We start from the raw sequence: 288,358 nt of genomic DNA, 5'->3' as shown, positions 1-288,358 counted from the left end.
CTAGTTTTATCTTATTATTATTATTATCTTTATCAATAAAAGGATTTATCATTAAAAATTGTTATTTTTTTTATTATTACTATCGTTATTATAGTTAAAGTTATAATTAGTATTATTATTATTATCCAATTATTATTATTATTATTATTATTATTATTATTATTATTATTATTATTATTATTATTATTATTATTGGTATTATTATTATTATTATTATCATTATTAATATATATATCATTATTTAAAAATGGTTATTGTTATTGTTATTATTATTATTACTATATTATCATTAAGATAATTATTAGTATTATCGTTAATAATGTCATAGTAACTATCATTATTAATATTAGTGTAATTAAAACAAATATTTGTAACACCTAATTATTTTGATTACTATTATTATCATTATTACGAACACGATATAAAAGACGATTAAAAGCTATTAAATGAAACGATTAGGAAATAATGGGTAAGAGTATCATGATGAAATTAAAATATTATAAGATATTGATTTAGATAAAATTATCGTTCTTATTATTTTTATCATTACTATTATTATTAAAATTATCGTTAGTATTAAAACTATCATTTTAACAAAAATTATCATTTTAATAGAAATGTCATTGTTACTATAAAATATCATTATTATTATTATTTTAAACAGAATTATTATTTTAAAGATAATATTAAAAATTATCGTAAATATTAAAGTTATCATGATTAGAATTATCGTTTTATCATAATGTCATCTTAGTAATTATAAATATTGATATTTTTATAATAATAATTATTATTACAAAATAATACAACTTTTACTTACTATCATTATAGATATTATTTTATCAAATAAATATTTGATACAAACATATTTTACTACGTGTAATAACTTACTTTAATAATACGTATCATATTATCTTTATAATATTAAATGAACCCTATAAATTTTATTACTTAATATATATAAAAGTATATTTTATTATATAAATATAATATAAAATTTTATTTATTAATAAATAAATTATATTATTTACTCTAATAAATCTTTTAAAAATATTTAAAAATATAAAACGACGATATTTAAACTATATATTAATCATGTATAAATTTTTGGAAATTATTTTGAGTCAAATTTACTTTTGTTGACTTTTGCATATTAGTCTCGAGCATTAGGATTGTGGTACACTATGACTTGACCTAATTTGTTAGACAAATATTGACCAACACATAAATATATATAATTAATTTAGGTTCGTGAATCCGAGGCCAACCTTGCACTTGTTCAATGACGTTATATGTATTTTTACTACGAAATACAGTATGGTGAGTTTCATTTGCTCCTTTTTAAATGCTTTTGCAATATATATTTTGGGACTGAGAATACATGCGCTGCTTTTATAAATGCTTTACGAAATAGACACAAGTGATCGAAACTACATTCTATGGTTGAATTATCGAAATCGAATATGCCCCTTTTTCTTAAGTCTGGTAATCTAAGAATTAGGGAACAGACACCCTAATTGACGCGAATCCTAAAGATAGATCTATTGGGCCTAACAAACCCCATCCAAAGTACCGGATGCTTTAGTACTTCAAAATTATATCATGTCCGAAGGAGGATCCCGAAATGATAGGGGATATTCTTATATGTATCTAGTTAATGTCGGTTACCAGGTGTTCACCATATGAATGATTTTTTTTTGTCTCTATGCATGGGACGTATATTTATGAGAACTGGAAATGAAATTCTTGTGGTCTATTAAAATGATGGAAATAAATGATTATGATAAACTAATGAACTCACCAACCTTTTGGTTGACACTTTAAAGCATGTTTATTCTCAGGTGTTAAAGAAATCTTCCGCTGTGCATTTGCTCATTTTAAAGATATTACTTGGAGTCTTTCATAGCATATTTCGAAGAACGTTGCATTCGAGTCATTGAGTTCATCAAAGATTATTATTAAATCAAATTATAGTTGGATAGTGGATATTATGAAATGGTATGCATGCCTGTCAATTTTTGATGTAAAGAAAGATTGTCTTTTAAAAACGAATGCAATGTTTGTAAAATGTATCATATAGAGGTCAAATATCTCGCAATGTAATCAACTATTGTGAATCGTTTATAATGTATATGAACGGGTCCTTTCACCATACACACAACGTTTCCCAATATTTATTTTGAGTCCCGATGTAAGTTCAAAACACTTCAATAAATTCATGAGACTTTTAAGATTTTCATAACTCCATTCTCCGAAAAAAAATTGTGTCATCCGCATATTGGAGATGCGAGACAACAATTTTATTTCTACCAACTTCAACCCCTTTATATAAGCCTCTATCTACCGCCGACTTTGCTAAAATGTTTAAACCCTCTACCACTATTATAAAAAGAAAAGGAGATAAAGGATCTCCTTGTCTTACTTCACGTCCCATGTAAAACTCATTTGTAGGTGAACCGTTTACTAGAATGGAAATCGAAGCCGGACGTAGACATGCCATTATCCATTTACACCACCTTTCACTGAACCCCATACTTGTCATTACTTCTAGAAGGAAATCTCAATCTATACTATCGAAAGCCTTCTCAAAATCTACTTTAAATATCAAACCTTCTTTATGAGATCTTTATAAAAAATCTATAGTCTCATTTGCGATTAGAACACCGTCTAGAATATATCTCCCCTTCGAGAACGCGCTTTGTTCACATCCAATCACACTTGGGATTACTTTACAAAGTCTATTAGAAAGAACTTTCGACACTATTTTATAGAAGCTTCCAATGAGGCTTATAGGGTGATAATCATTTAGACTTAACGGATCTTTTAATTTTGGGATTAATGATATGAAGGAGGCATTACATCCTTTTGAAATCTCGCCTTTCTCCCAAAACCAAATAATCGCATCCATTAGATCCTTCTTTATTAAATCCCAATATTTTTTAAAGAAGCCCATATTAAACCCATCGGGCCCGGGCGCTTTATTACTTTCACAATCCTTTAAAGCATCGAGCACTTCTACTTCTGTGAATGGGATTTCGAGGTCTGTAACCTGTTCTGTCGACAAAACTGGATATCTCAAGTCCACCATCGATGGTCTGTTAGAATTACGCTTCTGGAATTGAGATTCATAATGAGTATGTACGGCTTGTAGAATATCCGTAGCGTTTTTGTTCCATATCCCGTTGATTACCAGGCCTCTTATGTTGCTGCTATTATACTTTCTTTTGATGACGGCATGGAAATAACTTGAGTTCTCGTCTCCTTCAATTATCCATTTAATACGTGCTTTTTGCCGAAGCATGTTTGCTTTTGATCTTTCTTTACTTAACCATTCTTTTCTACAATCCATCCATTCTAATCTTTCTCGCTCACTTAGCACTCTACTTTCTGCCAATGCCTCCCACTTATCTACTTTAACTTTAGACTCTTTGATTTCTTGGTCTATGTTGCTCGCATTCGCATTCTTCCAAATTTTAAGAGCGGTTTTCACATTTTTCAATTTGTTCCAAAAAACACAATATTTTCTACTACCTTTAACTTCAATCCCCCATGCCTCTTTGATTAATTTATCTACTCCTTCAACACTTAGCCATTCATTAAAGAACTTAAATGGTTTCGGTCCAAAATCTATGCATTTATCTCTAAGTAATATTGGACAATGGTCCGAAAACTTCCTATCAAGAACAAGTGCCGAGAGATCATCCCATAAATTTAGGAATTTTTCGGACGCAAGGAACCTATCCAACTTACTCATTTTAATACCATTATCACAAATCCGTGTGAATTTTCGACCTCCTAGTGGGATATCCACAAGCTCATTTCTTGAAATAAAGTTATTAAACCTTGTTGCTCGGCTTGGGATGTATATACTATTGAACCGTTCCTCATCATCTCTTACTTCGTTAAAATCTCCACACAATAACCAACTTGTGTCTATTTTTCTCATCAATACTTCTAATGACTCCCACAATCTTTTTTCCCAGCCTCATCGTGCGGCCCATAAACATTCACCACTATCGTTTCCTTCTTTGACATCACCCACTTTCCTTTGATTGCAATAAAAAATTCCCCCTCTTCAATCCCGTCTACCTCGAAAATACTAGGATTCCATATAGTGATCAACCCACCCGAATTGCCTACAGAACCTACAGAATTCTTTTGGACAAAACCAACACTATTGTTTCCCCAAAGATTAAAGATCCAAAAATTATTTACACTACCGCATTTAGTTTCTTGAATATTGAGAATGTCGGGCTTTTCCTCTCTACACAAACTTTTCACCCAAACAAATGCACCCTCTTTCGCAAACCCTCTGATGTTAATTGAAATAATCTTCATTAAAATAATAAACTTCGAGACAGAAGGATGATACAACTTACTGATTCTGTGAATTGGCATTCGGCCATTTGAGACCGAGTTAAGTGCCATATTCGATTACCTCACCAATACTTCCTGAGTTAGACTTCCCACAATTGATTATACAATTAACACTCGTGCTTGATGTGCTCATGTTAGTAACTGAGGCACCAGTTACCTTATTCTCTTTTCCATTTGTTATTTTTTTCGAGGCTGCATTTTTACTCACTTCCTTTTTAGGTTTTGGTGTTGGATTACATTTGCTACATGTTTCTTTCTTCTTATTGTTACAACCCTGGTCGAGTTTGAGCCTTTTGTTGTCGACGTGCTAGTTGAACAATTGATCTTTGGTTGTTTTGGTTTGGTTTTTGGTTTGTGATTTGGGGCTTTTGGTATTTCAGGAAGTTCAACATCGAGTTTAAATTTGGATATGGGACTGGAATCAAGAGAAACGGAATCAGCAATTTTGGTTTTGTTATTGGGTGATGAAAATGGTTCAACGGGCTGACAAGATCGGTTGGATGGAGGTTTGGTTTTGTTAGAGGTTGAAGGGTGTTGTTGTTGAGGTGTATTTTTGCTTTGTGGGCAGATAGGAGAGTTATCACGTGAGATGGAATGGCTTGGGCTTAGGGTAGAGTTGGGCTTATTAGATGGTTGTGATGGGCTATTTCTTTGCGCACTATTATAAAGGTTGTTTTGTGTGTTTGGGTTAAGGTTGGGTTTGGGTTTGGGCTTGGGCTTAGGGGACAGGTCTGGAATGATTTCGGTTTCAACGAACTAGAATCTAATTCTAGTTTTTTTTTCTCTCTTCTTTTGAGCAGATTTTTAAATTTCTTAATTCTAAATCTAATGTTTTATTGTGGCTATGTTTGCTCGACGAACTTATGTGAGTTTATGAAAAAAATTTAAGAGTTTGAGATTATAATTTAAATAGGCTCTAAAATATAAGTTTTATTTGATATAAACCAAAATGTAGAGCTTATAAATACGATAAGCTCTATAAAAAAACTCTTAAAAGTAATTTTTTTTTATAAGAGTAGAGTTTATGATATCAACAAGACGATGGGTCACGCGCTTCGCGGCTAAGAAACGTTTGCAATTGTTTAAATGCGTATTCATTATGCATCAACTCTATAGTAGATTAAGTAAAACTGAAAAAGAGAGAAACCGTGAAAAGAGAGAGATTCATTCTTGCCTCGTTTGAATATTAAACCCGATAAGCTTTTGTCTAAGAAATCTTCATGATGTCCAGTAAAAACATGAGTAAAATTTGAACAACTCGCATATAAATGTTCAAAATAGTATGCAGTGATATTATTTTAGGGACAACTTTGAACGACCCATATAAATTATATGGATTTAAATTGCAACACCAATACTGACAAAGCCGTAAACAACAGATAAACACTCATGTTAATGATACCGCGACCCACAAGCGCACGATATACGCACGCGGGCAAACATGGCTATGCGTATGCGCATGCTATATTTGCGGTATGCGATAGCGCATTGAATACTTTGTTCTCGGTATGGCGGTTACTTGGTGACCAAGTCTGAATATCTTTTCCATAATTACATCCGATATTCGGGGGAGTTTGTTATGGAAAGGATTATCAGAATCTAGGATGGTTCTAGAATTAGGGTTTACCTATATATATACTAACCCTAATCGTCATTCTAATCATTAGATCTCACATAGCACATCTCACGTAACAATTATCATCATCTCCCTCATCTTCTAAGGTTAACAGGTTAGTTCTTTCACGATTATTGCCTACAACCTTATTTAGGGCCTTCCGATCGACGGCTGTCATCGAAGGTGGAATTAATCACTTAGCCACCCCACCGACATCATCATGCTGGTCAGGGTTATTCATGGTAGCCGGACCAGAGAGCTAAGTTCTAAGATCCTTAAACCTCTTTAAATATATTGAGTGTGTGTATTGACCTTCGGGAAATATACGCATGATCAAGTGATGCTTTCATTGAGAGCCGAATTAATTCAAGACGTGTTTAATTGTTTTTTCTTTTAAAGTTTTGAATTATAAGGCTCGTTACCCACAAAATTTTCAAATTTTTTGTTTCTTTAACAGAATCATGACTTCCGGGGAATCATCTGAACGTACTCAAACTGATAACCAGAACACGCTGTCTGGTAATCAGCACACACAAGCTATGATCACTGGGGTGGGAATCACGCCTTACCCTCCACCTGTACGCGGCGAGCCTTTTCAGAGGTACAAGCCGATATACCAGGATGGAATAACACCACCAAGGGCAAACTCGCCGGTTACAACTACGCGGCTAGATTTTTCCGCAGTAGATCCAAGGGTTATCTCTGTAGGTACTAGAGGGGAAACTGTGGGGCCGCATGTAGTATAATGCGGCCAGATGCCTATTTATTGTACTACGGTTTCAATCCCTCTGCAGTCGCAGAGTGGTCAGCAAAATTCATCGTTTACACCGTTGCAGCCTTGGCAGCCGCCGCGTCCAGTTTCACAGTTTCTAACCCCTGCAGATGCGCAGAAATTACTTAATAGTTGGGGATTCGGTGTCATTCCAGACGCAAACTCGCATTGGACACCACTAACTACAGAACAGCAAAGCACTGCGCATACAGTCAGACTTTTAGCAGCATACTCGCATGTCTCGCAGACATCTGCTCCGCAGGTGTCGGCTCCTTTTCATCAACCTGTGTACTCTGCGCCGCCAGGGCTCCCATCTTTCCCGATACAACAGCCTTTGCTATATGCGCAGACGCCAGGGCAATCTTGGCAAAATATTCAGGGACGGGCGAACCTTGCGGGGCAATCTATGCATGTTGCACCTCCTGACATGGTTTACTTATTCTCACAACTTGACTTTGTTCAGGATATGATGAAGCGTTTCTTCGCAGGGCTTAAAGGTGACCATGTTAAACCACCTTTTGAGCTACCAACCACCTTTGATAAGTTTCCTCCGCACATAACTGCATATCCGTTTCCATCAGCACCAAATATACCTCACACGCTAGGTACTTATAATGGCTTGACTGATCCAGATGATTTTCTGCAGCGTTTCGAGGGCGCAATGTGCACCCAAGGTTGGGTGGATCCAGTTGCATGTCAGATATTTCCCATGACACTGCAATGTGTTGCACGTGAATGGTTCAATAAGCTTCCGGCCGGTAGCATATCCGGGTTCATAGATTTGCGAATTTTTTTTTGCTGCAGTATCAAAATCATAGGCCGCGCAAGTGCACTCATATTGAATGTCATGATATTGTACAGAAACCCAAGGAATCTTTGGGTGAATTTCTCACGAGATATACTAATGAGTTGTAACGACCCGACTTTTTCGACTTGCTTTTGTGCTTTCACGAAACTACGTATTTGTGCGTACTAAGCTATATTATACTCTGGGAACTTTCTACATATGGATTACTTTTGTTTATATATTAAAACGTTCCTTTAAGTACGTAGGTTACTTAACTTGAACCCCGGAAGCCTTTATGACCGTTAGTGTCACTTGACGTTTAGAACGAACTGCATACTGTGTACACGTTTAACTTTTGTCGTAACTTGAATATTACGACTACGAAATACTAATTGTAATTTTTTAATAACAATTACTTGAGTTTTTGGAAGCTTAATTACGCTTAGTAATTTACTAGAGCACACTAGTTAGTCTTGTTGGACTTTCTATCTTGTTGGACTTTAGCCCACCCTACACTAGCTAGTGGACTATTTAATTAGCCGAGTTTAAATAAGTTAGTGACCCATATTAATGAAAGACAAATGTCCATTTATTAGAGGGAACATATGTGACACCGCTAATTTTTTTTTTATACGTATACGTGGCGGAAGCATTTAAAATTTGATTACCATTTATATGAACCAGTGTCATGTGACAACATACAAAATACATATTTTAAACAGAAGAGACGTAAATGTATGATGTTTACAAAAGTACACATTTTAACTAATTAAAATCACATCAGAGTTGACTCCTGTCAAACATAACATTCACATGCCCGTCTTCTCCCCAAAATGCATCATTTACAAAAGCTAACAACCTGCAGGGAGGAGATGGAGGGGAATTAGCACGAAGCTAAGTGAGTACGACTAACTACAGGCAATAGTATACAGGAACCGTCATAATAATCATGTCACAAAAGCTAACACACAAACATCACCCAAGTACCGCCTACAGAGACTCTGGCGGCTCGGCCAAACCATTAACCACCAGCTGATTGGACTGGGGCTTACCAGAAGTTCCTCCACTACCGTGTTGTATATATATAATCCACACGCGACGGACACGTCATTCACATATATATACACCACGATTGTCTAGGCCACCACATGAGGAACCCAACCCGCAGGTTGATCTCTCCTACCGAGGCCACCACACAATAGGGACGCAATGGGCTCCAGCAGACAAGCATCAACCAACATGCAGTCATCACAACGTACTAACTAACTGTATCAGTAAGTATAGCTAACAAGCATGACAATCATAATATAACATGCTACTCTATACTATGTTCTCCAGTTAGTCCCACTCACCGATTACCAGCTAAACTCAGTGCTCTAATGTCACTGACTCTTCTCCTCGTCTGTATCACCTTAGAATAATACTTACAAATTAGTAAATCGTATCCCAATTACTAACAATACGACAATATTATTAATTTATACTATAAACTAGGTCATATTATCAAATACCAACACTTAAGCACTTAACGACTGGTCCACCAACTGTACGAGTAACACTCTCACTCGTACATTTGAGAACACTCAACCGCACGGGTGACAACTTACTCGTACGTTTGGTCTGACTGAACACCCATCAATGGATTAAATGATCCGTACGGTTCACCACACAAGTGACCAGTGACTCGTACGAGTCACATCCTAACCGTACGTATCATCTTACCTAAAACAATAGTTCTCCATAACCACTCACACGCACGGTTCATAACAAGGTTGACCACCCCAACCGTACGAGTGAAGGCTCACTCGTGCGAGTGATGAAGAACAGTAGCAGCAGCTTTTTAAACAAGTTTCAACTTAAAATGTACGACATAAACATCAATTCATATAGTAAGTTAACACATATCATCATATATTCACTATATGATAAGCCTACATCATAAACTCAATCAATAACGACACTAAACGAGTACAAAACAAGACATACACAATAAAATTCCTTCTTCTGACCAAAATAAAGTTTGATCTAGCTTTTTAAAACCTTATCATTGGATAGTAAACTTCAAGATGATTCCAACGATAGTTTATTCATCGAAAACAGAGTTACGGTTTGAAAGTTACAGCCTTTTCAATTTTACCAAAAACTGACCAGTGCTCACTCGCGCGGACGAGACCTCACTCGTGCGAGTGAGTCCTCAACCGTGTGGTTGAGCCTCAAATGCGTGGTCACTCGTATGAGTGACCTGTCAGAAGTGTGGGAGCTGTTAGAACATTCCAGCTCGCTGTTTTCGCGTTTTTTGACCCAAAATCATGATTTTTGCAAGACCTAACACCAAAACCACTTCCAAAGCATCATATAAACTATATAGAACATATTTCTAACATCAACTAAGCACAACAAACACTTAAGATCAAGAATCAAGCATGAAAATCACACTTTTACTTAAGAACACAAAAACTCAATTTAAACAAGAATCAAGACATGAATCAAATAGATGCTTACCTTAAAATGATCATAAAATCACAGAGAACAAGAAGATATGATTAATTTGAGCTCAATAACAAGATCTAGCAATTAGGGTTTTGTTAGGTGAAGAAGATGAAGAACGAGGTGTTTGGAAAAAATCTGGAAAGTGAGAGAAATGGTATGCACTAGTCATCTTAATTGGGTTAAATTCCCACACTGTACAACACACGGGTATTTATCAGTTATCTGATACCTTTCGTATATCATTTGGCAACCCAAACGAAGTCCAAATTAAATAAACAAACATGTTCTGTGACCCTTGTCACAAACTGGTCTTAACCACATCATCAACAAAATAATAAATATTAAATAAAAATTAAAGCATATATTAACTCAACGAAACTTAAGGGCAATTTATTAATCTTACAGCTAGGTCCGATTGACCCATCAATTAACCCATCAATTATCACTAACATCTTGGTTTCCTTCAATTCTCCACAAAAAGTTCTACATTAGAACGGCCATTGCACATCGCACATCATAAAGACGAATGAAAATCCATTTTTAATCCATCATATGTAAACCATATCATCAGGTTACGAGATTACCCATTAGATAACTCCATCGAATTTTACAATTCAATTCATCTAAACCATCCATTCGTCGTCATCACATTACTTGAAAACACTTGTTCAATCGATTCTCGCAATTACTGAACCACAATGTCAACACTGGTTCACTAAAATTACCCAAATTTGTAGTTACATACCCATTACTAACCCGGTATTTAAGAATTTAATCACAATTCTCGCAAGAATATTATTATATATACTCAATAATCCGTCGACTAGAATATATCTCTGATCATCTCTTCAACAATAAGAATTATTACAAACACGATTCTCAAACCACTTTCAATCATACCATCAATGATTTATACTAACGGATATCCACTTATACTGTTATGACACGGTTATTAACAAGTTATATCCATCAAATAACATCAGCATACAAATCGGACACTACACACTACCTCGGTAAGGTTATCACTTGGTTAAAACTCCATCAAGATTTGCAATTTAACAATGTTTAACCAATAATAAATCAATATCTAATTCCAGTCTAACGATCAATACCAAATCTGAAAGTCAACTTCTGATCAAAATCCTCTGAAAAATCGCAATAAACCGACATTAAAGGAAATTCCACTAATAAATATCAATCATTATCCATCAAGTTTCTTTCTTTAAGAAGATTTCATATATACATAATCAAACTATAGTTTACAATCCATTGAAATCATATATATACCAAACATCAATTATCATCTTATTCGTCACTTGCTACGTCTCCTCCGACTCCTGAAACTACTGCATGATTTACCATGATGTATTTTTGTTGGCCAGACGTAATACATCATCCTAAATCATATTTTCATTTCGAGTATTTCGGAGCAAGACCCTAATCAAGTCTGTCAATCTATCACAGTATGTTCCTCTGGTCACTGAAAGTTACAATCCACTAATACAAATTTATTCTAACGTAAAGTTTCTAACTGGATCACCTGATTACAACTATCTCGGTATACTAACGCACCTGTCACAATCACACTGTTCAAATTTACCCAATTGATCCACTTTTGCAAACACACTGGTAAATCCTGACATTTCTACTCAAATCCTCTACAGTTACAACTGTTAAATGAAGAAGTTATAGTTCCCTCGGAACATGATATCATCAACCAATAACTAACCCCATCATTACCATTCATATCCCTGGAGATTACAATCGTCAAGTACAAATGTCACACAACTCTCAAAGTATAGGAATATATTAAATCATACCATGCAATTCCAACGATGTTCCAATCACAATTCTAAGTCAAAAGTCATATATTCTTTAAAGAGTTCACACGGTTCACCGCCCACATTCTCGCCGTATATAGTCACAACTGTCAACTAACGAGATCTCACTACTGTTGGAAATAATCATGGTCAAACCATACCAATTTACTCTAACAAAATACTGGCCACAATATTCCCAAAACATCATCCGACACTTACACTGATCTTGAAGTCAACAGTACAGTTATTATCCAATCTAAATTCAAGTCAAAGTCTGTCTCTATCTCCTCAAGAGACCAAATAAGGAAAGCCTCCCCCAATAAACTTCTAAGGACCATACACCAGGTCATGTTAAACCAAAGTAGGAAGATAGTTCTACTTGACAACTGATGTTAAAGCAGAGGGGTACGAAATAGTTATAATTTTATTACAAAATACTATTAAATACGATACAATTTTACACAAGTTATTTATTTATTTATAGAGTGGATATACCTAAACCTTGCTACAACACTTATAGGCAGTGTACCTAATCGTACAGTAGTGTAGTTTTTAGTAAGTCCGGTTCATTCCACAGGGAGCTAGCCAAGTTTAACGCTATATTTTTAAAACTATATTTGTATATATATATATATATATATATATATATATATATATATATATATATATATATATATATATAAGTTGTATTATTATTATTATTATAAAAAGGGGGTTTTACCGGTTAATGACCAGTTTGTCGATTTTAAAACTTAAGTCACAATTAAAACCTAATGTAAAATATTAAAAATAAATATAACTTAATTTAAAGCGTAAAGTAAATGACGATAATTAAAATGCGATAAATTAAAGTGCGATAAAGTAAATGACAGTAAATAAAATTGCGATAATTAAAAAATAAGATAATTAAAATGACAGTAAATAAAAGTGCGATGAGATATAAAATAAAGGAATTATGCTTATTTAAACTTCCGTAATCATGATGTTCGACGTGTTGATTTTAGTTTATTACCATGGGTTAATTGTCCTTTGTCCTGGATTATTCGATATGTCCATACGGTTTTGTCCATAATAGTCCATCAGTCATAAATATAAAGTGCGAGAGTCTTCGTCAATTATCCTTATACCCGAAGTCAAATATTCTAACTAATTGGGGATTTGAACTGTAACAAGGTCTTAATACTTTGTTTAATGAATACACCAGGTTATCGACTGCGTGTAATCCAAGGTTTTACTACTTTGTTAACAATTACACCAATTACCCTTGAATGTAATCTACCCCTGTTTCAACGAGTCCATTGACTATTAATCCATCCCCGTGTCTGGTAAAATGAACAATTATTTGTATTTATAGATATCCCGCCCACCGTACCCGATTAAGCGTATGTGGTTATATATAGATACCTCAAATTTTAATCTTTATATTAAATTAACGAGGTATCATTTAGTTAATATAAAGCCCATTAATAGCCCATAGTCTAATTTCCGCAAGTGTCGTTCTTTTGTCCAAACCCCAATTATGGTACAAAGCCCAATTACCCCGTCGTTAATATTTAGCCCAACATCACGATTACTTTGGCTTAAATAAGCATAATAATAACTTAGCTATGAGACATTAATTTAAAAAGGCTGAACATAACTTACAATGATTAATAATAGCGTAGCGTTACACGGACAGAATTTCGACTTACACACTCATAACATTCGCTAACATAACCTTATTATTATTAATCTTAAATTAAAATTAAAATTAAAATTAAAATTAAAATTATCAATCCCTCTCTCACGATATATATATATATATATATATATATATATATATATATATATATATATATATATATATATATATATATATATATATATATATATATATATATATATCGTGAGAGAGAGAGATTGATAAAAGGTGTAAAAAATTCGGCCAAAACACGCGAACTTTATAGGACCTCAGCTGCTACAGTGATCCATACGACCGCATGGATTTTGTGCTTCCTGGCCATGCGGTCGCATGGCCGCCTTTTCCTGGTGACATATGCTTCCAAAAACGTGGGCTGCTCGAGTTTTATAATATATATAATATAATATATATAATTTTATATAATTAAATATATATTATATTATATTCTTATACTCCGTTGACTTGTAATTTTAGCTCCGTTGCGTCACGCGTTGAGAGTTGACTCTGGTCCCAGTTCTGGATTTTCGAACGTCCTTGCGTACAATTTAATATTTTGTACTTTGTGTTTCACGGCTCGTACTCTTGTAACTTTTAGACGTTTCTCATCAATAATTTGAACCACTTTGATTGTACTTTGTACTTTTTAGCTTTTTGGTCGTTTACGTCTTTAATTCGCCGAATCTGTCTTTTGTCTTCACCTTTTGTTATTTAAATGAATATCACTTGTAAATAGAACAATTACAACCAAAATCTTGTCTTTCTTGAAGGATAATGCTATGAAATATATGTTCGTTTTTAGCATTATCAACAACCCTACAGGTTCCACACAACAAGTCCAAGCATATAATATCACTACTAGGCCAGTCACCTACTGTTTCAGTCACAGTCTATAAACCTACAGACCACATATCATACGGCCACAAACTAAGGTACAGGTCTCGAGTCAAGAAATAAGGGAACTACTACCTAAACAGTCCCTACTGGTCACTACGTGTGTCCAACTAGTCAACGGTCTATGGTAAAGAGAAAGACTTCTTACAAGTCTTAATTAATACAACCAAAGTACGTATAACAGTATCAGATCAACTCTGAACTAACAGGCCAATCAAAATCAGTCATATTAACCAATACCTAAAGCATGGTACTTAACAAATCTTAACATGTTGCATACAATAAAAGTAGCAAATCCAAACTAGCATGTAAACACGCTACAGTAACTAAGCCACTATGTACCAGCTAAACAGGAAATTTTTCTAAGGCCATTTAACAGTTTCCACTACAACATAAAACAACAATTATGAAGCATACATATCCACGAATGATGACTTACAACATGCACTAACAAATTACAAAATGTAATAAAACACGTACCGGCATTTAAGTCGTCTTATGTATCACAAGCCTATGTCAACATCTAACATGCTTCAACTATATCATCTGTGGGGTTTCTCCTCTCCTGTCCGACAACAAGAGCAGAAGATCACCCGGCTGATAAAGTATGTGCCCCGGACCCCGCCCCAAAACTCAATCTCTGATTTGCCGAACACTGTAACGCTTTGTGTCCTATAAGTTGATAAATCCTCTATATATATACTATCTCTGCAAGAATCCAACTTCGCCTCCTGATTTATCATACCACATCCCACATTTAACATCGCAAGAAGGAATCATATCCCGAAGTAGAACAACCTGTACCTGTCACTCCTGATCTTTTACAAAGTACCCATATCGTTTCATCTTAATCCTTCTACTTGATTAAATCCAATAAACTTCCTAATTTACTGATCGATTTAACCTGAAATACCGAATAGGTCAAGTACACCAACTCCGTCCAACAGAATTCTTTTCTTTATTATTATCATTATTTTATTACTTTTACTACTGGCGACGAATGCTTCTGTATCAGATAATAGTACGGTTGTCGAACTGTTGTCGAGGTTGCATCATCAGTAATTAAAATATTATCCACCATGATTACATCTAAGCAGAAAATGGTACACCCACTTGACACTGACTAGGTCGCCTAATCTAAAGGTACAATATTTGAGTATACTTAAACTTACTTCACTTACATGTATTATCTGCCCTTAACTTTTGGTAACCGTCATTACATCTTTGACATCTATCCCCGAGGTTCTTCACCCGATATACATCCGTACTCTGCAGCTCTGACTATTCTGGGGGCGTTGGGGGCCACAGCACTACCATCATTATCGACCATACATGTACTGCAAAACATCTCACACCAAGGCTTAGTATAACACAGGTTAGTACTAACAACTAACGCATAACCTGTCTTAATACTCACTTAACTCATCCCCAGCATGTTATGCTTGACATGACTCGACTAAGTTTGGGAACATGGCATTTAAATCACAATGCACATGCTGCCAAACTAAGCTCTGATACCAACTTGTGACACCGCTAATTTTTTTTATACGTATACGTGGCGGAAGCATTTAAAATTTGATTACCATTTACACGAACCAGTGTCATGTGACAACATACAAAATACATATTTTAAACGAAAGAGACGTAAATGTATGATGTTTACAAAAGTACACATTTTAACTAATTAAAATCACATCAGAGTTGACTCCTGTCAAACATAACATTAACATGCCCGTCTTCTCCCCAAAATGCATCATTTACAAAAGCTAACAACCTGCAGGGAGGATATGGAGGGGAATTAGCACGAAGCTAAGTGAATACGACTAACTACAGGCAATAGTATACAGAAACCATCATAATAATCATGTCACAAAAGCTAACACACAAACATCACCCAAGTGCCGTCTACAGAGACTCTGGCGGCTCGGCCAAACCATTAACCACCAGCTGATCGGACTGGGGCTTACCAAAAGTTTCTCCACCACCGTGTTGTATATATATAATCCACACGCAACGGACGCGTCATTCACATATATATACACCACGATTGTCTAGGCCACCACATGAGGAACCCAACCCGCAGGTTGATCTCTCCTACCGAGGCCACCACACAATAGGGACACAATGGGCTCCAGCAGATAAGCATCAACCAACATGCAGTCATCACAACGTACTAACTAACTATATCAGTAAGTATATCTAACAAGCATGGCAATTATAATATAACATGCTACTCTATACTATGTTCTCCAGTTAGTCCCACTCACCGATTACCAGCTAAACTCAGTAGTCTAATGTCACTGAGTCTTCTCCTCGTCTGTATCACCTGAGAATAATACTTACAAATTAGTAAATTGTATCCCAATTACTAATAATACGACAATATTATCAATTTATACTATAAAGTAGGTCATATTATCAAATACCAACACTTAAGCACTTAACGACTGGTCCAACAACCGTACGAGTAACACTCTCACTCGTACGTTTGAGAACACTCAACCGCACGGGTGACAACTTACTCGTACATTTGGTCTGACTGAACACCCATCAATGGATTAAATGATCCGTACGGTTCACCACATGAGTGACCAGTGAATCGTACGAGTCACATCCTAACCGTACGTATCATCTTACTCATAACAATAGTTCTCCATAACCACTCACACGCACGGTTCATAACACGGTTGACCACCCCAACCGTACGAGTGAAGGCTCACTCGTGCGAGTGATGAAGAACAGTAGCAGCAGCTGTTTAAACAAGTTTCAACTTAAAATGTACAACATAAACATCAATTCATATAGTAAGTTAACACATATCATCATATATTCACTATATGATAAGCCTACATCATAAACTCAATCAATAACGACACTAAACGAGTACAAAACAAGACATACACAATAAAATTCCTTCTTCTTACCAAAATAAATTGGATATAGCTTTTTAAAACCTTATCATTGGATAGTAAACTTCAAGATGATTCCAACGATAGTTTATTCATCAAAAACTGAGTTACGGTTTGAAAGTTACAGCCTTTTCAATTTTACCAAAAACTGACCAGTGCTCACTCGCACTGACGAGACCTCACTCGTGCGAGTGAGTCCTCAACCGTGTGGTTGAGCCTCAAACGTGTGGTCACTCGTACGAGTGACCTTTCAGAAGTGTGGGAGCTGTTAGAACATTCCAGCTCGCTATTTTCGCATTTTTTGACCCAAAATCATGATTTTTGCAAGATATAACACCAAAACCACTTCCAAAGCATCATATAAACTATATAGAACATATTTCTAACATCAATTAAGCACAAAAAACACTTAAGATCAAGAATCAAGCATGAAAATTACACTTTTACTCAAGAACACAAAAACTCAATTTAAGCAAGAATCAAGACATGAATCAAATAGATGCTTACCTTAAAATGATCATAAAATCACAGAGAACAAGAAGCTATGATTAATTTGAGCTCAAGAATAAGATCTAGCAATTAGGGTTTTGTTAGGTGAAGAAGATGAAGAACGAGGTGTTTGGAAAAAATATGGAAAGTGAGAGAAATGGTATGCACTAGTCATCTTAATTGGGTTAAATTCCCACACTGTACAACACACGGGTATTTATCAGTTATCTGATACCTTTCGTACATCATTTGGCAACCCAAACGAAGTCTAAATTAAATAAACAAACCTGTTCTGTGACCCTTGTCACAAACTGGTCCTAACCACATCATCAACAAAATAATAAGTATTAAATAAAAATTAAAGCATATATTAACTCAACGCAACTTAAGGGCAATTTAGTAATCTTACAGCTAGGTACGATTGAGGATGTTACAACATACTAGCATTTTTGTTAAGCATTATCCTTAATGTTGCATGGGATCCTAACATAAGCACCAACTTTAGACAACCATTAACCAAAAAGCAAAAAGGTGTCCCCCTTGTCCCCTCCCCATACTCACGGCCTAAACCACCCCACCACCTCCTCACCACCTATAAATACAAGCCTTATTTCACTCATTTCACACTTGATCTTATTTGCAATTTACACACACGTACTCTCTAATTCTCTCTCTAGTCTTTCTCACTCTAAAAAGTGTAAGTTTTTGATTTATTTCTTCTTCTTCTTCCCTTCATCCACATGACATCATCATCATCATCATTTTATGGATCTAGCTTTCAGCTTTTGATCTTGTTATATCTTAAAGATTCAAACTTGGGTTTGAATAATTCAAGAACATGGAAGATTCAAGCTTTCTAGCTTTGAATCTTCACTTATTTTGTAGATCTAAATCTTTTTAGTTTTAATCTTGTTATTTTGTTATAAAGCTTCAAACTTGTGTTTGTAATCTTCAAGTATCTTAAAGATCCAAACTTTATGCTTCAAGATCTTCAAGAACACTAAAGATCCAAGCTTTTTAGCTTAGGGTTTCATTATTATGTTAAAGATCTTAGATTTTTAGCTTATGATCTCATTACTTTCATTATTTTGTTAAATATCTTAGCTTTCTAGCTTATGGTCTCATTAATCTTGTAAAGATCCAAGCTTTCTAGCTTAGGGTTTTCTTAATACTTGAGATCTAAGTTATTATTGTAGATCTCACTTACTTGGAACCTTTTTGTGTTTGTTGTGATGATAAAGATCAAGTCTTCATCATCACATATGATATAGATGCATGAACTTGTGTAAAATGGACAAAGGTTGAAGCTTTATTGGATTCATGCAATAAAGAGGCAATCTTGATGTTCAAAACTTGTAGAATGATAGATTTTACTTTTAGTTATGTGTTGATGGTTGAACCTTAGTCAAAGTGATGCTAAAACATCAAAGAGTTGTACACTTGAAGCTTACAAGCATCAAGGATGAGAACCGTGATGAGCATCAAGCACCAAGAACCTCACCGGAGCACTTGTTTTCTATTTTTCGGGGTCTGATCAGACACCTGGGCTTCTGGAAAATTAATTTTCAGATATTTCGTTTCGATTAGATGACTTTTCATTTAGGCCTCGACTTAATCCGATATAAAGTTTAGGATTTATGGCCTTCCGAAAGTCACTGCGCCCTTGTAACGTTGTGCTGAAATTTCTAACCTACTCGCACTTAAACCATCGCCACAGTCAAACGAAGACGAGTTAGGTTCTAAAAATTGGTCAGCGGTTAGAGGACTCACATATGGAGCCATAGCAGCTGACTACGCATCTTTTTGATTTGTATAAAGGTCATAACAGCTTTCCGAAGTCAGCCTTTTGTTTCGATCTCTATTCTTGTTAAACTTACCTGTGATGATCGCTCCAAATCCATATGGACGAACACGTCATTCATCGATTTCATTACGTGGTATTTGACCTCTATATGATACGTTTTGTAAACTTTGCATTCTTTTAAAAAGGCACACCATAAATGAATATTTAAATCAAAGGTTTTCGACATCTGATGATTTCTACATATAGACAATCACCGTAAAAAATAGTTTACAATAATACTTCCGTTGACAATGCAGTCAAAATAAGATACATGGTGATGATTTGGTGAATGCAATGTTTCCTTGAAAAATATGTCGTGTAAGACTCCATGCACATAGCTTGTCTAACACATAAGCAAACAGCGGAAGACTTCTAGGAAACCTGAGAATAAACATGCTAACAAGTGTCAACACAAAGGTTGGTGAGTTCATAGTTTTATTGTCTCATATAATCTGTATATAAAGGTGGATCATAAGATTTCAGTTGTTTCGTCCAGAAACGTTTATCAAAATATTCTACAAGATTGAGCACTCTGGTAACTAAACTTAACGTATATATAATAATACCCCTGTTTTAACATACATGCAACCAATATGTACAATACACGCAAACCAACGTGTACTAAACTCAAATAGTATACGTCCGCTTTATAGTTCATGCTAGGGTCTCTATACCTGGAACGGACGGGGATGTCAAGCCCTATGGATCCATATACTACTACTCGCGCCCACCAGTTCTTATAACTGGCAGTTACTAGTTACCAAAGCTAAGGGATTTTCGGTTCAAACTCGGTGTAGAATTTAGTATGTACTTGTATCCATTGCGTTTAAAATAAAGTGCATGTATTCTCAGCCCAAAAATATAGATTGCAAAAGCAATTAAAACGGGAGCAAATGAAACTCACCTTAGCAGCATATAAAGTCGTTCACCAAAATGTGACTGAAACTCGGATTACCAAATAACCGTAGATCTCAACCTAGAGAACATATGTTGGTCAATAAATGTCTATCAAGCTAGGTCAGGTCATAGTGTATCATAATCCTAATACTCGATATCGACATACAAAAGTTATCCAAAGGCGCTTCAAAAAGTCAATTTTGACAGTTGTTTAACAAAACGAGACGTACCTTATATAAGGATTCATTTACTCGGTTGGTAATATTCAAAAATCCAATTTATCAATCTCGTAAACAAGTTATTTAAATCTTAATTGTATATTCAAAAGTAATTTCAATTAACGTTAATCATAATTCAGTTGATCATATCTTTTAATCCGTTCATCGAAATTATTCGATATCTAAATGAAAAGTTATTGATTTTTCGCCAGCTTTCCAAAAACATGTATATCATATACCTTTTACCAGTAATATATTTATTTAATTCGTGATTCATTATAAACTGTTTAACGACGAAATTTAGCATACATGCATGCATAAATATATATATACTCGAGCACTAGACATGGATACACAATTAGTATATAAAAGATAAGATATGAATGCTCACGTATCAATATTGTGATTCAATATTGCAGGAAAATACGTAGACGCAACGGAGATGATAAACACTAGGTTTGACTTACGAACAATACCCACGAACATTACCCATAACCTCCATAGCTATAACCCATAATTTCCTTAGCTCTATCCCGTTCGAAAACATATTTTGAAAGTGACACGCTTATGACCTCGTCGTAGTATTTTATGTATAAATAATAATACTCATACTACTAATAATAAGATTAATAATAATATTAATCTTTAATAATAATAATAATAATAATAATAATAATAATAATAATAATAATATAAATAAAATAAATAAATACTTACGGAGTAATATTAAGAAGAGTGTGAGAAAAACAGAACCGAAATCGAGCAATTTATAGTATCTCTCCTGTCACCAGCCCCCATGCGATCGCATGAGGTTTGTGCCGGTTATCCATGCGATCGCATGGATGTATTTTCCAGCTCACAATGTTTTGGTTTCTTCCTCGTCGACATAATTTTATATTAATTTTATAATATATAATATATAATTAATTATATATTATATTAAATTCACGTGCATAGTTGAATTGTAATTTTCGTTCCGATAAGTCGTACGTCGTCACTCGACTCATGTCCCGGTTCCGGTTTTTCGAACGTTGTTTCATACGCAAAGAAAAATAGCATTTTACGTTTCATGACTCGTACTTTTGTCAAAATATAGTCTTAAATTATCAATAAACTATATCACTCAAAGTGTATCTTAAACTTTCGAGTGTTTTGGTCATTTACTTCTATATATCATCGTCTCGCTATTTATTAATATATATTTAATAATATTATTTTAAATCAAATCGTTTTAAGATTAAGTTAATATTTTATTTTATCACCTTGTAAAATATATATATACATTTTCATTTTGAAATAGTATTTTACTGTAGCGAATAGTGATTTTTGAAAACACTGTAGCATTTTGGGTACTGTAGCAATTCGAAAATACTGTAGCAAATTAGTGTTTTACTTGTTCATCTTAAACGTTTTAGTTCACTTATCTAAATATCAATCGAATTAACAAACGAATGTTACTATCGTCTACTAAATAACTTGAAATATATATATATATATATATATATATATATATATATATATATATATATATATATATATATATATATATATATATATATATGTATATATGTATATAACTTAATGTGCATATATATATATATATAATATATATATATATATATATATATATGCACATTAAGTTATATACATACATATATATATATATATATATATATATATATATATATATATATATATATATATATATATATATATATATATATATATATTGTTCGTGAATCGTCGAGAACAGTCAAAGAATAATTGATTATATGAATATAGTTCCAAAACTTTCGTGACTCAACATTACAGACTTTGCTTATCGTGTCGAAAACGTTAATCATACAAAGATTAAGTTTAAATTTGGTCAGAAATTTCCGGGTCATCACATTACCTTAGTATTGATGAATGGTGATGATAATGATGATGTCGATGATGACACTTAAACTTAATTTATTCACTTTTAAAATTATTGGGATAACATACTGACCTAGTGACCATTGACTTAGGTTAACGACCTTTCGGACCGACTTACTATTTGCATTTCTTGCATATCAACTTTACCGCATTTATCAATGTGAGTAATAGCTTCCCTTTTTACTTATACTATTTTTGGGACTGAGAATACATGCACTTTTTATGTTTTACATACTAGACACGAGTACTTAAACTTTACATATGTGTGGGTTATATAACGGAATAAACTTTCCCCTTAGCACGGTAACGTTTGATCATTGGTTTTTGAACCAGTGAACGCGAATATTAGATATGGATCCATAAGGTTTGACATCCCCACTCGGGCTAGTCGCGCTAGCATTTAACGGGTGTTTGATACTTCGAGGACATACGCACTCGCCAAGTGTACTTTTAGGGGGTATTACTATTATGTTAAGTTAGTTACCGGGTGCCCACAGATAAGCATATACTTTTCATACTATTTTAAATACGATAACTCGTGGTCTACATTACTTTACTGATTTCAAACTATAGCTCACCAACATTCGTGTTGACTTTTAAGCGTGTAATTCTCAGGTGCTTAGACGATGTTGCTTCCGCTGTTAGACTTGCTGTCTTTGTGTTATAGACTTGCTATTATGGACCTGCTGTGTTAGATTTCCGCTGCATTACTTAGAGATGTCTCAATCATGGAACTTTTATCTTGCATTAGTAAATTATGTTATTTTCAAAAAAAGAGTTTGTAACGACCTTTGTGTCACGTTATCTTTTGTAAATGCTATCTTTTTATGAATGCAAAAATGGCTTTCAAACAGCATGTAGTAATTGATCGTGTAAAGATCCTGTTGTTGACGAATCGTACGCAATGGTTTTGTACGGGGCGTCACATGAGTGCTTGCGCATACCGGACCTAAAGCCAGAACAGCAGATTTCTGGGCTCATACATGGTATAAGTACAGAGCGTCATCCAACGCTGGTTAGGTGTCTGCACCATACGGTGCCAACAACTTATGCTAAAGCACTTAATGAATGCCACGATTATATGCGGAGTGGTGAAGATAATGATATTCTCACCGCTAGCTCACGCAATGAGAGGAAAGACGATGATGATCGTTCGTGCGATCAAAGCCTCGGTAACAGTTCTCGCGGAAGATATCCTAGTGGTGGTCCCATAAGAAGTGATAAAGGGTGAGCAAGTGGTGGTTTTCGAAACAATAATCAGAACGGTATTAATAATCAGAACTATGCGCTGCTCAAAAGCCTGTCTAAAACACCAAAAGAGATTTTGGCCACCGAGCCAGTGTGTGCAACCTTTGCGGTTCCAACTCCGCTGACAGAATTTGGTAAGCGGGATAAAACGAAGTACTGCGAGTTCCATGACGATCACGGCCATGACACCAATCGGTGTAAAAACTTAATGGTACGGGTGTTGGAAGCGCTGCGCGTAGGAAAGTTAGATCACCTAAAACTACCAAAGAAAGATAAGGAAAAAGCCGCAGAAGAGGGTTCAAAAGCCAAAACTTTTGCATGGCAAAAAACCAATAAAATTAAAGGTGCCAATTTAACCATCAATATGGTCGATGCAGAGAAAGTTGGTCAGCGAAGAAAATACAATGACTACCAGGATTGGGAACTTATCCCAATTTCATTCCCTCCTGTCATGTCAATCGACATAATTAATGAGCCCGTTATCATCAAGTGTCGCATTCATGATCAACGAATACAGATTAAACGCATGCATGTTGATACCAGAAGTGGTGTCGACATTATGTATGAGCACTGCTATCGTTTTCTTCCCGCAGAAGTCAAGGCACAGTTGTGCCAACCCGATATTACGCTATCAGGATTATCTGGGGAAAGCTCATGGCAGCTAGGCCGGATAGAACTTGTAGTAGAGCTCGTGGATGACAAGAATCCGCAGTTGGCTAGAAGCGAGTTAATCGAATTCTATGTGGTTCGTTCGACTTCACGCTACAATGCGCTTCTAGGGAGAAATTTCATACGGCGTTTTAACATTATACCCTCGGTGGTCCATGGCTTGATTAAGTTTCCTACCATGGGCGGAATAGCTACAATTTTGTCGCATAAAACAACCGAGTTATGTGGTTCAGTTATTCCCGTACACATTCCCAGCGTAGGAGAGCAACTTAGAAGTAGTGCGGTCATAGCTAATCGCTTGCATCCGGACAAGCGAATCAAAATTGGCACAGGCTTGTCAATCGAAACTAAAGCTAAGTTGCACGGTATCTTGTTAGCAAACGCAGATGTTTTCGCATGGCAAGAGTCAGACATGACTGGGGGAATATACATGGCCCTTGAGCGCAGTGATTGGTTATGCGCAGAAGTTGATAACCTGGTCAGAGCGAATATCCTGCGGGAAGTACAGTATCAGACATGGGTTGCTAGTCCTGTGTTGGTAAAGAAGGCTGACGGTAACTGGCGGATGTGTGTCGATTTTAAGGACATTAATAAAGCGTGTCCTAAAGATAACTACCCTCTCCCGGAGATTGACTGGAAGGTGGAATCCTTATTGGGTTTTCGGTACAAATGTTTTCTGGATGCGTACAAGGGTTATCACCAAATCCTCATGGCCGCGGAAGATGAGGACAAAACTGCTTTTCATACGCCACAAGGTATTTACTGTTATACAAAGATGCCCTTCGGATTAAAAAATGCAGGCACTACCTATCAGTGCGTAATTGACGCGGCTTTCAAGCACCAAATTGGCAGAAATCTTGAAGCATATGTCGATGACTTGGTAATTAAAAGTAACACCGAAGAAGAAATGATCGCGGACATCCTAGAGATGTTTGCATCTTTGCGCAAGATCAACATGAAGCTTAACCCGCTCAAGTGTAGTTTCGGGGAAGAGGAAGGCAAGTTTCTAGCCATTGATATTTTACCATCTCCAAAGATAAAGAAAGATGTACAGAGTCTAACTGGGAAGCTCATGGTGATCACGCGGTTCTTGTCAAAAGCTGCGGAACGGCAGTTACCGTTCTTCAATACTTTGAAGAATTGTTTAAAGAAAAAAGACTTCGTGGACTCAGGAAGCAGAATCATCTTTTCAAGAGATGAAGAAGGTGCTCGCTGAATTACCAACACTCACCGCACCAGTATCAGGGGAAACACTTACGATGTACCTTGCGGCATCAAAAGAAGCTGTCAGCTCAGTTCTTGTCGCGGATCGCAGAAAGGTAATCCATTCTTTTTTTTATATATATGAATTATTTATTTCGTGGACAAATAACGCTAAGGTTTTCTCAGACGCAAATGCCGGTCTACTTCGTAAGCAAGACGCTGACAGTAAGCGAAGTAAACTATACACCAATTGAGAAGCTGGTATATGTGCTAGTTCACACAGCGTGACGTTTGTGTCGGTACATTCAAGCACACCCAGTTGTGGTTCTAACTGATCAGCCGATCAAAAAGGTTGGTAACCACCTAATTTGCGGTAATGTCAGGGAATACCGCATTGACTAACGCAATCATATTTCTTTCAGGTGCTATATAAGCCTGACATTTCTGGCCAAATGGCTAAATGGGCAGTTGAGTTAGGGGAACATGAAATAAATTTTTCTTCGCGAAGCGCGGTTAAGGGTCAGATACTTGCGGATTACCTAGCAGAATTACCCGCAGATGTTGAAGCAGCGGCTGAACGTCAGGATATGCCTGCACCAATTTTGGCACCATGGGAGTTATACACCGATGGTGCCTGTAGTGCAGCTGGCGAGGGTGCAGGGGTAATTTTAACTGGCCCGGATGGCGAAGAGCATACATATGCGCTGCAGTTTAATTTTGCTATTACAAATAACGAAGCAGAATACGAGGCTTTGTTAGCAGGTATGTGAATTGCGCATAAATTAAATGTTAAAGTTCTGCACGCTTATGTGGATTCAAAGCTTGTATGCAACCAAGTTAGCGGAGACTTTGAAGCGCATGACATAGCCATGCAGCAATATCTATCGCTTGATCATAACCTCGCTGACTAGTTTGAGGCTTTTCAAATTTTCCATGTAATGCGAGGGCAAAATAAAAAGGCGGGTGCGCTTAGCAAATTGGCTGCATTGGCCTTTGATCATCTGGGGAAAAGAGTTCTCATAGAAGAACTGCATGCAAAATCCAATGTTATGATGCCTTTAGTGGCACCTGTTGAGGAATCCAGCTCAACGTGGATGACACCCATCATTGCTTTTCTGCGAGATGGCACATTGCCCGCGGACTCAGTTGACGCAAAGAAAGTTCGTACCAAGGCACCAATGTATGCCCTCGAGGGTGACGTCCTATATCGAAGAAATTATTTAGGACCGCATTTAAGGTGCATTGGCCCAAATGAAGCAGAGGAGGTTATGCATGAGGGTGCATGCGCTCTTCATTCGGGGCATAGGTCTATTGTGTCAAAGATTATGCGGCTAGGTTATTATTGGCCTACCATGTATGCAGATACTGCAAGCATAGTTAAGCGCTACGAATCCTGCCAAATACATGCACCAATCAGTAGAGCACCTGCGCATCCAATGATTCCAGTCTCCTCACCATGGCCATTCTGCAAATGGGCAATTGACATAGTCGGACCATTTCCAAAAGGCCGAGGTAATATAACCATTTATTTCATATCATACGCTACATACATCAGTATCTTACGCATACTCTACATACGCAGGAAACATCAAATTCTTGATTGTTGCAATTGACTATTTCACAAAGTGGGTGGAAGCAAGACCGCTGGCAACAATTTCAGGAAAAAGAGTGCGGAATTTTGTATGGTAAGACATTGTCAGTCAATTTGGTATACCAAACGAAATCGTTAGTGATAATGGCACGCAGTTTGCAGGAGATCCTTTTCGCAGTTAGTGCGCAGAGCTCAATATTAAGCAAACTTTTACATCCGTTGTGCATCCGCAAGCAAACGGCCAATGCGAAGTCACCAACCGGGATATAGTAGCTTAAATTAAAGCCAGATTAGGCCATGATCGCATCGGTTGGGTGGATGAACTACCAAAGGTGTTGTGGGCACATCGAACAACACCTAAAGAGGGCACTGGTGAGACTCCGTTCAGTTTGGTATATGGGTCAGAGGCTATTGTACCTGCAGAGATTGGGGTACCAACGTTCCGCGTACAGAATTTTGATAAGCAAATCAATTCGGAGGCTTTGCGAGAAAATCTTAATTTGCTAGAAGAGCACAGACTCTCTGCCGCAGTTAACGAAGCTAACAATAAGCAGAGAATCGCAAAGTACTATAATCGGCATGTGCGTTCACGCTCTTATCAGTGTGGGGATCTAGTTTGGCGTCAGAGTGACGCAAGTCATGCGGAAGATACTGGGAAATTGGGGCCCCTCTGGGAAGGCCCATACAAGGTAGTGGGAACAAGCAACACTGGGGCATACCATCTTGCGACATTAGATGGAAAACTTGTGAAGCGCACTTGGCACGCGACGTTATTGAAAAAAATGTTACATGTAGCTGGTTGGACCTGATCACTCCAATATATTTTAGCGCATTATTTTTTTTCTCTATGTAATTTCCGTCCGTTTGGATGTATCACGGTTTTAATCATAATTAATGACAATTAAAATATTTACTAGCGCATACTTCCTCTATATGTTTCTTTTTGTATGCGGTTCCTGCCTACTTAAGGGGTATCCTCTAGCCCCGCACGGCAAAAGCCTGTTTGATTACAAGGCTAGACATAAAAGGTAGGTGAAGGGAATTGGTTTTCCCCTAACCAAGCACCACGCAGACTAGATGGCTGCCAAGTCGACTTAAAACATACGAGCTTTGGTTTGCTTGTGACATGTAATATCCTCCGTATTGGTTTACGGAGGGAAACTCTTGAGTATAAAAACATTGGGTTGTTTTTAGTTGCGTTTCCTAACCACACAACTATAGTGCACCTCTGGTACGTGACAGGGCTCAAGACGCAGTAGCTTTAGAGTATAAATCATATGGATGTTGTTAAAATATTGATTTATTTTACGTAGAACCCGCTGATACGGCTGAAACGGACAGTTTTATTTGTGCGGTGTCGTCGGGCCGCAGCACGCCAGAATCAACCACCAAGGGGGTGGTACTGTTTTAAATTTATATTTAGCGGGGCCTAAATCATACTACTCCTTAGCATGAGTAAGGGAAGTATGACCTAGAGTCGTATTTTTGAGATATTAGTAGAATCGAACCTATATTTAAGCCTAAGATAGTTATGAAGGAGTAGTGGTTACTTAATTTTGGGATTTTCTAATTTATAAGACATATAAAGTAAATACGATAAAATTCATAATTCATATAAGGTTAAAATGAGTGCATACTATGATTTCATCAGTTATTCTGCCGAGATTATGGAATGCTGGCTCATGAATAGGCAGAGGCCTTGTATTCATTACACTGCTCCTAAACGCCCCTGTCATAAGACATGTCACTGGGTACTGCGTTAGGCTTGAAGATTCTGAATGGACAGCACCATCCCTTATCCCCAATGCTTGTGTAGTCTGACTACAGGCATACACGTTCAGACGGCTTATTCAATTGAGCGACTCGGTTGGGTGACGTATTAACATTCCACAATGGTCTAAACTTTGTAAGACCCAAATATTTCATTGTACATATGTGTGAATAAGTGATTCAAGTTGTGGGGTATACGTTGTATATAATTAAAAGGCAAAAGAAGCTGAACTGGGCATATGACGTGCCGCGCGGCCTTATGGCGCGCCGCGCCATTACGGGCTGACAGATTCCTTTTTCTTTTTAAATTAGATATTTTAAGGGCATTTTGGTAAAATCACTTAAGGTCCGACTTTAAGGCTTGGATTAGTTGTTTGGAGTGTCATTTACTCCATATTCACCCACCTTATCATCTTCCAATCAATTCTAGAGAGAGAGTTAGATTCTAGAGTGAGAGAGCTCAAATTAAGGAAGAAGAAACTCAAATCGGGTCAAAGTGCAAGCACTAAAGTTGTTCATATCCTCATTTACTACGTTTTGATAGTTGTGGTAAGCCCTAAACCTAATTTCCTTGTTTTAATTGTTTAAGAATTAGGGTTTGTGTAGGTAATGAACACTAAGACCCATTTGTTAGTGAATTTGGGTGTTTTGGGTGAATTTGGGTCATGTAGACCCAAAGATGATTAACTAGGGTTTTTAAAGTAGTAGACTATGTTTATAAGCCTAAATTGGTTAGTTAAAGTACTAGCACACTTATATATATGTAAATGGGTGTTAAGTGGGTTAGTGGATGACCCGAAATGGGTGTATTGACTTTTAAGTGGTCAAATGGGTCATAATGGACCTAAGATAGTTAGTGTATGTTTAAAATGCATAGACCTTGTGTTGAAAAGTGTTTTAAGACCTAATTTGGAAAATGATAGGGTTTTGGTTATGATTGAACCAAATATTAGGGTTAAGGGTGCAAATGGGTCGAGATTGCACCATGGGTCAAAATGACTATAGAATGGAGTTTGAGTTGGTTGACCAACTTGAGTTTGTGATTGACATTATGTGTAATGTAATAGGTACGTTACATTGAAGGTTTCCGAGCTTGTCTATCTCTCATCAAGACTTTGAGGTGAGTGGAAAATCTATATCTGTATGTATATGATTTACGTGCCGTATTAATGGTGTCACATAGCCGTTTTGTGACCGTAGTTGTGAGACATAGCCATTTTGTCCACGTTTTATATTTATGCACATAGCCGTGTTTGTGCATATAGTGGCGAGTAATAGCCGTGTTTTACTCCCACATTATTATCCGAGTTATTGTGCACATAGCCGTGTTTGTGTACATGATTGTGAGTAATAGCCGTGTTTTACTCACACGTTGATCAAGTGATGCCATAGCCATTTTTGGGAACACTTGGGGGTGATGCCATAGCCGTTTTTGGAACACCTCGGGGGTTAGCATACCATAACCGTTTTTGGGAGCTAACGGTTGTTATGAACATCGATGACTTGTTTCACGAAGTCATTCCCATGCGAAGATATTGGTTAACCATGGTTTATAGTTGTTGACGTTAGCATTAAATTATTATTATGAATATTATGCTATTGATGTTGCTAGTTGTACGATTTGATGGTACTAGCTTGCTTATTGAGGCGTTATGCGTTTGTATGCGTTATATGATATCGTGGATGCGAGTAGGTAAGTCTTATATGCATGTATATATTTATTCTACTCACTAAGCGTTAGCTTACCCTCTCGTTGTTTACCATTTTATAGGTTCCGGCGTGGATAAGGGTAAGGGCATACGGTTGGATTAGAGATCCCGCTTGTTAAGGGACGCCTCTTGGATGTGTTAGCTTTTGGAGTTTGACCATGACTTGGGTAGTTTAATCCCAAACACCATGCTCATCGTGTCGTTTGGTACTTAAACTTTTTGGTGGTTGAAACTCACGTTATGTATTAAACTCGTAAAACGGCCAAAGTGGGCCCCGCTTTGTAAAACTTATTTAATGTTTGAATTGTGTTAGTTTTACATGTTTGAATATGTTGTTAAAAGCGTATTGTCTAATTATGTCGGGAAGTGGCTGATCTTTTTCGCATTTCATGACTTTTGGGACAGACCAGTTTGGCGCGCCGCGCGGCCATATGGCGCGCCGCGCCATATGCTGTCCCAGCAAAAAAAAAATATTTTGAGATTTTAACGCGGGTCGTTCGTGGTTTGGTTTGGGTTGTTACAAGTGGTATCAGAGCATGGTCTAAGGGATTTATGCGACTTGAGATAGGTGCCTAGACTTAGACTTTATTGTGTGTACGCTTTATGCGGGACTTGTAGGACTTTGGGCCTAATCGGGAATTGTTAGTACTTTGATTTATGTGAACTAACCTTGTGCTAATGGTTTTGAGTTGTGTTTAGCAATCATCAAGCGAGATGGACGTGGTACTAGCAAGTTAATGCGACGTGCTAACGTAACAATGATTAGCTACCGTTGTTACGGGTGCAAATCGTGTCAAACAAGTAATGTACGACGATTGTCGAGCAAGATGGAGTAGTGTGGTGTATATGTATATACATATGTGTTAAGTCCTTTTGTTTCGTTGTTTAAATCTTTTCCGTTTTATAGAATGAAGATGAGAAATGGACACGACACCAATGACGGAAGTACGAGTGAGGACGTTGAGTTCACGGCCAAAGTTGAGGCCATCTTTAAACGTCAAAAGGCGGAGTTCCTCGAGGATGTTAAGAAAATGTTTCTAGATACGATTGACGAGCAATTAGTCAATGTAGTCAAGGAGCAAGTGAAGGTCGTTCTTCAAGAGGATAATGTGGGGAGACGGGACTTCTTCTATAAGAATTTCAAGGACTCTCAACCTCCCACCTTCGATGTTGAACGAGACCCACTTAAGAGTGCCCGTTGGATCTCCGACATGGAGGGGGCTTTTCGTACGTGTGAATGCCCTCTTGATAAAAAGACGAGATATGGTTGTAGCATGTTAAGAGGTGATGCTAAATTGTGGTGGGACGCGAAGATCCAACTTTATGGCAAAGAACAATGCATGGAGTTCACATGGGATGAATTCAAGGCGGAGTTTTTCGATTAATACCGAACTTCGGCCGATCTTACAAGGCTTAAGGATGAACTACATTCCTTGAGGCAAAGGTCGATGGATTTGAACACTCTCAAATCCGTGTTTTTGTCCAAGACCCAATTTTTCCCGGAGTATATCGGGAATGATAAAATGTTGAAAGAAGATTTCTATCGAATCTTGAATGATAACTATCAAGAGAAAATTAGTGTGAACGTGGTGAAGAGCTTTGATGAATTGTTCAATATGGCAAAGGGTTTTGAAGCGCTTGTGTTGAGAAAGAGTAGTTTTACTTTTGGAAAGAGGAAGTTCGAGAATTCGAGTCAATCGAGCTTTTCCCACAAAAAGAACAAGAGGGGTCCGAAAGCGTCTGAAGTGTGAAGAAGGGTGGTTCAAATACTTTTGCGCCTACTTGTTATAGTTGTGGGAAGTCGGGTCATTATGCCCGTGATTATTTGACCAAGTCGGTCACGTGTTTTAATTGTGGGAAGGAGGGGCACAAGAGGCCGGAATGTCCCGATTTGAATAATGATCATGTCAAGAAGTTAGAAAAGGCGGTGGGTACGGCTAGGGGTCGCAACTATTTGATGACCAATGATGAAGCCAAACAATCGAACGAAGTTGTCTCAGGTACTTTCATGGTTAATTCTAATCCGGCAAGGATTCTCTTCGATAGTGGTGCAAATTTGTCGTTTGTGTCTCCTAAATTTGTGCCTAAACTTAATAGACTGTTAGCTAAGTTAAGTCGTTCGGTAGAAGTCGAAATAGCGGACGGCAAGACAGTGCTAGTGGTCGATGTGTGCAAAAATTGTGATGTTGTGTTTGGTGCCGAAAACTTTAAGATAGATCTCATTCCAATGACTTTGGGCAATTTTGATATTGTTGTGGGTATGGATTGGCTCGATCATAATAGAGCCGATATTGCATGCCATGAAAAATTTATTCGTGTGAAGACCCCAAGTGGGGGAGAGTTAATTATCCACGGTGATAAGCGTAGAAGACTTGTGCCGATATGCACTTTTGCACGGGCACGTCGTCTCCTCGATAGTGGTGGCATGGCTTTTCTTACCCATGTTGTTGATACTCGTGATGAGTCACCACCCATTCATGAAATTTTGGTGGTTAGTGAATTCGAAGACGTTTTTCCGGACGAGTTACCGGGTGTTCAGGCGAAAAGACAAGTTGAATTTCGCGTTGAGTTGGTTCCGGGAGCTACTCCCATTGCTAAAACTCCTTATCGTTTAGCACCAATGGAAATGCAAGAGTTGTTGAATCAAACCCAAGAGTTACTTGAAAAGGGTTTTATCCGACCGAGTGCTTCGCCATGGGGCGCTCCGGTTTTATTCGTAAAGAAGAAGGATGGTAGTATGCGGATGTGCATCGATTATTAGGAGTTGAATAAAGTGACGATCAAGAATCGTTATCCGTTGCCTCGGATCGACGATTTGTTTGACCAACTCCAAGGTGCGACGTATTTCTCGAAGATTGACCTACGGTCCTGCTATCACCAAATGCGGGTCCGTGAGGAAGATATCGAGAAAACGGCGTTTCGAACGCGTTATGGGCATTTTGAATTTGTAGTTATGCCTTTCGGTCTTATGAATGCACCGGCGGCATTCATGGATCTTATGAACCGAGTGTGCCAACCTATGTTGGATAAGTCGGTAATTGTGTTCATTGACGACATACTTGTTTATTCAAAGAGTATGAACGAACATGAACGTCATTTGCGTGAAGTATTGAAGACGTTACGAAGGGAGAAGTTATATGCTAAGTTCTCCAAATGTGAATTTTGGCTAAGGGAGGTTCAATTCCTTGGCCACATTGTGAACAAGGACGGTATTCAAGTAGATCCGATGAAGATAGAGACGGTGAAGAGTTGGAGACAACCGAATGCGCCTACGAAAATCCGAAGTTTTCTCGGATTGGCCGGTTATTATCGTCGATTTATCCAAGACTTTTCTAAGATCGCTTCTTCGTTGACGAAATTAACAAGGAAGAACGCGAGGTTTGTTTGGGAGAACGAGCAAGAAATTGCTTTTCAATTGTTAAAGGAGAAGTTGTGTCAAGCTCCGGTGTTAGTATTGCCGGAAGGGGTGGAAGACATGACGGTTTATTGTGATGCGTCTTTAAATGGGCTCGGGTGTGTTCTAATGCAAAGAGGTAAAGTCATTGCTTACGCCTCTCGTCAATTAAAGGAACACGAAACGAGATATCCGACTCATGATCTTGAGTTGGCGGCGGTTGTACATGCGTTGAAAATTTGGCGCCATTATTTGTATGGTGTCAAGTGTACGATTTATTCGGATCACAAAAGTTTGAAACATCTCTTTAATCAACGAGATTTGAATTATCGTCAACGTAGGTGGATGGATGTGGTAAAAGACTATGATTGTGAAATACATTACCATCCGGGCAAGGCGAATGTGGTTGCGGATGCGTTAAGTCGAAAGAATCATCACCCGGCGTTACGATTAGGATTGTTACGTATGATTATTACTAACGATTTTCTTGAAAAACTTGGTGTGATTCAAATAGAGGCTTACGTTCACAACAAGCATGCGGAACGAATTGTGGGGCAATCGGAATTCATTACTATGGGCTCGCGTGGTTTGTTGTCTTTTCAAGGAAGAGTGTGGGTGCCTAAGATGGGTGATTATCGACAAGTGCTACTTGATGAAGCACATAAATCAAAGTATTCCATTCATCCGGGTGTGACGAAAATGTATCTTGATTTAAGGAAAGATTATTGGTGGCCGAGCATTAAACGTGATGTTGTAAAGTATGTTGAGCAATGCGTCACGTGTTTGCAAGTTAAGGCCGAGCACCAAAAGCTGTATGGTAAGTTACAACCATTAGAAATCCCGAAATGGAAATGGGAGCACATTACCATGGATTTCATCACAAAGTTACCTAAAACGGCGAGAACCCAATTTGATTCAATTTGGGTGATAGTTGATCGATTGACGAAAAGTGCTTTGTTTCTTCCAATTAAGGAAGCGATATCGTCAGAGACTTTGGCTAAGTTGTTTATCAAGGAAGTCGTCTCTCGACACGGAGTTCCTATATCTATTATTTTGGATCGAGATACCCGTTTTACATCTCGGTTTTGGGAAAAGTTTCATGAAGATATGGGAACACAATTGAAATTGAGCATGACGTATCATCCTCAAACGGACGGTCAAACTGAACGTACGAACCAAACATTGGAGGATATGTTACGAGCGTGTATTATTGATTTCGGTGGTAGTTGGGATGAGCACTTGCCTTTGGTGGAATTCTCGTACAATAATAGTTATCACACTAGTATTGGGATGCCACCTTACGAGATGCTTTATGGGCGGAGGTGTCGAACTCCGATTTGTTGAGGTGAAGTGGGACAAAAGGAAATCGGGAGCACCGATTTGGTTTTGGAAACAAATAGCAAGATTGTTACGATTCGAGAGCATTTGAAAAAGGCTCAAGATAGACAAAAGTCGTATGCCGACAAGCGTAGACGAACGATCGAATTTCAAGAAGGCGACATGGTAATGCTTAAGGTTTCGCCATGGAAGGGTATTATTCGATTTCAAAAACGGGGAAAGTTAGCTCCTCGGTTTATTGGGCCATTCAAGGTTTTAGCTCATGTTGGTGAAGTTACATATCGATTGGAATTACCCGAAGAGCTTGCGGGGATCCATAACACGTTTCATGTTTCCCATCTCCGTAAGTGTCTTGCGGATGATTCTTCATGGATGCCAATAGACGAAATTGAGCTGAACAATAAGTTGGAGTATGTTGAAGAGCCGATTGCTATACTTGATGAGAAAGTGAAAATGTTGCGTAACAAGGAGGTGACAACTTTTAAGGTTCAATGGCGTCGGAGTAAAGGTTTCGAGTTTACTTGGGAACCCGAAGAATTCGTGTTGGTTTATCTTCCCTCTTGTCATGCGGCGTGGATCGCGAGGACGCGCTCCGAATTAAGTAGGGGAGAGTTGTAAGACCCAAATATTTCATTGTACATATGTGTGAATAAGTGATTCAAGTTGTGGGGTATACGTTGTATATAATTAAAAGGCAAAAGAAGCTGAACTGGGCATTTGGCGCGCCGCGCGGCCTTATGGCGCGCCGCGCCATTACGGGCTGACAGATTCCTTTTTCTTTTTAAATTAGATATTTTAAGGGCATTTTGGTAAAACCACTTAAGGTCCAACTTTAAGGCTTGGATCAGTTGTTTGGAGTGTCATTTACTCCATATTCACCCACCTTATCATCTTCCAATCAATTCTAGAGAGAGAGTTAGATTCTAGAGTGAGAGAGCTCAAATTAAGGAAGAAGAAACTCAAATCGGGTCAAAGTGCAAGCACTAAAGTTGTTCATCTCCTCATTTACTACGTTTTGATAGTTGTGGTAAGCCCTAAACCTAATTTCCTTGTTTTAATTGTTTAAGAATTAGGGTTTGTGTAGGTAATGAGCACTAAGACCCATTTGTTAGTGAATTTGGGTGTTTTGGGTGAATTTGGGTCATGTAGACCCAAAGATGATTAACTAGGGTTTTCAAAGTAGTAAACTATGTTTATGAGCCTAAATTGGTTAGTTAAAGTACTAGCACACTTATATATATGTAAATGGGTGTTAAGTGGGTTAGTGGATGACCCGAAATGGGTGTATTGACTTTTAAGTGGTCAAATGGGTCATAATGGACCTAAGATAGTTAGTGTATGTTTAAAATGCATAGACCTTGTGTTGAAAAGTGTTTTAAGACCTAATTTGGCAAATGATAGGGTTTTGATTATGATTGACCCAAATATTAGGGTTAAGGGTGAAAATGGGTCGAGATTGCACCATGGGTCAAAATGACTATAGAATGGAGTTTGAGTTGGTTGACCAACTTGAGTTTGTGATTGACATTATGTGTAATGTAATAGGTACGTTACATTGAAGGTTTCCGAGCTTGTCTATCTCTCATCAAGACTTTGAGGTGAGTGGAAAATCTGTATATGTATGTATATGATTTACGTGCCGTATTAATGGTGTCACATAGCCGTTTTGTGACCGTAGTTGTGAGACATAGCCGTTTTGTCCACGTTTTATATTTATGCACATAGTCGTGTTTGTGCATATAGTGGCGAGTAATAGCCGTGTTTTACTCCCACATTATTATCCGAGTTATTGTGCACATAGCCGTGTTTGTGTACATGATTGTGAGTAATAGCCGTGTTTTACTCACACGTTGATCAAGTGATGCCATAGCCATTTTTGAGAACAGTTGGAGGTGATGCCATAGCCATTTTTGGAACACCTCGGGGGTTGGCATACCATAGCCGTTTTTGGGAGCTAACGGTTGTTATGAACATCGATGACTTGTTTCGCGAAGTCATTCCCTTGCGAAGATATTGGTTAACCATGGTTTATAGTTGTTGACGTTAGCATTAAATTATTATTATGAATATTATGCTATTGATGTTGCTAGTTGTACGATTTGATGGTACTAGCATGTTTATTGAGGCGTTATGCGTTTGTATGCGTTATATGATATCGTGGATGCGAGTAGGTAAGTCTTATATGCATGTATATATTTATTCTACTCACTAAGCGTTAGCTAACCCTCTCGTTTTTTACCATTTTATAGGTTCCGGCGTGGATAAGGGTAAGGGCATATGGTTGGATTAGAGATCCCGCTTGTTAAGGGACGCCTCTTGGATGTGCTAGCTTTTGGAGTTTGACCATGACTTGGGTAGTTTAATCCCAAAAACCATGCTCATCGTGTCGTTTGGTACTTAAACTTTTTGGTGGTCGAAACTCACGTTATGTATTAAACTCGTAAAACGGCCAAAGTGGGCCCCGCTTTGTAAAACTTATTTTATGTTTGAATTGTGTTAGTTTTACATGTTTGAATATGTTGTTAAAATCATATTGTCTAATTATGTTGGGAAGTGGCCGATCTTTTTCGCATTTCATGACTTTTGGGACAGACCAGTTTGGCGCGCCGCGCCATATGCTGTCCCAGCAAAAAAAAAAAATTATTTTGAGATTTTAACGCGGGTCGTTCGTGGTTTGGTTTAGGTTGTTACAAACTTTCTTAAGCATAATAGAATACATGGTTTACCATATCCGAGAGACGTGATGTGTTTCAATGCTTTCGTTAATGATTGGTTTTAAAAGATAGTTAGTCCCTTAAAAAGAGTTCAACTATAAAGAACACCATGACCAAGTCAAGCTGACTTCCATGAACACGTTCGGTTATCCTAACGGTCCGATCCTTTATGTGTCTAAACAAACAGTTCCTTAATGAACTAAGAATCCCTCAAGCGGGGTGCAATGCTTGAGACTGCGTTATGGTGCAGTGTACTAATCAACACTGACCGGGTTCCATGGCCTTACTTAGCAGAGGTACAGCTTACAACAACCGCTGTGCTTCAGCATGCACGTACGAAGTTTATATGCTTGGTGACTACACTAGCATGGTCTGGGACGGACAATGTACTAAGGGTCTAGTCAGATGTTTCACTACGAAAGAGTCCTCAGTCGAAAACCAAAGCTTGATAGACTTACTACAACCGGTGTGCCTCAGTCGATCTTACGTTGTATTCGATAGACTTCTCTTACCAAGGGGTGACACAGACAGTGTACTCTGAATTGGGGTTCGCGACTTCCCAATAACAGAGCCAATAACTACGTTCTATTAGTTGGAAAAGCAATTGAGTTTAAAGCATAATCGAAAAGCAACAGCATACACAAACCATAACATTATTTCAGCATTATAACTGCTTACATCATAGCGTACAATAAAGATAACTACTCGCTAATCATGGCAACAATATCATAGAACATAATGATAGAAGACATTATATAAAGATAAGGGATAGAAGTACCAGTAGATTAAACGAGTTCCGAATACAAAAGTGACAACTTCAAGACTCCAGACCGCTCCTAATACAATCTTTGGCATTCTTCTACGGGTACTAGGTTTCCAGCACGGAGTTGAAGGCCTTGAGAGTATGACTAATATTGTACAAGAGAGAGAAAGAAGTGAATTGAAGTGTGTGTTGGAATGAATGACAAAGACCCTTTAAATAAGCACAAAATTTGCCTGCAAACGGCTATGATGTAAGTAAAAAATTGAAGTGTGTGTTGGAATGAATGACAAAGACCCTTTGGCAGGCCGTTTGGCAAGCCGTTTGCAGGGCCCGTTTGCTAAGGCAAGCCGTTTAACGAGGCAGTTTGATCTGGGCGTTTGGCAGGCCGTTTGGCAAGCCGTTTGGCTTGCTGATTCCCTGGATCATAACTTGATTTCTTGTCTTTCACCGTTTTCGCTCTAGAATCTTCGTTTTAGCTCCGATTCTCTTGATTCTTTTTGCACCGTCTTCGTAATTATTTGTTCTTCAATTCTAACCGACGAAGTGGGTATTTTGCCGACAAAGTTCAAATATTTCTTGTTTTTGGGCCTTAATATCGGGATGAAAACGTGACTTTTTAGCCGATATCAAATATTCCACACTTAGACTTTGCTTGTCCTCAAGCTAACTCTCATTTCCTTAAGAATCTTTTCGGAGTTTCTTTTCTAATAGCCTAAGCGGTTTGATTTTATTATAAGAGCAAAAAAGATAAGGTGAGTCATCTATGTTATGATTGAAACTATCTCTGCAAGCATGCGAGGAGGTTACATGACATAGGCTAGCTTTCATGGGTCACTCAAATCATACAAGTGTTTAGGGTTCCCTATGGATCTAAGAAATGAATTCACTCATAGTCAGTCATGCTACACCCATCGCCATAGGCTTGATAAAGACTCAAATCCTTGCTGCTAATGCGAGAATGGTAGTAATCTTAGCTTCTAGGTCATTTGTCAATGATGGAAAAGGAATTTTGGAGTGGTAGTGAAGTTGTTTTTGAAGGGTGAGAAAAAAGGGTAATGCAATTTTTATACAGACTTTTATTTGGATAGATAGGAGTGCTGAAGTGTTTGAGAAGCACTTTTGAACTTTTCTTCATTTGATAATCATTTTCGGTCAAGTTTTCTTCGGCATTTCTCTTATTAAGTTCCGCTCCTTTTTTCAGAACTTTGAAATATTTTTTTTTTTAATTTTTTTTTTTTGAGATTTCATCTCGAGAGACTTTTTGCCGGTAAACTTTTTCAAGACCTTTGCCATGATACTTGAGAGGATCATAACATCGGGTTTTCAGAAGGAATCTCATTTTCTGGATTTTTCGAGTAATAGTAAAGATGATGTGGGTGTGGTGGTAGAGTAGAAGTAGTGGAGGTGCGAAAGGCTTATTTTTGACAAATGGCTAGCTTTTCTGATTATAACCGAATCACGTTTCGCTGCTCGAAAATGTAGATCTAAAGCAAGTTCTGATTCTGAGTACAGACATCGGCATTCTCAACGGAAAATAGTAAAGCATTAAAAATGAATGCTGGTCTTATTTGGGGTGCCTCACCATAATCAATTTAGGTCGATAATGCCTTAGTCATGCAATTCTCTATTAGAGATTTGGTTCAACCTAACAAGATTTCCACCCAACTTAAGCCTTACTTTTATTGACAAACGTTTTAGGTTTTCAAAAATACTTTTTCGAAAAGGCTTTCTTTTGCAAAATTTTTTGAAATTTGGCTTAAGGACTTGGAATCTTCGTAATGAGTTATTTTAATACAGCATAAAAAGATTATACCAACATCCCACACTTAGACGAAAATTGTCCTCAATGTTCCTAGTGTATCCCACACTTAGGGGTTTTAGTTGAAGATTTAGGAGTATTTGTCTAGTGTTTTTAATTGGGTTGGAATCCCACACTTAGTGATAAGATAGGATGTGGCATAGTTTGAATCTTGAGCTAGTAGCAAAAAGAAAGAAATACCCCTAGCAGATGCGGCTGGTTTTCAATCCTTGCGTCTTTTATTGATTGGCTCATTTGTCATCCTTTATTCTTCTACTCTACTTTATTGCACGGGTTGCTTCCCGAGAAGCGCTTTTGTTTAAGGTCATTGGCTCGACCGTAGTGACTCTTTAAAAAGCAAACATTCCTCGCTGATGGTTGTAATCTTGGTCTTCTCGAGGGAATGTGATTCTTGGCGGGTAAATCCTGAGAAAGTGTCGGACCAATAGTGGTAGAAGGTCTGGTACTTCTCTTGAAGATCTTCTGAAAGATAAGTAGTGCGCAATTTCGGCTCTTGATAAGTCTTGATGTCCGATGAGAATGTGATCCACGGCTCCCCTGGTTTACCCATGATTGTCAATCATAGAAGCAGTGCTGGTGGTGATTGTTTCTCTGATGGGATGCTCATTTCGGAGGTCTTCAAACAATGTTAGAAACTGTATCTTTAGAATTTTGAAGTCTTCGGAATGGTGATCTCCACAGTAAGAGTCTGTAGCTTTGCACAGATTTGTTAAAAGACGAAGCTAAAAATAAGTGAACAGCAATCCTGACTCGAGCATTAATGTCACCGTCTTTGAGTATATCTCCCGACATCCTGCTTTAAATGTGAAACTAGGATCTGTGAATTCGTGGAAGATACGTAATATCTGCTTCGTAACATAGGTGGCAATGTTGACTCGATCTGGTTCAAGATGAGAGAACAGATTGTTTCACCTTACTTCCTGATGATGTAGCGTGAGGGTACGAAATAGTATTATTTTTAATACAAAATACTACAAAATATGACACAAGTTTTATTAATTTACGGATGGGATATACCTAAACCTTGCTACAACACTATAGGCAGTGTACCTAATCGTAGAGTAGTGTAGTTTTTAGTAAGTCCGGTTCGTTCCACAGGGAGCTGGTGAAGTTAACGCTATATTATTAAGTTTATTTGTAAAAATATATATATAAATAAGTAGTAGTATTATTATAAAATGGGGGTTTTACCGTTTAATGACCGGTTTGTCGATTTTAAGCGTAAAAATAAATGACAAAAATTAAAGTGCGTAAAATAAATTGCGATAAATAAAATGACAGAAAATAAAATTGCGAGTAATAAAATGACAGTAAATAAAGATACGATGAGAAATATAATAAAAGAATTATGCTTATTTAAACTTCCGTAATCATGATGTTTGACGTGTTGATTTTAATTTATTACCATGGGTTAATTGTCCTTTGTCCTGGTTTATTTGATACATCTATCTGGTTTTTGTCCATAATAGTCCATCGGTCATAAATATAAAGTGCGAGTATCCTCGTCAAATTACCCTTATACCCGAAGTCAAATATTCCAACTGATTAAGGATTTAAACTGTGACGCAGTTATCACTTCTGTCAACAATTACACCAGTTATCACTGTATGTAATCCACCCCTGTTTTAATTAGTTTATGAATATTAATTCATCCACTTGATCAGAATGAATAATCAATTACCCAACCCAATTGATTAATTAAATGATTATAACAGATTCCATATGAACATCACTAAATAGGACAACCATAATCATTATTAATTATTAGGTTAATTAATTTGAAGATAGGTTCGACAGACTCCAATGAGTTGTCACTCAATTAGACAATACCCCCCATCTATTAATAGTCAATAGTTCAATTTCCACAAGTGTCGGTCTTTTGCCCAAACCTTAATTATGGTACAAAGTTCAATAACCCCGTCTTAATATTTTAGCCCAACATCACGATTACTTCGGCTCAAATAAGCATAATAATAACTTAGCTACGAGACATTAATGTAAAAAGGTTGAACATAACTTACAATGATTAAAAATAGCGTAGCGTTACACGGACAGAATTTCGACTTACACACTCAAATGATCTCTATCATAAATCTTATTATTATCATAATTTAAACTTAAAATTAAGATTATTGTTATATCTTATTACATTAACATTATGATAGAGATATAGAATATAGATATTGATAATTGATATTGATAATTGATCGAAGAAAAAAAAGATCGGAGAAAAATTCTCCTCTTAATTCATCGAACGTATCGTTCCTTTTATAGGTAAATTAGAATTCAAATTTTCATTTACGACCCCTGAACTATGCTCAATTAACAACTTTTTATTATTTAATATTATTCTTATTATGAATTATTTAAATATTATATTTTATTCTTGTGCATAGTTGACTTGTAATTTTTACACCGTTGCGTCGAGCGTTGAGAGTTGGTTCATGTCCTGGTTTCGGATTTTCGAACGTCCTTTCGTATAATTTAATATCTTGTACTTTGCGTTTTGTAACTTGTACTCTTGTCATTTTTAGACGTTTCTCATCAATAAATTGAACCTTTTGAATTGTATCTTGTATATTTGAGCTTTTTGGATGTTTTGGTCTTTCAAATCTTCGTTTTTGTCTTTAAATCTTCATTTTCGAGCGATTTGCGTCTTTCGTCTTCGCACTTATTTATTTAACTATTACAACTAAAAATAAGGAAATTACATTTAAAATCTTTACATATTGGAACGATATTGCTACTAAATATATGTTCATTTGGAGCACTATCAAATATCCCCACACTTGAGCGTTGCTTGTCCTCAAGCAATACAGAACTTGAAATAAAAACATACATGAATCACTTTTTTATTCATCACATTTTGTACATCAGTGATTTTGATATAGCGGTATAAACAATGACAGTAATGATGGTTAAAGGTGGGTGTGTCATCCACAGTTGCCTCGGGTTTAGGTCAACGACACTTGCAATCAAATAGCCGATTTACTTTCGGTTTCCAAAGCAAAGTGCACATTTGAAAGGTGGTTTACAGTCCCACATGACTATGAAAATGTAGATCCTTAAGGAAATTGGATCTTTATGAAAACATTTGATCTTTTTAAAAATTTAATCTAGCTTTTACCCTAGACAAGTTTTCTGATTTGATCCATCATTGGTGTTGCAAAATATATTTGTGGATCATTATTTTGGCTAAAACTTTTAGGCTCGTGTATTCCACTGCTATCCCGGTATCGGAAAGCACACATCCAGTTTACTTGTTCCGTATATTACCTTTCGGTAAACTACCGTCCGGTTGTAAAGGAAAGCGATGAACAATAAACTGTTAAGGCAATGTCCCGTGACATGCAGATGATTATGGTCTTATTAACGTGTCGGATGCTAGAACTATCCTTGGTAGGAGCGATAGTAAAGATCATCCTATGATTTTTCGGTCTGGCACAAGGTCCTGTCTCTGACCATGCTATGCAACCACCGTTCTTACGGTTGACACCCGATTTGGTTCAGGTGACCTAATGAATTCCAGGTGAATTCCTAGGATTTTACGTTCAATGGTAATGAACGCATTGAAAATGGATTTTCAGAAAACAAATCGGTTTGCAATTTTGATCAAAATATTTTCTCGTTCAAGCTCGAGTTTAGATATCATTGAATTCCATGAGTTTGAATTCTCAATCTTTAAGGTCAATCTCTAGGATTGAGTAATATCAGTCTTAAAAGCTGATTTTTAATCTTTAAGGAGATTATCCTTTCTGGGGATCTGATTCATTAGTCTTATCACGCTAATTTGCACGGTGCCCCCCCATTATACGAGATAAATCCTTCTCATGGTTAGGATAAATCTGACCACTTGGCAACCCTGTTTGATGCTGAGGTCCGTGGATTTCCTGCTGATTTTAGAGATGACTTTTCTAGATTTTTCGTCAACCTACAGCTGGTCTGGACGACAACTTCATGACTTAAATCAAGAAGCGCGTGTCTTTTTCGGAAGACTTTACTTCCTTCAAATGATGGAATTGATTCATCGTGTAGATCCATCTTTCTTTCAAAAGTATTATAGTAAATCGGGTAAAACTGATTAGTATCATCCAAAACAAAAGTACCTGCAATAATCTTGTACAAAGATATGTGATAGATAGTTTTTAATTGAATAACTTGGTATATTCTCCCCACACTTAGTTTCTTTCTTTGCCTTTTTATTCTCCTTTATTCCATTTTAAATGAATTCAAGCGTTTTGGGTTGTTTCTCAATTTATGTCCTTTTTGAGGTAACAATAATTTCGGTATTAACACCTAGTTTTCATCGTTCATAAATATATATAAACATGATTTTGATTTCATTTAGTTGAAAATTTTTCAAATTTTCGCAAAATTTGGCAAAAATACCAAGTGTAAACCCGAGAGAATTTATAACCCTTCCCCACACTTAAGATCATGCAATGCCCTCATTTGCATGAAATCAGACTCTAATTATAAATTCACGAGGGTGATTAGTGTAGAAAAGTGATTAAAAATACCCAGTTTGCAAACATCTTGTTGTTATCTCACATTTGATATTTTGCTTCTTGTCGTCAAAATTAGTACCTTTTGCTGAACTTAATGACAGTCTTTGAAAGTGCGTTGTTTTACCCTGTTTTGTATATAACATAAAATACAAACATATATATACATATTTTTGAAGTTTGGTATATAACCCCACGTTCAAAAATTTATAAAATATAATATTTTTTTGGCATACTTTAAATCAATAAAATTAAATGATAACAAAATTTGTCCCCCCGCCCTCGGGTAAAGCAATTTCGGTTCAATGACCTAGTGTTCAACTTACGACGAATTTTAAAAATCATATTTTTAACTTAAAGAAATAAAGTAAATTTTGTTTTTTTTTAAAAATCACAATAAAACATAAATTAAAATGCATATTAATTTTAAATAAAACCTAAAAAAAATAAAAATTCAGAATGGAGGGAGAAAACTAGTTCTTTAGTGTCTGCTAGCGGAAAAGACCAATCGGATTCCATTCTCGGAACTACACGAGAACAGAACAACTAACTCTAGATAACATTTTCTTAGAACATTTGAATCTCCCCACACTTAGGTAGCTGTGGTGTCGAAATTGTGATTAACTTCATCGTCAATTTCTTTTGGTCCATAATCAACTTGCATATCTGTGACTTTCTCTTTAAGCCATTGGTCGGATTCCTGTGTAATATCCACAATTTCAACTAGCTTCACCTTTTCTTTAGGCGATAGATTGGATACTAACCGGTTACATAACTTAAAGTTCCCCTTACTTCTAGCATCGCGAATCCGTTTAATAAGTTTCTTCATTGAACTATTAATAACGGGATCATTTAATTTCGTATTAACAACGGGGTTCTTTGTTATCAGGTCATCATTAGGTGTTACTTCATTTTCCCCACACTTAGGCTTTTCATTATTGCTAAGCACTACCGTTGGAGTTGGTAAAACCACATGGTTATTACCAATCGTTTTTACCGGTTCAACGGTTTTGGTTGGTGGAGATTTAGACTTTCGAATCATAAAGGTGATCGATTTGTCACCACTTTTAAGTGTCATTCTTCCATTTCCTACATCAAATAACGCCCCGGTGGACGCTAAGAATGGTCGACCTAAAATTAGAGGAATGTTTGGGTCCTCTTCTATGTCAATGACAATGAATTCGACTAGAAAGGTTAAATTGCCTACTTGAATGGGTAGGTTGTCAGCGATTCCAACTGGGTGCTTAATGGTTTGATCAAAGAGTCGAACACTCATATCCGTTGGACTTAACTCACCTACACCTAATCTCTTATATAATGAAAGAGGCATAACACTTACACTCGCACCTAAATCTGCTAGTGCATCATACATGACACAATCACTAAGTAGACAAGGAACAATAAATTCACCCGGATCACCTACCCTAGGTGGAGGTTTTGGTGGAACTGTATTCACCGGGTTTATATTTACGGCTTTTGTTTCTTGCACTTTCTTATTCTTTTTCTTCTTCTTCTTTCCAGAGGTATCACAATCTTTATTACCTATCACTTGCTCATACTCAACTCCTTTTCTTGGAAACGGGATGGGTGGTTTGTATGGTGCCACCACTGGCTTTACATACTCGGGTGGTGGTGGTGTAACTTCTTCATTGTTACTCTCATCTAAAACCTTCCCATCTTCTGATGCTGGTTTTTCAGAATTCGTTGAAACCATATTAACATTCTCATTTCGAGGATTTACTTCAGTATTACTCGGTAGCTTTCCTTGTTCCCTCTCACTCATCATGCTAGCAAGAGTTCCTACGTGTTTTTCTAGATTCAAAATGGAAGCTTGTTGAGTTCTTAATGACTGATCAAACCTCTCGTTCGTTTGGGTTTGAGTTTCAATAAATTGTGTTTGAGATTCAACTAGCTTAAATACCACGTCTTCCATATTTGACTTTTTCTCTTCGGTTTGTTGTGGTGGTTTATACAAGCCATGTCTTTGTGGATTGAAAGTGTTGTTTTGAGTTGGTTGGTTATTCGGACCTTGTTGGTTATACCAGTTATTTTCGGGTCCTTTTGGATTGTAAAGAATGTTTTGATTTCGATTTAAGTTTAGCCTTGGCGGTTGATAATTATTTTGATAATTATTTCCAGGCCTTTGGTTCATATAGGAAACATTCTCTCGTTGTTCCATCGTTGGTTCAATGTGACAATCTTTCAATAAGTGTGGTCCACCGCATTGCTCACAACTGATTCGTATTGCGTGAATATCTTTATTCATCTTTTCCATTCGTCTTTCGAAAGCATCTATTTTTGCGGAAACGGAATCAAAGTCATGGCTAGAATCGGCTCTAGCCGCTTTAGATGATCGAAAGATATCTTTTTCTTGGTGCCACTCATGCGAGTGGGAGGCTGTGTTATCAATAATTTTGTAAGCTTCAGTTGCGGTTTTCTTCATAATGGATCCACCAGCGGTTATGTCGATGTCTTTTCGTGTGGCGATGTCTACGCCTTTATAGAAGATTTGTACTATTTGAAAAGTATCTAATCCGTGTTGAGGACATCCTCTCAACATCCTTCCGAATCTTGTCCACGCCTCATATAATGTTTCATTTGGCTTTTGCGCGAACGTAACAATTTCTCCTTGAAGTCTCACGGCTTTAGATGCCGGAAAGAATCTTTTAAGAAATTTCTCAACTAAAACATCCCATGTGTCAATCGCCCCTTCAGGTAACGATTCTAACCAATCTTTGGCTTCTCCCTTTAAAGTCCAGGGAAACAACATGAGATAGATCTGCTCATCTTCCACTTCTCGGATTTTGAATAGTGTACAAATTCTTTTAAACGTACGAAGGTGTTCGTTAGGATCTTCATTCGGTGCACCACTGAATTGGCATTGGTTAGTTACCATGTTTAGAATTTGTCCTTTGATTTCATAATCTGGAGCATTAACTGCTGGCTTAATAATGGCGTGACCTTGGCCCGTGCGTGTGGCTCTCATTCGGTCTTCCATACTTAGAGGTTCTAGATTTTCCATGATTGGAAGTGTTGTATCTGAATCACTAGAGGTTTCTGATTTAATGGTTTCTTCCTCAACAATCTCTGTTTGAATGATTGGTGGTTCCGGAGGAAAGTTTAATGGTTCGGGATCTACAAACCGTTCCTGAATATTCTCCGGATTCTCAATTGTGAGGTTTGTTTCAAAAACTGGATTATCGGAAATTTGAGTTTGAGGATTTGGTCGACTTGATGACGATTCTAAAGAAAAATCAACGGCGGCGATATTCGTTAAACGATGTCTTGATCGAGTTACAGGTGGTGAACGTATGACCGGCGGCGAACGTCTTGCTCGGTGCATTCACTGAATATCCTATTAGTTTTTAAAAAGGAAAGAAAAATTATAATAAGTTATCCAACCAATAGACTTTTCTGATTTTGCCCACGTTTCGAATAGCCAAAAGATGCAGCAGAGGGGCAGGATTCGTTTGGTCTCAATATAATTGAGGACTGTTTGGCTCCAATAACCCGGTCCACGTACAAATCCAACTATTACTACGAACCAGAAAATTTTGATGTCTATCAATTTAACCACTTAAAATAAATTTTCGTAATTTTAAGAAATTTAGAGAAGAAGTAGAAAAAAATTCTAAGTCCTAAAAACTAGAATGGCGAGAAATAAGAAAGAAATAGATTGCGCGTCGAAAAATGTCGAAAAATAAAAGGTCGAAAAATAGGCGTCGAAAAATAAAAATAAGAAAGTAGTGCGAAATACGGCGTCGTAAAATTCTAAGCACCTAAAACTTAGTCTAAGGAATAAGCACTTAAGGGATTTTATAGCAAAGCTTAAAAATTCTAGAAGTAAAAATAACTATGGCAAAACTAAACTTAATACTAAAAGTTACGAATATAGTCTAAAAAAAACTAATGGTAATAAAACTTAAAATAATTTTTTTATAGAAAAAATCTTAAAAATATAAATTTTTTTTTTTTTTTTTTTTTTTTTTTAAAAAAAAAACGAATTTTTTTTTTTTTTTTTAAAAAAACGTTTTTTTTTTTTTTTTAACAGATTTTTTTTTTTACGTTTTTTTTTTTTTTTTTTTTTTTTTTTTTTTTTTAAAAACGATTTTTTTTTTACAAATTAATAATTTTTTATAATTATAATTTTTTTTTAAAACTTTTTTTTTTAATTCATTTACTATTCATGAATAGTAAATGAAAATAAATTAATTAATTTACTATTCACATGAAAGCGACATGATAGCAATTATTAATTATAAGTTACATAATATACCCCTGAAGTATTTAATAAATACGACTTTTTTTTTTTTAAATTTACGTAAATTTTCGGTTGTCAACAGCCGTGCCCCACTTGGGGTTGTTTATTTCTGATATCGAACAGCAAAGAAAAAAATCAATGTGATTGCATTCGTGGGACCCACTTTTTGACTTATTTTTTTTTTACTTTCTTAACCACCTCCACTATAATTTGTCCACTATAAAAACAATAATTTTTAATTTGTCCTAGAACTTACTACAACTACGAAAGTGAATATGTCCATTTGATGTTAAACATTACGGCAGCGGACAAATTCTAAATGTTATTATATTTGATGTTATTAATATGTCCACTTGAATTTATTTATTAAAAACTTAGAATTAGCTATGACACTACTTTATATTTAGAACGATAGATGATATTTACCACTATACTACTATACTACAACGAAGTGTATTAGCTATGACACTACTTAATGTTATTACCTTGATATTATTTACCACTTACTAGAATCTTAACAAAATCTATATCTGACACACGGTCCCCGAAATTACTTTTTTTATAATTATATTTTTACAAATATAAATTAAAAATATAGCGTTTTAGCGCTCCCCGGCAGCGGCGCCAAAAACTTGATGATGTAGCGTGAGGGTACGAAATAGTATTATTTTTAATACAAAATACTACAAAATATGACACAAGTTTTATTAATTTACGGATGGGATATACCTAAACCTTGCTACAACACTATAGGCAGTGTACCTAATCGTAGAGTAGTGTAGTTTTTAGTAAGTCCGGTTCGTTCCACAGGGAGCTGGTGAAGTTAACGCTATATTATTAAGTTTATTTGTAAAAATATATATATAAATAAGTAGTAGTATTATTATAAAATGGGGGTTTTACCGTTTAATGACCGGTTTGTCGATTTTAAGCGTAAAAATAAATGACAAAAATTAAAGTGCGTAAAATAAATTGCGATAAATAAAATGACAGAAAATAAAATTGCGAGTAATAAAATGACAGTAAATAAAGATACGATGAGAAATATAATAAAAGAATTATGCTTATTTAAACTTCCGTAATCATGATGTTTGACGTGTTGATTTTAATTTATTACCATGGGTTAATTGTCCTTTGTCCTGGTTTATTTGATACATCTATCTGGTTTTTGTCCATAATAGTCCATCGGTCATAAATATAAAGTGCGAGTATCCTCGTCAAATTACCCTTATACCCGAAGTCAAATATTCCAACTGATTAAGGATTTAAACTGTGACGCAGTTATCACTTCTGTCAACAATTACACCAGTTATCACTGTATGTAATCCACCCCTGTTTTAATTAGTTTATGAATATTAATTCATCCACTTGATCAGAATGAATAATCAATTACCCAACCCAATTGATTAATTAAATGATTATAACAGATTCCATATGAACATCACTAAATAGGACAACCATAATCATTATTAATTATTAGGTTAATTAATTTGAAGATAGGTTCGACAGACTCCAATGAGTTGTCACTCAATTAGACAATACCCCCCATCTATTAATAGTCAATAGTTCAATTTCCACAAGTGTCGGTCTTTTGCCCAAACCTTAATTATGGTACAAAGTTCAATAACCCCGTCTTAATATTTTAGCCCAACATCACGATTACTTCGGCTCAAATAAGCATAATAATAACTTAGCTACGAGACATTAATGTAAAAAGGTTGAACATAACTTACAATGATTAAAAATAGCGTAGCGTTACACGGACAGAATTTCGACTTACACACTCAAATGATCTCTATCATAAATCTTATTATTATCATAATTTAAACTTAAAATTAAGATTATTGTTATATCTTATTACATTAACATTATGATAGAGATATAGAATATAGATATTGATAATTGATATTGATAATTGATCGAAGAAAAAAAAGATCGGAGAAAAATTCTCCTCTTAATTCATCGAACGTATCGTTCCTTTTATAGGTAAATTAGAATTCAAATTTTCATTTACGACCCCTGAACTATGCTCAATTAACAACTTTTTATTATTTAATATTATTCTTATTATGAATTATTTAAATATTATATTTTATTCTTGTGCATAGTTGACTTGTAATTTTTACACCGTTGCGTCGAGCGTTGAGAGTTGGTTCATGTCCTGGTTTCGGATTTTCGAACGTCCTTTCGTATAATTTAATATCTTGTACTTTGCGTTTTGTAACTTGTACTCTTGTCATTTTTAGACGTTTCTCATCAATAAATTGAACCTTTTGAATTGTATCTTGTACATTTGAGCTTTTTGGATGTTTTGGTCTTTCAAATCTTCGTTTTTGTCTTTAAATCTTCATTTTCGAGCGATTTGCGTCTTTCGTCTTCGCACTTATTTATTTAACTATTACAACTAAAAATAAGGAAATTACATTTAAAATCTTTACATATTGGAACGATATTGCTACTAAATATATGTTCATTTGGAGCACTATCACTTCCTCCGTAACAGCGTCTCGTAACTCTTTGATAATCAGATCAGCATGGTGATCAATTATTACGTAAATCACTAGCCTGTCTGGTGTGCTTTCGAAATTATGTCTTTCCAAGAGAGCAAAAAGGCTCGATCATTTGCAAATCAGATAGATAAGTCGGGAGTCCGGTGGAAAGATCCATGTGCTTTTGGATGAGAGTCAGTAGTGCTCGTTGGTTTGCTGAGAACAGAAGTGCAGATCCGGCTAAGGCATTATAAACCTTAGAGTAAATGATCTTCTGATCTCGACAGAATCTTGTCTCAAGAATAGTGCGAACCACTGAATTGTGCTCTCGTTGCCTTTCTTCTTGGTAGTTATGATCGTGAAGAGGATTAATAAAGTCTTGAATGCGTTCTTCTAGGATTTCAATATCATTGTCTTCTCTTTGGAGATAGAGGTTGTGTTCTTCTCGGATAGCCATAATTCGTTCCGTTAAGCGTAGCGTAAAATCAATTGTTGATTTACGGATGGCTTCGAGAATATCTTAAAATTCATCAGTATCATTGATGAAGGTTATCATGTCTGCGTGTGTGGATATAATCGGAATCTGATTTGAAGAGGAGTCTGGCTCCCCTTAATCTGGTTCGGTTAGAGAGTGTGAGTTATTCAGAATGTCTTCATGTTGCTCTTCCTCATCATCATCGGTATATTATTCTTCTGAGGATGCATCTGATGGACGGGTTTCTTCAGTATTCTGATTCTCCACTTTGATACTTGCAGGATCACTTTCTATATCCTTAACCTCGGCCTTGTCAGTCTTCTTCTTGAAGCGAATTATTAAACTGTGATCTTCCATCTCAAGCCTCATTAATTCTTCATGACGCTTAATGCTCAGAGCAGGTATTGTCATAGTTTCTTTTACGTCTTCCATTTCCTTTTCCTCTTCAGATTCCTCCTCTTCCTCTATTTCTTCATTGGGATCCTCTTCTTCCATTTCTGGGTCGTCTACAGGCTGTGATTCGACATCCATCTCGATATCATCGGCTGTGGTGAAGACTCGTCATCGGAAGTCATCCGTTTGTGAAAATAGCAAACATCTCTGCCTGTCCAGAAAGATCGGTTGGTCTGTCAATTTTGAAGGTAATGCTCTATCCATGTGATCGTAAGATCAAGGTTTGATTGTACACATCAATGACAGTCCTAGCCGTATTCATGAAAGGTCTTCCTAACACTACTGGTGTGTGTAGGTCTTTCTTGATATCCATTACTACGAAATCCGTACGATACAAGAATTTGTTGACTTTCACCAAGACGTTCTCAACTATGCCTTTAGGATATCGAATTGTGTGATCGGCAAGTTGGATTGTCATTTTAGTTGGTGACAAGTCTCCTAACTCTAATCTCTTGTAGAGAGAGTAGGGGATTAGGTCGATACTTGCTCCTAAATCTACTAGTACGTGAATGGTTCCAAATTGGTAGATTGAACACGGAAAAACGAATCAGCCCGTATCTCCTAGCTTTGGTGGTAGAGAGTTTCTGAGTAATGCAGAGCATTCTTCACTCAGTGGAATTTTGTTAGAATCTGGTATCCTTTCCTTTGTAGAGAGAAGCCTTCGGATGTATCTCTTCTGGTTGGGGACTTTGGACATAGTGTCCAGGAATTTTCCATCAAGTTTGAAGGAATCAAGCTTGGATGGTTCTTCTTGTAGCCTTCCAGGATAGGGTACACGAACTGGAGTTTCAGGGGTGGCTTCTGAGTATATGTGGATTTGTTCTTGAGCCTAGCTGACCTTCTCCGTGGTTCTTCCTCTGGGATTACGGAATCCATTTGCTTTGCTTCTTCTATGTGGGGATTTTGGATAGTATTACTTGGTAACATTCCCTGCGGTCGGGTTTCAAGGCGTTGTGATAACTGTCCGAGCTGCGTCTCTAGACTTTTGAGCAGAGCCAATTGATTTCTCATTAGTATCTCCGTCTGATCTTGTCTGGCTGCAGTTCTCTGATTTAACTGTTGTTGACCTTGAATGAACTGAGTCAACTGATCAACAGCTCCAAGAGTGGGGTTAGTTGCTTTTGTAATCTGGGTGGTAGGGGAATTTTCCTCGACTGGTGAACCAGTGAGTGGAATTGGTTGATCGTAGGTCAATTGAGATTGTTGGGCTGGATAAGGTAGATAGCGATAACGAAAAGGTTGATTGCTTAACCCTAGGTTGTTGATTGAATCCGGGATTTGGTGGACGAGCAGGGTATTGAACGTAACAGACTGAACCGTCAGGGTTTTCGTACTCAACTTGATATTCTTCAGTAGGTTGCGGGTTGGTACAATTAACACAAGCCTGAGCTTTTTTGACCTGCTGCGGCTGCGTCTTCAATTCTCCGAGTTGTTTAGCAAGAGATTCCATCTTATCTGTGACAGATTTGATGGCCTCTGTTTGATTGTTAAGTGCAGAGAGTGGGGCAGATGATGAAGTTGTTTCACCACTGTTCTAGTCGTGATGATGCATTGTCATGTTCTCGAGCAATTCCCATGCTTCATCTGCGGTTTGGTTCATCAGATTCCCTTGAGCTGATGCATCGATTTTCGTCCTATGATTTGCCGTAAAACCATTGTAGAAGGTACAGATTTGGGCTGACCGTTCTAGCTGGTGATTAGGGCATTTCTTCAGCAGGGTTTTGAATCGCTCCCATGCAGTGTAAAGAGATTCATCATAACTTTGTTTGAAGTTAATGATGTCATTCTTTAGTTTGGTTTATTTAGAAGGAGGGAAATATTTGGTTAGGAATTTAGTAGCCATCTCCGTCCATGACGTGATGGAATCTTTTTCCAGTCCTTCGAACCAAGTTTGAGCATGATGAGTGAGAGAATAGGGAAACAAGTATAGCCGGACTATATCTTGTCCTATCCCTGGCTGTTTGTAGGAGTTCGAAAGAGATATGAATTTATCAAGGTGAGAATTAGGATCGTCATTCGGTAATCCATGAAACTGACAGCTATTCTGGATGAGCTGGATGATGTGATATTTTAACTCGAACGAGTGTCCTTGAATCTCTGGAAATCTGATCGGTCCTCCTCGACCTTCAATTGAGGGTTTGGTATTTTCTGCTAAAGTAACGCGTAACGCCATTCGATTTCTGATTCGTGCTTCCTTGTGTGCTTTAGAGATTATTGCGTCTGGATCAGGTACGAATAACAACGGCCCTAGTCTAGATCGGGTTTGGGTCATACACTGGGTATGCCTTTTTGTTTTTAATTTTTAGCAAATAAACTAAATTTCTAAAATAATCTAAGGTAGGCTAATTAGTCTAAGGTAGTCTAATCTAAAGTAGTCTTAGTCTAAGGTAATCTAATTTAACTAACTAACTATCCTATGGTTGAATATGTTTTTGGTTCTGGCTACTGATTCCCTGGTATTTCGATAACAGAGATCCACACGAATTATTCAACAAACCAAGTGGCCAGGCTGACTACGGAGAGGCAGGATCCTTTTGGTCCCAATATAATTGGAGACTGTTCGGAAAATCCAACAACCAAGTCCGTGTATAATTGTCTTTCTTAGGCACCACTAAATGCTTGTGAATAAGTTTGATAGAGATCAGTATTGCCTGATACCAGTTCCCCGGCAGCGGCGCCAAAAACTAGACTCCCCCTTGATACGGCTGAAATGGACGGTTTTATTTGTGCGGTGTCGTCGGGCCGCAGCACGCCAGAATCAACCACCAAGGGGGTGGTACTGTTTTAAATTTATATTTAGCGGGGTCTAAATTATACTACTCCTTAGCATGAGTAAGGGAAGTATGACCTAGAGTCGTATTTTTGCGATATCAGTAGAATCGAAGCTATATTTAAGCCTAAGATAGTTAAGAAGGAGTAGTGGTTACTTAATTTTCGAATTTTCTAATTTATAAGACAGATAAACTAAATGCGATAAAATTCGTAATTCAGATAAGGTTAAAATGAGTGCATACTATGATTTCATCAGTTATTCAGCCGAGATTATGGAATGCTGGCTCATGAATAGGCAGAGGCCTTGTATTCATTACACTGGTCCTAAACGCCCCTGTCATAAGACATGTCACTGGGTACTGCGTTAGGCTTGAAGATTCTGAATAGACAGCAACGTCCCTTACCCCCGACGCCCGTGCAGTCTGACTACAGGCATACACGTTCAGACGGCTCATCTAATTGAGCGACTCGGTTGGGTGACGTATTAACATTCCACAATGGTCTAAACTTTCTTAAGCATAATAGAATACATGGTTTACCATATCCGAGAGACGTGATGTGTTTCAATGCTTTCGTTAATGATTGGTTTTAAAAGATAGTTAGGCCCTTAAAAAGAGTTCAACTATAAAGAACACCATGGCCAAGTCAAGCTGACTTCTATGAACAGGTTCGGTTATCCTAACGGTCCAATCCTTTATGTGTCTAAACAAACAGTTCCTTAATTAACTAAGAATCCCTCAAGCGGGGTGCAATGCTTGAGACCGCGTTATGGTGCAGTGTACTAATCAACACTGACCGGGTTCCATGGCCTTACTTAGCAGAGGTACAGCTTACAACAACCGCTGTGCTTCAGCTTGCATGTACGAAGTTTATATGCTTGGTGACCACACTAGCATGGTCTGGGACTGACAATGTACTAAGGGTCTAGTCAGATGTTTCACTACGAAAGAGTCCTCAGTCGGAATCCAAAGCTTGATAAACTTACTACAACCGGTGTGCCTCAGTCAATCTTACGTTGTATCCGATAGACTTCTCTTACCAAGGGGTGACATAGATAGTGTACTCTGAATCGGGGTTCACGACTTCCCAATAACATAGCCAATAACTACATTCTATTAGTTGGAAAAGCGATTGAGTTTAAAGCATAATCGGAAAACATTTCAACAGCATACACAAACCATAACATTATTTCGGCATTATAACTGCTTACATCATAGCGTACACTAAAGATAACTACTCGCTAATCATGGCAACAATATCATAGAACATAATGATAAAAGACATTATATAAAGATAAGGGATAGAAATACCAGCAGATTAAACGAGTTCCGAATACAAAAGTGACAACTTCAAGACTCCAGACCGCTCCTAATATAATCTTCGGCGTTCTTCTCCGGGTACTAGGTTTCCCGCACGGAGTTGAAGGCCTTGAGAGTATGCATAATATTGTACAAAAGAGAGAAAGAAGTAAATTGAAGTGTGTGTTGGAATGAATGACAAAGACCCTTTAAATAAGCACAAAATTTTCCTGCAAACAGCTGGCAGGCTGTTTGGCATGCCCTTTGCAGGGCCCGTTTGCTAAGTCAGGCCCTTTAACGAGGCCATTTGATCTGGGCATTTGGCACGTCGTTTGCCACACTAGCAGGCCGTTTGGCAGCCCGTTTGGCTTGCTAATTCCCTGGATCGTAACTTCATTTTTTGTCTTTCACCGTTTTTGCTCTAGAATCTTCGTTTTAGCTCCGATTCTCTTGATTCTTTTTGCACAGTCTTCGTAATTACTTGTTCTTCAATTTTAACTGACGAAGTAGGGATTTTGCTGACAAAGTTCGAATCTTTCTTGTTTTTGGGCCTTAATACTGGGGTGAAAACGTGACTTTTTAGCCGATATCACTCGAAACGCGCGAATGGTTTTGGCTAACTACCCCGCATGAGCATGCGGAATTCTACGATTGTTTTGACTCGCGATATATAAACAATGAAATATACAACCACGCATGCATAGTACAAACATACATAACAAAATAAATTATTACAAACACAAATTGTTTTCGCCTGCCCGACACGGGACTTACAGCCCAAATATAATGAAATTGTTTCCAAACCTGCCTAAGCATAGGACTTACGGCGCAAACGAGGGGATAATTGTTCAATCACAAATCTTCCTTGAGAAAGTTATCAAGAGATGCATTCTGGTCCACAGAGAAGGCGTTCAGCTTGGGGATTGGGATGGTTTGGATGTCATGTTATGCTTCTAGAAGTGACGCGGCAGTGTCCTCCTTCAAGTATTTCTGCACAATGTCAGGCTACGGTGGCACGAGCTCGCAGCCTTTGATCACTTCAAGCATAACCTTGTTACGGTCATGGTCTTTCACCGCGTCAACATAAGCGTTGAATTTTTTGGTTACGGGCTCTGAGTCCATGAGCTTTTGCGCAAGGGCCGGAAGAGAGGTGCGTAGTTTCAACAAATCCGCCTCTGCTGGCTCGCAGCCTGTCACCGCGTTGTCCTTTTCCCTGCTGACCCTATCAAGGTCAGCCCGCAGGCATTCTGCTTCACCCTTTTCCTGATCAATCGCCCCTACCAGCTCTTGATTCTTTTTTCGCTCGGCAATCAAGGCGGTTTTCGTTTCCGCCGCAGTGTTTTCAACAGCCTTGCGCGCCTCGTCCGCATCCCTCCTTTCGCTTCTCAATTGATCAATGCCCGCTTGCAGCAAACCTAGCTCGATTTCTTTACGCAGTACCACTTGGTGCAAGTTGGTGGCATGGCGTGCATAATCCGCAAACATGCCAAAGAACACAAGGCCATTTTGAATGAAGGCGTCGTGTGCTTGGCGGAAGGGCAGCACGGATAATTGCTCACGGAATTCCGCCGGAAAGATTTGTTGCAAGAAGGCGGACTGCTCGGCGGCATTCTCTGCAGAGGACTGGGTGAGCTGGGCTAGATTGGCTAGGCGGAAGCTACTGCGCGGTGGTGTTGGAGTAGTGTCTGAATCCAGGTCTATGGCCCAGTCTTTGGAGGTGGCAGTCGCTTCAAGGTCAGGATTCACCAGCGGCGGTGTTTGATGCGTATCATCAATATGCTCTGCAAGGACGCATAAAGTTAGAACACATAATGATCCTGTTAAATGAATAATGACTTGCTTACCAGTAACTGGAGGAGGTAGGTCTGCGGATGGCTGTTCAATGGGAATGAAGTTGTCATTTTGCATATCCTCTTTTTGTTTCGAGGTGAGCTTCTTCTTCTTGGATAGGTTCGTTTGTGGGGTTGCGGCTGCCTTGCGTTTATTGGCTGAGGTCTGCGAGGCAGATACCTCATTCTCGTCAGTATTTTCCTGCTCCAATGGCTCCCCAACATTCTGCTTACGAAAGGAGATTGCTGCAATCTCCTCCATGATTAGCACCCTCTTCATCTTCATCTCTGCATACACAAGCACGCGGATTCAATACAAATTTATAAGACTGCGTAAATTAAAATACATAAAACTATTCCTACCCTTACCATTCGGTGCGACTATAGCTGGTCGCATGTTCTCCCATGGCCAGTGGGCAGATATCTTTCCAACCGCAGCATCACGTTCCCATAAGCGCGGTGGACAAGCTGTGTGTTCGCGCATTCCGCAAGCAGATTGGCTTCCTCATCATCTAACTTTAGGGTTTTATTTACATCTTTGGCTACGCCATCGCACCATACCAATGTCTGCGGAAAATTTGTACCCACAACGGTTTGGCCGACAAAGAAAAATGTTTCCTTCCACTTACCGGCGTTGGATTTGGGGGTTTTCGTAAAATTTTGACGTGCGAAGAAGGTAAACCAGGACTTTTGATGAATGGCAAGGTGGTATAGATGACAAAATACGTTGACCAGGGGTACTTTGTTTAACGCCACGCACCACATTTTGAATAGAATAATCTTTCCGATGGCATAAGGGTGCAATTGCCCTAATCCTACGTGATTATGATCTAGAACACCTAAAAAGAAATCCGACGGTGGTACCCTAAAGTTTCCATGTTTAAAGGCGTGTTCGTAAATGGCCACCTTTTTCTCCGGTGGTTCGTGGGCAAGTTGATTGGCAAGGGGAGGAATCGGGTTATACTGTTTTAAAGGTGGGTATTGTTTCACTAATGAATCTATATGCTTTTGTTCTATAATTGACACTACGCTATCTACAAAGGTCTCAGTCGCTTTTGTCATTTTCAAAAAAGTAATCGGAGAGTTACTGACCTTTTACGACTTGCCGAAATATGCGAGGATTGATCGTAAGTGATTTATCAGCGTATCGGAGAAGCTTTTGGCAGAAAAGTGGAATTAGGGTAAAACATGCCTATTTATAGTGGAGTGTTGGTGTAGTGGTGTGAAACGACTCCATCACAAGCGTACACGTGTCTAGATCTGACGGTTGATGTTTTTTACACACGCGTGAATCATTGCTTACAGTTCCCAATATAGAGCGAGTGGTTCACACGCGACTGATCATTGTCACTTTATGTCTTTTCAGCCGAATGGGCTTCTGCGACAGTGTCAGACATTTAATGACCTCGTGCCGCGTGTGGGAAATTTAATGCCCAGTGTTCTCTTCTTATTTTCTTTTTTGCTTCATAGTTTGCTATCATATGTCTTGCGTCACATAACACCAAACTGGGGGGACATAATGATACCGCGACCCACAAGCTCACAATATACGCACACGAGCAAACATGGGTATGCGTATGCGCATGCTATATTTGCGGTATGCGGTAGCGCATCGAATACTTTGTTCTCGGTATGCCGGTTACTTGGTTACCAAGTCTGAATATCTTTTCCATAATTACATGCGATATTCGGGGGAGTTTGTTATGGAAAGGATTATCACAATCTAGGATGGTTCTAGAATTAGGGTTTGCCTATATATACTAACCCTAATCGTCATTCTAATCATCAGATCTCACATAGCACATCTCACGTAACAATTATCATCATCTCCCTCATCTTCTAAGGTTAACAGGTTAGTTCTTTCACGACTGTTGCCTACAACCTTATTTAGGGCCTTCCGATTGATGGCCGTCATCGAAGGTAGACTTAATCACTTAGCCACCCCGCCGACATCATCTTGCCGTCCAGGGTTATTCACGGTAGCCATACCGGAGAGCTAAGTTCTAAGATCCTTAAACCTCTTTAAATATATTGAGTGTGTGTATTGACCTTTGGGAAATATACGCATGATCACATGTATACTTCTTGAAAAGTATAAACACAAAAGAAGCAAACACAAGTAATTAAAAAAGAATAGAAAAGAAACCTTCTCGATTTAAATCCCTCGTCATCAATAGATCCAAACACTCTTATTGCCTATAATTAAATAACAAAATTATAATCTAAACTTCAAGGAACTAAAATTGCATTCAAAAGCATTACTGACTTTGACTTTGATATAGGCTTTGTTAAATGAGATAGCGAAATTACTTTGCTAAATTAAGACATCATTATTTACACCCATTAAACATCACTGGTGTGCGTAGAGGTGTATACGAAATAGTTATATTTTTACTACAAAATACTATTAAATACGATACAATTTTACACAAGTTATTTATTTATTTATAGAGTGGATATACCTAAACCTTGCTACAACACTTATAGGCAGTGTACCTAATCATACAGTAGTGTAGTTTTTTGTAAGTCCGGTTCGTTCCACAGGGAGCTAGCCAAGTTTAACGCTATATTTTTAAAACTATATTTGTATATATATAAATATATATAAGTATTATTATTATTATTATTATTATAAAAAGGGGGTTTTACCATTTAATGACCGGTTTGTCGATTTTAAAACTTTAGTCGCAGTTAAAACCTAATGTAAAATATTAAAAATAAAAATAACTTAATTTAAAACGTAAAGTAAATGACAATAATTAAAATGCGATAAATTAAAATGCTATAAATAAAATAAAATTGCGATAATTAAAAAGTACGATAATTAAAAGTGCAATTAAATAAAATGACAGTAAATAAAAGTGCGATGAAATATGAAATAAATGAATCATGCTTATTTAAACTTCCGTAATCATGATGTTTGACGTGTTGATTTTAATTAATTATCCTGGGTTAATTGTCCTTTGTCCTAGATTATTTGAAACCTATCTGGTTTTTGTCCATAACAGTCCATCAGTCATAAATATAAAGCGCGAGTGTCCTCGTCAAATTATCCTTATATCCGAAGTCAAATATTCCAACTAATTGGGGACTTAAACTATAATTACACCAATTTTCCTTGTATGTAATTCACCCCTGTTTTAATAAGTCCATTGACTATTAATCTATTCCCGTGTCCGGTTAAATGAACGATTATTACTACTTATAAATATTCGCCCATCGTGTCTGATCGAGTGTATGTGGTTATTTATAATTACATCCAATTGTAATTTTTATATTAAATTAACGAATTATCATTCAATTAAACAAATATAAAGATCATTAATAGCCCATAGTCTAATTTCCACAAGTGTCGTTCTTTTGTCCAAACCCCAATTATGGTACAAAGCCCAATAACCCCGTCTTTAATATTTTAGCCCAACATCACGATTACTTCAATTTAAATAAGCATAATAATAACTTAGCTACAAGACATTAATTTAAAAATGAGAACATAACTTACATTGATTATTTATCGCGTAGTGTTACATGGACAGAACTTCGACTTTAGAACCCGTAAAATAACCTTTACATTACCCAAACTAATCTAATATAAAACTAACCTATATTTTATATATATATATATATATATATATATATATATATATATATATATATATATATATATATTAATTATAATATAAAACTAACCTATATTATATATATATATATATATATATATATATATATATATATATATATATATATATATTAATTATACAGAGGGGGTATTATTGTGGATGGTGTGAAGAATTCGATCAGTTCGTTGGCTATTTATAATACTTGGCCTGAAAATTCCCTCCATGCGATCACATGGAAATACTGCCTTCTGGCCATGCGATCGCATGCCTTCTAGCTTGTCAACATAATTTAATAAATATATATATAATATATATATATATATATATATATATATATATATATATATATATATATAATTTATATAATTATATATATATTATATTATATTCTTGTGCATAGTAGACTTGTAATTTTAGGTCCGTTGCGTTGCGCGTTGATAGTTGGCTCAGGTCCCGGTTCCAGATTTTCGAACGTCCTTTCGTACTATTTAATATCTTGTACTTTACGTTTTGCAATTTGTAATTTGCACAAAAAATTATTTTCCTTAACTCCCAAAATCCGCGCAAGCCTTTAACTCACTTTTAGTGGCACTTTTGAGTGCACTATGGCTTTAGTGGCACTTTTCAGACTTTAGTGGCACTTTTTTTTTTCAATTCTTTAATCTTTGTGCTTTGTCTTCACATTTATTTATTTAAACGATTACAACTTAAAAAATAGAATAATTACAACTAAAAACTTTACATATTGGGATGATATTGCGACTAAATATATGTTCGTTTGGAGCACTATCAAATATCCCCACACTTGAGCGTTGCTTGTCCTCAAGCAATACAGAACTTGAAATTAAATCACACGAATCACTTCTTTATTCTTCATACTTTATACATTAGTGATTTTGATACGGCGGTATAAACAATGATAGTAACGATGTGGTTTACAGCCCCACATGACTATAAAAATTTAGATCCTTAAGGAAATTGGATCTTTATGAAAACATTTGATCTTTTGAAAATTCATTCTAGCTTTTACCCTAGATAAGTTTTCCGGAATAACCCTTCACCGGTGTTTGCAAAATGTTTTTGTGGGTTTGGTGGGTTTCAAATTTGAAAATTTTAGCTCAAAACTTATGGTTTTGTGTCACCCACTTGCTAACCTTGTATTAGGAAAACAACACGTCCAGTATACTTGCTCCGTATATTACCTTTCGGTAAACTACCGTCCGGTTGTAAAGGAAAGCGTTGAACAAGCAACTGTTAAGGCGATGTCTAATGACATGCAGATGTTCATGGTCTAAAACGTGTCGAATGCAGTTACTATCCTTTGTAGGAGCAATAGTAAAGATCACCCTATAATTTTTCGGTCTGGCACGGCACAAGGTCCTGTCTTCGACCATGCTATGCAACCACCGTTCTTACGGTTGACACCCGATTTGGTTCAGGTGACCTAATGAATTCCAGATGAATTCCTATGATTTTACGTTCAATGGTAATGAACGCATTGAAAATAGGTTTTCAGAAAACAAATCGGTTTTAATTTGATCAAAATATTTTCTCGTTCAAGCTCGAGTTTAGATATCATTGAATTCCATGAGTTTGTAATTCTCAATCTTTAAAGTCAATTTCAAGGATTGAGTAATATCAGTCTTAAAAGCTGATTTTTTTATCTTTAATGAGATTATCCTTTCTGGGATCTGATTCATTAGTCTTATCAAGCTAATTTGCACGGCGCCCTCCCCATTTTACGAGACAGATCCTCTCATGGTTAGGATAAGTCTGACCACTTGGCGACCCTGTTTGATGCTGAGGTCCGTAGATTTCCTGCTGATTTTAGAGATGACTTTTCTAGATTTTTCGTCAACCTACAGCTGGTCTGGACGACAACTTCTTGACCTAAATCAAGAAGCGCGTGTCTTTTTCTGGAAGACTTTACTTCCTTTTAATGATGGAATTGATTCATCGTGTAGATCCATCTTTCTTTCAAATATATTACAGTAAATCGGGTAAAACTGATTAGTATCGTCCAAAACAAAAGCACCTGCAATAACTTTATAGAAACATGTGATAGATAGTTTTTTAATTGAATAACTTGGTACATTCTCCCCACACTTACTTTCTTTCTTTGCCTTTTTATTCTCTTTTATTCCATTTTAAATGAATTCAAGTGTTTTAGGGTGTTTCTCAATTTATGTCCTTTCCGAGGTAACGATAATTTCGGTATTAACACCTAGTTTTTATCGTTCATAAATATGTATAAACATGATTTTGAATTCATTTATTTGAAAATTTTTAAAATTTTCACAAAATTTGGCAAATAAACCAAGTGCAAACCCGAGAGAATTTATTACCCTTCCCCACACTTGAGATCATGCAATGCCCTCATTTGCATGAAATCAGACTATAATTATAAATTCACGAGGGTGATAAGTGTAGAAAAGTGATTAAAAATACCCAGTTTGTAATTACAAAGCTCGTCGAATGATAGATGGCGCGCCTCATCGTTCATTCCTTCTTGTTTTATCACACATGTTTTTCTTCAAAAACGGTTGCTTTTCTGAACTGTTTGCTAATCTTTGAAAATGCGTCTTTTACCCTAACTTATTATGCATGTTTATTAACGAGTTATGCACTAACCCGAACCCTGAATTTAACGTTAAGTGGGGTTAGACTTCCCCATACTTAGCTGACGACATGTGAAGTCGGTAGAATAAGTTCCACGAATTAAAATAGTGAGCCAGTTATTTACATCTCGGGTGGTATAAAATATATCAATGGGTTTAAAGTTTAGACCCACCGATCGTCACTACTTAATTCTTTTTTAAGTGTAACTTTTAGTAAATGGATATGTCTCTTTTCTGGTTCTTGGTCAAATGGATCGATATACACCGACATACATATTTCTATAGGGTGGACAATTCCTAACATTTCCTTTCGTTCATTCTCGGGATCAAAGTTTTCACCTCTATTACCCAATTGGGTGAAATTCGAGGTGTCAATATCTATTACAGCTTGTAGTTCATCTTTGGTAGATGACTCGTCTATTGAGAATATTGGGTTGGAAGGTTGGGGAATGGTGAATTTCAGGATCGAAGCAAATTCTTCTTCATTAATGGTACTTATCGGTCCCACCATTTTGGTCTCGGGGGTAAAATTTTCAACGTTATCATTTTCCCAAGAGTACCAATTTGTCACCCTTACTTTTTCTTCTTCTTCATCCATTGATGGATCGATAATTTCGTCGGTAGAGGCTAATGTGTCGATATGTTGTGAAATTGGTAAAGCTGAATAAAAAGTATCATCGGGATAATTGGTGATTTCGGAGTTCTCGAATTCATCAAAATTCGATGATATGAGATTTTCTTGCACAATACTTCTCAGATCAACAGGTGTGTAATCTGATAGAGTTTCAGCTTGCCGATTTACAAACTCTCTCATTTGTTCATTTTGAGCATCGAGTTCTTCGAGTTTGATTTTCATATTGTCTAAAAGATTTTTAGACACATAATGTTCTTCGTCTTCTGGTTGTTGAGTTTGGATATATTCTTGGGAATAATCCCAATTTGAATTGTATTCTTCATAATCATTCCATTCAGGTTCTATGGGTGCATAATTTTCCATAGGAACGTAATAAAAACATTCCCATGTTGAGTGATAATCTCCACAGATTTCACAACCAGTTATCATTTCGTCATTCGTGATCCAAGATTGACCGAATGAATTTGCATCAACACTCGTTTGAGAGTATTGATTTAATTGATTTCGCATGTCAGAAAGAGTTTCCAACATATTCTCAAAATTTTCCATAATACTATTTTTACCAAATTTTAGCTACAATGTGGTGCATTTACTAATTATCCTATTAGTTATAAAACTAAAAATTATATAAGTTATCAAATTAATAGACTTTTCTGCTTTTGCCCACGTTTCGAATAGCCAATAGATGCAGCAGGTAGCCAGGACCCTTTAAATCGGAAGCCCACAACTCGCCACTAACAAATCCAACTATTACTACGAACCAGAAAATTTGGATGTCTATCAATTTAACTGCTTAAAATAATTTTTCGTTTTGAAAGTTAAGAGAAGAAATAGAAAAAATTCTAAGTCCTAAATGAAATGTCCCATTCATATTGATTATAAACGTTCCATATTAATTGATTTCGTCGCGAGGTTTTGACCTCTATATGAGATGTTTTTCAAAGACTGCATTCATTTTTAAAACAACCATAACCTTTATTTTATCGATAAAGGTTTAAAAAGCATTACGTAGATTATCAAATAATGATAATCTAAAATATACCGTTTACACACGACCATTACATAATGGTTTACAATAAGAACATATTCCATCAAAAATAAGTTTCTTGAATGCAGTTTTTACATAATATCATACAAGCATGGACTCCAAATCTTGTCCTTATTTTAGTATGCAACAGCGGAAGCTCTTAATAATCACCTAAAAATAAACATGCTTAAAACGTCAACAAAAATGTTGGTGAGTTATAGGTTTATCCTATATATTATCAAATCATAATAATAGACCACAGGATTTCATATTTCAATATACATCCCATACATAGAGATAAAATTCATTCATATGGTGAACACCTGGTAACTGACATTAACAAGGTGCATATAAGAATATCCCCTATCATTCCGGGAAATCCTTCGGACATGATAAAAACAAATTCAAAGTACTAAAGCATCCGGTACTTTGGATGGGGTTCGTTAGGCCCAATAGATCTATCTTTAGGATTCGCATCAATTAGTAGATCGGTTTACTAATTCTTAGGTTACCAAGCAAAAGGGGCATATTCGGCTTCGATCATTCACCCATATAATGTAGTTTCAATTACTTGTGTCTATTTCGTAAAACATTTATAAAACTGCATGTATTCTCATCCCAAAATATTAGATTTTAAAAGTGGGACTATAACTCACTTTCACAGATTTTTACTTCGTCGGGAAGTAAGACTTGGCCATTGGTCGATTCACGAACCTATAACAAATATGTACATATATATCAAAGTATGTTCAAAATATATTTACAACACTTTTAATACATTTTGATGTTTTAAGTTTATTAAGTCAGCTGTCCTCGTTAGTAACCTACAACTAGTTGTTCACAGTTAGATGTATAGAAATAAATCGATATATATTATCTTGAATCAATCCACGACCCAGTGTATACACGTCTCAGGCTAGATCACAACTCAAAGTATATATATTTTTGGAATCAACCTCAACCCTGTATAGCTAACTCCCACATTACTGCATATAGAGTGTCTATGGTTGTTCCAAATAATATATACACATGGGTCGATATGATATGTCAAAACATTTGCATACGTGTCTATGGTATCCTAAAATTACATAATATATTAGAATACGTGTATAATACAATATAAGTTAGCTAGGATATCATTAATATAGATTTGTTACCAATTTTCACTTAGCTACAACAAGAAAAAATATCAAATCTTGTTTTACCCATAACTTATTCGTTTTAAATCCGTTTTGAGTGAATCAAATTGCTATGGTTCATATTGAACTCTATTTTATGAATCTAGACAGAAAAATTATAGGTTTATAGTTTGAAATATAAGTTACAAGTCGTTTTTGTAAAGGTAGTCATTTCAGTCGAAAGAACGACGTCTTGATGACCATTTTGAAAAAACATACTTTCACTTTGAGTTTAACCATGATTTTTGGATATAGTTTCATGTTCATAAGAAAAATCATTTTCTCAGAAGATCAACATTTAAATCAAAGTTTATCATAGTTTTTAATTATCAAACCCAAAACAGCCCGCGGTGTTACTACGACGGCGTATGTCCGGTTTTACGTTGTTTTTCGTGTTTCCAGGTTTTAAATCATTAAGTTAGCATATCATATAGATATAGAACATGTGTTTAGTTGATTTTAAAAGTCAAGTTAGAAGGATTAACTTTTGTTTGCGAACAAGTTTAGAATTAACTAAACTTTATTCTAGTGATTTCAAATTTAAACCTTCGAATAAGATAGCTTTATATGTATGAATCGAATGATGTTATGAACATCATTACTACCTCAAGTTTTTTGGATAAACCTACTGGAAAAGAGACAAATGGATCTAGCTTCAAAGGATCTTGGATGGCTTGAAAGTTCTTGAAGTAGAATCATGACACGAAAACAAGTTCAAGTAAGATTTCCACTCGAAATAAGATTGTTATAGTTATAGAAATTGAATCAAAGTTTGAATATGAGTATTACCTTGTATTAGAAAGATATCTTACTGTAAATAAAAAAGATTACTTGAGGTTGGATGATCACTCTACAAGATTGGAAGTAAGCTAGCAAACTTGGAAGTATTCTTGATTTTATGAAACTAGAACTTGTAGAATTTATGAAGAACACTTAGAACTTGAAGATAGAACTTGAGAGAGATCAATTAGATAAAGAAAATTGAAGAATGAAAGTGTTTGTAGGTGTTTTTGGTCGTTGGTGTATGGATTAGATATAAAGGATATGTAATTTTTTTTTCATGTAAATAAGTCATGAATGATTACTCATATTTTTGTAATTTTATGAGATATTTCATGCTAGTTGCCAAATGATGGTTCCTACATGTGTTAGGTGACTCACATAGGCTGCTAAGAGCTGATCATTGGAGTGTATATACCAATAGTACATACATCTAAAAACTGTGTATTGTACGAGTATGAATACGGGTGCATACAAGTAGAATTGTTGATGAAACTGAACGAGGATGTAATTGTAAGCATTTTTGTTAAGTAGAAGTATTTTGATAAGTGTCTTGAAGTCTTTCAAAAGTGTATGAATACATATTAAAACACTATATGTATATACATTTTAACTGAGTTGTTAAGTCATCGTTAGTCGTTACATGTAAATGTTGATTTGAAACCTTTAAGTTAACGATCTTGTTAAATGTTGTTAACTCAATGTTTATTATATCTAATGAGATGTTAAATTATTTTATTATCATGATATTATGATATATTAATATATCTTAATATGATGTATATACATTTAAATGTCGTTATAACGATAATCGTTACATATATGTCTAGTTTCAAAATCATTAAGTTAGTAGTCTTGTTTTTACATATGTAGTTCATTGTTAATATACTTAATGATATGTTTACTTATCATAATATCATGTTAACTATATATATATCCATATATATGTCATCATATAGTTTTTACAAGTTTTTAACGTTCGTGAATCACCGGTCAACTTGGGTGATCAATTGTCTATATGAAACCTATTTCAATTAATCAAGTCTTAACAAGTTTCATTGCTTAACATGTAGTGACCCGAACTTTTCCATGTTTATATATATTAATTGAGATTGATGTTTACATGATTAAATGTTTCCAACATGTTAAGCAATCAAACTTGTTAAGACTTGATTAATTGAAATAGGTTTCATATAGACAATTGACCACCCAAGTTGAACGGTGATTCACGAACGTTAAAACTTGTAAAAAAACTATATGATGACATATATATGGTTATATATATAGTTAACATGATATTATGATAAGTAAACATATCATTAATTATATTAACAATGAACTACATATGTAAAAACAAGACTACTAACTTAATGATTTTGAAACGAGACATATATGTAACGTTTATCGTTGTAACGACATTTAATGTATATATATCATATTAAGAGATATTCGTACATCATAATATCATGATAATATAATAATTTAAAATCTCTTTTGTTATTATAAACATTGGGTTAACAACATTTAACAAGATCGTTAACCTAAAGGTTTCAAAACAACACTTACATGTAACGACTAACGATGACTTAACGACTCAGTTAAAATGTATATACATGTAGTGTTTTAATATGTATTTATACACTTTTGAAAGACTTCAATACACTTATCAAAATACTTCTACTTAACAAAAATGCTTACAATTACATTCTCGTTCAGTTTCATCAACAATTCTACTCGTATGCACCCGTATTCGTACTCGTACAATACACAGCTTTTAGATGTATGTACTATTGGTATATATACTCCAATGATCAGCTCTTAGCAGCCCATGTGAGTCACCTAACACATGTGGGAACCATCATTTGGCAACTAGCATGAAATATCTCATAAGATTACAAAAATATGAGTAATCATTCATGACTTATTTACATGAAAACAAAATTACATATCCTTTATATCTAATCCATACACCAACGACCAAAAACACCTACAAACACTTTCATTCTTCAATTTTCTTCATCTAATTGAACTCTCTCAAGTTCTATCTTCAAGTTCTAAGTGTTCTTCATAAATTCCAAAAGTTCTAGTTTCATAAAATCAAGAATACTTTCAAGTTTGCTAGCTCACTTCCAATCTTGTAAGGTAATCATCCAACCTCAAGAAATCTTTGTTTCTTACAGTAGGTTATCATTCTAATACAAGGTAATAATCATATTCAAACTTTGGTTCAATTTCTATAACTATAACAATCTTATTTCAAGTGATGATCTTACTTGAACTTGTTTTCGTGTCATGATTTTGCTTCAAGAACTTTGAGCCATCCAAGGATCCATTGAAGCTAGATCCATTTTTCTCTTTTCCAGTAGATTCATCCAAGGAACTTAAGGTAGTAATGATGTTCATAACATCATTCGATTCATACATATAAAGCTATCTTATTCGAAGGTTTAAACTTGTAATCACTAGAACATAGTTTAGTTAATTCTAAACTTGTTCGCAAACAAAAGTAAATCCTTCTAACTTGACTTTTAAAATCAACTAAACACATGTTCTATATCTATATGATATGCTAACTTAATGATTTAAAACCTGGAAACACGAAAAACACCGTAAAACCGGATTTACGCCGTCGTAGTAACACCGCGGGCTGTTTTGGGTTAGTTAATTAAAAACTATGATAAACTTTGATTTAAAAGTTGTTATTCTGAGAAAATGATTTTTATTATGAACATGAAACTATATCCAAAAATTATGGTTAAACTCAAAGTGGAAGTATGTTTTCTAAAATAGTCATCTAGACGTCGTTCTTTCGACTGAAATGACTACCTTTACAAAAAACGACTTGTAACTTATTTTTCCGACTAGAAACCTATACTTTTTTTGTTTAGATTCATAAAATAGAGTTCAATATGAAACCATAGCAATTTGATTCACTCAAAAAGGATTTAAAATGAAGAAGTTATGGGTAAAACAAGATTGGATAATTTTTCTCATTTTAGCTACGTGAAAATTGGTAACAAATCTATTCCAACCATAACTTAATCAACTTGTATTATATATTATGTAATCTTGAGATACCATAGACACGTATACAATGTTTCGACCTATCATGTCGACACATCTATATATATTTCGGAACAACCATAGACACTCTATATGTGAATGTTGGAGTTAGCTATACAGGGTTGAGGTTGATTCCAAAATATATATAGTTTGAGTTGTGATCAATACTGAGATACGTATACACTGGGTCGTGGATTGATTCAAGATAATATTTATCGATTTATTTTTGTACATCTAACTGTGGACAACTAGTTGTAGGTTACTAACGAGGACAGCTGACTTAATAAACTTAAAACATCAAAATATATTAAAAGTGTTGTAAATATATTTTGAACATACTTTGATATATATGTATATATTGTTATAGGTTCGTGAATCAACCAGTGGCCAAGTCTTACTTCCCGACGAAGTAAAAATCTGTGAAAGTGAGTTATAGTCCCACTTTTAAAATCTAATATTTTTGGGATGAGAATACATGCAGGTTTTATAAATGATTTACAAAATAGACACAAGTACGTGAAACTACATTCTATGGTTGAATTATCGAAATCGAATATGCCCCTTTTTATTAAGTCTGGTAATCTAAGAATTAGGGAACAGACACCCTAATTGACGCGAATCCTAAAGATAGATCTATTGGGCCTAACAAACCCCATCCAAAGTACCGGATGCTTTAGTACTTCGAAATTTATATCATATCCGAAGGGTGTCCCGGAATGATGGGGATATTCTTATATATGCATCTTGTTATTGTCGGTTACCAGGTGTTCACCATATGAATGATTTTTATCTCTATGTATGGGATGTGTATTGAAATATGAAATCTTGTGGTCTATTGTTACGATTTGATATATCTAGGTTAAACCTATAACTCACCAACATTTTTGTTGACGTTTTAAGCATGTTTATTCTCAGGTGATTATTAAGAGCTTCCGCTGTCACATACTTAAATAAGGACAAGATTTGGAGTCCATGCTTGTATGATATTGTGTAAAAACTGCATTCAAGAAACTTATTTTGTTGTAACATATTTGTATTGTAAACCATTATGTAATGGTCGTGTGTAAACAGGTGTCATAACCCGTCCTTAACCATAAGAACGTGTTAGATAACGTATGATTTCATTGCGAGGTATTGACCTCTATATGCGACATTTTTAAAAAGGAAAACTGCATATATTATACATTACAAACCAAACCATTATTTTTGTTACAAGCTTTAGACAATAAAAAGATGATTATCGTTTAACGATAATCTTCGACTTACAAACTTTACAAATGATAATAACAACACGATTTCTAGCATATTTTACAACACACGTCCTCGGATATGCAGTTTTATTTTTGACACAAATATGAGTACGCATGATCCTGCTTAGATTCAACATAATGCAGCGGAAGCTTTAATTATCACCTGAGAATAAACATGTTTAAAAACGTCAACATAAAGTTGGTGAGATATAGGTTTAGTGCGCAGCAATATATATATATAGACCACAAGATTTCGTATATAAACATTTCAATAAAAATATTCTAAGTGGTTGAGCACTTGGTAACCATACTTAACATTTTCACGTCGCATATTCCCTTTAATATGAAATCTTACTACACCGTACCAAGTGTAGTCACAAAACGAAGTACTGTGCAACCGTTGAATACTGGTCATCCAGTCCGATTGGGGTTGTCAGGCCCGATAGATCTATCAACAGGATTCGCGTTTACAATACCGCTGTAAATATTAGTTACCAAGCTACAGGGAAGTATGCCAGTGGTACAACTCAACGTAGAACATATTTTTCAGTTACTTGTGTCCATATCGTAAAACATAAAATACATGTATTCTCATCCCGAAATATTTAGAGTTTAAAAGTGGGACTATATACTCACTCTTGTCTTGATGATATATATATTTTGACTCGGTCTTCCGGTTGATATCACGAACCTATCCATATATAATATATCAATATGTTTTCATTTTAAAACAAACGTTATATATATATACTTGTTATACTTTTAATATTTTGAATATTTCCTTAGTCCGTAGTTAGCATTCCGATGTTAGTAATTCAATTTTTAATGGTTCATTTTTAGATGTTTAATATACCCGCAATAAACAAAACCCCCAACGAAATAAATAAAACCCCATCGTATATGTATTGGTCGAGATTAATCTTGACCCATGGTACCGGTGTTGTCAAATGACGTGTTGCGTACATAAAGTACCGGTGTTGTCAAATGACGTGTTGCGTACAATCATGGGATCTTATGATTAATCTTCTCGTGTTGTTTACGGGTGATCCTGAACCATATAAAATTGAATTATAAGTACATATATATAAAATATCATGTTATCTTAGAAATATGTGATTTATATCATTTTTTTCCAATTGATCCCGTAGTTGAAAATGTCTAGGATAGCCAATTTTGTTTCGGTCATAGTTTCTTCGTTACAAGTCCGTTTTCGTTGATTCAAATTGCCATCTTCTTGGATCGAGTTCTTCTTTAAGACTATGAACTGTAAATACCTTGGTTTGTATTCAAAATCATACGGCATAAGTGAAAGTTTAGTGAAACATATGAAGTTAAACATTTTGTTACAACAAAATCATTTAATGACCATTTTTCCAAAAATACTTATACTTTGAAAAACCAAGTTTTACCTTGTTAAATTAACATATAAATAAGTTATGTTACATGTCTTGAAGTATTTTAAAAGTTAAATTAGAAGGATCTATTTAGTTTGCAAACAAGTTTGAAAACATTCAAACTATGTTCTTGTTGTTAAACTTTTGTACCACAAAATAAGATAGCTATATATATATGAATCGAATAAGGTTATGAACATAGATTCTACCTCAAGTTCCTTGGATAAGATTGCTGTAAAAGAGGAGTAAGAAGCTAGAATCAAAAGGGTGATAGAAGTGGATGAAAGTTTGGAAGTAAGTTGGTGTTCTTGGAGGGTTTTCTTGAAGTGTTTTTGTATGGTTTTCTTATGGTGTTTTAGTATGGTTTTTGAAGCTAGATCTTCTTGGTAAGTTGCTGAAGTGTTATGGAGTTTAGAGTTCTTGAAAGAGTGTGTGTTTTTACTAAGATAATTGAAGTGAAAGTGAATCAAAAATGGGAAATGAATGGAAGTATTTAAGGTGGTGATGGTGGCGTTTTTGATGGTGTACAAGGACAAAAGTTTTAGTTGTTTTCTTGTATAATTAGTCAAGTAATCATCCAAAAGTAATTACCTAGCTCTAAGGGCATGAATAATGGCTGGTTAGGTGGTGATTTTGATGTGTATTTACTATTAGTAAATACGTATAGGAGCTAGGTATGATACGAGTACAAATACTCTAGGTATACGTATAGAAATTTTGTGAAAAATGAAATGAGGATTCAAATATAGCTATCTTTTGTGAATACACTTATATGGTTTTATGTATTTAAGTTCTTAAAAGTGATTAAATACATTACTTATACGATATATGTATAACATTATAAGTCTTAAGTATTTATGTCAAATAACGTTACGTATAGTTATCGTTTTGAAAACTTAAGTTAGTAGTTTCAAAATATACTTATAACTTGTTGTTATTAATACAAAATGAGATATTAAAACATTTATTAATCATGTTAAATATGTATATATACATTTATATACACAAACGTATAATTATCATATATTGTATAGTTCGTGATATCATCGGTCAAACTAGACGGTCAAACGTTGTGTAAAACTCTTTTCGGAAATATAAGTCTCGACAATTTGGATTGCTTATCATGTTGGCAAGGTTTAATTTATGTAAATATTAATCTTATAAGTATAGTATGATCGAAAAAGTGCGGGTCGTTACATTACCTCCCCGTTAAATAAATTTCGTCCCGAAATTTTAAAATTGTACCTATTTTGCGTCATCGAGAAACAAATGCGGATACTTTCGTTTCATCTGATCCTCTCGTTCCCAAGTAAACTCGGGACCTCTTCTAGCATTCCAACGAACCTTAACAATCGGTATATTGCTCTGTTTGAGCTTTTTAACTTCACGGTCCATGATTTCGATTGGTTCTTCGACGAATTGTAGTTTCTCGTCGACATGGATTTCTTCAAGAGGAATGGTAAGGTCTTCCTTTGCAAGACACTTCTTAAGGTTCGAGATGTGAAAGGTATTATGTACTCCGGCGAGTTGTTGCGGTAACTCGAGTCGATAAGCTACCGGTCCAATGCGTTCGATGATCTTGAACGGGCCTACGTACCTTGGGTTCAGTTTACCCCTTTTGCCGAAACGTATTACACCTTTCCAAGGTGACACCTTTAGCATAACCATGTCCCCAACCTGAAACTCTAATGGTTTCCTTCGAACATCGGCGTAGCTCTTTTGGCGACTACGGGATGTTTTCAATCTCTCCTTGATTTGTACTATCTTCTCGGTCGTTTCGTGTATGATCTCGGGACCAGTTAAATGTCGATCTCCTACTTCATTCCAACAGATAGGAGATCTACACTTCCTTCCGTACAATGCTTCGAATGGCGCAGCTCCAATGCTCGCATGATAACTATTATTATACGAGAATTCTGCTAACGGTAGATATTTATCCCATCCGTTTCCAAAATCGATCACACATGCCCTGAGCATGTCTTCGAGAGTCTGAATCGTTCTCTCACTCTGTCCATCGGTTTGTGGATGATATGCGGTACTCATATCCAACCGAGTTCCTAGTGCCTCCTGTAGTGATTGCCAGAATTTTGAGGTAAATCTACTATCACGATCGGATATAATGGAAATAGGTATTCCATGCCTTGAAACAACTTCCTTTATATACAATCGTAATAGTTTCTCCATTCTATCCGTTTCCTTTATAGGCAAGAAATGTGCAGACTTGGTGAGACGATCAACAATCACCCAAATGGTGTCGTATCCCCAGGCAGTCTTTGGTAACTTCGTGATGAAATCCATGGTAATACCGTCCCATTTCCATTCTGGGATTTCTGGTTGTTGAAGTAACCCTGACGGCTTTTGGTGTTCTGCTTTAACCTTGGAACAAGTTAAACACTCCCCAACATATGTTGCAACGTCTGTTTTTAAATTAGGCCACCAATAATGCGTCTTAAGATCTTGGTACATCTTTCCAACTCCAGGATGTATCGAATATCTTGTCTTATGTGCCTCGTTCAATATCAACTTCCTTAATCCACCCAACTTCGGTACCCAAATACGATTTGCAAAATATCGAATTCCATCTTCCCGCATAACGAGTTGCTTCTCATACTTCTTCATTATTTCATTTCCTTTATTTTCTTTAGTAAGTGCTTCTCGTTGAACTTCTTTGATTTGTGAGTTGAGATTTAGGCGAATTTTTATATTCATTGCTCGAACTCGAATTGGTTCTCGTTCCTTTCTGCTTAAAGCATCGGCCACCACGTTCGCCTTTCCGGGATGATAACGAATTTCACAATCATAGTCGTTTATTAACTCGACCCACCTACGTTGCCTCATGTTCAATTGTTTCTGATCAAAAATATGTTGAAGGCTTTTATGATCAGTAAACACAGTGAATTTAACCCCATACAAGTAGTGTCTCCACATCTTCAATGCAAACACGACTGCTCCCAATTCTAGATCATGCGTCGTATAATTTCGCTCGTGAATCTTCAATTGTCGGGATGCAAATGCAATAACTTTCTTTCGTTGCATAAGAACACAACCAAAACCTTGTCGCGAAGCGTCACAATATATTTCAAAATCATCGTTCCCTTCAGGTAACGATAAAATAGGCGCCGTAGTTAACTTCTTCTTCAGTAATTGAAATGCGTTCTCCTGCTCCGAGGTCCATTCGTATTTCTTCCCTTTTTGCGTTAATGCTGTCAACGGCTTAGCTATTCGGGAAAAATCTTGAATAAACCTTCTATAATAACCGGCTAAACCCAAAAATTGGCGTATCTGCGTTGGTGTCTTAGGAGTCTCCCATTTTTCAATAGCTTCAGTTTTTGCTGGATCAACCTGAATTCCTTCGCTATTAACAACGTGACCAAGAAATTGCACTTCTTTCAACCAGAAAGCACACTTAGAAAATTTAGCATAAAGTTGTTCTTTTCTCAACAACTCCAGTATCAACCTTAAATGCTCTTCATGCTCTTGCTCACTCTTGGAATAGATAAGAATATCATCAATGAAAACGATAACAAACTTATCTAAATACGGACTACAAACTCGATTCATGAGGTCCATGAATACAGCTGGCGCATTCGTCAATCCAAACGGCATAACCAAAAATTCGTAATGACCATAACGTGTCCGAAAAGCAGTTTTCGGAATGTCCTCTTCTTTGACGCGTAGTTGATGATAGCCCGATCTTAAGTCGATTTTTGAATAAACACATGATCCTTGCAATTGATCAAATAAGTCATCAATTCTCGGTAGTGGATACCGATTCTTGATAGTTAACTTATTTAATTCACGATAGTCTATACACATCCTAAAAGATCCATCTTTCTTCTTAACAAACAAAATTGGAGCTCCCCACGGTGAAGTACTCGGTCGTATGAATCCACGGTCCAGTAATTCTTTTAACTGACTTTGAAGTTCTTTTAACTCGGACGGTGCAAGTCTATATGGAGCACGAGCCACTGGTGCAGCTCCTGGTACTAAATCTATTTGAAATTCTACCGATCTAAATGGAGGTAATCCCGGCAATTCTTCCGGAAAAACTTCAGGAAAATCTCTTGCCACAGGCACGTCGTTGATGCACTTTTCTTTCTTTTCGACTTTATTAACATGTGCTAAAATAGCGTAACATCCCTTTTCTAAACACTTCTTGGCTTTCAAACAGTTAATGAGTTTTAGCTTTGAATTACCCTTCTCTCCATAAATCATCACTGGCATTTTATCCTTACCAGGAATACGAATTGCCTTCTTGGCACAAACAACTTCCGCTCCTATTTTGGACATCCAGTCCATGCCGACTATTACATCAAAACCTCCTAATTCTACGGGTATTAAGTCGATTTTAAACGTTTCTCCAGCTAGATTTATTTCACAATCACGACAAATTTTATCGGCTTTAATTAGCTTACCATTAGCTAACTCAATCAAGTACTTAGCATCTAGAGGTAATGATGAACAATTCAATTTAGTGTAAAAATTTATACACACGTAACTTCTATCGGCGCCAGTATCAAATAAAATAGATGCTGATAAGTTATTAATGGTAAACGTACCCGTAACAAGTTCCGGGTCTTCTCGTGCCTCTCTAGCATTAATAACAAACGCTCTTCCACGTGCAGGTCCGCCATTCTGATTCGGGCACTGGCTCTTATAATGACCTTGTTTTCCACACCCAAAACAAGTAATGTTAGCCAAAGCAGTTCTATTTGCGTTGGTGGCAGGAGTCTTGTTGCCATTTGTAACGAGAGCCTTACAATCTTCCGCAAGATGACCTTGTCGATTACACTTGGTGCATAACACACTACAGTAACCAAAGTGATGTTTGTGGCAACGGTTGCATAAAGGATTTTGTCCTTTATAACCAAAGCTTAAACCACTACCCGCACCTTGCGTGTTTTCTTGTTTCTTAAAAGATTGTTGTTGGTTACCTCGATCATAATTTCCATTCCACTTTATTTTGTTACCTGATACCTTCACATCAGTATTGGATACTTTCTTATCCATGATGACCTGATCCATTAGCTCGTTTGCCATGGTTATAGCTTCATGAATTGTCTTAGGTTTCGATGCTGTAACATTTGCCTTGACCTTTTTGGGCAAACCAGCTTTGTACATTTCAATCTTCCGTTCTTCGGTTGGAACCAATTCAGGACATAGCAAAACTAATTCCATGAATCGCTGGTTGTAGTTGGTGATTTCAGTACCAACCACCTTCAAACTTCGTAACTCATCTTCTAACTTAATAACCTCATTCCTTGGACAATACTCGGTGATTATCATTGCTTTGAATTCTTCCCATGGAGTATCATAAGCTACATCTCCTCCTACCGCCTTCACATAATTCTTCCACCATGTGAGTGCACTATCTTGTAAAGTGCACGATGCAAACTTGGTCATGTCTTTTTCATCACAACCGCTGATTTTGAACACCGTCTCCATCTTTTCTATCCATCGGGTTAAACCGATAGGTCCTTCCGTTCCACTGAATGATGATGGCTTGCAAGCTTGGAACGTCTTGTAGGAGCATCCTACACGAGGATTTGGATTAACTGCAGCAGCTCTTGCAGCCTCAACCCATAACATTCTGTCGTTCACTCGCTGGTTGATGAGTTCCTCGAGTTCTTGTTCCGTCATTCGATTCAATCGCGCCATTTCCTAATGAAAGAAAATAATTATTCACATGGATTATTATAGATGTAGTGTGTATTTATAGTACATTATAGCTTATTAATAATATGAACTAGGTATTATTATAAAAGCCTTTTCTTCTTATTAGCGTTTTATAATTATATCTTGGGTAGTACCTACCCGTTAATGTTCATACTTAATAGCTTAGTACAGAATCAATTACTACAATCTAAATAATACTTAACCATGGAAAATTATTGCATTTCATACTTCAATATTTTACATATGCTTATCTTACATCGAACATTAAGCAAACCACACTATTAATATTATACAAAACATTATTCGGTTCCATGGTTTGACACAGCAGCGCATCGTTTGATCTATTTTCTAGGACGTTTAGACACAAAGATTTGCTTAACGCTTATCCTAACTGTCTGCCTATATTTTGGCTGTGGGACTGAAGAACTGGATGCCGGGACAGAACGAATAGGAATAGCGGGGATAGGGGTGGTAGTGTTGAGTGGAATTGGTGCCACATCATTCTCATTAAACTCGGGATTTGGATTTTCTAATTCATTAGCCTTTCGTTTCTTTCCTAGTTCGAACTCGTCTTTTGTAATTTCCTGTATTTCTTCCTCGGGTTCACTTTCCTCCTCGGGTTCACTTTCCTCCTCGGGTTCACTTTCCTCCTCGGGTTCACTTTCCTCCTCGGGTTCACTTTCCGGGTTCTCTATAGTTGGTTCATCCGGAATTTGTGAGTCTTCCCCAAGGATATCATTTTCGTCATCGGACAGGTTAATGACTGGAACGCCATCTGAAGATTCTGATTCGGAGTCGTTGATTGTGATAACAATTTTTGAGCTCGACATCTATCACACAACAACTAACCCATTAGTACTTATATAATATTTACATATAAATTTTAACCAACAGTGATAAGCAATGGTTTTTTTTTTTTTTTTTAAATCAGACCCGGTCAAAGTCCAGACTTACTAATGTATCCTAACGGCTTCTCGGTTAGACACACTAATGCAGACCTGGTTCGCTAAGACCAACGCTCTGATACCACATGTCATAACCCGTCCTTAACCATAAGAACGTGTTAGATAACGTATGATTTCATTGCGAGGTATTGACCTCTATATGCGACATTTTTAAAAAGGAAAACTGCATATATTATACATTACAAACCAAACCATTATTTTTGTTACAAGCTTTAGACAATAAAAAGATGATTATCGTTTAACGATAATCTTCGACTTACAAACTTTACAAATGATAATAACAACACGATTTCTAGCATATTTTACAACACACGTCCTCGGATATGCAGTTTTATTTTTGACACAAATATGAGTACGCATGATCCTGCTTAGATTCAACATAATGCAGCGGAAGCTTTAATTATCACCTGAGAATAAACATGTTTAAAAACGTCAACATAAAGTTGGTGAGATATAGGTTTAGTGCGCAGCAATATATATATATAGACCACAAGATTTCGTATATAAACATTTCAATAAAAATATTCTAAGTGGTTGAGCACTTGGTAACCATACTTAACATTTTCACGTCGCATATTCCCTTTAATATGAAATCTTACTACACCGTACCAAGTGTAGTCACAAAACGAAGTACTGTGCAACCGTTGAATACTGGTCGTCCAGTCCGATTGGGGTTGTCAGGCCCGATAGATCTATCAACAGGATTCGCGTTTACAATACCGCTGTAAATATTAGTTACCAAGCTACAGGGAAGTATGCCAGTGGTACAACTCAACGTAGAACATATTTTTCAGTTACTTGTGTCCATATCGTAAAACATAAAATACATGTATTCTCATCCCGAAATATTTAGAGTTTAAAAGTGGGACTATATACTCACTCTTGTCTTGATGATATATATATTTTGACTCGGTCTTCCGGTTGATATCACGAACCTATCCATATATAATATATCAATATGTTTTCATTTTAAAACAAACGTTATATATATATACTTGTTATACTTTTAATATTTTGAATATTTCCTTAGTCCGTAGTTAGCATTCCGATGTTAGTAATTCAATTTTTAATGGTTCATTTTTAGATGTTTAATATACCCGCAATAAACAAAACCCCCAACGAAATAAATAAAACCCCATCGTATATGTATTGGTCGAGATTAATCTTGACCCATGGTACCGGTGTTGTCAAATGACGTGTTGCGTACATAAAGTACCGGTGTTGTCAAATGACGTGTTGCGTACAATCATGGGATCTTATGATTAATCTTCTCGTGTTGTTTACGGGTGATCCTGAACCATATAAAATTGAATTATAAGTACATATATATAAAATATCATGTTATCTTAGAAATATGTGATTTATATCATTTTTTTCCAATTGATCCCGTAGTTGAAAATGTCTAGGATAGCCAATTTTGTTTCGGTCATAGTTTCTTCGTTACAAGTCCGTTTTCGTTGATTCAAATTGCCATCTTCTTGGATCGAGTTCTTCTTTAAGACTATGAACTGTAAATACCTTGGTTTGTATTCAAAATCATACGGCATAAGTGAAAGTTTAGTGAAACATATGAAGTTAAACATTTTGTTACAACAAAATCATTTAATGACCATTTTTCCAAAAATACTTATACTTTGAAAAACCAAGTTTTACCTTGTTAAATTAACATATAAATAAGTTATGTTACATGTCTTGAAGTATTTTAAAAGTTAAATTAGAAGGATCTATTTAGTTTGCAAACAAGTTTGAAAACATTCAAACTATGTTCTTGTTGTTAAACTTTTGTACCACAAAATAAGATAGCTATATATATATGAATCGAATAAGGTTATGAACATAGATTCTACCTCAAGTTCCTTGGATAAGATTGCTGTAAAAGAGGAGTAAGAAGCTAGAATCAAAAGGGTGATAGAAGTGGATGAAAGTTTGGAAGTAAGTTGGTGTTCTTGGAGGGTTTTCTTGAAGTGTTTTTGTATGGTTTTCTTATGGTGTTTTAGTATGGTTTTTGAAGCTAGATCTTCTTGGTAAGTTGCTGAAGTGTTATGAAGTTTAGAGTTCTTGAAAGAGTGTGTGTTTTTGCTAAGATAATTGAAGTGAAAGTGAATCAAAAATGGGAAATGAATGGAAGTATTTAAGGTGGTGATGGTGGCGTTTTTGATGGTGTACAAGGACAAAAGTTTTAGTTGTTTTCTTGTATAATTAGTCAAGTAATCATCCAAAAGTAATTACCTAGCTCTAAGGGCATGAATAATGGCTGGTTAGGTGGTGATTTTGATGTGTATTTACTATTAGTAAATACGTATAGGAGCTAGGTATGATACGAGTACAAATACTCTAGGTATACGTATAGAAATTTTGTGAAAAATGAAATGAGGATTCAAATATAGCTATCTTTTGTGAATACACTTATATGGTTTTATGTATTTAAGTTCTTAAAAGTGATTAAATACATTACTTATACGATATATGTATAACATTATAAGTCTTAAGTATTTATGTCAAATAACGTTACGTATAGTTATCGTTTTGAAAACTTAAGTTAGTAGTTTCAAAATATACTTATAACTTGTTGTTATTAATACAAAATGAGATATTAAAACATTTATTAATCATGTTAAATATGTATATATACATTTATATACACAAACGTATAATTATCATATATTGTATAGTTCGTGATATCATCGGTCAAACTAGACGGTCAAACGTTGTGTAAAACTCTTTTCGGAAATATAAGTCTCGACAATTTGGATTGCTTATCATGTTGGCAAGGTTTAATTTATGTAAATATTAATCTTATAAGTATAGTATGATCGAAAAAGTGCGGGTCGTTACAACAGGATATTTTAGATTATCATTATTTGATAATCTACGTAAAGCTTTTTAAACCTTTATTGATGAAATAAAGGTTATGGTTTGTTTAAAAATGAATGCAGTCTTTGAAAAACGTCTCATATAGAGGTCAAAACCTCGCAACGAAATCAATTAATATGGAACGTTTTTAATCAATAAGAACGGGACATTTCAGTTGGTATCCGAGCGTTGGTCTTAGAGAACCAGAAAATTTGCATTAGTGTGTCTTATCGAGTTTGTTAGGATGCATTAGTGAGTCTGGACTTCGACCGTGTTTTCTTTAAAAATGATTGCTTAACATTTTTGTTGGAAACTATATATTTTTAACATATGAATATTATGTGATATATTAATCTCTTAACGTGTTTGATATTATGTGATAGATGTCTACCTCTAGAACAAGTCCCATTGACTCACCTAATAATAATGAAGAGTCAAATGTAAATTGGAATGATTTGTGGACTGATTCACAAGTTCCCGAAGAGGAACCGGAAGAAGAGTCGGAACCGGAAGAAGAATCGGAACCGGAAGAAGAATCGGAACCGGATGAAGAAATAGAACCGGTGGGGGAAATAATAAAATGGTTAAGTAAAAGAAAATCCTCAACCAACCGACCAAAGTTAATTATGGTCAATGGTGTTTCCGCCAAGGAAGCAAAATATTGGGAGGATTACCAATTCTCCGATGAATCGGATTCCGACGAGAATTCCGATGATGTTATAGAAATTCCCCCAACTGAATTTAAAAAGGCAAAAGAAAATAATAAGGGAAAGGGCATAAAAATAGAGAAATCTAATTCCAACTCCGGTGAACTTTATATGTATCGTCAACCCCCGAAGTCCTTAAGTTGTAACAATGACCCGGGAACCTCTAAACCACCAGGTTTTTCTAAACCAATGTGGACAACGACGGCTCGTATTAGGGGAACATCATATATCCCTAGAAACTTGGCAAAACGAACCAAAACCGAAGAAGAAGAAACGAGCGAGTCGGAATAAGATAGTTGTATTCGTGTGGTGTAATATATGGAATATAGTGTTCTTATGCTTTATGATATATGTAAAAATTGCTTGTATTAATAAGTATTTTTTTTATGAATCTAACTCTTGTCTATTTTACAGTTTAAAAACACAAAATGGATAGACAACCCAATATTTTAAGAGACCTACCCGGAGACATGATTGATGAAATCTTGTCTAGAGTCGGCCAGAATTCTTCGGCACAACTATTTAAGGCGAGATCAGTTTGTAAGACATTCGAAGAACGTTCCAAGAATGTCTTGGTTTATAAGAGACTTTCGTTTGAAAGATGGGGGATATCACATTGGGAAACCCATAAGTTACGATGTGTTTACTTTGACGCATATATTGCGGGGAACCCAAATGCTATTTTACGCAACGGGTTAAGAAATTATTTTGACTCAATATATCCGAATATTGGACTTCGTGATTTAGAAAAAGCGGCTAACATGCAACATAAAGAAGCATGTTATGCTTACGGATTAGTAATGTTCGCTTCTCACCAAAGTGAGAACAAGAACATCGGGCTACAACTATTAAACAAAACGTTTCCACAAGTGACGGAGTCGGTAATTGGGGTAAGAAATGAGGTTTTTAGATTATTACGGGACTGTTGGACATTACGTAACCCTCGTCCCTTTGATGACGTTACAACACGCTGTCTTATCAACGGCCATAACGGTTATGTTGCACAAGACCAAGGATGGGAAGTAGTCCTAGTAAAACCAGAATGCATGACTTGTTTCTGGACGTATGAATTACGTGTCTTTATTGCCTTTGCTGAACGACTTGTGTACTAGCTAGAATTGTCTTCACAACTATCTTGTATCAAAGTTATTGTGTGCTATATTTCATGCTTTATGTAAAATAAGCGGTATTGTAAGTTTGTAAAATATTGTATAAAAGTTTGAACGCGAAATATTATTATAATCAGTTTTTCATATAGAATTGTAGTAGTTGAATTGTATATTAGCTACTAAGTATGAACTTAACGGGTAGGTACTACTCGAATTTAAACTTATAAAACGCTAATATGAAGAAAAAGCTTTTATAAATGAGTTCATATTATGCTACAAAATACTATTAACTACTCTTAATATTCTGTATGATTAACTTGTTCCATTTAACTATTTTGAAGGAAATGGCACCGACTACTCGACACACCGTGAATATGAATGAAGAGGAATTCCGTACTTTTCTAGCTTCAAACATAGCCGCAGTACAGGCTGCGCTACATACCAACAATAACCTTGGATCTAGCAGTACAGGAAATCGTGTAGGATGCACCTACAAAGAATTCACTGCCTGCAAACCTTTGGAATTTGATGGAACCGAAGGACCGATCGGATTGAAACGGTGGACCGAGAAGGTTGAATCGGTGTTTGCCATAAGTAAGTGTACTGAAGAGGACAAAGTGAAGTACGCTACGCATACCTTCACAGGTTCTGCGTTAACATGGTGGAATACCTATCTAGAGCAAGTGGGACAAGATGATGCGTACGCACTACCGTGGTCAGCATTCAAGCACTTGATGAACGAGAAGTACCGTCCCAGAACCGAGGTCAATAAGCTCAAGACAGAACTTAGAGGGTTACGAACCCAAGGATTTGATATTACCACGTACGAAAGACGATTCACAGAATTGTGCCTATTGTGTCCGGGAGCATTCGAAGATGAGGAAGAGAAGATCGACGCGTTTGTGAAAGGATTACCGGAAAGAATCCAAGAAGATATAAGTTCACACGAGCCCGCCTTCATACAACAGGCATGTAGAATGGCTCACAAACTAGTGAACCAAATTGAAGAAAGAATTAAAGAACAGACTGCTGAAGAGGCCAATGTGAAGCAAGTCAAAAGAAAGTGGGAGGAAAACGGTGATAAGAATCACCAATACAACAACAACAGCAATTACAACAATAATCGCAACAATTATCCCAACAATCGCAACATCAATCGCAACTACAACAAACGGCCCAACAACAACAACAACAACAACAACAGCAACTACAACAATCATCCCAACAACAATAATAACCGCAACAACAACAACAATCAGAAGCAACTATGCCAAAGGTGTGAAAAGAATCACTCGGGGTTCTGCACCAAATTTTGCAACAAGTGTAAAAGAAATGGTCATAGCGCGGCGAAGTGTGAGGTCTACGGACCAGGGGTTAATAGAACGAAAGGAACAAATGGTGTCGGAACGAGTAATGGCAGAGCAAGTAGTGTCGGAGCAAGTTATGCCAATGTAGTTTGTTATAAATGTGGAAAACCAGGCCACATTATTAGAAATTGCCCGAACCAGGAGAACACGAATGGACAAGGCCGTGGAAGAGTTTTCAATATTAATGCGGTAGAGGCACAGGAAGACCCGGAGCTTGTTACGGGTACATTTCTTATTGACAATAAATCTGCTTACGTTTTATTTGATTCGGGTGCGGATAGAAGCTATATGAGTAGAGATTTTTGTGCTAAATTAAGTTGTCCATTGACGCCTTTGGATAGTAAATTTTTACTCGAATTAGCAAATGGTAAATTAATTTCAGCAGATAATATATGTCGGAATCGAGAAATTAAACTGGTTAGCGAAACATTTAAGATTGATTTGATACCAGTAGAGTTAGGGAGTTTTGATGTGATAATCGGTATGGACTGGTTGAAAGAAGTGAAAGCGGAGATCGTTTGTTACAAAAATGCAATTCGCATTATACGAGAAAAAGGAAAACCCTTAATGGTGTACGGAGAAAAGGGCAACACGAAGCTACATCTTATTAGTAATTTGAAGGCACAAAAACTAATAAGAAAAGGTTGCTATGCTGTTCTAGCACACGTCGAGAAAGTACAAACTGAAGAAAAGAGCATCAATGATGTTCCCATTGCAAAAGAATTTCCCGATGTATTTCCGAAAGAATTACCGGGATTACCCCCACATCGATCCGTTGAATTTCAAATAGATCTTGTACCAGGAGCTGCACCAATAGCTCGTGCTCCTTACTGACTCGCACCCAGCGAGATGAAAGAACTGCAAAGCCAATTACAAGAACTTTTAGAGCGTGGTTTCATTCGACCAAGCACATCACCGTGGGGAGCTCCTGTTTTGTTTGTCAAGAAGAAAGATGGTACATTCAGGTTGTGTATCGACTACCGAGAGTTGAACAAACTTACCATCAAGAACCGCTACCCACTACCGAGAATCGACGACTTATTTGATCAACTACAAGGCTCGTCTGTTTATTCAAAGATTGACTTACGTTCCGGGTATCATCAAATGCGGGTGAAAGAAGATGATATTCCAAAGACTGCTTTCAGAACACGTTACGGTCATTACGAGTTTATGGTCATGCCGTTTGGTTTAACTAATGCACCAGCTGTGTTCATGGACCTTATGAACCGAGTGTGTGGACCATACCTTGACAAGTTTGTCATTGTTTTCATTGATGACATACTTATTTACTCAAAGAATGACCAAGAACACGGTGAACATTTGAGAAAGGTGTTAGAAGTATTGAGGAAGGAAGAATTGTACGCTAAGTTTTCAAAGTGTGCATTTTGGTTGGAAGAAGTTCAATTCCTCGGTCACATAGTGAACAAAGAAGGTATTAAGGTGGATCCGGCAAAGATAGAAACTGTTGAAAAGTGGGAAACCCCGAAAACTCCGAAACACATACGCCAGTTTTTAGGACTAGCTGGTTACTACAGAAGGTTCATCCAAGACTTTTCCAGAATAGCAAAACCCTTGACTGCATTAACGCATAAAGGGAAGAAATTTGAATGGAATGATGAACAAGAGAAAGCGTTTCAGTTATTGAAGAAAAAGCTAACTACGGCACCTATATTGTCATTGCCTGAAGGGAATGATGATTTTGTGATTTATTGTGACGCATCAAAGCAAGGTCTCGGTTGTGTATTAATGCAACGAACGAAGGTGATTGCTTATGCGTCTAGACAATTGAAGATTCACGAACAAAATTATACGACGCATGATTTGGAATTAGGCGCGGTTGTTTTTGCATTAAAGACTTGGAGGCACTACTTATATGGGGTCAAAAGTATTATATATACCGACCACAAAAGTCTTCAACACATATTTAATCAGAAACAACTGAATATGAGGCAGCGTAGGTGGATTGAATTATTGAATGATTACGATTTTGAGATTCGTTACCACCCGGGGAAGGCAAATGTGGTAGCCGATGCCTTGAGCAGGAAGGATAGAGAACCCATTCGAGTAAAATCTATGAATATAATGATTCATAATAACATTACTACTCAAATAAAGGAGGCGCAACAAGGAGTTTTAAAACGGGGAAATTTAAAGGATGAAATACCCAAAGGATTGGAGAAGCATCTTAATATTCGGGAAGACGGAACCCGGTATAGGGCTGAAAGGATTTGGGTACCAAAATTTGGAGATATGAGAGAAATGGTACTTAGAGAAGCTCATAAAACCAGATACTCAATACATCCTGGAACGGGGAAGATGTACAAGGATCTCAAGAAACATTTTTGGTGGCCGGGCATGAAAGCCGATGTTGCTAAATACGTAGGAGAATGTTTGACGTGTTCTAAGGTCAAAGCTGAGCATCAGAAACCATCAGGTCTACTTCAACAACCCGAAATCCCGGAATGGAAATGGGAAAACATTACCATGGATTTCATCACTAAATTGCCAAGGACTGCAAGTGGTTTTGATACTATTTGGGTAATAGTTGATCGTCTCACCAAATCAGCACACTTCCTACCAATAAGAGAAGATGACAAGATGGAGAAGTTAGCACGACTGTATTTGAAGGAAGTCATCTCCAGACATGGAATACCAATCTCTATTATCTCTGATAGGGATGGCAGATTTATTTCAAGATTCTGGCAGACATTACAGCAAGCATTAGGAACTCGTCTAGACATGAGTACTGCCTATCATCCACAAACTGATGGGCAGAGCGAAAGGACGATACAAACGCTTGAAGACATGCTACGAGCATGTGTTATTGATTTCAGAAACAGTTGGGATCGACATCTACCGTTAGCAGAATTTTCCTACAACAACAGCTACCATTCAAGCATTGAGATGGCGCCGTTTGAAGCACTTTATGGTAGAAAGTGCAGGTCTCCGATTTGTTGGAGTGAGGTGGGGGATAGACAGATTACGGGTCCGGAGATTATACAAGAAACTACCGAGAAGATCATCCAAATTCAACAACGGTTGAAAACCGCCCAAAGTCGACAAAAGAGCTACGCTGACATTAAAAGAAAAGATATAGAATTTGAAATTGGAGAGATGGTCATGCTTAAAGTTTCACCTTGGAAAGGCGTTGTTCGATTTGGTAAACGAGGGAAATTAAATCCAAGGTATATTGGACCATTCAAGATTATTGATCGTGTCGGACCAGTAGCTTACCGACTTGAGTTACCTCAACAACTCGCGGCTGTACATAACACTTTCCACGTCTCGAATTTGAAGAAATGTTTTGCTAAAGAAGATCTCACTATTCCGTTAGATGAAATCCAAATCAACGAAAAACTCCAATTCATCGAAGAACCCGTCGAAATAATGGATCGTGAGGTTAAAAGACTTAAGCAAAACAAGATACCAATTGTTAAGGTTCGATGGAATGCTCGTAGAGGACCCGAGTTCACCTGGGAGCGTGAAGATCAGATGAAGAAGAAATACCCGCATCTATTTCCAGAAGATTCGTCAACACCTTCAACAGCTTAAAATTTCGGGACGAAATTTATTTAACGGGTAGGTACTGTAGTGACCCGAACTTTTCCATGTTTATATATATTAATTGAGATTGATGTTTACATGATTAAATGTTTCCAACATGTTAAGCAATCAAACTTGTTAAGACTTGATTAATTGAAATAGGTTTCATATAGACAATTGACCACCCAAGTTGAACGGTGATTCACGAACGTTAAAACTTGTAAAAAAACTATATGATGACATATATATGGTTATATATATAGTTAACATGATATTATGATAAGTAAACATATCATTAATTATATTAACAATGAACTACATATGTAAAAACAAGACTACTAACTTAATGATTTTGAAACGAGACATATATGTAACGTTTATCGTTGTAACGACATTTAATGTATATATATCATATTAAGAGATATTCGTACATCATAATATCATGATAATATAATAATTTAAAATCTCTTTTGTTATTATAAACATTGGGTTAACAACATTTAACAAGATCGTTAACCTAAAGGTTTCAAAACAACACTTACATGTAACGACTAACGATGACTTAACGACTCAGTTAAAATGTATATACATGTAGTGTTTTAATATGTATTTATACACTTTTGAAAGACTTCAATACACTTATCAAAATACTTCTACTTAACAAAAATGCTTACAATTACATTCTCGTTCAGTTTCATCAACAATTCTACTCGTATGCACCCGTATTCGTACTCGTACAATACACAGCTTTTAGATGTATGTACTATTGGTATATACACTCCAATGATCAGCTCTTAGCAGCCCATGTGAGTCACCTAACACATGTGGGAACCATCATTTGGCAACTAGCATGAAATATCTCATAAGATTACAAAAATATGAGTAATCATTCATGACTTATTTACATGAAAACAAAATTACATATCCTTTATATCTAATCCATACACCAACGACCAAAAACACCTACAAACACTTTCATTCTTCAATTTTCTTCATCTAATTGAACTCTCTCAAGTTCTATCTTCAAGTTCTAAGTGTTCTTCATAAATTCCAAAAGTTCTAGTTTCATAAAATCAAGAATACTTTCAAGTTTGCTAGCTCACTTCCAATCTTGTAAGGTAATCATCCAACCTCAAGAAATCTTTGTTTCTTACAGTAGGTTATCATTCTAATACAAGGTAATAATCATATTCAAACTTTGGTTCAATTTCTATAACTATAACAATCTTATTTCAAGTGATGATCTTACTTGAACTTGTTTTCGTGTCATGATTTTGCTTCAAGAACTTTGAGCCATCCAAGGATCCATTGAAGCTAGATCCATTTTTCTCTTTTCCAGTAGATTCATCCAAGGAACTTAAGGTAGTAATGATGTTCATAACATCATTCGATTCATACATATAAAGCTATCTTATTCGAAGGTTTAAACTTGTAATCACTAGAACATAGTTTAGTTAATTCTAAACTTGTTCGCAAACAAAAGTAAATCCTTCTAACTTGACTTTTAAAATCAACTAAACACATGTTCTATATCTATATGATATGCTAACTTAATGATTTAAAACCTGGAAACACGAAAAACACCGTAAAACCGGATTTACGCCGTCGTAGTAACACCGCGGGCTGTTTTGGGTTAGTTAATTAAAAACTATGATAAACTTTGATTTAAAAGTTGTTATTCTGAGAAAATGATTTTTATTATGAACATGAAACTATATCCAAAAATTATGGTTAAACTCAAAGTGGAAGTATGTTTTCTAAAATAGTCATCTAGACGTCGTTCTTTCGACTGAAATGACTACCTTTACAAAAAACGACTTGTAACTTATTTTTCCGACTAGAAACCTATACTTTTTTTGTTTAGATTCATAAAATAGAGTTCAATATGAAACCATAGCAATTTGATTCACTCAAAACGGATTTAAAATGAAGAAGTTATGGGTAAAACAAGATTGGATAATTTTTCTCATTTTAGCTACGTGAAAATTGGTAACAAATCTATTCCAACCATAACTTAATCAACTTGTATTATATATTATGTAATCTTGAGATACCATAGACACGTATACAATGTTTCGACCTATCATGTCGATACATCTATATATATTTCGGAACAACCATAGACACTCTATATGTGAATGTTGGAGTTAGCTATACAGGGTTGAGGTTGATTCCAAAATATATATAGTTTGAGTTGTGATCAATACTGAGATACGTATACACTGGGTCGTGGATTGATTCAAGATAATATTTATCGATTTATTTTTGTACATCTAACTGTGGACAACTAGTTGTAGGTTACTAACGAGGACAGCTGACTTAATAAACTTAAAACATCAAAATATATTAAAAGTGTTGTAAATATATTTTGAACATACTTTGATATATATGTATATATTGTTATAGGTTCGTGAATCAACCAGTGGCCAAGTCTTACTTCCCGACGAAGTAAAAATCTGTGAAAGTGAGTTATAGTCCCACTTTTAAAATCTAATATTTTTGGGATGAGAATACATGCAGGTTTTATAAATGATTTACAAAATAGACACAAGTACGTGAAACTACATTCTATGGTTGAATTATCGAAATCGAATATGCCCCTTTTTATTAAGTCTGGTAATCTAAGAATTAGGGAACAGACACCCTAATTGACGCGAATCCTAAAGATAGATCTATTGGGCCTAACAAACCCCATCCAAAGTACCGGATGCTTTAGTACTTCGAAATTTATATCATATCCGAAGGGTGTCCCGGAATGATGGGGATATTCTTATATATGCATCTTGTTATTGTCGGTTACCAGGTGTTCACCATATGAATGATTTTTATCTCTATGTATGGGATGTGTATTGAAATATGAAATCTTGTGGTCTATTGTTACGATTTGATATATCTAGGTTAAACCTATAACTCACCAACATTTTTGTTGACGTTTTAAGCATGTTTATTCTCAGGTGATTATTAAGAGCTTCCGCTGTCACATACTTAAATAAGGACAAGATTTGGAGTCCATGCTTGTATGATATTGTGTAAAAACTGCATTCAAGAAACTTATTTTGTTGTAACATATTTGTATTGTAAACCATTATGTAATGGTCGTGTGTAAACAGGATATTTTAGATTATCATTATTTGATAATCTACGTAAAGCTTTTTAAACCTTTATTGATGAAATAAAGGTTATGGTTTGTTTAAAAATGAATGCAGTCTTTGAAAAACGTCTCATATAGAGGTCAAAACCTCGCAACGAAATCAATTAATATGGAACGTTTTTAATCAATAAGAACGGGACATTTCATAACATGTTGGAAACACTTAATCATGTAAATAACAATTTTATTTAATATATATATAAACATGGAAAAGTTCGGGTCACTACACTAAAAACTAGAGCGTCGAGAAATAAGAAAGAAAAAGAGCGCGTCGAAAAACGTCGAAAAATAAAAGGTCGAAAAATAAATGTCGAAAAACAAACAGTCGAAAAATAAAAATAATAAAGTGTCGAAACTTAGTATTCTAAAAACTAAATATTAAAAGTTATGTCTAAAGGTATTAAAGCTTAAAAGGAATTCTATATCCAAAAAGGCAATAACTTAAAAAGTACTGAAATTTTAAAATGGCGTCGCAAAATTCTAAAGCATCTAAATCTTAGTCTAAAGAAAAGGCATTTAAGGGATTTTACGGCAAAGTCTTAAAAGCTAAAAATAAAGTAACTACGGCAAAATACTAGTCTTAAAACTAATTACGAACGATAAACATAAAAATTACGAATTAAGCGATATAAATATACAATTTATAAAAAGAAACTAAAAATGATAAAATTACGATTTTTATAAAAATATTATTTTTATATTATTATTATATAAAAATATTAATCTATATATTTAATAATAATAAATAAACTTAAAATTACAAATTATAAATTAAAACTAAAATTATAAACTAATTAAAACCCTAATTAATAATAATTATAAATTAAAAACCCTAACTGCATTTATGGCGTACCAGGTCAGACGTGTCAGACCACCCCATGCCATCGCATGGGGTTTAGGCTGATGGGTCATGCGACCGCATGGCCTGTCAGTCCAGTTTTTTTTTTTAGATTTTATATTGTTTTTCTAAAAATTATAAATAAATATATTTATACAAATATATATTAAAAATATAGCGTTTCGCCGCATCCCCGGCAGCAGCGCCAAAAACTTGGTGTGCGTAGAGGTGTATACGAAATAGTTATATTTTTACTACAAAATGTTATTAAATACGATACAATTTTACACAAGTTATTTATTTATTTATAGAGTGGATATACCTAAACCTTGCTACAATACTTATAGGCAGTGTACCTAATCGTACAGTAGTGTAGTTTTTTGTAAGTCCGGTTCGTTCTACAGGGAGCTAGCCAAGTTTAACGCTATATTTTTAAAACTATATTTGTATATATATAAATATATATAAGTAGTATTATTATTATTATTATAAAAAGGGGGTTTTTACCATTTAATGACCGGTTTGTCGATTTTAAAACTTTAGTCGCAGTTAAAACCTAATGTAAAATATTAAAAATAAAAATAACTTAATTTAAAGCGTAAAGTAAATGACAATAATTAAAATGCGATAAATTAAAATGCGATAAATAAAATAAAATTGCGATAATTAAAAAGTACGATAATTAAAAGTGCAATTAAATAAAATGACAGTAAATAAAAGTGCGATGAAATATGAAATAAATGAATTATGCTTATTTAAACTTCCGTAATCATGATGTTTGACATGTTGATTTTAATTAATTATCCTGGGTTAATTGTTCTTTGTCCTGGATTATTTGAAACCTATCTGGTTTTTGTCCATAATAGTCCATCAGTCATAAATATAAAGTGCGAGTGTCCTCGTCAAATTATCCTTATATCCGAAGTCAAATATTCCAACTAATTGGGGACTTAAACTATAACTACACCAATTTTCCTTGTATGTAATTCACCCCTGTTTTAATAAGTCCATTGACTATTAATCCATTCCCGTGTCCGGTTAAATGAACGATTATTAGTACTTATAAATATTCGCCCATCGTGTCCGATCGAGTGTATGTGGTTATTTATAATTACATCCAATTGTAATTTTTATATTAAATTAACGAATTATCATTCAATTAAACAAATATAAAGATCATTAATAGCCCATAGTCTAATTTCCACAAGTGTCGTTCTTTTGTCCAAACCCCAATTATGGTACAAAGCCCAATAACTCCGTCTTTAATATTTTAGCCCAACATCACGATTACTTCAATTTAAATAAGCATAATAATAACTTAGCTACAAGACATTAATTTAAAAAGGAGAACATAACTTACATTGATTATTTATCGCGTAATGTTACACGGACAGAACTTCGACTTTAGAACCCGTAAAATAACCTTTACATTACCCAAACTAATCTAATATAAAACCAACCTATATTATATATATATATATATATATATATATATATATATATATATATATATATATATATATATATATATATATGTTAATTATAGAGAGGGAGTATTATTGTGGATGGTGTAAAGAATTCGATCAGTTCGTTGGCTATTTATAATACTTGGCCTGAAAATTCCCTCCATGCGATCGTATGGAAATGCTGCCTTCTGGCCATGCGATCCCATGGCCACCCTGGATCCAGCTGTTTTGCTTTGTTTCTAGCTTGTCGACATAATTTAATAAATATATATAATATATATATAATTTATATAATTATATATATATTATATTATATTCTTGTGCATAGTAGACTTGTAATTTTAGGTCCATTACGTTGCGCGTTGATAGTTGGCTCAGGTCCCGGTTCCAAATTTTCGAACGTCCTTTCGTACTATTTATTATCTTGTACTTTGCGTTTTGCAATTTGTAATTTGCACAAAAAAATTATTTTCCTTAACTCCCAAAATCCGCGCAAGTCTTTAACTCACTTTTAGTGGCACTTTTGAGTGCACTATGGCTTTAGTGGCACTTTTCAGGCTTTATTGGCACTTTTTCTTCAATTTTTTAATCTTCGTGCTTTGTCTTCACATTTATTTATTTAAACGATTACAACTTAAAAATAGAATAATTACAACTAAAAACTTTATATATTGGGATGATATTGCGACTAAATATATGTTCTTTTGGAGCACTATCAATCACAATATCAAATTATACACATACCTTCCATAGCCTCTTCACTTTGAGGTATGTGGGTGATGATTGTTGCTTTCTGCGGAGGTGCGCTTGGATTGTTCGGTGTTTGGTGGAGTGGTCAGCGGGTTAGTTACTATGCTAGTACCTAAAGAAAGCAGAAGGTAGTAATTAGTTACTGCTAGTTCTTATGATAACTTCATAACAGTTTCAATCATTTAATTGCATCCATGAAAAACTTGAAAAACTTGAAAAACTTCAGCTAATTGCATCCATGATATAAGCACATCATGTAAGACAAAATATTTCTAGAAACATATGAATAAGCTTATCTTATGATGAACAAAGGCTAAACTAAATTCGTTTAGATGTCAAAGGGTAAAAACACCATTTAGTACCATAATAACAAAAACATATCTCCAATTTATACAAACACCCAAAAGCATCACTTCTTCATTATTCAACTAAATTTAAAACCATTACTAATAGAAGGACCATTAATATATATAGTTTTTTTATCGAATCAACACCTCATTAAAGACTTGATTTATTATACCTTATTCGGTTAATATATAATCACAATCATATACCTCAATTACGTAACACATAAATTAAAAATTAATGACACATAAAAAATAATATAAATTTAAGAATAATCTAAAAACGCTAAATCCAATAAAACACTATAATAAATCAAAACTATAAAACCTAACCTGAGGTTGTGTAAAAGAGGCAATAACTTGTGAATTCAGGCCGGTGCCGGATTATGAGGTGTGCGGTTAAGTGGAAGCTATGTCGTTGGTGAGAGTATCCATGAGGCCACCCATGGTGCCTCTCCTCATGTTGATATGTAATGCCATACCTTGTATGTTTTTGGGTTCTGAAGCATTAGTCCTGATAGTGTGTAGGTGTCTTGTTCAAGGTTTAGCATCAGACGTTCTTCAAACTTTGCTTTGTATTTGTTAACAACTGTTTGTTAGTGGCTTTTGATTGAAAAAAATAATTGTGTGTACCTATTTAATTATTGGAGAAACAATTGTGATATGTAAGTGATGTTACGATGAGTGGTTACATCGCGAGGTAGTGTTCCACTTCAGGGATTTGTAGATTAAAGTACACATGTGTAAAGGAGATTCCAGATAACTGAAGCAATGTCGTATGGGTCCAAGTTAGTTAGGTTAATATGTGTTATATGGTTTTCTAAGTTTCTGTAGGCATGCTTACATTTGTTTCGCTTGACCCAACATCCACAAATTGTTGGGTACTCACAGGTCCGGGAAATGTTCTGTATGCGTCCACGTGAAAGTTTCTTGCACCATCATTTTAGAGGGTCAGTTCTATGGTCTTGTCACTATACAGGGTAAAAAGTTGGTTAAATAAATGGATATTTTTTTTATGAGAGAATATTTTTTGCAGATTGAAGCTTACTTGAGGTCTATTATGTAGAGTGATCTTCTGCCTTTTTTTGGTTCCAGCTGGTTGCTACTGGGCTTGAGTTCTTCAACTGTTTAAATACATCCCATGTTATCTGTCAAGTTTATATGTTGGTTGAGTATCTTTAACCCGAACTCGAACAACCAATAATAAAAAATACAAAACAACACCTCTACAAACACGAACATCAAATTAGAACAATATATCAGTAAAGATATAGCATGAAACCAAATTGCAGCTAATAAAAGGAATCAAAACAATAACGACTAAAAAGCGTTACACGAAGAGAACAGATAACCAAAATTTATCAAAATTGTGAAAGAATACAATACTGTAACACCCTGAATTTTATGCGTCAGGAAATGTTCCTGAAAGTGTCAGGAAATGTGTGCACCAGAAAGCACCACAAAAGGTCTACCTAACACTTATGCATTTTCAGAATTTACATCAGAATCAAGATTAGTCAGAATCAGTCCCTGAACTTCAGAATCTGTTTAGACCATTGTGCGCGCCGCGCACATTCAAGGGTGCGCGCCGCGCACCCCACCTGGGACAGTTTTCTGTCTTTTTTCTATTTTGAGTTAAATGAAAGGCTTTTTGGTCTTTTCACTTGAGGATGGATCTGTAGCCTTATTGGCAGATTTGGATCCAATTATGGATCACTTTCACATCCACAACTCTCTCATCTTCAAACCCTAGAGAGAGGAAGAGTTTTAGAGAGGGAAAGCTCAATTTGGAGAAGAAGGAGGGTGACTCGGGGTAAGGTACAAGAGTTAAGGTTGTTCACCTCATTCACGGCTACGTTTTGGTAGTGTTGGTAAGTTCTAACTTCGAATTTTGTTGTCTATGATTCTTGTTCATGTTTGGGGTTTGAGCTAGTTAGGGTTATAAACCCCATTTCTCATGAAATTGAGGGTTTTGTTGTATTGCTAGTGTAAGTGAACTCGATTATTGTGGGTTTAGGATTTGATGATGAATTTGGAAGTATTTGTCTTGGTTTGGGAGTTAAACCTCTAGATTGAAAGGTTGTTGGTGACTTTGATGTTCTTAAGAACAAGTTTTGCTAGTCAAAATCGATGTTGACTTGGTTTAGTGTCAAAATGGTTTTTGAGTCAAGTTTTGGTGAATCAAGTATGTAAATACTTGATTTAGGTGTTAATTGGTGTCTTGAAAATATAATCACTAGTCGTTAGCGATTTTGGGCGTTTTATGACTTTGGTCAAAATGGGTTGACTTTGATTTGGTCGAATTTGGTAATGACACTAATTTGGATTAAATGGATGTTAAACGCTTTTGTTAAGTGTTAAATGACGTTTTTGAATGAAGTAATCGTGGATAGTGATTTTGGGTTAAATGGTGTCGAGTATAATTTTGGTTAAAGTGTACTTGTTCGAATGGGTCGGAATTACCACCCGTAGTGGTAATTGGTGAAGTCCATCTTAGGAGATAAATGGGCGGGGTCAAACGAGCAAGGTGAGATCCCTCGCCTATGGGATGTGAGTGTTGAGTTCTCTTTTAAAGAATTGTTATTTATGTGTATTTGTACCTATATGTGTATTATAGGTAAAGGTTTGCTCGGTTGCGTTTGGGAGGCGATTTACATACATGACTTGTGCGGGCATTTCGAGGTGAGTGGAATAATTATGCATGTATGTATATAGTGTATTTATTTGTATGCTATGGCATGAACCACGGATCTGGTAGTGCCATAGTATGTGCGAGTGTGCTATGATGTGAACCACGGAGCCGGTAGCATCATGGTACGTGTGTTGTAGTGTGAACCACGGAGCTGGTAGCACTATAGCACGAGTCGTTAAAGTGTGAACCACGGAGCCGGTAGCACTATAAAAGAGTATGACTCGAGTTGTGATGTGAACCAGGGAGCCGGTAGCATCAAAGTGTGAACCACGGAGCCGGTAGCACTATAAAATGAGGTGTGAACCACAGAGCCGGTAGCACCGAAGTGTGAACCACGGAGCAGGTAGCAATATAAAAGAGTATGACTCAAATGCGTAGTGACGTGAACCACGGAGCCGGTAGCGTCATAGCATTGCGTATGGTGTGAATCACGGAGCCGGTAGCACCATGACGCGTTTATGGTTAACCATATGGTTGTGTATGTGTTGTTGTATAGCATAATATATTATGTTGGAGTATATGCTATTGTTTATGCTAGTTGCGGTAATGGAGGTTATTAGCTTTATACTTGGAGTTCGTATGCTAATATTGTATTGCTAGCAAGTTTGCGGTATGTGAGTAGGTGGTTGCAAGTAGGTATATTATATATGTATGTGTATACTTATTGCACTCACTAAGCGTTAGCTTACCCCCCTCGTTGTTTACCTTTTTCGGGTATTGTGTTATGAGGCTAGCTAGTTGTTAGACTAGTTGCGTAGGAGCGATTGGGCTCGATGGGGTAGCTTTTGAATATACGGACGCGGATTGGGGATTTGGTAGTCCTCGAGATTATGCTCCTGGTATCGGGTTGGGTTATAGAGTCCTAACTCGTCTAAATGTAAATTGGGATTGAAACTTGTATCTTGTACGAAAGTCGTAAAACGGCCGATGTGGGCCCGGTGTCGTAAAACTCGTTTTATTATTGGAACGTGTTAGTTTTAACTATTATAATATGTTATGAAAACCGTTTTGCCTAAAAGTGTCTGGAAGTGATAGATCTTTAACGCAAAAAATGAAAAATCCGGACAGAAGCTGAATGGCCTTGTGCGCGCCGCGCACAAGGAGGGTTGCGCGCCGCGCACCCTATCTGTATAAAAAAAAATTATTATCCACGTTTTTGGTTGGACAACGGGTTGGGTCGTTACAAGTGGTATCAGAGCATAGTCTAAGGGAATTATGTGACCTTGGAATAGGTGCCTAGTCTTAGACTTATTGGCGGTTATGCATTATATGCGGGACTTGTAGGAATACGGGTCAAACTGTGGTTTGAAAGTGCCTAATGTAAGTAGGTGAACCCGGACATTGTTTTGGTGATAGTCACCTAGGTTGTAGGTTGACTCGTTGTGCGGTGTACTTATGTACATTTATTATTACATTGTATATAGGTGTGTATATATATACAGATATCTATTGGTGCGGTGTCCTAGGGACGAATCTATTGGAGAGATTCGCATGTTCGGCGGTTTGAGTGATCAAGTTCGCGGTAAAGACTTTGGATTCGGGTACTAGGAGTTATCGCGTGTTATCTTGTGTGAATGTCGCGTCAATCCGGGTAAAGTACTTTACGTGACCATGCGAAAATTGTAAGGTACTCAATTGTAATAGTGACCGATCACCATTATTACAACCGTGTATCTTGACACCAAGCATGACATGACGAGTACCGAGCGGAGGAAACGTGGCATGGTTGGGGTAGAATTGGGACAAGTTAGGAATCTTTTATTGGTTCCTAGGTTATAGTGGTCTCGGGTGATATGCTTGTTGTCACATCAGATTTGTTGTGAGTCAAAAATTGTTACGGTGGATTCGGTTAGTTAAGTGAGTGAGCCAACTTACGAGTTCGGCGCATAATTAGTCACCCTACGTAGTGGGTGCATTATTTGAGATCGTCATTAGTTGTAGTTACCCATCGTAACTAGGATGACCGATTATTGTATGTGTGTGTGTGCATCGAGGACTTAAATTCCATAATGAAATACGACAAGTCTAATGATTGTGATTTGGGGCTGCACTCGGTAGAGTGTGTGGTTAGAGGATCGTGTAAGGATTCCAGTTGTGAGCCGCCTTGGAATTGGCGAATCGGGGAGTCTTGAGGTCATTAAACTCATGGGAGTGGGACCCGTATGACGATGATTGCATTAGTGTGTTAGCGTGTTACGGATTATAGGGTAACATTCCTAACGGAATATCCCTTGTTGTGGTGATCGTGCTGATGTGCGAAAAGGTGTAAGACTTGGTGTTTCCAAGCATCTCTTTGGTGTTAGATGAAAGGGTTCGTGAGGCTATATCATTTTGGCCTTGTGGAAATTGTGGCTAGTGTGTGATCGATAGAAACTTTCGATAAGACAATAACCCGTAAGGTTTTTCGCGAAGGTATGACTTCATGTCATTATTATGGAGAGGTAGGTGACATCGGGTGTATCGAGCCCTAAGACCGAGTTTTTGAGATTCGGCAAATTGTGGAGGGAGTTTGCATGACACGGCGTCAGGTGCCTTCTTATACCTGCTAGTGTAATGTTCAACTCCAGTGATGGTGTGATCACTTTGTGCTTAGGGCGCCGGTGAGATACCCTTAGAAGCAGTGGAGATTGTAATAGTGATCGACGGGTGATAGTAATTCGACGGTTGCGGAAGTCAAAGTTTAAGAACATTGCGGTAAATACTTCTTATGAAGTGGCGGATGAGCGCATCTTGTTACTCTTAAGTGATTGATGGGTGAAGATGACCGGTGAGCCGGTGATGAAGTTCATGAACGGTTAGTCCGAAGGTTATGATGAAGCGTTGATATTGCGGTCGATGCAATTATTGTGTCGGATTGGTCACTCTTCTCCATGAGAGTGAACGATTATTGTTATAGATTCAATGAGTGAAGGGTCGGGTGATCTCGACTGGGATGCATGACTGATTAAGCGGAGTGAAATATGTCTAGTCATAGAGGCGCATGTGGGGTTTTGGTGGAGTTCGCTTTGCGAACGATGAAAGGTTGCTAATTGAGGTTGTAGTATGAAGGTGCGAAGTCGTCGCGTGTACGACATCTCTGGTAATTTTGTATGACGGCTCTGAGAGCCTAAAGTGAATTTACAGTGATTCGGTGTTTATGATTAGTGATGAGAATGATCATGTGTGTTGTGGAATGGTAATTCTGCGGGATGTTATCATCTTTGCGGTAAGAATGTGGAGCTAAATCCTAAGTGGGGGAATTTTACTACCGCCCGAGGAAGCTTCCGTGGTACTAGATCAAGTGAAGTGTAAGACTTCTTATGTAAGGTGGTCGTGTAGTACCAAAGTGCGGTATGAGACCAAGTGTGGAGTTTGAGATCATCGGAAGTGAGCGAATGTAACTGTTATTGCGGGTGCTCTCATGATATAAATTTGGGTTGGTGTGAAACTCGGATAGTACTGTCGAGTGAGTACGAGTTCGAGATGGTGGTAAATACTGTATTTTCCCTGTCGGGAAACGTGATCGTGGAAATTGTCAGTGGATTATTCCACTTTATGGACTATTGTGAGGCGGGGAATTTGGATTCCGATTGTATCACATCGAGACACGCGGATGTTGTTTGTTTGCGAGGGTGTGTTCCCTAGTCGAGGCGGCCCATTAGTTGCGTTGAAATGTCAAGGCCATCCCTAACGGGCGGTCGAGGAAAAAGGATTCACCAGGCATTGGTGGATATTTTTGTGGGTTGGGTGATGAATTTTGAATTGTTGTGATGATCATTCGCTATTGGCGGGATTCTAGTACATGAATAGTTTCCATGCTAGTACTAGGAAGCCGTATTGTATAGATGGGTTGTAGGGCTTAGAGGAGAAACCCTGTGTCGAGTGTTGATGTTTTGTCCAACTCGTGGTGTGTTATTGTCGTCCTGGATTAATCCAGAGACTAGTGGTCGTGTGCGGATCGATTGATGGGAAAGTTTGTGTTCCCAGTGTGAATATTTGGGGATACCAAAATTTCTTCGTTGAAGGAATAACCCGGTCATGGTGACTGTAAGAATTACTAGTCGGAGGAGCGTATCGATTGCCCTGTTGGCATCAACTTTTAAAATTGCGAATCACGGGTTTTCTGGGGTGGAAAACAAATGTTGGCGCATAAGCGGATGTGCGATCGTTGAGTGGTACGGTTATGGACCGTTGAAAGTACTGAGTTTCGACGTGGCATGAATCCTTCTCGATTGGGATTAATGCAAGACTTGGTTCACGGCGTAGTGGACCTAGTAGATCGCGTCGGGTGATGTAGTTATAGATGTAGCTTGTTGCGAGTTTTAGTCAAGAGAACTTGCAGGATAATGGTGTTTTCCGTATTTTGACGTTGAGTGTATGAGATATCGCTTGTTGCGGTAGTGCACGCTAGTGATTATTAGCGTGTGGTGAGATTCTATAATTTACATAAGATGTTATTGGATGTCGGCCTTGATTGTGTTTCGTCGGATACGTGATTACTACATGTGTGACTCCGCATTTGGAGGTGAGAATGTTCCAAGGGGAAGTGCTTAACTTCTAGTATTCGGTGCGGAACACGAGGACGTGATCCAATCTAAGTGGGGGAGAGTTGTAACACCCTGAATTTTATGCGTCAGGAAATGTTCCTGAAAGTGTCAGGAAATGTGTGCACCAGAAAGCGCCATAAAAGGTCTACCTAACACTTATGCATTTTCAGAATTTACATCAGAATCAGGATTAGTCAGAATCAGTCCCTGAACTTCAGAATCTATTTAGACCATTGTGCGCGCCGCGCACCCCACCTGGGACAGTTTTCTGTCTTTTTTCTATTTTGAGTTAAATGAGAGGCTTTTTGGTCTTTTCACTTGAGGATGGATCTGTAGCCTTATTGGCAGATTTGGATCCAATTATGGATCACTTTCACATCCACAACTCTCTCATCTTCAAACCCTAGAGAGAGGAAGAGTTTTAGAGAGGGAAAGCTCAATTTAGAGAAGAAGGAGGGTGACTCGGGGTAAGGTACAAGAGTTAAGGTTGTTCACCTCGTTCACGGCTACGTTTTGGTAGTGTTGGTAAGTTCTAACTTCGAATTTTGTTGTCTATGATTCTTGTTCATGTTTGGGGTTTGAGCTAGTTAGGGTTATAAACCCCATTTCTCATGAAATTGAGGGTTTTGTTGTATTGCTAGTGTAAGTGAACCCGATTATTGTGGGTTTAGGGTTTGATGATGAATTTGGAAGTATTTGTCTTGGTTTGGGAGTTAAACCTCTAGATTGAAAGGTTGTTGGTGACTTTGATGTTCTTAAGAACAAGTTTTGCTAGTCAAAATCGATGTTGACTTGGTTTAGTGTCAAAATGGATTTTGAGTCAAGTTTTGGTGAATCAAGTATGTAAATACTTGATTTAGGTGTTAATTGGTGTCTTGAAAATATAATCACTAGTCGTTAGCGATTTTGGGCGTTTTATGACTTTGGTCAAAATGGGTTGACTTTGATTTGGTCGAATTTGGTAATGACACTAATTTGGATTAAATGGATGTTAAACGCTTTTGTTAAGTGTTAAATGACGTTTTTGAATGAAGTAATCGTGGATAGTGATTTTGGGTTAAATGGTGTCGAGTATAATTTTGGTTAAAGTGTACTTGTTCGAATGGGTCGGAATTACCACCCGTAGTGGTAATTGGTGAAGTCCATCTTAGGAGATAAATGGGCGGGGTCAAACGAGCAAGGTGAGATCCCTCGCCTATGGGATGTGAGTTTTGAGTTCTCTTTTATAGAATTGTTATTTATGTGTATTTGTACCTATATGTGTATTATAGGTAAAGGTTTGCTCGGTTGCGTTTGGGAGGCGATTTACATACATGACTTGTGCGGGCATTTCGAGGTGAGTGGAATAATTATGCATGTATGTATATAGTGTATTTATCTGTATGCTATGGCATGAACCACAGAGCCGGTAGTGCCATAGTATGTGCGAGTGTGCTATGATGCGAACCACGGAGCCGGTAGCATCATAGTACGTGTGTTGTAATGTGAACCACAGAGCCGGTAGCACTATAGTACGAGTCGTTAAAGTGTGAACCACGGAGCCGGTAGCACTATAAAAGAGTATGACTCGAGTTGTGATGTGAACCACGGAGCCGGTAGCATCAAAGTGTGAACCACGGAGCCGGTAGCACTATAAAATGAGGTGTGAACCACAGAGCCGGTAGCACCGAAGTGTGAACCACGGAGCAGGTAGCTCTATAAAAGAGTATGACTCAAATGCGTAGTGACGTGAACCACGGAGCCGGTTGTAGTGACCCGAACTTTTTCATGTTTATATATATATTAAATGAAATTGTTATTTACATGATTAAGTGTTTCCAACATGTTAAGCAATCAAACTTGTTAAGACTTGATTAATTGAAATAGGTTGCATATAGACAATTGACCACCCAAGTTGACCGGTGATTCACGAACGTTAAAACTTGTAAAAACTATATGATGACATATATATGGATATATATATAGTTAACATGATATTATGATAAGTAAACATATCATTAAGTATATTAACAATGAACTACATATGTAAAAACAAGACTACTAACTTAATGATTTTGAAAAGAGACATATATGTAACGATTATCGTTGTAACGACATTTAATGTATATATATCATATTAAGAGATATTTATACATCATAATATCATGATAAAATAATAATTTAAAATCTCATTTGATATTATAAACATTGGGTTAACAACACTTAACAAGATCGTTAACCTAAAGGTTTCAAAACAACACTTACATGTAACGACTAACGATGACTTAACGACTCAGTTAAAATGTGTATACATGTAGTGTTTTAATATGTATTCATAAACTTTTGAAAGACTTCAAGACACTTATCAAAATACTTCTACTTAACAAAAATACTTACAATTACATCCTCGTTCAGTTTCATCAAGAATTCTACTCGTATGCACCCGTATTCGTACTCGTACAATACACAGCTTTTAGATGTATGTACTATTGGTATATACACTACAATGATCAGCTCTTAGCAGCCCATGTGAGTCACCTAACACATGTGGGAACCATAATTTGGCAACTAGCATGAAATATCTCATAGAATTACAAAAATATGAGTAGTCATTCATGACTTATTTACATGAAAACAAAATTACATATCCTTTATATCTAATCCATACACCAACGACCAAAACCACCTACAAACACTTTCATTCTTCAATTTTCTTCATCTAATTGATCTCTCTCAAGTTCTATCTTCAAGTTCTAAGTGTTCTTCATAAATTCCAAAAGTTCTAGTTTCATAAAATCAAGAATACTTCCAAGATTGCAAGTTTACTTCCAAGTTTTCTAAATCCATTCCAAGTAATCATCCAAGATCAAGAAACCTTTGTTACTTACAGTAGGTTATCTTTTTAATACAAGGTAATAATCATATTCAAACTTTAATTCAATTTCTATAACTATAACAATCTTATTTCGAGTGGAAATCTTACTTGAAATTGTTTTCGTGTCATGATTCTGCTTCAAGAACGTTCAAGCCATCCAAGGATCCTTTGAAGCTAGATCTATTTTTCTCATTTCCAATAGGTTTATCCAAGGAACTTGAGGTAGTAATTATGTTCATAACATCATTCGATTCATACATATAAAGCTATCTTATTCGAAGGTTTAAACTTGTAATCACTAGAACATAGTTTAGTTAATTCTAAACTTGTTCGCAAATAAAAGTTAATCCTTCTAACTTGACTTTTAAAATCAACTAAACACATGTTCCATATCTATATGATATGCTAACTTAATGATTTAAAACCTGGAAACACAAAAAACACCGTAAAATCGGATTTACGCCGTCGTAGTAACACCGCGGGCTGTTTTGGGTTAGTTAATTAAAAACTATGATAAACTTTGATTTAAAAGTTTTTATTCTGGGAAAATGATTTTTATTATGAACATGAAACTATATCCAAAAATTATGGTTAAACTCAAAGTGGAAGTATGTTTTCTAAAATGGTCATCTAGACGTCGTTCTTTCGACTGAAATGACTACCTTTACAAAAACGACTTGTAACTTATTTTTCCGACTATAAACCTATACTTTTTCTGTTTAGATTCATAAAATAGAGTTCAATATGAAACCATAGCAATTTGATTCACTCAAAACGGATTTAAAATGAAGAAGTTATGGGTAAAACAAGATTGGATAATTTTTCTCATTTTAGCTACGTGAAAATTGGTAACAAATCTATTCCAACCATAACTTAATCAACTTGTATTGTATATTATGTAATCTTAAGATACCATAGACACGTATACAATGTTTCAACCTATCATGTCGACACATCTATATATATTTCGGAACAACCATAGACACTCTATATGTGAATGTTGGAGTTAGCTATACAGAGTTGAGATTGATTCCAAAATATATATAGTTTGAGTTGTGATCAATACTGAGATACGTATACACTGAGTCGTGGATTGATTCAAGATAATATTTATCGATTTATTTCTGTACATCTAACTGTGGACAACTAGTTGTAGGTTACTAACGAGGACAGCTGACTTAATAAACTTAAAACATCAAAATATATTAAAAGTGTTGTAAATATATTTTGAGCATACTTTGATATATATGTATATATTGTTATAGGTTCGTGAATCAACCAGTGGCCAAGTCTTACTTCCCGACGAAGTAAAAATCTGTGAAAGTGAGTTATAGTCCCACTTTTAAAATCTAATATTTTTGGGATGAGAATACATGCAGGTTTTATAAATGATTTACAAAATAGACACAAGTACGTGAAACTACATTCTATGGTTGAATTATCGAACTCGAATATGCCCCTTTTTATTAAGTCTGGTAATCTAAGAATTAGGGAACAAACACCCTAATTGACGCGAATCCTAAAGATAGATCTATTGGGCCTAACAAACCCCATCCAAAGTACCGGATGCTTTAGTACTTCGAAATTTATATCATATCCGAAGGGTGTCCTGGAATGATGGGGATATTCTTATATATGCATCTTGTTAATGTCGGTTACCAGGTGTTCACCATATGAATGATTTTTATCTCTATGTATGGGATGTGTATTGAAATATGAAATCTTGTGGTCTATTGTTACGATTTGATATATATAGGTTAAACCTATAACTCACCAATATTTTTGTTGACGTTTAAAGCATGTTTATTCTCAGGTGAATACTAAGAGCTTCCGCTGTTGCATACTAAAATAAGGACAAGATTTGGAATCCATGTTTGTATGATATTGTGTAAAAACTGCATTCAAGAAACTGATTTCGATGTAACATATTTGTATTGTAAACCATTATGTAATGGTCGTGTGTAAACAGGATATTTTAGATTATCATTATTTGATAATCTACATAAAGCTTTTTAAACCTTTATTTATGAAATAAAGGTTATGGTTTGTTTTAAAATGAATGCAGTCTTTGAAAAACGTCTCATATAGAGGTCAAAATCTCGCAACAAAATCAATTAATATGGAATGTTTTTAATCAATAAGAACGGGACATTTCAGTTGGTATCCGAGCGTTGGTCTTAGAGAACCAGAAAATTTGCATTAGTGTGTCTTATCGAGTTTGTTAGGATGCATTAGTGAGTCTGGACTTCGACCGTGTTTTCTTTAAAAATGATTGCTTAACATTTTTGTTGGAAACTATATATTATTAACATGTATATATTATGTGATATATTAATCTCTTAACATGTTTGATATTGTGTGATAGATGTCTACCTCTAGCACAAATCCCATTGACTCACCTAATAATAACGAAGAGTCGAATATATATTGGACTGATTCACAAGTTCCCGAAGAAGAACCGGAAGAAGAATCAGAACCGGAAGAAGAATCAGAACCGGAAGAGGAGGAACCGGAGGAGGAAATAGAACCGGTGGGGGAAATAATAAAACGGTTAAGTAAAAGAAAATCCTCAACCAACCGACCAAGGTTAATTATGGTCAATGGTGTTTCCGCCAAGGAAGCAAAATATTGGGAGGATTACCAATTCTCCGATGAATCGGATTCCGATGAGAATTACGATGATGTTATAGAAATTACCCCAACTGAATTTAAAAAGGCAAAATAAAATAATAAGGGAAAGGGCATAAAAATAGAGAAATCTAATTCCAACCCCGATGAACTTTATATGTATCGTCAACCCCCGAAGCCCTTAAGTTGTAACAATGACCCGGGAACCTCTAAACCACCAGGTTTTTCTAAACCGTTGTAGAAAACGACAGCTCGTATTAGGGGAACATCATATATCCCTAGAAACTTGGCAAAACGAACCAAAACCGAAGAAGAAGAAACGAGCGAGTCGGAATAAGATAGTTGTATTCGTGTGGTGTAATATATGTAATATAGTGTGCTTATGCTTTATGATATTTGTAAAAATTGCTTGTATTAATAAGTAATTTTTTTTTATGAATCTAACTTTTGTCTATTTTACAGTATAAAAACACAAAATGGTTAGACAACCCAATATTTTAAGAGACCTACCCGGAGACATGATTGATGAAATCTTGTCTAGAGTCGGTCAGAATTCTTCGGCACAACTATTTACGGCGAAATCAGTTTGTAAGACATTCGAAGAACGTTCCAAGAATGTCTTGGTTTATAAGAGACTTTTATTTGAAAGATGGGGGATATCACATTGGGAAACCCATAAGTTACGATGTGTTTACTTTGACGCATATATTGCGGGGAACCCAAATGCTATTTTACGCAACGGGTTAAGAAATTATTTTGACTCAATGTATCCGAATATAGGACTTCATGATTTAGAAAAAGCGGCTAACATGCAACATAAAGAAGCATGCTATGCTTACGGGTTAGTAATGTTCGCTTCTCACCAAAGTGAGAAAAAGAACATCGGGCTACAACTATTAAACAAAATGTTCCCACAAGTGACGGAGTCGGTAATTGGGGTAAGAAATGAGGTTTTTAGGTTATTACGAGACTGTTGGTCATTACGTAACCCTCGTCCCTTTGACGAAGTTACAACACGCTGTCTTATCAACGGCCATAACGGTTATGTTCCACAAGACCAAGGATGGGAAGTAGTCCTAGTAAAACCAGAATGCATGACTTGTTTCTGGACGTATGAATTACGTGTCTTTATTGCCTTTGCTGAACGACTTGTGACTAGCTAGAATAATCTTCACAACTATCTTGTATCAAAGTTATTGTGTGCTATATTTCATGCTTTATGTAAAATAAGCGGTATTGTAAGTTTGTAAAATATTGTATAAAAGTTTGAACACGAAATATTATTATAATCAGTTTTTCATATAGAATTGTAGTAGTTGAATTGTATATTAGCTACTAAGTATGAACTTAACGGGTAGGTACTACCCGAATTTAAACTTATAAAACTCTAATATGAAGAAAAAGCTTTTATAAATGAGTTCATATTATGCTACGAAATACTATTAACTACTCTTAATATTCTGTATGATTAACTTGTTCCATTTGACTATTTTGAAGGAAATGGCACCGACTACTCGACACACCGTGAATATGAATGAAGAGGAATTCCGTACTTTTCTAGCTTCAAACATAGCCGCAGTACAGGCTGCGCTACATACCAACAATAACCTTGGATCTAGCAGTACAGGAAATCGTGTAGGATACACCTACAAAGAATTCACTGCCTGCAAACCTTTGGAATTTGATGGAACCGAAGGACCGATCGGATTGAAACGGTGGACCGAGAAGGTCGAATCGGTGTTTGCCATAAGTAAGTGTACTGAAGAGGACAAAGTGAAGTACGCTACGCATACCTTCACAGGTTCTGTGTTAACATGGTGGAATACCTATCTAGAGCAAGTGGGACAAGATGATGCTTACGCACTACCGTGGTCAGCATTCAAGCATTTGATGAACGAGAAGTATCGTCCTAGAACCGAGGTCAATAAGCTCAAGACAGAACTTAGAGGGTTACTGATAATGCTAAAAACGAACATATATTTCATAGCATTATTCCTCAAGAAAGACAAGCTTTTAGTTGCAATTGTTCTATTTACAAGAGATATTCGTTTAAATAATAAAAGGTGAAGACAAAAGACAGATTCGACAAATTGAAGACGCAAACGACCAAAAAGCTCAAAAGTACAAAAGACAATCAAAAAGGTTCCAATTATTGATAAGAAACGTCTCGAAATCACAAGAGTACAAGATTCAAAACGCAAAGTACAAGATATTAAATTGTACGCGAGGACGTTCGAAAATCCGGAACCGGGACTAGAGTCAACTCTTAACACTCGACGCAACGGACTAAAAATTACAAGTTAACTATGTATATAAATATAATATATTATATAATTAATTATATTAATTATATATATATTATATATATAATAAAAACCGTCGGCAGCAAGAAACTCCAAGGGTGTGAGCTGTAAATACCTCTCCGCGACTCGCGGAGTTTTAAGGGCATTTTGCCGCGAGTCGCGGAGCCCCAAAAATCAAGTCTGGCTATAAAGCAAACCGAATTCTGATCAAATTTCATATCTTATTTCTCAATCTCTCTCTCAATATATACGATATATATATATATAATTTATATTTTAATTTTAAATCCTAATAATAAGGGTATGTTAGCGAATGTTGTAAGGGTGTAAGTCGAAATTCTGTCCGTGTAACGCTACGCTATTTTTAATCATTGTAAGTTATGTTCAACCTTTTTATATTAATGTCTCGTAGCTAAGTTATTATTATGCTTATTTAAAACGAAGTAATCATGATGTTGGGCTAATTACTAAAATTGGGTAATTGGGCTTTGTACCATAATTGGGGTTTGGACAAAAGAACGACACTTGTGGAAATTAGACTATGGGCTAATAATGGGCTTTATATTTGTTTAACTAAATGAAAGTTTGTTAATGTTAATATAAAGATTTACAATTGGGCGTCCCTATAAATTACCATATACACTCGATCGGACACGATGGGCGGGGTATTTATATGTACGAATAATCGTTCATTTAACCGGACACGGGAATGGATTAATAGCCACTAGAATAATTAAAACAGGGGTGAAATTACATTCAAGGGTAATTGGTGTAATTGTTAACAAAGTAGTAAAACCTTGGTTTACACGCAGTCGATAACCTGGTGTATTCATTAAACAAAGTATTAAAACCTTGTTACAATTCGAATCCCCAATTAGTTGGAATATTTATCTTCGGGTATAATAATAATTTGACAAGGACACTTGCAATTTATATTTATGACTGATGGACTGTTATGGACAAAAACCAGACGGACATATTAAATAATCCAGGACAAAGGACAATTAACCCATGGGCATAAAACTAAAATCAACACGTCAAACATCATGATTACGGAAGTTTAAATAAGCATAATTCTTTTATATCATATTTAATTTCCTTTATTTTATATTTAATTGCACTTCTAATTATCGCACTTTTATTTATTTTATTTTATCGCACTTTTAATTATCTTACTTTTTAATTATCGCAAGTTTATTTTATCGCACTTTTATTATTCGCAATTTCATTATCGTTATTTACTTTACGCTTTAATTTAAGTCTTGTATTTATTTTATATTTTACATTAGGTTTTAACTGCGACTAAAGTCTTAAAATCGACAAACCGGTCATTAAACGGTAAAAACCCCCCTTTATAATAATAATATTACTTATATATATATTTGTATTTTTATAAAAGTAAACTAATATAGCGTTGAGCTTTGTTTAAAGATTTCCCTGTGGAACGAACCGGACTTACTAAAAACTACACTACTGTACGATTAGGTACACTGCCTATAAGTGTTGTAGCAAGGTTTAAGTATATCCATTCTATAAATAAATAAATATCTTGTGTAAAATTTGTATCGTATTTAATAGTGTTTTCCTAGTAAAATAATAACTATTTTATATACACCTCGCTTCGCATCAAGTTATTTTTGGCGCCGCTGCCGGGGAAAAACTCTTAAACGCCGGAAGCGCAACGCTAATATAAAAAAAAAAAAATAAAGAAAAACGCGTAAAAACACAAAGCTGTCAACTGAATTCCTGAACCCCGCGACTCGCGGGGTTTTCTTCTTTATTTACCGCGACTCGCGGAGACCTTCTGACACACGGACAAAACCCTAATCAAGCATTGATTACGGGTTATTTTTAATTATTATTAATTATTAAACCTAATTATAATTATTATTATTATTATTTTTAGTTTTAGTTTTATTTTTACTTTTTATTTATTTATGTATTTAGTATTAATTAAGTTTTTATTAAATTGTAAAATTAGTAGTTTAATAAAATAATAATATAAAAATAATATTTTTATAAAAATTGTACTTTTTACAACTTTTTGTATATTTTTATATTTTGTACCTTTTTAATCGTTGTAGCATAATATTTGTATTTTTTAGCTCATATTTAATTTTAAACTTAAGTTTTTGCTATAGTTATTTTTACTCCTAGATTTTTAGGCTTTGCCGTAGAATTCCTTAAGTGCTTTTTCTTTAGACTAAGATTTAGGTGCTTTAGAATTTTGCGACGCCTTTTTAAATTTTAGTTTCTTTTTAAGTTATTTCCATTTGAGATTTAGTTTTTCCTTGTAAGCTTTAATATTTTTAGACCTTTTACTATGTACCAATTATCATTCCAATTAGTAATATCAATTTGCGATTATAATTTTAAGTTAGTTGTAGTAATAAGGTTAAATTAGTTAAGTATTTTTAAGTTTTTATAAGTTTCTTTTATTTTTCCGTCACCTTTTATTTTTCAACCATTTTTCTTTTTCGACCTTTTGCGACGAACTCTTTTTCTCTCTTATTTCTCGCTATTCTAGTTTTAGGACTTAGAATTTTTTCTACTTCTTATCTAAATTTCTTAAAATTACGAAAATTTATTTTAAGTGGTTAAATTGATAGACATCAAAATTTTCTGGTTCGTAGTAATAGTTGGATTTGTACGTGGACCGGGTTATTGGAGCCAAACAGTCCTCAATTATATTGAGACCAAACGAATCCTGCCCCTCTGCTGCATCTTTTGGCTATTCGAAACGTGGGCAAAATCAGAAAAGTCTATTGATTGGATAACTTATTATAATTTTTCTTTCCTTTTAAAAACTAATAGGATATTCTGTGAATGCACCGAGCAAGACGTTCATCACCTTTTGTACGTTCACCACCTGTAACTCGATCAAGACATCGTTTAACAAATATAACCGCCGTTGATTTTTCTTTAGAATCGTCATCCAGTCGACCAAGTACTTCAGTTCAAATTACCGATAATCCATTTTTTGAACCCAACCTCACAATTGAGAATCCAGAAAATATTCAGGAACGGTTCGTAGATCCTGAACCATTAAACTTTCCTCCGGAACCACCAATCATTCAAACAGAGATTGTTGAGGAACGAACCATTAAATCTGAAGCATCTAGTGATACCGATTCAACAAATTCAATTATGGAGAATCTGGAACCTTTAAGTATGGAAGACCGAATGAGAGCTAAACGCACTGGCCAAGGTCACGCAATTACTCATCCAGACATTAATGCGCCAGATTATGAAATCAAAGGACAAATTCTACACATGGTGACTAATCAATGCCAGTTTAGTGGTGCGCCGAAGGAAGATCCAAATGAACATCTACGTACCTTTAATAGGATCTGCACACTATTTAAAATACGAGAAGTGGAGGATGAACAGATATATCTCATGTTATTTCCCTGGACTTTAAAGGGAGAAGCCAAAGATTGGTTGGAATCGTTACCTGAAGGGGCGATTGATACATGGGATGTTTTAGTTGACAAATTTCTTAAACAATTTTTTCCTGCATCTAAAGCCGTAAGACTTCAAGCAGAAATTGTTACGTTCACACAAAAGCCAAATGAAACTCTATATGAGGCGTGGACAAGATATGGAAAGTTATTAAGAGGATGTCCGCAACATGGTTTAGACACCTGTCAAATAGTACAAATATTCTACCAAGGATGCGACATCACTACAAGAAAAGACATAGATATAGCAGCTGGTGGTTCTATTATGAAGAAAACCGAAACTGATGCTTACAAAATTATTGATAACACTGCTTCCCACTCACATGAGTGGCACCAAGAAAAAGATATCATTAGATCATCTAAAGCAGCTAGAGCCGATTCTAGCCATGACTTAGATTCCATTTCAGCAAAGATAGATGCTTTCGAAAGACGAATGGAAAAGATGACTAAAGATATTCATGCAATACGAATTAGTTGTGAGCAGTGTGGAGGACCACATTTGACAAAAGATTGTCTCAGTATTGAATTAACAATGGAACAAAGAGAGAATATTTCATACATAAACCAAAGGCCTGGAAATAATTATCAGAATAATTATCAACCGCCAAGACCGATTTACAATCAAAACCAGAATTATAACCGAAATATTCCATACAACAACCAACAAGGTCCTAGCAATCAACAAGTATCCAATAATACTTACAATCAGCAAAGACCTAATTTTCAAAACAAACCACCACAACAAACCGATGATAAAAAGCCGAATTTAGAAGATATGATGACGAAGCTAGTTGAAACTCAAACGCAGTTTTTCACATCTCAAAAACAAACCAATGAACAAAATGCTCAAGCATTTAGAAATCAACAAGCTTCTATTCAAAATCTGGAACAAGAAGTAAGTAACCTAGCAAGGTTAATAGGTGAAAGAAAACCGGGAAGTTTACCAAGCGATACAAATGCTAACCCCCGGAATGAAACAGCTAAAGCTATTACCACAAGAAGTGGTACAACACTTAAACCACCTGAAATACCTGTAACTTCTGATGAAACTATTCCTACTCCACAAGAACCACAACCTGATCAAGATAAGGAACAAGAACCGGTAGTTGAAAAGGTTAATGAAGATAACACAGTTAAGGATAAACCTTATGTTAAACCATACCAACCACCACTTCCTTATCCGAGTAAAATGAAGAAAGAAAAACTTGAAGCCGAGCAATCCAAATTCTTGGATATGTTTAAACAGATAAATGTAAATCTTCCTTTCATTGATGTGATTTCAGGAATGCCAAGATATGCTAAATTCTTGAAAGATCTAATCACGAATAGAAAGAAAATGGAAGAACTCTCGGCTGTTACTATGAATGCTAATTGTTCAGCAGTGCTGTTGAATAAGATACCAGAAAAATTATCTGATCCAGGAAGTTTCACAATTCCATGTTTTCTGGGTAGTCTTAGTTCAATAGAAGCATTGGCAGACTTAGGTGCTAGTATAAATCTAATGCCGTATTCACTATACGCTAAACTAGACCTTGGAGAATTAAAACCAACCAGAATAAGCATACAACTAGCCGATAGATCAATAAAATATCCTAGAGGGATAATGGAGAACATGCTAGTTAAAGTTGGTACTTTAGTATTTCCAGTAGATTTTGTTGTTTTGGACATGGAAGAAGATTCTCAAGTTCCTCTCATATTAGGAAGACCATTCTTAAACACGGCTAAAGCAATGATAGACGTGTTCGGTAAGAAACTGACCCTAAGTATAGAGGATGAGAGTGTTACCTTTTCAGTTGATAGAGCAATGCAACAACCACAATCTGCAGATGATACATGTTATTATATTCAAACTATAGATGCACATGCAGAATTATTAGAAGAATTTCCAGAATTACAAGGAACAGGAGAATGTTCTTTAGGAGAAGGTAATGAACCAATTGATGAAGCTGAAATGTTAGCTACACTTATAGCTAATGGATATGAACCAACAACAGAAGAAATTCAAATGCTAAAAGAAGAAGACAGATATCGATATAAATCATCGATAGAAGAACCTCCGAAATTAGAGTTAAAGCCACTTCCAAACCATTTGGAATACGCTTATTTACATGGTGAATCTGAATTACCTGTAATAATATCGTCTTCTCTTACTGAAAATGAGAAATCACAACTCATTTCTGTGTTGAAAGCTCATAAACCAGCCATTGCATGGAAGATTCATGATATTAAAGGAATAAGTCCTTCGTATTGCACACATAAAATCCTTATGGAAGAAGGTCATAAAACGTATGTGCAACGCCAACGAAGACTAAATCCTAATATGCAAGATGTAGTTAAGAAAGAGATTATTAAACTGCTAGATGCAGGTTTGATATATCCAATTTCTGATAGTCCATGGGTAAGCCCAGTTCAATGCGTGCCTAAGAAGGGTGGCATGACTGTCATCACAAATGAGAAAAATGAGCTTATTCCTACTAGGACTGTAACAGGATGGCGTGTATGTATTGATTATAGAAAATTAAATGACGCCACCAGAAAAGATCACTTTCCCTTACCTTTCATAGATCAAATGTTGGAAAGATTAGCCGGAAATAGTTACTATTGTTTTCTAGATGGATTTTCCGGATATTTTCAAATTCCAATAGCACCCGAAGATCAAGAGAAAACCACATTCACGTGCCCTTATGGTACTTTTGCTTACAAACGCATGCCATTTGGACTTTGCAACGCCCCTGCAACCTTTCAAAGGTGTATGATGGCGATTTTTCACGACATGATAGAAGAATGCATGGAAGTATTCATGGATGACTTTTCAGTCTTCGGTGATACATTTAAATCATGTCTAGTTAATCTGGAACGAATGCTAATTAGATGCGAAAAATCAAATCTAGTACTTAATTGGGAGAAATGCCATTTCATGGTTAAAGAAGGCATCGTTCTTGGACATAAAATTTCAAAAGAAGGAATTGAAGTGGATAGAGCTAAAGTAGATGTAATTGCTAAACTTCCACATCCCACCAATGTTAGAGGAGTTAGGAGTTTTCTAGGGCATGCCGGTTTTTACCGACGTTTCATAAAAGATTTTTCTAAAATTGCCACTCCTATGAATAAACTCCTAGAAAAGGATGCGCCATTCATCTTTTCAGATGAATGTATCAAATCTTTTAATATTCTTAAAGAAAAACTCACTAATGCGCCGATCATGATAACACCAAATTGGAATCTACCATTTGAACTAATGTGCGATGCAAGTGATTTTGCAATGGGAGCCGTTTTAGGACAAAGGATTGAAAAACGATTTCAACCTATATATTATGCTAGTAAGACGTTACAAGGAGCACAAACGAACTATACAACTACTGAAAAAGAACTCCTTGCTATTGTCTTTGCTTTTGACAAATTTCGATCATATCTAGTTCTAGCAAAAACGGTGGTCTATACCGACCATTCTGCTCTTAGATACCTATTTTCAAAACAAGATGCTAAACCAAGATTAATCCGTTGGATCTTACTCTTACAAGAGTTTGATATTGAAATCCGAGATAAAAAAGGAGCAGAAAATCTCGCCGCTGATCATCTTTCTCATCTTGAAAATCCTGAGTTAGAAGTTCTGAATGAATCGGCCATACAAGACAACTTTCCTGATGAATATCTATTGAAGATAGATTATAAAGAAATCCCATGGTTTGCAGACTATGCAAACTACTTAGTTTGTGGATTCCTTGAAAAAGGATTATCGTACCAAAGACGAAAGAAATTCTTCAGTGATATAAAACACTATTTCTGGGAAGATCCACATCTGTTTAAAAGTTGTCCCGATGGAATAATACGCCGATGTGTATTTGGAGATGAAGCTAGTAAAATTTTAAACCATTGTCACACAGGACCAACAGGAGGGTATTATGGGCCTCAACTAACAGCAAGAAAAGTTTATGAAGCTGGATTCTATTGGCCTACAATTTACAAAGACGCACACCTTCTTTGCAAATCCTGTGATGCATGTCAAAGGACCGGAAAAATAAGTCAACGTGATGAAATGCCACAAAATGTCATCCAAGTATGTGAAGTATTTGACATTTGGGGTATTGACTTTATGGGTCCATTTCCAAAATCTCATAATAATCTATATATACTCGTAGCCATTGATTATGTATCTAAATGGGCGGAAGCACAAGCTCTCCCAACTAACGATGCACGAGTTGTAGTCAACTTTTTAAAACGTCTTTTTGCAAGGTTTGGAACACCGAAAGCTTTAATAAGTGATCGGGGTACTCATTTCTGTAATAATCAACTTGAGAAAGTTCTTAAAAGATATGGAGTAACTCATAAAATCTCCACCGCATATCATCCACAAACAAGTGGACAAGTTGAAAATACCAACCGAGCTTTAAAACGTATTCTAGAGAAAACCGTAGGATCAAATCCGAAGGAATGGTCCATTAAATTGGAGGATGCACTCTGGGCTTTTAGAACAGCCTACAAAACTCCAATTGGAACCACACCTTTTAGACTTGTGTATGGAAAAGCATGTCATCTTCCAGTAGAAATTGAACACAAAGCATTTTGGGCTTTGAAGACATGTAATCTTGATTTACATGAAGCCGAACGTCTACGATTAAGTCAACTAAACGAATTAGAAGAATTAAGACATGAAGCATACGAAAATTCGTTAATCTATAAAGAAAGAACGAAGAAATGACATGATAAAAGAATCAGAAGTTCAAAAGAATTTAAAGAAGGAGACAGAGTTCTTCTTTTCAATTCACGATTCAAGCTATTTCCTGGAAAATTGAAATCAAGATGGTCTGGACCATTCATAGTCAAAAGAGTTTTCCCATACGGAACGATAGAATTGATAAATTCAAATGGGAATGAATTTAAAGTTAATGGTCACAGAGTTAAACATTACATACATAGTCCGATGGAAGTCGACAACGAAGTTAATCACAATTTCGACACCACAGCTAACTAAGTGTGGGGAGAATCAAGTCTTTAAAGGATAATATGTATTTCTGTTAGAGTTAGATTGTCTGTTTTCGTGTAGTTCTCGAAAATGGAACACGTATGGTCTTTCCCTAGCAGACCCTAAAGAACTAGTCTTCTCCCCCCATTCTGAATTTTTATTTTTTTTAGGTTTTTACGTAATGAAGACTGCCTGTGAACTAAATCATGGTCTAATGCTACACGCTTTGATCACTAAAAGAAATAATGACATACTACCGAGTGAATTAGTATCAGTAATCAGAGAAAGAATGGACGGAGTTAGAAAAGGATCCAGATGCGAAGATAATAAGTTACAATTTGGTAAAGGAAAATCAAAATCCGCAGCGAAAAGAAGAGCACGACACTTAGAACGATGTCACAAATGCGGAAAATGGTCACATGGAGGTAAATGTTCAAATAATCAAACCTATTCAAATACCGAATTTGTTACTTTATGCAGAGACGGACCGTTCATATGTTTAGAAGAAAAGACAATGAATGCTCGAGGTTACGCCTATGCAGCCATGGAAAACCAATTAAACCGACTATCTTATGAATATAATAGATCATATAACTAAGAAATCTATTTCACAGGTATGTCTGTACAGTTTTTATTTTTATTTTTATTTTTAACCTTTTGATAATAAACGCTAATTTGTTCGCTAAAAAGTATTAAATTGGTATTGAATAAAATTAGGTTTGGCGACCGAAATTATTGATATCATTCAAAAATTTATTACATCACTGCGAAATTTAACGTTTATTCTTAAAGTATAAATATCTTTAATCAATCAACCCAAAATATTTCAAAAATTCGTCATGAGTTAAATTAGGTCTTGGAACCGAAATTACTTTACCGAAAAGAGGGGCGCATATTTTTTATAATATTTGATTGATTAAAGTGGGATAAAAAGACAAAAAGATTTTTAATTTTATTTTTACCATGTTTTTAAAATTAATATTTAAATCTTAAATTAATATTGTAAACTTTGTAAAAACAATATATTTAAAATTGTAAATATTTGAAAAATTAATATAAGTTTGATATGAATTTATAAATTTTTAAATTAAGTTTGGTATGAATTTTTAATTTTTAAAATATGAATTTTTAATTTTATGCATTTCAAATTTTAAGTTTGGTGTGAATTTTTAATTTTTAATTTTTAATTTTTAATTTTGAATTTTATATTTAAGTTGTGTGAATTTAAAAACAAAAATTTACTTTATCTCATTAAGTTAAGAATATGATTTTTAAAATTCGTCGTAAGTTGAAGACTAGGTCTTTGAACCGAAATTGCTTTACCCGAGGGAGGGACGAGAACTTTTATTATCATTATTTTTAATCTTATTGATTTAAAGTATGCCAAAAACATTAAAAAAACCCAAAAAAATCTTAGCTTTTAAAACAATCGCTACAAAAAGACAAATTTTAAAATTTTGTCGAGGGACGGACTAGGACATCGATCCGAAACGACCTCGTCCTAAATAACAAAGGAAACAAAATTTTAAAATTAATTTCTTAATTGTTTTATAAGTTAAAGATTATAAAAAAAAAAAAAAAAAAAAAAAGGGTAAACTCCGCGACTCGCGGAGTTTTCAGGGCAAAACCTCCGCGACTCGCGGAGGGACCAAAACCCAGAAAAAAATAAAAACAGCTGAAACGATCAGTACACTCAACAACACAAAAACAACCCGAAAAATACTGCGAAAACCCACGAAAAACCACCCAAAAACACCCCAAAAATCCCAATTTTTAACCGTTAATCACCAAATTTTTTGCTAAAATCATGTTGAGAAGGATGATATCTAAGAACTACTCAAGAAACACGGTAAATTTCTACACCTAAACACCATTTAATTCGAATTTTAGTGTTCTTGAGCTATATTTTTCCCAAATTTGATTTTGATGCTTTTTAGTGTAATTAGACTTAAATTGTTTATGTATTATGCTTGTATAACCTAGATTGATGCTGTTTAACATGATTAGAAGCCTTAAACTTCAAATTTTGAATAATCTAGGGTTTGTGTTCTTGAGCAATTTGGGGCTTTTTGATATAAACAGGTTATGGCCGATTTTTGTCATGAATTGTTGCTAAATTGAGTAGTGTAACATGTCTAGGTAGTTAAATGATCCAAACTTTGAGCCTAAACATGATTTTGAGAATTAAAGTGGACTTTTTCAAGTCCAAAATTCATGAACTTGATTTTTGAAAGATAATGCCATTTGAGACTTGTTTATTTGCTAGTAATGATTATTTTGACATGTTATTTGAGTTGAATGCTTATGAACTTGGTGAAAATTTTCGTATATGCTTATTTGAAAAAGTGTAGATTTGATAAAAATGTGAAAATAAGCTTAAGTTTGATATAAATTGATAATGTCATTGTAATTATTTTGATTGATGATTTTGCTGACACTAATGCATATTTGGATGCACAAAATTTGTGTTTGATGTGTTTTGCAGAATGAAAGGGGTGAATCTTCATCCCAAGCCCGCCATGCTCCTGCTGAGAACTTGGAACAACATGAGGTAGATAACTACTACAAGCAGGATGTACCTCATCCAGTCATGACCTTTTCAGATATGCACTTGGAACAGTTGCACCCGAACCTGCGATTTGAAAAACTTTGGATAGATTATCCAAAATATCAACGGGGTTTGCATACTCTTCATTCCAAGGTTGTTGAGGTACCGAGGGTCATAGAATGGGGACCCTTAGAAGCTGTAGAATTGGCCGGGCCAATTAGGGAATTACTGGTACAGAGGTATGGTAATTCTTCTTTTAATGACTGGATATGTTTATTCACCATACGCAGACCTGTATATAAAGTATGGTGTGAAGAGTTGTTATGTAGTATAGAGTTGAATGATCGGGTAGCTAGTTTAACCGATCGTTCTTTTATTAGATTTTTGTTAGGCGGTTCGATGCGCCACATGTCTTTACTGGACATGGCTCAGGCTTTACGTATATATACGCCTGAGGAGTTAGCGTCTGCCGATTGTAGAGGATTGATACTAAACGGTAGAAAGATAGATGAGAATTTTGATACACACGGTGTGTGGAGTCAAATGACAAGCCATCACCGTTTCAAGGGGGGAAACTACTCTTATTTGGATATAGATAGAGCCGAATTAAGAGTAATACATAGGTTTTTAGCTAATTCGATTACACAAAGGGGTAAAAACAAAGAAAAGGTAAATGAACAAGATTTGTTTTACCATATGTGTATTCGAGACCCACACAGCGCTGTAAGTATACCATATTGTGTGGGTTATTATTTATCAACTATGGTTCGGGGGATGCGTCCACATAGCATAATAGGAGGTGGTATTTTTATTACTTTGATTGGTGAATATCTCGGTGTGGATATAAGTCGGGGGGGATTATTAGTAGAAGAGCCGGAACCCCGCGACACTATAGGTTTAAATGTATACCATGGTGCGAAAGTTTTGAAGCGGCGAAATAACGCCGCAGTACGATACAATGGTAGACATCCACAGGTAGAGAGAAACCAGCAGCAAGGTAATGTAGGAGGGGGGAATGAGATGCAAGAAATGCATAGGTTTATAGCTTCTCAGGAATACGAAAATGCTAGACAGAGAGCATTTGAAGATTGGCAAGTTCATCAGAACCAGATCATAGCGCATTGCCAACATATAGGTAGAAACTATATTCCTACACCGAAACCCGTCTTCCCTCCTTGGTCGATAGAGATGCAGCCACCATATCCTACGTATGATCCTGCCGAAGCATTCTATAGCACGTATGGTTATGCCTGGAACCCCTATTGGTACCAATATCATCCTTAGTTTACTTATTATTTTTATTATTTTGTAATTTGTAATTATTGATATGTTTAATACTTTTGTTAATATTGTAATCATTTTTATAATTATCTAACTTTTATTCTTAGATTTTAATAATTTTTGAATGTGGGGTAATAAACCAAACTTCAAAAATATGTATATATGTTTGCAGTTTATCTTATGTACAAAACAGGGTAAAACAACGCATTTTCAAAGACTGGCATTAAGTTCAGCAAAAGCAACTAATTTTGACGACAAGATGCAAAATATATGTGAAATAACAACAAGACGGGATGAACAAATGATGTGCACCATTTATCATTCAGCAAACAAACGCCAATATATTTGGAAACTTTGGTAAAAATTTAATCATTTTCACACAAATCACCCTCAATAATATAATTTGTTACTGATTTCTTGCAAATGAGGGCATTGCAAGATCTTAAGTGTGGGAAGGGATTAAATTCTTTCGGATTTTAAAATTTTTATATTAAACACTTGGTTACCATTAAAAATACTAGTAAAGCAGTAGTTGTATTAGAATCTAGTGCTCTCTGATAAAAAAGAACAGCCCTAGTCTTATATACTGACTACCCAATTCTAGTAAAATTTTTCAAAATTTTCAATTAAATGAATTAAAATCATGTTTATACATATTTATGAACGATAAAACTAGGTTTTAACACCGAAATTATTGTTACCTCGGAAAGGACATAAATTGAGAAACAAACTAAAATGTTAAAATTCATTTAAAATGGAATAGAGGACGATAAAAAGGAAAATAAAAGCCAAGTGTGGGAAAATTTACCAAGTTATTTTAAACATATGTCACATATATCTGTAACAAATAACTGAAAATACTTTTGCTTTGGACTAAACTAAACTGTTTTACCCGATGAAAGAAAAGAAGAGATGGATCTACACGATGAATCAATTCCATCATTAAAAGGAAGTAAAGTCTTCCGAAAAAGAAACGCGCTTCTTGATTTAGGTCATGAAGTTGTCGTCCAGACCAGCTGTAGGTTGACGAAAAATCTAGAAAAGTCATCACTAAAATCAGCAGGAAATCCACGGACCTCAGCATAAAACAGGGTCGCCAAGTGGTCAGATTTATCCTAACCATGAGAAGGATTTATCTCGTACAATGGGGGGGCACCGTGCAAATTAGCTTGATAAGACTAATGAATCAGATCCCCAGAAAGGATAATCTCCTTAAAGATTAAAAATCAGCTTTTAAGCCTGATATTACTCAATCCTTGAGATTGACCTTAAAGATTGAGAATTACAAACTCATGGAATTCAATGATATCTAAACTCGAGCTTAAACGAGAAAATATTTTGATCAAAATTACAAACCGATTTGTTTTCTGAAAACCCTATTTTCAATGCGTTCATTACCATTGAACGTAAAATCCTAGGAATTCACCTGGAATTCATTAGGTCACCTGAACTAAATCGGGTGTCAACCGTAAGAACGGTGGTTGCATAGCATGGTCAAAGACAGGACTTTGTGCCAAACCGACAAATTATAAGGGTGAGCTTTACTATTGCTCCTACCAAGGATAGTAATTGCGTCCGACACGTTATAAACCATAATCAAAAGCATGTCACGAGACATTGCCTTAACAGTTGCTTGTTCAACGCTTTCCTTTACAACCGGACGGTAGTTTGCCGAAAGGTAATATACGGAACAAGTAAACTGGACGTGTTGCTTTCCAAATACAAGGTTAGCAAGTAGGTGACACAAAACCGCAAGTTTTGAGCTAAAATTTTCAAATCTGTAACCCACCAAACCCACAAAAATATTTTGCAAATACCGGTAAAGGGTTATTCCGGAAAACTTATCTAGGGTAAAAACTAGATTTCAAAAGATCAAATGTTTTCATAAAGATCCAATTTCCTTAATGGATCTAAATTTTTATAGTCATGTGGGACTGTAAACCATATCGTTACTACCATTGTTTATACCGCCGTATAGAAATCACTGATGTACAAAGTGTGAAGAATAAAGAAGTGATTCTAGTATTTCAAGACGATATTGCTTGAGGACAAGCAACGCTCAAGTGTGGGAATATTTGATAATGCTAAAAACGAACATATATTTCATAGCATTATTCCTCAAGAAAGACAAGCTTTTAGTTGCAATTGTTCTATTTACAAGAGATATTCGTTTAAATAATAAAAGGTGAAGACAAAAGACAGATTCGACAAATTGAAGACGCAAACGACCAAAAAGCTCAAAAGTACAAAAGACAATCAAAAAGGTTCCAATTATTGATAAGAAACGTCTCGAAATCACAAGAGTACAAGATTCAAAACGCAAAGTACAAGATATTAAATTGTACGCGAGGACGTTCGAAAATCCGGAACCGGGACTAGAGTCAACTCTTAACGCTCGACGCAACGGACTAAAAATTACAAGTTAACTATGTATATAAATATAATATATTATATAATTAATTATATTAATTATATATATATTATATATATATAATAAAAACCGTCGGCAGCAAGAAACTCCAAGGGTGTGAGCTGTAAATACCTCTCCGCGACTCGCGGAGTTTTAAGGGCATTTTGCCGCGAGTCGCGGAGCCCCAAAAATCAAGTCTGGCTATAAAGCAAACCGAATTCTGATCAAATTTCATATCTTATTTCTCAATCTCTCTCTCAATATATACGATATATATATATATAATTTATATTTTAATTTTAATTTTAATTTTAAATCCTAATAATAAGGGTATGTTAGCGAATGTTGTAAGGGTGTAAGTCGAAATTCTGTCCGTGTAACGCTACGCTATTTTTAATCATTGTAAGTTATGTTCAACCTTTTTATATTAATGTCTCGTAGCTAAGTTATTATTATGCTTATTTAAAACGAAGTAATCATGATGTTGGGCTAATTACTAAAATTGGGTAATTGGGCTTTGTACCATAATTGGGGTTTGGACAAAAGAACGACACTTGTGGAAATTAGACTATGGGCTAATAATGGGCTTTATATTTGTTTAACTAAATGAAAGTTTGTTAATGTTAATATAAAGATTTACAATTGGGCGTCCCTATAAATTACCATATACACTCGATCGGACACGATGGGCGGGGTATTTATATGTACGAATAATCGTTCATTTAACCGGACACGGGAATGGATTAATAGCCACTAGAATAATTAAAACAGGGGTGAAATTACATTCAAGGGTAATTGGTGTAATTGTTAACAAAGTAGTAAAACCTTGGTTTACACGCAGTCGATAACCTGGTGTATTCATTAAACAAAGTATTAAAACCTTGTTACAATTCGAATCCCCAATTAGTTGGAATATTTATCTTCGGGTATAATAATAATTTGACAAGGACACTTGCAATTTATATTTATGACTGATGGACTGTTATGGACAAAAACCAGACGGACATATTAAATAATCCAGGACAAAGGACAATTAACCCATGGGCATAAAACTAAAATCAACACGTCAAACATCATGATTACGGAAGTTTAAATAAGCATAATTCTTTTATATCATATTTAATTTCCTTTATTTTATATTTAATTGCACTTCTAATTATCGCACTTTTATTTATTTTATTTTATCGCACTTTTAATTATCTTACTTTTTAATTATCGCAAGTTTATTTTATCGCACTTTTATTATTCGCAATTTCATTATCGTTATTTACTTTACGCTTTAATTTAAGTCTTGTATTTATTTTATATTTTACATTAGGTTTTAACTGCGACTAAAGTCTTAAAATCGACAAACCGGTCATTAAACGGTAAAAACCCCCCTTTATAATAATAATATTACTTATATATATATTTGTATTTTTATAAAAGTAAACTAATATAGCGTTGAGCTTTTTTTAAAGATTTCCCTGTGGAACGAACCGGACTTACTAAAAACTACACTACTGTACGATTAGGTACACTGCCTATAAGTGTTGTAGCAAGGTTTAAGTATATCCATTCTATAAATAAATAAATATCTTGTGTAAAATTGTATCGTATTTAATAGTGTTTTCCTAGTAAAATAATAACTATTTTATATACACCTCGCTTCGCATCAGTTACGAACCCAAGGATTTAATATTACCACGTACGAAAGACGATTCACAGAATTGTGCCTATTGTGTCCGGGAGCGTTCGAAGATGAGGAAGAGAAGATCGACGCGTTTGTGAAAGGATTACCAGAAAGAATCCAAGAAGATATAAGTTCACACGAGCCCGCCTCCATACAACAGGCATGTAGAATGGCTCACAAACTAGTGAACCAGATTGAAGAAAGAATTAAAGAACAGACTGCTGAAGAGGCCAATGTGAAGCAAGTCAAAAGAAAGTGGGAGGAAAACGGTGATAAGAATCACCAATACAACAACAACATCAATTACAACAATAATCGCATCAATTATCCCAACAATCGCAACATCAATCGCAACTACAACAAACGGCCCAACAACAACAACAACAACAACAACAACAGCAACTACAACAATCATCCCAACAACAATAACAACCGCAACAACAACAACAATCAGAAGCAGCTATGCCAAAGGTGTGAAAAGTATCACTCGGGGTTCTGCACCAAATTTTGCAACAAGTGTAAAAGAAATGGTCATAGCGCGGCGAAGTGTGAGGTCTACGGACCAGGGGTTAACAGAACGAAAGGAACAAATGGTGTCGGAACAAGTAATGGCGGAGCAAGTAGTGTCGGAGCAAGTTATGCCAATGTAGTTTGTTATAAATGTGGAAAACCGGGCCACATTATTAGAAATTGCCCGAACCAGGAGAACACGAATGGACAAGGCCGCGGAAGAGTTTTCAATATTAATGCGGCAGAGGCACAGGAAGACCCGGAGCTTGTTACGGGTACGTTTCTTATTGACAATAAATCTGCTTACGTTTTATTTGATTCGGGTGCGGATAGAAGCTATATGAGTAGAGATTTTTGTGCTAAATTAAGTTGTCCATTGACGCTGTTGGATAGTAAATTTTTACTCGAATTAGCAAACGGTAAATTAATTTCAGCAGATAATATATGCCGGAATCGAGAAATTAAACTGGGTAGCGAAATATTTAAGATTGACTTGATACCAGTAGAGTTAGGGAGTTTTGATGTGATAATCGGTATGGACTGGTTGAAAGAAGTGAAAGCAGAGATCGTTTGTTACAAAAATGCAATTCGCATTATACGTGAAAAAGGAAAACCCTTAATGGTGTACGGAGAAAAGGGCAACACGAAGCTACATCTTATTAGTAATTTGAAGGCACAAAAACTAATAAGAAAAGGTTGCTATGCTGTTCTAGCACACGTCGAGAAAGTACAAACTGAAGAAAAGAGCATCAATGATGTTCCCGTCGCAAAAGAATTTTCCGATGTATTTCCGAAAGAATTACCGGGATTACCCCCACATCGATCCGTTGAATTTCAAATAGATCTTGTACCAGGAGCTGCACCAATAGCTCGTGCTCCTTACAGACTCGCACCCAGCGAGATGAAAGAACTGCAAAGCCAATTACAAGAACTTTTAGAGCGTGGTTTCATTCGACCAAGCACATCACCGTGGGGAGCTCCTGTTTTGTTTGTCAAGAAGAAAGATGGTACATTCAGGTTGTGTATCGACTACCGAGAGTTGAACAAACTTACCATCAAGAACCGCTACCCACTACCGAGAATCGACGACTTATTTGATCAACTACAAGGCTCGTCTGTTTATTCAAAGATTGACTTACGTTTCGGGTATCATCAAATACGGGTGAAAGAAGATGATATTCCAAAGACTGCTTTCAGAACACATTACGGTCATTACGAGTTTATGGTCATGCCGTTTGGTTTAACTAATGCACCAGATGTGTTCATGGACCTTATGAACCGAGTGTGTGGACCATACCTTGACAAGTTTGTCATTGTTTTCATTGATGACATACTTATTTACTCAAAGAATGACCAAGAACACGGTGAACATTTGAGAAAGGTGTTAGAAGTATTGAGGAAGGAAGAATTGTACGCTAAGTTTTCAAAGTGTGCATTTTGGTTGGAAGAAGGTCAATTCCTCGGTCACATAGTGAACAAAGAAGGTATTAAGGTGGATTCGGCAAAGATAGAAACTGTTGAAAAGTGGGAAACCCCAAAAACTCCGAAGCATATACGTCAATTTTTAGGATTAGCTGGTTACTACAGAAGGTTCATTCAAGACTTTTCCAGAATAGCAAAACCCTTGACTGCATTAACGCATAAAGGGAAGAAATTTGAATGAAAGGATGAACAAGAGAAAGCGTTTCAGTTATTGAAGAAAAAGCTAACTACGGCACCTATATTGTCATTGCCTGAAGGGAATGATGATTTTGTGATTTATTGTGACGCATTAAAGCAAGGTCTCGGTTGTGTATTAATGCAACGAACGAAGGTGATTGCTTATGCGTCTAGACAATTGAAGATTCACGAACAAAATTATACGATGCATGATTTGGAATTAGGCGCGGTTGTTTTTTCATTAAAGACTTGGAGGCACTACTTATATGGGGTCAAAAGTATTATATATACCGACCACAAAAGTATTCAACACATATTTAATCAGAAACAACTGAATATGAGGCAGCGTAGGTGGATTGAATTGTTGAATGATTACGACTTTGAGATTCGTTACCACCCGGGGAAGGCAAATGTGGTAGCCAACGCCTTGAGCAGGAAGGACGGAGAACCCATTCGAGTAAAATCTATGAATATAATGATTCACAATAACCTTACTACTCAAATAAAGGAGGCGCAACAAGGAGTTTTAAAAGAGGGAAATTTAAAGGATGAAATACCCAAAGGATCAGAGAAGCATCTTAATATTCGGGAAGACGGAACCCGATATAGGGCTGAAAGGATTTGGGTACCAAAATTTGGAGATATGAGAGAAATGGTACTTAGAGAAGCTCATAAAACCAGATACTCAATACATCCTGGAACGGGGAAGATGTACAAGGATCTCAAGAAACATTTTTGGTGGCCGGGTATGAAAGTCGATGTTGCTAAATACGTAGGAGAATGTTTGACGTGTTCTAAGGTCAAAGCTGAGCATCAAAAACCATCAGGTCTACTTCAACAACCCGAAATCCCAGAATGGAAATGGGAAAACATTAAAATGGATTTCATCACTAAATTGCCAAGGACTGCAAGTGGTTTTGATACTATTTGGGTAATAGTTGATCGTCTCACCAAATCAGCACACTTCCTGCCAATAAGAGAAGATGACAAGATGGAGAAGTTAGCACGACTGTATTTGAAGGAAGTCGTCTCCAGACATGGAATACCAATCTCTATTATCTCTGATAGAGATGGCAGATTTATTTCAAGATTCTGGCAGACATTACAGCAAGCATTAGGAACTCGTATAGACATGAGTACTGCCTATCATCCACAAACTGATGGGCAGAGCGAAAGGACGATACAAACGCTTGAAGACATGCTACGAGCATGTGTTATTGATTTTGGAAACAGTTGGGATCGACATCTACCGTTAGCAGAATTTTCCTACAACAACAGCTACCATTCAAGCATTGAGATGGCACCGTTTGAAGCACTTTATGGTAGAAAGTGCAGGTCTCCGATTTGTTAGAGTGAAGTGGGGGATAGACAGATTACGGGTCCGGAGATAATACAAGAAACTACCGAGAAGATCATCCAAATTCAACAACGGTTGAAAACCGCCCAAAGTCGACAAAAGAGCTACGCTGACATTAAAAGAAAAGATATAGAATTTGAAATTGGAGAGATGGTCATGCTTAAAGTTGCACCTTGGAAAGGCGGTGTTCGATTTGGTAAACGAGGGAAATTAAATCCAAGGTATATTGGACCATTCAAGATTATTGATTGTGTCGGACCAGTAGCTTACCGACTTGACTTACCTCAACAACTCGCGGCTGTACATAACACTTTCCACGTCTCGAATTTGAAGAAATGTTTTGCTAAAGAAGATCTCACTATTCCGTTAGATGAAATCCAAATCAACAAAAAACTTCAATTCATCGAAGAACCCGTCGAAATAATGGATCGTGAGGTTAAAAGACTTAAGCAAAACAAGATACCAATTGTTAAGGTTCGATGGAATGCTCGTAGAGGACCCGAGTTCACCTGGGAATGAGAAGATCAGATGAAGAAGAAATACCCGCATTTATTTCCAGAAGATACGTCAACATCTCCAACTACTTAAAATTTCGGGACGAAATTTATTTAACGGGTAGGTACTGTAGTGACCCGAACTTTTCCATGTTTATATATATATTAAATGAAATTGTTATTTACATGATTAAGTGTTTCCAACATGTTAAGCAATCAAACTTGTTAAGACTTGATTAATTGAAATAGGTTTCATATAGACAATTGACCACCCAAGTTGACCGGTGATTCACGAACGTTAAAACTTGTAAAAACTATATGATGACATATATATGGATATATATATAGTTAACATTATATTATGATAAGTAAACATATCATTAAGTATATTAACAATGAACTACATATGTAAAAACAAGACTACTAACTTAATGATTTTGAAACGAGACATATATGTAACGATTATCGTTGTAACGACATTTAATGTATATATATCATATTAAGAGATATTTATACATCATAATATCATGATAATATAATAATTTAAAATCTCATTTGATATTATAAACATTGGGTTAACAACACTTAACAAGATCGTTAACCTAAAGGTTTCAAAACAACACTTACATGTAACGACTAACGATGACTTAACGACTCAGTTAAAATGTATATACATGTAGTGTTTTAATATGTATTCATACACTTTTGAAAGACTTCAAGACACTTATCAAAATACTTCTACTTAACAAAAATGCTTACAATTACATCCTCGTTCAGTTTCATCAACAATTCTACTCGTATGCACCCGTATTCGTACTCGTACAATACACAGCTTTTAGATGTATGTACTATTGGTATATACACTCCAATGATCAGCTCTTAGCAGCCCATGTGAGTCACCTAACACATGTGGGAACCATCATTTGGCAACTAGCATGAAATATCTCATAAAATTACAAAAATATGAGTAATCATTCATGACTTATTTACATGAAAACAAAATTACATATCCTTTATATCTAATCCATACACCAATGACCAAAAACACCTACAAAAACTTTCATTCTTCAATTTTCTTCATCTAATTGATCTCTCTCAAGTTCTATCTTCAAGTTCTAAGTGTTCTTCATAAATTCCAAAAGTTCTAGTTTCATAAAATCAAGAATACTTCCAAGATTGCAAGTTTACTTCCAAGTTTTCTAAATCCATTCCAAGTAATCATCCAAGATCAAGAAACCTTTGTTACTTACAGTAGGTTATCTTTCTAATACAAGGTAATAATCATATTCAAACTTTAATTCAATTTCTATAACTATAACAATCTTATTTCGAGTGGAAATCTTACTTGAAATTGTTTTCGTGTCATGATTCTGCTTCAAGAACTTTCAAGCCATCCAAGGATCCTTTGAAGCTAGATCTATTTTTCTCATTTCCAGTAGGTTTATCCAAGGAACTTAAGGTAGTAATGATGTTCATAACATCATTCGATTCATACATATAAAGCTATCTTATTCGAAGGTTTAAACTTGTAATCACTAGAACATAGTTTAGTTAATTCTAAACTTGTTCGCAAATAAAAGTTAATCCTTCTAACTTGACTTTTAAAATCAACTAAACACATGTTCTATATCTATATGATATGCTAACTTAATGATTTAAAACCTGGAAACACGAAAAACACCGTAAAATCAGATTTACGCCGTCGTAGTAACACCGCGGGCTGTTTTAGGTTAGTTAATTAAAAACTATGATAAACTTTGATTTAAAAGTTTTTATTCTGGGAAAATGATTTTTATTATGAACATGAAACTATATCCAAAAATTATGGTTAAACTCAAAGTGGAAGTATGTTTTCTAAAATGGTCATCTAGACGTCGTTCTTTCGACTGAAATGACTACCTTTACAAAAACAACTTGTAACTTATTTTTCCGACTATAAACCTATACTTTTTATGTTTAGATTCATAAAATAGAGTTCAATATGAAACCATAGCAATTTGATTCACTCAAAACGGATTTAAAATGAAGAAGTTATGGGTAAAACAAGATTGGATAATTTTTCTCATTTTAGCTACGTGAAAATTGGTAACAAATCTATTCCAACCATAACTTAATCAACTTGTATTGTATATTATGTAATCTTAAGATACCATAGACACGTATACAATATTTCGACCTATCATGTCGACACATCTATATATATTTCGGAACAACCATAGACACTATATATGTGAATGTTGGAGTTAGCTATACAGGGTTGAGGTTGATTCCAAAATATATATAGTTTGAGTTGTGATCAATACTGAGATACGTATACACTGAGTCGTGGATTGATTCAAGATAATATTTATCGATTTATTTCTGTACATCTAACTGTGGACAACTAGTTGTAGGTTACTAACGAGGACAGCTGACTTAATAAACTTAAAACATCAAAATATATTAAAAGTGTTGTAAATATATTTTGAGCATACTTTGATATATATGTATATATTGTTATAGGTTCGTGAATCAACCAGTGGCCAAGTCTTACTTCCCGACGAAGTAAAAATCTGTGAAAGTGAGTTATAGTCCCACTTTTAAAATCTAATATTTTTGGGATGAGAATACATGCAGGTTTTATAAATGATTTACAAAATAGACACAAGTACGTGAAACTACATTCTATGGTTGAATTATCGAACTCGAATATGCCCCTTTTTATTAAGTCTGGTAATCTAAGAATTAGGGAACAGACACCCTAATTGACGCGAATCCTAAAGATAGATCTATTGGGCCTAACAAACCCCATCCAAAGTACCGGATGCTTTAGTACTTCGAAATTTATATCATATCCGAAGGGTGTCCCGGAATGATGGGGATATTCTTATATATGCATCTTGTTAATGTCGGTTACCAGGTGTTCACCATATGAATGATTTTTATCTCTATGTATGGGATATGTATTGAAATATGAAATCTTGTGGTCTATTGTTACGATTTGATATATAGGTTAAACCTATAACTCACCAACATTTTTGTTGACGTTTAAAGCATGTTTATTCTCAGGTGAATACTAAGAGCTTCCGCTGTTGCATACTAAAATAAGGACAAGATTTGGAGTCCATGTTTGTATGATATTGTGTAAAAACTGCATTCAAGAAACTGATTTCGATGTAATATATTTGTATTGTAAACCATTATGTAATGGTCATGTGTAAACAGGATATTTTAGATTATCATTATTTGATAATCTACGTAAAGCTTTTTAAACCTTTATTTATAAAATAAAGGTTATGGTTTGTTTTAAAATGAATGCAGTCTTTGAAAAACGTCTCATATAGAGGTCAAAACCTCGCAACGAAATCAATTAATATGGAACGTTTTTAATCAATAAGAACGGGACATTTCACCGGTAGCGTCATAGCATTGCGTATGGTGTGAACCACGGAGCCGGTAGCACCATGGCGCGTTTATGGTTAACCATATGGTTGTGTATGTGTGGTTGTATAGCATAACATATTATGTTAGAGTATATGCTATTGTTTATGCTAGTTGCGGTAATGGAGGTTATTAGCTTTATACTTGGATTTCGTATGCTAATATTGTATTGCTAGCATGTTTGCGGTATGAGAGTAGGTGGTTGCAAGTAGGTATATTATATATGTATGTGTATACTTATTGCACTCACTAAGCGTTAGCTTACCCCTCTCGTTGTTTACCTTTTTCAGGTATTGTGTTATGAGGCTAGCTAGTTGTTAGACTAGTTGCGTAGGAGCGATTGGGCTCGATGGGGTAGCTTTTGGATATACGGACGTGGATTGGGGATTTAGTAGTCCCCGGGATTATGCTCTTGGTATCGGGTTGGGTTATGGAGTCCTAACTCGTCTAAATGTAAATTGGGATTGAAACTTGTATCTTGTACGAAAGTCGTAAAACGGCCGATGTGGGCCCGGTCTCGTAAAACTCGTTTTATTATTGGAACGTGTTAGTTTTAACTATTATAATATGTTGTGAAAACCGTTTTGCCTAAAAGTGTCGGGAAGTGATAGATCTTTAACGCAAAAAACGAAAAATCCGGACAGAAACTGAATGGCCTTGTGCGCGCCGCGCACAAGGAGGGTTGCGCGCCGCGCACCCTATCTGTATAAAAAAAATTTATTATCTGCGTTTTTGGTTGGACGACGGGTTGGGTCGTTACAACACATACCTTACAATAGCAACATCATAAACGTCGATTACACGCGTTGAATCTAATCGGAAGATCACACAAAATATAAATACAAATCGGAAATTAAACACTCCAATTAACACTTATTGAGATGGAATTGTGAAAATGAAAGTGATAACATGTTATTGCAATCGCAGTGTTGGGGGAGAATGTGGGTTAACACGAGATTATGCTTAACGACTATACTAATCTTAACCCATAACAATAAGTGTTTTGATGATGACATATGCACATAACTAAAGGTGATGGTAGACATCTTGACATAAATATACAAGTTCACTAATTCACCATTACTCTAGCAAAATACCAAAATCGAATAAAGCTTAAAACGAAAAACATAAACTGCACGGTTGGGTACACGGTCGACTGCAGGTCAGACTTTGGAGTCCTGCACCACGATTTATGAATTCAGGGATGCATGGTCGACCTCATGGTCAACCATGGGTCGACCGTAGAAGCTTTTGTCCCAAATTCCATCGATTTTAGTTCGACTACTTTGGGGCATCTATAATTTATGAAACATGTTCAAACATTCTTAGAATAGTTGCCTCCTTCATATCTAAAGGAGTTTTGGTCACTAGAATACTAATCTTGGTTAATCATGCTTAATGACATCTTAATGACGATTAAACCTTGATTAAGGAAAACACATAAGTGTTATAGGAAAACATGTACATCTAAAATGTATCTAGACATACTTAGGATGGTCACCAAGTCCCAACCAAAAGTTGCTCCTTCCTTGTACATGTATTGTATATTAATGTATACTTATACATTAATCTTGCAAATGTCGTTTTGCAAGTAAAACTTACATAGTCTTGATTCAATGCTATGTAATAACTATGTGTTTAATTTTAGATCTCTTGCTAGTCATTACATGAATATTACTTGACTACTTACTACTAATACATGTGTATTATTTGACTATGTGTTAAGTGCTAAATGCTAAGTAGTCATTTAATATGCATATGTATGAACCATGTCTTGCTATGTGTTACAAGTTGGATTCCACCATCTAGTATTTAGACTACTTCAATACATGCTCGTGCTACTTGGATAATGCTTAAAATGTCATAATCTAGTAATCTTAAAAGACAATGAATAATTAACACACATATGTTTGCTTAAGTCTAAAATTAAGTTCATGAATAAGTTTAAACTTGATTTAACTTGATGTCTGCAACATGCTTAATTGTTATTACTTGCTTAAATTGTCAAGACATCAGTAACATACTTAATTAATTACAAACAAGTTCAAATTTGAATACTAGCATGCTTTATGATTAAAGTGGGTTTGTGTCATCAATGACATGTTGACCAACCAATAGAGATTTAGCAACTGTGTTAATTACAAATAAATGATTATGACAAAACTGAGATTGCCTCAAATGATTATCATGACTTGTATCCAAGAATATTAGACTTTCCACTTTGAGCATGACAAAGTCACTATCAAGGCAATACATCCAAGGTAAATGGACATTTAATGCATATAGTACTTGTATAGGATGTTGGGTATCTTTTGCAGGTGTTAAATGAAGTAAAGTGTCCAAAGAGTGATGTCCAAAACTGATTCAAACGGCTACACAATGGATAGGTATTTTGGATTAGACCGCATGCGGTCGATCCGCGGTCGACCGTGGTCCAAGCCGCAGAAACGGCTGACTTGTTTATCTCTCCATATAAATAGCAAGCCTTGGAGAACTTTGAAGACTTGGACCTCTTACATGCTACAACCTAAAATCATCAGTGAATCACAAGAACATAACACTCATACATATGTTTGTGATTAGCAAGAGAAGTTCTATAATCTTATAGATTATAGAAGGGGTGTTTGTAAACTTACTTTCAAATTCTTATCTTTGTAAGTTTGCATAGTGTTGTAATAATCCTTAGAATTGTCTTAGGATTGTCATCACTAGAAAAGAGTGAGTCTTTGTACTATGTAATTAGAAGTATATGATAGTTTAGCTATCATCTTTAAAGGGAATTGGGGAGTTGATTAATCTCATTGGAGATTAATACTTGTCCAAGGTGAAGACAAGTTGATCTAAGTTGGAAGTAATCTTTCAAAGGGATAGAAGGGACTAGGTTTGTTGTCTAAGGAGAAGTACAAGGCTTGTAAATCGGATCTCCACTGGATTTGGAGAAAGGTGCTTAGTGAAGCAAAAATACCGATTAGTGAATTGAGGAGTGGATTAAGGTGGATTAGTTAACATCCACCTGAACCACTATAAATCCTTGTGTTTATGTTCTTTACTTTACATTTCGCATTATTACAAACATAAACACACCACACAATTGTTTGAGTTGATAGAAGTGATCAAGGATTGTTTAAATTCTGTTGATCATAAAAAAAGTTTAATAAATCGTATTAAGTAATTATTCACCCCACTCTAGTTACTTACACGCAGTAACCTCCAAAAAGCTTTTATTGTTTATGTATGATTTTAGTAATCATGTTAGATAAAGGAGTTCATCCCATCTCGTTAGTCGTTACAAAAAAGAATATTAAAACTTATGTTTGCCACCCCTTGTATATACATATCAGGGTTTTTACGAATCAAGTAACTTATACCTTCACACCAAGATATACTTGACAAATCCGGCCCATCTTGACCTGCATTTAAAATGACCCACGTTGCTGCAAACTTTGATCCGTATGTGACCCACCCATATTGTCACCCCAATAAAAATCGTTATATACAAATATCTACATCTACATTCCTTATTAAGAAACTACTACAAACCACAAAAATACAAACAACGACTAGCGTATATGTCATCAGTGAAAATACCTTCAGACGGAAGCGTAGCAGACTATGAATGCGATACACTGGATGAAGATACCAAAGAGTCAGACACAAATAGCAACGACTAAGGTTACCTCTGACATTTAAAGATCCAATTCAATTGATGAAGAACCACGTTGTTCAGAATGACCAAACATAACAGAATTCAAACCACCCAGATTCTGATTTAAAACACCTTACCCTAAAAGTGTGATCACAACTATCATCAACAACAATCGCATTTACGACATTTCCTTTTTGTGTTAGTTAGGCATACAATACCATATTCACCTACATCAACATACGATAAAGCAGCTTGCAAACACTTGTTCGACCTTTTCTCATGCGCAATTAATAAAGATAAACACAACCACTTGACTTACCACAACAAAAATGGGTATCCAAACATATAGAACATAACATCAGCTTCAAGCAGTAAGAAGAACAAGGAAAAAAAACAACAAAAATAATAACGACAACAACTATGGAATACCAAATAGATACACCTTAAGCAACACTAATACAACATATAACAGAATATAAGAAATGCATTTGCAAACTCAATCCGGAACAGTAAAAAATTGAACAACGGAGAGCAATAAACCCAATACCTGAAAAAGAAAGATAAGTGCAAATTCTGATGTCACCGATGAATATGCAGTACCAGATATTGTGAATGGTAATGGAAACGATGATCAAACGCTGGCTAAGATGAAAATTTTTGAACATTTCGATGAAGATGGCGGTGGTGATTTAGCTTATCTCATGCCTGAATAAACTTGGGATGAAGTGACGAAGATGGTGATGGTGTTTTAGGGTTTTGTTTTAAGGAGGTTGTTGAAGAGCGTCCCAGGTGATACAAAAAAAGTAGATAGTAGAAATAGATTAGATTAATAAAGAGAGATAGAAGATAGAAGATAAGATGGGAGAGTGGGTATGATAAAGAAAGGGCATGTGAAGAGTCAGAGAGGGATGGTAAAGAGTATGGAAAGAGTAAGTCATGAGGGATGGTTAGTTGAAAAGAGGTAGGAAAAATATCTACTTTTGTTACTTTAAAAATATATGATTACAAAAATAGATATAGGATTAAAAAAACAAATAATAGCAACAAACATGAATAGTGTTCTCAACCAAGCACAAGCCACTATTTACTTCTGTTAATAGATAGTGTATAATATTACTATAATATCCTTTATTATCAGGGTTAAATTTATAAATACACATTATACTTTTACTTTTGTCCCAATTTAGTATATATATACTCAAAAAATACCAATAAAGGTCACATACATTTGAAAAATGTATCGATGTATACAAATGGTAATAAGTTACCGATTGTTCTAGTTAAAATTCCTACGTGATTTTTTTAAATTTCATTTAAACATTACATTTATGACCTATAAATAAGTCATATATTTCCAGTTTTGTCCTGAAGTATGTTATATACATATTTTGGTTTTTTGGCAAAAATAACGAAGACTTTTATAAAAATGGAAAACATTTTAAGGAATAAAAAAGTAAATCAACAAGAGAATACAAGAGAGAACCCTGATAAAGCTCGTACCTAAAAACAGCTAATAAATGAACTAACTAAACCGAGCCTCACCAAACCTAAAGTGAAACAAAAAATCATTGTAAAATGCTAACAAAAAAACAAACTATCCATGAACCAATTTTTTCTTACACTTTTGTTGATACTTATTTTTAACCGACGCATGGAGATTTCACTTGAATTAATTAGGTTAACCGTAACCGGTTGACTCTTAGTCATACAAGTTAACAAAACTGAAAGTATATAGCCTACATCAGAACAAAATTAGAAGTATACGACTTATTTGTAGGTCATAAACTTTCAGTTATTATCCAAGTCATGTTTAAAGAAAACTAAAAAATGTCACGTAAGTATTTTAAATTGTCCTTCAGGTACACGTAGGATGTCACGTCAGCTTGCTTTTTTATCCGGTTTATAAGTTCAGTGCGTTCATATTAATACACTTTTTGAAAGTATGCGACGTACACTGGTATTTTTTTGGATATATAGCCTACATTGAGACAAAAATGAAAGTATAAATTATTATATAATTTTACATTTCATACTTGATTCCTTTTTAGGTCAATTCACGACAATAAGTTCAAGCTCTAGTTATAATGATTTCTAGCTTCCAGCTTTATAAATAAGCTCAAGTTCAATCTTGTTTCGTCCAAACAAACCATATAACAATTTCGGCCCTTTGTAATATTGTTAAAGCCCAAACTGTGAAAGATTGCCACGGAACAAAGTGTTATCCTCTACAAGTAATAGAAGACGACAGTTTATAACTTTTAAAATAAGAACAAATGTCCGCCCTACTTAGCTAATATAACAATTTATAAACTAAAATTGTAAGACAATGAGGACACCTGATTAAATGGATTACTATATAGCAACAAAAACAACATTCACTGTTAGGCAGTCGTTACCTCGCGAATTAACTTAGGTTACAGATTCAATTATGAGTGTATTGACTGCTAGTATTTGGCAGCTGTAAAATTCGTAAAAAAAATAAAAATTTTATACAGAGTATAATTTTCAACCATTAATAATTTAACATATATTTTGCGTTGCGTACGACTAGAAGTTTATGAGGCTGAGTTTTGAAGCATATCTAGTTCACCATCATGTTATGTAATGAAACACATGCTCCTGTTAGACGGAGACTTGGGCCTAACCTAATACATCTAACAGTTCCAACAAACGCGCTTTTCTCTGTAGATATTTAAGTATTAGATGTTTTTATATGAGTTTTTGTTTTTTTGAAGAGAAAAAATAAAATCTTAGGGGTCATTTTTGTGATATATACATTGATGGTGACACATTTGTAATTTCGCACAAAACTTCTCTGACCAGAAACTTCTCTCTTAATTTTCACTTTATCCATCTTTAAAAAGAATCTCTTATACTCCTACACCTTTATCCAAATGTTTTCATAATATCATATCTGAATCTAATCTATTGATTCAATTTTGTTCATTCGTTCTATCAATAGCTGATTGATCTTTTTATTTTCTAATTCGATTGATTTCTCGATCTACTTTTACACTGGTGAGTAATCGTATTCGTGTTTGCTAATAGTAATTTGTCAATTTTTCATATATATATTTACGTGATTTATGATTATGATGTTACTCGTGGATTATGTTTTCGTAAATTTATTAAAATTGTAGTTCTGATCTATTATTAGATATAACGAGTATATGAAATTTGAAGATCATTTGATTTGAGCTTTAATTCGTGATTAGTTTAAAGCTAATTATTTGACTGCGGTTACATCTAGCCCTAAATCTGAATTTGCAGCTCCATGTACTTGTTTTTGTAAGTTTCTAGGGCCAAAGTTATATAGTTTCCAGGATTGGGGTTGAATAATATCTGTTTAGTACATTAAATAAATTAATTTTGTTTTGTGTTTCTTAATAATTACTTTTTTGTCAGTTATTGGATTATTGATTGATTTAAATAATCACTAACAGAAATATTTATAGTTATACATCACAGGTTAAGTGTAAGAATGCATTAGATTGATATAATTTTGACAGCTAGTGATTTGAATGTTCTAGTTTAATGGCTGATTAAAAAGGTGTATTGGTTATACTATAACAGGTGAAATGAGTACTTTGCAAGGTCCAGTTGTATGCCCTGCAGTTCATGGGAAGCAAGGCGGTGTTCATGCAGTTGACAGACCGTTAATGAAGGCGAAGATTCAGAGAAGTGGAATTTCGGGGTTTAAAGGCGTTAACAGCCGTAGGGTGCACGTGCGTAATCAGCCTGGATCTAAGCTTGTAAAATGTAGTTTCAGTTCATCTTCGAATGGCAATGGTAGCATGGCGGATAGTTTTAATGAGAACGATTCAGATTATGTCAACTCAAGTGTGGTTGAAGCTGGTAAGATTGCGATCAATGCAATTTATGTAATGTTTTTGATATTTATATTTTTTCCGGAGTGTAAGAACGGGTAAATCGTACTTCGGGGTAATATACCATACATGTTTCTCAAATTTGGGTAGCTTTCGTAAATTTCACACTGATTACTTAAGTTAGGGTAAAAGGTGCAGACTACGATCAATTATGATGATGTGGCAGGTGACTTGACAACCAATTAGATTTGAAAGTTTAAAACAACACTTAATGAAATTACCAAAATGGAGGAAACACGTATGATGTGTTATCTAAATTGAGGGAACCTATAGTATGTTATGGATTATGATGATGTGGCATGTGACAGGGAAGGTAAGTCGATTAATTATGTGTATTATCTTTTTTCCGATTTTAGTTGAAGTGAAGAGCGGGCCCGATGGGTTTATAATTAAAATGAGGGACGGGAAGCATTTAAGATGTGTTCACAACAACCCGCAAGGTGGGCATCTGTCGGATTATGCTCCGCATCCTGCAATTGTGCTGAAGATGGAAGATGGGACGGGCCTTTTACTTCCTATAATTGTTTGTATGTACTCTTATTTTATATTTTTCAGTATTTCAATATCTTTCGAGAGTTTTTTGTAATGACACATAATTTTGTTCTCGACTCACTTTGTTTTATTCACAGTGGAGATGCCTAGTGTATTGCTTATGGCGGCTATGCGAAATGTCCAAATTGTACGTTGAGTGATTAAGATTCGAGGATTGTTACTTTTGTATAATGTACATATATTGAAACTGATGTGTTTATGTTGTAGGTGAGGCCGACAATGTATAATGTGGTGAAGGAGATGATTGATAAGATGGGTTATAAAGTAAGTATATCATTTACTTTTTGAACTGTTGGCAATTGCGGGCCAAAACTCTAAACGGTTCGAACAATAAAAAGACTAGAAGGGAAAAATAGCCGTTTGAAAGATGGCCAAAATCTGTTTTTAATAAATTATGCCTCTTAAATTTGTTTCTAATATGAATATTGAATACTTACCATTCTCATGCCAGCAAAGAACACAATTCTAATCCTATGTTGTTCCACCTTTCATGACATGCTATGGATTAGAATTGCTCATGCCCAACTATGACCCATGCTGCAGGGACATTTCAACCCATTTGAGCATCCATATATTAGCCACTTTCTCAGTATTCCTTGACTTTTTGACTTTCAAACTCACTAACTATAACCTGATGAGCTTTTTAATTGCACTACTTAAAATCATCAACTGACCTTTCAATCTTCTGAAACTACCTCATTTTTTTCAGCGCAAATGTAGTAAACAACGGCTGCAAGTACAAGCCTGTTCAGAACATTCAAAATGTTTCTTGTTTAAATATCTTGGCATATCACTAACTATCAGTTTCAAGTCATTTTGCAATCCTTTAAAAACAACCATATTTTTCATATCCGCCCAAACTCTGCAAGTATATGCACTTTTAAAGAATAGTTGTTCATGTGACTCCTCCCGTTTTCCACAAATTACACATAAACCCATTTTGACCATATGGATTCTTTTTTATCAATAATCTTCCAAAATGACCCATCTTGATATGAACATGTAACGACTCTTTAGCAAAATGACCACCTCATATTCTCAATTTTTTAGGTCAAGCTAGTTCGAGTAACCAAGAGGATACACGAGGCATATTTTGCTCGGCTATATCTAACAAAGGTATGACATAAAACAATCTAACAAGTTGGCAAATGGCATGCTAAAAGCACTACTGATTCCGTGTAAATGATTTTTCTTTTCTTTTATTTCTTTCTTTCTTTTTTTTTTTTGAAGTACAGGCAGATAATGAAAATGACTGTATTAGCTTTGACCTTCGTCCCTCAGATGCCATTAATATTGCTGTGAGGTGCAAGGTATCATGTCCTAGTTGTTTTCTTATGGTTTCATTCTTTTTGACTTCAAATATTATAACAGAAGCTTATATCTATATTATTTTACTCTTTTAGGTACCAATACAAGTGAACAAGTTTTTGGCACAAAGTGATGGAATGAAGATTGTTGAATCTGCAAAGCTTTCATTCCAGGGTTCGCCAGATGGTTTGATATTTAAAGAACTCGATCGGTATAAAAAGATCTCCTTTTTTCTTTATTTCCATTCATTACATTAATATCTTAACAAATACTCCGTACAGTTACACCTGGCAATCGGGTCGGGTCGGGTTGGGTTTGGGTCGGGTTGAAACGGGTTTGGGTTTAAACGAGTCCGGGTCTAAACGGGTCAGAAATTTTGAACTGGTCCAACGGGTTGGGTCGGGTCGAGACCCATTTTCCCCCGGGTTGGGTCGGGTCAAGACCCTTTTTCTTAATTTTTTTTTTTTATGTTTCCGATTTCATTTTCAGGCTCGCGTTCCCAAATGAAGTTATCGGATTCGCAATGCGAAAAAAAAAATAAAAAAAAAAAAATCGGAAATTTTTTTTTAAAAAAAGTAAAAAAAAATTTTCGAAAAAAATAATTTTGAATTTTTTTTTTTCAATCACATGTGATTTTCACGCCACATGACGCGCTCTCATTGATTCCTTGGATCTCAACTTAATTTATGGATTCAAATGAATATTTTTTTAGAAAACGCGCATTGAAAACATTCGACGAAAACGCCATGCAAAAACCGTGCTGAAAACGCGCGCCGAAAAATGCCTGCCAAAAACGCGCTGCGAAAAACTCGCGCCGAAAACGCGCTGCGAAAACGGGCGTTGAAAACGCCCTGCAAAAACTGCGCCGAAAACGCGCGCTGAAAACCGCCTTTGAAAAACGCGCTTCGAAAAACGCGCGCCGAAAACGGGCAATGAAAACGCGCGCCGAAAGCTTGTGATGAAAACGGGCATAAAAAACGTAGGATCCATTAGACCCGAACATAGGACCCGTTGGACCCGTCACTTTTTCCTTGTGATATAAGTAGTTCAATTTTGGACCCACAAGATATCTTATCCTTTATAAATTGAGACCCTATTGAACCCTAATATTAAGACCCAATGGACCCATTTTTTTAGACTATGGGTTTGATTTGCCAGGCATAATTATGTGCATTCCAGAAGCATAAATACTAATATTGGTTGTCACTATTTTAGACCCAGTGGGCAGCCTTGTGTTGAAACCAAAGAGTTTAATCTTGTAAGAAACATGCTTATTGCTGCTGTTGAGGAACGCTATAGAGATGCAGGTATCTTACTGTTACAGTTGGTTTTATAGAATAGTATCCTTAGTTAACCATCAATATTGGGTGTGGGTGGCTCATGGGTCAACCCAACCCGTTTTTAACCTATTACCCAATCAACCCATTTTGCCATATGTGTGCTTTGACTTTTTATTGGAATTTAGAAGACAGGTTTGGATTTAGTTAATACAAACCAGTTACCTCATGATTTTTGTTTATTTATTTTTTAGTTTGATTGTTTTGCTTACATTTGACAGCTCAATGGAGAGATAAGCTCACTCAATTCCGATCTAAGAGAAACTGGGCATAGCAGGTATCCTGATCGAACTTCTTCCGTGTAACCCTCCTTTTCTTTTTTCTGTATTTATTGTAGGACGATCCAATCTGTAAATAAATCGTCTGCAAAGTTGGGTTAAGTAAATAATGGGTCTACTTGTATTATAAAAGGTGTCAAGCGATGTAAATATGTGAATAGTCGATTATGGATGTTTTCTTTCTTACATGTAACATGTGTATGTTGCAACTTGCAAGATTCTGATTATTCTGAGGGAGGAGTAGTGTTTGTAATGTTTTTATCTCGTCAAAGAGAGGGAGAAAGGAAAATAGAGAAATACATACAGTAATACATTAAGAGACATTAATTAATTAAAATGCCCTTTAAAACTTGTTCTTCAAAAGGGTAACTTTTTGAAAAAAATTGCTCTCGTAAATCGTAATCTTTTGTTTGTGATTTGGGAATGACTTGTGTGAGTTGCGGATGGCATGGATGTCTTGATTACGATTTATGATTGAAAAATCCATGTCATTCACGAATCGCCAAATACAATTTGTGACTTGTGAATTGGCTTTGCGAGTTGCGAATATGATGCTTGACAACGACTTTTGAAGTTTTTTTAAAACTTTCAAAGTCTTTTATTTTTAGTTTCGGTTTAATCACTTTTTTTCTCGAGAACTGTCAGTTGAAAAACAATCAAATGCGGTTTGACCCGATTATTTTTGTAATTCGACTTTGTTTGACCATCAATTTTGACACCTCTCCATTGGTTTTCACCTTTTAACGTACTATAACCATAAATAACTTGCTATATATGATTCTAATATATAATTCGTTAAATATACATCAAAATTGACTATTAGTATACAAAACTCCTGAATCAGTTTGAATAAATAACTTAAATAGCAAATCGCACATTTATACCTAAAATGCAAATCGCAATATGAGGTCGGATTTAAAAAAAAAAAAAAAAAAAAAAGTTGAAACTTCGTAGTTTTCCAATAGATGTACCTCGCAAAAATACAGATAACAAAAACAGTGATTAAATTGGAACTAAGAATTAAAAGATGACTTTTTAAAGTTTATAGTAGCGATCAAAAAATCATGCTACTCGCCATTCGCAAATGACAAGAGTGGCTTGTGGAATGATGGGCCATTTTTGTAACCTTTTTGGGATAAAATGTTATTTCAGTTCTCTCGGCGAATTTTTTTATTAATATTCCTGATAATAAATTGCAACTTTTTTGGGAGTATTTATTTTGTTTCAAATTGAATTTTTTTGGGAACTTAAAATATTGAAATAGTACTATGAGGAACCCTTTGCTTCAGCTATGTTGAAGCTTATATTCGAAGCTTAATGTTAGAGTTTATTGCTTTTTTATAAGTATCTACTAGCTTAAGACTCGCAAAAATTGCGGGTTTAAGTTAAAGAAAATGCCATATAAGAAGATATTAGTGAATCTAAAAAATAAAATTATCATAATTACTGGTCAGTATAAGCAAGCCTGACAATCTTAAGTCTCTTTAGTGAACTAAAGATGTGGTAAAGAAAGTAAGAGTAAGAATATAATTGAAAGTGTTATCAACTTAATGATGTGATAAATTAAGAACAATGAACATTTATTTTAATGAAGGAGCATTTGTAAAAAGAAAAAAAAAAGAAAAAAAAATCAGTTGCATATAAAATAATCAAACAAATGTTTCAAACACTAATAAATTAGTATGTCAACTCACCCATTAACACCTCTTATTTCAAACAAAGTATGACTATGGACCATAGCTGATATATACCATATCTTGTGTCGTTTTCAGGGTTATTGTCTCAAGCTACCTACCACAAGCAGATGGCGATATGGTCAGGCATATTTAAAAAAATGTTGACATATACGTGATCAAAATTGTTGTATTCATAATGCATGAAGATGGTGGCAAAAAGCACGATGTTGATCAATTTATGACCTTCAACATGTAGAACAATGTGCATCTCTTACAAATGCAAAATATAAGTAATATATCGGTGTAGTAGTAATTTCCTATATCACTTGAAGTCTAATATGATATCAATTTATATCCAGTGTCTAACTGCTTTAGAAACGCAATGAAAATATTTTTATGAAATAACCTAATAGTTATAGATAATTTATTCGTGTTTTATATAATTCGGAAGTTTTTAAACTGACCAACCTAACCCAAACCAACAAAAAATGAGCAACAACAACAACAACAACAACAAAACCCAATACCACATAAGTGGTGTATGGGGGAGGTGAGATGTAGACAATCCTTCCCCTATCCGAGAATAAAGACAAGTCATTTCTCCACCCAGAGTGAAAACACCCTCAAAAGTAGAGAAAGTCATCCCTCTCTCTATTCGACGGATAGAGAGATTGCTTCCGAGTGGACCTCCGGCCAATAAGTAGGAAAAAGTTTTTAAAAATAAAATTAAATAAAATTAAAAATAAAATTGAGACACCATGAAAATGGTAAAATCAAATTTACATGGGTTTTAAATCCTGCCTTAAATTTAATTTAAGCTCTAAGAGTCAGTCAAGTCGCCAATAAATCGACGCTTGATGTCGACTCAATCACTAGAGCCTAAAAAAAAAAAAAAAAAAAAAAAAAAATGAGCATCATTTATATATTTAAACCCGCCCATTTTGTCACATTTATGAGTGAAAAAGGTGGTAGATTCGAAGTGTTACCCTCATAGTATACGAACTGTTTGATCGCCAATCATCGTATCATTGGTGTTACGAATTGTGTCCTGAGTGCTGCTTCTATATAAACAAAAATGGAATAACAAAATCATATAAGTCATGGCATAGAAGTATGATAACATGTCCGATCCTATACAACTACAAAACATCGAATTCATAGAAGGCAATATGTACCTTGTTCATTTCTTAGAAGACAATATGTACATTGAATTCATAGTTGGCTAAGGTCGAGTAATTGACAGAAGGCAATTTGTACCAGTGTACCATGTTCACTTCTTAGATAATTGTGTCCAAAAATACTACAGAACAGACATGATACCTATCTCAATAAACTATTGAAAACAATTTCAATTATAGTCAAGCTATAACTATGTAACTTAGATAGAATCATATAAATATATTTTAAGACGGTCATGAAAAGTCAACCAGTCATTTTGAAGAAAACATAATTACAAAAATATTTGGTACAATTACCATTTTAGCTATAATATAAAAGTAGATAACTTCTATAAACCACTAAGTGTTACATCATTTTTTTTTTTTGTTGTTGTTGTTATGGACTGTACACCTTAAAAAAGTACTCTACACTTCAAAAAGCATACATTACTATTCTCATATTGTTAGTGAAAATTAATAGACATCAATCTTTACATCATGTAAGCAATTGAATATGATTACCTGCTTTAACTTGTTACGGAACTCTTGTTGATACGTATTTATCTCAAGATGTAAAAGCAGTTGACTAACTACAGTAAAGAAATAAAAAAATCTTACTTTAATATGAAGTGCAAAGACCGCATTTGTGTTTTATTAGTCAAACATAACTCAAATTTGAAAGCCAACCCGTCATCAATTAATTTCGATTTTTTATCAAATATTTTAAAACTTTAACAAAAGAAATTACGCTGGTGGGTTGCCAAAACCCCTCCTGACCCAGTATTCAAATGAATTGTTTTAACTAAAACATGATTTGTATAGCTTTGAACACGTCCCAAACCAGGCCCACATGACATGTTAAGGCTAAAACAGCCGATATCAACAATTTTCATGTAGATCGGCAGATTTTGCCTCCCCTAATCTGAGATTTTGAGGCTTACCATGACTGCAGTTATGTACAACATGCTGCCAAAGAAGTTCTTCACAAATTCCAGCGAGTACATCAGTCGTGCAACCTGCTTGTTACATTTTTGCAACAGAAATATTTTTGATAATTTCATCATTCGCATTGCAATTCTTATCATAAAGTTCCATTAGTCTTTTCTTCCTCTGTAGAAATAAATGACACTATTATCGCACATGAAAATCACTAAATGGCAAGGACTTTAAATACTAATATAACATGTAGGATGAACGTATAACATAAATTTTTTATTCAGTGGACCTACCACGCAAATTGGAAAGTTTGCCATTGTGAAACAAAACGACAATCGAAGAAGCAACATCATTACAGGGTGAAAATAGTTTGATAGCTGGGTTGCATGCTCACCCCAAACTGTGCAGTTAATTGTCAAGCCACTGTTTATTTCAAACACGACACACATTTAAGTATTTCAGGTGAAAATTGATATAAAAATTGGAAACTGTACTTCACTGTTCTAAATTAAAAACATAAAGCAAGTGAAAATACCTAACATCACGTAAGACGAAGTCAGGTGATCTAGTCTTAGTCCCATTTTCAGTTTTGATTTTGAGTGGTAGTATAGAGCTAATGTGACCAACAACATATGTAAACATTAAAGTTGAGTTCCCGTATTAGCCTGTATAAATAAAATCAATAAAATATAATATACTAATTGTACATTCTGATTGCTTCAGTTTTCTCAAACTTTATTTCCAGCAAGTCATCATATCACACAGGAGTGATTCCATAGGTTGCAACATCAAAGCGTGCCACAGCTCGAGCTCTGGTCATACGATAAAAAAATTAGGTTTACGCGTATGAGACACCAACTAATACTTATCCGTGTATGCCTGGAGACCGAAATTTTCGATGACCAAATGATTACCCTCAAAGTCTAGAATTAAGAATTTCTTTACTCCAGCTTGCATCTTGGTAACCTACAAAAAGCAAAACCATCTCATTAGTTTCATCAAAGGGACTAAAAATAATGCAATATCAGTTCATATCCAAGTATAAGCAACAAAATCCTAATTACATGATTGATGATTGAATTTTTTGTCATTAAGCTTCACTTGTGAACCCATTATATCGATCTGAGATATATAATTATACCTCTACACTTTATGAAATTGCAATACTCGTCATGATTTGATATGAACTGATATATCGATCTGATAGATTATGCACGTGGTGTTTTTGGCTTCAACTTGCGACCCATCTACAATGATTTGGTCCATTTACATGATTTGATCAATTTGTATCTGTGACGATCGCTCCAAATCCATATGGACGAACACGCCATTCATCAATTTCATTGCAAGGAATTTGACCTCTATATGATACATTTTGTAAATATTGCATTCCTTTGAAAAGGCACACCATAAATGATTATTTAAATCAAAGGTTTTCGACATCTGATGATTTCTACATACAGAAAATCACCGTAATATTATAGTTTACAATAGTACTTCCATTGACAATGCAGTCAAAATAAGATACATGGTGATGATTTAGTGAATGCAACGTTTCCTTGAAAAATATGCCATGTAAGACTCCATGCACATAGCTTGTCTAACATATAAGCAAACAGCGGAAGACTTCTAGGGAACTTGAGAATAAACATGCTAACAAGTGTCAACACAAAGGTTGGTGAGTTCATAGTTTTAATGTTTTGCATAATCTGTACATAAAGGTGGATCACAAGATTTTAGTTATTTCATCCAGAAACGTTTATCAAAATATTCTACGAAGTTGAGCACCCTGGTAACTAAACTTAACGTATATATAATTTGTATCCTTTGTATAATCATCTTAAATATACACGCAAACCAACGTGTACGCTTCTCAGATAGCATACGTCCGTTAAAAGGCTAGAGCTCTAGCTCGGACGGGGATATCAAGCCCTATGGATCCATATATAACTACTCGCGCCCACCAGTTCTTATAACCGGCAGTTACTAGTTACCAAAGCTAAGGGATTTTCGGTTCAAACTCGGTATAGAATTTAGTATGTACTTGTGTCCATTGCGTTCAAAATAAAATGCATGTATTCTCAGCCCAAAATATAGATTGCAAGAGCAATTAAAAATGGAGCAAATGAAACTCACCTTAGCAACACATAAAGTCGTTCACCGAAATGTGACCGAAACTTGGAATACCAAATAACTGTAGATCTCAAACTAGAGAACATATGTTGGTCAATAATTGTCTATTAAGCTAGGTCAGGTCATAGTGTATCACAATCCTAATGCTCGAGATCGACATACAAAAGTTATCAAAAGTCATTTCAAAAAGTCAATTTGACTCAATACTATAGTTGAATGATCATGTCAATCGAAACATTTTAACATTTCACATAGTTTCTCAATTCTTGTAAAATTAAACTATAGTTTTTATAAGGCTTTAAAATATGATAAAACAATCAGTTTTGACAATTGCTCAACAAGACGAGACGCGACTTATATAAAAATTCACTTACTCGATTAGTAATATTTGAAAATTCAATTTATCAATCTTATAAACAAGTTGTTTAAATATCAATTGCAGATTCAAAAGCAATTTCAATTAATGTTAATCATAATTCAGTTGACCATATCTTTAAATTCGTTCATCGAAATTACGCTTTTTCTAAATGAAAAGTTATTGATTTTTCGCCAGCTTTCCAAAAACATGCATATCATAAACCTTTTATCAGTAATATATGTATTTAATTCGTGATTCATCATAAACTGTTTAATGACGAAATTTAGCATACAAGCATGCATAAACATATATACTCGAGCACTAGCCATGGTGTGACACCCCCAAATAGGGTCTGGGGTATTTGTGTCTAATTATATCAAATCACAGTTGTATAAACGAGAACGACTCTACATGAGACGTTTTGTTGAGTTTTGCAGCGGAAGATAAATATGCCTTTAATTGATATGATATGTAATGAAGACTCCAAGCATAGCAAGCAATCATCATCAAAGTAGTAGATATACAGCGGAAGCAATATTTAAGTACCTGAGAATAAACATGCTTAAAAAGTCAACACGAGGTTGAGTGAGTTCATAGGTTTGTCATAAATAATGATTTCAGTAATAGATATAGACCACAAGATTTAGTTTGTAAAGTTGATCTCCCGCAGGATCAAAAAGTTATGTCAGTGCGTGATATTTAGACTAAACGTTGTTTGCCCCGTGACAAGTTGTTCTGTCCTTGTCGTTTAATTTCATTATCAAGTAACACAAAGACTTAGTCAAATGTATCGGGGACGTTACTCCCGATAGGCCTATCCCCAATAATTAAGAATGCCACAGCAATTAAAAATATCACTGTAGGGACTTAGTCGGACATAGCCGGGTATAGCATAGTTTAACAGTTGGTACTGATATTTAGACTAGACTTTCAAGTTTACCCCGTACAAGTTATCGTTTATACTGGTCGGTTGGGGACTTGCTGGTCATAGCCCAACATATCACAGTTTAATAGTTGGTACTGATATTTAGACTAGACTTTCAAGTTTGCCCGTACAAGTTATCGTTTATACTTGTCGGTTGGGGACTTGCTGGTCATAGCCCAACATATCACAGTTTAATAGTTGATACGTGTAAAACAGTTTTAAAAGTTGCGCATGTATTCTCAGCCCAAAAATATATAAAAAGGGAGCAGATGAACTCACGATACGATATGATAGTTTGTAGTGATTATGTGTATGATGGTACTGAACAAGTGTAGAGTTGTCCTTGGATTCACGAACCTAAATCATTTATATATAGATTAACACGTATAATGGTAATCAAATAATTACATATATTAATTATAATATTTATATATTTAGTGTGTAGTTTATATAGGAATTGTACTAAATTTTATATACTTTGTATATTTGTATATGTTTATTTTGTATATGATTAATAAATTGTTAATCTGTTTAATATATAAATTATAGGTAGTATTAATATAAATATATAATATTTATTTGTTATATAAAAATAATACTAATTATGATAAAAAATCATGACAATTATAATAATAATCATAATGATAAAAATAATAATGATAATATTAGTAATGAGAATGATAAAAATGATAGTTTTTAATAATATTAATAATGAAAATTTTGATAATGATAACTTGAATAACACTAATAATAAGTATAAAAATGATAATTTTATTTGATCATGACTTAATTATATTAATCTTACTCATAAACATAATTTTACTTATTTTGTTAATAATAATAATCATACATATTTTAGTGATAACAATAACAATAACAATAATAATAATAATAATAATAATAATAATAATAATAATAATAATAATAATAATAATAATAATAATAATAATAATAATAATAATAATAATAATAATAATAATAATAATAATAATAATAATAATAATAATAATAATAATAATATAGAAAACTACCTTAGGAGCCCCAAAAAGAAATATGCCACAGACAGGGATTGAACCCGAGACCTCTAGCTAACCCGTCAACACCCTTAACCACTGCTCTGTCTTTTCATTTCTGTTTTATTTTACAGTCTGATTCTATATGAACCTATTTCTGCTTTCCCTCTTATTCTTCTTCTTCTCTACTACTAATTCGACCAGAGAACATACTAAACTTTCAATATGTTACTTAATTAGTTTTAGGACTTTAAAAAAATGTATAATCGATCCATATTGACACTTGAATTAATTGAAAGCGAAAAAATAAAAAAAAATAGCACAGCTACTGCTGCTGTCGAAGGTTTTAAAAAAAAATAAATTTGCTTTTCAATTTTTGTAACATTATAGATGAAGATTACAAAACGAAAAAGCTTTCTAATCATATATATAAACTATCTCAAACATCAATTGAGCTTAAACCTCAAAAACGAACTCAAATTTTTGCTATGAACAAATTGTTGACTTTTTAATTTTAAAACTTTGACTCGCGAATTAAGACTCAATTTGATGAATTGGACGCTGGGCTTTTGTAGGTAGTTTTAGTTTGTGATTCCTAACAAAACTGCAATTAAGGATTTTAAAATGGGTTTCAAAATCGGGTTTTTGGAAATTAAATCAAGAACAGAGGTCGAGTAAAAAGAGAAAAAAAATAAAAATAAATTTCTGTTTTAATTTGATTTGCAGTAGTGGATGGAGATTAAGAATTGATTAATTGTGATAAACATAAAAGATAATACTATTCTGAATTTATAGCCAAATGGATTTGATAATGGATGTCGATGTGATAATCAATTAGTAAAAAAAAACGATGAATAACAAAAAAATACAAACAGACCTAATACCTAATTGATAAAGATGAAGTGGTCGATTACAGTCCAGCCAGGAAGATTGGATTAAAAAAAATAAAGCAGATATACCTAATTTCATCCACTGATTCATTATTTATATTTAATTAATAATTATAATAATAATTAATAAATCTATTTAAAAGTAATAATAACAATTATATTAATAATAATATCAGATAATAAAAATGATAATATTGATTATAAAAATGATAATAATAATATTAATAATGGTATTTAATAATAAATTGTATTACTATGATATTAAAATGATAATTTTTAATAGTAATACTAACTTTAATAATAAATGATAATGATAATTACAATTAATGATAGTATTGTTAATTAATTTAATAATAATAATATTAATATAATAAATTAATACTATTGCATTATTATTTACGATTAATTGTTCGTGAATCGTCGGAGTTTGTCGAGGTTCAGTTTAAATTTAAATCGGAAATTTTCCAGGTTGTCATAGTACATACCCGTTAAAAGAAATTTCTTCCCGAAATTTTAGTTGTTGCCATCCATCGGTGTTGTTTATAAACAGGTGAGGATATTTTTGTTTTATTTGGTCCTCACGTTCCCAGGTATGCTCAGGGCCTTTCGTGAATTCCAACGGATAGAATATTGTTTTGTTTCAAGCATTTAAATCATACGAACCATAATTTCTACAGGTTCTTCTACGAAGTGCATTTTATCATTAATGCGGAGATCATTCAAAATGATGGTGTTATGCAAGTCATTTCAGTAAATTGGATACATGAAATGTGTTATGAATAATATTGAGCTCATTTAAAACCTTGAGCATTTATGCTGCAATATTAGGGCAGACAAAACAGAGAGGAGTTCATGAAAATCATAATCATGAAATTTGATAGAGATCGTCATTCTTTACAACAAGAATGATGAATATGAGTTAAAAATAAAGTTTTATCAACATTGGGTAACATGGATATAATATTTCGATTATAGGAAGAGTATAAGCGAAGCTATCGTAAAAGAGTGAAATGAGGAAATTAAATGTTCGCTTTAACTTTTGACGTAGTCACGATTGATTTCCGGGATTCAAGGAATTAAAGGAAATCTTCGTAGTCTATAGGATTTGATTCTCCGGTAATTAAGGAAATTAGGATTTTCTTTAATTAAATGTGGTGAATTGCCTCGATTGCTGTGTCTGGAATTTCGCTATAAATTAGCTTCTTCCGTTTCATTATCTTCACCACTTCTATACTTTCTTTCTTCAATTCATATTTCCAAAAGATTTGTTAATATGCTCAATCCAGTTCTTGTTCTTGACCTTATATTGGTTATCGCCACAATCTTCCTTCTTTTCCAACTCCCACCAGAGGAGTCTGTTTACTTCTATTATGCTCTAGGATTTATTGTGTTTTTAATTCTCCCGTGTCTTTATATTGCTATACGCATTGATATACACGGTTTGTAATTTCGGTATCGTTATCGGGCTTTATATTTTCCCTTATATGTCGAAGCTCTTTGCCTTTTTATTCTCCTTTCGACTCTAAGTAAAGCAAGTAATGGTCCAGAATTTGTAGGTATGAAGTTTCGAATGATCATAATATATAAAGTAGAAAGGAAAGGTAATAGTATGATTTGATTTGTCAAATTACCAGAATATCCGGAAAAGTCCGAATCATCAAGAAAAATATTTTCTTGATATGTTTAGAGTTTAAATAGAATCTAAGAGTCGTGTAACATGGCAAATGATGATTATAAAGTCTATGAATCATCATCTTCCATTAAAAATTTAGCATGACTTACTGTAATATAATCACATTGGCCTGACGTCATTATATTATACTAACTCATGCTTCAATTCCCAACACTTCTTCAAAACATTTATAATTTAAACTTGAATATAGAAACTAAAACAGTTTCCTTTATGATGTGATAAAGTTATCGCAAAGAGATAATTAATTGCTGACAAGAATCGTTATAAAGATATCTTCAGAAATATAGAGGATATTTATAACGAAAGATACGGTGATATCTTAGAATTTCTAAGATCCAATGACGAGGAAAATTCTTCTGTTTCCTCTGCATTTAATGCTACCATATCTGAATCATTGGTTATCAATCCGAGATGGTTTCAAGAAATTTTATTTTTAGATGATTAAACGCTGATTGTAATCGTCAACGGATCTAATGGTTAACGAATAGGCGTTATTGATTTTAAAAGTGATGAATGATAATTTCGGTGGTTTGATGTGATAATTCATTGCAGAATACGAATGAATATAATTCATGAATGTATTAATCTTTAGGAAGATAACACCTGCTAAAGCTTTACTTGAATTTCGATATGTTAATTTCAGAATGTGTAATTGATTTTGTATGAAGATGATTTTGTATCATTTGTGAAGGTAGTGCGTATAATTAATGATTTATGAATCGAAATTGAAGAATGTACGTTGTATTAATGTGAGATGTAAATATTTCTCGGGTATTACCTACCCGTTAAAATATTTTCACAATTAACAGTTTGTACAACAGAATTTACAATCTTTATGAAGATATACGTTCATATATGTATTCTTCAGATATAATCATGGATTTAATGAGTTAATATATATTAAACTCATCTGATTTGCGGTTTGGAACGAGAGTAAATAATCTCCAAAACCTTAGAGATTTCATAATTGTCGCGAAATATTTCGCTAATGAAGTTATGAATCAATACATTCATCATTACACTTGATTTATTATGAAATGAAGTTTATTGTGTTGAAGCAGTGATTAACAATTGTTAAGTCATTAACGAAGGGTGTACATCATAGCATATTAGTGATATGAATTAACCAAGTAGTACATACTAGTTGAGATTCTCACGTAATTGCTTAGTACGACAAGATTTATTATTGTTCCAAATCATATATATATATATATATATATATAAGGTATACATATATAATTCTTCAAGAAGAATGAGTCAGTACATCTTAACTCATTATTACTAATATTCCTTGGTATCTATGAGCGTATGATGTTGATGTTTGAGGTACTGAGTGTGATGTTGAGGCGTGAGATGCGGATGTTGTTGTTGATGAAGCTGATGATGTTGGTGGTGATGTTGATGGTACTGTTGGTACTGGTGGTGATGCTAGTTATGCGGCTGGTGCTGCTGATGCTTGTAGAATTCGCACCATATTCTCCAGAGCCACCACTCGAGCGCGAAGCTCATTGACTTCTTCTACTATTCCAGGATGATTGGCGGTTGGAACAAGGGGGTGAATAAGATCTAGAATCTTCGATATTATATATTTGTGATGGGATACCCTGGAAAGAAGAGAGAAAATGGTGTTTCGGACTGGTTCGCCCGTAAGCGCTTCAGGTTCTTCGCCAAGAGGTGAATTCGGTTGGTGGAAGGGATCACCTTCTTCTTGCCTCCATTGATTGAGTCGGCTACGAACCCATCCCCAATTCATCCAGAATAGATGATGACTGATTGGTTCGTTTGTTCCGGTTACGCTGCCATTGGAGCTCGAGGAGTTCGAGAAATTCATATTATGTGTTTGGAATAGAGTTTGATATGAAATGGGTATTGAATACTGAATGATATATTCGTCTCCTTGAATACGTATTTATAGCAAAAAGATTTCCGTGATTTACAGAGGAAATTTAGGAAAAGTGGTAGACAAAGTTTACTGGGATAGATATGATAAGATATGATAAGATATAATAAGATATGATGTGTCTATATTCCACTAATGGCAGTATGACGTGTCGAGATCATAAAATGATAAGTATGTAATCTGATAATCTTTCGACTAAAGACTTTCAATTCGTAATGGCCTATTCAGGTCTAGGGGCTTGAGCTATAGGATCCTTTAAATCGGTAATCCAAACCCTTCCATTCTAGAGTTTCGTAGATGCCATCCGTCAAGAAAATTCAATGATCAAAAATAACGAGAAATCAAAGATTTTGAAAGTAATGAATATGAATAGTAGAGATTTCAAGAATCATTGATAACATTTCATGTAATACATATGTAATACACAAAACCATGATAGATGACAAAGGAATGTCGTGAATTTCAGAAATCATGGTGTCGCATTTAAATATGGTGGCGGAATTGGATAGTACTTAGGAGAATGAGCAGAGTTCTTAGATTGGCTTGGCATTCTAAGATAAGTAAAGTTTCTAAAGTATATAGTAGCATTTAACAGTTAAAGGCAACAATTAAAGGCACTATGGTTAAGGATAGTTGTAGTCCTACATTTCTAAGGTACCTAATTGTATAAGGCACACATAAAATGCAATCCTGGTTCTCTACAACATCCTGCTCTGATACCAATCTGTGACACCCCAAATAGGGCCTGGGGTATTTGTGTCTAATTATATCAAATCACGGTTGTATAAACGAGAACGACTCTACATGAGATGTTTTGTTGAGTTTTGCAGCGGAAGATAAATATGCCTTTAATTGATATGATATGTAATGAAGACTCCAAGCATAGCAAGCAATCATCATCAAAGTAGTAGATATACAGCGGAAGCAATATTTAAGTACCTGAGAATAAACATGCTTAAAAAGTCAACACGAGGTTGAGTGAGTTCATAGGTTTGTCATAAATAATGATTTCAGTAATAGATATAGACCACAAGATTTAGTTTGTAAAGTTGATCTCCCGCAGGATCAAAAAGTTATGCCAGTACGTGATATTTAGACTAAACGTTGTTTGCCCCGTGACAAGTTGTTCTGTCCTTGTCGTTTAATTTCATTATCAAGTAACACAAAGACTTAGTCAAATGTATCGGGGACGTTACTCCCGATAGGCCTATCCCCAATAATTAAGAATGCCACAACAATTAAAAATATCACTGTAGGGACTTAGTCGGACATAGCCGGGTATAGCATAGTTTAACAGTTGGTACTGATATTTAGACTAGACTTTCAAGTTTACCCCGTACAAGTTATCGTTTATACTTGTCGGTTGGGGACTTGCTAGTCATAGCCCAACATATCACAGTTTAATAGTTGGTACTGATATTTAGACTAGACTTTCAAGTTTGCCCCGTACAAGTTATCGTTTATACTTGTCGGTTGGGGACTTGCTGGTCATAGCCCAACATATCACAGTTTAATAGTTGATACATGTAAAACAGTTATAAAAGTTGCGCATGTATTCTCAGCCCAAAAATATATAAAAAGGGAGCAGATGAACTCACGATACGATATGATAGTTTGTAGTGATTATGTGTATGATGGTACTGAACAAGTGTAGAGTTGTCCTTGGATTCACGAACCTAAATCATTTATATATAGATTAACACGTATAATGGTAATCAAATAATTACATATATTAATTATAATATTTATATATTTAGTGTGTAGTTTATATAGGAATTGTACTAAATTTTATATACTTTGTATATTTGTATATGTTTATTTTGTATATGATTAATAAATTGTTAATCTGTTTAATATATAAATTATAGGTAGTATTAATATAAATATATAATATTTATTTGTTATATAAAAATAATACTAATTATGATAAAAATCATGACAATTATAATAATAATCATAATGATAAAAATAATAATGATAATATTAGTAATGAGAATGATAAAAATGATAGTTTTTAATAATATTAATAATGAAAATTTTGATAATGATAACTTGAATAACACTAATAATAAGTATAAAAATGATAATTTTATTTGATCATGACTTAATTATATTAATCTTACTCATAAACATAATTTTACTTATTTTGTTAATAATAATAATCATACATATTTTAGTGATAACAATAACAATAACAATAATAATAATAATAATAATAATAATAATAATAATAATAATAATAATAATAATAATAATAATAATAATAATAATAATAATAATAATAATAATATAGAAAACTACCTTAGGAGCCCCAAAAAGAAATATGCCACAGACAGGGATTGAACCCGAGACCTCTAGCTAACCCGTCAACACCCTTAACTACTGCTCTGTCTTTTCATTTCTGTTTTATTTTACAGTCTGATTCTATATGACCCTATTTCTGCTTTCCCTCTAATTCTTCTTCTTCTCTACTGCTAATTCGACCAGAGAACATACTAAACTTTCAATATGTTACTTAATTAGTTTTAGGACTTTAAAAAAATGTATAATCGATCCATATTGACACTTGAATTAATTGAAAGCAAAAAAATAAAAAAAAATAGCACAGCTACTGCTGTCGAAGGTTTTTTTAAAAAAAAAATTTCTTTTCATTTTTTGTAACATTATAGATGAAGATTATAAAACGAAAAAGCTTTCTAATCATATATATAAACTATCTCAAACATTAATTGAGCTTAAACCTCAAAAACGAACTCAAATTTTTGCTATGAACAAATTGTTGACTTTTTAATTTTAAAACTTTGACTCGCGAATTAAGACTCAATTTGATGAATTGGACGCTGGGCTTTTGCAGGTAGTTTTAGTTTGTGATTCCTAACAAAACTGCAATTAAGGATTTTAAAATGGGTTTCAAAATCGGGTTTTTGGAAATTAAATCAAGAACAGAGGTCGAGTAAAAAGAGAAAAAAATAAAAAAAAAATTCTGTTTTAATTTGATTTGCAGTAGTGGATGGAGATTAAGAATTGATTAATTGTGATAAACATAAAAGATAATACTGTTCTGAATTTATAGCCAAATGGATTTGATAATGGATGTCGATGTGATAATCAATTAGTAAAAAAAAAACGATGAATAACAAAAAAATACAAACATACCTAATACCTAATTGATAAAGATGAAGTGGTCGATTGCAGTCCAGCCAGGAAGATTGGATTAAAAAAAAAGCAGATATACCTAATTTCATCCACTGATTCATTATTTGTATTTAATTAATAATTATAATAATAATTAATAAATCTATTTAAAAGTAATAATAACAATTATATTAATAATAATATCAGATAATAAAAATGATAATATTAATTATAAAAATGATAATAATAATATTAATAATGGTATTTAATAATAAATTGTATTACTATGATATTAAAATGATAATTTTTAATAGTAATACTAACTTTAATAATAAATGATAATGATAATTGCAATTAATGATAGTATTGTTAATTATAATAATAATAATAATAATATTAATATAATAAATTAATACTATTGCATTATTATTTACGATTAATTGTTCGTGAATCGTCGGAGTTTGTCGAGGTTCAGTTTAAATTTAAATCGGAAATTTTCCGGGTTGTCATACATGGATACACTATTAATATATAAAAGATAAGATATGAATGCTCACGTATCAATATTGTGATTCAATATAGCAGGAAAGTACGTAGACGCAACAGAGATGATAAACACTAGGTTTGACTTGCAAATAATACCCGCGAACATTACCCATAACCTCCATAATTATAATCCATAGTTTCCTTAGCTCTATCCCGCTTGAAAACTCATTTTGAAAGTGACACGCTCATGACTTCGTCGTAGTATTTTATGTATAATACTAATAATATTAATACCAATACTACTAATAATATTAGGATTAATAATAATAATTAATAATAATAATTAATAATAAAATAAATTAATAATTACGGTGTAATATAAGATCAGAGGAAGTGTGCAACAAATGAACCAAAACGTCAAATTTTATAGACTTGAGCCACCAACTCACACCATGCGATCGCATGGGAATTGTGAGGGGAAACCATGCGATCGCATGGCCCCTATTTCCAGCTCATGATCGTTTGTTGTTTAGCTTGTCGACATATATTATTATATAATATATATAATATATATAATTTATATAATTAATTATATATTATATTAAATTCACGTGCATAGTTGACTTGTAATTTTTAGTCCGATGACTCGTACGTTGTCACTCGACTTATGTCCCGGTTCCGGTTTCTCGAATGCATTTTCGTACGCTTAGAAAACTAGTACTTTTCGTTACGCGACGTGTATCTTTATCAAAAATTAAACTTAATCATTGATAAACTATGTCACTCGAAGTGTAGCTTTAATCAATTAAGTGTTTTGGTTATTTGCTTCTATAAATCATCGTCTCGTAGTATATACATATACATATATACATTTTCATTTTGAAATAGTGTTTTTGAAATGACCCGTTCATATACATTATAAACGATTCACAATAGTTGATTACATCGCGAGGTACTTGACCTCTATATGATACATTTTACAAACATTGCATTCGTTTTTAAAAGACAAACTTCCATTACATAGAAAGTTGACGACATGCATACCATTTCATAATATACCCAACTATAATTGACTTAATAATAATCTTGATGAACACAACGACTCGAATGCAACGTCTTTTGAAATATGTCATGAATGACTCCAAGTAATATCTCTATAATGAGCAAATGCACAGCGGAAGATTTATTTCATACCTGAGAATAAACATGCTTTAAAGTGTCAACCAAAAGGTTGAAGAGTTCATTAGTTTAACATAAATAATCATTTCCATCATTTTAATAGACCACAAGAATTTCATTTCCAGTTCTCATAAATATACGTCCCATGCATAGAGACAAAAATTATTTATATGGATTGAACACCTGGTAACCAACATTAACAAGATGCGTATAAGAATATCCCCTATCATTCCGGGAAATCCTTCGGACATGATAAAAATGAATTCGAAGTACTAAAGCATCCGGTACTTTGGATGGGGTTTTTTAGGCCCAGTAGATCTATCTTTAGGATTCGCGTCAATTAGGCGTGCACTAATTCTCAAATTAGTGATGTTCCCTAATTCTTAGGCTACCAAGCAAAAAGGGGCATATTCGGCTTCGATCATTCAACCATATAATGTAGTTTCAATTACTTGTGTCTATTTCGTAAAACAGTTATAAAAGCAGCGCATGTATTCTCAGTTCCAAAAATATATATTGCAAAAGCATTTAAAAAGGGAGCAAATGAAACTCACCATACTGTATTTTGTAGTAAAAATACATATGACGACATTGAACAAGTGTATGGTTGACCTCGTATTCACGAACCTATATCATATATATATATATATATATATATATATATATATATATTAACACGTATAATTGAAGTCGAATAACTTTATATATTATTATTAATATAACTGTTAGTTTTAGTAATTCATGTGTTTCATTATTAACTTAAATATATTTACCTTATATACTTTAAATAAAAAAATAAAAAAATGTAGTTTTATTAAATATAACTAACTTTTATAATAAAAATGTTAAAAATAATAATAGTGATAATAAAAATATAAATTTTAATAATAATGAAAAAACAATTATTATTTTTACAATAAAAATTATAATTTTGATCCTAACTCTTAATACTAATAATACTTATTAATAATAGTTGATAGTAATTTAATGTTAATAATAATAATAATAATAATCATCATCATCATAACAATTCTAATAATAATAATAATAATAATAATAATAATAATATTAATTGAAATAAAAATAATATAAATATACCCTTTAGAAGCTTTTGTAAAAAGAATTGTCCCGAACAAGACTCGATCCCGCGACCTCCCACTAACCCAAAATACTCCTTAACCAATGCGCTATCTCAATTTTTCTGTTTTAATTAACGGACTAAATGTTTATAACCAATACGTGATTGTGTTTTCTTCTTCTTCATCTATTCCTCATTATCACTAATACATGATCATAATCTTAAATTATGATCATCATTATTATCGAACCTATATATCACGACATTGCCTAGATCATCCTCAATTACTTTAAATCATCATCAATATCCGTTCGATCATTATCATACAACATCATAATTACCATCATCCACTCCATTCAATTCATCCTACCACCATAATTATTTATTCGGCCATATAAATTTTTGGGTCTTCAAGAGTTACGGCCCAACTCAAAAACAGTGTAGGATTCGGTTTACCATGCATCAACAACAATCTTAAACATTGTCATTTGCTTTATGTATTTTATGTTAATGTAATTAAACATCTTTCATCATTCATGGGTCCTCATCGTCATCGCCTATCACCATCTTACTTTCCCTGGTCGACCACAAATGAAAACATAAAGTTGATATCGGCCCACACTCACTACTACGAGATTTACCTAATCGAATATAAAAAAAAATATGTCCAACTCGTCAACCTAATTCATACCCTACCAATATCCTTAAACTCATAATAAAGTAAACTAATTCGTCCCCTACATTTAATATATATATACTCCGGCCCAAGACAACTTCATACGGCCCCATCAAGTGTGGAAATAATCGGTTTATAGCCTCCTTACTTTGAACTTAGAACTCGATCAGAAGGGAAAAAAATGCTGCCTCCCTTTATTTATTCAACTTTATTACCCACTAAATCTAATCAAGTGCCTTTATTTGATCGAGTGGCCCTTACAATAATTTGTGAGAATTGGAAAATTCGACACCCCAACAACTTTTCTTTATTATATTCTTAATCAATCACTTTATCATTAAAACAAAGGTTCGTCTTATATATACCTTGTATATTGATTGATTGCAGTTTTGATGAGCAACAATAATCGGAGAAAACATCAACAAAAGGAATCGTTTATCACAACCATCACCTTCCATATTTACGACACAGAAAAACAGTTGTAAAACAGTGTAACCATGATAGGTCGATGGTGGTTTAATGGGTTGAAGAAGGTGGTGGTTTATCACGAATAGCAACACATAAGTATGCAGCTTGGGTCTCGGTTTTACTTCAAGTAGAACAGAAATAATATGGCTGCAGGAATGGGGGAAGTGGTGGTTTTCGAAAAGAAAAGAAACAGAAAGATGTGATGATCATATGGTTTATGGTATATGACAGTTTGTAAAGATGGTGATCAAGGTGGTTTTTGGGTCTTGATTAATAGATGAAACAGAACGGATATGTAGCAGCTGCAGTAAGTAAAAAGTCTCGATGGTGTTGAGGTTGTTGGTTTATATAGAACCTAAAACATACTATAAATATAACGGTGATGTAGTGATTCACATGGGTTGTTTTCAGATGGTAGTTTGTGTGGTAGTTGTTCAAAGTTGGAGATGGTATTCGAATGCAAGCATAAGGAGATAGAAGAAGATGACCATTGGGTTTTGATTTGGTGATTATAAATAATGAGAAAAAAAAATGTAGCAGGTTTGTTTCTTTGGATTTATCTCCGATTTCTTGAGTGGCAATAATGGTTTATAATGTGCTAGTGAGTGATTTTATGCAGTAGCAATAATTGATTGAAGATTGTGTTGTAGTGATTGTGGTTGACAGAGAGGCACGGGTAGGAGAAGGGAAAAGCCATCACTTGATTGAGATATGTAACCAATTTTGGATTCGTTCATAATTCAATACAGATTGGTACGAATTGGAGTCAGAAAACAATCATCTAAAGGTTGAAAGTGATTTAAAACAGAATACGTAATCTTCCTGTATTCATTTATGTTTTTAATCGTATTTATATTTTTATTTATATATTTATAATCTGTATGTGTATTTATTTATATAGATTTCTGCATTTCAGTATATGTATGTGTATTTAATTATAATCTGTATATATCAGTGTTTTATATATTTGTATTTATATTCCTAATTGTACATCTCTTATTGTTATACAATTATATGTATAGATTATAATTTACTTTTATTAATAAATGTAAATATAAATTTAATATTATAAATAATAATAACAAAATTTTATAAAAATAAGATAATAATAATAATAATATCATTATTGATGATATTAATAATAATAACTATGAAATTTATAACAATTATAATTATAATAGTTGCACTCATAATTTTAATGTAACTATAACACTTTATATATACCAAAAATGATATCAATAACACTAGTATGCTATTAGTATTAAGGTAATAAAAATATTATTCTAACAACTATATTTATTATATATTAGTATTACATATTATAAATCATATAATATAACTATATAATACATGTTATATAATAATGAGTATTAAATTTTTATATACTTTAATAAATATAATACCTAATATTAATAAAGATATAACAAGTTACATGTTTCTATGTTTATATTAATAATATTGATATTGATAATATAAGTAATAATAACAAATATTTTTTTTTCATTTAATATTTCTAGTATCATAATTTATTAATTATAATATAACATTTATTGAATTATTTATATTTATATATTACATTAATTATGATTTGAAATAATATAAATAGATTTATAACAACTTTTTATTGTCTAAATATATATATATTTTTTACATAATTAAGTCTGATAATTAGCTTGTATTTTATTATATATTTACAACTATTGTTCATGAATCGTCGGAAATAGTCAAAGGTTAACGGAATCCATGTAAGTAGTTCAAAGGTTAAATGTATGCATGTACACCGTTCAAAGTTTATGAGACTTCAACAATTACAACCTTTGCTTATCGTGTCGAATTCATATAAAGATTAAGTTTAAATTTGGTCGAAAATTCCCGGGTTGTCACAGTTTTACTGTAGCAAAGTTACTGTAGCATAGTTTTTACTGTAGCAAATAGTGATTTTCGAAAATACTGTAGCTTTTCGGGTACTGTAGCAATTCGAAAATACTGTAGCAAATTAGTGTTTTACTTGTTTAACTTAAACGTTTTAGTTAACTTATCTAAATATCAATCGAATCAATAATCGAATGTTACTATCGTTTACTAAATAACTTGAAATCATATATATATATATATATATATATATATATATATATATATATATATATATATATATATATATATATATATATATATATATGCACATTAAGTTATATATATATTGTTCGTGAATCTTCGAGAACAGTCAAAGAATAATTGATTACATGAATATAGTTCCAAAACTTTGAGACTCAACATTACAGACTTTGCTTATCGTGTCGAAAACATTAAATCATTTAAAGATAAAGTTTAAATTTGGTCAGAAATTTCCGGGTCGTCATAGTACCTACCCGTTAAAGAAATTTCGTCCCGAAATTTGAGTGAGGTCGTCATGGCTAACAATAAAAATGTTTTCATGACGAATATGAGTTGATAATTTGAGTTTTATCACCGTTGAATAATATGGATAAAACAATCCAATTACTCGAAGCGTATGAGAGAAATTATCGTAAAAGAGTGAAATGAAGGAATAGAGATTCGTCTTAATTTTTGACGTAGTAACGATTGATTTCCGGAATTTAAGGAATAGAAAATCTTCATATTCTAAATAATATTTGATTCTTCGGGAATTAAGGAGATTAAGATCTTCTTTAATTAAATGCGTAATCTGCCTCGATTGCTATGTCTGATATTTCACTATAAATTGACCTCTTCCGTTTCATTTATTTTCACCACTCCTATAAGCTTCTTCCTTATTTCATACTTCCTAATAGATTTTGAAAATGCTTAATCCAGTTCTGATTCTTGATATTTTCTTGGCTATCGTATCCTTCATTCTTCTTTTTCATCTGCCACCAGAGGAGGTTATTTCCTTCTACTATTACCTTGGGGTTATAGTGTTTTTCATTCTTCCGTGTCTTTATATTTCTATACGCATTGATATACACGGTTTGTAATTTCGGGGTTTTTATCGGGCTTTTTATTCTCCATTATATTTCGGAGCTTCATGCTTTTGTTTTCTCTTCCCGACCTTAAGTCAAGCGGATAATGGTCCAGAATTCGTAGTTATGCATTTCGGAATGAACATAGTCAATGTTCTAAGAAAGAAATTGTAATGGCACGATCTTAATTTGTCAAATTACCAGAATATCCGAAAAAGACCGAGTCATCAAGAAAAATATTTTCTTGATATATTTAGAGGTTAAATAGAATGAAAGAGTTATGTAACATGGTTCATGATGAGGGTATGATCCGTGAATATTTATCACGTTCCATTAGAAACTCAGCATGACTTACTGTAATACAATCATGTTGATCAAGTGTCATTATATTATACTAACTCATGCTTCAATTCCCAACACTACTTTAATAACAGCCATTTTTTGAAAATTTCAGGATTTAGAAACTAAAATATTTTCTTTTATGATGTAATACAGATAGCGCAAAGAGATAAATGATTTCAGATAAGAATAGTTGTGAAAATATCTTCAGGAATATCGAAGATATTTATAATGAAAGATACGATGATATCTTAGAATTTCTAATATTGAAGGATGATGAAAAAGATTTGTTCGTAAAGGTTTAGAGTCAGGAGCAAGGTATTCGTTAATGACTTCAGCAGACACTGAATCATTTAGATTCTTTGAAGGCAGGTTTAGTCTTTGTGATTTGTCCACAGCCTCCTTCATGTTCTGCTCAATCCATTTTCCAGTTTCAAACCTTCTCTTTTTCTGAGCTTTGCCAACACACTATTCTTTATCATCAAACTTTTGGCTGTTAAGGTCGTTTACAGTTTTTGCTGCTTCATCAGCATTTTTCCAAAATTCGGAGAACTAGTTTCGCAGTTTGGGGTGTTTTTCAGAAACTTCACATTCGAAGTATGCAAATCTATAAGATAGACATTATATGTATATATATAACTATTGGCGTAGAATTGCTGCGAAATTCAAAATACTGATTGCTAATTCCCGGTAGTTGGTATGGCAATTACCGTTACAAGATGTGGATGAGTACATGATAGGGTTTCAATGAGTATAATCATTTTTTGAAAGGTCAGGGATCAATGAAGTTGTTGGTAAATTTACTGCTAATGTGGTGGAACATGAAAGGTTCCCCAGTAACAAGAACGTATATGCCAAGGTTATAATAAGGCTAATCTGAAAAGTCGAAGTTGACTGGTTGGAAGTGTGGTAAAACTGGATACTTTGAACAGGGATTGCAAGATTATTTTCGGTAATAACAATGCTAAAGGATCTTTCACAGTTTTAAAGTCAAAGTATAGCTTTGAAAAATGTAGAGATCTAAGAATGATGTCACTTGTTAAATCTTGACTTGGATTCTGTTCTGTAATTGAATTTGAATAAGAATGGTTGTTTAGATTTCTATGAACGAATGTATAGCGTTGTGAAAGTAGTGGGTATAGTCAATAATTTTTGAATCAAAATTGAAGAATGTACAGTGTAACATATTAATTGTGAACTTATATTTTTTCTGGGTATTACGTACCCGTTAAAAATTTCACAAGTGATATTTTGTACAGAAGAATTTTACTACAGTCTTTATGAAAATATATGTATGAATATTTTCTTTATATGTAATACAGATTTAATGAGTTAATATCATATTAAGCTCATTTAATTTTCGGCTGGATTAGAAATGAATAATCTCTAAAACATTAAAGATTTCATAATCTTCGTGGAGTATTTTACTAATGTAATCAATACTTCGTTATTCAGTTTTATTGATATTTCCTCAGTGAATCATGTTGGTGCTTATGGAACTCTTACTAACTTCGCAAGGTACGAATGATATTTTCTGAAAAGTTTCAAGTACATCGAAAATGAAAGTGTTAAAATCAATCATGTATTTGAATAATACACTTGATTTATTATGAAATGGAATCTATTAAGTCGAAGCAGAGATTATAGTTAACGATTGTTAAGTCATTAACGAAGGATGTATAGCATATTAGTAGCATGAACTAACCGAGTAGTACCTACCAGTTATGATCCACATGTAATAGCTTAGTACGAAAAGATTTATTTTGATTTCAAATTTCACATATATATATAAAATATACATATAATTTCTTCAGAGGAAATGAGTTAATACTTCATAACTCGTTGATACAATATATGCGTTGTTGATTTGTGATGATGTTGGTGATTATGGAACTGGTGGAAATCGTGATGTTATAGGTGCTGCTAGTGCTGACGATGCTGATAGTACTGACGTGCTGGTGATGCTGACGGTACTGTTGATGCTGCTTGTATAACAAGTCTAGCTTGTAAATCGCGCACTATTCCTGTCAGGGTTTCACTTTATTATTTCTATCGGACCACTACTAATTTACAATATATAATCTCTAAAACTTTTAGAAACTACATATTCTCTACAGAATATTTCTTCGATGAAGTTATGAATCAATACTTCATCGTTTGTTGTTGTTGATATTCCTTGGTATCTATAGGGCGTATGACGTTGATGCTCGTGGGACAGATTGTGAAGTTGAGGTTTGCGGTGCGGTTGTTGTTGGTGGTGATAATGGTACTGTTGGTGTTGTTGTCGGTGGTACTGTTGATGCCGGTGATGCTGCTGGTGCTTGTAACCTTTGCACCATATTCTCCAAAGCCACTACCCGAGCGCGAAGCTTGTTGACTTCTTCTATTACACCGGGATGATTGTTGGTTCGGACGAGCGGAAGAATAAGATTCAAAATTTGAGATAGTATATTATCATGACGAGATACTCTGGAAATGAGAGAGAAAATGGTGTCTCGAACAGGTTCGCCGGTAAGTGCTTCAGGTTCTTCGCCAAGAGGGGAATGTGGTGGATGGAAGGGATCACCTTCTTCTTGTCTCCAATAATTAAGTAGGCTACAAACCCATCCCCAATTCATCCAGAATAGGTGATGGCTGATTGGTTGATCCATTCCGGGTACACTATCTTCGGAATTCAGGTGAATATCCATATCGGAATAGCTGTCAGAGTTTAAGGAATTTGAACTAGATACGGGATCCATCTTGTATAATTAGGGAGATGATTTTTGATGTGAATTAGATTATAGAATTTAGTTTGGTATTCTTCAATACATATTTACATATGTATATATAATACCAAATTCCATAAATCCTAGAGAAATTTTCGGAAGATGTCAGGAAAAGTTTACAGTAATAGATACGCTAAGATATGAATTTTTGTCTATACACTATTTATGCAATAAATGCAGGAAAACGTGTCTAGACTTAAGAATGATAAGCATGTAATTTCCGATAAGAAATGATAGGCAAAACTTTTAACATGCAGACACGGTCGAAGTCCAGACTTACTAATGCTTCTTAACAACTATCAGTTAGACACACTCATGCAAGACCTGGTTCGCTAGGACCAACGCTCTGATACCAACTGTGACGATCGCTCCAAATCCATATGCACGAACACGTCATTCATCGATTTCATTGCGAGGAATTTGACCTCTATATGATACATTTTGTAAATATTGCATTCTTTTGAAAAGGCACACCATAAATGAATATTTAAATCAAAGGTTTTTGACATCTGATGATTTCTACATATAGACAATCACCGTAATATAATAGTTCACAACAGTACTTCCATTGACAATGCAGTCAAAATAAGATACATGGTGATGATTTGGTGAATGCAACGTTTCCTTGAAAAATATGCCATGTAAGACTCCATGCACATAGCTTGTCTAACATATAAGCAAATAGCGGAAGACTTCTAGGGAACCTGAGAATAAACATGCTAACAAGTGTCAACACAAAGGTTGGTGAGTTCATAGTTTTAATGTTTTGCATAATCTGTACATAAAGGTGGATCACAAGATTTCAGTTGTTTCATCCAGAAACGTTTATCAAAATATTCTACGAAATTGAGTACCATGGTAACTAAACTTAACGTATATATAATTTGTACCCTTTGTATAATCATCTTAATAATACACGCAAACCAACGTGTACGCTTCTCAAATAGCATACGTCCGTTAAAAGGCTAGCGCTCTAGCTCGGACGGGGATATCAAGCCCTATGGATCCATATATAACTACTCGCGCCCACCAGTTCTTATAACTGGCAGTTACTAGTTACCAAAGCTAAGGGATTTTCGGTTCAAACTCAGTATAGAATTTAGTATGTACTTGTGTCCATTGCGTTCAAAATAAAATGCATGTATTCTCAGCCCAAAATATAGATTGCAAGAGCAATTAAAAAGGGAGCAAATGAAACTCACCTTAGCAGCACATAAAGTCGTTCACCGAAATGTGACCGAAACTTGAAATACCAAATAACCGTAGATCTCAACCTAGAGAACATATGTTGGTCAATAATTGTCTATCAAGCTAGGTCAGGTCATAGTGTATTACAATCCTAATGCTCGAGATCGACATTTATAAAAGTCATTTCAAAAAGTCAATTTGACTCAATACTATAGTTGAATGATCATGTCAATCGAAACATTTTAACATTTCACATAGTTTCCCAATTCTTGTAAAATTAAACTATAGTTTTTATAAGGCTTTAAAATATGATAAAACAATCAGTTTTGACAATTGCTCAACAAGACGAGACGTGACTTATATAAAAATTCACTTACTCGATTAGTAATATTTGAAAATTCAATTTATCAATCTTATAAACAAGTTGTTTAAATATCAATTGCAGATTCAAAAGCAATTTCAACTAATGTTAATCATAATTCAGTTGACCATATCTTTAAATTCGTTCATCGAAATTACGCGATTTCTAAATGAAAAGTTATTGATTTTTCGACAGCTTTCCAAAAACATGCATATCATAAACCTTTTATCAGTAATATATGTATTTAATTCGTGATTCATCATAAACTGTTTAATGACGAAATTTAGCATACAAGCATGCATAAACATATATACTCGAGCACTAGCCATGGATACACTATTAATATATAAAAGATAAGATATGAATGTTCATGTATCAATATTGTGATTCAATATAGCGGAAAAGTACGTAGACGCAACAGAGATGATAAACACTAGGTTTGACTTGCAAATAATACCCGCGAACATTACCCATAACCTCCATAATTATAATCCATAGTTTCCTTAGCTCTATCCCGCTTGAAAACCCATTTTGAAAGTGACACGCTCATGACTTCGTCGTAGTATTTTATGTATAATACTAATAATATTAATACCAATACTACTAATAATATTAGGATTAATAATAATAATTAATAATAAAATAAATAAATAATTACGGTGTAATATAAGATCAGAGGAAGTGTGCAACAAATGAACCAAAACGTCGAATTTTATAGACTTGAGCCACCAACTCACACCATGCGATCGCATGGGAATTGTGAGGGGAAACCATGCGATCGCATGGCCCCTATTACCAGCTCATGATCATTTGTTGTTTAGCTTGTCGACATATTATTATATAATATATTTAATTAATATAATTAATTATATATTATATTAAATTCACGTGCATAGTTGACTTGTAATTTTTGATCCGATGACTCGTACGTTGTCACTCGACTTATGTCCCGGCTCCGGTTTCTCGAATGCATTTTCGTACGCTTAGAAAACTAGCACTTTTCGTTACGCGACGTGTACTTTTATCAAAAATTAAACTTAATCATTGATAAACTATGTCACTCGAAGTGTAGCTTTAATCAATTAAGTGTTTTGGTTATTTGCTTCTATAAATCATCGTCTCGTAGTATATACATATACATATATACATTTTCATTTTGAAATAGTGTTTTACTGTAGCAAAGTTACTGCAGCAAAGTTTTTTACTGTAGCAAATAGTGATTTTCAAAAACACTGTAGCTTTTCGGGTACTGTAGCAATTCGAAAATACTGTAGCAAATTAGTGTTTTACTTGTTCATCTTAAACGTTTTAGTTAACTTATCTATGTGAAGACCCGTCCTAATCCATCCAGACTAAGTCCATATCGATTATAAACGATTCACAACAGTCGATTACATCGCGAGGTACTTGACCTCTATATGATACATTTTACAAACATTGCATTCGTTTTTGAAAAGACAATCTTTCATTACAACGAAAGTTGACGACATGCATACCATTTCATAATATTTTCAACTATAATTGACTTAATAATAATCTTGATGAACTCGACGACTCGAATGAAACGTCTTTTCAAATATGCCATGAATTACTCCAAGTAATGTCCTTATAATGAGCAAATGCACAGCGGAAGATTTCTTTCGTACCTGAGAATACACATGCTTTAAAGTGTCAACCAAAAGGTTGGTGAGTTCATTAGTTTAACATAAACAATCGTTTCCATCATTTTAATAGACCACAAGATTTCATATTTCCATTTCTCATAAACATACGTCCCATGCATAGAGACAAAAAAAAAATATCATTCATATGGATTGAATAGCTGGTAACCGACATTCACAATATACATATAAGAATATCCCCATCATTCCGGGATCCTCCTTCGGACATGATATAAATTTCGAAGTACTAAAGCATCCGGTACTTTGGATGGGGCTTGTTGGGCCCGATAGATCTATCTTTAGGATTCGCGTCAATTAGGGTGTCTGTTCCCTAATTCTTAGATTACCAGACTTAATAAAAAGGGGCATATTCGATTTCGATAATTCAACCATAGAATGTAGTTTCACGTACTTGTGTCTATTTTGTAAATCATTTATAAAAATTGCGCATGTATTCTCAGCCCAAAAATATAAAGAGTAAAAGGGAGTAAATGAAACTCACCATACTGTATTTTGTAGTAAAAATTCATATGACGACATTAAACAAGTGTAGGGTTGGCCTCGGATTCACGAACCTATATCAATTGTATATTTATTAATACATGTAATCGTAATCGAATAAATTTATATGTATTATATCTTAAATTATATATCTTATATATTTAATTTGTATAAACATTTAAAATAATTAATATTTATATTGTTTTATATATCTATGTGATTAGTATTATATTAAAAATCAATAATAGCTTATATGTAGTTATTTAATATATAATTATATGTATTTGTAATAAATATATTCTTTTATAGAAAATTTTTATTTATTATAATAATATTGTTAATATGAAAATAATAATAATAATGATGATAATAATAATAGTAATAATAATATTGATAATAATAATAATAATAATAATAATAATAAATTTACTACAAAAGATAATATTAATAATAATACTAATTTTTATAATAAAAGAGACTTTTCATAATAATCTTAATAATAATGGTAGTTTTAGTAAAAATGATCTTTTTAATAAAAATGCTAATTTTTAATAATAATAATAATAATAATAATAATAATAATAATAATAATAATAATAATAATAATAATAATAATAATAATAATAATGATGATAATAATGAGTAATAAGTAAACTACCTCAATGGAGTAGTTCTTAAAAAAAAACCCAAGTCCGGGTTTGAACCCGCGACGTCTCGCTAACCCAACATTCTAACCCATTCGTCTGACTTAGTTTCTGTTTTAATTTACGAATTAAACCTAGATAACCGCTATATCTGTCATCTCCTTCATTCATGATCATAATCATCATCGTGATGATCCTCATCTTACTCGCATCATAACATCGTCTCTCATACATCACCACCACCTCATCGTCCATAAACAACATCCTCATCGATTCATCAATACTTAAGTTAATCTATCATATTATTATTATTATACTACTGAAGTCCATTAAGAGCCCAATATTTAAGATAAGCCCAATAGACTATTTTACGTAGCCCAATTTCATGATTTTAATAAAATCGTGAATTATGAAGCATCTGGATGAATTCTTGATTCGTGGTTTTAATCGAATAGAAAACAGAAGCACGTAGTAGCCGTTCTATCCTCATCATTCCATCATCACTCGTTATTTTATTCATGCATTAAAATCGAATTACGTTTATCTTATTGGACTTGTTTTTTTAAATGGACTAGTACCAATAATGCTTGTTCAACCGAAGTCCTTATCAATTCAAATAAAAAAAGAAACGTCCCCTTTTTAAATGATCCTTTGGTTGGCCATCATTCCCTTTTGTTGTCCCACATGATGTGCTGTAATACACTCATAATCAAGTTGTCTCACCCTATCCTAATCATGTTACCATCAATTATTATTATTATCCCAACTGTATCATCCTAGTCATAGTTTAAAATAAAAGTAGTAACGAAGATAGAGTTGGGGTTTGGTTTGGTTATTGAAGTGCTTGATTGAAAATAGGAATACATAAGATCGATCAGGTGGGTTTCGTTCGTTTGATGAGCCGAAGGTAGTAGGTTTTGGGTGTCGACCCAACAGTAACTTAAAGTAAATAAAAAGTAGCAACAAAAAAACCGAATAGAAGGTATTTGGTACTCGTAAGTAGTTCATAGTCGGAACAGAAAAGAATGTTTGGTTACTAGTATTTGAAGGTTATTTTGGGTTGAATCTGTCCGAACCGTAAATAAAAAGGAGAGTTTAGTAGTAGTTGTTGTTGGTTGATTATTAATGATGGTATGGTCATGGTTTGAACCAAATAGTAGTTGTAGAAACAAGTGGGTTTTTAGTTGGGTTATGGTTTGAACGAGAAGTAATGAATAATAATTTGATCAAAAGGTTTTTTGTTGATGCATGAAGATAGTTTCCAGCCAGCAAACATGAACCGAAAGAAAACACTATAATAGGTGATGTGGTGATTGGTTTGTATAACTTAAGATGATAGTGGTTTAATATAGTTTTAGAGTGGTTCTTGGTTGAACATAATGAAAACAGAAAACGTTAACCTTGCAGCACAAATATAAGGGTGATGATGATAGTGGGTCTCATGGTGTAAGGTGGCGAGGTGATGGTTTGTTGATAAGAAACACAAGAATGAAAGTGCACGGTTTATGGTAATGATTTTGAGTGGTGTTCAACGATGGGTTAGTCGATGGTTATGGCTTCGGTTTTTGGTGGTGTTTGAACTTCATACAAAGACGGTTACATGGTTTCGGTTGATGAAGCAATTTGTGAGGTAGTGATAGTTTAAATGGTGGAGATAGGTGAGAGTTGTAGCTCGATTGAATGCAGGAAGAAAGAAAAAAAAAAATTATAATTTGAGTGGTGGATTTGGTTGACACTATATGTGTCATGTATATATAATAAGAGATAGATAGATTTGCATGAATAAAATAGTAACGTACAATAACCAAATGAATTCACGGATTCATAAATGTGTGTCTTGATGTGATCCCTAAAGTGGAAAGGTGAAAAGAGAAAGAATCATTTGGAAATATAATAGTGAGTTAGATTACGACGTTAAACAGATTCATGTATGTATGAATGCCAAAGTTTATGTTGGTCAATATAAAACAAAAATATAAGATAGTGGGTTTGATCTTTCAATATAAATAAGTACGTATGTATTTATATGAGAATAAAGAATGGATGATGAATTCAATCAACAGCAGTAACCAATTTAATTATTAATTATAATCATAATATAAAGTTACTTAATAAACGTGTGAGAATCAAGTCACAGTTAAGCAGCCTAATTTATGGATTCTTCTACCGTCATTAACTCCCAAAGTATTATATCATTTTTCGTTGTTAATCAGTGGCGGATAAAAAGTCCTCTGAAAAATCCCATATTTTTAAATTATATATCATTAATTATTCTAATCATTATTTTATGAAAATAATCATTAATTGTTTAGATAAAATTTAACTCAACTGTCCCCGCTCGATCCTGGGTAAAATATAAAAAGAATATTATTTATCTTCTAAATATATTTTTAATATGCCTATGATTCATATAACAAATTTTCGGATAACTGTTTATTTTAAAATCATATAAGTTTGATTTCAACTTGTTCAAATAACTATCGAGTGCTACAATCGTTTATTAAATTCTAAATCATATATATATTTTCAATATACTTTTCATATATGTAAAGATTTACATTAATATCATATATTATTTTATTTACACAAATGAATTAGATCATAAAATTTTCTATTTCAAATTAATATATATATTTATTTATTTACAGATAGTGGTTCGTGAATCATCGGGAATAGTCAAAGGTCAAATGATATTATGAATATAGTTTACAAACTTTGTTAATCAACACTACAGACTTTGCTTATCGTGTTGAAATCATATAAAGATTAAGTTTAAATTTGGTCGGAAATTCCCGGGTCATCACAGTACCTACCCGTTAAAGAAATTTCGTCCCGAAATTTGAGTGAGGTGGTCATGGCTAACAACAAAAATGTTTTCATGACGAATATGAGTTGATAACTTGAGTTTTGTCATCATTGAGTAATATGGATAAAAATAATTCGATTATTCGAAGAGTACGAGTGAAGCTATCACAAAAGAGTGAAATGAATAAATGCAGATTCGTCCTAACCGGTGACGTAGTCACTGTTGATTTTAGAAAATAAGATGCATCTTAACTTTTGACGTTGCCTTGGTTGAATTCCGAAATTCAAGGGATTTAAAAGAAAATCTTGGAAATCTATAAGATCTAATTCTTCGGCGAATAAGGAAATTACGATCTCTCTAATTAAATACGGTGATCTGTTTTGATTACTCTGTCTGATATTTCCATTATAAATTAAACTCCTCCATTCCATTATTCTTACCATTCCTATACTTTCCTTCTTGTTTCATACATCCAAAAGATTCTGAAAATGCTTAATCCAGTTCTAATCCTTGTCCTCATCCTTACTATCGTAACAATCATTCTCCTTTTTTAACTTCCACCAGAGGAATCTGCTTTCTTCTACTTCGCCCTCGGGATTATAATGTTTTTAATTCTCCCGTGTCTTTATGTTGCGATAAATATTGATATACACGGTTTGTAATTTATGTGTTGTTATCGGGCTTTATTTTTTCCCTTATATTTCAAAGCTCTATGTTTTTGCTTTCTCTTCCCGACTTCAAGTCAAACGAATAATGGTCCAGAATTTGTAAGTATGGAGTTTCAAATGAACTTAATGTTCTAAGCTGGAAGGAACGTAATCGCATGATTTGATTTGTCAAATTACCTGAATCATTGAGAATAGAACTATCAAGAATATATTTTCTTGATCGGTTCAGAAATTAATCCGAATGAAAAAGTTATGTAACATGACACATGATGACATTATAATCTGTGAATCATCATGTTCCATTTAGAAACTCAGCATGACTTACTGTAATATAATCACGTTGATCAAGTGTCATAATATTATACTAACTCATGCATCAGTTCCCAACATTACTTCAATAACATTCATATTTTAAGCTCGAAAGTTTACAGAATATAGAAACTAACAGTTTCTATATGATGTAACACTGATATCATGAAGAGATTAATGATTTCAGATAAGAATACTTATGAAAATATCTTCAGAAATATGGAGGATATTTATAATGAAAGATACGATGATATCTTGGAATTTCTAATATCGATGGATGATGAAGAAGATTTATCCGTAAGGGTTTAAATTCAGAAGCAATGTATTCGCTAAATATTTCAGCAGGCATTGAATCATTTGGATTCTTTGAAGTCAAACTTATTCCTTGTGATTTGTCCACGACTTCCTTCATAGTTTCGCATAATCCGCTTTTCGGTACTAAATTTTCTATTGAGTGTTTCCAATACTCCATTCTTTATCATCAAACTTTCAACGGTTAAGGTCATTTAGTGTTGTCTACGGTTTATGCTGCTTCATTCAGCTTCCTCAAAATTTGGAGTATTGATTCGTAGACTGAGTGCTTTTCAGAATTTCAGAATAAAAGATCATAATTCTAAGAGATAAATGTCATATATATAACTGTTGATGTAGATATGCTGTGAGTTTTCAAAGTACTGATTGCTGATTCCCGGTAATTGTTATGGCAATTATTGTTACAGTGTGTAGATGAATACAAGATGGGGTTTCAATGAATAAATATAATGATTCTTCGGAGAAATTAAGTCGATGAGTAATGAAGTTGCTGATAAGTTTCTGTTAATGTGGTGAAATATAAACAGTTCCCCGGTAACGATGATGAAAGGTGGGCTTATAAATCATGTTATAATAAGTTTAATCCGAATGAAAGTCAAAGTTGATTTGCTGGAGCTATGACAAAATTGGCTAATTGGGAAAGGAATTGTAAAGTTATTTTCGGTAGTAACAACGCCAAAGGAGCTAGCACAGATATGTGTTAAACGTTTACTCATGTTCTGAGTGTTTGCAGGTGCATAACTATATGCATCAATCTTTTCTTTCGTTGATGAAGTGCGGTTGGTTCATCCTCTCGATTGAGGTGTTTTCAAGAATCATGAAAGGTTTGAACGCAGATTGTAACCGTCAAGATACAAATGAGGATTAAAATGAAATCAAGTGGCAACTTAAAGAACTGTTTAGTTTCATATGTTATATTCAATATTTTAATTCATTTTAATTGTCCAATGTCATTAGTCCACAGTCGATAGTCCACATTTAACAATCCAATAATTCATGTATAATTTAATATATAATACTCGAATTAATTAATACGTATCGTGACCCGTATACGTCTCAGACTCGATCACAACTCAAAGTATATATATTATTTGAGAATCAACCTCAACCCTGTATAGAGAACTCGATCATTACTGCATATAGAGTGTCTATGGTGATTCCAAATAATATATATAGATGCGTCGATATGATATGTCAAAACCTTGTATACGTGTCCCGAAATTTAAAGTGCGTAAAATAAATACAGAAATTAAATGACGATAAATAAAATGCGTAAAGTAAATAACCAAAATTAAATGACAATAATTAAAATTGCGATAATTAAATTGCGATAAAATAAATTGCGATAAATAAATTGCGATAATTAAATGGTAATACGGAATTAACAGTTAGCTAGGAACAGTTAGCTAGGATTTTGTTAGCGTGGGTTCTTAATAGAATTTCATATTGTTAATTAATCTGTTTCTAATCAATTTTTATTGTGTCCATTATTTCTTCGTTATGCCACTTGATGGATTCTGATAAATCAAAATCCAATTATGTAATTGGATGAAAATGGTTATTCTGTGATGAACGGATTTGTATATCGGTGGATGTAAGTAGGATAGTAAATGAATGTTGAATCAGATTCGAAGAATGTACAGCATAACTTGTTAATGTAGAATCTAAATATTCCTCGGGTGTTACCTACCCGTTAAAATATTTTCACCATTAACAGTTTGTACAATAAAAATTTTAATTACAATCTCTATGAAAACATATATACATATATATTTCCTTCAGATGTAATCATGGATTTAATGAGTCAATGGGAAATTAAACTCATTTAGTTTTCGGTTGGAACTAGAATAAATAGTCTCTAAAACTTTAGAGATTACATATTCTCCATATCGAACGAAGATAAATGAGGTAGAACGATAAGTAGAACGAGGATCATACTTAAAGTACAGATGATGATATTGAAGCATGGATTGTTGATGGTACTGGTGCTGTTATTGATGGTACTGTTGGTGTCGGTGATGTTGCTGAAGCTGGTACATTTTGCACCATATTTTCCGAATTGATTATTCGAGCGCGAAGTTCTTTGACTTATTACTCCAGGATGATTGTCGGTCAGAACGAGCGAATGAATACGGTTTAGAATCTGAGTTATGATATATTTGTGGCGAGATATTCGAGAAATGAGGGTGAAAATGGTGTTACGAACATGTTCGCTGGTAAGTGCTTCAGGTTCTTCGCCAAAAGGTGAATTCGGTTAGTGGATGGGATCGCCTTCTGCGCGTCTCCATTTATTAAGTCGACTATGAATCCATCAGATGAATTGAGGATGGATGATTGGTTGATTCATTCTGGTGTCGTTGCTTCCGGAGCTTAGATGACTATCCATTCTGAATAACTGTCGGGATAACTATCGGAATAGCTGTCGGAATCCGAGGGACTCGATCTAGTTGAGGGATTCATCTCGTACGATTGGATGAAGGATTTTCGATAAAAAAAATAGATTATAGGCTGTAGATTAGTATTCTGCAATACATAATTTACATATACATATATAATACTAAAATTCCATAAGTTACGGAGAAATCTACGGATGCTGTCAGGCAAAGGTAACAATAACAGATGCGCTAAGTTATGGATTAGCAGATACGTTAAGATATGAATTTGTCTATACACTATTCATGCAATCATAGCAGTAAAATGTGTCTAGACTAAGAATGATAAGCAGGTAATTTTTCTAAGGATGATAAACAGATGATTTCTGACGAAAATGATAAGCAAAACTTTTGACATGCAGACACGGTCGAAGTCCAGACTCACTAATGCATCCTAATGACTTATCAGTTAGACACACTAATGCAGACATGGTTCGCTAAGACCACCGCTCTGATACCAACTGTGAAGACCCGTCCTAATCCATCCGGACTAAGTCCATATCGATTATAAACGATTCACAACAGTCGATTACATCGCGAGGTACTTGACCTCTATATGATACATTTTACAAACATTGCATTCGTTTTTGAAAAGACAATCTTTCATTACAACGAAAGTTGACGACATGCATACCATTTCATAATATTTTCAACTATAATTGACTTAATAATAATCTTGATGAACTCGACGACTCGAATGCAACGTCTTTTCAAATATGCCATGAATTACTCCAAGTAATGTCCTTATAATGAGCAAATGCACAGCGGAAGATTTCTTTCGTACCTGAGAATACACATGCTTTAAAGTGTCAACCAAAAGGTTGGTGAGTTCATTAGTTTAACATAAACAATCGTTTCCATCATTTTAATAGACCACAAGATTTCATATTTCCATTTCTCATAAACATACGTCCCATGCATAGAGACAAAAAAAAATATCATTCATATGGATTGAACACCTGGTAACCGACATTCACAATATACATATAAGAATATCCCCATCATTCCGGGATCCTCCTTCGGACATGATATAAATTTCGAAGTACTAAAGCATCCGGTACTTTGGATGGGGCTTGTTGGGCCCGATAGATCTATCTTTAGGATTCGCGTCAATTAGGGTGTCTGTTCCCTAATTCTTAGATTACCAGACTTAATAAAAAGGGGCATATTCGATTTCGATAATTCAACCATAGAATGTAGTTTCACGTACTTGTGTCTATTTTGTAAATCATTTATAAAAATTGCGCATGTATTCTCAGCCCAAAAATATAAAGAGTAAAAGGGAGTAAATGAAACTCACCATACTGTATTTTGTAGTAAAAATTCATATGACGACATTAAACAAGTGTAGGGTTGGCCTCGGATTCACGAACCTATATCAATTGTATATTTATTAATACATGTAATCGTAATCGAATAAATTTATATGTATTATATCTTAAATTATATATCTTATATATTTAATTTGTATAAACATTTAAAATAATTAATATTTATATTGTTTTATATATCTATGTGATTAGTATTATATTAAAAATCAATAATAGCTTATATGTAGTTATTTAATATATAATTATATGTATTTGTAATAAATATATTCTTTTATAGAAAATTTTTATTTATTATAATAATATTGTTAATATGAAAATAATAATAATAATGATGATAATAATAATAGTAATAATAATATTGATAATAATAATAATAATAATAATAATAATAATAATAATAATAATAATAATAATAATAATAATAATAATAATAAATTTACTACAAAAGATAATATTAATAATAATACTAATTTTTATAATAAAAGAGACTTTTCATAATAATCTTAATAATAATGGTAGTTTTAGTAAAAATGATCTTTTTAATAAAAATGCTAATTTTTAATAATAATAATAATAATAATAATAATAATAATAATAATAATAATAATAATAATAATAATAATAATAATAATAATAATAATAATAATAATAATGATGATAATAATGAGTAATAAGTAAACTACCTCAATGGAGTAGTTCTTAAAAAAAAACCCAAGTCCGGGTTTGAACCCGCGACGTCTCGCTAACCCAACATTCTAACCCATTCGTCTGACTTAGTTTCTGTTTTAATTTACGAATTAAACCTAGATAACCGCTATATCTGTCATCTCCTTCATTCATGATCATAATCATCATCGTGATGATCCTCATCTTACTCGCATCATAACATCGTCTTTCATACATCACCACCACCTCATCGTCCATAAACAACATCCTCATCGATTCATCAATACTTAAGTTAATCTATCATATTATTATTATTATACTACTGAAGTCCATTAAGAGCCCAATATTTAAGATAAGCCCAATAGACTATTTTACGTAGCCCAATTTCATGATTTTAATAAAATCGTGAATTATGAAGCATCTGGATGAATTCTTGATTCGTGGTTTTAATCGAATAGAAAACAGAAACACGTAGTAGCCGTTCTATCCTCATCATTCCATCATCACTCGTTATTTTATTCATGCATTAAAATCGAATTACGTTTATCTTATTGAACTTGTTTTTTTAAATGGACTAGTACCAATAATGCTTGTTCAACCGAAGTCCTTATCAATTCAAATAAAAAAAGAAACGTCCCCTTTTTAAATGATCCTTTGGTTGGCCATCATTCCCTTTTGTTGTCCCACATGATGTGCTGTAATACACTCATAATCAAGTTGTCTCACCCTATCCTAATCATGTTACCATCAATTATTATTATTATCCCAACTGTATCATCCTAGTCACAGTTTAAAATAAAAGTAGTAACGAAGATAGAGTTGGGGTTTGGTTTGGTTATTGAAGTGCTTGATTGAAAATAGGAATACATAAGATCGATCAGGTGGGTTTCGTTCGTTTGATGAGCCGAAGGTAGTAGGTTTTGGGTGTCGACCCAACAGTAACTTAAAGTAAATAAAAAAGTAGCAACAAAAAAACCGAATAGAAGGTATTTGGTACTCGTAAGTAGTTCATAGTCGGAACAGAAAAGAATGTTCGGTTACTAGTATTTGAAGGTTATTTTGGGTTGAATCTGTCCGAACCGTAAATAAAAAGGAGAGTTTAGTAGTAGTTGTTGTTGGTTGATTATTAATGATGGTATGGTCATGGTTTGAACCAAATAGTAGTTGTAGAAACAAGTGGGTTTTTAGTTGGGTTATGGTTTGAACGAGAAGTAATGAATAATAATTTGATCAAAAGGTTTTTCGTTGATGCATGAAGATAGTTTCCAGCCAGCAAACATGAACCGAAAGAAAACACTATAATAGGTGATGTGGTGATTGGTTTGTATAACTTAAGATGATAGTGGTTTAATATAGTTTTAGAGTGGTTCTTGGTTGAACATAATGAAAACAGAAAACGTTAACCTTGCAGCACAAATATAAGGGTGATGATGATAGTGGGTCTCATGGTGTAAGGTGGCGAGGTGATGGTTTGTTGATAAGAAACACAAGAATGAAAGTGCACGGTTTATGGTAATGATTTTGAGTGGTGTTCAACGATGGGTTAGTCGATGGTTATGGCTTCGGTTTTTGGTGGTGTTTGAACTTCATACAAAGACGGTTACATGGTTTCGGTTGATGAAGCAATTTGTGAGGTAGTGATAGTTTAAATGGTGGAGATAGGTGAGAGTTGTAGCTCGATTGAATGCAGGAAGAAAGAAAAAAAAAATTATAATTTGAGTGGTGGATTTGGTTGACACTATATGTGTCATGTATATATAATAAGAGATAGATAGATTTGCATGAATAAAATAGTAACGTACAATAACCAAATGAATTCACGGATTCATAAATGTGTGTCTTGATGTGATCCCTAAAGTGGAAAGGTGAAAAGAGAAAGAATCATTTGGAAATATAATAGTGAGTTAGATTACGACGTTAAACAGATTCATGTATGTATGAATGCCAAAGTTTATGTTGGTCAATATAAAACAAAAATATAAGATAGTGGGTTTGATCTTTCAATATAAATAAGTACGTATGTATTTATATGAGAATAAAGAATGGATGATGAATTCAATCAACAGCAGTAACCAATTTAATTATTAATTATAATCATAATATAAAGTTACTTAATAAACGTGTGAGAATCAAGTCACAGTTAAGCAGCCTAATTTATGGATTCTTCTACCGTCATTAACTCCCAAAGTATTATATCATTTTTCGTTGTTAATCAGTGGCGGATAAAAAGTCCTCTGAAAAATCCCATATTTTTAAATTATATATCATTAATTATTCTAATCATTATTTTATGAAAATAATCATTAATTGTTTAGATAAAATTTAACTCAACTGTCCCCGCTCGATCCTGGGTAAAATATAAAAAGAATATTATTTATCTTCTAAATATATTTTTAATATGCCTATGATTCATATAACAAATTTTCGGATAACTGTTTATTTTAAAATCATATAAGTTTGATTTCAACTTGTTCAAATAACTATCGAGTGCTACAATCGTTTATTAAATTCTAAATCATATATATATTTTCAATATACTTTTCATATATGTAAAGATTTACATTAATATCATATATTATTTTATTTACACAAATGAATTAGATCATAAAATTTTCTATTTCAAATTAATATATATATTTATTTATTTACAGATAGTGGTTCGTGAATCATCGGGAATAGTCAAAGGTCAAATGATATTATGAATATAGTTTACAAACTTTGTTAATCAACACTACAGACTTTGCTTATCGTGTTGAAATCATATAAAGATTAAGTTTAAATTTGGTCGGAAATTCCCGGGTCATCACAATCTAAATATCAATCGAATCAATAATCGAATGTTACTATCGTTTACTAAATAACTTGAAATCATATATATATATATATATATATATATATATATATATATATATATATATATATATATATATATATATATATGAACATTAAGTTATATATATATTGTTCGTGAATCTTCGAGAACAGTCAAAGAATAATTGATTACATGAATATAGTTCCAAAACTTTGAGACTCAACATTACCGACTTTGCTTATCGTGTCGAAAACATTAAATCATTTAAAGATAAAGTTTAAATTTGGTCAAAAATTTCCGGGTCGTCACAGTATCTGAGCAATTTTAACTTAATAAAATTAGAAAAAGAGTATTATTACTGATAAGAGACTGATTAAACTCAACACATCACTAACCTGTATGAACCCTAAATGTTGAACCCTAATTTTGCACTGTATGGAACCCTATTTAATTGATAATAATTTACAGGACAATTTATTTATCTACCAAAAAACCAATTTAAAAACCCTAATCGTTGCAAATAAAATTTACAAAAGTATCATTGTTAAATCAAAGATGACATGCAATAGAATATCTAATTTAACATAATAGATACATCATATTCATTAAACCTGTAAATCAAAAAAATAATAATAAGAAATACTAACCCGTGATTTGTAAATGAAGATTATTCAATAGCACCCCATTCTTGATTTAAACAAATAATTAGAAATACTAACGTTGCAGGGATTTTTACAATAGATTGTGGAGCAATAAAAGAAGTAAGACATAATAGATCAATCTTACATATTTATGATTAGATTTGCTAACCATGAAAGCATTGCATACTGAGACAACCGAAGTATTTTCCTCAACAACAAAGAAATGCAATTCCAACCCATTTACTTATATATAGGTTTTTTTAGGGTACTGCTTTATCTTTTACAAACCAAACATGCGAATTTAGTTCACAAGGAAAAAAACAGATCGAAACTTCAAATTTGTCAAAACAATATTTTATATACAAACCACATTAATCATGTTACTACAATATTTAAATCATTAACCAACTGATGCAGTTTTTACATAGATATTTGCAACGTTAATCACTTGTAAAAGTCATTAAATTAGATAAAGCACAACCCTAACTAACCTCGCTGCTTTAACCATAACAATCAGAACACATAAAGGTATAAACACATCACCTACTTTTTTGGTTGATAAAATCAGGGTTTCAATTTGCAAAACTTTGGAATCATCTTCGGCCTGAAAAAAATAAATGGGATGTACACAAATATCAGATTAAAATCGAAACTCAATCTCTTGAATCCATCGTAAGAGCAAGACCCAAAAATAAAATTATAACACGATTACCTAGCGTTTTATACGGTACGATAAGCAACAAAATAAATGTTTACTGAAACACGAGATACACAGTTAGTATAAACATATATCATCGTTAACACTATACATGCCATCGAAATCTGTTAACGGATATTAGACGTAGACAATATCTTATGTAATATCTATCATTAAATGTAGGCATATCTATCCATATCTCATATTAAATGTAGGATCCCTAAAATCAAGGGATATGAGATCAGATCATGTACTATATATTTGGCCTCTTTGATCAATAAGAATGGGTGAATTATAACATTCTAACAAAATCGTCGAAGAAGGGGAGAAATCGCCCATGATACTGAAACACCGAATACCGATTTAGTATAAACATATATCATCATTAACACCAGACATCGTAATCATCGCAGAAGGAGAGCAACTAACCTTTGTTTTTCAAATAAACGATTATGCTAGAACAACGATTGATCAACGAAATCGACCCGCAAACATTGTTAGATACTGATTACCGCGCTTAATTGGTGAAGACGATGTAAATAAACCCGCTAACCTTGTTTGATTGTGATTAATATCTTTGAATTTTGAAGATGATGCACGCAGAAGGAGGCATCTCTGATTTAGCCCTAACTAGTTGTGGAGCCCTAGCTTCGCGCCGGCTCCGTTTTGAATGCGAGTTAAAAAAAACCTTGATCTATTTTGTAAAATAAAAAAAATTTCGACATCTATTTTGTAAAAAAAAATATTTTTCGATATCTTTTGGTAGTATTGAAGAGTTGTTTCTTTTATGAAAGTTGTCTCCTTTATCGTTGAGGAAGAAAAGGAAAAAAAAAAGTTAGTTGATTGTTTTGATAAAAAAGAATTTTTTTCGACATCTTTTGGTAACATTGAGGGGTTGATTCTTTTATGAGAGTTAACATTCTGAGAATTCACAATGCTATAAAAACATTTCTTGCTTAATATATAAGCATAAAAGTGCATTAAAAATTCTAATGACTTTAGAACTTTAGAACTGTCATTGACGCATAAAACAATTGCACATATCGGTTATTTATTAAATATACGATCATTGTTGTCATACCAAAATATGTGGGAGTAAGTTCACGTGGATGAATAAACAAGGATCTAAGTTGAGTCGTATTGATCGTGCGTTGGTTTCACAAAATGTTCTCGATATGTTCCCAGATTTGAGGTTGACAGCTTTAAAACGTGGGTGTTTAGATCATAATCCTATTCTTCTCCATAGATTAAAGATTGATTTCGGTCCGATTCCATTCAAATTTTATCATTCATGGATGCAATTTGACGGATTGGAGGATCTCGTAAATTCAGTCTTTCGTTCAAATGAATTTGATGGTTTCCATTTTCAAGAAAAACTGAAGGTTATGAAAGGAAGGATTAAGACTTGGGTTAAAGAGAAGAAATGTGCAAACATGAAACGTTCTGTGCAAATTCTTGTGAGAATCAATGAAATTGATAGTCTTTTGGAGGAGGGAACAGCCACGAGTGATCAAGTTCAAGAACGGTTAAATTTGTTCCATGAAGTTCATTCGGTCAAAAAATTAGAAGAAATGGATACGTTTCAAAAAGCCCGTGTGAAGTGGAATTTAGAAGGAGATGAAAATACAAAATTTTTTCATGGGTTGATAAATCAAAGAAGAAATAACCAAAATGTGCGCGGTATTATGGTTGATGGTGAATGGTTAACGGATCCGATAGATATAAAGAATGCATTCTTTAATTTTTATAGAGCTAAATTTGAAAGTGTTCCAAATGAGCCACTTGTTAGTTCTCTGTTACCAGAATTTTTTTTGGATAATTCGGATAAATTATGGTTAGAAAGGGAGATAACGGAATCAGAAATAAAGGCGGCGGTTTGGGCATGTGGTGGTGAAAAAGCTCCCGGTCCTGATGGTTTTACATTCTTGTTTATTAAAACGTATTGGGATTTGGTAAAAGAAGATTTGGTTAATTCGATTACTACTTCTTTTACAAGTTTTAAATTACCGAATGGTTCTTCATCCGCGTTTATTATATTGATTCCAAAAGTGGATAATCCAACTATCATAAAAGATTTTCGTCTAATTTCGTTGATTGGAGTCTTTTATAAAGTAGTAGAAAAATTGCTTGCAATTCGGTTGGCGAAGGTAATAGACAAGATTATAAGTCCGGAACAATCGGCATTTATAGCGGGTCGTCAAATTCTCGATGGTCCGTTGGTGTTAAGTGAAGTTATGGATTGGTATAAATCAAAGAACAAAAAACTTATGATGTTGAAGGTAGACTTTGAAAAGACTTATGATTCGGTAAATTGGAAATATTTAGATATCATGTTATCTAAATTCGGTTTTGGTGATACATGGAGACGTTGGATTCGAATGTGTTTATCATCGGCTCGCACCTCGATTTTAATAAACGGTAGTCCAACGAAAGAATTCGGGATTAAAAGTGGATTAAGACAAGGCGATCCACTTAGTCCTTTCTTATTTCTTTTAATCATGGAGGGATTACATATGGATTTAAAGTTGGCGGTGGAAAACTATTATATTTAAGGGTGCAATTGTTGGTAATTCAAACTATAAGGTATCTCATTTATTTTATGCGGATGATGCTTTAATTATTTCTGAATGGGACGAGGAGTCTATGAATAATATTATGCGTATTCTTAACATGTTTTATCTTGCTTCGGGATTAAAGATTAATATTTTGAAGTCAAGTGTGTATGGTGTTGGAATGAATGATATGGAATTGGATTTAATTGCTAGTCGCTTGGGATGTAGTCGTGGTATAATGCCTTTTAATTATCTTGGATTACCAATGGGAGCCAACATGAACTTAATACAAAATTGGAAGCCTATTATGCAAAAGTTTCGTGATAGACTTTCAAGATGGAAATGTAACATGTTATCAATTGGAGGAAGAGTAACGTTAATTAAATCGGTTCTTGGTAGCTTGGGCATATATTTCCTTTCTTTATTTAAATGTCCGAAAACGGTGTTAAAAGAGTTGGAACGAATTCGATGTGCATTCTTTTGGGGTATTCAAGAAGGTGAGAAAAAAATTCATTGGGTAAAATGGAATAATGTTTTGGCGAGTTTTGCTAATGGAGGATTGGGTATTGGTAGTCTTAAAGGTTTCAACTATTCCTTAATCTTAAAATGGTTGTGGCATTTTAATATGAATCAAGGAGGCATATGGGTGAAAGTAGTTAAAGCTATTCATGGCATGCATGGTGGTTTGCATGGTGAAAGTGATTATAAACGTGGAATATGGTTTAATATGGTGAAGATGTACTTTTCTGCTCAAAGTTCTGGTATGATCACAAAATATCCAATAAGGTTTAATGTTGGAAATGGAACAAAGGTGCATTTTTGGAAGGATACATGGTTATGTAATGAACCTTTTAATGTCAGATTCAATAGGCTTTTCCACGTTGCAGTTGACCAAGATTGTTTTATTAGTGATAAATGGAATAATGGGATATGGATGTGGCATTGGAAGCATATCAGTTTACGAGGTAGAAGTGAAAGTCTCCTGTATGAGCTTTCTCAAATGTTGGAATCTGTTTCACTTTTGAACCAAGATGACAAACATTATTGGGCAGTATGTCAGAATGGTGACTTTTCTGTTTCAGAGACAAGGAATTCAATTGAGAGCGCTATTTTACCTTCGTTACATCCAGGTACAAGGTGGAATAAAACTCTTCCAAAAAAAGTTAATATCTTCTTATGGAGATTGGCAATTGATAGGCTTCCGACAAGACTTAATCTTGTTAGTCGAGGTTTGGACATCGGTAATATTAGGTGTTCTATATGCAATCATGGGGTGGAAGATAATCATCATATATTTTTTTCGTGCTTGTTGGCTAAGGAAATTTGGAGAAAAGTTAGTTTGTGGACAAGTGTCGATATCAACAGATTCGCCTCTTGGTCAGAATGGTTATCATGGTATGATCAATGGGAGGAGAATATTTCTAACAAAAACCGAATGTACACGATTGTTGCTGCCATGGTATGGGTCATTTGACGATTTCGAAATGGAGTAATTTTTTCGGAGAATCCAATGCGGAAAGATGAAATATTTGATTCTATTAGAAATTATTCTTATACTTGGTTGTTTAGTAGAAGTAAAAAACAAATGTCTTGAAACAATTAGCTTGTAAAGCCATTGTAATTGTTGTTGCTTTTTGCTTCTAGTTTCTTGCTAGAAGCCTTAATAATAATAATAATTGCCGTTCAAAAAAAAAAAAAAAAATTACATACCTTGCTGTATATATAATTTGAAAATTAATTAAAAATTATTTATTATCAAAATCGAATAAATTATCCAAAATAACAGCTTGAAAGATACCGATTTTAATAGTATATAAATAATAACTAATAACTAATACCGATTTTAATGTTAATAGTTTTAATTAGTTGTGGAGCCCTCGCTTCGCGCCGGGGGCTCCGTTTTGAATGCGAGTTAAAAAAAAAAACTTGATCTATTTTGTAAAAAAGAATTTTTTCGACATCTATGTTGTAAAAAAGAATGTTTTTCGACATCTTTGGGTAGCATTGAAGGATTGTTCCTTTTATGAAAGTTGTCTCGTTTATCGTTGAGGAAGAAAAGGGTAAAAAAGAAACAAAAAAAAAGTTAGTTGATTTTTTTGGTAAAAGAGAATTTTTTTTCGACATCTTTTGGTAACATTGAAGGGTTGGTTTTTTTATGAGAGTTGCTTCTTTTATCGTTGGAGACCGAAAAAAAATGAAGATGAAATGACGAAAATACCCCTGGTTACTATTGATGAATAGTGCTACAGGGTTTTGTCTATTAGATATATAGATAATGTGTTTGTTAGAACTGAGGATCCGAGATGTGTTAAGGTCCGCGTTTTTTTAGGGGTATTAAGGGTATAAAATTGATTAAGAAAGACTTATTGAGTTATAATTAGATTCAATGGTTTAGAGATAGGAGTAGTGATTTAATCTAATGGTGTAGATTAAGAGTTGTTGTTAATGATATCTCAATTAAGACTTTATTATAATGTACAGAAGAGATTGAACTAATTGAAACTAATGCTAACAATTAATTGACTAAATTGACAATAAAAGATGAAAAATAACTATAATAACGGATTGGTTTGTATTGATATATAGAATAAAAGTAATTATATAATTTCTCATTTCATAAGCAATGAGTTTATTTTACAAGTTAGTCCAATTAAATTATTTTAAGAGCTTATTTCGTCTATAAGTTTTAAACAATGTTGTCACCCAAGTAATGCTACTACCTTGAGTTTATAAAAAATAAACTTAATCTCTCAAAATCAGAAATATTGTTTTGTATTGTTATATATATATATATATATAGTCATCATCAAGAAGAAAACACTTTTTTGAGAGAAGTGGGGGGAAGTAATTTTTTTTAAATTTTGGTTTTTTCGATTTTTTTTTTCAAACATCAAAATTATATAAAAATATGAACATTTAAAAATATATTATGTGATAAATGTTATTATTTAGGCGGAAAAACGATCGAAGAAATATCCCAATAACAATTAATGTTATTTTTAGAGCGTTGTTTTCTTTCATCTTATATGAAGTTTTTTTTTTCAAAATTTAGCATGATTTATAGTTTAGGGTTTAGGGTTTAGTTCCTAAACCCAAAACCCTAAAACTTAAACTCTAAATCGTCCGTGTTGAAAGTTCAATCTAAATTCTAATTTCTAAACCCTAAACCCTAATTTCTAAATCCTAATAGCTAAACCATACTTTTTGAACCCTAATTTCTAAATCCTAATTACTAAACCCTAATTTTTAAACCCTAAAAAAAATCAGCAAAAAAAATTACACATGATGCATGTTATCATTTTTTTTCTTCGAGCGTTTTTTCGCCAAAATAATAACATTCATCACAAAGTGTTTTTTTTTAAATGTTCATATTTTCATGTGATCTTGATGTCTGAAAAAAAAAATCTCAAAAAAACAAAAAAAAATTACTTCCACCCACTTCTCCTAAAAAAGTGCTTCCCTCTTGATTATATATATATATATATATATATATATATATATATATATATATATATATATATATATATATATATATATATATATATATATATATATATATATATATATATATATATATATATATATATATATATATATATAGGGGCAGGATCAATGGAGAAGTAACCAATCGGGGGGGAAGCGGGGGGAGCAAAAAAATTTTCTTTTTTTTGAAACTTTTTTTTCAGGCATCAAGATCACACGAAAATATGAACATTTAGAAAAGACACTTCGTGATGAATGTTATTATTCAAGCGGGTAAACGATCGACAAAAATAACATTCAAGATAATATTGATAGTGAAGAATGTTAACGTTTTTTTTCATGTTTTGTGAAGTAAAATTTAGCCCGATTTAGAGTTTAGGGTTTAGGGTTTGGTGTTTTGGGTTTACTCCATATATATATATATATATATATATATATATATATATATATATATATATATATATATATATTATACCACTTTTTTTTAATATCGCTATGTTTAGATGTATTTCTTTTCTTTTGGAATATTTCCTTTTTATCCATTAAAATATTTCTAGGTTATCCATATGGCCATACTTTTGAAATATCTCTTTTTATCTATTGAAATATTTCTACGTTACTCATATGACCATATATAAAAACTTTAATGTAATTTAACCTAACAAATGTATATACTATTATTATAATTATTGAAATTTTGTATGTTTTTTTTTTGAACGGCGATTGGAATCACCTGAGGAGGACTAAACCACCCGTTGAGATTATCTCCCATTTTGACTATGACGATGCAGCGATAATAACTCCGCCCCCATCGTTGCCCGGGAGGAAACCTTAAAACCAATCCAAGGGCACGGCCAAGTAAAACCCCCTTTAACCCCCAAACGATACGGGAAAGGTGTCATGGGTGGATACAGTTGGATATAGTTTTGGCTAGAAGAATTGGATATGGTTGCATAGTATTTGTGAAGGATGTTATCCCACATAGGTGGGAGGAAAAAGTTGGAGGGGACTTGCTTGGTTATAAAAGAGGGGTTAAGTCTTCATTCCAAATTGCACCAATCAATACACTTTAAGTATTTGATTATTTCTTTCATTCTTACCCTTGTTTGAGAGTCGTATTAGTTAAATATTTTGGAGAGTGTAGTTGGCTTAAGAGAGTCGTCTATATCATTGTAACAATTTGTGATATAGTGTATTTCTCTCTTTGGGGGCCGGTGGTTTTTCTCCTGTTTTGGAGTTTCCACGTTAAATCTTGTGTTGTGTATTGTTCTTATTTCTTTACTATTTTTCATTGGGCGTTTGTTGGGAATTAGTGAGGCCGTAATTTTCCAACAACTGGTATCAGAGAGTCAGGTTTGACGGGGGGTCTCGGTTATAGGTGTCGGAGTATGCTCTGTGGTTGCCACGGGAGTGGATCGTCCACATCAGAAACGAGTTCTATTGATCGTATAGGGTATCTGGTTATACAATATTTTTCTGATTCGGAGTAAGTGGTGTCAAGAATTTGTAGTGGACCGGGTGTTGGATTTTCCAATTTAACGGATCTTGTGCGCCACTCCACTACATCTGTCTGCCAGTCGAAACGTGGGCAAAATCAGTGAAAGTGTTGTTCTCAGGATACGGATACGATGTCGAAGTTCAGTCCAATAAGGTTTGATGTAGAGAAATTTGATGGGAGGATCAATTTTGGCTTGTGGCAAGTTCAAGTCAAGGATGCGTTGATTCAGTCCGGTTTACACAAGGCTTTGAAAGGTAAACCCACCTTTGTTTTCGACAGTGATTCTAGCTGTAAGTTCGATGAAGAAGAATGGGATGATATGGATTTGAGAGTGCCAAGTGCGATTCGTTTATGTCTTGCAAAGAACGTGCTTGCAAATGTGCACGGGTTATCAACAGCTAAGGAACTTTGGGATAAGTTAGAGCAGTTGTACCAGGGCAAGGGCATCTCAAACCGGTTGTGTCTTAAGGAACAATTTCATACTTTGCGTATGGATGAGAGTTCAAAGATTTCAGATCATCTGAGCATTCTGAATGGTATTGTATCAGAACTGGAGGCTATTGGAGTTAAAGTGGAAGATGAAGATAAAGCTTTGAGGTTGATATTATCTTTGTCATCGTCCTATGAGCACATGAAACCCATTTTGATGTATGGGAAGGAAACTTTAAAGTTTGAAGACGTTACTAGCAAGCTCCTATCCGAGGAGAAAAGACTGGAAAGTAACGGGGTCTCGTCATCAGAAAGTACGGTACTGTTGTGTTCGGATAGGCGGAAGAGAAACTCTGAGAAGAATCTGGTATGCTGGAAGTGCGGGAAGACTGGACATGTAAGGGTTCTTTGTCCAGGTGGAGCTATGTCACACCCCCAAATAGGGCTGAGGTATTTCTGACTAATTATATCAAATCACAGTTGTATAAATGAGAACGACTGTATATGAGACGTTTTATTGAGTTTTGCAGCGGAAAATAAATAGATTACATTGTATTTAGAGCATTAAATGTTTTTAAATGAATTGGTAAGTAATGCATGAAGACCCCAAGCATGACAAGAAATCATCATCAAAGCAGCAGATATACAGCGAAAGTAATATTTAAGTACATGAGAATAAACATGCTTAAAAAGTCAACACGAGGTTGAGTGAGTTCATATGTTTGTCATAAATAATTATTTTAGTAATAGATCACAAGATTTAAAAAAAGACGATATATCATGTATATCAAAAGTATGCCATGAGCGTATAATATCAAAACTAAACGATTTTACCCCGAGACAATACATATGTAATTGTCGAGATCATTATTATACCACCAATTGACCTGAGGTCAACAGTGCGGGAGGTTACTCCCAGTAGCGCTATTTATAATAATTCTGTTTGCCTCTTCATTATCTAGCAATTAATGATATTACAAAGCAGGGTTTTGCATGTTTCAAATGAACACAATAAAAGTACTCATGTTGGTCGCATAATAGTTTGTACTTGTGTCTATCAGTTATAAAAATAGTACATGTATTCTCAGCCCAAAAAAACAGATAAAAAGGGAGCAAATGAAACTCACGATACGATATTTTGTAGTAAAAATATTCATACGACGATACTGAACAATGCAGGGTTGGCCTCCGATTTACAAACCTATAGCAATTTTATATACTAAAACATATAATCGTAATCGAACCAATTTATATTCATTTGGTTATGTATTAAAATTAATATTTATATATGATTTTATTAATACTCATAGTATATTATAATGTTTATTTGATATATAATTTAATTAACGTTATATCGATATAAATAATATTATATTAGTTAAAACATAATATTATGTAATATTAATATGTTTTTATATAAATATCATTTGTTTGCGAAAAGTAATATTTGTAATAATACTAGGTTAAGAAGAAGAAGAAGAATAATAATAATAATAATAATAATAATAATAATAATAATAATAATAATAATAATAATAATAATAATAATAATAATAATAATAATAATAATAATAATGATAGTAATAATAGTAATAATGATGATAATAATTTTAATAATGATAATTTTAATAAGTATAATAATTTTAATAATAATGTTAATTTAAAAAAAATAGTTTTGATAATAATAATATTAATAACTTTATTAATAATGATAATACTAGTAATAAAAATGATAATGATAATTTTAATGATTATGATACTAATAATGTTATTAATAATAATACTGATAATAATCACGATAATACTAAAAATCATAATTTTACTAATAAGTATAAAATGATACTAATACTAATATTAATGAAAATAATATTAATTTTTATTATTTTCATAATAATAATTTTAATAGTAATAGTAAATGGTAATTAATACTTATAATAGTAATAATAATAATCATAATCATAATAATACTAATACTAATAATAATAATAATAATAATAATAATAATAATAATAATAATAATAATAATAATTCAAATACTTAATAATAATTATATTTATAATAATAATAATATTAATAATATTAATAATATTAATAATATTAAAAATTTTAAGAAATGAAAACTACCTCAATTAGCCCTTAAAAAAATATCCCAAGCCTGGCTCGAACCCATGACCTCTCGCTCACACGCAAACACATAAAACCACTCGACTGCTTATATCTTTCTGTTTTTAATTCGGAACTAATTTTATTTAAACCGTTTTTAATTTTTCATCATCTTCTTCAACCCAGTCGACCAGTATCAATTAACAATCATACCAACTAATTGACTAATGTTTTAGGTTCTTCAATTGAAACAGAAGTAATCAAAATTAATTGTTTTAATAGAAAATGGAAAAATAAATAAATAAATAAAAATTAAACCTGCTGTTCGAGTAAAAAAAATACGAACTCCATAATTGATTTCAAATTTGAGGGCATTTTAGACAATAATTACAACATGAAATAGGTTCTAAATTCATCCTATAAACTTCTGAAATTCTCAATTTAATTTGAAACACAACAGAAAATTCGAATTCGATTGAAGAACAAATGTTGACTTTTTTAATTTAAAACTTTGACTCAGAAATTAGGATTCGATAGGAAAAATTGGAAATTGAAACTTTCCAGATAGTTTGAATGAAGGATTTATAACAAAACTGCGTTATTACATTTTTGAATTTGATTCGAAATTGTGATATGGCTAAAAAGTTGAAGAACTGAGGTTTTCGGCATTTATTTTCTGTATTTTCTTTTTGTTTTGATTCTGAATTGAATTAGGAACTGATGATGGATTTATATAGTCGACTGGTAACTCCTATCATTGAATTGATCGAATTTTAATAAGTAATTGTGGGTGTTGACAATGATATACACGATCAGGAGAAAAAAATAAAAATAATATGAAAAGCAAAGCACGATCTGTATAAAAATTAAAAGGAAACGGATACTGGGTGTCGACATGATTTCCATATAAACAGATAAATAAAAAATTCAAAAGCAGATTAAATTTTTAGGTATAATTAGGTATCTTTGTTTGATCAGTATAAATTTAATTAATATATTAATAATAATAATTATAATAATTATATTTATAATATTAATCAATAATAATAATAGATAAAGATAATAATCATAATACTAATAATAATAATAAAATTAATAATAATATTAATAATAATATTACTAAATATTTAATAATAAAAATGATATCAAATGATATAAAAAAATGATAATTTTAAAATTATAATGATAACTAGTAATTTATTACTTTAGTAAAGTTATTAAAATCTTATTTTTCATAATAATAATATTAATGATAATCATAATAACATTATTATAAATATAACAAATTGTGGGTATCAAATCTGATGTTATCATTATTATTTATGTTAATAATAATGATAAAAGCAATATTAATATAATATTTTTACTTATAATTAAGTTTAATATATACATATTATTAATAAATAATTATATTTTATATAATAATATTTCTTGATTATTTAATATTTACACATTTTATATGTATAATTAAATATATACATTTTTATTTATAGTTATTTGTTCGTGAATTGTTGGAATTAGTCGAGGTTTATTGAAATCATATAAAGATTTTGTTTAAATTTTGTCGAAAATTTCCGGGTTGTTATAGTACCTACCCGTTAAAAGAAATTTCGTCCCGAAATTTTAGTTGTTGCCATCAGTCGGCGTTGTTTGTAAACAGGTGAGGATATTTTCGTTTTTATTTGGTTTCCACGTTCCCAGGTATACTCGGGGCCTTGCGTGAATTCCAACGAATAGAATATTGTTTTGTTTCGAGCGTTTAAATCTTACGATCCATAAATTTTATGAAGTGCATTTTATTATTAATGCAGAGGTTATCTAAAGGATTTAACAAGAGTGTTATTGATTAGGTTTCCTCAGAAGGAGATGATGACGTCATACAAGCATTTCAATACACATGAAATGTGTTATGAATAATAGTGAGCTTATTTAAAACCTTGAGCGTTTATGCCACAATATTAGGGTAGATAAAATAGAGAGGAGTTCGTGAAAATTATGGTCATGAAATTTGATAGAGATCGTCATTGTTTAAAATAAGAATATTTTAATGATGAATATGAGTTGAAAAATAGAGTGTTATCAAATATGGATAAAACGATTTGATTATAGGAAGAGTATAAACGAAACTATCACAAAAGAGTGAAATGAGGAAATTAAATGTTCGTTTTAACTTTTGACATAGTTAAAGCTGATGTCCGAAATTCAAGGGATTTTAAAGAAAATCTTCGTAATCTATAAGATTTGATTCTCCAGTAATTAAGGAAATTAGGATTTTCTTTGATTAAATGCGGTGAATTGCCTCGATTGCTGTGTCTGGAATTTTGCTATAAAATTAGCTTCTTCTGTTCCATTATCTTCACCACTTCTATACTTTCTTCCTCAGTTCATACTTCCAAAAGATTCGTCAATATGCTTCATCCAGTTCTAATTCTGGATATAGTCCTGACTTTTATATCTATCGTGCTTCTTTTTCATCTGTCGCCGGAAGAGTCAGTTTACTTCTACTATGCTCTTGGATTTATTGTGTTTTTAGTTCTCCCGTGTCTTTATACACGGTTTGTAATTTCAGTGTTGTTATCGGGCTTTATATTTTCCTTTATATGTCGAAGCTTCATGCTTTTTGTAACATCTCGTTTTCTTCATACGTGTCTTAAGGTACTTATTTAATCGTTAGAATGTTTATAATTCGCTTGTTTATGTGATTAAACGATTTAGAGTGTTAACTTGTTGTATGCGAGATATATATATATATATATATATATATATATATATATATATATATATATATATATATATATACATATATGTTCGAGAATGTATGCATGTATAAGTATATGCATGGGTTTTGATAGTGTTAAGTCATGTAAGACTTAAAAACGAAGTTTAAACATATATAGAAAGCGTGAACGAGGTGTATAAGTAGAATAAATCGATAGTTGTGTTAAGTTGTCAAAATGGCCAGTTGTAAGCCATTGCCGCGCCGCGAGGCTCTTGGGCGCGCCGCGAAAAATAAAGCAAATCAAAGACAGGAGTGGACTAAGACAGCTCAAAAATCCAGTGTATTGTCGCGCCGCGATAATTGAGGTCGCGACGCGACAAAGCTGCAGATCTGACCCGTTTTTCCTATTTAAAAAGGGGTGGTCCAAGGGTATTTGCGTCTTTTCTATGATTGGAGCATTAAACCTCAACCACTTATCTCATTTATTCAATTTCTTTTCTCTTTTCTTCTTCTATTTACTCTCAAAACATACAACCCATTTAAATTAAAAGTAAGATTTGAGAGTGAAGAATTGAATCGATCTTTGAAGCAAGAAGTAAAGTTGTTCTCCTTGTTCTTAGTTACGACTTGATAGTGTTGGCAAGTCTTAACTCCATGTTTTAAGTTTTTTACTTAATTTATGGCTAGGGTTTGGGTCATTTGAGGCTTGTAAGACCCATTTGGGAATTTAATGGGTGAATTTGGGTTATATTGATGTAAGGAAACCCTAATAACTATGACCTAGGGTTTGGTTATGTAAATCGAGATTTTTTAGTGTTAAATTGTGTTGTTAGTCACTAATACACTTGTAAATTGATGAAAGATTTGCTAATGGGTTCGTGTTTGACCAATTTGCGAGTCTAAATGTTAAAATGGGTCAAAAGGGGTAATGTTGACCTAGTTGGGCAAAGATGAGTATGAAAATACCCTAAAAGGTGGTAGTTATTGTTATTGAGCTATAATCACTAGTTTTTAGTGATTGATGATGAGTCTTGGCCTTAATGGGCGGTTTGGAGTAATGGGTCATTTAATGCAAATGGATCATTAAATGCTTAAGTGATAAATGTTGGTGTCAAGTCCAACTAGTTTGGTGTATTGAAATTGTAATTATTGTATTAGGTACTTCACTTTGAAGCTTGCAGAGTTGTTAATTCATCGCCTAGTCTATAAGGTAAGTGGAGTAATTATACATATGTGTATATGGCTTATTTATTTGTGAATGTTATGGTATGAACCATCGAGCCGGTAGTGCCATAACATGTATGTGACGAGTGTCAAAGTGTGAACCATCGAGCCGGTAGCACTATAAAATGAGGCGTGAACCATCGAGCGGGTAGCGCCGAAGTGTGAACCAAAGATCCGGTAGCACTATAAAATCATGATGTGAACCATCGAGCCGGTAGCATCAAGTGTGAACCATCGAGCCGGTAGCACTATAAAACAAAGTGTGAACCACGAGCCGGTAGCACTATAAAAGAGTATGACTCAAATGCGTATGGTGTGAACCATCGAGCCGGTAGCACCATAGCATTTATGGTTAACCATATGGGGGTTTGTTGATTGTTTAGCATATTATATATATATATTGTGTTGAGTATATGCTAATGCGGTTTTGTGATATTGTACAACTTGTTAGTATTACGAGTATGATGACATGCTTTTTGAGTTACAAGTTTGTATACGGTATTGTGTAAGTGGTTGCAAGTAAGTAGGTTATATATGTATAGGTATAACTATTGCACTCACTAAGCTTTAGCTTACCCTCTCGTTGTTTACATTTTTAGGTGCGAACACGGAGAAAGGAAAAGGGGTTATTGGGCATTAGATTCCCATGATGCTTGCTAGTTAAAGCTTTTGGAAGATGACCTAATGCTTTTGGGTAGTTTAACCCCAAACCATGCTCGGGTGTAGTTTGGATTAAAACTATCATTTCAAATGGGTCGAATTTGTATTACATTTGATTATTGGCTCTAGTGCCTTTTGTAAATACTAAACTTGTTGTACGTTTTAATGGGTTGTATGGAATGGTTTATATCATTCCAATGGCACGTTAATGTTCGTTACTAAATAAAAAATTTATCCAGTTGAATACGGGTTGGGTTGTTTCAAGTGGTATCAGAGCATGGTCTAAGGGATTTAGGTGACTTGAGATTGGTGCCTAGACTTAGACTTTATTGAGTATGCGTTTTATGCAGGACTTGTAGGAGATGGTTCGGACCGTGGGATTTGTTAGTGCCTAGGTTTAGGTGGACTAACTATGAGCTAATTGTTTTGTGTTGTGTTTTGCAATCATCAAGCGAGATAGACGTTGTAATAGCGAGTTAATGTGACGTGCTCACATAACAATGATTAGCTACCATTGTTACGGGTTTAAATCATGTCAAACAAGAGATGTACGACGATTGTTGAGCAAGATGGGGCGGTGAGGTGAACATGCATTTGTGTCATGTCTTTTCGTTCGTTGTTTAATATTTTTCATTTTATAGAATGAAGATGAGAAATGGACACGATACCAATGAGGGAGGCACGAGCGAGGATGTTGAACTCAAGGCCAAGGTTGAGGCCATCTTTAAAAAGCTAAAAGCGGAATTTCTCGAGGATGTCCGAAAGGTCTTTCAAGAATCAGTTGATGCTGCGATCGAGGAGGCATTAGAAGCTAGAAACATTCATCCTCGTGGTTACCCTCAAGTCGAACTTTTTGAAAAAGACTCGTTTTTGCCCGGAGTATGCTGGCGATGATCACAAGTTGATGCTAGATTTTTATCGTACACTAAGCAATGAGTTAAAGCGTAAGATTAGTCGGGGAATGGCTAAGTCTTTTGAGGAATTGTTTGAGTTAGCCCGGGGCTTCGAACCGGAAGTCCCAAAGCAAAGCGATTTCTCTTTCTCTAAGAGAAAATTTGAAGGTTCGAGTCATTTGAACTTTTCAAACAAAAAGTTTAAGGAAGGTTCCTAAAGTGCTAATAGCATGAAGAAAGGTGGTTCTTTGAGTTATGGGCCCACATGTTTCAATTGTAATCAAAGGGGGCACTTGGCCCGTGATTGTACCAAGGCGCCGAGCAAACTTACTTGTTATAATTGTGGTAAAGAAGGGCACCGAAGGCCGGAGTGTCCCGATTTGAACACCGATCATGTTAAACGGTTAGAAAAGGCGGCGGGTACGGCTAGGGGACGCAATTATTTGATGACTAATGATGAGGCCAAGCAATCAAACGAAGTTATCTCAGGTACTTTCATGGTTAACTCTAATCCGGCAAGGATCCTATTTGATAGTGGTGCTAATTTATCGTTTGTTTCTCCAAAATTTATTGTGATGCCCCGTACAAAACCATCGTGTACGAATCATCAACAACAGGATCATTACAAGGTCAAACACTATATGCGTTTTCAAAACAAGTTTGCATTCAAGATAAAAGGTGACGTCATAACTAACGTCGAATGTTTTACATCAAAAGTATGCTTCTATGAATAGAAGCAAAGATAATAGTGTGTGACCCTTAGGTCGTTACAAATCATTGTTGCAAAAGTATTAAAGTTTGAATGCAAGATAAAGTGTTTCATGCGGTGACATCTCTAGTAAAGCACAACGGAAGTCTACGAGGCATGACTAGTACAACAGCGGAAGTAACCTTAAGCACCTGAGAAAAACATGCTTAAAAACTTCAACACAAAGGTTGGTGAGCTATAGTTTAAGTATAACAGTAAGTAAGGTAGGCCACGAGATTTCAGTGCTACAAAGAGCGTTTCAAAATAGTATGTAAAGTATATGTTTAACCGTGGGCACTTGGTAACTAACTTAATGTTTATAACCCCCTGAAAGTACACTTGGCGAGTGCGTATGTTTACGAAGTATGTGATGACCCGGAAATTTCTGACCAAATTTAAACTTTATCTTTAAATGATTTAATGTTTTCGACACGATAAGCAAAGTCTGTTAAACTGAATCTCAAAATTTTGAACTATTCAAATATCTTTCGGTTGTTCTCGACGATTCGCGAACAATTATATGTAAATAGATACATATACTATAACTTGAAAACGTAACAAAGTGTTAAGTAAACGATACTGTGCATTAAACTTATTGGGTTGATTATCTGATTGATATATTTTACTACGAAGTTAAAATGTTATGTTAAACGATTGAATTAAAAGATATTTACCGAGTCCTTTAAGGATTATGATATTATTACGAGTCTTTGTTGTAAGGTCCACATTGATTTAAGAAATTATTCCTTTTTAACGGTATTCGAAATATATGGTAAAGTGTTTGTTTAAATAACGTAATTTGGACACATACAATAATAAGAAATATTAACTGTTAGAATTAAAGCTATGAATAACTTGCGATGTGTAATTTAAAACGTGTTTATTAATATTAAAAATATATATTAAAATGATTAAATATAATATTTAACTAGATATAAAACGTTTTGGATTTGGATATACTTGATTAAATAACGAGACATTGATTTATAAAAGTAAATGACCAAAACACTCAAATGTATAAATTATATTTCGAGTGATATAGTTTAGGGATAATTTAAGGCTATATTTTGACAAAGGTACGTATCCCAAAACGTAAAATGCAAGTTTTCTCAGTATACAAAAGGACGTTCGAAAAACCAGAACCGGGACAGAAGTCGAGTGACAACGTACGACTTATCGGGACGAAAATTACAAGTCAACTATGCACATGAATTTAATATAATATATAATTAATTATATAAATTATTTATTATATTTATATTATAATATTATGTCGACAAGCTAGTGTACAAAAGAGATGTGAGCTGTCCAGGCAGGCCATGCGATCGCATGGCATTTGCACTAGAAGCCCATGCGATCGCATGGGCATCAGATTCAGAAAACATTATAAAAGCTCGCGAGTTCAGTTGTTTGTCACGCACACATATTATTTATATTACTTCCTCCGTATTTAAATTATTATTATTATTATTATTATTATTATTATTATTATTATTATTATTATTATTATTATTATTATTATTATTATTATTATTATTATTATTAAGATTAATATTATTATTAATCTTATTAATTATTAGTATTATTAATTAGTAATTAGTAATTAGTAATATACATAAAATACTACGACGAGGTTATGAGCGTGTCACTTTCAAAAATGGGTTTTTGAGCGGGATAAAGTTAAGGAAATTATGGGTTATAGCTATGGAGGTTATGGGTAATGTTCATGGGTATTATTTACAAGTCAAACCTAGTGTTTATCATATTCGTTGCATCTACGTACTTTCCTGCAATATGAAATCACAATATTGATACGTAAGCATTCATATCTTATCTTTTATATATTAATTGTGTATCCATGTCTAGTGCTCGAGTATATATGTTTAGGCATGCCAGTATGCTAAATTTCGTCGTTAAACAGTTTATATTGAATCACGAATTAAATACATATATTACTAGTAAAAGGTATATGATATACATGTTTTTGGAAAGCTAACAAAAAATCAATAACTTCATTTAGATATCGAATAAGTTCGATGAACGGATTAAAAGATATGATCAACTGAATTATGATTGACGTTAATTGAAATTGCTTTTGAATCTGCAATTAAGATTTAAACAACTTGTTTTACAAGATTGATAAAATGGATTTTTAAATATTACCAGCCGAGTAAATGAATCCTTATATAAGGTACGTCTCTTTTGTTGAACTATTGTCAAAATTGACTTTTTGAAACGACTTTGGATAACTTTTGTATGTCGATCTCGAGCATTAGGATTGTGATACATTATGACCAGACCTAGCTTGATAGACATTTATTGACCAACATATGTTCTCTAGGTTGAGATCTACGATTATTTGATATTCCGAGTTTCGGTCACATTACGATGAACAACTTTATGTGCTGCTAAGGTGAGTTTCATTTGCTCCCTTTTTAATTGCTTTTGCAATCTATATTTTTGGGCTGAGAATACATGCACTTTATTTTAAAAACAATGAACACAAGTACATACTAAATTCTATACTGAGTTTGAACCGAAAATCCCTTAGCTTTGGTAACTAGTAACTGCCGGTTATAAGAACTGGTGGGCGCGAGTAGTAGTATATGGATCCATATGGCTTGATATCCCCGTCCGAGCTAGAGCGCTAGACTTTTAACGGATGTATGCTATTTGAGAAGCGTACACGTTGGTTTGCGTGTACTATTAAGATGATTATACAAAGGGTACAAATTATATATACGTTAAGTTTAGTTACCAGGGTGCTCAATTTTGTAGAATATTTTGATAAACGTTTCGGGATGAAACAACTGAAATCTTGTGATCCACCTTTATGTACAGATTATGCGAAACACTAAAATTATGAACTCACCAACCTTTGTGTTGACACTTGTTAGCATGTTTATTCTTAGGTTCCCTAGAAGTCTTCCACTGTTTGCTTATATGTTAGACAAGCTATGTGCATGGAGTCATACATGGCATATTTTTCAAGGAAACGTTGCATTCACCAAATCATCACCATGTATCTTATTTTGACTGCATTGTCAACGGAAGTACTATTGTAAACTATTATTTACGGTGATTGTCTATATGTAGAAATCATCAGATGTCAAAAACCTTTGATTTAAATATTCATTTATGGTGTGCCTTTTCAAAAGAATGCAATGTTTACAAAACGTATCATATAGAGGTCAAATACCTCGCAATGAAATCAATGAATGATGTATTGTCCATATGGATTTGGAGCGATCGTCACAAAGTATTAAACACCTGTTAAATGCTAGCGCTACTAGCCCGAGTGGGGATGTCAAACCCTATGGATCCATATCTAAGATTCGCGTTCACCGGTTCAAAAACCAATGACTAAACGTTACCGAGCTAAGGGGAAAGTTTATGCCGTTGTATAACCCACACATATATAAGTTTAAGTACTCATGCCTATTATGTAAAACGTAAAATGCGCATGTATTCTCACTTCCCAAAATAGTTAAAGTAAAAAGGGATGCTATAACTCACAGTGGTAAAGTAGTAGTAAAGTTGAGTCGGGAAGTAAGAAAGTATGTAGGTCCGGAAAGTCCTCAACCTAAGTCACATATTACTAAGTCAGTAAATCGTTCCAATAGGTTTAAATGTATGTGAATTAGGTCTTAAGTATCATCATCATTCATCATTAAGTCAAAAGGGTAAAGTAAGTTTTCAATCAAGTAAAGAGTTTAAAACAAAGGCTGACTTCGATCAGTCACCACGGCCTCTATACCAACTGAAATAAGGTGATACCAGTGGCCATGGTTCCGTATATGAGTCCTTTAGTTGATGTTAAAATTCCAGAAGCAAACTCGTCTTTGTTTGACCGTGGAGACGGTTTAAGTGCGAGTAGGTCAGAATTTTCAGCACAACGTTAAAAGGACATAGTGACGTTCGGAGGGCAATAGATCCTAAACCGTAACTCGGATTAAGACGAGTCTTAAACGAAAAGTTATCTAATCGATCAGAGCTAACTGAAAATCAACTTTAAAGTAGCCCAGGTATCCTTATCCATTCCATAAAACAGTAAACAGTGTGTTCCAGTGGGTTCTTGGTGCTTGATGTTCATCACGGTTCTCATCCTTGATGCATATAGCTTCAAGTGTACAACTCGTTGATGTGTTTACATCATATTTACCAAGTTTTGACCATCATAACACAAGTGTAAGTCTAAGATAAGTAGAACAATTCAATTAAGTGTTGCAAGTAGTTTGATGAACCAAAGTTACATCAAGATCTTAGATCCGACACATACATGAACTCTAAAAGTAATATTAAGCTACAAACTTGAAAGTAAACTAAATAATCAAGATCTTAAGTTGTAGAAAATAGTTCTTAGTTTGATCTTGAAGATCCAAGACCCAAAAGTCTAGATCTAAAGTTACTTAGTTAAATCCTAAGTCATAACACTTGAATCTTTACTTTAATGAAACCATAAGTTATGAAACTTAGATTTTCATCTTGTAAAGTGTATGTAAGCTTATGAGCTCTTGATTATGACAAAATGAGTAGACCATAAGCTATAGAAACTTAGTTCTTTCATAAGTATGTGAAGTTGTAACTAGTAAGTTAAACTTCCATGTTCTTGAACTTATAAAGTTAGCTTTTAGTTCAAGAAAGTATGAGATCAAGATTAACTTGTAATACTTGACCATTTAACCAAAACATGAATTGATACATTTACAAAATGAAGAAATAAATTACATCTACAAGTATTATGTTCATGGTTGTTCATACTTGGAAAGATTCAAGCCAAAGCTTAGATCCTTAAGAAAGTAAACTTTAAGTTTACAAACATGAACACAAGTAATGATTTTACAACTCATGAACTTTCAATCCTTCAAAGCATTAAGTGAAGAACATAAACTAGAAAGTTTATGTTCTTGTATGTTTTTGTATGAACAAGATAAAATGAAGAACAAACTAGAGAGTTTGGTTCTTAATAACTAGTAAGTAACAACTACAACAACAAGTAAATAAATCACAACAAATAATAAGTAACTTAAACAAGTGAATGATGATGGTGTTCATGTGTGTAGGTTCGATTTTTACAAGAGAAAAAGAAGAGAAAAGTAAACTTGTTACTTACAAAATTTGAGAGAGAATGAGAGAAAAATGAAAGTATGGAATGAAGTGTGTGAGAAATGGGATGATTTACTAGTACATAAGTCACCAAAATTTGAAAACAAAACACTCTCCAAGGCCTACTAATGCCGACAGTCAAGGGATCAAGAGGAAGGGAAAAGTCCACTAGTCTCTTCATGTATTTGGTTCAAAAAGATGGTAATAAGGTGTGTTTGCATGGGGACATGGTGTAATTATGTAGTAACTAGATTCCATACAAGTTAATTAATCTAGTTCCATCTCAAAGTAATACTTGCATAATAAGATGGGCTAATTAGTCCATTAAGGATGTAGGGTGGGCTTCTAAGTCCACTAACATTAATAAAAGCCCAAGTTCAAGTAGTTAACAAATTAATCCAACAAAGCCCAAGTAATTAACTATTAACACTAGTTAATTAAAAATGATTAATAATAATTAATCATGGATGCAAATAATATTCGAAATATTATTCGTGAAAAGTACGGGTGTTACAAAGACGTGTCGGGCCATGTAAAGTCAAGTATGATAACAAGTAACTGTATAAAAATACATTCATTAAACACAAGCATTAATAATAAATATTATTAATTAAACGTTGGAAAATCCAGGGTCGTTACATTACCCACCTGTTAAAGAAAATTTCATCCCGAAATTTTAAGTTGAGGTAGATGGAGGAGTCGGGAAAAGGTGAGGATACTTCTGCATCATTTGATCCTCTCACTCCCAAGTAAACTCAGGTCCTCGTTTGGCATTCCATCGTACTCGGACGATCGAAATTTTGTTGCGTTTCAAAGTTTTGACCTCACGGTCCATAATCTCGACAGGTTCTTCCACGAAGTGGATTTTGTCATCAATAGTAAGGTTTTCCAGTGGTATGATGAGTTCGGGTGCAGCAAGACACTTCTTCAAGTTTGACACGTAGAAGGTAGGATGAACTGAGCTCAATTGAGTTGGAAGATCCAAACGGTAAGCAACGGGTCCAACACGCTCCAAGATTTCAAAAGGACCAATGTGTCGCGGGTTTAACTTTCCGCGCTTTCCAAAACGAATCACACCTTTCCAAGGTGCAACCTTCAATATTACTTGGTTACCCACGTTGAATTCAAAGTCTTTACGTTTTAGGTCGGCATAACTCTTTTGATGATCACGGGCCGTCTTAAGTCTCGCTTGAATCTGAGCAATCTTCTCCGTTGTTTCGTGGACTACCTCGGGTCCGGTGATTTGCTTTTCGCCTACGTCGGCCCAACAAATAGGAGATCGGCACTTGCGGTCATACAATGCTTCAAAAGGTGCGGCATTAATGCTCGAGTGATAACTGTTGTTGTAAGAGAATTCGGTTAGTGGCAAATGCCTTTCCCAGGCCTTTCCAAAATCAATGACACATGCACGCAACATGTCCTCCAAAGTCTAAATCGTTCGTTCGCTCTGAACGTCGGTCTGTGGGTGATAAGCAGTACTCATGTCGAGACGAGTTCCCATGGCTTCTTGCAAAGAACACCAAAATCTGGAAGCAAAAATGGGGTCGCGATCTGAGATGATCGATAAAGGTACACCATGATGAGATACAACCTTTTTGATGTATAGTTGAGCAAGTCTCTCCATCGTATCCATTTCCTTCATCGCTAAGAAGTGTGCAGATTTGGTAAGACGGTCAACGATAACCCAGATGGTATCGTATCCGCCCACCGTCTTTGGTAGCTTGGTGATAAAATCCATTGTTATCCTTTCCCACTTCCATTGTGGGATTTCCGGTTGTTGAAGTAATCCAGAGGGCCTTTGATGCTCGGCCTTAACTTTCGAGCAAGTCAAACACTTACCAACATAAGTTGCAACGTCCTTCTTAAGATTGGGCCACCAATACTGTTCCTTAAGATCGTGGTACATTTTGCCCGCTCCAGGATGAATCGAATATCTCGACTTGTGGGCTTCATCTAATATAAGGTTCCGTAGATCTCCATAACGGGGTACCCAAATTCTTCCGGCATAGCATCTGAGTCCAGTCTCCTTAACTTCTAATCGAGAGACGAGAATGTTTAAGTATTCATGAGATAAATTCTCCTCCTTGAGAGCCTCATCTTGGGCTGCTCGGATCTGGCTATTGAGATTTGAATGGATGGTGATGTTCAGTGCCTGAACATGAAGAGGTGCCATCCTCTCCTTTCGGCTCAAGGCATCGGCTACAACATTTGCCTTACCAGGATGATAACGAAGTTCACAATCATAGTCGTTCAGTGTCTCGATCCATTGACGCTGTCTCATGTTCAGTTGTTTCTGATCAAAGATGTGTTGGAGGCTCTTGTGGTCGGTGAAAATAGTGCTCTTAGTTCCATAAAGATAGTGTCTTCACAATTTGAGCTCAAATACAACGGCTCCCAGTTCGAGATCGTGAGTAGTGTAGTTCCGCTCGTGAATCTTTAGTTGACGAGAAGCATAGGCAATAACCTTTGATCTTTGCATCAGTACACAACCAAAACCACTTTTCGAAGCATCGCAATAAACGACGAAATCATCACTGCCTTCAGGAAGAGATAAGATAGGTGCGGTGGTCAACTTCTTCTTCAAGGTTTGAAATGCTAATTCGTGTGCGGGTTCCCAAATGAACTTCTTCCCTTTGTGAGTCAACGCGGTCAAAGGACGCGCAATTAGAGAGAAACCTTCAATAAATCTTCGGTAGTAATCGGCGAGACCTAAAAATTGGCGAATGTGAGTTGGAGTAGTGGGGGTTTCCCACTTGCTGATAGCTTCAATCTTGGCGGGATCAACTTTGATACCCTGGTCGCTCACAACATGACCCAGAAATTGGACTTCCTTCAACCAAAATTCACACTTGGAGAATTTGGCGTAAAGTTGTTCTTGTCTCAAGAGTTCATGTACTAATCGAAGGTGTTGCTCATGCTCTTCTTCACTCTTGGAGTAGATGAGGATATCATCTATGAAGACGATAATGAACTTATCCAGGTATGGCTTGCAGACACGATTCATGAGATCCATGAACACGGCAGGTGCATTGGTTAAACCGAATGGCATCACGAGAAACTCATAATGACCATAACGAGTTCTGAATGTAGTCTTCATCACATCGCTTTCCTTCACCCTCAACTGGTGATAACCGGATCATAAATCGATCTTGGAATAAACGCTCGATCCTTGTAGTTGATCAAAAAGATCGTCAATACGGGAAAGAGGATACCGATTCTTGATCGTCAATTTGTTGAGTTCACGGTAGTCGATACACATGCGGAAGGATCCGTCCTTCTTCTTCACAAACAAAACAGGTGCGCCCCAAGGCGAGAAACTTGGTTGAATAAATCCACGGTCTAGCAGTTCTTGTAGTTGGCTCTGCAACTCTTGCATTTCAGAAGGTGCGAGTCGATAAGGTGCGCGAGCTATGGGTGCAGCTCCTGGCACTACATCGATCTGAAACTCTACTAGCTCTCGGTGGCGGTAATCCATGCAATTCTTCCGGAAAGACATCAGAAAACTCGTTCACAATTCGAACATCGTTCACACTCTTCACCTCGGTTTCTGATGTTTTCACATGTGCTAGCACGGCAAGACGTCCTTTCTTCATGATCTTTTGCTCTTTCACGCAACTAATGAGGTTCAGCTTCGAGGTACATCTCTCTCCGTAAATGATCAGTGGCTCACCATCTCCTTGTGGTATACGAAGAGCTTTATCTCCACAGATAATGTCGGCCCTTATCTTGGTCAACCAATCCATACCGACGATCACATCAAAACTTCCCAATTTGATGGGTATCAAGTCAATCTCGAAATCCACACCAGCTATGTTGATAATGGCTCCTCGGCTAATATAGTCAACTTTCTCAAGTTTTCCATTGGCTACTTCTACAAGCATACTTTCCTTTAAAAGGAACTAACGACCAATTTATCTTATCGCAAAAGTGTCTACATACATAACTTCTATCAGCACCAGTATCAAATAGGACAAAAGCTAATAGATTGTTGATAGTGAATATACCTGTCACCAAGTCGGGGTTCTCACGGGCGTCCCTTGCATTAACGTTGAAAGCTCTGCCATGCGGTGGTCCGCCGTCCTTTCGCTTGTTGGGGCACACATTTCTGAAATGGCCCGTCTGTCCGCATTCGTAGCACTTTTTAGGTCCATTGGGGTTCGCCTTCACATTCAGGGTGGTGACCTTGCAGTCCTTACCGATATGTCCAGTCCGTTGGCACTTTTCACAAACCACATTACAATACCCGGTATGGTGCTTGTAACACCTCTTGCATTGCGGTAAGGTACCCTTGTAGTTCGGGTTGGGGTTCCCACCGTTGTTGTTTCCTTTGAAACCCTCATGTCGCTTCGCCGAGTTTTGATCATAGGCTCTACCCTTGTTGTTATCCCACTTTCGCTTATCACTACTACCCGCTTCAGACTTAGCCTTCTCTGGTTCATCGATGATGATTTGGTTCATTAAAGTATGCGCCATGCGCATTGCCTCCGGGACATTAGGTGGCTTAGACGAGGTGACATTTCCCTTAATAGACTTAGGAAGTCCCCACAAGTATCTCTCCATACGCTTGAATTCCGGGGTGACCATGGTAGGACACATCAGGGCTAGTTCCAAATACCTACGATTGTACCCATCGAGATCGTTCCCTACAACCTTCAACTGCATAAACTCAATCTCCATCTTCTGTATCTCAGTTCTCGTACAATACTCTTCAATCATGGCCGCTTTGAATTCTTGCCATGGCGTAGCATACGCCTCATCAATACCCTTGGCTTGAGCCATTGTGTTCCACCAAGTGAGGGCGCCATCCGCCAGTGTACAAGAGGCATATTTTGTCTTGTTTGCCTCTGAGCAGTTGCTAACTCGGAACACAGATTCCAGTTTTTCAAACCACCTAGTGAGACCACCTGGCCCCTCCGTTCCACTAAAGTTATGGGGCTTTGCAGCTTTGAAACTCTTTGTACGTGCACCCATTACGAATTGGCTGAATAACCGGTGGCGGTGGGGCTTGGGGTTACATTTCCGCAATGGCTGCGGCTACCCTTTCGGCAATCATTTCCTCGATTTGGGATGTGGTCCGTGTTGATCTCCCATTGGCCATGATGTTCTAAACAAAAATTTTGACTCAGGTCAAAATCCAGCATTCAAATAGTAATAATACAGTATACAACAACCAACATGTAAACAGCACAACACATGTTAATTAAGTAGAGCAACTAGATACAGATATCACAAAACCATCGTACAGTAATGTAAATAGAACACTTGTGCAAAAAGTAAACAACACAAAGTTCCATTCATTAATAATAAGTTTCATACATCCGCATAGATTCGTACAATACATAAGTGAAACATAAAACTACAAATGAGATTACATAATGAAATCTACTACAAAAGCCCTACGGTGATGGTGGGTGTAGGATGTCCAATACGTGGGACATCTGGTCCTCGAGCTCAGTTACCCGAGCACGGAGGGTCTCCACCTCCCTCATCAGTTCCTCGACAGAGGGAGATGGTGGGGCAGGTGGTGCAGTTGGTACGGGTGGTGCTGGTGGAGCTGGTGGTGCAGACAGTCCGGCTCCAGAAGTAGAGGCTGCAAAGTGGTAAGGCTTACGGATGAAGGGATCAGCAGGATACGACACAAGCCGCTTTCGGGCGGTAACCCTACGACTCCGACAATATGCGTCAGTGAATGCTCGACCTCCGTTAATCCCTGGAATGATGGTACCAACGAAACGGTACCACTTCTTCGGCGGGGTGGAGGGTGGCTGTACATGTGCATCATCAGGGTCCTCCTCATCAGAGTCATCGTCACTAGAGTCGTCTGTGGATGAGTCGTCGGATGAAGGGTCATCTGAATCATGTGGAGGTGGCTGCACGGGTGACTGTACTGGCTCTCCTAGGGCGGCCATCATCTGTCGGTATCTGGCGGGTCCGATTGGCACGAGACGTCCATCAGGAGCGCGTCGGCACCAATGGTTATGCTCATTACGGACTTGACCTTCCCCAAGATCCGCGGGAATCACAGCACCACCGGGATGGTGCTGTGGCTCCGAGGGTCCGGGGGCAAGTGGAGCTGGAATCTCCTGAAGGTCCTCGGCTCCGTTAGAGGTAACCACTGGGGCAGGTGCATGACTACTGGCACCAGAGGATGAAGTGCCAGGGTCACTGGTGGGTGTCGATGACGGCATCTGGGAATCGGAAACAACGGTCGGTGAAGTGGCGGACGAGTCAGAGTCACTGTCCAAAATGATGACAGGTGGAATATCCGACATCTGAACAAGGAAAAAATAAATTTTCCATGTCAGTAAGTCATAAAGCAAGCACGTATTAGGCCAAGTAACTACAATAGTCTAGATCATGTGTAACAGTAAGTAGCATGGCAATAACGACAAGTATCATGCAATCGAAAGCAGATAATAGCATGCAGTAGTGAAATCATGTAATAGCATACGGCATATAGTAGTAAAAGTAAGCAGCAGCATGCAGCAAGTTCTGCAGAAACAAGTAAACTAGCAAGTTGTAGATTAGTCCTATTAGTGAATCCTACTCGGGTCGGTCCAGACTCACTAATGCAACCTAATTCCCTACAACCAATGCTCTGATACCAAATGTGATGCCCTGTATAAAACCATCATGTACGAATCATCAACAACAGGATCATTACAAGGTCAAATACTATATGCATTTTCAAAACAAGTTTGCATTCAAGATAAAAGGCGGCGTCATAACTAACGTTGAATGTTTTACATCAAAAGTATGCTTCTATGAACAGAAGCAAAGATAATAGTGCGTGACCCTTAGGTCGTTACAAATCATTGTTGCAAAAGTATTAAAGTTTGAATGCAAGATAAAGTGTTTCATGCGGTGACATCTCTAGTAAAGCACAGCGGAAGTCTACGAGGCATGACTAGTACAACAGCGGAAGCAACCTTAAGCACCTGAGAAAAACATGCTTAAAAACATCAACACGAAGGTTGGTGAGCTATAGTTTAAGTATAACAGTAAGTAAGGTAGGCCACGAGATTTCAGTGCTGCAAAGAGCGTTTCAAAACAGTATGTAAAGTATATGTTTAACCGTGGGCACTTGGTAACTAACTTAACATTTATAACCCCTGAAAGTACACTTGGCGAGTGCATATGTTTACGAAGTATTAAACACCCGTTAAATGCTAGCGCTACTAGCTCGAGTGGGGATATCAAACCCTATGGATCCATATCTAAGATTCGCGTTCACCGGTTCAAAAACCAATGACTAAACGTTACCGAGCTAAGGGGAAAGTTTATGCCGTTGTATAACCCACACATATATAAGTTTAAGTACTCGTGCCTAGTATGTAAAATGTAAAATATGCATGTATTCTCAGTTCCCAAAATAGTTAAAGTAAAAAGGGATGCTATAACTCACAGTGGTAAAGTAGTAGTAAAGTTGAGTCGGGAAGTAAGCAAGTATGTAGGTCCGGAAAGTCCTCAACCTAAGTCACATATTACTAAGTCAGTAAAGCATTCCAATAGGTTTAAATGTATGTAAATTAGGTCTTAAGTATCATCATCATTCATCATTAAGTCAAAAGGGTAAAGTAAGTTTCAATCAAGTAAAGAGTTTAAAACAAAGGCTGACTTCGATCAGTCACCACGGCCTCTATACCTACTGAAATAAGGTGAGACTAGTGTCCATGGCTCCGTATATGAGTCCTTTAGTTTCTGTAAAAATTCCAGAAGCAAACTCATCTTTGTTTGACCGTGGCGACGGTTTAAGTGCGAGTAGGTCAGAATTTTTAGCACAACGTTAAAAGGACATAGTGACGTTCGGAGGGCCATAGATCCTAAACCGTAACTCGGATTAAGACGAGTCTTAAACGAAAAGTTATCTACTCGATCAGAGATAACTTAAAATCAACTTTACAGTAGCCCAGATATCCTGATCAGTTCCATAAAATAGTAAACAGTGTGTTCTGGTGGGTTCTTGGTGCTTGATGTTCATCACGGTTCTCATCCTTGATGCATATAGCTTCAAGTGTACAACTCGTTGATGTGTTTACATCATATTTACCAAGTTTTGACCATCATAACACAAGTGTAAGTTTAAGATAAGTAGCACAACTCAATTAAGTGTTGCAAGTAGTTTGATGAACCAAAGTTACATCAAGATCTTAGATCCGACACATACATGAACTCTAAAAGTAATATTAAGCTACAAACTTGAAAGTAAACTAAATAATCAAGATCTTAAGTTGTAGAACATAGTTCTTAGTTAGATCTTGAAGATCCAAGACCTAAAAGTCTAGATCTAAAGTTACTAAGTTATATCCTAAGTCATAACACTTGAATCTTTACTTTAATGAAACCATAAGTTATGAAACTTAGATTTTCATCTTGTAAAGTGTATGTAAGCTTATGAGCTCTTGATTATGACAAAATAAGTAGACCATAAGCTATATAAACTTAGATCTTTCATAAGTATGTAAAGTTGTAACTAGTAAGTTAAACTTCCATGTTCTTGAACTTATAAAGTTAGCTTTTAGTTCAAGAAAGAATGAGATCAAGATTAACTTGTAATACTTGACCATTTAACCAAAACACGAATTGATACATGTACAAAATGAAGAAATAAATTACATCTACAAGTATTATGTTCATGGTTGTTCATACTTGGAAAGATTCAAGCCAAAGCTTAGATCCTTAAGAAAGTAAACTTTAAGTTTACAAACATGAACACAAGTAATGATTTTACAACTCATGAACTTTCAGTCCTTCAAAGAATTAAGTGTAGAACATAAACTAGAAAGTTTATGTTCTTGTATGTTTTTGTATGAACAAGATAAAATGAAGAACAAACTAGAGAGTTTGGTTCTTAATAACTAGTAAGTAACAACTACAACAACAAGTAAATAAATCACAACAAAGAATAAGTAACTTAAACAAGTGAATGATGATGATGTTCATGTATGTAGGTTCGGTTTTTACAAGAGAAAAAGAAGAGAAAAGTAAACTTGTTACTTACAAAATTTGAGAGAGAATGAGAGAAAAATGAAAGTATGGAATGAAGTGTGTGAGAAATGGGATGAGTTACTAGTACATAAGTCACCAAAATTTGAAAACAAAACAGTCTCCAAGGCCTACTAATGCCGACGGTCAAGGGATCAAGAGGAAGGGAAAAGCCCACTAGTCTCTTCATGTATTTGGTTCAAAAAGATGGTAATAAGGTGTGTTTGCATGGGGACATGGTGTAATTGTGTAGTAACTAGATTCCATACAAGTTAATTAATCTAGTTCCATCTCAAAGTAATACTTGCATAATAAGATGGGCTAATTAGTCCATTAAGGATGTAGGGTGGGCTTCTAAGTCCACTAACATTAATAAAAGCCCAAGTTCAATAATTAACAAATTAATCCAACAAAGCCCAAGTAATTAACTATTAACACTAGTTAATTAAAAATGATTAATAATAATTAATCATGGATGCAAATAATATTCGAAATATTATTCGTGAAAAGTACGCGTGTCACAAAGACGTGTCGGGCCATGTAAAGTCAAGTATGATAACAAGTAAATGTATAAAAATACATTCATTAAACACAAGCATTAATAATAAATATTATTAATTAAACGTTGGAAAATCCAGGGTCATTACATTTGTGCCTAAACTTAATAAGCAGCTAGCTAAGTTAAGTCATCCGGTAGAAGTTGAAATAGCGGATGGTAAGACGGTGCTAGGGTTTGATGTTTGTAATGATTGTGATATTGTGTTCGGTTCCGAAATTAAAATTGATCTCATTCCGATGACTTTGGGTGAGTTTGATGTTGTCGTTGGTATGGATTGGCTCGATCGTTATAGAGTCGATATTGCATGCCATGAAAAGTCTATTAGGGTAAAGACCCAGGTGGGGGAGAACTAATTATTCATGGCGAGAGACGGAGAAGACTTGTGCCGTTATGCACTCTTGCACGGGCACGTCGCTTTCTTAATAGTGGTGGTATGGCTTTTCTTGCTCATGAAGTTGATACTCGTGAAGAGCCACCATCCATTCGTGAAATTCCGGTGGTTAGTGAATTCGAAGACGTTTTTCCGGATGATTTTTCGGGTGTTCTGGCGGAAAGACAAGTTGAAGTTCGCATTGAGTTAGTTCCGGGTGCTACCCACATTGCTAAAACTCCTTATCGTTTAGTGCCGACCGAAATGCAAGAATTGTTAAATCAAACCCAAGAGTTACTTGAGAAGGGTTTTATTCGACATAGTGCTTTGCCATGGGGCGCTCCGATTCTATTCGTGAAAAAGAGGGACGGTAGTATGCGGATGTGCATCGATTATCGGGAGTTGAATAAAGTGACGATAAAGAATCGTTATCCATTGCCTTGGATTGACGATTTATTTGACCAACTCCAAGGTGCAACTTATTTCTCTAAGATCGACCTACGGTCCGGCTATCACCAAATGCGAGTCCGTGAGGAAGATATTGAGAAAACGGCCTTTTGAATGCGTTACGGGCATTTTGAGTTTGTAGTTATGCCTTTTGGTCTTACGAATGCACCGGCGGCATTCATGGATCTTATGAACTGAGTGTGCCAACCTATGTTGGACAAGTCGGTAATTGTGTTCATTGACGACATACTTGTCTATTCGAAGAGTATGAAGGAACATGAACATCATTTGTGTGATGTGTTGAAGACGTTGCAGAAGGAGAAGTTGTATGCAAAGCTCTCCAAATGTGAGTTTTGGCTAAGGGAAGTTCAATTCCTTGGTCATATTGTGAATAAAGAAGGTATACAAGTAGATCCGGGGAAAATAGAGACAGTGAAGAGTTGGGGACAACCGACTACGCCTACGGAAATCTGAAGTTTTCTCGGTTTGGCCGGTTATTACCATCAGTTTATCCAAGACTTTTCTAAGATCGCTTCTCCATTGACAAAGTTGACGAGGAAGAACGCGAGATTTAATTGGGAAAATGAGCAAGAAATTTCTTTTCAATTATTAAAAGAGAAGTTGTGTCAAGCTCCGGTGTTAGTGTTGCCGGAAGGTGTAGAAGACATGACGGTCTATTGTGATGCTTCATTAAATGGGCTCGGTTGTGTTCTAATGCAAAGAGGTAAAGTCATCGCTTACGCCTCTCGACAATTAAAGGAACACGAAATGAGATATCCGACTCATGATCTTGAGTTGGCGGCGGTTGTGCATGCGTTGAAAATTTAGCGCCATTACTTGTATGGTGTTAAGTGTACAATTTATTCGGATCATAAGAGTTTAAAACATCTCTTTAATCAACGAGATTTGAATTATCGTCAACGTAGATGGATGGATGTGGTAAAAGACTATGATTGTGAAATACTTTACCATCCGGGCAAGGCGAATGCGGTTGCGGATGCGTTGAGTCGAAAGAGTCGACATCCGATGATACGAGTAGGATCGTTACGCATGATTATTACGAACGATTTCCTTGTAAAGCTCGGTGAGATTCAAATTGAAGCTTATGTTAATAATAAGCATGAAGAACGAATCGTGGGGCAAACGGAGTCTATTACCTTAGGTCCGCATGGTTTGTTATCCTTTCAAAGATGGGTGTGGGTGCCTAAAATGGGTGATAATCGAAGAGTGCTACTTGATGAATCGCATAAGTCAAAGTATTCCATTCACCCGGGCACAACGAAAATGTATCTTGATTTAAGAAAGGAGTATTGGTGGCCGGGCATGAAACGTGATGTTGTTAAGTATGTTGAACAATGTGTCACATGTTTACAAGTTAAGGCCAAACACCAAAAGCCGTATGGTATGTTACAACCGTTAGAAATCCTGAAATGGAAATGGGAGCACATTACCATGGATTTCATTACAAAGTTACCAAAGACGGCGAGAACCCAATTTGATTCGATTTGGGTGATAGTTGACTGGTTGACGAAGAGTGCCTTATTTCTTCCCATTCGGGAAGCGATATCATCGGAGACTTTGGCTAAGTTGTTCATCAAGGAAGTGATATCAAGGCATGGGGTTCCTATATCTATTATTTCAGATCGAGATACCCATTTCACATCTCGGTTTCGGGAAAAGTTTCATGAAGATATGGGTACACAATTGAAATTAAGCACGGCGTATCATCCTCAAATGGACGGTCAAACTGAACTTACGAATAAAACATTGGAGGATATGTTACGGGCGTGTATTATCGATTTCGGGGGTAGTTGGGATGAGCACTTACCGTTGGTGGAATTCTCGTACAATAATAGTTATCATACTAGTATTGGAATGCCACCATATGAGATTCTTTATGGGCGAAGGTGTCGAACTCCTATTTGTTGGGGTGAAGTGGGTCAAAGAGAAATCGGGAGTACCGATTTGGTTTTAGAGACGAATAGCAAGATCGATATGATTCGGGCTCATTTGAAAAAGGCTCAAGATCGGCAAAAGTCGTATGCCGACAAACGAAGGTGACCGATTGAGTTTCTAGAAGGCGACATGGTGATGCTCAAAGTTTCGCCATGGAAGGGTGTTATTCGGTTTCGAAAACGAGGAAAGTTAGCTCCTCGGTTTATTGGTCCGTTTTGGATTTTAGCTCGTGTTGGTGAAGTGGCGTATCATTTGGAATTACCCGAAGAGCTTGCGGGTGTAGCGACCCGACCAAAACATGTTTGACGGCGCCGACTACTTAGGTCCCGTTGCGTGGTCATAAGTCTTTATCATGACGTTTGACCAAAATATGTCGCATTCATTTCATAAGTAAAAGGATGTTTCAAGTTTACAAATGTAGTTCAAAAGACTAGTTACATTACAATGTTTAACGTACGAATGAAACCTATGCGACACAATTTAAAGTAGTCAAAAGACGCTCCAACTATGCATGTATACTCGACATCCAAGCAAGTATCAAAAAGAGTGCGGAAGCATGTATCAAGTAGCTTTCAAGGACCTGAGAAAACATATAGAAAACTGTCAATGAAAACGTTGGTGAAATCATAGGTGTTTTAGTAAACGTTGCATTTGAACCACAAGATTTAATATTATATGATTATCTAAATCATTTGCATTCCAAAGCTGTTATTTGTTTCACGGGCACCCAATTATCAAACTTAACTGTTTTGCACCCTTTGCGTAGTGTTAGAACATACACTAGACCCGAAAATATATTTCATCCACTAACGGTAGCGAACCGTCCGAATGAGGCTCGTCAATCCCTTGTGATCACATAATATAAGTTCACGTTTACACCCTGTAAGTGTAACTAATGATAATTGAATTGAGGATTTTCATTCAAACCCGTACGTGGAATGTTCGTTTCCGTACTTGTGTTCAATGTGTAAAAGTATGATACGTATATGTTTCTCATCCCATAGTTTAAAGCATAAAACTTATTTGAAAGATGGGACTATGATCTCACCTTGAGTGCACGTATGAAAAGTACTTCACAAAGTAACGTGTGCGAAGGATAGTGCTAGTCTTGACCTAAACAAATAGGTTGTATCAATAACGGTAAACCCGATAGGTCAAAGATGTTCAATTAGTCCTTTGGCTCGTTACGACTCGATTATGTAGCATGTGAATCAAATTGTCAAGTTTCATGCAAGATACAAGTATAGAAACAAGTTAGGAAGGTTGTAAAATCATTTGGTTAAGTTTGACAAAAAGTCAAACTTTGGTCGATCAAAGTCAACGAAAAAGTCAACACGTTCGGGTCGGGTCCCGAACTATTTTTCTGAGGTTTTTATTCATATACAAACATGTTAGAACAAGTCTCATGTGAATCGGAGGTCCATAGGGTGCCAAACATTTTTCATATAATTGACATGTAGGTCAGAACCTGAACACGGCTTAGGCCGCGCCGCGACCCAGGATTGCCGCGCCGCAAAAATACACGGGAGCTGGTACCTGGTCAGTCTCAAATGTCCAAGTCTCAATTCATTACACTTTCAAGCATAACTCGCAAACCGCTAATACTTAGAACTCGTATCTTATATCGTTAGAAAGGTAATTTGATAAAGAACACAACTAAATACATTTCACCAACCAAAAACATTATTTGTAACAATTAGCTTTCCAAAGTAAATGATCAATTAATGCACACATTTAATACTCAAATTTGATAAGTGCACATTTATGATTCGGGCATTTAATGCATACATACAACATGCCGTTTTGTAGGTAATCGAGCATACAATATAACTAACTACTTACTGACAATAATTCATGGCATTCAATGCATCAAATATTCATTTCAAGCTTATCAAACCCTAACCCAAATTCACCAAAATCACTAATCAAGTTTATGGAGTTTTCTCAAGCAACCTACACATGAAATTGAAGCTAGTGATGTTAGGAACACATTTAATACATGCATTTATGACATTTAACATCATTCAAACAACCAAATCACCAAATCAAACATACCAAAGTTTATGTTCATGCTACTTACTTTAAATAACAAAGTCGAACATATAAATCATATATTCATGTTAGACTTGAGCCATAGACACTAATTAACAACTTTATAAGTTAAAAACATCAAGAACACCAAATCTAGTGATTTTAGAAAGTTACCCAAACTTGATGAAATCGGTATGGTATCGAAGAGGAAGATGAGAGGATTCCGAATATGCAATTTGTTTAGATGGATGCTTGCTCGATTTGATTTGGATGATGAATCCTTGAAGTGGTGTTTGAGAGATTTGGTGAAAGTATTAGAGAAAAAGGAAAAAGAAAAGGAATTAATGAATGGATGAGAGTGAAGGGTTGACTAGTTGACCTAGTCACATCTTTGCTCTCTTGGCAACAATGGTCCCTCTAGTTCGGTTGCGGGTGCGTGAATTACCTAAACGAGATATTTTAAAACACGTATTAACGAGGGATGTCAACACACACCCAAAACCATGTTTCGAGGCATCGCAATACACAACAAAATCGTCATTGCCTCCGGGAAGTGACAAGATAGGAGCGGTGGTTAGCTTTGTTTTCAAGATTTGAAATGCGGATTCTTGTTCGGTCGCCCAATTGAATTTCTTTCCCTTGTGAGTCAAAGTGGTTAGAGGACGAGCAACCAAAGAGAAATCCTTGATGAATCTACGGTAGTATCTGGCGAGACCCAAGAATTGACGAATGTGAGTAGGAGTAGTAGGAGTCTCCCATTTACTAATGGCTTCGATTTTTGTTGGATCGACTTTAATACCTTGGTCACTTACAACATGCCCAAGAAATTGAACTTCCTTTAACCAAAATTCACACTTGGAGAATTTGGCATAGAGTCGTTCTTGTCTTAAAAGTTCAAGCACAAGTCGGAGGTGTTCCTCGTGTTCTTCTTCGCTTTTTGAATAAACCAAAATATCATCGATGAACACGATAACGAATTTGTCAAGATACGGTTTGCACACGCGGTTCATAAGATCCATGAACACCGCCGGTGCGTTAGTGAGACCAAATGGCATTACAAGAAATTCATAGCTACCATAACGAGTTCGGAAAGGTTTTGGAGACATCTTCCCCCTTAACCCTTAATTGATGATAACCCGAGCGGAGATCGGTTTTCGAATATACACAAGACCCTTGTATTTGATCAAACAGGTCATCGATGTGAGGAAGAGGATATCGGTTCTTAACCGTCAATTTGTTTAGTTCATGATAATCAATGCACATTCGTAGGGATCCGTCTTTCTTTTTAACAAACAAAATCGGAGCGCCCCAAGGTGAATGGCTAGGTTGGATAAAACCACGATCAAGTAGTTCTTGGATTTGACTTTGCACTTCTTGCATTTTGGATGGAGCGAGTCTATATGGTGCACGTACTACGGGTGCGGCTCCCGGAATAAGATCGATTTGGAATTCAACCGGTCGATGAGGTGGAAGACCAGGCAATTCGTCGAGAAATACATCGGAATAGTCACTAACAATTGGCACATCATCGATGTGCTTCTCATCTGACTCTACTTTCTTAACATGAGCAAGGATCGCAAAACAACCCTTACGGAGTAGTTTTCTAACTTTAATGCATGAAACGAGGTTGAGTCCGGTGCAACTCTTATCGCCATAGACGATCAAAGGTTCACCATTCTCGATAGGAATTCGGATTGCGTTAAGATCACAAAGGATGTGAGATTTCGTTTTGGCTAGCCAATTCATACCGATTATTACATCGAAGCTTCCTAGTTCCATGGGTATCAAGTCAATTTCAAACTCATTACCCAAAATGTTTAACGTACACCCCCGGTAATATGTGTCGGCACTCAATAGTTTTCCGTTGGCCACTTCAATGGTATAAGTGGTATCTAGTGGAAGTGGTGGAGTATTAAAAGAATGAGTCAAAGTCTTGGATGCAAAACTCTAATCGGCACCCGAATCGAATAAACAAGTAACATAAGTGTTGTTGAGGAGAAACGTACCCGTGACTAATTCATTGTCATATCGGACTTCCTCGGTGTTGATGTTGAAAGCTTGTCCACGTGTGTTGGTGTTGGCTTTCTTCTTCGAACACGCATTTCTAAAATGACCCGTTTGGCCACATTCATAACAAGTACCCGGTTTTGGTGCATTGGGCACCTTTTGAGCGACGGGGGTGACACTTCTACAATCGTTGGCCGCATGACCACCCCTTTGGCACCGGTGGCAAAATAGATTGCTACATTCACCATAGTGGTGTTTGTGGCATTTGTTGCAAAAGGGTTTATTTCCGCCATAACTTTTCTTGGCGTCGGAGGTGAAAGGCTTTTTGGTGAAGTTGTTGTTGTAGTTGTTGCTTGATTGGGGGGTTTCCCATTTTCTTTTGTTGCCGCCCGATTTATCCTCGGCCTTAGGTGCCGGAACTACGATTTCGTCAACCGTTTCGATTAATTGGCGGGCCATGTTCAAAGCTTGTTGTAGGTTAGCGGGTTTGGATGACATCACTCCTTGTTTGATGCTCTTTGGAAGACCATCCATATAGAGTTCAACCCTTTGAGATTCGGGGTTCACGAGGTTGGGACACATCAAGGATAGCTCGGCGTATCGTTGATTGTAGGCCTTGAGATCGTTTCCGACCACCTTTAAAGTTCTTAGCTCTTGTTCGAGCTTTCGGGTTTCTTCACGAGGGAAAAATTCGACGATCATCATTTCTCTCAAATCGGCCCAAGAGAGGGCGTGAGCTTCATCGGTACCCACCGATTGTACGTACGTGTTCCACCACGTGAGGGCGATACCGGCAAAGGTGTGGGTGGAATATTTGACTTTATCTTGGTCCCGACAACCGCTTATGCTAAAAACGGCTTCCGTTTGTTCGAACCATCGAGTGAGCACAACCGGTCCCCCGGTTCCATCAAAAGTGTGAGGTTTGCACCCCATGAAGGCTTTGTAGGAGCACCCTTCGCTTGAGTTACCGACCCCTTGATTGTTGTTGTGGTTGTTGTTATTGTTGGAGGAGTGATCGGCCATGGCCGCTTCCACGGCGGTGGCTATCATTCGTTGTAGTGCTTGTTCGGGAGTCTCATGGCGTGGCACACGACGATGAGGCATTGTTCCTTCAAAACACAAGAATACCGTTGATTAGTATTCTTAATAATACTAACCATGATATGGAATAAGGATAGAGAGAAATTTTCCTTGACTCGCCTTAAATTCTTTATGTCATAATGTCGGAATGTTCGTATGAGTCACCGTAATATAATCCCGGAAATTATATTACCCTAATTCATATGTGCATTCGACACTAATTCATATTGTCAAGGTGGCGCGTCAATTAAATCAAGTAACGTGAGATTAAGATTGAATAAGAATTAGATATGATAGACGAGTTCGAGTATAATGCACAAGTAGTCAAGTAATTCCTACTTCAAGTCTATATGTCGATTGTAGTCTAGACTCACTAATGTACCCTATGACTCGGGGTTGACACCAATGAACTCTAAATCCCTACAACCAACGCTCTGATACCATCTGTAGCGACCCGACTAAAACATGTTTGACGGCGCCGACTACTTAGGTCCCGTTACATGGTCATAAGTCTTTATCATGACGTTTGACCAAAATATGTCGCATTCATTTCATAAGTAAAAGGATGTTTCAAGTTTACAAATGTAGTTCAAAAGACTAGTTACATTACAATGTCTAACGTACGAATGAAACCTATGCGACACAATTTAAAGTAGTCAAAAGACGCTCCAACTATGCATGTATACTCGACATCCAAGCAAGTATCAAAAAGAGTGCGGAAGCATGTATCAAGTAGCTTTCAAGGACCCGAGAAAATATATAGAAAACTATCAATGAAAACGTTGGTGAAATCATAGGTGTTTTAGTAAACGTTGCATTTGAACCACAAGATTTAATATTATATGATTATCTAAATCATTTGCATTCCAAAGTTGTTATTTGTTTCGCGGGCACCCAATTATCAAACTTAACTGTTTTGCACCCTTTGTGTAGTGTTAGAACATACACTAGACCCGAAAATATATTTCATCCACTAACGGTAGCGAACCGTCCGAATGAGGCTCGTCAAGCCCATGTGATCACATAATATAAGTTCACGTTTACACCCTGCAAGTGTAACTAATGATAATTGAATTGAGGATTTTCGTTCAAACCCGTACGTGGAATATTCGTTTCCGTACTTGTGTTCAATGTGTAAAAGTATGATACGTATATGTTTCTTATCCCATAGTTTAAAGCATAAAAGTTGTTTGAAAGATGGGACTATGATCTCACCTTGAGTGCACGTATGAAAAGTACTTCACAAAGTAACGTGTGCGAAGGATAGTGCTAGTCTTAATCTAAACAAATAGGTTGTATCAATAACGGTAAACCCGATAGGTCAAAGATGTTTAATTAGTCCTATGGCTCGTTACGACTCGATTATGTAGCATGTGAATCAAATTGTCGAGTTTCATGCAAGATACAAGTATAGAAACAAGTTAGGAAGGTTGCATAATCATTTGGTTAAGTTTGACAAAAAGTCAAACTTTGGTAGGTCAAAGTCAACGAAAAAGTCAACACGTTCGGGTCGGGTCCCGAACTATTTTTCTGAGGTTTTTATTCATATACAAAAATGTTAGAACAAGTCTCATGTGAATCGGAGGTCCATAGGGTGCCAAACATTTTTCATATAATTGACATGTAGGTCAGAACCTGAACACGGCTTAGGCCGCGCCGCGACCCAGGATTGCCGCGCCGCGACAATACACGGGAGCTGGTACCTGGTTAGTCTCAAATGTCCAAGTCTCAATTCATAACACTTTCAAGCATAACTCGCAAACCGCTAATACTTAGAACTCGTATCTTATATCGTTAGAAAGGTAATTTGACAAAGAACACAACTAAATACATTTCACTAACCAAAAACGTTATTTGTAACAATCGGCTTTCCAAAGTAAATGATCAATTAATGCACACATTTAATACTCAAATTTTATAAGTGCACATTTATGATTCGGGCATTTAATGCATACATACAACATGCCGTTTTGTAGGTAATCGAGCATACAATACAACTAACTACTTACTAACAATAATTCATGGCATTCAATGCATCAAATATTCATTTCAAGCTTATCAAACCCTAACCCAAATTCACCAAAATCACTAATCAAGTTTATGGAGTTTTCTCAAGCAACCTACACATGAAATTGAAGTTAGTGATGTTATGAACACATTTAATACATGCATTTATGACATTTAACATCATTCAAACAACCAAATCACCAAATCAAACACACCAAAGTTTATGTTCATGCTAGTTACTTCAAATAACAAAGTCTAACATATAAATCATATATTCATGTTAGACTTGAGCCATAGACACTAATTAACAACTTTATAAGTTAAAAACATCAAGAACACCAAATCTAGTGATTTTAGAAAGTTACCCAAACTTGATGAAATCGGTATGGAATCGAAGAGGAAGATGAGAGGATTCCGAATATGCAATTTGTTTAGATGGATGGTTGCTCGATTTGATTTGGATGATGAATCCTTGAAGTGGTGTTTGAGAGATTTAGTGAAAGTATTAGAGAAAAAGGAAAAAGAAAAGGAATTAATGAATGGATGAGAGTGAAGGGTTGACTAGTTGACCTAGTCACCTCTTTGCTCTCTTGGTAACAATGGTCTCTCTAGTTCGGTTGCGGGTGCGTGAATTACCTAAACGAGATATTTTAAAACACGTATTAACGAGGGATGTCATAATCATATAACGGACTTTAAATAGTTAAACGAAAAAAGGCGGGATGTTACAGCGGGGATCCATAATACATTTCATGTTTCCCATCTCCGTAAGTGTCTTGCGGATGATTCTTCATGGGTACCATTAGACGAGATTGAGCTAAACAATAAGTTAGAGTATGTTGAGAAGCCGATTGCTATACTCGATGAAAAGGTAAAGAGGTTGAGACATAAAGAGGTGAGAACTTTTAAAGTTTAATGGAGTCGTAGTAAAGGTTCCGAGTTTATATGGGAACCCTAAGAGTTTGTATTGGTGTATCTTCCGGCTTGTCATGCGGCTTGGATCGCGAGGACGCGCTCCGATTTAAGTGGGGGAGATTTGTAACATCCCGTTTTCTTCATACGTGTCTTAAGGTACTTATTTAATCGTTAGAATGTTTATAATTCGCTTGTTTATGTGATTAAACGATTTAGAGTGTTAACTTGTTGTATGCGAGATATATATATATATATACATATATGTTCGAGAATGTATGCATGTATAAGTATATGCATGGGTTTTGATAGTGTTAAGTCATGTGAGACTTAAAGACAAAGTTTAAACGTATATAGGAAGCGTGAACGAGGTGTACAAGTCGAATAAATCGATAGTTGTGTTAAGTTGTCAAAATGGCCAGTTGTAGGCCATTGCCGCGCCGCGAGGCTCTTGGGCGCGCCGCGACAAATAAAGCAAATCAAAGTTAGGAGTGGACTAAGACAGCTCAAAAATCTAGTGTATTGCTGCGCCGCAACAATTGAGGTCACGACGCGACAAAGCTGCAGATCTGACCCGTTTTTCCTATTTAAAAAGGGGTGGTCCAAGGGTATTTTTGTCTTTTCGAGTATGGATCTGATTGGAGCATTAAATCTCAACCACTTATCTCATTTATTCAATTTCTTTTCTCTTTTCTTCTTCTATTTACTCTCAAAATATAAAACCCATTTAAATTAAAAGTAATATTTAAGAGTGAAGAATTGTGAATCGATCTTTGGAGCAAGAAGTAAAGTTGTTCTCCTTGTTCTTAGTTACGACTTGATAGTGTTGGTAAGTCTTAACTCCATGTTTTAAGTTTTAGTTAATTTATGGCTAGGGTTTGGGTCATTTGAGGCTTGTAAGACCCATTTGGGAATTTAATGGGTGAATTTGGGTTATATTGATGTAAGGAAACCCTAATAACTATGACCTAGGGTTTGGTTATGTAAATCGAGATTTGTAAGTGTTAAATTGTGTTGTTAGTCACTAATACACTTGTAAATTGATGAAAGATTTGCTAATGGGTTCGTGTTTGACCAATTTGCGAGTCTAGGTGTTAAAATGGGTCAAAAGGGGTAATGTTGACCTAGTTGGGCAAAGATGAGTATGAAAATACCCTAAAAGGTGGTAGTTATTGTTATTGAGCTATAATCACTAGTTTTTAGTGATTGATGATGAGTCTTGGCCATTAATGGGCGGTTTGGAGTAATGGGTCATTTAATACAAATGGATCATTAAATGCTTAAGTGATAAATGTTGGTGTCAAGTCCAACTAGTTTGGTGTATTGAAATTGTACTTATTGTATTAGGTACTTCACTTTGAAGCTTGCGGAGTTGTTAATTCATCGCCTAGTCTATAAGGTGAGTGGAGTAATTATACGTATGTGTATATGGCGTATTTATTTGTGAATGTTATGGTATGAACCATCGAGCCGGCAGTGCCATAACATGTATGTGACGAGTGTCAAAGTGTGAACCATCGAGCCGGTAGCACTATAAAATGAGGCGTGAACCATCGAGCCGGTAGCGCCGAAGTGTGAACCAAAGAGCCGGTAGCACTATAAAATCATGATGTGAACCATCGAGCCGGTAGCATCAAGTGTGAACCATCGAGCCGGTAGCACTATAAAACAAAGTGTGAACCACGAGCCGGTAGCACTATAAAAGAGTATGACTCAAATGCGTATGGTGTGAACCATCGAGCCGGTAGCACCATAGCGTTTATGGTTAACCATATGGGTGTTTGTTGATTGTTTAACATATTATATATATATATTGTGTTGAGTATATGCTAATGCGGTTTTGTGATATTGTACAACTTGTTAGTATTACGAGTATGATGACATGCTTTTTGAGTTACAAGTTTGTATACGGTATTGTGTAAGTGGTTACAAGTAAGTAGGTTATATATGTATACGTATAACTATTGCACTCACTAAGCTTTAGCTTACCCTCTCGTTGTTTACATTTTTAGGTGCGAACATGGAGAAAAGAAAAGGGGTTATTGGGCATTAGATTCCCATGATGCTTGCTAGTTAAAGCTTTTGGAAGATGACATAATGCTTTTGGGTAGTTTAATCCCAAGCCATGCTCGGGTGTAGTTTGGATTAAAACTATCATTTCAAATGGGTCGAATTTGTATTACATTTGATTAATGGCCCTAGTGCCTTTTGTAAACACTAAATGTAACGACCCGGATTTTTCCGATCGTTTTACACTTATAAGATTAATATATACATAAATTAAACCTTACCAACATGATAAGCAATCTAGATTGTTGAGACTTATGTTTTTGAAAAGAGTTCTACACAACGTTTGACCGTCCAATTTGACCGATGATATCACGAACTATATAACATACGATAATTATACGTTTGTGTATATATATGTATTTTTATATATTTAACATGATCTAAGAATGTTTTAACATCTCATTGTGTACTAATAACAATGAGTTATAAGTATATTTTGAGACTACTAACTTAAGTTTTTAAAACGATAACTATATGTGACGTTCTTCGACTTAAATACTTAAAACTTATAATGCTTATACATGTATCGTATAGATATGTATTTTATCACTTTTAAAGGATTTATATACATAAAAAAATATAAGTATATTTACAAAAGATAGCTATATTTGAATCCTCGTTCCGTTTTCTTAAGATTTTTATACGTATATCTAGGGTATATGTACCCGTATCATACCCAGCTTCTATACGTATTTACTATTGGTATATACACATCACAATCACTTTATTAGCAGCCATGAGTCAGCCAATTTTGGATCTTAGTATGCATGATTAATCAATTTGGCATATTACAAGACTTTTGCACAATATTACAAATTTATACATCTTTTCACCACCATTTATACTCCATTCCATTTTCATTTTTACTACACATTTTCTCTAACCAAAAACACACTCTTAGGAACCTTAAGTGTTCTTCAAAATCTCAGCAAATAACCATGAAGATCTAGCTTCAAAAACAACCCTTAATCATCATAAGAAAATCCATTCAAGAACACTTCAAAAATCCTTCCAAGTAAACAAGTTTACTTCCAACCTTTCAATCCAACTCCACCACTCTTTTGATTCTAGGATTTTTCTCATCTCTTACAGTAACTTTGTCCAAGTAACTTGAGGTAGTAACCTTATTCATAATTTTATTCAATTCAGATTCATATAGCTATCTTATTTTGTGGTATAAAATTTTAACAACAAGAACATAGTTTGAATGATTTCAAACTTGTTCGCAAACTAAATAGATCCTTCTAACTTGACTTTTAAAACACTTCAAGACCTGTAATATATCATAATGATATGCTAACTTAACAAGATATAACTTGGTTTTACAAAGAACATCTTAAAAACTGAATCTACGTCATCGGAGTGCAACCGGGGGCTGTTTTGGGTTGGATAATTAAAAACCATCTTAAGCTTTGAATTGGAAGTTCATGTTCTAGAAAAATTATATTTCTTATGAATATGTTAACACATAAAAATTTATAGCTTCACAGGTTGATAGCATGTTCTCCATTATATTTCTTATGAAATGCAAGAAATGCAAAGGTTTATAGCTTCACAGGAATACGAAAATGCTAGACAGAGAGCATTTGAAGATTGGCAAGTTCATCAAAACCAAATCATAGCTCATTGCCAACATATAGGTAGAAACTATATTCCTACACCAAAACCCATATTCCCTCCCTGGTCTATAGAGATGCAACCACCGTATCCTACGTATAACCCTGCCGAAGCATTTTATAGCACCTATGGTTATGCTTGAAACCCCTATTGGTACCAGTATCATCCCTAGTCTACTTAGTTTTATTTATTTTGTAATTTGTAATGTTAATACGTTTAATACTTATGTTAATATTGTAATAGTTTTTATAATTTTCTAACTTTTATTCTTAGATTTTAATAATTTTTGAATGTGAGGTAATATACCAAATTTCAAAAATATGTATATATGTTTGCAGTTTATCTTATGTACACAACAGGGTAAAACAACGCATTTTCAAAGACTGGCATTAAGTTCAGCAAAAGCAACTAATTTTGACGACAAGATGCAAAATATATGTGAAATAACAACAAGACGGAATGAACAAATGATGTGCACCATTTATCATTCAGCAAACAAATGCCAATATATTTGGAAACTTTGGTAAAATTTAATCATTTTTACACAAATCACCCTCAATAATTTAAATTGTTACTGATTTCTTGCAAATGAGGGCATTGCAAGATCTTAAGTGTGGGAAGGGGTTAAATTCTTTCGGATTTTATAATTTTTATCTTAAACACTTGGTTTCCATTAAAAATACTAGTAACGTAGTAGTTGTATTAGAATCTAGTGCTCTCTGATAATAAAGAACAACCCTAGTCTTATATACTGTCTACCCAATTCTAGTAAAATTTTTCAAAATTTTCAATTAAATGAACTCAAAATCATGTTTATACATATTTATGAACGATAAAACTAGGTTTTAACACCGAAATTATTGTTACCTCAGAAAGGATATAAATTGAGAAACAAACCAAAATGTTACAATTCATTTAAAATGAAATAGAGGACGATAAAAAGGAAAATAAAAGCCAAGTGTTGGAAAATTTACCAAGTTATCTTAAACATATGTCACATATATCTGTAACAAATAACTGAAAATACTTTTGCTTTGGACTAAACTAAAATGTTTTACCCGATGAAAGAAAAGAAGAGATGGATCTACACGATGAATCAATTCCATCATTAAAAGGAAGTAAAGTCTTCCGAAAAAGACACGCGCTTCTTGATTTAGGTCAAGAAGTTGTCGTCCAGACCAGCTGTAGGTTGACGAAAAATCTAGAAAAGTCATCACTAAAATCAGCAGGAAATCCACGGACCTCAGCATTAAACAGGGTCGCCAAGTGGTCAGATTTATCCTAACCATGAGAAGGATTTATCTCGTACAATGGGGGGCACCATGCAAATTAGCTGGATAAGACTAATGAATCAGATCCCCAGAAAGGATAATCTCCTTAAAGATTAAAAATCAGCTTTTAAGACTGATATTACTCAATCCTTGAGATTGACCTTAAAGATTGAGAATTACAAACTCATGGAATTCAATGATATCTAAACTCGAGCTTGAACGAGAAAATATTTTGATCAAAATTACAAACCGATTTGTTTTATGAAAAACCTTATTTTCAATGCGTTCATTACCTTTGAACGTAAAATCCTAGGAATTAACCTGGAATTCATTAGGTCACCTGAACTAAATCGGGTGTCAACCGTAAGAACGGTGGTTGCATAGCATGGTCAAAGACAGAACCTTGTGCCAAACCGAAAAATTATAAGGGTGAGCTTTACTATTGCTCCTACCAAGGATAGTAATTGCGTCCGACACGTTATAGACCATAATTAAAAGCATGTCAGGGGACATTGCCTTAACAGTTGCTTGTTCAACGCTTTCCTTTACAACCGGACGGTAGTTTACCGAAAGGTAATATACGGGACAAGTAAACTGGACGTGTTGCTTTCCAAATACAAGGTTAGCAAGTGGGTGACACAAAATCATAAGTTTTGAGCTAAAATTTTCAAATCTGAAACCCACCAAACCCACAAAAATATTTTGCAAACACCGGTGAAGGGTTATTCTGGAAAACTTATCTAGGGTAAAAACTAGATTTAATTTTCAAAAGATCAAATGTTTTCATAAAGATCCAATTTCCTTAATGGATCTAAATTTTTATAGTCATGTGGGACTGTAAACCATATCGTTACTACCATTGTTTATACCGCCGTATAGAAATCACTGATGTACAAAGTGTGAAGAATAAAGAAGTGATTCTAGTATTTCAAGACGATATTGCTTGAGGACAAGCAACGCTCAAGTGTGGGAATATTTGATAATGCTAAAAACGAACATATATTTCATAGCATTATTCCTCAAGAAAGACAAGCTTTTAGTTGCAATTGTTCTATTTACAAGTGATATTCGTTTAAATAATAAAAGGTGAAGACAAAAGACAGATTCGACGAATTGAAGACGCAAACGACCAAAAAGCTCAAAAGTACAAAATACAATCAAAGAGGTTCCAATTATTGATAAGAAACGTCTCGAAATTACAAGAGTACAAGATTCAAAACGCAAAGTACAAGATATTAAATTGTACGCAAGGACGTTCGAAAATCCGGAACTGGGACATGAGTCAACTCTCAACGCTCGACGCAACGGACTAAAAATTACAAGTCAACTATGCACATAAATATAATATAATATTTAAATAATTCTTATAATTATTTATATATTATATAATATATTATAAACCGTCGGCAAGAAAGACTCCAAAAGGAGTGAGCTGTAATTTCAATCTCCGCGACTCGCGGAGTTTGAAGGCAAAAATGCCGCGAGTCGCGGAGCCCCAATTTCTGAAACTCCCTATAAAAGCAAACGAATTCTGATCGAAAAAATGACCAAAAATATCCATCCATCTATCTAAACGTATATATTTATATTTATATTATAATTTTAATTTTAATTTTAATTTTAATTCTAATAATAAGGGTATGTTAGCGAATGTTGTAAGGGTGTAAGTCGAAATTCTGTCCGTTTAACGCTACGCTATTTTTAATCATTGTAAGTTATGTTCAACCTTTTTACATTAATGTCTCGTAGCTAAGTTATTATTATGCTTATTTAATCCGAAGTAATCATGATGTTGGGCTAATTACTAAAATTGGGTAATTGGGCTTTGTACCATAATTGGGGTTTGGACAAAAGAACGACACTTATGGAAATTAGACTATGGGCTATTAATGGGTTTTATATTAACTAAACAATACCTTGTTAATTTAATATACAAACTTATAATTCGACGTATTTATATATAACCACATACGCTTGACTGGGTACGGTGGGCGGGATATCTATAAATACCAATAATTATTCATTTTACCGGACACGGAACTGGATTAATAGTTAATAGACTTGTTGAAACAGGGGTGAATTACATTCAAGGGTAATTGGTGTAATTGTTAACAAAGTAGTAAAACCTTGGTTTACACGCAGTCGATAACCTGGTGTATTCATTAAACAAAGTATTAAAACCTTGTTACAATTCGAATCCCCAATTAGTTGGAATATTTGACTTCGGGAATAAGAATAATTTGACGAAGGCTTTCGCTCTTTATATTTATGACTGATGGACTATTATGGACAAATCCGTATGGACATATTAAATAATCCAGGACAAAAGACAATTAACCCATGGGCATAAAACTAAAATCAACACGTCAAACATCATGATTACGGAAGTTTAAATAAGCATAATTCTTTTATTTCATATTTAATTTCCTTTATTTTATATTTAATTGCACTTCTAATTATCGCATTTTTTTTGTTATTTTATTTAATTGCACTTTTAATTATCGTACTTTTTAATTATCGCAAGTTTATTTTATCGCACTTTTATTATTCGCAATTTCATTATCGTTATTTACTTTACACTTTAAATTAAGTCTTGTATTTATTTATTATTTTACATTTGGTTTTAACTGCGACTAAAGTTTTAAAATCGACAAACCGGTCATTAAACGGTAAAAAAAAAACCTCCCTTTTTAATAATAATATTACTTGTATATATATTTGTATTTTTATAAAAGTAAACTAATATAGCGTTAAGCTTTGTTTAAAAAGATTCCCTGTGGAACGAACCGGACTTACTAAAAACTACACTACTGTACGATTAGGTACACTGCCTATAAGTGTTGTAGCAAGGTTTAAGTATATCCATTCTCTAAATAAATAAATATCTTGTGTAAATTGTATCGTATTTAATAGTATTTCCTGTAAAAATATAAGCTATTTCGTATACCCCGCTGCAATCATCAAGTATTTTTGGCGCCGCTGCCGGGGAATCGCTTAAAAGCCGGAAGCGCAACGCTAATATAAAAAAAAAAATTTAGTTTACTTTAATTAAAATTCGTTTTTATAAAAATACGTTTTAAATATTCGAAAATATAAAAAGAAAAACAAAAATATAAATATTTTTAGAAGTTTGATAAATATTTAAGTTTTATAAAGTTTCTTTAGTTTGTAAAAATATAAGTTTTATTTAATTTATTTTATAAATATATTTTATAAATATAAAAAAAAAACCGAAATTTTTTTTTTTTTATATAAATCTAGCTTTAAGATTTTTATTTATAAAATTATAAAGTAGTTCCATTTTTATTCTAGTTTTTAAAATATAAGTTTTTATTATATATAAATTTTAGATTATAAAACAGAAAATATAAAAACAGAAAATATAACATAAAAAAAAAACGCGTAAAAATTAAAACTGTACCAGAGTTGAAATTTGAACCCCGCGACTCGCGGGGTTTGCTGCATCGAATACCGCAACTCGCGGAGTTTCTCTGACGCCACCGACAGAAACCCTAAACATCATTAATTACGGGTAATTATTAATTATTATTATTATTAACCCTAAATAATTATTATTATTATAATTAGTTTTATTATAATTAGTTTTACTTTTTATTTAAATTGTTTTATTTAGTTAAATTAGTTTAATTAAATTGTAAAAGTAGTAGTTTCAATAAATAAATAATATAAAAATAATATTTTTATAAAAATTGTAATTTTTACAACTTTTTGTATATTTTTATATTTTGTCCCTTTTTAATCGTTTTAGCATAATATTTGTATTTTTAGCTCATATTTAGTTTTTAAACTTAGTTTTTGCCATAGTTATTTTTACTTCTAGATTTTTAGGCTTTGCCGTAGAATTCCTTAAGTGCTTTTTCTTTAGACTAAGATTTAGGTGCTTTAGAATTTTGCGACGCCTTTTTAAGTTTTAGTTTTTTTTTAAGTTATTTCCATTTGGGATTTAGTTTTTCCTGTAAGCTTTAATATTTTAGACGACTTTTACCTATGTATCAATTATCATTCCAATTAGTAATCTCAATTTGCGATTATAATTTTAAGTTAGTTGTAGTAATAAGGTTAGGTTAGTCAAGTGTTTTTAAGTTTTATAAGTTTCTTTTATTTTTCCGTCACCTTTTATTTTTCAACCATTTTTCTTTTTCGACCTTTTTCGACGAACTCTTTTTCTTTCTTATTTCTCGCTATTCTAGTTTTAGGACATAGATTTTTATTCTACTTCTTATCTAAATTTCTTAAAATTACGAAAATTTATTTTACGTGGTTAAATTGATAGACATCAAAATTTTCTGGTTCGTAGTAATAGTTGGATTTGTACGTGGACCGGGTTATTGGAGCCAAACAGTCCTCAATTATATTGAGACCAAACTAATCCTGCCCCTCTGCTGCATCTTTTGGCTATTCGAAACGTGGGCAAAATCAGAAAAGTCTATTGATTGGATAACTTATTATAATTTTTCTTTCCTTTTTAAAAACTAATAGGATATTCAGTGAATGCATCGAGCAAGACGTTCACCACCTTTTGTACGTTCACCACCTGTAACTAGATCAAGACATTTAGCAAATATTACTGCCGTTGATTTTTCTTTAGAATCGTCATCCAGTCGACCAAGTACTTCAGTTCAAATTTCCGATAATCCATTTTTTGAACCCGACCTCACAATTGAGAATCCGGAGAATATTCAGGAACGATTCGTAGACCCTGAACCACTAAATTTTCCTCCGGAACCACCAATCATTCAAACAGAGATTGTTGAGGAACGAACCATTAAATCAGAATCCTCTAGTGATTCCGATTCAATAAATTTGATTATGGAGAATCTGGAACCTTTAAGTATGGAAGACCGAATGAGAGCTAAACGCACTGGCCAAGGTCACGCAATTACTCATCCAGACACTAATGCCCCAGATTATGAAATCAAAGGACAAATTCTACACATGGTGACAAATCAATGCCAATTTAGTGGTGCGCCGAAGGAAGATCCAAATGAACATTTACGTACCTTTAATAGGATCTGCACTATTTAAAATCCGAGAAGTGGAGGATGAACAGATATATCTCATGTTATTTCCCTGGACTTTAAAGGGAGAAGCCAAAGATTGATTGGAATCGTTACCTGAAGGGGCGATTGATACATGGGATGTTTTAGTTGAAAAATTTCTTAAACAATTCTTTCCTGCATCTAAAGCCGTAAGACTTCAAGCAGAAATTGTTATGTTCACACAGAAACCAAATGAAACTCTATATGAGGCGTGGACAAGATATGGAAAGTTGTTAAGAGGATGTCCGCAACATGGTTTAGACACCTGTCAAATAGTACAAATATTCTACCAAGGATGCGACATCACTACAAGAAAAGACATAGATATAGCAGCTGGTGGTTCTATTATGAAGAAAACTGAAACTGATGCTTACAAAATTATTGATAACACTGCTTCCCACTCACATGAGTGGCACCAAGAAAAAGATATCGTTAGATCATCTAAAGCAGCTAGAGCCGATTCCAGCCATGACTTAGATTCCATTTCCGCAAAGATAGATGCTGTGGAGAGACGAATGGAAAAGATGACTAAAGATATTCACTCAATACGAATTAGTTGTGAGCAGTATGGAGGACCACATTTGACAAAAGATTGTCTCAGTATTGAATTAACAATGGAACAAAGAGAGAATATTTCATACATAAACCAAAGGCCTGGAAATAATTATCAGAATAATTATCAACCGCCAAGACCAATTTACAATCAAAACCAGAACTATAACAGAAATATTCCATACAACAACCAACAAGGTCCTAGCAATCAACAAGTATCCAATAATACTTACAATCAGCAAAGACCTAATTTTCAAAACAAACCACCACAACAAACCGATGATAAAAAGCCGAATTTAGAAGATATGATGACGAAGCTAGTTGAAACTCAAACGCAGTTTTTCACATCTCAAAAACAAACCAATGAACAAAATGCTCAAGCATTTAGAAATCAACAAGCTTCTATTCAAAATCTGGAACAAGAAGTAAGTAACCTAGCAAGGTTAATAGGTGAAAGAAAACCGGGAAGTTTACCTAGTGATACAAATGCTAACCCCCGGAATGAAACAGCTAAAGCCATTACCACAAGAAGTGGTACAACACTTAAACCACCTGAAATACCTGTAACTTCTGATGAAGCTATTCCTACTCCACAAGAACCACAACCTGATCAAGATAAGGAAAAAGAACCGGTAGTTGAAAAGGTTAATGAAGATAACACAGTTAAGGCTAAACCTTATGTTAAACCATACCAACCACCACTTCCTTACCCGAGTAAAATGAAGAAAGAGAAACTTGAAGCCGAGCAATCCAAATTCTTGGATATGTTTAAACAGATAAATGTAAATCTTCCTTTCATTGATGTGATTTCAGGAATGCCTAGATATGCTAAATTCTTGAAAGATCTAATCTCAAATAGAAAGAAAATGGAAGAACTCTCGGCTATTACCATGAATGCTAATTGTTCAGCAGTGCTGTTGAATAAGATACCAGAAAAACTATCTGATCCAGGAAGTTTCCCAATTCCATGTTTTCTGGGTAGTCTTAGTTCAATAGAAGCATTAGCAGATTTAGGTGCTAGTATAAATCTAATGCCGTATTCACTATACGCTAAACTAGACCTTGGAGAATTGAAACCAACTAGAATAAGCATACAACTAGCCGATAGATCAATAAAATATCCTAGAAGGATAATGGAGAACATGCTAGTTAAAGTTGGTACTTTAGTATTTCCAGTAGATTTTGTTGTTCTGGACATGGAAGAAGATTCTCAAGTTCCTCTCATATTAGGAAGACCATTCTTAAACACGGCTAAAGCAATGATAGACGTGTTCGGTAAGAAATTGACCCTAAGTATAGAGGACGAGAGTGCTACCTTTTCAGTTGATAGAGCAATGCAACAACCACAATCTGCAGATGATACATGTTATTTTATTCAAACTATAGATGCACATGTAGAATTATTAGAAGAATTTCCAGAATTACAAGGAACAGGAGAATGTTCTTTAGGAGAAAGTAATGAACCAATTGATGAAGCTGAAATGTTAGCCACACTTATAGCTAATGGATATGAACCAACAACAGAAGAAATTCAAATGCTAAAAGAAGAAGACAGATATCGATATAAATCATCAATAGAAGAACCTCCGAAATTAGAGTTAAAGCCACTTCCAAACCATTTGGAATACACTTATTTACATGGTGAATCTGAATTACCTGTAATAATATCGTCTTCTCTTACTGAAAATGAGAAATCACAACTCATTTCTGTGTTGAAAGCTCATAAACCAGCCATTGCATGGAAGATTCATGATATTAAAGGAATAAGTCCTTCATATTGCACACATAAAATCCTTATGGAAGAAGGTCATAAAACGTATGTGCAACGCCAACGAAGACTAAATCCTAATATGCAAGATGTAGTTAAGAAAGAGATTATTAAACTGCTAGATGCAGGTTTAATTTATCCAATTTCCGATAGTCCATGGGTAAGCCCAGTTCAATGCGTGCCTAAGAAGGGTGGCATGACTGTCATTACAAATGAGAAAAATGAGCTTATTCCTACTAGGACTGTAACAGGATGGCGTGTGTGTATTGATTATAGAAAATTAAATGACGCCACCAGAAAAGATCACTTTCCCTTACCTTTCATAGATCAAATGTTGGAAAGATTAGCCGGAAATAGTTACTATTGTTTTCTAGATGGATTTTCCGGATATTTTCAAATTCCAATAGCACCCGAAGATCAAGAGAAAACCACATTCACGTGCCCTTATGGTACTTTTGCTTACAAACGCATGCCATTTGGACTTTGCAACGCCCCTGCAACCTTTCAAAGGTGTATGATGGCAATTTTTCACGACATGATAGAAGAATGCATGGAAGTTTTCATGGATGACTTTTCCGTCTTCGGTGATACATTTGAATCATGTCTAGTTAATCTGGAACGAATGCTTATTAGATGCGAACAATCAAATCTAGTACTTAATTGGGAGAAATGCCATTTCATGGTTAAAGAAGGCATCGTTCTTGGTCATAAAATTTCAAAAGAAGGAATTGAAGTGGATAGAGCTAAAGTAGATGTAATTGCTAAACTTCCACATCCCACCAATGTTAGAGGAGTTAGGAGTTTTCTAGGGCATTTCGGTTTTTACCGACGTTTCATAAAAGATTTTTCTAAAATTGCCACTCCTATGAATAAACTCCTAGAAAAAGATGCTCCATTCATCTTTTCAGATGAGTGTATCAAATCTTTTAATATTCTTAAAGAGAAACTAACTAATGCGCCGATCATGATAACACCAAATTGGAATCTACCATTTGAATTAATGTGCGATGCAAGTGATTTTGCAATGGGAGCCGTTTTAGGACAAATGATTGAAAAACGATTTCAACCTATATATTATGCTAGTAAGACGTTACAAGGAGCACAAACGAACTATACAACTACTGAAAAAGAACTCCTTGCTATTGTCTTTGCTTTTGACAAATTTCGATCATATCTCGTTCTAGCAAAAACGGTGGTCTATACCGACCATTCTGCTCTTAGATACCTATTTTCAAAACAAGATGCTAAACCAAGATTAATCCGTTAGATCTTACTCTTACAAGAGTTTGATATTGAAATCCGAGATAAAAGAGGAGCAGAAAATCTCGCCGCTGATCATCTTTCTCGTCTTGAAAATCCCGAATTAGAAGTTCTAAATGAATCGGCCATACAAGACAACTTTCCTGATGAATATCTATTGAAGATAGATTATAAAGAAATTCCATGGTTTGCAGACTATGCAAGCTACTTAGTTTGTGGATTCCTTGAAAAAGGATTATCATACCAAAAACGAAAGAAATTCTTCAGTGATATAAAACACTATTTTTGGGAAGATCCACATTTGTTTAAAAGTTGTCCCGATGGAATAATACGCCGATGTGTATTTGGAGATGAAGCTAGTAAAATATTAAACCATTGTCACACAGGACCAACAGGAGGGCATTATGGGCCTCAACTAACAGCAAGAAAAGTTTATGATGCTGGATTCTATTGGCCTACAATTTACAAAGACGCACACCTTCTTTGCAAATCCTGTGATGCTTGTCAAAGAGCCGGAAAAATAAGTCAACGTGATGAAATGCCACAAAATGTCATCCAAGTATGTGAAGTATTTGACATTTGGGGTATTGAATTTATGTGTCCATTTCCAAAATCTCATAATAATCTATATATACTCGTAGCCATTGATTATGTATCTAAATGGGCGGAAGCACAAGCTCTCCCAACTAACGATGCACGAGTTGTAGTCAACTTTTTAAAACATCTTTTTGCAAGGTTTGGAACACCGAAAGCTTTAATAAGTGATTGGGGTACTCATTTCTGTAATAATCAACTTGAGAAAGTTCTTAAAAGATATGGAGTAACTCATAAAATCTCCACCGCATATCATCCACAAACAAGTGGACAAGTTGAAAATACCAACCGAGCTTTAAAACGTATTCTAGAGAAAACCGTAGGATCAAATCCGAAGGAATGGTCCATTAAATTGGAGGATGCACTCTGGGCTTTTAGAACAGCCTACAAAACTCCAATTGGAACCACACCTTTTAGACTTGTTTATGGAAAAGCATGTCATCTTCCAGTAGAAATTGAACACAAAGCATTTTGGGCTTTGAAGACATGTAATCTTGATTTACATGAAGTCGGACGTCTACGATTAAGTCAACTAAACGAATTAGAAGAATTAAGACATGAAGCATACGATAATTCGTTAATCTATAAAGAAAGAACGAAGAAATGGCATGATAAAAGAATCAGAAGTTCAAAAGAATTTAAGGAAGGAGACAGAGTTCTTCTTTTCAATTCACGATTCAAGCTATTTCCTGGAAAATTGAAATCAAGATGGTCTGGACCATTCATATTTAAAAGAGTTTTCCCATACGGAACAGTAGAATTGATAAATTCAAATGGGATTGAATTGAAAGTTAATGGTCACAGAGTTAAACACTACATAGATAGCCCGATGGAAGTCGACAACGAAGTTAATCACAATTTCGACACCACAGCTAACTAAGTGTGGGGAGAATCAAGTCTTTAAAGGTTTATGTATTTCTGTTAGAGTTAGATTGTCTATTTTCGTGTAGTTCTCGAAAATGGAACCCGAATGGTCTTTCCCTAGCAGACCCTAAAGAACTAGTCTTCTCCCCCCATTCTGAATTTTTATTTTTTTTAGGTTTTTACAAAATGAAGACTGCCTGTGAACTAAACCATGGTCTAATGCTACACGCTTTGATCACTAAACGTAATAATGACACACTTCCGAGTAAAATAGTATCAGTAATCAGAGAAAGAATGGACGGAGTGAGAAAAGAATCCAGATGCGAAGATAATAAGTTACAATTTGGTAAAGGAAAATCAAAATCCGCAGCGAAAAGAAGAGCACGACACCTAGAAAGATGTCACAAATGCGGAAAATGGTCACATGGAGGTAAATGTTCAAATAATCAAACATATTCAAACACCGAATTTGTTACTTTATGCAGAGACGGACCGTTCATATGTTTAGAAGAAAAGACACTGAATGCTCGAGGTTACGCCTATGTAGCCATGGAAAACCAATTAAACCGACTATCTTATGAATGGGATAGATCATATAACTAAGAAATCTATTTCACAGGTATATCTGTACAGTTTTTTTTTTATTTTTTTTATTTTTAACCTTTTGATAATAAACGCTAATTTGTTCGCTATAAAGTATTAAATTGGTATTGAATAAAATTAGGTTTGGCGACCGAAATTATTGATATCATTCAAAAATTTATTACATCACTGCGAAATTTAACGTTTATTCTTAAGGTATAAATATCTTTAATCAATCAACCCAAAATATTTCAAAAATTCGTCATGAGTTAAATTAGGTCTTGGAACCGAAATTACTTTACCGAAAATAGGGGCGCATATTTTTGATAATATTTGATTGATTAAAGTGGGATAAAAAGCCAAAAAGATTTTTAATTTTATTTTTTACCATGTTTTTAAAATTAATATATAAATCTTAAATTAATATTGTAAACTTTGTAAAATCAATATATTTAAAATTGTAAATATTTGAAAAATTAATATAAGTTTGGTGTGAATTTATAATATGAATTTTTAAATTAAGTTTGGTGTGAATTTTTAATTATTAAAATATGAATTTTTAATTTTATGCATTTTAAATTTTAAGTTTGGTGTGAATTTTTAATATTAATTTTGAATTTTATATTTAAGTTGTGTGAATTTAAAAACAAAAATTTACTTTATCTCATTAAGTTAAAAATATGATTTTTAAAATTCGTCGTAAGTTGAAGACTAGGTCTTTGAACCGAAATTGCTTTACCCAAGGGAGGGACGAGAACTTTTATTATCATTATTTTTAATCTTATTGAATTAAAGTATGCCAAAAACATTAAAAAAACCAAAAATCTTAGCTTTTAAAACAATCGCTACAAAAAGACAAATTTTAAAATTTTGTCGAAGGACGGACTAGGATGTCGATCCGAAACGACCTCGTCCTAAATAACAAGGGAAACAAAATTTTAAAATTAATTACTTAATTGTTTTAATTAATATAAGATGTAAAAAAAAAAAAAAAGCAAACCCCGCGACTCGCGGAGTTTGAAGGCTTAAACACCGCGAGTCGCGGGAGGACCGAAATACAGAAAAAAATAAAACGCAAAGAACTGCTCAGACAACACACACAACTCAAACATACAGCGAAATAACTCGAAAAAACCCGCAAAAACACCCCCAAAATCACAATTTTTAACCGTTAATCATCAAATCTTTTACTAAAATCATGTTGAGAAGGATGCTATCAAGGAATTACTCAAGAAAAATGGTAAATTTCTACACTTAAACACCATTTAATCCGAAATTAGTGTTCTTGAGCAATTTTTTCCCCAATTTGATTTTGATGCTTTTTAGTGTAATTATGCTTAAATTGTTTATGTATTATGCTTGTATAACCTAGATTGATGCTATTTAACATGATTAGAAGCCTTAAACTTCAAATTTTGAGTAATCTAGGGTTTGTGTTCTTGAGCAAATTTAGGGCTTTTTGATATAAACAGGTTATGGCCGATTTTTGTCATGAATTGTTGCTAAATTAAGTAGTGTAACATGTTTAGGTAGTTAAATGATCCAAACTTTGAGCCTAAACATGATTTTGAGAATTAAAGTGGACTTTTTCAAGTCTAAAAATTCATGAACTTGATTTTTGAAAGATAATGCCATTTGAGACTTGTTTAATTGTTAGTAATGATTATTTTGACATGTTATTTGAGTTGAATGCTTATGAACTTGGCGAACATTTTCGTATATGCTTATTTGAAAAAGTATAGATTTGATGAAAATATGAAAATGAGCTTAAGTTTGATATAAAATGATCATGTCATTGTAATTATTTTGATTAATGATTTTGCTGACACTAATGCATATTTGGATGCACAAAAATTGTGTTTGATGTGTTTTGCAGACTGAAAGGGGTGAATCTTCATCCCAAGCTCTAAATGCTCCCGCTGAGAATGCGGAACAACAGGAGGTGGATAACTACTACAAGCAAGATATACCTCATCCAGTCATGACATTTTCTGATATGCACTTGGAAGATTTGCACCCGAACCTGAGATTTGACAGACTTTGGATAGATTATCCAAAATACCAAAGGGGTTTGCATACTCTTCATTCTAAAGTTGTTGAGGTACCGAGGGTCATAGAATGGGGACCATTAGAAGCTGTAGAATTGGCCGGGCCAATTAGGGAATTACTTGCACAGAGGTATGGTAATTCTACTTTTAATGACTGGGTACGTTTATTCACCATGCGTAGACCTGTATATAAAGTATGGTGTAAAGAATTGTTGTGTAGTATAGAATTAAATGATCGGGTAGCTAGTTTAACCGATCGATCTTTTATTAGATTTTTGTTAGGAGGTTCGATGCGCCACATGTCTTTACTAGACATGGCTCAGGCTTTACGTATATATACGCCTGAGGAGTTAGCATCTGCCGATTGTAGAGGGTTGATACTAAATGGTAGAAAGATAGATGAAAATTTTGATACACACGGTGTATGGAGTCAAATGACAAGCCATCACCGTTTCAAAGGGGGAAATTACTTTTATTTGGATATAGATAGAGCTGAATTAAGAGTGATTCATAGGTTTTTAGCCAATTCGATTACACAAAGAGGTAAGAACAAGGAAAAGGTAAATGAACAGGATTTGTTTTACCATATGTGTATTCGAGACCCACAAAGCGCTGTAAGTATTCCTTATTGTGTAGGTTATTATTTATCAGCTATGGTTAGGGGGATGAGACCGCATAGCATAATAAGAGGTGGTATTTTTATTACTTTGATTGCTGAATATCTCGGTGTGGATATAAGTCGGGGGGGATTATTAGTCGAAGAACTAGAACCCCGCGATACTATAGGTTTAAATGTATACCATGGTGCGAAAGTTTTGAAGAGGCAAAATAACGCCGCAGTACAATACCATGGTAGACATCCACAGGTTGAGAGAAACCAACAGCAAGGTAATGTAGGAGGGGGAAATGAAATGCAAGAAATGCAAAGGTTTATAGCTTCACAGGAATACGAAAATGCTAGACAGAGAGCATTTGAAGATTGGCAAGTTCATCAAAACCAAATCATAGCTCATTGCCAACATATAGGTAGAAACTATATTCCTACACCAAAACCCATATTCCCTCCCTGGTCTATAGAGATGCAACCACCGTATCCTACGTATAACCCTGCCGAAGCATTTTATAGCACCTATGGTTATGCTTGGAACCCCTATTGGTACCAGTATTATCCCTAGTCTACTTAGTTTTATTTATTTTGTAATTTGTAATGTTAATACGTTTAATACTTATGTTAATATTGTAATAGTTTTTATAATTTTCTAACTTTTATTCTTAGATTTTAATAATTTTTGAATGTGAGGTAATATACCAAACTTCAAAAATATGTATATATGTTTGCAGTTTATCTTATGTACACAACAGGGTAAAACAACGCATTTTCAAAGACTGGCATTAAGTTCAGCAAAAGCAACTAATTTTGACGACAAGATGCAAAATATATGTGAAATAACAACAAGACGGAATGAACAAATGATGTGCACCATTTATCATTCAGCAAACAAACGCCAATATATTTGGAAACTTTGGTAAAATTTAATCATTTTCACACAAATCACCCTCAATAATTTAAATTGTTACTGATTTCTTGCAAATGAGGGCATTGCAAGATCTTAAGTGTGGGAAGGGGTTAAATTCTTTCGGATTTTATAATTTTTATCTTAAACACTTGGTTTTCATTAAAAATACTAGTAACGTAGTAGTTGTATTAGAATCTAGTGCTCTCTGATAATAAAGAACAGCCCTAGTCTTATATACTGACTACCCAATTCTAGTAAAATTTTTCAAAATTTTCAATTAAATGAACTCAAAATCATGTTTATACATATTTATGAACGATAAAACTAGGTTTTAACACCGAAATTATTGTTACCTCGGAAAGGACATAAATTGAGAAACAAACCAAAATGTTAAAATTCATTTAAAATGGAATAGAGGACGATAAAAAGGAAAATAAAAGCCAAGTGTGGGAAAATTTACCAAGTTATCTTAAACATATGTCACATATATCTGTAACAAATAACTGAAAATACTTTTGCTTTGGACTAAACTAAAATGTTTTACCCGATGAAAGAAAAGAAGAGATGGATCTACACGATGAATCAATTCCATCATTAAAAGGAAGTAAAGTCTTCCGAAAAAGACACGCGCTTCTTGATTTAGGTCAAGAAGTTGTTGTCCAGACCAGCTGTAGGTTGACGAAAAATCTAGAAAAGTCATCACTAAAATCAGCAGGAAATCCACGGACCTCAGCATTAAACAGGGTCGCCAAGTGGTCAGATTTATCCTAACCATGAGAAGGATTTATCTCGTACAATGGGGGGGCACCATGCAAATTAGCTGGATAAGACTAATGAATCAGATCCCCAGAAAGGATAATCTCCTTAAAGATTAAAAATCAGCTTTTAAGACTGATATTACTCAATCCTTGAGATTGACCTTAAAGATTGAGAATTACAAACTCATGGAATTCAATGATATCTAAACTCGAGCTTGAACGAGAAAATATTTTGATCAAAATTACAAACCGATTTGTTTTCTGAAAAACCCTATTTTCAATGCGTTCATTACCTTTGAACGTAAAATCCTAGGAATTCACCTGGAATTCATTAGGTCACCTGAACTAAATCGGGTGTCAACCGTAAGAACGGTGGTTGCATAGCATGGTCAAAGACAGAACCTTGTGCCAAACCGAAAAATTATAAGGGTGAGCTTTACTATTGCTCCTACCAAGGATAGTAATTGCGTCCGACACGTTATAGACCATAATTAAAAGCATGTCAGGGGACATTGCCTTAACAGTTGCTTGTTCAACGCTTTCCTTTACAACCGGACGGTAGTTTACCGAAATGTAATATACGGGACAAGTAAACTGGACGTGTTGCTTTCCAAATACAAGGTTAGTAAGTGGGTGACACAAAACCATAAGTTTTGAGCTAAAATTTTCAAATCTGAAACCCACCAAACCCACAAAAATATTTTGCAAACACCAGTGAAGGGTTATTCCGGAAAACTTATCTAGGGTAAAAACTAGATTTAATTTTCAAAAGATCAAATGTTTTCATAAAGATCCAATTTCCTTAATGGATCTAAATTTTTATAGTCATGTGGGACTGTAAACCATATCGTTACTACCATTGTTTATACCGCCGTATAGAAATCACTGATGTACAAAGTGTGAAGAATAAAGAAGTGATTCTAGTATTTCAAGACGATATTGCTTGAGGACAAGCAACGCTCAAGTGTGGGAATATTTGATAATGCTAAAAACAAACATATATTTCATAGCATTATTCCTCAAGAAAGACAAGCTTTTAGTTGCAATTGTTCTATTTACAAGTGATATTCGTTTAAATAATAAAAGGTGAAGACAAAAGACAGATTCGACGAATTGAAGACGCAAACGACCAAAAAGCTCAAAAGTACAAAATACAATCAAAGAGGTTCCAATTATTGATAAGAAACGTCTCGAAATTACAAGAGTACAAGATTCAAAACGCAAAGTACAAGATATTAAATTGTACGCAAGGACGTTCGAAAATCCGGAACCGGGACATGAGTCAACTCTCAACGCTCGACGCAACGGACTAAAAATTACAAGTCAACTATGCACATAAATATAATATAATATTTAAATAATTCTTATAATTATTTATATATTATATAATATATTATAAACCGTCGGCAAGAAAGACTCCAAAAGGAGTGAGCTGTAATTTCAATCTCCGCGACTCGCGGAGTTTGAAGGCAAAAATGCCGCGAGTCGCGGAGCCCCAATTTCTGAAACTCCCTATAAAGCAAACGAATTCTGATCGAAAAAATGACCAAAAATATCCATCCATCTATCTAAACATATATATTTATATTTATATTATAATTTTAATTTTAATTTTAATTTTAATTCTAATAATAAGGGTATGTTAGCGAATGTTGTAAGGGTGTAAGTCGAAATTCTGTCCGTGTAACGCTACGCTATTTTTAATCATTGTAAGTTATGTTCAACCTTTTTACATTAATGTCTCGTATCTAAGTTATTATTATGCTTATTTAATCCGAAGTAATCATGATGTTGGGCTAATTACTAAAATTGGGTAATTGGACTTTGTACCATAATTGGAGTTTGGACAAAAGAACGACACTTGTGGAAATTAGACTATGGGCTATTAATGGGTTTTATATTAACTAAACAATACCTTGTTAATTTAATATACAAACTTATAATTCGACGTATTTATATATAACCACATACGCTTGACTGGGTACGGTGGGCGGGATATCTATAAATACCAATAATTATTCATTTTACCGGACACGGAACTGGATTAATAGTTAATAGACTTGTTGAAACAGGGGTGAATTACATTCAAGGGTAATTGGTGCAATTGTTAACAAAGTAGTAAAACCTTGGTTTACACGCAGTCGATAACCTGGTGTATTAATTAAACAAAGTATTAAAACCTTGTTACAATTCGAATCCCCAATTAGTTGGAATATTTGACTTCGGGAATAAGAATAATTTGACGAAGGCTTTCGCTCTTTATATTTATGACTGATGGACTATTATGGACAAATCTGTATGGACATATTAAATAATCCAGGACAAAAGACAATTAACCCATGGGCATAAAACTAAAATCAACACGTCAAACATCATGATTACGGAAGTTTAAATAAGCATAATTCTTTTATTTCATATTTAATTTCCTTTATTTTATATTTAATTGCACTTCTAATTATCGCATTTTTTTTGTTATTTTATTTAATTGCACTTTTAATCATCGTACTTTTTAATTATCGCAAGTTTATTTTATCGCACTTTTATTATTCGCAATTTCATTATCGTTATTTACTTTACACTTTAAATTAAGTCTTGTATTTATTTATTATTTTACATTTGGTTTTAACTGCGACTAAAGTTTTAAAATCGACAAACCGGTCATTAAACGGTAAAAAAAAACCCCTTTTATAATAATAATATTACTTGTATATATATTTGTATTTTTATAAAAGTAAACTAATATAGCGTTAAGCTTTGTTTAAAAAGATTCCCTGTGGAACGAACCGGACTTACTAAAAACTACACTACTGTACGATTAGGTACACTGCCTATAAGTGTTGTAGCAAGGTTTAAGTATATCCATTCTCTAAATAAATAAATATCTTGTGTAAATTGTATCATATTTAATAGTATTTCCTGTAAAAATATAAGCTATTTCGTATACCCCGCTGCAAACATCAGGTTGCACAGTACTTCGTTTCGGTGACTACACTTAGCACGGTGTAGTAAGATTTCATAATAAAGGGAATATGCGACGTTGATTAAATGTTAAGTATGGTTATCAAGTGCTCAACAACTTAGAATATTTTTATTAAAACGTTTATATATGAAATCTTGTGGTCTATATTTATAACGCTGCCGGCATTAAACCTATATCTCACCAACTTTATGTTGACGTTTTAAGTATGTTTATTCTCAGGTGATAACTAAAAGCTTCCGCTGCAACATGTTGAATTTAAGCCAGATCTTGAGTATGCATATTTGTGTCAAAAATAAAACTGCATATCGGAGGATTTGTAATGTAAAATATGTTGGAGGTCGTATTGTTATTATCACATGTAAAGTTTGTAAGTCTAAGATTATCGCTAAACGATAATCATTATTAAGTTGTTTAAACCTTGTATTTCTAATAAAAGCTATGGTTTGTATTGTAAAAACGAATGCAGTTTTTGAAAAATGTCGCATATAGAGGTCAATACCTCGCGATGAAATCATATGTTATTGTATTCGTCCTTATGGTTAAGGTCGGGTTATGACATGTGGTATCAGAGTGTTGGTCTTAGAGAACCAGAAAATTTGCATTAGTGTGTCTTATCGAGTTTGTTAGGATGCATTAGTGAGTCTGGACTTTGACCGTGTTTGATTTCGAAAAATATTGCTTATCATTGTTGGTTAAAAATTAATATGTAAATATTATGTGATACTAATTTACTAGTTGTTATGTGATAGATGTCTGGCTTAGAACTTGTTATCACATTCAGCGACTCCGAACCAGAATCTTCAGATGGTGTTCCAGTCATTAACCTGTCCGATGATAAAAACGATACCTTTGGGGAAGACTCAAAATTTTCGGATGAATCAATTGAAGAGGAACCGGAAAGTGATCCTGAGGAGGAAGAAATACAGGAAATTACGAAAGACAAGTTTGAAAGAGGAAAGAAACGAAAGGCTACTGAATTGGAAAATCCAAATCCCAAGTTTAGTGAGGATGTTGTGGCACCAACTCCACCAGACACTTCCACCCCTATTCCCGCTATTCCTATTAGTTCTATCCCGGCATCCAGTTCTTCAGCCCCTCCGCCAAAACGCAGGGAGACAGTCAAGATAACCTATAAGCGATTTCTTTGAACACAAACATTTTGGGTTAAATGATGCGCTGTTGTTTTAAACCATGGGATCATATAACGTTTTGTATAATATTACTAGTGTGCTTTGCTTAATGTTTGATGTAAGATAAGCATATGTAAAATAGTGAAGTGTGAAATGCAATAATTTTCCATGGTTGAGTATTATTTGGGTGATAGTAATTGATTTCTGTACTAAGCTATTAATTATGAACTTTAACGGGTAGGTACTACCCTAGATATAATTATAAAACGCTAATAAGAAGAAAAGGCTTTTATAATAATAACTGGTTCATATTATTAATAAGCTACGATGTACTGTAAATACATACTACATCTATAATATTCCATGTGAATAATTATTTTTTTTTTCATTCTTATTGAAGATTATGGCGCGATTGAACCGAATGACGGAACAAGAAATCGAGGAACTCATCAATCAGCGAATGAACAACAGAATGTTATGGGTCGAGGCTGCAAGAGGTGCTGCAGTTAACCCAAATCCTCGTGTGGGATGCACTTACAAAACTTTTCAAGGTTGCAAGCCCTCATCATTCAGTGGAACAGAAGGACCGGTAGGTTTAACCCGGTGGATCGAAAAGATTGAGTCTGTGTTTAAAATCAGTGGTTGTATTGAGAAGGACATGACCAAGTATGTATCGTGCACCTTACAAGATAGTGCACTCACGTGGTGGAAAACTATGTGAAGGCCATAGGAGGAGATGTAGCTTATGATACTCCCTGGGAAGAATTCAAAACAATGCTAATCAACGAATATTGTCCAAGGAACGAGGTTAGGAAGTTGGAAGCTGAATTACGAAGCCTGAAAGTTGTTGGTACAGAACTCACCAACTACAATCAGTGATTCATGGAATTAGCTTTGCTATGTCCCGAATTGGTACCAACCGAAGAACGAAAGATTGAACTGTACAAAGACGGTTTGCCTAAAAAGGTCAAGGCAAATGTTACAGCATCCAAACCCAAGACTATTCATGAAGCTATCACCATGGCGAACGAGTTGATGGACCAGATTATTCTGGATAAGAACACCAATGTCAAGACATCGGGAAACAAAAGAAAGTGGGAAGGTAATCATCAACAATCCAACAAGAAACAAGAAACCACGCAAGGTGCGGGTAGCGGTTCGAACTCAGGTTACAAAGGACGAAATCCTTTATGTAACAGATGCTATAAACATCACTCTGGTTATTGTAATGTGGTGTGTGAAAATTGTAATCGAAGGGGTCATCTTGCTGAAGATTGTCGGATTCCTGTTACAAATACAAATGGCACCAAGACTCCTGCCACTAATGCAAATAGAACTGCCTTGGCCACTGTTACCTGTTATAGGTGTGGGAAACAGGGTCATTATAAGAGCCAGTGTCCGAATCCAGAGAAGAATAATGGATCTGCACGTGGAAGAGCATTTGTTATTAATGCTAGAGAGGCGTGTGAAGACCCGGAGCTTGTTACGGGTACGTTTACCATTAATAACTTATCTGCATCTATTATATTTGATACTGGTGCTGATAGAAGTTACGTGTGTAGAGACTTTCACGTTAAATTAAATTGTTCATCATTACCTCTAGATGCTAAGTACATGATTGAGTTAGCTAATGGTAAACTAATTAAAGCCGATAAAATTTGCCGTGATTGTAAAATAAATTTAGCCGGAGAAACATTTAAGATTGATTTGATACCCGTAGAATTAGGAAGTTTTGATGTAATAGTCGGCATGGACTGGATGTCCAAAATAGGAGCTGAAGTTGTGGGCGCCAAGAACGCAATTCGCATTCCTCGTAAGGATAAAACGCCAGTAATGATTTATGGAGAGAAAGGTAACTCAAAGCTAAAACTCATTAGTTGTTTGAAAGCTCAAAAGTGCTTGAAGAAAGGGTGCTATGCTATCTTAGCACATATTAATAAGGTCAAAACGAAGGAAAAAGTGAAGAGCATCAATGACGTGCCTGTGGCAAGAGATTTTCCTGAAGTATTTCTGGAAGAGTTGCCGGGATTACCTCCATTTAGATCTGTAGAATTTCAAATAGATCTTGTACCAGGAGCTGCACCGGTTGCCCGTGCTCCATATAGACTTGCACCATCTGAGTTAAAAGAACATCAGAGTCAGTTAAAAGAATTACTGGACCGTGGATTCATACGACCAAGTACTTCACCGTGGGGAGCTCCGATTTTATTCGTCAAGAAGAAAGATGGATCTTTTAGGATGAGTATAGATTATCGTGAATTAAATAAGTTAACTATCAAGAATCGGTATCCACTACCGAGAATTGACGACTTATTTGATCAACTGCAAGGATCATGTGTGTACTCGAAAATCGACTTAAGATCGGGCTATCATCAATTACGTGTCAAAGAAGAAGATATTCCGAAAACTGCTTTTCGGACACGTTATGGTCATTACGAATTTTTGGTTATGCCGTTTGGGTTGACTAATGCGCCAGCTGTATTCATGGACCTCATGAATCGAGTTTGTAGTCCGTATTTAGATAAGTTTTTTTATCGTTTTCATTGACGATATTCTTATCTATTCCAAGAGTGAGGAAGAGCATGAGCAGCATTTAAGGTTGGTATTAGAATTGTTAAGAAAAGAACAGTTATACGCCAAATTTTCTAAGTGTGCATTTTGGTTGAAAGAAGTGCAATTTCTTGGCCACGTTGTTAGTAGCAAAAGAATTCAGGTTGATCCAGCTAAAATTGAGGCCATTGAAAAATGGGAGACTCCTAAGACACCAACGCAGATACGCCAATTTTTGGGTTTAGCTGGTTATTATAGAAGGTTTATTCAAGATTTTTCCTGAATAGCTAAACCATTAACAGCGTTAACGCAAAAAGGGAAGAAGTACGAATGGACTTCTGAGCAGGAAAGTGCATTTCAATTACTGAAGAAGAAGTTGACTACAGCACCTATTTTATCGCTACCTGAAGGGAACGATGATTTTGAGATATATTGTGACGCTTCGCGACAAGGTTTTGGTTGCGTCCTTATGCAACGGAAGAAAGTTATAGCATACGCATCTCGACAATTGAAGATTCACGAGTGGAATTATACGACGCATGATTTAGAATTGGGAGCAGTAGTGTTTGCATTGAAGATATGGAGACACTATTTATATGGGGTTAAATGCACTATGTTTACTGATAATAAAATCCTTCAACATATTTTTGATCAGAAACAGCTGAACATGAGGCAACGTAGGTGGGTCGAGCTGATAAACGACTATGATTGTGAGATTCGCTATCATCTCGGGAAAGCAAATGTAGTGGCCGACGCTCTAAGCAGAAAGGAACGGGAACCAATTCGAGTACGAGCGATGAACATAAAAATTCGCATGAATCTCAACTCACAAATCAAAGAGGCTCAACGAGAAGCTCTTACTAAAGAAAACATAGGAAATGAAATAATGAAGAAGTATGGGAAACAACTCGTTATACGGGAAGATGGAATTCGATATTTTGCAAACCGTATTTGGGTACCAAAGTTGGGTGGATTAAGGAAGTTGATATTTAACGAGGCACATAAGACAAGATACTCAATACATCCTGGAGTTGGAAAGATGTATCAAGATCTTAAGACGCATTATTGGTGGCCTAATTTAAAGACAGATGTTGCAACATATGTTGGGGAATGTTTAACTTGTTCCAAAGTCAAAGCAGAACACCAGAAGCCGTCAGGGTTACTTCAACAACCAGAAATCCCAGAATGGAAATGGGATGGTATTACCATGGATTTCATCACAAAGTTACCTAAGACTGCCTGGGGTTATGACACCATTTGGGTAATAGTTGATCGTCCCACCAAATCTGCACATTTCTTGCCTATAAAGGAAACAGATAGAATGGAGAAACTATTACGATTATACATAAAGGAAATTGTTTCAATGCATGGAATACCTATTTCCATTATATCCGATCGTGATAGTAGATTTACATCAAAGTTTTGGCAATCACTACAGGAGGCCCTGGGAACTCGTTTGGATATGAGCACCGCATATCATCCACAAACTGACGGGCAGAGTGAAAGAACAATTCAGACTCTTGAAGACATGCTCAGGGCATGTGTGATTGATTTTAGAAACGGATGGGATAAGTATCTACCATTAGCATAATTCTCGTATAATAACAGTTATCATGCGAGCATTAAAGCTACACCATTTGAAGCACTGTATGGAAGGAAGTGTAGATCCCCTATCTGTTGGAATGAAGTAGGAGATCGACAATTAACTGGTCCCGAGATCATACACGAAACGACTGAGAAGATAGTACAAATCAAGGAGAGATTGAAAACAGCCCGTAGTCGCCAAAAGAGCTACGCGGATGTCCGAAGGAAACCATTAGAGTTTCAGATCGGTGACATGGTTATGCTAAAGGTGTCACCTTGGAAAGGTGTAATACGTTTTGGAAAAAGGGGTAAACTGAACCCAAGGTATGTAGGCCCGTTCAAGATCATCGAACGCATCAGACCGATAGCCTATCGACTCGAGTTACCACAACAACTCACCGGAGTACATAATTCATTTCACGTCTCAAACCTCAAGAAATGTCTTGCAAAGGAAGATCTCACCATTCCTCTTGAAGAAATCCAAGTCGATGAGAAACTACAATTCATAGAAGAACCAGTCGAAATCATGGACCGTGAAGTTAAACGGCTCAAGCAGAGCAACATACCAATCGTTAAGGTTAGTTAGAATGCTCGAAGAGGTCCCGAGTTTACTTAGGAATGAGAGGATCAGATGAAACAAAAGTACCCACATTTGTTTCCCGAGAACGCAAAATAGGTACAACTTTAAAATTTCGGGACGAAATTTATTTAACGGGTAGGTAGTGTAACGACCCGGATTTTTCCGATCGTTTTACACTTATAAGATTAATATTTACATAAATTAAACCTTACCAACATGATAAGCAATCTAAATTGTTGAGACTTATGTTTTTGAAAAGAGTTTTACACAACGTTTGACCGTCCAATTTGACCGATGATATCACGAACTATATAACATACGATAATTATACGTTTGTGTATATATATGTATTTTTATATATTTAACATGATCTAAGAATGTTTTAACATCTCATTGTGTACTAATAACAATGAGTTATAAGTATATTTTGAGACTACTAACTTAAGTTTTCAAAACGATAACTATATGTGACGTTCTTCGACTTAAATACTTAAAACTTATAATGCTTATACATGTATCGTATAGATATGTATTTTATCACTTTTAAAGGGTTTATATACATAAAACAATATAAGTATATTTACAAAAGATAGCTATATTTGAATCCTCGTTCTGTTTTCTCAAGATTTTTATACGTATATCTAGGGTATATGTACCCGTATCATACCCAGCTTCTATACGTATTTACTATTGGTATATACACATCACAATCACTTTATTAGCAGCTATGAGTCAGCAAATTTTGGATCTTAGCATGCATGATTAATCAATTTGGCATATTACAAGACTTTTGCACAATATTACAAATTTATACATCTTTTCACCACCATTTATACTCCATTCCATTTTCATTTTTACTACACATTTTCTCTAACCAAAAACACACTCTTAGGAACCTTAAGTGTTCTTCACAATCTCAGCAAATAACCATGAAGATCTAGCTTCAAAAACAACCCTTAATCATCATAAGAAAATCCATTCAAGAACACTTCAAAAATCCTTCCAAGTAAACAAGTTTACTTCCAACCTTTCAATCCAACTCCACCACTCTTTTGATTCTAGGATTTTTCTTATCTCTTACAGTAACTTTGTCCAAGTAACTTGAGGTAGTAACCTTATTCATAATCTTATTCAATTCATATTCATATAGCTATCTTATTTTGTGGTATAAAATTTTAACAACAAGAACATAGTTTGAATGATTTCAAACTTGTTCACAAACTAAATATATCCTTCTAACTTGACTTTTAAAACACTTCAAGACCTGTAATATATCATAATGATATGCTAACTTAACAAGATATAACTTGGTTTTACAAAGAACATCTTAAAAACTGAATCTACGTCGTCAGAATGCAACCGGGGGCTGTTTTGGGTTGGATAATTAAAAACCATCTTAAGCTTTGAATTGGAAGTTTATGTTCTGGAAAAATGATATTTATTATGAATATGTTAACACATAAAAATTTCATGGTTTAACTCAAAGTGTAAGTATTTTTAGAAAAATGATCATTAAATGTTGTTTTTATGATGGAAAATGATCACTTTCATAAGTTTCACCAAAGTTTGACCTATAACCTGTGATTTCGAATACAACCTAAGGTATTTTTAGTTCATATTCTTAAAATTTGACTCGATCCAAGGAAGTGGCAAGTTGAACCAACAAAAACGGAGTTGTAATGAAGAAACTACGACTAAAACAAGATCGGGTATGCGAAGCTAGTTTAGCTACGAAAATATTTGGAGAAAAATTAAATTAATCATATATTTCTAATTAATATGATATTTCATATATATTTACTTATGATTTGATTTTATATATTTCAGGACCACCCGTAAACAACACAAGAAGATTAATCATAAGACCTCATGATTGTACGCAACACGTTATTTGACAACACGGTACTTTATGTACGCAACACGTCATTTGACAACATGGTACCATGGGTCAAGATTAATTCTGATCAATACGAATACGATGGGGTCTTTATTTATTTTATTGAGCAACTAATTGTGGACCACTAACATCGGACTGCTAACTACGGACTAAGAAAATATTAAAAGTATTAAGAGTATATATATATATATATATATATATATATATATATATATATATATATATATATATATATATATATATATAACGATTACTTAAAAAGAAAATATGTTGATATATTATATATATGGTTAGGTTCGTGATATCTATCAGAGACCAAGTCGTGATAAATACCTTCAAGGCAAAAGTGAGTATATAGTCCCACTTTTAAACTCTAAATATTTCGGAATGAGAATACATGCATTTTATGATTTACGTTATGGACACAAGTGATTAAAAATATATATTCTACGTTGAGTTGTACCACTGGCATACTTCCCTGTAACTTGGTAACTATTATTTACATGAGGTATTGTAAACGCGAATCCTGTTGATAGATCTATCGGGCCTGACAACCCCAACCGGACTGGACGACCAGTATTCAACGGTTGCACAGTACTTCGTTTCGGTGACTACACTTGGTACGGTGTAGTAAGATTTCATAATAAAGGGAATATGCGACGTTGATTAAATGTTAAGTATGGTTATCAAGTGCTCAACAACTTAGAATATTTTTATTAAAACGTTTATATATGAAATCTTGTGGTCTATATTTATAACGCTGCCGGCATTAAACCTATATCTCACCAACTTTATGTTGACGTTTTAAGCATGTTTATTCTCAGGTGATAACTAAAAGCTTCCGCTGCAACATGTTGAATTTAAGCAAGATCTTGAGTATGCATATTTGTGTCAAAAATAAAACTGCATATCGGAGGATTTGTAATGTAAAATATGTTGGAGGTCGTATTGTTATTATCACATGTAAAGTTTGTAAGTCTAAGATTATCGCTAAACGATAATCATTATTAAGTTGTTTAAACCTTGTATTTGTAATAAAAGCTATGGTTTGTATTGTAAAAACGAATGCAGTTTTTGAAAAATGTCGCATATAGAGGTCAATACCTCGCGATGAAATCATATGTTATTGTATTCGTCCTTATGGTTAAGGTCGGGTTATGACACTAAACTTGTTGTACGTTTTAATGGGTTTTATGGAATGGTTTATATCATTCCAATGGCACGTTAATGTTCGTTACTAAAAAAAAATTTATCCGGTTGAATACGAGTTGGGTTGTTTCACTTTTGTAAAGCAAGTAATGGTCCAAAATTCGTAGGTATGAAGTTTCAAATGATCATAATATACAAAGCAGAAAGGAAAGGTAATAACACGATTTGATTTGTTAAATTACTAGAATATCCGGAAAAGACCGAATCATCAAGAAAAATATTTTCTTGATATGTTTAGAGGTTAAATAGAATGAAAGAGTTATGTAACATGGAAAATGATGATTATAAAGTCTATGAATCATCACCTTCCATTAAAAATTTAGCATGACTTACTGTAATATAATCATGTTGGCCTGACGTCATTATATTATACTAACTCATGCTTCAATTCCCAACACTTCTTCAAAACATTTATAATTTAAACTTGAATTTTACAGAGTATAGAAACTAAAACAGTTTCCCTTATGATGTAATAAAGATATCGCAATAATTAATTGCGGACAAGAATCGTTATGAATATATCTTCAGAGATATAGAGGATATTTATAACGAAAGATACGATGATATCTTAGAATTTTCTAAGATCAAATGATAATAAGGAAAAATTCTGTAAGGATTTAAGATAGTAAGGATCAGGGTAATTGCTAATGATTTCAGCAGATACTGAATTATCTAGATTCTTTGAATACAGGTTTAGTCTTTGTGATTTATCTACAGCTTCCTTTACGTTTTGTTCAATCCGTTTTTCAATACCAGATTTTCTTTTGAGCTTTTTCAACACACCATTCTTTATTATCAAGCTTTTGGCCATTAAGACCTATCTACAGCTTTTGCTGCTTCATCGGTGAAATGTCCCGTTCTTATTGATTAAAAACGTTCCATATTAATTGATTTCGTTGCGAGGTTTTGACCTCTATATGAGACATTTTTCAAAGACTGCATTCCTTTTAAAACAAACCATAACCTTTATTTCATCAATAAAGGTTTAAAAAGCTTTACGTAGATTATCAAATAATGATAATCTAAAATATCCTGTTTACACACGACCATTACATAATGGTTTACAATACAAATATGTTACAACAAAATAAGTTTCTTGAATGCAGTTTTTACACAATATCATACAAGCATGGACTCCAAATCTCGTCCTTATTTAAGTATGCGACAGCGGAAGCTCTTAATAATCACCTGAGAATAAACATGCTTAAAACGTCAACAAAAATATTGGTGAGTTATAGGTTTAACCTATATATATCAAATCATAATAATAGACCACAAGATTTCATATTTCAATACACATCCCATACATAGAGATAAAAATCATTCATATGGTGAACACCTGGTAACCGACATTAACAAGATGCATATATAAGAATATCCCCATCATTCCGGGACACCCTTCGGATATGATATAAATTTCGAAGTACTAAAGCATCCGGTACTTTGGATGGGGTTTGTTAAGCCCAATAGATCTATCTTTAGGATTCGCGTCAATTAGGGTGTCTGTTCCCTAATTCTTAGATTACCAGACTTAATAAAAAGGGGCATATTCGATTTCGATAATTCGACCATAGAATGTAGTTTCACGTACTTGTGTCTATTTTGTAAATCATTTATAAAACCTGCATGTATTCTCATCCCAAAAATATTAGATTTTAAAAGTGGGACTATAACTCACTTTCACAGATTTTTACTTCGTCGGGAAGTAAGACTTGGCCACTGGTTGATTCACGAACCTATAACAATATATACATATATATCAAAGTATGTTCAAAATATATTTACAACACTTTTAATATATTTTGATGTTTTAAGTTTATTAAGTCAGCTGTCCTCGTTAGTAACCTACAACTAGTTGTCCACAGTTAGATGTACAGAAATAAATCGATAAATATTATCTTGAATCAATCCACGACCCAGTGTATACGTATCTCAGTATTGATCACAACTCAAACTATATATATTTTGGAATCAACCTCAACCCTGTATAGCTAACTCCAACATTCACATATAGAGTGTCTATGGTTGTTCCGAAATATATATAGATGTGTCGACATGATAGGTCGAAACATTGTATACGTGTCTATGGTATCCCAAGATTACATAATATACAATACAAGTTGATTAAGTTATGGTTGGAATAGATTTGTTACAAATTTTCACGTAGCTAAAATGAGAAAAATTATCCAATCTTGTTTTACCCATAACTTCTTCATTTTAAATCCGTTTTGAGTGAATCAAATTGCTATGGTTTCATATTGAACTCTATTTTATGAATCTAAACAGAAAAAGTATAGGTTTATAGTCGGAAAAATAAGTTACAAGTCGTTTTTGTAAAGGTAGTCATTTCAGTCGAAAGAACGACGTCTAGATGACCATTTTAGAAAACATACTTCCACTTTGAGTTTAACCATAATTTTTGGATATAGTTTCATGTTCATAATAAAAATAATTTTCTCAGAATAACAACTTTTAAATCAAAGTTTATCATAGTTTTTAATTAACTAACCCAAAACAGCCCGCGGTGTTACTACGCCGGCGTAAATCCGGTTTTACGGTGTTTTTCGTGTCTCCAGGTTTTAAATCATTAAGTTAGCATATCATATAGATATAGAACATGTGTTTAGTTGATTTTAAAAGTCAAGTTAGAAGGATTAACTTTTGTTTGCGAACAAGTTTGGAATTAACTAAACTATGTTCTAGTGATTACAAGTTTAAACCTTCGAATAAGATAGCTTTATATGTATGAATTGAATGATGTTATGAACATCATTACTACCTTAAGTTCCTTGGATAAACCTACTAGAAAAGTGAAAAATGGATCTAGCTTCAACGGATCCTTGGATGGCTCGAAGTTCTTGAAGCAGAATCATGACACGAAAACAAGTTCAAGTAAGATCATCACTTGAAATAGGATTGTTATAGTTATAGAAATTGAACCAAAGTTTGAATATGATTATTACCTTGTATTATAATGATAACCTACTGTAAGAAACAAAGATTTCTTGAGGTTGGATGATCACCTTACAAGATTGGAAGTGAGCTAGCAAACTTGAAAGTATTCTTGATTTTATGTAACTAGAACTTGTAGAATATATGAAGAACACTTAGAACTTGAAGATAGAACTTGAGAGAGATCAATTAGATGAAGAAAATTGAAGAATGAAAGTGTTTGTAGGTGTTTTTGGTCGTTGGTGTATGGATTAGATATAAAGGATATGTAATTTGTTTTCATGTAAATAAGTCATGAATGATTACTCATATTTTTGTAGTTTTATGAGATATTTCATACTAGTTGCCAAATGATGGTTCCCACATGTGTTAGGTGACTCACATGGGCTGCTAAGAGCTGATCATTGGAGTGTATATACTAATAGTACATACATCTAAAAGCTGTGTATTGTACGAGTACGAATACGGGTGCATACGAGTAGAATTGTTGATGAAACTGAACGAGGATGTAATTGTAAGCATTTTTGTTAAGTAGAAGTATTTTGATAAGTGTATTGAAGTCTTTCAAAAGTGTATAAATACATATTAAAACACAACATGTATATACATTTTAACTGAGTCGTTAAGTCATCGTTAGTCGTTACATGCAAGTGTTGTTTTGAAACCTTTAGGTTAACGATCTTGTTAAATGTTGTTAACCCAATGTTTATAATATCAAATGAGATTTTAAATTATTATATTATCATGATATTATCATGTATGAATATCTCTTAATATGATATATATACATTAAATGTCTTTACAACGATAATCGTTACATATATGTCTCGTTTAAAAATCATTAAGTTAGTAGTCTTGTTTTTACATATGTAGTTCATTGTTAATATACTTAATAATATGTTTACTTATCAAAGTATCATGTTAACTATATATATATCCATATATATGTCATCATATAGTTTTTACAAGTTTTAACGTTCGTGAATCACCGGTCAACTTGGGTGGTCAATTGTCTATATGAAACATATTTCAATTAATCAAGTCTTAACAAGTTTGATTGCTTAACATGTTGGAAACATTTAATCATGTAAATATCAATCTCAATTAATATATATAAACATGGAAAAGTTCGGGTCACTACAGTACCTACCCGTTAAATAAATTTCGTCCCGAAATTTTAAGCTGTTGAAGGTGTTGACGAATCTTCTGGAAATAGATGCGGGTATTTCTTCTTCATCTGATCTTCACGCTCCCAGGTGAACTCGGGTCCTCTACGAGCATTCCATCGAACCTTAACAATTGGTATCTGAAAGGACCCGTCCTAATCCATCCGGACGAAGTCCGTATCGATTATAAACGATTCACAATAGTTGTTTTCATCGCGAGGTACTTGACCTCTATATGATACATTTTACAAACATTGCATTCGTTTTTGAAAAGACAATAGTTCATTACATCGAAAGTTTACGGCATGAATACCATTTCATAATATATCTAACTATAATTGACTTAATATTAATCTTGATGAACTCAACGACTCGAATGCAACGTCTTTTGAAATATGTCATTAATGACTCCAAGTAATATCCCTAAAATGAACAAATGCACAGCGGAAGATTTCTTTCGTACCTGAGAATAGACATGCTTTAAAGTGTCAACCAAAAGGTTGGTGAGTTCATTAGTTTATCATAAATAATCATTTCATAATTTTAATAGACCACAAGATTTCATATTTCCATTTCTCATAAACATACGTCCCATGCATAGAGACAAAAGTATCATTCATATGGATTGAACACCTGGTAACCGACATTAAATATATGCATATAAGAATATCCCTATCATTCCGGGATCCTCCTTCGGACATGATATAAATTTCGAAGTACTAAAGCATCCGGTACTTTGGATGGGGCTTGTTGGGCCCGATAGATCTATCTTTAGAGTTCGCGTCAATTAGGGTGTCTGTTCCCTAATTATTAGATTACCAGACTATATAAAAAGGGGCATATTCGATTTCGATAATTCAACCATAGAATGTAGTTTCACGTACTTGTGTCTATTTCGTAAAACAGTTATAAAAACAGCGCATGTATTCTCAGCCCAAAAATGTAAAGAGTGAAAAGGGATCAAATGAAACTCACGCAAATAAATATTGTAAAAACAGTTAATAAAGCATTTGCATGTATTGTCAGCCCAAAAACATAAAGAGTAAAAGGGAGCAAATGAAACTCACACATATAATTATTGTAAACCAGTTAAATAAGCATTTGCATGTATTCTCAGCCCCAAAAATGTAAAGAGTAAAAAGGGATCAAATGAAACTCACGCATATAAATATTGTAAAACAGTTATTAAAACAGTGCATGTATTCACAGTCCAAAAATGTAAAGAGTAAAAAGGGAGCAAATGAACTCACGCATATAAATATTGTAAAACAGTTAATAAAATATTGCATGTATTCTCAGCCCAAAAATGTAAAGAGTGAAAGGGAATCAAATGAACTCACGTATATAAATATTGTAAAACAGTTAATAAAGCATTTGCATGTATTCTCAGCCCAAAAACGTAAAGAGTAAAAAGGGAGCAAATGAACTCACGCATATAAATATTGTAAAACAGTTAATAAAGCATTTGCATGTATTCTCAGCCCAAAAATGTAATGAGTAAAAAGGGAGCAAATGAACTCACCTAATGTATTTTGTAGTAAAAATACATATGACGACATTGAACAAGTATAGGGTTGGCCTCGGATTCACGAACCTATATCAAGTATATATATATTAATACATATAATTGTAATCGAATAAATTTATTTATTGTTAATGCTATAATTGTTATTTTAATTATGTGTTTCATTAGCAACCTAATTAATTAAACTTATTTTGTATACATTAACTAAATAATTATAATATAGTTTTATTTAGTATGTTTTTATATGTTTAATTTTTATTGTAAATACAATAATGATAATAATATATTAAAGATAATGATACTTGTATTACTAATAATATTAATAATAATAATAATAATAATGATAATTTTTATAAAAATTTATATTTTTAATACTAATGATATTAATAATACTAGCTAGATAATAATAATAATAATAATAATAATAATAATAATAATAATAATAATAATAATAATAATATACAAATAATAATAATAAAAATAATAAAAAAGAACTACCTTTAGAGCTTTTAAAGAAAAAAGTGCCACGAACCGGGCTCGAACCCGTGACTTCTCGCTCAACAACCACAACCCTAACCATTCCTCTACTTGTTCTTTTCTATTTTAATTCCCAGTAGAATTCTTTATAACCCATAATTTCTGTTTTCATATTCATCACTTAGTATCATCATTATTGTGATTATCATAAACTAATCAACTAATCATCATCTTCTTAACGTCATAACATCATCAACTCGCTATCAATATCATAATTAAATTTCATCATTTTAATCATAGTCTTAATCATAATTATCTATCATCATTAACTCTCGGTTCTATTGTTTTAAATCAACAATGTTAATCTTCAATTTCATAGTTTAGTTCAACAGAAAAGGAAGTGGGATCAAAGCCCAATAGACCACGGCCCATCTGAAAGAAACATAAACTGATTTCTCGGCCCAAGTAGGGACACGACCCAAATTGTTGATCCAAATGTTGTTAGTATGATCCTAATCTAATACCACTAATTTTTACGGCCCCATCTAACAAAAATATATACTGCCCAACAAGAATGAACAAGATCCAGGTGTATTCAAATTTTGCGTTCAATATATGTATACCCTACCACCATGCGTTTTCCACCAACACTAACAAAACAAATTTATTATACATCATTATTCACCTAGCTTTTCATTCGTCACTTTTTCTAATTTCCTTGTTTCCTATATTTGTCATCATACTCATTTAACAGGAAGTAGGAGCAGAACTATAAATCATACGCAGCAGGTTAGTTCGAATAAAAAAATGGTGTTTACGTGATGGGTTGAGCTTGCAGCTGAAACAGGAAGAAATAGGAGTTGCAGGTGATGGTTTTTGGACAGAAACAGCAGTGTTAACCAGTGGGTTCGAGCAGAAAACAGAAAGAAAGAAGATAGAGGTGTTTTGAGTTGAAGTGGGTGGTTTGTGATCAAGAAACAGAAAGTTGATGATGATAATCGGTTGTATAGTTATCGAATTAAAATTAGAAAACGATGGTGGCTTTGAAATGGTGTTCGAAAGGTAGAAGCAAGAGGAAGAAGAATTGCAGGTTTTTGAGTTGGAAAGATTGAACCAGGAATAGGAGGATATGAAGGTTTAATAGTAGTGAGGTGGTGGGTTGATAGTCGGTTAACAAGGCGAGTGGCGTATGGGTGGTGTTTACATGAAACGAAAACAGAAAGATAAAATGAGCAGGTGGCGGCGTTTTCTAGCATCACATAAGGTAGAGAGATAGATAAATGGAGATGGTTGTGGTTTTATGGAGGTCGATTAAGTAACAGGAAATAAAACAAGTGTGGACGAGGGTGGTGATGTTTTGTTCTTGAAGAAGATTTAGAAAGATGAAGGAGAGATAAGAGAGAGGGTGTTTGGTTTTGTAGTAATGAACTTCGACAGAGAGATTCGTTTTCAGAAAACAAATAAATAATTAACAACAAAGATGATAATGACCCTAAACAGATTTTGGATTCTTTCGGTAGATTAAAGTCGCATGGAATCAAGTTTGAAGACAGGAGTACCAATTTGATACAGTTTGATAGCTGTTTGTAACAAGATTGTACAAATCATCAACTTATATAATTTATAAAATTAATATTAATATTAATAATAATAATATTGATAAAGAAAATAATAGTGAACTATCATAATAACTTGAAATTTTAATTTTACTTATAATTATGATGATAAAAAAAAATTAAATGTATCTATTATAGTGTTATACTAATATTAGTATTAATGTTAATACCAATGGAAGTACATATAATAATATTAATATAACAGTTATATTTAACTTATATTTATACATATATATCTATATATTTACATTTTAATAGTAACTTAGATATTCTTATTTATTTATTATATATATTTTTAATTCATATTGATTAAAGTGTATTTTACTACTTCAAAATATTATATTTATACTTCTATTTATATTTACATATAAATTTACATATTTGTTATACACAATTGTTCGTGAATCGTCAGGAGTAGTCAAAGGTTAATTTATTACATGAATATAGTTTCAAAACTTTCGAGACTCAACATTACAGATTTTTGCTTATCGTGTCGGAATCATATAAAGATTAAGTTTAAATTTGGTCGAAAATTCCCGGGTCGTCACAGTACCTACCCGTTAAAGAAATTTCGTCCCGAAATTTGAGTAAGGTCGTCATGGCTAACAATAAAAATGTTTTCATGACGAATATGAGTTGATGAATAGAGTTTTATCATTATTGATTAATACAGATAAAATAATTCGATTTTTCGAAGAGCACGAATGAAGCTATCACCAAAGAGTGAAATAAGAAAGTAAAGATTCATCTTAACTTTTGACAGAGTCAGGGTTGAATTTAGAAAATAGAGCGCATCTTTACTTTTGACGTTGCCTTGGTTGAATTCCGGAATTCAAAGGATTAAAGAAAATCTTGAAGATCTATAAAATCTGAATCTTCGGGATTTATGGAAATTAAGATCTCTTTAGTTAAATACGGTCATCTGCCCCGATTTCTCTGTCTGATTTTTCCATTATAAATCAAACTCTTCCATTTCATTATTCTCACCATTCCTATACTTTCTTTCTTAGTCCATACATCCAAAAGATTGTGAAATGCTTAATCCCGTTCTAATCATTGATGTTTTCTTAATCATCATTTCTGTCATCCTTCTTTCCAATATTCCATCAGAAGAATTTCTGTTTACTCCTACTATTACTTTGGGGTAATACTATTCTTAATTATTCCATGTCTTTATATTGTCATTCGTATTAATATCCACGGTTTGTAACCTCCGTGTTATTATTGGGCTTTATATTTTCTCTTATATTTTGGAGCTTTGTCCCTTCGTTTCTTATTCTTGGGATTAAACACCGCTTGTAATGGTCCAGAATTCGCAGATATAAACTTCAGAATGAACTTTGTTAATGTTCTAAGAAGGAAATCGTAATGGCACAATTTGATTTGTCGAATTACCAGAATCACTGAGAATAGAACTATCAAGAATATATTTTCTTGATATGTTCAGAAGTTAATTTGAATGAAAGAGTTATGTAACATGGCACATGATGACTTTATGATCTGTGAATCATCACATTCCATTAGAAACTCAGCATGACTTACTGTAATATAATCACGTTGATCAAGTGTCATTATATTATACTAACTCATGCATCAGTTCCCAACATTACTTCAATCACATTCATATTTTAAGCTCGAAAGTTTACAGATTATAGAAACTAACAGTTTCTATATGATGTAACACTAATAGCACGAAGAGATTAATGATTTCAGATAAGAATAGTTATGAAAATATCTTCAGAAATATGAAGGATATTTATAATGAAAAATACGATGATATCTTGGAATTTCTAATATCGATGGATGATGAAGAAGATTTATCCGTGAAGGTTTAGATTCGGAAGCAAGGTATTCGCTAAAGATTTCATCAGAAACAGAATCATTTGGATTTTTTGAAGTCAAACTTATTCTTTGTGATTTGTCCACGGCTTCCTTCATAGTTTCGTATAATCTGCTTTTCGACACAAATTTTCTATTGAGTGTTTCCAATACAATGATACACAGGAAGCACGAAGAGGTATATAATTTCGGACAAGAATATTTATGAAAATATCCTCAGAAATATCGAAGATATTGATGATGATATTTTGAAATTTCTAGGTTCGATGGTTGATGAAGAAAGATTTTCCGCAAGATTTTAACATGACTTCGGAGCAAGATATTCTCTAAAGATTTCAACGGATCCAGAATTACCTTAATTCTTTGAATATAGGGTCTGGTCCTTGTATTTGTCCTTGGTCTCCTTCATGGGTAGCTCAATCTGTTTTTCAATACCCAATTTTCTATCGAGCGTTCCTAACACTCCTTTCTTTATCATCAAACTTTTGGTCGTTTAGACCATCTACCATTTTTCTGTTTCCTCTGCATTTAATGCTATGATATCTGAATCATCGGTTATTAATCCGAGGTGGTTTCAGGAAAATTGTGTTTTTAGATGATTAAACGCTGATGGTAATATGGTGGAATATGAAAGGTTCCTTGGTAATAATAAAAGAGCACGCGTATATATCAACGTTATAATAAGGTTGTTTCGTACGAAAAGTCAAAGTTGAATTGCTGAAGCTGTGACAAAATTGACTAATTTGGAAAGGAATTGCAAAGTTATTTTCGGTGATAACAACACCAAAGGAGCTAGTACAGATACGTGTTAAACGTTTATACAAGTTCCGAGTGTTTTCAGGTGCATAATTATATGCATCAATCTTTTCTCTCGTAAATGAAGTGCGGTTGGTTCATCCTCTCGATTGAGGTGTTTTCAAGAATCATGAAAGGTTTGAACACAGAATGTAATCGTGAAGATACAAATGATGTTTAAGACGAAATCAAGTGGCAAACTTGAAGAATTGTTTAGTTTCATATGTTATAATTTAATTCATTTTAATTTTCCAATGTTGGTGGTCCTCAATTGATAGTCCACAGTTAGCAATATATAATTTTTGAATTAATTAATACGTGTCGTGACCCGTATACGTCTCAGACTCGATCACAACTCAAATTATATATATTATTGTAGAATCAACCTCAACTCTGTATAGAGAACTCGTTCATTACTGCATATAGAGTGCCTATGGTTATTCCAAATAATATATATAAATGCATCGATATGATATGTCAAAACTTTGTATACGTGTCCCGATATTTAAAGTGCGTAAAATAAATAACAGAAATTAAATAACAATAAATAAAGTGCATAAAGTAAATAATAGAAATTAAATGACTATAAATAAAATTGCGAGAATGTAAATTGCGATAAACAAACTGCGATAAATAAATTGCGATAATTAAATGGTAATACGGAATTAACAGTTAGCTAGGATCAGTTAGCTAGGATTTTGTTAGCGTGGATTCTTAATAGAATTTCATATTGTTAATTAATCTGTTTCTAATCAATTTTTATTGTGTCTAGTATTTCTTCATTATGCCACTTGTTGGATTCTGATAGGTCAAAATCCAAATATGTAATTGGATGAATATGGTTATTCTGTGGTGAACGGATTTGTATATTGGTGGATGTAAGTAGGATAGTATATGACTGTTGAAACAGATTCAAAGAACGTACAATGTAACTTATTAATGTGAAATTTAAATAGTCCTCGTGTATTACCTACCCGTTAAAATATTTTCAGCATTAACAGTTTGTACAAGAGAATTTTTAAATTACAATCTTTATGAAAACATATGTACATATATATTTTCTTCAGATGCATTCATGGATTTAATGAGTTAATATGATATTAAACTCATTTGCTTTTCGGTTGGAGCTAGAATAACTAATCTCTAAAACTTTAGAGGTTACATATTCGCCATGTCGATCGAAGATAAATGAGGTAGAACGATACGTAGAACGAAGATCATACTCAAAGTACATATGATGATATTGAAGCATGGATTGTTGATGGTACTGGTGTTGTTATTGATTGTACTTTTGGTGCCGGTGATGTTGCCGAAGCTGGTATATTTTGCACCATATTCTCTGAATTGATTATTCGAGCGCGAAGTTCGTTGACTTATTACTCCAGGATGATTGTCGGTCAGAACGAGCGGATGAATAGGGTTCAGAATTGTGGATAGAATATAATCTTGTCGAGTTACCCTGGAAATGAGACTGAAAATGGTGTCTCGAACAGGTTCGCCGGTAAACGCTTCAGGTTCATTGTCAAGAGGTGATTTCAGTTGGTGGACGGGATCGCCTTCTTCGCGTCTCCATTGTTTAAGTCGACTACGAACTCATCAAATGAATTGGGGATGACTGATTGATTGATTCATTCCGGGGACACCGCTTTCGGAATTTAGGTGAATATCCAGGTCGGAATAGCTGTCGGAATAACTATCGGAATAGCTATCGAAATCCGAGGGACTCGAACTAGTTGAAGGATTCATATCGTACGATCAGATGAAGGATTTTCGATAAGAAATAGATTATAGGATGTAGATTAGTATCCTGCAATACATAATTTACATATGCATACATAATACTAAAATCTCATAAGTTACGGAGGAATCTACGGAAGCTGTCAGGCAAATGTAATAGTAACAGATACGCTAAGATATGAATTAGCAGATATGCTAAGATATGAATTTGTCTATACACTATTAACGCAATCAATGCAGTAAGATGTGTCTAGACTAAGAATGATAAGCAGGTAATTTCCTAAGGATGATAAGCAGATGATTTCCAACACGAAATGATAAGCAAAACTTTTGACATGCAGACACGGTCGAAGTCCAGACTCACTAATGCATCCTAACAACTATCAGTTAGACACACTAATGCAGACATGGTTCGCTAAGACCACCGCTCTGATACCAACTGAAAGGACCCGTCCTAATCCATCCAGACGAAGTCTGTATCGATTATAAATGATTCACAATAGTTGTTTTCATCGCGAGGTACTTGACCTCTATATGATACATTTTACAAACATTGCATTCGTTTTTGAAAAGACAATAGTTCATTACATCGAAAGTTTACGGCATGAATACCATTTCATAATATATCTAACTATAATTGACTTAATATTAATCTTGATGAACTCAACGACTCGAATGCAACGTCTTTTGAAATATGTCATTAATGACTCCAAGTAATATCCCTAAAATGAACAAATGCACAGCGGAAGATTTCTTTCGTACCTGAGAATAGACATGCTTTAAAGTGTCAACCAAAAGGTTGGTGAGTTCATTAGTTTATCATAAATAATCATTTCATAATTTTAATAGACCACAAGATTTCATATTTCCATTTCTCATAAACATACGTCCCATGCATAGAGACAAAAGTATCATTCATATGGATTGAACACCTGGTAACCGACATTAACTATATGCATATAAGAATATCCCCATCATTCCGGGATCCTCCTTCGGACATGATATAAATTTCGAAGTACTAAAGCATCCGGTACTTTGGATGGGGCTTGTTGGGCCCGATAGATCTATCTTTAGAGTTCGCGTCAATTAGGGTGTCTGTTCCCTAATTCTTAGATTACCAGACTATATAAAAAGGGGCATATTCGATTTCGATAATTCAACCATAGAATGTAGTTTCACGTACTTGTGTCTATTTCGTAAAACAGTTATAAAAACAGCGCATGTATTCTCAGCCCAAAAATGTAAAGAGTGAAAAGGGATCAAATGAAACTCACGCAAATAAATATTGTAAAAACAGTTAATAAAGCATTTGCATGTATTGTCAGCCCAAAAACATAAAGAGTAAAAGGGAGCAAATGAAACTCACACATATAATTATTGTAAACCAGTTAAATAAGCATTTGCATGTATTCTCAGCCCCAAAAATGTAAAGAGTAAAAAGGGATCAAATGAAACTCACGCATATAAATATTGTAAAACAGTTATTAAAACAGTGCATGTATTCACAGTCCAAAAATGTAAAGAGTAAAAAGGGAGCAAATGAACTCACGCATATAAATATTGTAAAACAGTTAATAAAATATTGCATGTATTCTCAGCCCAAAAATGTAAAGAGTGAAAGGGAATCAAATGAACTCACGTATATAAATATTGTAAAACAGTTAATAAAGCATTTGCATGTATTCTCAGCCCAAAAACGTAAAGAGTAAAAAGGGAGCAAATGAACTCACGCATATAAATATTGTAAAACAGTTAATAAAGCATTTGCATGTATTCTCAGCCCAAAAATGTAATGAGTAAAAAGGGAGCAAATGAACTCACCTAATGTATTTTGTAGTAAAAATACATATGACGACATTGAACAAGTATAGGGTTGGCCTCGGATTCACGAACCTATATCAAGTATATATATATTAATACATATAATTGTAATCGAATAAATTTATTTATTGTTAATGCTATAATTGTTATTTTAATTATGTGTTTCATTAGCAACCTAATTAATTACACTTATTTTGTATACATTAACTAAATAATTATAATATAGTTTTATTTAGTATGTTTTTATATGTTTAATTTTTATTGTAAATACAATAATGATAATAATATATTAAAGATAATGATACTTGTATTACTAATAATATTAATAATAATAATAATAATAATGATAATTTTTATAAAAATTTATATTTTTAATACTAATGATATTAATAATACTAGCTAGATAATAATAATAATAATAATAATAATAATAATAATAATAATAATAATAATAATAATAATAATAATAATAATAATAATAATATACAAATAATAATAATAAAAATAATAAAAAAGAACTACCTTTAGAGCTTTTAAAGAAAAAAGTGCCACGAACCGGGCTCGAACCCGTGACTTCTCGCTCAACAACCACAACCCTAACCATTCCTCTACTTGTTCTTTTCTATTTTAATTCCCAGCAGAATTCTTTATAACCCATAATTTCTGTTTTCATATTCATCACTTAGTATCATCATTATTGTGATTATCATAAACTAATCAACTAATCATCATCTTCTTAACGTCATAACATCATCAACTAGCTATCAATATCATAATTAAATTTCATCATTTTAATCATAGTCTTAATCATAATTATCATTCATCATTAACTCTCGGTTCTATTGTTTTAAATCAACAATGTTAATCTTCAATTTCATAGTTTAGTTCAACAGAAAAGGAAGTGGGATCAAAGCCCAATAGACCACGGCCCATCTGAAAGAAACATAAACTGATTTCTCGGCCCAAGTAGGGACACGACCCAAATTGTTGATCCAAATGTTGTTAGTATGATCCTAATCTAATACCACTAATTTTTACGGCCCCATCTAACAAAAATATATACTGCCCAACAAGAATGAACAAGATCCAGGAGTATTCAAATTTTGCGTTCAATATATGTATACCCTACCACCATGCGTTTTCCACCAACACTAACAAAACAAATTTATTATACATCATTATTCACCTAGCTTTTCATTCGTCACTTTTTCTAATTTCCTTGTTTCCTATATTTGTCATCATACTCATTTAACAGGAAGTAGGAGCAGAACTATAAATCATACGCAGCAGGTTAGTTCGAATAAAAAAATGGTGTTTACGTGATGGGTTGAGCTTGCAGCTGAAACAGGAAGAAATAGGAGTTGCAGGTGATGGTTTTTGGACAGAAACAGCAGTGTTAACCAGTGGGTTCGAGCAGAAAACAGAAAGAAAGAAGATAGAGGTGTTTTGAGTTGAAGTGGGTGGTTTGTGATCAAGAAACAGAAAGTTGATGATGATAATCGGTTGTATAGTTATCGAATTAAAATTAGAAAATGATGGTGGCTTTGAAATGGTGTTCGAAAGGTAGAAGCAAGAGGAAGAAGAATTGCAGGTTTTTGAGTTGGAAAGATTGAACCAGGAATAGGAGGATATGAAGGTTTAATAGTAGTGAGGTGGTGGGTTGATAGTCGGTTAACAAGGTGAGTGGCGTATGGGTGGTGTTTACATGAACCGAAAACAGAAAGATAAAATGAGCAGGTGGCGGCGTTTTCTAGCATCACATAAGGTAGAGAGATAGATAAATGGAGATGGTTGTGGTTTTATGGAGGTCGATTAAGTAACAGGAAATAAAACAAGTGTGGACGAGGGTGGTGATGTTTTGTTCTTGAAGAAGATTTAGAAAGATGAAGGAGAGATAAGAGAGAGGGTGTTTGGTTTTGTAGTAATGAACTTCAACAGAGAGATTCGTTTTCAGAAAACAAATAAATAATTAACAACAAAGATGATAATGACCCTAAACAGATTTTGGATTCTTTCGGTAGATTAAAGTCGCATGGAATCAAGTTTGAAGACAGGAGTACCAATTTGATACAGTTTGATAGCTGTTTGTAACAAGATTGTACAAATCATCAACTTATATAATTTATAAAATTAATATTAATATTAATAATAATAATATTGATAAAGAAAATAATAGTGAACTATCATAATAACTTGAAATTTTAATTTTACTTATAATTATGATGATAAAAAAAAATTAAATGTATCTATTATAGTGTTATACTAATATTAGTATTAATGTTAATACCAATGGAAGTACATATAATAATATTAATATAACAGTTATATTTAACTTATATTTATACATATATATCTATATATTTACATTTTAATAGTAACTTAGATATTCTTATTTATTTATTATATATATTTTTAATTCATATTGATTAAAGTGTATTTTACTACTTCAAAATATTATATTTATACTTCTATTTATATTTACATATAAATTTACATATTTGTTATACACAATTGTTCGTGAATCGTCGGGAGTAGTCAAAGGTTAATTTATTACATGAATATAGTTTCAAAACTTTCGAGACTCAACATTACAGATTTTTGCTTATCGTGTCGGAATCATATAAAGATTAAGTTTAAATTTGGTCGAAAATTCCCGGGTCGTCACAGTATCTTGTTTTGCTTAAGTCTTTTAACCTCACGATCCATTATTTCGACGGGTTCTTCGATGAATTGAAGTTTTTCGTTGATTTGGATTTCATCTAACGGAATAGTGAGATCTTCTTTAGCAAAACATTTCTTCAAATTCGAGACGTGGAAAGTGTTATGTACAGCCGCGAGTTGTTGAGGTAACTCAAGTCGGTAAGCTACTGGTCCGACACGATCAATAATATTGAATGGCCCAATATACCTTGGATTTAATTTCCCTCGTTTACCAAATCGAACAACGCCTTTCCAAGGTGCAACTTTAAGCATGACCATCTCTCCAATTTTAAATTCTATATCTTTTCTTTTAATGTCAGCGTAGCTCTTTTGTCGACTTTGGGCGGTTTTCAACCGTTATTGAATTTGGATGATCTTCTCGGTAGTTTCTTGTATAATCTCCGGACCCGTAATCTGTCTATCCCCCACTTCACTCCAACAAATCGGAGACCTGCACTTTCTACCATAAAGTACTTCAAACGGCGCCATCTCAATGCTTGAATGGTAGCTGTTGTTGTAGGAAAATTCTGCTAACGGTAGATGTCGATCCCAACTGTTTCCGAAATCAATAACACATGCTCGTAGCATGTCTTCAAGTGTTTGTATCGTCCTTTCGCTCTGCCCATCAGTTTGTGGATGATAGGCAGTACTCATGTCTAGACGAGTTCCTAATGCTTGCTGTAATGTCTGCCAGAATCTTGAAATAAATCTGCCATCCCTATCTGAGATAATAGAGATTGGTATTCCATGTCTGGAGACGACTTCCTTCAAATATAGTCGTGCTAACTTCTCCATCTTGTCATCTTCTCTTATTGGCAGGAAGTGTGCTGATTTGGTGAGACGATCAACTATTACCCAAATAGTATCAAAACCACTTGCAGTCTTTGGCAATTTAGTGATGAAATCCATGGTAATGTTTTCCTATTTCCACTCCGGGATTTCGGGTTGTTGAAGTAGACCTGATGGTTTCTGATGCTCAGCTTTGACCTTAGAACACGTCAAACATTCTCCTACGTATTTAGCAACATCGGCTTTCATACCCGGCCACCAAAAATGTTTCTTGAGATCCTTGTACATCTTCCCCGTTCCAGGATGTATTGAGTATCTGGTTTTATGAGCTTCTCTAAGTACCATTTCTCTCATATCTCCAAATTTTGGTACCCAAATCCTTTCAGCCCTATACCGGGTTCCGTCTTCCCGAATATTAAGATGCTTCTCCGATCCTTTGGGTATTTCATCCTTTAAATTTCCCTCTTTTAAAACTCCTTGTTGTGCCTCCTTTATTTGAGTAGTAAGGTTATTGTGAATCATTATATTCATAGATTTTACTCGAATGGGTTCTCTGTCCATCCTGCTCAAGGCATCGGTTACCACATTTGCCTTCCCCGGGTGGTAACGAATCTCAAAGTAGTAATCATTCAATAATTCAATCCACCTACGCTGCCTCATATTCAGTTGTTTCTGATTAAATATGTGTTGAAGACTTTTGTGGTCGGTATATATAATACTTTTGACCCCATATAAGTAGTGCCTCCAAGTCTTTAATGCAAAAACAACCGCGCCTAATTCCAAATCATGCATCGTATAATTTTGTTCGTGAATCTTCAATTGTCTAGACGCATAAGCAATCACCTTCGTTCGTTGCATTAACACACAACCGAGACCTTGCTTTGATGCGTCACAATAAATCACAAAATCATCATTCCCTTCAGGCAATGACAATATAGGTGCCGTAGTTAGCTTTTTCTTCAATAACTGAAACGCTTTCTCTTGTTCATCATTCCATTCAAATTTCTTCCCTTTATGCGTTAATGCAGTCAAGGGTTTTGCTATTCTGGAAAAGTCTTGGATGAACCTTCTGTAGTAACCAGCTAGTCCTAAAAACTGGCGTATGTGTTTCGGAGTTTTCGGGGTTTCCCACTTTTCAACAGTTTCTATCTTTGCCGGATCCACCTTCATACCTTCTTTGTTCACTATGTGACCGAGGAATTGAACTTCTTCCAACCAAAATGCACACTTTGAAAACTTAGCATACAATTCTTCCTTCCTCAATACTTCTAACACCTTTCTCAAATGTTCACCGTGTTCTTGGTCATTCTTTGAGTAAATAAGTATGTCATCAATGAAAACAATGACAAACTTGTCAAGGTATGGTCCACACACTCGGTTCATAAGGTCCATGAACACAGCTGGTGCATTAGTTAAGCCAAACGGCATGACCATAAACTCGTAATGACCGTAACGTGTTCTGAAAGCAGTCTTTGGAATATCATCTTCTTTCACCCGCATTTGATGATACCCGGAACGTAAGTCAATCTTTGAATAAACAGACGAGCCTTGTAGTTGATCAAATAAGTCGTCGATTCTCGGTAGTGGGTAGCGATTCTTGATGGTAAGTTTGTTCAACTCTCGGTAGTCGATACACAACCTGAATGTACCATCTTTCTTCTTGACAAACAAAACAGGAGCTCCCCATGGTGATGTGCTTGGTCGAATGAAACCACGCTCTAAAAGTTCTTGTAATTGGATTTGCAGTTCTTTCATCTCGCTGGGTGCGAGTTTGTAAGGAGAACGAGCTATTGGTGCAGCTCCTGGTACAAGATCTATTTGAAATTCAACGGATCGATGTGGGGGTAATCCCGGTAATTCTTTCAGAAATACATCGGGAAATTCTTTTGCGACGGGAACATCATTGATGCTCTTTTCTTCAGTTTGTACTTTCTCGACGTGTGCTAGAACAACATAGCAACCTTTTCTTATTAGTTTTTGTGCCTTCAAATTACTAATAAGATGTAGCTTCGTGTTGCCCTTTTCTCCGTACACCATTAAGGGTTTTCCTTTTTCTCGTATAATGCGAATTGCATTTTTGTAACAAATGATCTCTGCTTTCACTTCTTTCAACCAGTCCATACCGATTATCACATCAAAACTCCCTAACTCTACTGGTATCAAATCAATCTTAAATATTTCGCTAACCAGTTTAATTTCTCGATTCCGACATATATTATCTGCTGAAATTAATTTACCATTTGCTAATTCGAGTAAAAATTTACTATCCAAAGGCGTCAATGGACAACTTAATTTAGCACAAAAATCTCTACTCATATAGCTTCTATCCGCACCCGAATCAAATAAAACGTAAGCAGATTTATTGTCAATAAGAAACGTACCCGTAACAAGCTTCGGGTCTTCCTGTGCCTCTGCCGCATTAATATTGAAAACTCTTTCGCGGCCTTGTCCATTCGTGTTCTCCTGGTTCGGGCAATTTCTAATAATGTGGCCCGGTTTTCCACATTTATAACAAACTACATTGGCATAACTTGCTCCGACACTACTTGCTCCGCCATTACTCGTTCCGACACCATTTGTTCCTTTCGTTCTATTAACTCCTGGTCCGTAGACCTCACACTTCGCCGCGCTATGACCATTTCTTTTACACTTGTTGCAAAATTTGGTGCAGAACCCCGAGTGATTCTTTTCACACCTTTGGCATAGCTGCTTCTGATTATTGTTGTTGTTGCGGTTATTATTGTTGTTGGGATGATTGTTGTAGTTGCTGTTGTTGTTGTTGTTGTTGTTGTTGGGCCGTTTGTTGTAGTTGCGATTGATGTTGCGATTGTTGGGATAATTGTTGCGATTATTGTTGTAATTGCTGTTGTTGTTGTATTGGTGATTCTTATCACCGTTTTCCTCCCACTTTCTTTTGACTTGCTTCACATTGGCCTCTTCAGCAGTCTGTTCTTTAATTCTTTCTTCAATCTGGTTCACGAGTTTGTGAGCCATTCTACATGCCTGTTGTATGGAGGCGGGCTCGTGTGAACTTATATCTTCTTGGATTCTTTCCGGTAATCCTTTCACAAACGCGTCGATCTTCTCTTCCTCATCTTCGAATGCTCCCGGACACAATAGGCACAATTCTGTGAATCGTCTTTCGTACGTGGTAATATCAAATCCTTGGGTTCGTAACCCTCTAAGTTCTGTCTTGAGCTTATTGACCTCGGTTCTGGGACGGTACTTCTCGTTCATCAAGTGCTTGAATGCTGACCACGGTAGTGCGTACGCATCGTCTTGTCCCACTTGCTCTAGATAGGTATTCCACCATGTTAACGCAGAACCTGTGAAGGTATGCGTAGCGTACTTCACTTTATCCTCTTCAGTACACTTACTTATGGCAAACACCGATTCGACCTTCTCGGTCCAGCGTTTCAATCCGATCGGTCCTTCGGTTCCATCAAATTCCAAAGGTTTGCAGGCAGTGAATTCTTTATAGGTGCATCCTACACGATTTCCTGTACTGCTAGATCCAAGGTTATTGTTGGTATGTAGCGCAGCCTGTACTGCGGCTATGTTTGAAGCTAGAAAAGTACGGAATTCCTCTTCATTCATATTCACGGTGTGTCGAGTAGTCGGTGCCATTTCCTTCAAAATAGTCAAATGGAACAAGTTAATCGTACAGAATATTAAGAGTAGTTAATAGTATTTTGTAGCATAATATGAACTCATTTATAAAAGCTTTTTCTTCATATTAGCATTTTATAAATTTAAATTCGGGTAGTACCTACCCGTTAAGTTCATACTTAGTAGCTAATATACAATTCAACTACTACAATTCTATATGAAAAACTGATTATAATAATTTTTCGATTTCAAACTTTTATACAATATTTTACAAACTTACAATACCGCTTATTTTACATAAAGCATGAAATATAGCACACAATAACTTTGATACAAGATAGTTGTGAAGATAATTCTAGCTAGTACACAAGTCGTTCAGCAAAGGCAATAAAGACACGTAATTCATACGTCCAGAAACAAGTCATGCATTCTGGTTTTACTAGGACTACTTCCCATCCTTGGTCTTGTGGAACATAACCGTTATGGCCGTTGATAAGACAGCGTGTTGTAACGTCGTCAAAGGGACGAGGGTTACGTAATGTGCAACAGTCCCGTAACAATCTAAAAACCTCATTTCTTACCCCAATTACCGACTCCGTCACTTGTGGGAACGTTTTGTTTAATAGTTGTAGGCCGATGTTCTTGTTCTCACTTTGGTGAGAAACGAACATTACTAATCCGTAAGCATAACATGCTTCTTTATGTTGCATGTTAGCCGCTTTTTCTAAATCACGAAGTCCAATATTCGGATATATTGAGTCAAAATAATTTCTTAACCCATTGCGTAAAATAGCATTTGGGTTCCCCGCAATATATGCGTCAAAGTAAACACATCGTAACTTATGGATTTCCCAATGTGATATCCCCCATCTTTCGAACGAAAGCCTTTTATAAACCAAGGCATTCTTGGAACGTTCTTCGAATGTCTTACAAACTGATCTCGCCTTAAATAGTTGTGCCGAAGAATTCTGACCGACTCTAGACAAGATTTCATCAATCATGTCTCCGGGTAAGTCTCTTAAAATATTGAGTTGTCTATCCATTTTGTGTTTTTATACTGTAAAATAGACAAGAGTTAGATTCATAAAAAAAAATACTTATTAATACAAGCAATTTTTACATATATCATAAAGCATAAGCACACTATATTACATATATTACACCACACGAATACAGCTATCTTATTCCGACTCGCTTGTTTCTTCTTCTTCGATTTTGGTTCGTTTTGCCAAGTTTCTAGGGATATATGATGTTCCCCTAATACGAGCCGTCGTTATCCACATTGGTTTAGAAAAACCTGGTGGTTTAGAGGTTCCCGGGTCATTGTTACAACTTAAGGACTTCGGGGGTTGACGATACATATAAAGTTCATCGGGGTTGGAATTAGATTTCTCTATTTTTATGCCCTTTCCCTTATTATTTTCTTTTGCCTTTTTAAATTCAGTTGGGGTAATTTCTATAACATCATCGGAATTCTCGTCGTAATCCTCCCAATATTTTGCTTCCTTGGCGGAAACACCATTGACCATAATTAACCTTGATCGGTTGGTTGAGGATTTTCTTTTACTTAACCGTTTTATTATTTCTCTCACCGGTTCTATTTCTTCATCCGGTTCCGATTCTTCTTCCGGTTCCGATTCTTCTTCCGGTTCCGACTCTTCTTCCGGTTCCTCTTCGGGAACTTGTGAATCAGTCCACGAATCATTCCAATTTACATTTGACTCTTCATTATTATTAGGTGAGTCAATGGGACTTGTTCTAGAGGTAGACATCTATCACGTAATATCAAACGCGTTAAGAGATTAATATATCACATAATATTCACATGTTAAAAATATATAGTTTCCAACAAAATTTGTTAAGCAATCATTTTTCAAGTAAACACGGTCGAAGTCCAGACTCACTAATGCACCCTAACAAACTCGATAAGACACACTAATGCAAAATTCTGGTTCTCTAAGACCAACGCTCGGATACCAACTGAAATGTCCCGTTCTTATTGATTAAAAACGTTCCATATTAATTGATTTCGTTGCGAGGTTTTGACCTCTATATGAGACGTTTTTCAAAGACTGTATTCCTTTTAAAACAAACCATAACCTTTATTTCATCAATAAAGGTTTAAAAAGCTTTACGTAGATTATCAAATAATGATAATCTAAAATATCCTGTTTACACACGACCATTACATAATGGTTTACAATACAAATATGTTACAACAAAATAAGTTTCTTGAATGCAGTTTTTACACAATATCATACAAGCATGGACTCCAAATCTCGTCCTTATTTAAGTATGCGACAGCGGAAGCTCTTAATAATCACCTGAGAATAAACATGCTTAAAACGTCAACAAAAATGTTGGTGAGTTATAGGTTTAACCTATATATATCAAATCATAATAATAGACCACAAGATTTCATATTTCAATACACATCCCATACATAGAGATAAAAATCATTCATATGGTGAACACCTGGTAACCGACATTAACAAGATGCATATATAAGAATATCCCCATCATTCCGGGACACCCTTCGGATATGATATAAATTTCGAAGTACTAAAGCATCTGGTACTTTGGATGGGGTTTGTTAAGCCCAATAGATCTATCTTTAGGATTCGCGTCAATTAGGGTGTCTGTTCCCTAATTCTTAGATTACCAGACTTAATAAAAAGGGGCATATTCGATTTCGATAATTCGACCATAGAATGTAGTTTCACGTACTTGTGTCTATTTTGTAAATCATTTATAAAACCTGCATGTATTCTCATCCCAAAAATATTAGATTTTAAAAGTGGGACTATAACTCACTTTCACAGATTTTTACTTCGTCAGGAAGTAAGACTTGGCCACTGGTTGATTCACGAACCTATAACAATATATACATATATATCAAAGTATGTTCAAAATATATTTACAACACTTTTAATATATTTTGATGTTTTAAGTTTATTAAGTCAGTTGTCCTCGTTAGTAACCTACAACTAGTTGTCCACAGTTAGATGTACAGAAATAAATCGATAAATATTATCTTGAATCAATCCACGACCCAGTGTATACGTATCTCAGTATTGATCACAACTCAAACTATATATATTTTGGAATCAACCTCAACCCTGTATAGCTAACTCCAACATTCACATATAGAGTGTCTATGGTTGTTCCGAAATATATATAGATGTGTCGACATGATAGGTCGAAACATTGTATACGTGTCTATGGTATCCCAAGATTACATAATATACAATACAAGTTGATTAAGTTATGGTTGGAATAGATTTGTTACAAATTTTCACGTAGCTAAAATGAGAAAAATTATCCAATCTTGTTTTACCCATAACTTCTTCATTTTAAATCCGTTTGGAGTGAATCAAATTGCTATGGTTTCATATTGAACTATATTTTATGAATCTAAACAGAAAAAGTATAGGTTTATAGTCGGAAAAATAAGTTACAAGTCGTTTTTGTAAAGGTAGTCATTTCAGTCGAAAGAACGACGTCTAGATGACCATTTTAGAAAACATACTTCCACTTTGAGTTTAACCATAATTTTTGGATATAGTTTCATGTTCATAATAAAAATCATTTTCTCAGAATAACAACTTTTAAATCAAAGTTTATCATAGTTTTTAATTAACTAACCCAAAACAGCCCGCGGTGTTACTACGACGGCGTAAATCCGGTTTTACGGTGTTTTTCGTGTCTCCAGGTTTTAAATCATTAAGTTAGCATATCATATAGATAT

General features: G+C 34.5%; 2 protein-coding genes across 2 annotated transcripts; both read left to right on the top strand.

Annotated features, from left to right (window-relative positions):
* Positions 1-26,413: 26,413 nt before the first annotated feature.
* On the top strand, positions 26,414-27,203 carry LOC139859373 (uncharacterized). The gene is made up of 3 exons (XM_071848163.1): positions 26,414-26,588; positions 26,772-27,091; positions 27,189-27,203. The coding sequence occupies exons 1-3, from the start codon at positions 26,414-26,416 to the stop codon at positions 27,201-27,203; spliced, it is 510 nt and encodes a 169-aa protein (XP_071704264.1).
* A 115,406-nt stretch (positions 27,204-142,609) lies between these two features.
* Positions 142,610-147,313, top strand: LOC139860597 (bifunctional nuclease 1-like). Its single transcript, XM_071849343.1, has 10 exons — positions 142,610-142,781; positions 143,337-143,618; positions 144,007-144,177; positions 144,280-144,329; positions 144,410-144,466; positions 145,253-145,318; positions 145,438-145,512; positions 145,606-145,721; positions 146,726-146,817; positions 147,069-147,313. The coding sequence occupies exons 2-10, from the start codon at positions 143,342-143,344 to the stop codon at positions 147,119-147,121; spliced, it is 957 nt and encodes a 318-aa protein (XP_071705444.1). The 5' UTR covers positions 142,610-142,781; positions 143,337-143,341; the 3' UTR covers positions 147,122-147,313.
* The last annotated feature ends 141,045 nt before the right edge of the window (positions 147,314-288,358 follow it).

This window comes from Rutidosis leptorrhynchoides, chromosome 7 (assembly GCF_046630445.1).
Source record: "Rutidosis leptorrhynchoides isolate AG116_Rl617_1_P2 chromosome 7, CSIRO_AGI_Rlap_v1, whole genome shotgun sequence".
NCBI classification, from domain to species: Eukaryota; Viridiplantae; Streptophyta; class Magnoliopsida; order Asterales; family Asteraceae; genus Rutidosis; species Rutidosis leptorrhynchoides.
Note: the sequence above shows the minus strand (reverse complement) of the source record. Positions and strands in the feature narration are given on the sequence as shown.

Coding starts and splice junctions, on each gene's coding strand:
- LOC139859373 (XM_071848163.1), top strand. CDS start 26,414: ATGCCTGCACCAATTTTGGCACCATGGGAGTTATACACCGATGGTGCC. Junction 26,589..26,771: donor ATACGAGGCTTTGTTAGCAG/GTATGTGAATTG, acceptor ATGTAATGCGAG/GGCAAAATAAAAAGGCGGGT.
- LOC139860597 (XM_071849343.1), top strand. CDS start 143,342: ATGAGTACTTTGCAAGGTCCAGTTGTATGCCCTGCAGTTCATGGGAAG. Junction 145,513..145,605: donor ATATTGCTGTGAGGTGCAAG/GTATCATGTCCT, acceptor TTACTCTTTTAG/GTACCAATACAAGTGAACAA. Junction 145,722..146,725: donor ATATTTAAAGAACTCGATCG/GTATAAAAAGAT, acceptor TCACTATTTTAG/ACCCAGTGGGCAGCCTTGTG.